Here is a 288,358-nt window from a genome sequence, read left to right on the forward strand (position 1 = left end):
AAAAGGTTGGAAGAGCTGCTTATCCACTTCCTCCTCCCACTATACCCCAGCTCACACCCTTCGTTCCTCTTAACTCCATCTCATTTCATTCTCATCTCTCTCCACAGACCTCGTGCTCAAGCTCTCGCTCCCCTTTCACCTCCAGCAGATCACTGATTGCCCCATCCTCATAGGCCTTCTAAAATCATACCTCCTTCAGGTGTCCTTCCCCAATTAATCTCCCCCGTTTAACGCTCTGATGCCCCCTAAAAACTCGGAAACTCAAACCACTTCCTCTCCAGATTTACGTTCATATCTTTTTATTCAACCACTCCCTCTTGCTGTAATTTCTGCTGTCAGGATCTCCCGCTAGACATTAGTAGTTACGCTATCTAGCAAGTGCTTACTCTGTGCAAAACACTCTACCAAGTGCCGGGAAAGAATACACAGGTGAGACTTAGATTGGGTCCCTGGCCTCTCGGCCACTTGTCAGCTGTGTGACGGTGGGCAAGTCACTTCACTTCTCTGGGCCTCAGTTCCCTCATCTGTAAAATGGGGATTAACTGCGAGCCTCACGTGGGACGACCCGACGACCCCGTATCTCCCCCAGCGCTTAGAACAGTGCTCGGCCCATAGTAAGCGCTTAACAAATACCACCATTATTATTCCAGGGGCTCATCCCTGCTCTGGGTTCTAATCCCTGCTCTGCCGCTTGCCTGTTGTGTGACCTTGGACAAGTTGCTTAACTCTTCTGTATCTCAGGTTCCTCATTTGTAAAATGGGGGAAAAATGCCCGTTCTCCCTCTTACCTAGACCGTGAGCCCCATGTGGGACAGGGACTCCTTCCAACCTGATTATCTTGTATCTACCCCGGTGATAGAGAGCACTTAAATACTAATATTACTATAAATGTTGTCAATTCCTTGACGGCGGGCATGTCGACTTACTCTGTCGTTTGCTCCCAAATGCTTGGTACAGTGCACTGCGGGGAGTAAACAAATGCTCAGCCATCGCTACTGATCTATGTCTACTTATCCCATCGTACTCTCCCCAGCTCTTAGTACAATGTTCTGCACACAGGAGACGATCGATAAATGCCACCGATTGAAGGATCCGTTCTTGCATCCAGGCTCCGTGCAGGGGAATGTGGGCACCTCCAGAATCAAAGGTTGTCTTATTTTGCAAGATCTTCGAGAGCAGCCTCCCCATCTTTCCTCGAAAGCCTACTTTCCTTTCAGTCACGGATGCAAGCGTTCACTATCGAAACACTAGGTTGCGAGGCAAAAATCAACATATGCTCATGGCTCCCGATCCCCCTGGGGGCTCTCAATCCCCCCAAGAATTAATAATAAAAATGATAATAATAATTATGGTATTCGTTAAGCGCTCACTATGTGCCCAGCACTGTTCTGAGCACCGGGGTAGATACAAGGTAATCAGGTTGTCCCACGGTCTTAAACCCCATTTTGCAGATGAGGTAATGAGGCACAGAGAAGTGAAGCGGCTTGCCCAAGGTCACACAGCAGACAAGTGGCGGAGCTGGGATTAGAACCCGCGTCCTCTGACTTCCAAGCCCGTGCCCTTTCCACAAAGCCAATCAACAGGGATGGGGTGAGGCAATAGGGACCCACGGAAAAATGGAAACCGCGAAATAACGTAGAACAACGACAGCAATGAGGATAAGGTAGCCGTTTCCAGGTTTCCTCATCACCGAGGCAAGCCAGCCCGGAGTCCGACGGGCACGATCTTAACAGTGCTCCCGATATCTCACAAGGGACGGCAGCCTCACCCTGTTCCCGAGGAGGCGGGCCAGGCCCGCTGCCGGCACAAACCTGGGCAAGCGGATGGACGGACGGGGGAGGGCGGGGAGGGATGTTGGCCGGGCGACCAAACAGAAATGGACAACAAGCATGTGCGCAGAATGTTTGCGAAATTAGATCTGTTGCCCTCGAACGTCTGGATTAATGATTTTATTAATTATTACTGTCTCATCAGCCATCGACACTCTTGCCAGTGAGCGAGGGCGGGTGGGGGGAGAATCGCACAAGGCGGGAGGGAGATGAAAGCTGCGTTAGCAGGGTCGGGGGAAAGCCTCTTAATTACACCGTGGACTTTAGATGTCTTTAATTCTCCTTCCAGCCCATCTTTAAGTTGGCATGTGGGACGTACTCTAGATGGATGGCGATGTTCATCAGGAGAAGCACACACATATATCTTGTGGGTTGATTTTTTTATTTGCCAGCTCAAGAAGAGCCGGGAGATTTATTTGGAGGGATGGTAATGTCGGTGGAGATGAAATAGTTAGATTCAGTTGCAGCGCCTAGCATGATAAGCTCATGCCCTTTCTCCTTTCGGATGTTGTTCCTGTGGCTTGGCGTGCTGCGTGTGGCATCTGGACCGACGAACGGGGGACGGCCTCCCGGCTTCCCGAACCGATCCATCGACAGTATTTGCTGAGCGCTTCTGTGTGCGCTGCCCTTGATGAATGTTTCGGAAGGTAAAATAGCTAGACCTTCCCCGACTCCCCCTCTCTTCTACTTCCCCTACGCACTTGGATTTCTACCCTTCGGGCTCTTGGGATTCACCCTGCCATCAGCCCCACAGCACTGAGGTAAATATCTGTAATTCATTTACATTTATATCTGTATCCCCCTCTAGACTGTAAGCTCACGAGGACAGGGAACACATTCGTTCATTCAATCGTATTTATTAAGCGCTTACCCGGCGCAGAGCACTGTGCTAAGCGCTCGGGAAAGTACAATACAACAACCAACGGTGACATTCCCTGGCCACAACGAGCTCACAGTCTAGAGCGGGGGAGACAGGCATCAATACAAATAAATAAAATCAAAGATATATAGTCTTCCAACTCTGTTGTCTTGTACTCTCCCAAGCTCTTAGGACAGCGCTCTGCACATAGTCAATACTCAATAAATATCACTGATTGACAGTAGACACGATATCTGGCCTCAAGGACCTTGCAGATCAACAAGTTCTCAGTTCCCTGATTCTGCCACCGAAGCCTGCCTTAATGGCAACATTCCCAGGCCCGGGCCGAAGCCCTTCTGAAAGGTCACCTCCCCCAACCTGCCTTCCCTGATTTAATTCCCGGCATCCTAAATCATATAAACCCATCAGTCACCTCTAGCACTTATTAGCAAATTCAATTATTTGTTTCCATCGCCCTGTTGATAAATGCTTTTATGTCTGTCTCACCCATTAGAATGTAAGCGCCTTCTGGCCACGGAACACGTCACTTCAAACAGAAATCAGTGAGAATCCTTTAAAGAAAGGCTGAGTCTTATCACAGTGCGGGGAGAGGTTTCTGTCCGGGTTTTGGTTTATCCGGAGGTCTTGCTCCACTTCCTTTTCCATCCTGCTGTCCGTTTTGGAATCTCACTGCTTTTTAGCATCTCCAGCGGAAGATAGGAAAGGTAGCTTTGTGAAGTCGCGAAGCAGGTACCATTACCAGCATTTTAAACGTTTGAAGGTGAGGGGAAACAAACCAATACAAATCAATTTTGCACTATTTGTGGAGCCACTTGGTTATTCTTGAGAATGAGCTGTAGATTGAATATGAGATCTGCTCCAGTGTTTAGAACAGTGCTTGCCACATACTGCTTAACGAACACTGTAATTACTATTCCATAATAATAATTATTATGAAAGATCCAATGACACTTTGATTTTTAGTCAGTCGTATTTATTAAGCACTTACTGCGTGCAAAACACCGTACCGAGTGCTTGGGAGAGTACACATAACAGACACATTCCCTGCCCACAATGAGCTTACTGTCTAGAGGGGGAGGCGGTCATTAATATGAATAAATAAATTACAGGTATGTACATAAGTGCTGGGGGACTGAAGGAAGGGGCGATGAATAAAGGGAGAAAATCGGGGCGATGTAGAAGGGAGTTGAAGCAAAGAAAAAGAGGGTTTTAGGATTATTATTCTCTCGAGAAAGGAAACTAACGGTGACCTGGATGCCGGCTGCCACTAAAATGAAGTCAGAAGGCAGAGCGTCCTAGTGGAGTGAGTCCAGGAGTCAAGAGATCCAGATTCTAGCTCCAACTCTTTTACTAGCCTGTGGGGCAACCTCAAGCCATCACTTAACTGTTCTCTACTTCATCTTCCTCATTTATTCTGTTCTCTGGCCTTGGAGCAACTGTGCGTCAGTCACCCCGATTAAAAAGATCACACCACCTCCCTTTCTCCTGCACGTACTTCTGGAACATGAACAGTACTGGCCCAGTGCTCCGATTATAACTACTGTCCAAGCCTATCTCAATTATATTAATGAAGTCACAAAAGTGGTCATGAACTAAACCCTTAAATTCTGTTTCTTGTACTCGCCCCGGCACTTACTACGGCTCTTTCCACAGCAGACACCGAATAAATACTACTGTTTGGTTGATTTCTGCCTATTTCTCCTAATTCTGGCATGTGCATGGAACCGTTTTCACCCAAGGAGGGGTATGGAAACTAATTCCTGGACTAAAACGCAGATGATCTCAAAATACATTAAACAACATGGACTGTGTAAATTGGGAACTAGGTTAAGTGGAGCAAATCCAAGCTGAGCCAAAAGAAGTCTTACTAGATTTCATACTAGGGGGTTGGGCTACACGTGCAGATTTTATTAGAACCCCCATAAAGCAGCAAATAATTTGACGTTAAATACTTATCATAAGATTCCCTCCCTTGCGTGCACATTCCCCCCGATATATATATGTATATCTATATACACACATATATCTCCTTCTCGCCCATCCCTGATTTACTTCAACAGGTTTCTGCAGTTTACTGATTTCTTAATCTAAAGATTCTTTAATGCGTAGTCTCAAGACGTCACATTCTAGCAGGGATTGCTTAATGCAGCAGTGTGCTAATGAACTGCTCCACTGCATCCTATGATCATGAATATGAATTTGAGTACTATAAACTGAACTCAATGTACTGATAAGTGACTGTATCTGATTGTACCAGGAACGGGATGATTTTCTCATTAATGAGCTGAACTGTTAAGAGCTGGACGAACACTATCACTAACCGATTCTGCACTGTCTGAGCCTGTTTGCTGGCACTGTGTCTGGAAAGATGTAAACAGAATACAAGTAAAGGAATGGAAGCATGATATCAGAAAATGAAGTTTTATTATTTGGAAAGTGACATTTAAACAGACAAGACTCAGCAGACCTGCATACATATAGTGTTTGGCTATTGCTTCTGAGCCTTTTCAGAGTACCTAGTCCTGCTGTCAACCAATGGAAAAAAAAAAATCTTATACTTACGGCAACCCAGTTTTGTTGAGTGGGGCAAAGTGAGGACAGAGAAGAGCACTCCGGGAGTTGTGTGGAGAATTGAAATGGTGCATCTTAAACGAATCTAGTTTCCATTATGATTCCCTCATTTCACTAGTTCATAAAAATGTCTTCAAAAGTCTCTTTTTCTCATCTGAACCTTTTTCCATGCTGGCTTGACACCAAACATGATTTATTGGAGAGGGAGAGAAAGAGAGAGAGAGAATGTACCATTTCCCAAGCGTTTAGTACAGTGTTTTGCACACCATGAGCACTCAGGAAATGACACTGATCGATTGATGCCAGGTTAGAAAGAGTTGCAGTTTAACCCATTAACCTGTATGAAGAGGAAAACCAATGCATTTGTTCTCATTTTCCATAAGAATGCTAGCGTAAGGATAGCCTAAGTACAGCTGACCTTTACTAAATTCGCATTACAATTAGGAACATTGGAAATTTTATTATAATCTTCTTGAGAGAACCAAGGATTCTGAACTCTGCCTGAAAGTATACAGGAAGGCAGGGCGCTATGTGATGGAGAGGATGTTCTAATCCAGGAGTGTTTTAACCCTTTTTTTTTTTTTTAAAAAAAAAAAGGTATTTGTTAAGCACTTACTTTGTGCCAGACACTGCGTTAAGTGCTGGGGTGGATGCAAGTTAATCATGTACACATGGGGCTCAAGTCTTAATCCTCCTTTTACAGATGAAGTCGTTGACACAAAGAGAAGTGAAGTGACTTGCCCAAGGTCACAGAGCAGACAAGTGGCAGAGTCAGGATTAGAACCCAGGTCCCTCTGACTTCCAGGCCCATGCTCTCTTCACTGGTCCATCCCGCTTCTCTAACGTCTTGCCCCCAACACTTTATTTCTCATTGACACGGCGTGATTTTTGGATTCCGTGGGGTTTTGCCGGACTGCAACAACCTTTTTCGAAAGGGTAAGGACGTAAGAACTTGAAATTACGTTTATTTCCAGAATTCACTTTATTCACACCTTAGCCCCACAGCACTTAGGTGCATATCTGTAATTTTTTTATATTAAATCTGTCTCCCTCTAGACGGTAAGCTCGTTGTGGGCAGAGGATGTGTCCGCTTACTGTCGTATTTTACTCTCCCAAGTACTTAGTACGGTGTTTTGCACCCTGTCAGCGCTCAAGAAATATGATCGCATGAATGAATGAAAGCTGAACCCTCTTGAATCTTGTTTTCTGACTCCGAGGTCTGTCCAATTCCTCGAGTAAAAGTCTTCTCTCCTTTAAAAAAAAATGGGCTACGTGGATAATTAAGGCAGTGTGATCGTGTGAATTTGAATACCCACAAACATTTTTTGCAGCGCAGAAGAGCTTGCAAAGGAATTGCCATTTATCAGAGGAAATTAAAGAGACAAAATGGGAGTGGACTGATTTGCATCAAAAAGTAAGAGTAAATTAAAAATACTCTTTTAATTTTAATCCTTGCCGAGTAGAGTCAGCAGCAGAAAAATCCTCATTTTTCACTGATAGCTAGTGTGTATATATCTCTTTATATATAGGTTTTGTTGATCCTGGACTGGGAGTTATTAAGGGAAAGAAAAAGATTAATCTGATAAAGGCATTGCTTTTTCTAATCGGACTGATGGGAAAACGCAGTACAGAGTAAGAGGGAACACAGAGTGAATTATAGTAGGGTGATGAACTACCTTGAAATTGGAGCAATCAAATAGATAGCTCTGAAAATTACCACAGCATCTTTATTCAACAGTTTGGGGCGAGTGTCTTCTTCTCAGCCTCCTCTGCAACAAACAAAAGCACTCTGGCTAGCTGGCAAAATTAAATTCTCCAAGGAGGGCCTTGTCCAAGCCTGTTGCTCACCACTTACTAAAATTAAAGTAGCTGATACTCATTTCCTCTGGCGAAGTTTGGCCGAGTTCTCATTTCACAAGACACCGAAACGTACCGTTGCAGACGTTACGTGACGCTACCAAGTTCTGATAACTATATATTATGTGCATCTGGGGGAAAGTAGATGAAAGGGGCTTTTCGGTATTATCTTTTGGGTTCTTTAACCTAATCCTATCATTTTTTTTCTTTCCGACGGAGCTCCCGCTGGCATCGCCAGGAATTATGCTTTCCTGGGGGAAGACCATAACTCCCCTCTAAATGACAGAAACGGAATAGTATAAAGTCGAGCTGTCCTTCCCGATGAAGGATGAAGTTCTGGAATTTGTTTTTCAGATCTGTAATGAAGAGGAATGGCTTTTCACTCAGTCAAGGCTTTGAACCCTGAAACTGTTGACTTTATATGCCAATAAATTAGGGTGATTAGATGCCAGACTGCCAAACCTCCAAGTGAAAAAGGACGCAAATATCTGCGGCTGCCCTAGATCGCCCTGGTCGAAATACACTAAATAAACATTAACCATTATCATTGAGGAAACTACTCTAATTGTAACCGCAGGTCATCGAATACGCTCACGTGACGCGGAAACCCGAATCAAGTCTCCGCATAACCAGAAAGGTTCATTCATCCAGGCACCGAGCAGGGTTATTTGGCGTTCAGGGCTTAGCGCGATCTACCCTTGCGGTGACCGTCTGCCTCTGCGGCTTAGTGGATAGAGCACGGGCCTGGGAGTCTAAAGGACCTGAGTTCTAATTCAGGCCCTGCCACGTCTGCTGTGTGACCTTGGGCAAGTCACTTCACTTCTCTGTGCCTCAGTCACCTCATCTGTGAAAAGGGGATTAAGACTGCGAGCCCCACGTGGGGCAGGGACCGCGTCCGACTTGATAACTCTGTATCCGCCCCGGTGCTGAGAATGGTGCTCGGCACACAGTGTGCACTTAACAAATACCGCCGTTGTCATTATCATCATCATCTTGTTTTAGGGAAGTAAAATACGATTGCTGTGAAGTGTCTTAAAAATGAAAATGTTCACAAAGCAGTTGGAAGCCAATTGGCAGATGATAATTTTAACGGCCCAGACTAGCATCTAATGTGGAATCTTTGATTCCATCTCTGCTTTTCTCCGTTTCCAGGTTCACGGCGTTTGGGTTAAAAGTCGGAGCTGAAAGACTGAGGAATTCAGACAGCCTAAACACGCTTGCAGAACTCCCGAGGACTGCCCAGGGTGACTGTTTTGAAACTCCCTCGGTTTGAATCCGTACTCTGTCGTGCTGGGTTCACACGAGCGGGGATTGCCCTTCGAAGATCAGGCCGACGTTTCTGGAGCCGGGCACGGGGGGCACTTGAGAAGCCCGCCCCGGGGAGCCAGGGGTCAGCGTGTAGGCCCGAGAGACAGCACTGCAGATTTCCCGAGCAACCAGCCCCACCCGTCCGTCCCGCTGCCACTCCGCAGGCCGGTTGCAAGAGTCCGGGCAGACTGGCGCGGAGGTCCCAATCCCCGGCCCCCCGGGGAGCAGCTGTTAGCTCGATCACCAAGCCAAGTAGGAGCCCAGCCGGAGAACGTAATCTTATTGGAAAAAATTCTGGCTTCAAAATCTCACCTGGCTGCTTTTCAGTCCCTCAGGTGCCGAACTGCAACAGACAAGAGTACGGTTATGACCTCGGGCCCCCACTCTTCTCTGACTTGCAGGTCGGATTTTGTTAGACCCGTTAAGGCAAAAATAGGCACTATTTTTTCGGTTCGAACAGATGTCAGGTTCACCGTACGCGCAAACGTCTACTTCGCTTCTGTAAGACCGCGGTAGTGATTTTTAGTCGATCGGAGGGAGTGGAAATGCTAAGTACTATTTCCATTTTGTACTGGGCCCTTTTCCCATACATTTTGGGTTTTGGTAAGCAAAATTATGTGCCAAGCACTCTAATGCTCGTGATAATAACGACGGCATTTGATGGACTTTGTTTAGCGCTTACTCTGTGTTAAGAGCCGGGGTAGGTACAAGATATTCAGGTTGGACGCAATCTCCGTCCTACGTGGGGCTCAGAGTCTAAGCAGAGGGAGTAGGATTTAATCCCCATTTTATAAGAAACCGAGGCCCAGAGAAGTTATGGACGTGCCCAAGGTCACATAGCACGCAAGTAGCAGAGCTGGGAAGATACTGAATTTTCAATACTTAAAAACATCTCCCGTGACAGGGATGGAGAGGGAGAGATATCTTAAAGTAGCACATTATGAAAGTATTCCAGTCACTTGGGGAGGGTATTCATTGCATTTTGAACCGTTCCATGTTTCTTAAAAGGCTGAAAATCTCCGGGTGATCTTAAATTCTATCAAGTGTCCGTAGGTTAACCAAAAAGGTATAGCTTTTAAATGTTTAGCATCTTAATATGATCTGGAGTTTGTTGAAAACTGTTTATTTAGAAAAAAAGTCTCCATGATATTGAACCACAAACCTTCACACTATTTGCCCAGCTTTTGAATATTCTTTTCCAAATCTGTCGAAGAGGTGAAGTGAAGGGAACACGGTTTTGAAACCCTGGGGAGAGGGGAAAAGGAAGGAAAAGATGTAAAACTGAGAACTTGAATTTCACAACGTATTCATCACTGTGTTTCCTAGAATTGAAACCGTCCTCGCTTTCGCTCCGTAAAAATGGTTAGAGAAGCATTTCGGGGAGGGAACCATGCTCATTCTGGTTCCCTCCACATTCTGAGATTTACAAGAGTTGTTCCAAAATACTGAAGACTTTAACCTAACACTTTACCCTCCATATACCCTCTCCCCAGACTGGATTTTTTATAAAGGAGGTGAAAGTATACAAGCCAGGGATGGTGCCTTTATGTTCCAATCTTAAACAGAACCATGTCAGCCTAATTCGAATTCATAATACGAGGGCAATCTGGGTTGCAATGGAAGAGACTCATAAATTCCATTTCAGATTTCCCACCGACAGTACTGAGAGGAAGAGAATCTTTTGGAGAGTCTGCTGGGTAAAATGGTCTGTACTAGGCGCTTGGGCATCGCAAAATGAATTAACACGTTCCCTAACCCCGAAGGAGTTTACACCCCAGTGAGCAAGGCGAAGTTGAAAGTATTTACAACTAGAGTGGACAAAATGAATGCATTCATTCATTCAATCGTATTTATTGAGCACTTACTGTGTGCAAAGCACTGTACTGAGCGCTTGAGAGAGTGCAATGTAACAGCAGACACGTTCCCTGCCCGCAGTGAGCTCGTAGTCTAGACGTACATAAATAAATTACAGATAGATCCAGACATATACATATGTGTCGTGGGGATGGGAGGGAGGATGAATGAAGGGAGCGAGTCAGGGCGACGCCCAAGGGAGTGGGAGAAGAGGAGAGGAGGGCTTCGGGAAGGTTTCTTGGAGGAGACGTGCCTTCAATACGGCTTTGAAGTGGGGGGGAGCAATTATCTGTCCGCTACGAGAAAGGAGGGCATTCCGGGCCATCGGTAGGACGCGGGCGAGAGGTCAGCGGCGAGACAGACGAGATCGAGGTAAAGCGAGAAGGGTAGCGTCAGAGGCGCGAAGTGTGCGGGCCGGGTTGTAGTAGGAGAGAATAATTGAATAAATGTATATTCATGAGGACTGAGGCTAGAAACAAGTTCCTAAGTGCACTCGATAGAACCAAATGAATATTTCAGCAGCCTCGGACCACAGGATGACGTTAAAATCAGCCCCGGCCATCCCCGGCCAACAGGCTGTCATAAAGTCACAGTGGGATTCCTCGGGTTCCGCTATTACTCTTGGCAGCGTCTCCCCTGCCTCGAACAAGCCCCTCCCGCTGTTCTGCCGCCTCGCGTATCTTAAAATAGACGCCGACACGAGTGGGTCACGTCAGGGAGGCCTATCTCTCGGGTGGCCCGGTCAGTCCCGTAACAACTGCAGCGGTGCAGAACTACATCTTGCTGGCAGACCCTGACCCTGCGTGACTCCACTGCAAGTGACGGGTCCCTGTGATAGGCCTAGGTGCGGGGCTGAAAATTGGGGGGATTCCTTCTGGATCGTAGGATAGAGGGCAAGGATCGACTAAGCCCTCCTCTCCTCCTCTCCCACTCCCCTCTGCGTCACCCTGACTTGCTCCTTTAATTCATCCCCCCTCCCAGTCCCAAAGCACCCACGTCTGTCATCTATTCACATCAATGCCTGTCTCCCCCTCTAGGCCGTCAGCTCGTCTGGGCAGGGAATGTGTTTCAGGTTGTCCTGTACTCTCCCAAGGGCGGTGCTCTTCACTCAGTAAGCGTTCAGTAAGTACGACCGACTTACTGGCTCAACGTCTACCGTCGTTCTCGTAGCAGGCGCTTAGCCGAAGGACAGTCTCCTTGCTTCGGAACTTGCCCACTTGGAACAACGGACAGGTTAGAGTGTTAACTTCTCTAGAGAACGTATCATTTATCTTCACCTCCTCTTCCAAGTGTCCAGTACAGTGTTCCGTACACAGTAGGCAATCGATCGATTTTTGCGGAGTACTGTACTAAAGCACCTGGGAGAGCACGACGCAACGGAGTCGGGGTACACGTTCCCCGCCCACAACACCCTTACGGCCTAGAGCTTACGATGAACTGTACTGAATGAACGAGCCCACGGCGGCTGTGGTTTAGATGCCTAAGGCGAGGGGGAGGGTACTTATTTCCGTGCCTGAATTATACATCGACATCCCTTGTGCTGTTCGGCGTGGCTCGGGGGAAAGGGCCTGGGCTTCGGAGCCATAGGTCATGGGTTCGACTCCCGGCTCTGCCGCTTGTCAGCTGTGTGACTGTGGGCGAGTCACTCCACTTCTCTGTGCCTCAGTTCCCTCACCTGGAAAATGGGGATTAACTGTGAGCCCCACGTGGGACAACCCGATTACCCTGTATCTACCCCAGCGCTTAGAACGGCGCTCGGCACGTAGTAAGCGCTTAACAAATACCAACATCATTATTATTATTGTTATCTAGTGAGTTGGACTCTTTCGTATTCCTTTTTACGACACTTATTCCACTGGCATTCCTCTCTGCCCAACAGGGAACGATCCCGTGATTCAGTCACAGCACTCTGTCCCGGTGGATCTACCCAATGATAGCCCCTGGGGCGAGGCGAGCTGCCAACGCCGTCACTCTGGTTTTCGGAGAGCCGATTCTGACCTCCCTCCACCTCTCATTTGTCGACGATCTGATTTTGCAAGGGGCCATCCGCTTCGCTCGACTCGACGACATATTCGCCAGTGAACGCAAGACGGCGACCTGAGACGTCCTTGCGGTGCGTTTTCCCATTGAAAATAGATTTTCATTTCTGTAAAAGAAGACCGATCTTCTGAAAACTGACCAAACCGGGCGATGGCCATTTTAAATCCTGCCAAACTCCTCATCCGCCAGAGCGGACGGCTTTTGCTATTACGACGCCTGGCCGAACGCAAGCGATCCACTGCCAAAATGAGCTCCTTGGGGCAATTTAGGAGGCTTTTCGAGTGAACCGCTTTTTGAGCTGGAATGAAGCCCAGGTCCATTTACAAACCCGAGTCAAAATGACAAAGAGCAAATTTCCTGTGCCACACTCACCCCTCAGTGTAAGATTACTTTGGGTTGGCAGCTGCACTGTTTATCTAGTTATTTAAAGCCATTTCGCCAGTTAGCCACAACTGTGTATTTAAACAACTGGCTCCGATGACGATGGCAAGAGCGGTTCCGTTCGACCACGTCTCCGCAGAGCCTCCCGGACCAATGGGGTAGATAAGTACCCTGCGGTCGGCTGAGCACGCGCTATCCGTTTTAAGGTTAAAATATAAGATTCTCATCCCGTGATTGAAAACGATACACGGTACTATTCATTCTCAGATTTTTTTCCTTACTCTAAATCTCTACTCAATGAGATTTAAACATTCTACTCGGCAATTTTAAATTCTATTTCAATATCATTTGGCGTACTCATTCAGATTTAAGAAAAAAACTTTATTCAGCTTGTCTGATTTTCAACACCAAAGGTACCTAGTTGCTCTCCCCTCTCTCGCGTGATCCACCTGAGGCCTGTTCACCTCCTCGCACTTGACAGAATGAGAAAAACTCCTATTTCCAGAAAGGACGATGGTTTCCCGACCACGGGTTGGAGAAAGCGAATGGCCCACCTTGTCTACGGGAAGCAGCATAGACCTGGGAGTCAGAGGACTTGGTTGCAATCCTGCCTCTGGCCTGCTGTGAAACAGACCCTGGGCAAATCACTGAACTTCTTCGTGCCTCAGTTTCCCTATTTGCAAAGTATTCATTCAATAGCATTTACGGAGCGCTTACTATGTGCAGAGCACTGTACTAAGCGCTTGGAATGAACAAGTCGGCAACAGAGACGGTCCCTGCCGTTTGACGGGCTTACCTCCCCTTAAAACCGTGAGGCCCATCTGGGACAGGGACTGTGTCGGGACTGATGATCTTGTACCTGTCCCAGCAGTTCAGTACAGTGCTCGGCACAGGGTAAGCCCTGAACAAATACCGTGATCATCATCATTATTATTTCAATCATTCCACCTATTTATTAATCAATATTGAATGCTTACTCTGCGCAGAGCACTTTACTGAGTTCCTGGGAGAGTATAATCGAGTTAGTAGACATAATCCCTGCCCTCAAGGAACTTACTCTTGCAGGGAAGGCAGACACTAAAATAAACTGCAAGTTGGGGGAAGCAAAAGAATTTAAAGATACACGGTATGTGCTAGGGAGAGGGAGCATGAGTCCCTGAGCGCTTCGGTGACGTGGAACTGCTGAAGCGGCGACAGGGATACAACATGGGCCTTGGAGTCAGAAGGACCTGGGTTCTAATTCTGGCTCCCCCACCTATCTGCTGCGTGACCCTGGGCGAGTCACTCACTTCTCTGTGCCTCGGTTACCTCATCTGTAAAATGGGTATTAACGCCGTAAGCCCCACGTGGGACATGGACTGTGTCCAACCTGCCGCTTAGTAAAGTGCCTGGAACAGAGTAAGCACTTTACATATACCATAAAACAAGGGGGGGAAATAGGATGGGGGCAATGAGAGTAATAATAATAATGGTGGTATTTGTTAAGCGCTTACTATGTGCAAAGCACTGTACTAAGCGCTGGGGGGGATACGAGGTGATCAGGTTGTTCCACCTGGGGCTCGCAGTCTTAATCCCCATTTTACAGACGAGGTGACCGAGGCACAGAGAAGTTAAGCGACGTCCAAAGTCACAGAGCTGGCAAGCGGCGGGGCCGGGATTCGAACCCATGCAGTTGTTGAAAAAAAAAAAGGTTGGCCTTCCCCACCACAGTAGTTGCAGGTAGCGTGCTCCACAGCACCTTGTTAAAGCCTTCTGGCATTAGGGCCCTGACACTGGCAGTCGAAGGCCAGTTTGTAGCTGAAAAGCCCACGAGCCACACATGATAGAATATACCGAGGCTTCTCCCCACTCAAATGATAAAACCTGCCAGAGCGAATACAGTACTAACCGTTAGCCATGCGATAATTCCAGATATTTTGACGTTTCTCTGTGGTTTTACCCACCTCGATTTTCCATGCTTCCTTTTCACCCCTCTCCTAATCTTTGAAATCTTTTATCTTCCTCATTCTCCAACCTTTTTCCAACTCACTCCACCCTTCCTATTTCTCACCTCATTTTATTTCCTGTGATCTCCTCCCTCCCACTGTCCTTTTTCACCTCTGATGATCCATTTTCTCTTCTGATTTTCTCCTAGTCTGAAAAACAACCTTCTCCCTCTTTCTCTATCACTGCTCTTTTTTCTCTCCCCCTCCTTGTGTCCTTCTCTCCGCCTTCTCCTCTTACTGGACCTCTTCCTTTTTTCCCACCTCTAATCGTTGTCCTTCTCTCTCTTGAGCCAAGACACCCTACCCACCGGTTTCTGAGCAATTTAATTTTCCATTCTTCGGATCCCTTTTTATCCATTATCGCGTATGAATTTCACTGGTCAAGAGTTCACGTGTTTAAGTTACAAGTAAAACTTGCTATAAAAGCAGTTTTATCGAAAAGGAAGCCTCGCTGTCCTTTAACTCAAGCAGAAAACAGACGAGAAGTCCAAAACCGTTAATCCAGTCCAATCGACTAATCGTATTTAATGAGCGCTTACTGACAGAACAATACAGCGGACACATTCCCTGCCCGCCGTAAGCCGACGCTCTAGCTGGGGAGACAGACAATATAAATAAATCACAGATAGGTACATAAGTGCTGTGGGGTTGAGGCGGGGTGAATATAGGGAGAAAATCAGGGCAACACAGAAGGGAGTGGGAGAAAAGGAAATCAGGGCTCAGTCAGGTTGCTCTGTAACTTGGCAAGGTTCGGTCAAGACCATTTCCAGTGAGAACAAGGGCTTCTGACATGCCCCCGAAGACTCCAACGAGCCACTCTGTCGGCACGACACAGATGTCATTTCAAGTGCTCAGAACCCACTAAGCTCCCCTAAAAAAGATTGATTTCTCTGCTCCAGTGTTTCTTTGGGGCAAACTTTTCTAACAACTGAAACCAATTAGTGGGGCTGACACTGGTAGGGCAGAATGTAGGTCAGCATCAAGTAATAAAAAAGTATTGACTTTTCTCTGTGTGTAAGCGGCACGCGATGGGGGGCCAGGGCCTTGTTGTATATGGAAAGGGCTCCATTAATTTCACTTATTTCAACAAGGGCTGTCAAATCCTAATGCTTCTATTGCCCTTTTCACACAGAGCGCATTGACACCGATCCCGGCCCCCGTGAGGCCGGTTTGCAGAATTCTAGTTAGTGAAAGGGGCTGAACCTGGCCCAGGAGGTTTGAGACCGTAAGCCCGTCAAAGGGCGGAGACCGTCTCTGTTACCCATCTGTACATCCCAAGCGCTAAGTACAGTGCTCTGCACATAGTAAGCGCTCAATGAATACTACTGAATGAATTCCGGCCAGTAAATTTCGGATCTTCGCAAGAGACTTTGGAGAAATGAGGAGGGTCATTAAAATGGCGGCTTATTTCTTCCATCCACCGGACGAATGACTTCTGATGTTAAAGATGAATTTGGTTAGGAAAGTCCATGAACGTTTTCCTTTACCTTCCTCCACAGCTAAAAAAAGTACCCCACGATAACCGAAGAAATCCCCCCTGGTGGCTAGGTTAGTAAGAGGTTATGCTCTTTTCCCCCTTCTTTTCTCCTCATCCTGCCTGTTCTGGTTCACTGGATTTGATGCTACTTCTTGCCCAGCTGGGTGTGTGTTTAATAATGTTTCTATTTGTTAACCGCTTACTATGTGCGGAGCCCTGTTCTAAGCGCTGGGGTAGATAGAGGGTAATCAGGTTGTCCCACGTGAGGCTCACAGTTAATCCCCATTTTAACAGATGAGGTAACTGAGGCCCAGAGAAGTTAAGTGACTTGCCCACGGTCACACAGCTGACAAGTGGCAGAGCTGGGATTCGAACCCATGACCTCTGACTCCCAAGCCCGGGCTCTTTCCACTGCTGTGCTGGGGGGAGGGGGGAAGGGGAGATGGGAGAGAATGGGACTTCATCCCCATTTCTCCTTCATTTCCTAATTACCTCCTGTAAATCCAAAGAAGACTGGCAACAATAAACTCTCTGATTTAAAAAGATGAGCTGACGAAAATGGTGGGCAATTTTCTACTTACTTTAATGAGTTTAAAAGTGCAAATTTTACCCTTTGAATCAACTTGTCATTAGATCTTAAAATAAAAAGTGATATTGCCGAGCCATCATAAAAGCCAGTTTATATCCTTCTGTATGATAGTTTCATCAAACAACTTTTTTCGACTTGTCGGTCTACTGTGGGAATGTGAACGATAATGTGCCGTATAAAAATCATGAAATTATTCTCACAGTGGGAAGTCTCCTAACAACACTATTTTAATCTTATCTTCCAAATAGAGGCGGAAAACATATTAATTGCAGTTTAATTTATGCAACAGATATTTCATTTTAATTATGCCTATTTTTTTTGTCAAGCCTGAAACTGCCAGTGGCTCAGGCACGTATCTTCTGTCTCGGTTTTAAATGAAAGAATCAAAATCAAGCAGCATTTCTGCAAGAAATTATGAAAGATTTCTAATTAAAGCTTATGGATTTGAAAAATTACTAAACTGGTAGTCACAAACAACATCTGGGAAAATGTGATCAATTAAGCCTCGTTCAATATTTTTAATTCTCTAATAATATGCCATCATTCATTACTGATAACTGGATTTTTTTCTAATTATACAGAATGTTAATTGCCATTAGATGTCATTATATGGTGCATTTTAAAAATTCTCTTGTTGAAATCCCTCGTAAAGCATACGAAGAATCAGCGGCAAATGGACCTGATTGTTAACGACAGCCTACACAGAAAGGTTGTTACTTTTCCGTGAAAAGTGGAGGGGAAAAAAAAAAAACGATCCGCGAAGGCTGAATGTGATCATTATCCATTTAAAATGGTCAATTAAAACAAATCAGGGGCAACAAAAAGGAGCACAATCATTTTTACCAAATCCTTCCCATTCGAGAGCTTTAAATCTGCAGGCTTTTACCACTTTGGGGTTTTAAAACTACAATCCTCTGTTCACTAACATGGATGCTTCTGTTTAATTTTTGTTCTTTCCTTGGCTATCATTCTTTGACTTGAGCCCTCTTGGAAAACAGTTCAGCTTCCTAGGTTTTATACGTCATTGGCAAGAAGTTTAAGTCCCGAGGGAAGTCACCATTTCAGCCAACAGTAGCGGAAGTGAGTTTAGGGCCGCACTGACACTGGCCTGTGGCAACCCCAACTCTCTGCCTGCTCAAGGCTGGCTGGATTCAGGGTGCGGAGTGGACCCTGGGGTCCAGACCGCAACGGTCTAGAGAGATAGGGTGAAGGTCTGGATTGTCCTTAATCCCCAAACAGTCTGGTCAATCTAGGCCCACCCTAAGAATTGGGTCCTTTCCGGAAAAGCTATCGACTGGATAAAACCGGGCGATAATAATTGTGGTTGTTTAGCCCCGCGCTGTAAGCTGGGGTAGATCCAATTAATCAGGCCAAACACAGATCCTGGGCTGAACAGGATGAATCGGGGTAAGACCTGTCCAGATCAACACTCTAAGGTCAGCCGGGAGCTGAATTCATCTCTGCGAGGTGGAGTGGGGCATCGTTCACTTAATACTCTTCATTTAGAGACCCCTAAATGATAAGGGGGTCACGTGCCGTCTCTGGGCCCGGGAGTCGATCTCATCTCTGCCACATTGGGCAAGTCACGTTAACTTCTCTGTGCCTCAGTTACCTCATCTGTAAAATGGGGATTAAGACTGTGAGCCCCAAGTGGCACGGGGACCGTGTCCACCCTATTTTTTTTTATCTACCCCAGTGTTTAGAACAGTGCTCGGCACATGGGAAGCGCTTAAGAAATACTATTAAAAAAAATAAGACTGGCACAGAATGCAGGAGCAGTTTCATCAGATTCATCTACAATTCATACAAGACTATAACCGGTCTACAAATTCTGGAAATGTTCTCCGGCTACAGCGGCTAACCAAGATTGCCCAGTACCTGAGTTGAGTAGGAAGAAAAGTATGGATCTCCATGGAAATGTTTATTGTCATACTGCACTCTCCCAAACGCTTAGTACAGTGCATTGCACACAGTAAGTGCTCAATAAATATTATTGAATGAATGAATATTAATGTCTATCTCCCCATCTGGACTTGTAAATTCATTATGGGCAGGGAACGTGTCTGCTAATTCTGTTGCATTGTACTCTCCCAAACGCTTAGTACAGTGCTCTGCACATAGTAAGTGCTCAATAAATAGGATTGATCCTGCCCATTATACAGAGCTGCCCATTTCATTTTTGCAACATATTGACTGGTTATATAAGAGGACTGAAAGAAACCTATTTGTAGTGCAGAGAAGATTATAGACTAAAGAAAAATTAGCTCATGAATTTACTCTTAATAATAATAACAATAATGGTATTTAAGGATTTTCTACGTGCCAAGCACTGTTCTAAGTACTAGGGTAGATGCTAGGTGAACACGTTGGCCCACGTGGGGCTCACAGTCTTAATCTCCATTTTACAGATGAGATAACCGAGGCACCGAGAAGCGAAGTGACTTGCCCAAAGTCACACAGCTGACAAGTGGCAGAGCCGAGATTAGAACCCACGACCTCTGACTCCCAAGCCCGGGATCCTTCCACTAAGGCATGCTGCTTGCCTGTGCTTAATGTCTCCATTCGCCCGCCTCCCCACAGAAAAGGTAACTCTGATCTATTTTTTGAACTCATGCTTTTTTTTCCCCCGCAACTAAATTAAATTAAGAAGCCAATGTGAATTTCCCCACAAGCTATTTCATACTTGGGTGCTCTTGAACTTTACCGAGCTTAAACTCAAAAACAAACGTGTAGATAAAATCATTCGACTTCAATTCAAAATCAAGGAGATTTAGAGGTAATTCTTAACGTATCTATCGCATTTTCGTGAGTGACGTTTGTCAAATATAGAAATACGCCAATAAATGGAAACTCTCATTGGTGAGATTTTTTTAAAAATCCCATAATGGGGAAACTATGCCAACCATTTCAAAATGGAAAATAAGATAGGATACAAACATAGTTTATACCCTTCAATGAAATTCTGGGCCCACATTACCAATGATGAGTAAAGAGGGCTTCGTTATGCTAGGATTTATAGGATTTCAGCTCTCTGCGCTTTTGGCAGAACCCTAGACTCTGGAGCCCGGAACTTATAATAATAATGATAATGTTGGTATTGGTTAAGCGCTTACTATGTGCCGAGCACTGTTCTAAGCGCTGGGGTAGATACAGGGTAATCAGGTTGTCCCACGTGAGGCTCACAGTTAATCCCCATTTTACAGATGAGGCCCAGAGCAGTGAAGTGACTTGCCCACAGTGACACGGCTGACAAGTGGCAGAGCGGGCATTCGAACCCATGACCTCTGACTCCCAAGCCCGGCCTCTATGAGGCCTGGTAACTTTCAGTCCCAGATGGGATGCTGACTGCCTCTGCAGAGTCAAGAGTCTCAATCAGTGAGAAGCCACAGGAGCTCATTAGGTTGTAAACTCCTTGAGGGCAGAGATTATGCCTAGCAACCCTGTTAGACGCTACTCTTTTAAGCGCTTACTACAATGTCCTGCACACAGTGAGTGCTCAATATACGCCACTGATTGTCTGAGTCCCTGAACCGTGTGTGCGGGAGCGGGGGAAGTATCAGGAGTTCCGTTTCTCTAATCCTCTTGTCGTCCCCTTCCAACTCTCATATTTCTTGGGGATGGTTGATCCATCATTAGGGGAAAGGGTGGTTGGCCAGTTTTTAGCACTTGTAGTTTCAGTTAGGCGTCGCGAGAAAGGAATTCTTCTGGGAAATGTTCTATCCAGGACTTAATTTATATCACTCATGTTTTGCCCTCTCAGAATTAAGCAGGCAATGGACTGGGAGCTCGTTGTGGACAGGGATTCTCTCTATTGCCATATTGTACTTCCCCACACGCTCAGTAAAGTGCCCTGCACACAGTAAGCGCTCAATAAATTCGACTGAATGAATAATCAGGGCAGCTTTACGTTCCTCGTGGGCAGGGGACGTGTCTACCAACTCCGTTGTATTGTACTCTCCCAAGCTCTAAGTACAGTGCTCTACCGATGATAAGTGCTCAATAAATACCACCGGTTGATTCGTTGATTTGATGACATGCTTCAGAAAGAAAACACAATTTTAGTTTATTGCAGCCAATACCAGATAAGGAGGGCTGGCTTCACACGGTAAGGGGAGCCAAGGGGCTTAAGGTGATTAAGGGGAGGCTGGAGTTGAACATTTGAAAGCGGCCAATCTCCCTTCACCCAAGTCGGAAGTGAATCCCGAAGGGGAATGCAATACTGGTGGAATGAGGGAGAGATCGGAGCCCCCTCCCTCTGCCTGAAGAAACTCCCTAGGTCTGGGGTCCGGATGGATTTCTGAACGATGCTATTTCGCTAGACCGCACGTGCGGCCTCACATACACGGCCAGATGTAATGAGATATGGCACGGGAGTGACTTTCTCCTTTCTACCTCGGGATGACCAAATGTCTGAAGTCAGATCTGCAGATAACTTTTAATTAGATGGCAACCGTTTTGAAACATTCCTGAAGCTGACGAGATCAAAAATAACACCAACTGGTAAAACAGGGAAGAATATACTTCTAACATCACGGTTGGCTTTACTCCAGTGTAAAATTTTATACTGGGGCATGTGAATTGTGACTCATATCGCCCGACTGCTTGAAGGCTAAATTTAATTACTTCTGGTAGGACGAGGCACTGAATTTAATCCAGCAGGTTAAACATGGTTCTAACAAATCAAAGTTAGTTCTAGATAGTTCTTGGCTGGTTCGAGCAGATTAAAGGCAGCGTGATGGTGGCTTTATTTGATTTTATTGAGCATGATTTATAACTGATGGAGGATGCCTTTTTAATTTGGCTCACTTGAGCAACAGGATGAGCTGGAATGAATCAACAGAAAACACCGATCTCTCAAAGCACCTTAACGTTTCAAGTTTTCATTGGGAATTCGGTAATCGCAGTCAAGATTAAAACGAGGGCACATTCTGTGCGAGGGTGATTGCCCCCCTCCCTTTAAACTTAAACACTTTAGCCCACCCCCGCAGTTTTCGAGCAAGACAGTTGCCGTGGGATGGTCACTTTTCCCAGGGTTCTGTCCGGCCTTTGCAGAGCCTAAGCCCGAACAGGAGTAGCCTAGCGGATACGGCGCGGACCTGGGAGTCAGAAGGAGCTGGGTTCTAATCCTCGCCCTGCCACTTGTCCACTGTGTGACCGTGGGCAAGCCGCTTCGCCTCTCTATGCCTCGGTTACCTCATCTGTAAAAGGGGGATTAAGACTGTGAGTCCCATGTGGGACGGGGGACTGAGTCCAACCTGATTGGCTTGTATCTACCCCAGTCCTTAGAAGAGTCCCTGGCGCCTAGTAAATGCTTAACAATACCATAAAAAAAACCCTCTCAGCTGCAATGACAATCAAGAGGAGAGGGAAGAATCCTTCAGTGCTGAAATGAGGAGGAAGAATAGTCTTCTTTAGCAGTAATAATGGCAGCTCTCGCCATCACAAAGACAGGACGGAATTGTGTCTAGCCCCCCACTAGCCAGTATCATGATCTTCTTCCTTGTCCTTATGAAAGTTCATGCTGTGCTCTCTAACTGCAATTGCCAGGAGCTTTGGGTTAAAGAGATAATCCCTGCCCTCGGTGAGCTCACAGTCAGAACAGGGAAAGGCAAGCCACCATACACTGAAAAGAGTTAAAAGACGGCGAGTAGATATAAGGAATGAATCCAACGAAGTACCACGCTGACTTAGAAGTCATAGCACTACATTGCTAGTTCCCCACGTACTTATAATAATAACTGTGGTATTCGTTAAGCTCTTACTGTGTGCCAGACACCGTACTAAGCGCTGGGGTGGATACAAGGAAATTGGGTGGGACGCGATCCCCATCCCCCGTGGGGTTCGAAGTCTCAATCCCCATTTTACGATTGAGGTAACTGAGGGACGGAGAAGAGAAGCGACTTGCCCAAGGCCATGTAGCAGCCAAGTGGTGGAGCCTGAATTAGAACCCACGACCTTCTGACTCCCAGGCCTGTCTTCTATGCACTATGTCTTTTCCAACCCGTTGTCCATTGGTTTTTGGTTTTTAGTTCATAAGTGTTCCTTTTTACTGGATCTTACCTGTTTTGACAATATCGTTTACAGTTGGTCCAAGTTTCTTTTTATTGAATTTCTATCTTGGGCAGCACTGGCAACCCCTTCCAATTAGGTATCAACCCACTTAATTCGGTATCAACTAGGAGATAAGCGAAGGCCGGCATATTTGTTTCATTTGAGTACTTTTGTGGATTCGAAGTATTCAGCTCACAAACCATATCTCATGTTGCAATATACATGCAGTCTACCATAATAATGATTCATATATATATACATATATATGCAATACATATATATATATATATACATACACATACACGTAGATGTTTTATTGCTACCTTTAGCGGGATTAAAACTAATATATCACATTTTATTTTTGTGCTTCTTTTATTAGCTTTCTACCATTTGATAAGATGATAGAGGCAATAATGAAATGTTTTGTTATAAACTAGAGTTTGCAAGTCCTGTCCTCAGAATGTAATATTTCAAAAAACTGCCCAAGCTTTGGGGAAAAAACCAATTACAGAAACAGCATTAAAAATGCCAAGCACCGGGCAGAAGCAATTCTGGATCAGTTTAAAAAAGTGATTGATGAAACTCTAATCCGAGCTGAAGGAACAGTTTCACGACAAGCTGTGACCATTCCACACACTTCATTAGCTGCCATAATTAGCCTGGTGTTTCAATTTGTTAGAACTGGTGGGGACAATTTTCCTCAGAATGCAAACATCAAAAAACAGGGTCCCCTAGACTTCAGAAGGGGCTGATGAGAAGCTTTTCTAGTCTCTGTTAACTAAAAGATTAATTATAGCTGATGGGAGGCTGTGGTGTGATTGTCACTCTGTCTGTGTGCATTACTTTTAGCATTAGAAGAAAGATAGGGTTGACATTCCACTGCTCAACCGAGCAGCTTCACATTAGGGTATAAAGTCTGTTTTAATATGTTGAGGGGTTTTTTTTTTTTGTTGGGTTTTTTTTTGGTGGTCTGCTGTTTCTTTTCTTTATTTCTCAGGTCTGAGACCCTCATCACCTGTTTAGCTGAATCCGTGAAATGGCCTTCACAGACTGGGTGAAGGGAGGCGGACATTTGGGTCAAAGTCTTGTCTGTAACTAAAGACGGCATTCTAGGGACCCAAAGTCCTAAATCAGAAATCTTCATCACTGAGATCATTGCGCAGGGCGGTCTTGCAGACAGAGTTGACACTTTCACTAGCCTACACAATCTGCTGCAGTTCTAGCACATTTATAAACGTTACCCTTTCTCTCTATTTCTACCACTGCTAAGCAAAAATAAAACATTCCTGTAGGATTTCTCCATAAAGAGACATTGCAGAACGCTAGATGAGTAAATAGAGGAGGCAGCAAATTAATTATTTTTGAATCCACTGTTCTTCTTTAGGTCTGACAATCAATCTTGTGTGGTAAGCACCTACTGTGTGCTGAGCGTTGCATTAAGCGCTTGTGATGAAAAAGTTAGGTGAGGAGAGGATTTGGAGAGGAGAGGAGGAGTTCAGTTTTGGACATATTGATCTGGAGATGCTGGTGGGACATCCAGATAGATGTGTCCTGGAGGCTAAAGCAAATGTGAGATTTTAGAGAAGGGGAGAGATCAGGGCCTATTATTGCTACTCGAGACCTTCAAAAACTTTGTTATTGTCAGGTCACCCAGTTTTCAATTAAGCAGGGGCAAAAGTACTCCCCCATCCTGACTCCTCACACATGCATATTAGCCATTTCTTCAGACACTGTCCCACTGTAACCAAACATGCTAGTCTTGGACAAATCTCTAATTTTCCAACAGTGTTCTAACCAAAATGCATAGTGAAAATGCATGTTTTGGAAGACCTGAGCAGATTTAGGTTTTATGGATCAGAAGAATCGGCATTTGAAGGATTATAATAATGCTGGTATTTGTTCAGCGCTTACTATGTGCCGGGCACTGTTCTAAGCGTTGGGGGAGATACAGGGTGATCAGATTGTCCCATGTGAGGCTCACAGTTAATCCCCATTTTACAGATGAGGTAACTGAGGCACAGAGAAGTGAAGTGACTTGCCCACAGTCACACAGCTGACAAGTGGCAGAGCTGGGATTCGAACCCTTGACCTCTGACTCCGAAGCCCGGGCTCTTTCCACTGAGCCACGCTGGATTATATAAAGGAAACTCTATTTCTATAATAGGATTACTCTAACATACATATCATACCAATATTCTTAGTTGGGCGATATGATATCTACCGTTAAATGAGTCTTTTGCCTTCTCCCTGAATCACGGGTTACAGAAGACATGACCTTGTAAGATAAAGATTATTAAGAAGAGGTTTGTTGAAAAGTGTGTCTCAGGTACAATATTTCGCTTTTGGTATTGGAAGCATGAGAACTTCACATGGGATATTAGTCTCTGTCTCTGCTGGTCCATTGACTTCAATGTAACAGGTAATGTAATTCTATTTTCTAGCCTGTAACTCCGGCTTGGCAAATGTAGGGGCGATGGTACTCGGAGAGATAACCTAAGTCAAGTTCAGGACTTAACTGAATTTTCTGGGTTCTAGGTTTAAACTGAACTTAAAACCCAAAGAGTTCAAGTTCCATTTACCTCTGGAAAAATAAAACTTCTTATTTCAGGGAGAGGATTGTTTTAAAGGCCTATTAAATGGTCGGGAAGACTGGAAGCGCTTTTAACGAACACTACTTAGACAAGCAACATCAATGGCTTATCTTTTAAATATCAGGAGCGCCAGATGTTCCCGCAAGTACTAGTTAAAAATGAAAATACAATGAGGGCAAAATGCCTTCTCCCGACCAGACGCACCCAAAACAATCACCCCACAAATGAAAATAATGATTAAATTAAAATGGGAAGGACAGCAAGATCTGCTCCAGTTCCAGCCAAAGTGGAGAACAGCCAGTCGATGATTATGATGGTGGTGGTATCTGTTAAGCGCTTCCTATGTGTCGAGCACTGTTCTAAGTGCTGGGGTAGATAAAAGCTAATCAGGTTGGACACAGTCCCTGTTCCGCATGGGGCTCACAGTCTTAATCCCCGTTCTGCAGATGAGGTAACTGAGGCCACACAGCAGAAAAGCGGCGGAGCCGGGATTAAGCTACCTGCCTTGCCCAAAAAGCTCTGAAAGCAAAAACCACGGCTCATCCCCAACTCCACTGCCCTTATGTACAGATCCCCGCACCCAGTTGCTTACCTCGCCTCTAATTTATTTTAATGTCTGTCTCTCCTGCTAGACCGTATGCTCCGTGAGGGCAGGGATTTTTGTCTATTTTCTCTATTGTACGCTCTCAAACATTTAGTACAGTGCTTTTTAGAGAGTCGGTGGGGAGGAATAATTGTTCCATCTACTCTCCCTCCCTAAACTATTCCTAAAGCATTGTCATCTCCGAATGTCTTTGTAGAACGAGAAGTAGCGAAAAAAAAAAACGTGCCCGAAATAAGCAGGGAAAAATCAAATTCAATGGGTGTATTATCGAATGGGTATGCTAGGCAATAAACTAACTTCTCTCTCCAAACTCTCAATCAGTCAATCACATCTGAGTGCTTAGCGTGTGCAGAGCACCGCACCGAGCAACCGGGAGTGTACGATACGCGGAGTCGGGAGACATGTTCCCGGCCCACTATACTTTGCTTCTCCTCGTCTGATTAACTTGGCTTTTAGATGTGTATGCAAGCCTGGCCATTTGCTTCTTTTTATTAACCTTGAAATATTTCTTTCAATGTATTTACTTTCTTAACAAATAAGGTTTGAGCAGGAAGATTGGCAATTTGGTAAGTAAAATGACCAACAAAAATGATTGGAAAAGGTAAGTAAAGCTCTGGATTGATAAGAAGGAAAGGTATTCAAATCATTCTAGGAGAAACATCATTGTAGGAGGAACAATAGATAGAGGAGCAAGGGAAGACTTTCTCCCAGTGCCACTTATATGCAAGGTGCATGATGAAATAAAGAAGGTAGGAGAAGCGTGACATTTATCATGCCACAGACAAATGACAGTGGATTGCTAGTTAGGCAGTATAATAAGTACCATCTAATTTTCTCCTTAGAATCCATTTATTCTTCTAAGCCCTAGATCATCATCAAGGGAACATATTTTCCCACTGAGAAATTATAGAACACAAAATCAAATTTCATAAAATATTCAACTAGTTGCTGAAAAACCCCTTTGCAAATAACTACTAGACTGGATTTGATTAGGAAAGTGGTGATGGTATCTGTTTCAATGCAAATAACATTACTGAACAGCTTGACTCTTCCTCTCATCACTACTTTGTAGTATTTTTTTCCAAATGAGTATCCGCTTAAAGTAACCTTCACCACAAAGTTATCGTTGTCTTTCTTTTTAACTTTCTGTCTGATGAACCCTGACATTTCTTAAGCGTAGTGGGGGCCGTGGAAGTATTTTACCCTCCTGGGATTTTATCCCCGAAAAGGTTATCAAGCTGTTACTCCACAATGTCACGGCCCACCGTATCAGAATTGGAGTGGGCCCCGTCTGAGCAGAGGAAGCCGTCTGTTCGACTCTTCTTCATAGCCACGCTTAAAGAAACAACAGAGAGTCTGGAACCTGCTATCTAGATATGAGCCCAATCCTCTGGGAGACTATTCCGATGAAAACTGGCTGAGGGCATCCTTGGAAGCCGCTAATCACTCACCCAGGGGCTCTTATATGCTGATGACCGTGCTCTGGAAGCAATTAACCCGAGAAAACACATAGGTGACTACGAGCCGCTTCTCGGAAACAACAGAGCGCTTTGGACTGGCGACGATCGGTTCGAAGAACCCTGAGGAAATGTACAAGTCCGTAGCTGGCAAACACTGATACAAAGCCAAGGAGCTCCCCTGGGGAGAAAGAACTGTGGGCCGTTACTGAATTCTGCTACTCAGGCAACGTAATGTTCAGTGAAACCTGAATGAAACTTTAAACCCAAACGATTCGACCCACAATTGGGAGAACGGTTGTTTCATCCCCATTTTACAGATGAGGTAACTGAGGCACAGAGCAGTTAAGTGGCTTGCAAAAGGTCACACAGCAGACAAATGGCGGAGCTGGCATTAGAACCCACGTCCTCTGACTCCCAAGCCTGGATTGCTGCCTGGACTCCTAGGTCCACACTCTTTCCCCTAGGCCTCAGTGAATTAAAAAAACGGAAGTTCTTAGAGCAATTTGAAAGGGATGAAAAACTACGTTGACTCGAATCGGGTGTCTATTAACGGTCACGCTCCCCAAAAAGTTATTTTTCCTCAACTGCATTTCATTACGTGATTACTCTTAATTACTAATGAAATGAGAGCCCTCGAAACCGCCCCCCCCCCCACACCCCAATATGCTTTTTCAGCAAACTCATCGCGGTCAATTTGCAAGCGTAGAGGGCTTCCTAAAGTTGTTAGAAGCTGACTTGTTTAAAATGAAAGGCATATTTTATCCCAATCAATATGTAAAAGTAAAATTATCCATAACTAAGGCATGTTTCTCTGCTGTACGGTTTGGCTGTAATGATCCCCACACAGCGCACTTGCACATCAATTATGATAATCATAATCACGGTCGTTAAGCCGAATGTTCATTATTATCAGGATGCTGGTGACAGCAGATTCAATCATCGGGTGCAATGGGCAGGCAGTCACAGCCCCACCCAAGTTTCTGCAGACAGCGTTGTGCCACATTAAATCTATGATGTGTTCCACATCCCACTCCATTCCAAAAGCTGTAGACGGTAAAGGTCAACTTTATGTTCTGTGCAATATGCTTAGGTTCTCTAAATTAATTCTTTGGAGTACTGGATATTTTTATGCTTTGTAGATAATAAAATTCTGTGTCGGGCCAAAATGCACGTGAAAATAATGAAACAGTGCTGCGCGAGCGTTGTAATTCACCTATAATAAGGCACGTGAGGAAGGAATCTATCAAGAAGGACCATCTTAAAAATGTCACTTCCTGAATTTCGCCAAGAAGGAAAAACATGAAATGGTGTCATTAGAGTTGGTTGTCTAAAATGCACACGCAAATTCATTTCAGTTCCGAAGGAAGGTTGTTAGCTATCGTTTCCGCTTCGGCACCCAGAACGTACGTGTCTGACAACCAAAAGGTAGTAGCTGATATTTCGAACCCCCTGAATGTCCCACAACCTGGGACGTACGTAGCGTGTCACATTAAAATGGTGACCGCTGAATTTTCACTACTGAACTTCACAACCATTATAAGTAGTACGAACACCACAGCATGACTTTATTAAATGAGAAATCCTCTCTAAGCATTGACGGTTTGGCCTATAATCTTACTATATTTTACAAATGGACATTTTACAAATGAGGACGCTGAACCCAAAAATTGTTATAAAAATTAGTTTCCATTAGTTCCACACATCCAGCGAAAGTTTTAAGTAAAAGATAGTTTTTGTTTTCATTTTTTATTAAATATTTGTGGAATATCGTAGGTTTATGATCGATACTGAATTTTAAAAATAGAGGTATAACTTCATGTGGTTTAATAAGCATGCTGCTTAATACATCTGTTATCAACATGATTAATTTTAATATCTGACTCCCCCTCTAGACTGTAAGCTACTTGCGGGCGGGGAGTGCGTCTACCAACTCTATTGCACTGTACTTTCCCAGGCGCTTAGTACAGTGCTCTGCATAGAGTAAGCACCCATTAAAATACCACTGATGGGATGATTATTTCTAATGCCTGAAGAAATGGGGCTTATTATATATTGGAAGGTACACACGAGTAAAATTCACTGCTGTTAGTCTCAGACACAAAGAATACCTACGGTACATATAAATTATATATGTACACATAGAATTAGGAGACTGTTAGACTGTGCGCCCGTCAAAGGGCAGGGACTGTCTCTATCTGTTACCGATCTGTACATTCCAAGCGCTTAGTACAGTGCCCCGCACATAGTAAGCGCTCAATAAATACTATTGAACGAATGAACATTTGTGCCACGTTATCACTACAGTGCTCTGCACACGATAAATGCTCAGTAAGTACTACCGGTGGACTGACTGACATTAACTCCAAAAGAAACCGTACGATCTTACACTGGAAATTGTTCCAGAGCTTCTGGCTGGGCCACCTTTTACCTCGCTGATGAAACTGAAAAATGTCGCCGGCTCTTCTTCATCTCCTTAACCTTTAACTAGCGACAGTACAACCACAGGTCCCACCTTCTCCCTTTCTGGAAGTCCCTCTCTCGTCGGTTTCACCAAGCACAAGCTTGTTATTCTGTAGATACTTTATGCTTACAATTAAGCAGACTTTTTTTTTAAAAAAAGAAATGAACACCCTCAGCCCTCCTCTACATATCTGTAATTTATTTTAATGTCTGGCTTCCCCTTTAGACTGTAAGCTCAATGACTTAGTACGGTGCTCTGCACTGAGTAAATACTCAATAAATATGGTTAATAGATGACAGATAATTGTAACATGTGGGGGTTTTTCACATTCCTGCTGTCCCACTCTGTCCTCATTTGGCAATCCCAAATGCCAGGGAGGCTAGTTGAGGGGCAAAGGGGGACAAGGGGATATTGGGCCACCAAAACTCTGAGCAACAACTATCAACTGGAGAGAATCCTGGACCAACTAGGAGGTTCGCATAAGGACAGAGAATCCCGGAAACACGGCCAAGACCTCATCCTGACGGTTTTCTGCCCTAGTACGTGGAAGCAAAATCAAAATACCTAATACTTGCACTTGGGCGGGGGGACGGGATGTCAAACTTTCAGGGAAAAAAAAAGGAATCTCATTCACCTCTTGTAATTTAAGACCTGCGGTGGTTACATAAATTCAAAATCTCTCGCTGACAAGAATTTATGGAAACATTCAGGAAACAATTGTTTTCTTTCCATTTCAAGCTTTGTGACTAATGTTTTACAATTCTGAAGCTCTTAAACCTTTGACATATTATACTCCCTTGTATTGAATTCCTTCCATTAGAAATAAGCTGCTAAAAGTTTTGGGAAATGGCAGAGCGTAGAGTGCTGGTAAAATAAGCTATTTTTAGAAACTAGAGGTCTAAAAAAAAATAAAAAATCTTCAAGCAGAAGTCAGTTTTTCACAGACTTAATGGAAGCGTGTGTTTTCACTTCTTATTCATAATTGTCCTTGAGTTTGAAGGTGGCACTATGGTATCTTGTCAGGGCAAGTGTGGTTGGTAAGGCTAAAGACTGTGGGCAAGTCACTTAACTTCTCTGTGCCTCAGTTCCCTCATCTGTAAAATGGGGATTAAGACTGTGAACCTCACGTGGGACAACCTGATTACCCTGTATCTTCCCCAGCGCTTAGAACAGTGCTCTGCACACAGTAAGCGCTTAACAAATACCAACATTATTATTATTATTATTATTAAAGACCCACAGCATCTTCTGCATCGTATGCATGTAGCGATCCTCCCTTCCTGCATTGCTTCCTTTCTTTTTGCTACCTGCGGAGTCTGCTGCAGTTTTCTAGACCGTAAACTCATTACGGGCTGGGAAGCGTCTGCTAATTCTGTTGTATTGTACTCTCCCAAGCGCTCAGTACAATGCTCTGCACACGGTAAGTACTCAATAGATCCCACTGATTATCGATTCCTGTTTCTACCTCTTGGTGGTTTGATCATCTCAAAAGCTCTGTCTCCAAGACAGTTCCTTCATTTCTAATTGTCATGTGTCAGACTGTGCATCCATCTAATGGCTCCCAGCCATCTACAGCTATCTCACATACGTACTAGGATTTTTCTTGTTCCTTTACGATACTTTCTGTCGATTTCCCCACGAATCCATCATTCACCAAGCTTCCCCTGACTAATTTACCAACACCCCAAGTGGCATCGACCTACCAGCTGCCTTGAGCGTTTACGTAAAATCATCTCCACTCCGACTCAGTGCTCGCGTATAATGTATATGTGAATTGATTTATATTCCACTTCTTCTAAATATTTGTATGGGTGATGAATATATGCTAGCCATTTTTTTAAGGATGAAAATCCAGGACATTATCTCTTTTCCTTTTATTTGACTTACCTCGCTAGTTACCCATTTTTTACGCTCCTCTTCTCGGAAATTTTCAGTACCATACGGTCTGGGGCCATACTTGGTCGAAGTGTGAATTAATGGCTCGTACTTTTCATTTTTGTGATAAGATGAAAATGGCAAAAATCTGAAAGATAACACATTTAGATGTTATTTATTTGATTATTTTAGGCTTCTGATAAGGAATCATTGGGGATTAGACCTTCAAACTTTCGGCTACTCATATATTTGAATTCCTTTCACTGTGTCCAGTTAAATATTTGTAAAATTTTACTTTGTGGTGCTGGAGCAACATAAGATGTTTTTAGGAACTCGTAGTAAAAAACGTTTTCCAAAAAATGATTTCTACTATCTCCCCTGGATTTCAGAACTTTCCGATGCCAACACAAGTGAAGTAAAGGATCTGTAGATACACAGACAGTCTAAACAGTTAGGCCGTTCTCGGGGGAAATAAATGGTTCATACAACCCAGTATTCTCTTTCCAACAGGGGCACCAGAATCTTTATCGACATCTTCGAGTTCACCCTCACCTGCCCTCTGCTCTGCCCGACAAAATGATTTCTCCATCTTTATCGACACCCATGCTCATTGCCCTCGCCAGTTGTTCCAGACATCTGACTCCCTCCTCGAGCGTCCTGTCCCCCCGGCTCCCCGTCATCTCTTGTTCTAATGAGCTGGCCACTTACTCTATTGAGAATATTGAAACCGTCGGGCGTGACCTCCCTAAAATCTCCCGTGCCCCTCCTTCAACTCTCCCATCTTTCTCTCAAAATCCATCCCCTCCACCTGCACGACCGACCCCACGCCTTTGCACCTTATCAAAACACTTGCCCCCTCCCTAACTGCCATCTTCAACTGTTTGCTCTCCAATGGCTTCTTCCCCATTTCTTTTAAACATGGCCATGTCGTCCCTATCCTAAAAAAAGAACCCCTCCCTTAAACCCAAGGCTCCCTCTAGCTATCGCCCCATCTCCCTCCTACCGTTCCTCTCCAAACTACTTGAGGGAGTTGTCTACACCTGCTGTCTCAAGTTCCTCTTCTCCAACTCTCACAGGCCTCTGACCACCCGATTCAAGCTGCAGGCTATTTGGGTGTAAAGCACGGTAAAAAGCTCTTGGAGAATCTACAATAGGTGCATAGGGTGTGGCTGTGCAAATACTGACAATAACGATAATCGTGGTATTTATTAACAATTAACAATCTATTAACATTGTGCTAAGCCCCAGGGTAGATACATACAATAATCAGACTGGACACAGGTTCCCGTCTCACTTGGGGCTCACTCCTAAGTAAGAGGGACAACGGGTATCTTAATCCCCATTTTATAGGGGAGGAAACTGAGGCACCGAGAAGTTAAGTGACTTGCTCTAGGTTATATAGAAGACAAGTGGCAGAGCCAGGATTAGAACCCAGGTTTCCTGACTCCCCATCCCTTGCTCTAGTGCCTAGTGGAACCAGGCACCGTGGCCTCTCTGAACTAAGTAGCCAAGGCCCAAGCCCACTTGCCTCGAACAAGAATCATCTCCCGTCACCAGGCGATTGTTGACACGGAGGAAACGTCGTGCTGCCACTTTTTCTACCAAGGGAAGCTGGAGAATTTGGCTTTGAACTGTTGTTTTCGATCCAGAGGGAGAACGCCTAGTCGATCCTCCGGTTGGACCGAGGACAGGTCTGGGCAAGCTACGGGCCGCAGGCTGGCTCCGATCACCAAGCAATTCAACCCGTGGGCTGAATTCGGCCTGATTCTGAGCCAGCAGCTTCCGCTGGGGTCTCTTCCACCGGGCTCCGAGCCAGCGGGGACGCAGTTAAGCAATCCCCCAGCCCACCCCGGGCCCCGAGAACCGGAACACGGGGAGGATCCTGACCGGGTCCGTGCCCAGCTTGGGGCCAGGAAGGAGCCAGCCGTGGGCAGAAGTGGCTTCCCTTCCACCGTTCACCGGGCCGGCCCCTGCCCTTCTCCGCTGTCTGGCTGGCCTGCCGACAGTTACAACAGGCGGTCGGTGGCCCTCGGGCCAAAATAATAGCCCACCCTCGATGTAGGATGACATTAACAATTAGACAATCCTCCGTAACGACGTGAATACAATGAAAAAGCAAGGGGTGGGATGGAGATTTTTTTTTTTTTTTGGCATCACAGATTGGATTTCTCTTCCAACCGACTTGGCAGCCAGCTCCCCGGCCTGATCCAGACTAGCAGGCACCGGCACAAACGGCGGGGCCCGGCCTCACGGCAAATTAGCCCGACAGCGAAGGGAGACACCATCACGGGGGTCTGACTTCAGGATGGATGGAGAGGCGACGCTAAAGGAAATGGGCAAGGAGGACCGGCGGGGAGAGAGGAGAGACTGGCGAGTCCCTCTCAGCTCACGAGCCGTTGTTCTTCCACCCCTCGCCTCTTGACAGGCCCCGGGGGTTCCGTCAGAGAGGGGAGCAGGGTCTGGCTGAAAGAGGTGAGGAGGCTTCGGCCCGAGACTGGCCACTCCCCCGTCTCTCCACAATTCCCTATGCCAGAAACCATCAGTGACGGTCCAAGAAAGGCCAATTCAGCCATGGAAGCGGGGGGTTGGGGGAGAGCCTCTCCTTCACTCCTCCTCCCTGCTGCCATGCCACCGTTAGGTCCGCCGGAGTCCTCAGACATGGTCCCTTCCCGCCGGTGCCCTCTCTGCCACGATGCAGAACGACTTTTCGCGCCTGCCCGGTATTCAATCTCCACCTCTGAAAATGGCAAATGCATCTTGCTAGAGCCAGGGTTGGGGCTTGGATCTATACTGGATTTCCTACGGAAAACTCACAAGGGGGGTGTGAGAAGTGTACCGGGTAGTAACTGTCCAGGGGGGAAGGAAAGGATAGAACCGTAAGATATGGTTGAGGAAGACCCAGCAGGATATAAGAGACGGACTGAATGGGGGGGACGGCGAGACTGTGAGTTTTTGACTCGGCGATGACCGATGGTGATGGGAAAGTACAGAAGAGAGAAATCTTAGGAGGGACGATGAGGATACGTGTTTTCGACGCATTAAATTAGGGGTCTGGCAGGTCATCCGGGTTGAGTTTTCTGAAAGAAGACGGAAATATGAGATTGACGAGTTGAGAGGTGGTCCAGGCCAGAGATGAGCATTAGGAGCTGTGCTCAGAGAGGGGAAAGGTCACAAGCATCTGCACTTAAGAGCTCTCCTAGAGACTGAATATAATGGCAGAAGACCACGATGGAGTCTCCCTTCGAGAACGACAAACAAGCATCGGTCCCAAGACTTCTGGAATTGGCTGATTGGAATGAGGACCCGGACGAAGGAAATGATAGTAGCGACAGTGGCTTACGTGGTGCCATTTGCCCTACCGGGCTCCTGATAGGCCTGTTCTTGCCGGGGCGAGAAATGTAACGAGTGAGTCGGCAGGCAGGGAGGGGTGCGGCACTATGGGGAATTATACTTTTTTCATTCCGGACCCATTTATGGCTGAATAGAGGGTCAGGTACTGGACCTGGAGGCTTCCCTCCTAAGATCTCCCTCCCTTGTGGCCTCCTGCACCCTTAAAATCTTGCCCTGGGACTCTGGTCTCATCCTATGAGCCCCCTATAATAATAATAATGATGATGACTGTGGTATATGTTAAGCACTTATAATGCGCCAGACACTGGACTAAGTGCTGAGGGGGATACAAGCAGATCGGGTTGGACACAGTCCATGTCCCACATGGAGGGGGTTTACGGTCTTAATCCCCATTTTACAGATGAGGTAACCGAGGCCCAGAGAAGTGAGGTGACTCGTCCAAGGTCACACAGCAGGCAAGAGGTGGAGCCGGGATCAGAACCCAGATCCTCCGGTTCCCGGGCCTGTGCTCGTTCTACTAAACCTCGCTGCTTTCGTGTATCGGTATGGTCTTCTCTCCTGAGTCCCTCAGTGTCCTCCCCATGAATCTGCCCGCAACACTTCTGCGTCTCCCTCCAGTTCCATGAGCCGTCTCCATCTTCCCCCGTTTCTTCCTGTCTCTTTACCTTACTCACTCTTTCCTCTTTCTTTCACCCCCATGCCAAGCATGAACCCTTCCGCTACTGAAAAGATTTCTGAAGGAAGGATACTCTGCCAAGCAATACCCTCCAAGAAGTGCATTCTGGACTCTACGGAAACACTGCTCTGAGAAGATGTAAAATACACATTGGAGAGGAGGAAAACATAGACTCTTCAAAGAGAAGAATGAGAATCTAAAAAACATAAAGGATCCGGTGAAGCCTATCGATAACGATAAAGGAAATTTCAGGCGGGAAAAATCATGCGTTTTCAAAGAGAATTAATTCAGGAGAAATGGTTCCGGAAATGATAGCATTCCAGTTTTTTCTAGCCTCAGAAAATATTTTTTAAAATGAATTAATACTCCCACACCCCTACCTCTATTTTACTAAATATCCCCCCAAACACTACTTAAAATAAAAAACACACAGAAAGCAGAGCTTCAAATTATACAAAGCTATGGAAGCATGTACCACATATTCTCATGGGATGAGCGGCTCTCATACAAGACAGATTACGGTACTTGCGATGCTAATTTACACATGGGATGGACATCACACACAAAAAAATTAATGTGGCCCCAACGTCCCAGAGTATACAGAGAAGATGCTGTGAGCCGGCTGCTTCACTTACAGTTTTTATCACTTCTGAATTGCATTTTAATAGTACATTTTTCTTTTGTTCGGATGCGAAAGAAAATTTGCTTCCTCGGGGGATCCTACGTCTAAGAAGTCAAGCAGGCAGTTGGGGGATTTTCCCAGAGATGAATACAATTTACTTGGTTCGGCCATAACATCATTGACGCCTAGTTCTCCAACGCCCATTAATTCTCTTCGATATTTGCGGATCTTTTTATAGATAAACTTTAGAGGGATCGTTTCCTTGACCTACTCTATCCCTCCCAAATCAGAAGGGTTGACCTGGGGAGAACATGAAAATCTATTTAGGCCTTAAAATATCCGAACCTAAAAACACGGTAAGCTGGGGATCAGATGTCCCATTAACAGTCGCTCATATGGGCTGGAAGGCGCTGTTGGTCCACTCCGCACTCTACCCTCCCCAAAATCACATCTGCCTAGGGCTGAGTTGAGTGGGGTCCGCTGCCATTAGGGGACGCTGCCGGCCCCGACGGCGATGGACCCCGGCACCGCTCCATTCTGCATCTTCCGGCCTCTTCCTCTTCCCTATTTTTTACAACGGGGCACTTGGGAGAAGTGGCCCTCTCCGATGCCTCTGACCCACTAGGCTATCCTCTCAATCAATCAGTCGTATGTATTGAGTGCTTACTGGGTGCAGAGCGCTCCGCTAAGCGCTTGGGAGAGTGCAATAGCTCGGTGAAACAGAGACGCTCCCCGCCCACGACGGGGAAGCAGCGTGGCTCAGCGGAAAGAGCCCGGGCTTCGGAGTCAGAGGTCGTGAGTTCGACTCCCGGCTCTGCCACTTGTCCGCTGTGGGACTGTGGGCGAGTCACTTCACCTCTCTGTGCCTCAGTTACCTCATCTGGAAAACGGGGATTAACTGTGAGCCTCACGTGGGACGACCTGATGACCCTGCATCTCCCCCAGCGCTCAGAACAGTGCTCTGCACATAGTAAGCGCTTAACGAATACCAACATTATTATTATTTACGGTCTAGAGGAGGAGACAGCCGGTGCACGTGCACCTCGAGGCAACCGAATGAACCTCGCTACAGCACCCGTCAGAAACACACTTCCTTCATGGGACCTGAAGCAGCGGAGAAAGTGGAAACCTGCAGAAGGGAGGTTTCTAGACTCTTGACCGTTCCGTGGCTCAGTGGACGGAGCCCGGGCCTGGGAGTCGGAAGGACCTGGATTCTAATCCTGCCTTCGCCACACGTCTGCTCTGTGATCTTGGGCAAGTCACTTAACTCTCTGGGCCCCTGTTATCTCATCTGTAAAATGGAGATTAAGAGTGTGAGCCCCACGTGGGACGGGGGCCGCGTTCAACCTGATTAACTCGGATCTACCCCAGCGCTTACAACAGTGCTTGGGAACATAGTAAGAGCTCAGCAAGTATTATTATTATGATTATTATTAACGAGCTTGTTGTGAGCAGAGACCCTAACTGCCAACTCTGTTGTATCGTACTCTCTCAAGCGTGCACAGTGAGCGCTCAATAAATACGATTAACCGATCGGTGCTGAAGCAGCCACAGGGGTAGATGGAAAGGGGGGAATGAACGCAGTCCAGGAGGGAGCAGGGCAGAGCCAAAGAAGGAAACGTCAGGCCCGCCCAGGCAAAGATCAATAGCAAGGGTGCACATATTCATACCGCTAAAGTGGCTCAGTGGAAAGAGCACGGGCTTTGGAGTCAGAGGTCATGGGTTCAAATCCCGGCTCGGCCATTTGTCAGCTGTGTGACTTTGGGCAAGTCACTTAACTTCTCGGTGCCTCAGTTACCTCATCTGTAAAATGGGGATTAAGACTGTGAGCCCCACGTGGGACAACCTGATTCCCTTGTATCTACCCCAGCGCTTAGAACAGTGCTCGGCACATAGTAAGCGCTTAACAAATACCAACCTTTTTTTTTTTTTTTTTTAAAGGGTCCCGGCCTTAAGTGGGCCCTTCCCTTGTCCTTCTCCCAGCTAAGATGGCATCAAAGTCCCATTATCTTCTGTAGAACCTCCCGGGATAGGTGTGATGCCGAGGCCCCCCCTTTTGAAGGTATCTGTTGATCAATCGGTGTTACTTACTGAGCGCTCACCACGTGCAGAGTACTGTTCTAAGGACTTGGGAGAATATAACGGGTTAGCAGACACGTTCCCTGCCCACAACGAGCAGTTAAGTGCTGACCATGTCCCAGGAACTGTATTAAGCACTGGGGTAGATACAAGACGTTTAGGTTGGACACGGTCCCCGTCCCACATAGAGCTCACAGTCTTAACCCCCATTTTCCCGATGAGGTAACTGAGGTACAGAGAGGTGAAATGACTTGCCCACGGTCACGCAGCAGACAAGTGGCGGAGCTGGGATTAGAACCCATGTCTTCCAGGCCCATGATCTCTCCAGAAGGCCAGATGGTTTCAGAAGATGACCGTTGGGTGAAATACACAATATATGAGAAGGTAAAGAAACATACGGTGTGAATGGAAGGACAACCTGAATATAGAATTTCAAAGGTTTTGAAAAAGGCTCAGGAACTTTTAGCATCACAGACCGAGGGGGGAGAAATCAATGAAATTCAAGCTGTAGCCAGAGAAAAATTGATTTAACTTCATTGACAAATAATCGTTAAACTTCCAGATCTTTTTTTTTTTTATAAAACTACACCGTCAAAAGTGATTGTTGGTCTGCAGTACTCTGAATCATTCCTAAAATCTAATCATTATTTTAATGGTTTGGCTAATGAATTCTAACTAATGCAAGTCTACATCTGACAATCAAGATGACTCAGATTTCACATCAACCAATCACAGTACTCTTCAACCCAAGACCTTTTTATAGGGACACAACTGAAATTGTGTAATTTATGGATGTCGGGCTATTTTTGAAAAACTCTACATAATGCAAGGTTTTAAGACAATCTCTGATAGAGAGCAAGAATCTTGGTTCGGGTTTTTGTTAACGTTAATAATAAACTTCTTATGAGACCAGTTCTGATGGATCTTGAATCCTGAACAAATTAAAATTTTCAGGTTGCCCCATTGGATAGATACCATAATTATCAGTATCAATGTTTTTTTTGGGGGGGCATAACAGAATGAGGTAATAACAGCGATTCAGATTTCATAATAAACAAAAGGTCTACAAAGCCTCACAACGTGGCCAAAATCCACCCTTTCCTCTCCACCCAAACTGCTACCTGCCACTTAATCCAAGCATTTATCCTATCCCTCTTGATTATTTTAACAGCCTCCTTGCTGACCTCCCTGCCTCCTGTCTCTCCCCACTCCAGTCCGCACGGAGCTCTGCTGAGCGGATCATTTTTCTACAAAAATGAGTTTACGGGCTTGCTATGTGACGAGCACTGAACTACGCACTGGAGAAGATTCGATGCAATCAGATGAGGCCCAGTCCCTTTCCCACGAGGGGCTTACAGTCACAGTCTAACGGGGAGGGAGAACAGATATTTAAACCCCATTTAATTGATGAAGAAATTGAGGCCCAGAGAAGTTGAGTGATTTGGCCAAGGTCACACAGCAGGCAAGTGGCAGAGCCAGGATTAAAATTCAGGTCTCCTGCCTCCTATTCCCATTTTCTTTCCAATAGGCCGGGCTGCTTCTCTTCCTGTCTTCTACCCTCCTTTTCTCTTATTCAGTGCCCAAGGTCACGCAGATATTGGGCACTTAGCACCTTTCAATTCTTTTCACTAGACTATTCTAATGCTTTTTTTTTGAAGGCCGTGTAGGAAGTTAAAAGAGTATTTGCACTGTACAACCAAAACCTAAAAATTATTCCCACTCGTGGGATGCCTGTTTTGAGCCCAAACTATATCTTTTTTTACTGAGTGATTTTTAGAATCGGTCAATTATCATTAAACAGGCTGTGACTGAAATATCAAAGATACGCTAAGAGAGTGTGACATGAAGTTATCCTGATTTTATGAACCCAAAGTCCTTCGGTAGTCCGAAAATCCTGAGGGGTCACTTGCTGTTTTCCAATCAGGGTTTTCTGAAAAAAAAAAGTCGGTGGCAAAAAAACAAAAAAAGGCAAGCCTGATTTTTGCTGTAAAGTGAAAGTAATGATGGGTTCGTCTGCAGGCCTATTCGGGAACTTCTTAATTATACACAAGCTTATTATCTGCATCCCCAGTGTTATAAAGTACCAGAACTTCATGAGAAAAATTAAGCTGGAAAAATGAAGGCACCACTTTGTAAATTTCCACTGGAAATTAGCTGGGAGAGGCAGAAGAACACTGGATCAAAAGAGGGTAATCACGCTTAACTGTGCCCTGGAGCACCCGCTTGTATAATACGATTTGCACAGTAACTACCTCTCCTATTACCGCTTGTTTGGAGTATTCTGTGTTAATGGGGTTAGCTAATTTAGTATTTTAACTTAAAAAGGCTCTGCTGATTAATAAATGTTGCACACTGTGCTAGTAATTAAAATAGATGGAAGAGGTACAAATAGAAGTTGAATTGTTAAGAAAACATTATCTGAAAATGTGTGATAATCCCTGTTTATCATAATACAGGAACGGTCCCGGAATATATGCAGATTGGTAAAGTTGCAAAGCGTTTGAAAAACCGGGCACCTCGAAAACAAAAGTTTTGAGATGTGTGAGATTTATAAGAACACAGACAGGAAGCCGTTTGTCACATTATTTTCCAAAGTTCTTCAGGCCAGTGCAGGATAAACAGCCGACACTTCTAGACCCGCACAGGTGACCGGAAGGGTAGCTGTTCCCACTCTGAGGAGGCCTGTGCAGCTTTCCATCTCACCATCCTTCATTCTGTGCTTGAAGGAGACAGATTCTGGATTCCGCCATCGGGGCCTCAAGATACCCGGCCACGTCTCCTCCGGCCGGCGCGAGGCGTCGAAAGGTCACCTAACGCAACTCAGTCTCAGAATCCGGAACGTTTTTCCAAACGGGTCCTAGAAACCCACTCTGGGCCAAGTTTTTAAAGCTCCTCATTTTCTCTGCCAAGGTTCTCCCTCTTACCTTACCTTATCTTCCCATCCCTCTTATGGACACCGTCATCCCCTCTGTCTCTCAGACCCGCAAACCCGGCAGGAGCTTTGACTTTTCCTGTCTCTCATCCCCCATGTCAGCCTTGGCAACATATCCCGTCAGGTCTCCCTTTCCAACATTTCCAGAATCTGCCCATTTCTCTCCATCCAAACTGCCATCAGGCTGGTCCAAACACTTTTCACATCCCGGCTCGACTACCCCATCGGCCTCCTCGCGGACCTCTCGGACTCCAGGTTCTCCTCTCTTTGTGCCATACTTCACTCTGATGCCTAGATCGCTTTTCTGAAACAATGTTTCACACCCATCTTCCCCACTCTTCCGACACCTTCACGGTCGCCCATTCCTCTCTGCACAAAGCAGAAACTCTTGACAAGTAGTTTCAAGGGACGCACTACTCTCTATTACTTATCTTTCCTCTTCTCTGATGACATCCTAGGTCACGAGACAACCACTCACAGGGTCTCAAGCCTACCTTCTCCCAGTGCCTCACTGTCATCTCTTGCCACTGACCTCTGGCTTACGTCCTCCCTCCGGTCTGGAACTTCCTTCCCCTTCATCGCTTGTAAACTACTGCTCTCCCCATCTTCCAAGATCCTGCTAAAAACACATCTCCTCCATGACATCTTCCCCATTAATCCACTCTCCGCCCTGTTTTCCCTCCTCCCGGAACTTCCACTTGACCTGAGCACACAGATACCCCTCTTTTCTCCCCCCATGGCACTAATATATGAAGTGACGTGGCCTAGTAGAAAGAGGAGAGGCTTGGGAGTCAGAGGATATGGGTTCGAATCACACTACTTGCCTGTGTGTGACCTTGGGCAAATCACTTAACTTCTCTGTGCCTCTGTTTCCCCAACTGTAAAATGAGATTAAATACTCGTTTCCCCTCCCTCTTAGACTGTGAGCCCCATGATGGACAGGGACTGTGTCTGGCCCGATTATCCTGTATCTATCACTCAGCTTAGTACAATACTTGGGCTTAACAAATGTCACTGTCATCACCATCATCTTTATACTCTATTGTCCCCCACTACCAGTAAGTTATTTCAGCATCTGTCTCCCCCACTAGATTGTAAACTCCTTGAGAGGGCCAATTTCTACTATTTGCATTGTTCTTTTCCAAGTGCTTAGCACAACATTCTGTACAAAGTGTAAAAAACAAAACAGGGGAAAACCCATTACCCTGCTGTGTGACCCAGCTGTGTGACTTACCCAGAGTCACACAGCTGACAAGTGGCAGAGCCGGAACTCGAACCTATGACCCCGGACTCCCAAGCCCGGGCTCTTTCCACTGAGCCACGCTGCTTCTCTAGCCAAGACTTAGATGCCTGGTGCAGTTTTTGCAAGGTTTCCGATGAAAAGGAGCCTTCGCAAACAGAGATGGAGAGAACAAGGGACCTGCCTAATGGACTCCATTTGCAAGTTTCTTTGTCCGCATGTATTTCTATAGTCAGATATTTAGTTTAAACTCATTTAATGTACCCCCGGTTTGCAGCGTCTTTGAATCAAAAGACATTTATCCCTAATAGTTTGTATTTTTTTTTCCTTTTTCTCAAAATGCCTGTTGCTTGCTTTTTGTATATTCTTGAAATGTCATTTGCTACTTAAGTGTCTGTCATGCTTCTTGTACCTCGACTGCTATTCATCCTTTACATCTGCAAGCATTTGAGTGGATTCATTTTTTACTTTAATATATTTTAAATATTTTTTCCCCGGGACACTGGATCTATTTGGTTCCGTGCTTTATAAGAATGATTTTGGCAGTATAAAATGCTATTTTTTTATACCATTCAGAACTACTTCAGTGCAGTTTTTAGCTGTAGCCATGTGATCCAAACTATACCAAAACAGTTTTGAGGAGCCTTAAACAATATTGGGCTGCCCCATCACAGAATTTAAGCAAACTGTAAAATAAAAAGCTACACCAATACAGGTATATTGTTCTAGTGTACTCTCCCACGCATTTAGTACAGTGCTCTTGCACACAGTAAGCGCTCAAAAAAACAAACTGACTATAGTGAACGGAAGGTAAGCTGTTTAAATATATTAGTGTTCGAAACATACATGTTCAGCTACATGGAGATCCAAAGAATATATAGCAAAATGAGGGTATGCTTACAAAGGAGTAATTTTTCAGCAAAAACACAGAATAAAATGAAGTCCCAGTAGCATACTAAAGAATAGATGTCAGGAATTTTGATGGTACCGACGCCTGACTACTTGTTTCGTTTTGCTGTCTCCCCCTTTCAGACTGTGAGCCCGTTGTTGGGCAGGGATTGTCCCTATCTGTTGCCTTCAAGCGCTTGGTATAGTGCTCCGCACACGGTAAGCGCTCAATAACTACGATTGAATGAATGAAAGGAATAATACATTGCAAAATTCCAGAGCCAAAATGTTAAAGCCAGTACAACAGACGGAGAGGGCAAATACTCGAATAAGATCAAAATAAATCTATCGGTAGCACAAAGATGGATGAGGATTTGCCTCCGTGCACCCTGCCAGGGAAGTGAGTCTGGGAGGAGTCATCAGCTTTACCAGGTTCCCTACTGAGAGGAGCCTCTGTGGACAAATAACTCCGACTTCAGTTGGAGCAACTTCATCCGGCAACTTCGCGGGCTACAGGCCGCCTTGTGGTAACTGGGGAGTTTTGCAAGGTTAAACTTTGGCTACCGTGTGGCCTTCGTTGTGAGCCACGCAACTTTACACACGATTTCCCACTTAGAAACACCTTGGAACCCTACGCTTCAATCCCTCACTGTTCCAGGTCATTTAATCCGGTTTTTTTTCTTCCATTCTATTATTTATTCTCATCCCTAATTATGACATACGCATCCATTTATGGCTACTGTCTCCCCCGTGAGATCATCAGCCCAGGAATCTCATCGTTTGCATCTTCCAGTCTAGAGTTCTGAGCTCGGTGGGTATTCAACCGATACAACTGATCCAGATCCTGAGCACAATCCCATTTAGTAAGAACCGCGAGGGTACTTCAGGCCTGTGGGAGAATGCTTCGACAATAATAATCTTCAACAGCGCTCAACTCACTTCTCAAGATCTGTGCCTATCGGGGCGTTTAGAGAATTGAATAAATATTAAGACAACACAAACACAGGAATAACTTCAATATTTAAGGCTTTTAAAACATTATCTTTAGAGCGTAACCTTTCCGGGGAAAAGTTAATTAAGATACACCGTGCCCCGCTAATTAGCAAAGTGAGAGTCTGCCGGACCAAACCGGGCAGAAAAATCCATAGGTAAGGCTGATATGGAAAATTCCCCGCCTCGAGGTCCTTTTAGGTAAAATTTAGGAACCGTCAGTAAGAGTCTGGGTGGCCTCTCTATCCCCAACCTCGATCTCGTCTACTTCACCGCTGACCCTACATCCTACCTCTGGTCTGAAACTCCCACCCCTTTCATGTCCGCCACACCACCGCTCTCTCCACCTTCGAAGCCTTATTAAAATCGTATCTCCTTCAAGAGGTCTTCCCTGACTAATCATTCATTTTTAACGATAATAGTAATAATAAATATACTTATTAAGCGCTTACCACGTGCCAAGCGCTCTACTAAGTGCTAGGTTAGATACAAGCTAATGAGGTTGGATACGGTCCAAGTCCCACCCTGGGTTCACAGTCTGAATAGGATTTAATCCTCATTTAACAGATGGGGTAACTGAGGAACAGAGAAGTGAAGTGACTTGGCCAAGGTCACCCAGCAGACGTGTGGCAGAGGCAGGATTAGAACTCAGGTCTCTGACTCCCAGGCCCATGCTCTATCCACTAGGCCATGCTGTGCCTCTAGGTTGAAACTTCAAGAGGTCTTCAGGCATTGAATCTAGCGGATTACGGCTTGAATAATTTAAAAAGAATGGCATTCTTTGTTACTAAATGAAGTAAGTATACCCACTTCTGTAATGACTGGTTGCCTTCTGGCAAAATCCTGCATTAAGGAAAACTCATGATGAAGCCTTCACCGGGTTCCGACGTCACGAGCATGCAACAGGAACCGTTTCTTCTGACACTGCGGGCCCCACAGACCCAGGCTCGCATTGTCGGGGGGCATTCCTTAATTCCCTAACAACGTTTCAGCCGAAACATGGGGTGAAAACATGTGTTATGGCAGGACAGAGTGTACCAGAATAGTTTTAGAACGAACCATGGCTTCCAGACCTCATTTAGGGAAACTACCCTTGGTAGAAGCAGCTCAAGATCCAAAAGCCTCTTTGGAGTGCTTAATTCTTGATCCGTGAAGACAATTACAGGTATTTCATTGAAAAATCAGAGTATTCTGAGAGGGACAGTGATATCTGGCCATACTGGGCCGATCAAGAGCCCACTGTTGGGGAGGGATTGTCTCTATTTGTTCCCGAACTGTACTCTCCAAGTGCTTAGTACAGTGCTCTGCACACAGTAGGCGTTCGGTAAATACGATGGACTGAAAATGCTAAGAGGTGAAAGCAGCAGCGTGGTGTAGTGGACAGAGCACGGGCCCGGGAGTCAGGAAGTCATGGGTTCTAATGCCGGCTTCGCCACTTGTCCGCTGTGTGATCTTGGGCAAGTCACTTAACTTCTCAGGGCCTCAGTTAACTCATCTGTAAAACGGGGATTGAGACCGTGAGTCCCACGTGGGACAGGGACTGCGTCCAACACGATATGCTTGTACCTACCCCAGCGCTTAGTACAGTGCCTGACATAGAGTAAGTGCTTAACAAATACCACAATCATTATTATTATTATTATTATTATTAAACTGGGTGAAAAACATTTCTGTAGACATCAATTCAGTCTGAGAATACTTATTGATGGCCGCTTACATTTATTGAGTTTATTTTGCTATAGCCTTTTTAGTCATTTAAAAACTATGGAAATAAATAGCCTGTTCCTCAGAAATACATCAGTCAAATACATATTTATTTCGTTCCTACTGGAAGTCTGACTGGTGGTCTCTTTGGCCGATAACCGTTCCCTGCCCATATTGGCTAGCTAGATGTTTCCCTTATTTTCTTCTTCCTCCCACGTTGGGAGAACTCAACTGATTTTCAAAATCATCTTCTGAATACTCTTTGGCTAATTATTAAACTTCAAGTTTTTACAATGAAATGGAAAGCTTTTATCAAAAATTACTGGAGACAGTAGCTGATTGTATCTGCATTATGAGTTTTTATGACCTCTTATTTTTCAAGAGCCTCTTCAGAATATTTGACAAAATCTGCTTCTTCCGGATATCACTGACTGTACAGAATCGGTGACTCGTGAGTGATAAGAAGCTCTGAACTGTAATTGTTCACATCAGGGAAAAGTGTGGCAGATGTGGGGGGAGATTGGAGGGGGTTTTTATGTTACAGAACACAGTTTGCAATGCTTTGGAGATCCCAAATTAAATGCATGTCAGATTTTGTGAGGATCTATTTATAAACTGCCGCTGACTCTAAGAGGATAGTTACCTCATGTAGACCTTTAGAAAGGGAATCTTTGAGTACCAAGCCACTACGCTGAGACAGCTCTTAATGAAAAGAATTTAAACGTGCATATGTTACTTGGTCCTCATGTCTCAATTGAGAATGAACGAACCTCTGCTATTGACCCTACCATATAAAATCAAATCATCCAGATGACATCATGGGTAAAATGTTATTTCTGAGCGAAAAAAACCACCTTTGTTGTCTCCCCACATTTTTAGGATCATTTCACTGGTAAAATTGGAGTTTAGCTTCCTCTTTAGGAAACGGGTCCCATCTGTACCCTTCCCTCCTTTGAGCTGAGTATTCCCCATCTTGTATTCTTCTCTCACCACCGATCCCATCAATAATATTTGCACCCTGAAGGATGGTTGCTGCCAAACACATCTGATTTTGGCATTGCAATTTCTCACGGATAAAAGGTGCCCGGATGGATTCGAAAACTTAAAACCACAGCTTCTAATACAAAATATCGGGGGGGGGACCCCCAACGCCCCAGAAACTCACGCATTGTCATTTAGGTGGCTTCTCCATTCTTCTCTCTTGAGTTCATCTCCGGCCCGTTCTACTGCGCTGATGGATGTCGCCAACCGCAAGCTCGGCTCCAGAGGTTTGTAGCGCTGATGCAATACTTCAGCAATATCACGGAAGGGCCCCTGACAGGTACGGGATAAGGTAAGTGTTTTATTGTGGCAGTTTTTTGGACATATTATTGATGACTGAGGGAGAAGAGCATCTGGACAGTGCAGCACGTTTTTCTTCTCTAAATAATTAATAAAAGTAATTCCTTCTGATACGAGTTAGGGAGGAAATGAAGGCTGATAACATACTCTGATACGGGAATGAGGAATGGTCCCCTCTCTCTCTCTCTCAGGTTTCCTTTACTACAAGTGGCTACCTTTTAATAAAAATGACAGCGTTGAGAGACGAATGGGAATTCTGCTTTTTAAATCTAAAAAAGCAAAACACTTCCTGAATGTTGTAGCCATCCAACTTGCAGCTTGATATTTAATAAGCACCCAAATCTTTATTTTCTAATTTAAAGATAAATTCTTCCTTAAAGTTAGCAACCTACTTTCCACGTCCGGGGGTCGTAAAAGTATCAATAGAAAACTTCGAGTGGGGCGGTTAAAGAAAAAAAAGCCCCTAAAAATGGCAGCAGGGCAAACTGTGGTTTCTCCATTAGCTGAAGGCTTTTGGGGGAAAAGACAAATCTTACATTTAACTTGTGGCACCTAGAAATCTAGCAGGATCGTAATTTCTCAATGACTTGCTGTGTTCTCGATTGAAAATCTATACCTACTGTATACTGTTTAATAACTGAGATACCAATATCAACCATTTAATGCTACAGCTATATAACGCAGCCCTAGGCTGTACTTTAAAAACGACTCATACCATATCTTCCTTTTAAGGGGTAACACTGTGAACTCACTTGGAGCGTAATTAGTGCCATATTAAGCTTAGCATAAGTTACAGGCAGATCAGTCGGGCTGTATCATTAATTATATCTTGTTTTCTTTTTAACTATTGTTGTGCTAGCTGAGAAGTGGAGAAGCCTTCTGAAAATCTGAATGGACAAAGAATTCTAATCATCTTCCTTATTCTTAAAGATCACTTTAAATAGGTTATCACTAACAAGTCACAGCTGGAGTTACTGCAAGCACTGAGTGAAGACTGGGGCTAATAAAAAGAAATGATTCACGCCTCATTTATGTTCACTTATGTTTTACATTAATAGAAACCAATAATAGGAACCAGTTACCATAAAAGTCATGGACCGTAAATAACACAAATGGCAAATAAGTATCATCTAGTACTTTTCACAGCTGGACAGGAGGATTGCTATATTTGAAAGTAGTTAATGGATTTTTATTGGAACTTTACTTTTTAAAGACACAGTGACATGATTGCCCATCTTCTTTCAGAGGCGTTAAGGAAGCCATTCCCCACTTAGCTTTTTTAAGCTTTTCCTCTTTTGACTTCAGCCAATCCTAGAGGAAGAACACGTCTGTTTCGACAGTTCTCTGAAGATCATGTAAAAGTGAACGTGGAGGGAAAAATGACAATAACGGTACTCGTTAAGTACTTACTCTATGCCAAGCATTGGACGAAGAGCTAGCATAGATACAAATTAACCCATTCTACACAGTTCCTGTTCCACTGGGGGCTCACGGTCAAAGTAAGAGAGAGAACAGGTATTTAATCCCCATTTTACAGATGGGGAAACTGAGGCACAGGGAAGTTAACTGATTTGTCCAAGGTCACACAGCAGCCCGGTGGCACAGCCAGCTTTAGAATCCAGGTCCTGATTCCCAGGCCTGTGTTCTTTTCAATAGATCACACTGCTTCCAAGACCTCTTGGGAAGAAGGGGAAAAGGAATCTTGGCATATATTTGCTTGGAATATCAAGGTTATTAAACTAAATCAATCGTCAAAAAATGTGACCTAGTGATTAAATTTTTAATTTTCAATTCCGTTCGATTCAGGAGACAAGTATCGTATGGCGCTGGGAAAGAGAAGCGTGTATTCGGATAGGAAAGGTTCATGGATGTTCTACTTAGGAAAATCAAACTACATAATGTTAATCAAAACATTCTCCACCACATATGACTTTTAGATTCTTTTCAGGCCACTCCATAGTACCTACTAATATCTAGAAAGGTGTCTCTCTCAATGGTCTCTCCGTGGTGCTATAGTTTTGTTTTTTGGTGTTTTAATTTTCTATCTTTTGCTAAATCATTTGGCCAACATTGTACTGTACCTGTGGCATATAAGTGCGCCTTTACATCACAATAGCTGTACCCCAAACTAGCCAAAAATGGAATAAAAAGCAATGTGCTTGCTATTATTAATGCCCTTTAATGAACAGGTGACTAATTTCAATATTATCTATGCTTGCATTGAACTGTAATTCTAGTTAATTCAGTAATAAAAGTGATAGATCCCATGTAACAGATATATCAGGAGTACTAAAACTTTTTAAAATACCTCCTTACTTACATAGGTCTTACCTATAAAATGCTAAATACCAAATGCTCTACTAGAAAAACTGATGGATAGTTAAGTTTTCTACTTTTAAAGAGATATAAATTCCCTCCTCATTTAAGACTACCATGAGAGCTAAGCACTTTGGGGATGTTAAAAAGGGTGTTTTACCAATGTGACTGATTGTTATGGTTCCCGGATACGGCTAAGAGCCAGAATCTAGTAACCAGGTGTTAGAGGAGATGCCCGGTGGCTTAGGACAGTGCTTGCCACATAGTAAGCGCTTAACAAATACCATCATTATTATCAAAATATCAAGTTAGGAAATGTATTCCTCACTGTCAAACCCCAGGCAACTCTGCAGGCTGAGAATACTTTCGAATTTTTATGAATTGACGTTATTTAACTTTCAATCGTATTTATTGAACGCTTACCGTGTGCAGAGCACGGTACTAAGTGTTTGGGAGAGAACAGTAAAATAATAAAGAGACATATTCCCTGGTCACAACGAGTCTAGGGTGACCAGTTTTCTGGTGAAAACAGAACAGTTTGTCTCTCCCCACCCCTCCTCCATCTAGCATTTTTATTTTAAGAGACCAATCTTTCTCCTCTTCAATATCTGCTGAAGATTTCCACAGCTCGGGATGGAACCCATACCGTGGGCATCTCCTTCTCCAGTACCTATGAGGATCAGCGGTGATACCAAGCTTCAGTGTTTCGTTGAATATATTCCCCCAGATTTCCCAAATGGACCACGGAAATGTATTCAAGTCACTTTAGAAACCTTCGGCACATGATATGATGATGCCCCATCCCCTTGGGGCGTTTACTCACATGGAAAAGAAAATTTTACCAAAGAGAGATCAGAGCCATAACATGAATGCGCTTTTCTGTAACCACTGATTCTATCCCGGGAGAGTGGGAGAATTAGGCTTAAATTTGTTTTTTGAGATCTATAATGTTCTTCTGAATTTTCCACACGAAACTGTTTATTTGAAAATGAAGTGGGGGTTGGAGAGAGATGAAAAGCAAGAAGGGAGCAATCACTGGCATGAATGATCATGAAGAACACCTTCTAAGATAAACGCATCGTGTCAGAAGGTATTTACCAACTCTGTTGCATTATACTTTTCCAAGCTCTTGGTAAAGTGCTCTGCATACAGTGAGTGCTCAATAAATGCCACTGACTGAGAAGGTTTTGTTACTGTAAAAGTACCATACTAAGTCAATATTACTATATAAACAATTATTAACCTCAAATACATCCCTGACTGCAACTCACAGTTTTCCCATCCTATCTCTAAAGACTTAGCCTAGCATGCAGATCATGAAGTATTCATAAATACAAAGTTGGACTTGACTTGCTAGTGATCAGTTTGTATTCTTTCATTCTGGCAGCAGAAAAACACACCCAGTTGCGTAGATTCTGCAACGTGAACACCGCAAAGGTCTTTGATTTCCTTTCACATTAACTAACGGATTGGGCTACAACACGTTTCGTCTGATGAATATATTTTCAAGCAATAATTTCAGTTACAACAAATGTAATGTCAGGGCGACTATTTTATTCTTTCTAGTTTAATTAAAAATTAAGTGTGGTTTATACATTTTTTTTACCATTTCTAATTTGTCAAATTTCCACTTTATTTATTAACATCCTAAAATTACATTCAAAGTCGAGGTGCAGATAAAATAAGCTAAATTCAACTACAATCATCTAAATTATCATTTATTTTTCTTTCCCTTCGATCTTTATGGGTAACTGTTTTTCTGGGTTTTGATTTACCTGTACAATAATGTAACTAATAACGTGTGGAATTGGCCAAAACAGTATAAATAATGCGGTACCTGGATTTTCTTTCTGTCGATCGGTGGCAGAGCTTGTGATCGAGGAAAAGAATGGAGGCGAGTACAAGCCAACCAGTTAGAGAAATCCTCGGTAGCATCTTTCTTAACTGGAGGCTTTCGGTGAGGCAAAGGCTTCGCTTTCTGTAACCGATACTCCATTGGATCAGGGAATTTTCTGAATGGTGAATTATACACACCTGGAATCTAAGAGAAAGGAAATTTTGAATTGTATAAATACTGAAGAACCTTGAATTACAAAAAATTCGCCCTTGAAGTATTTACTCTTTGACTGATACAACAGAAATCTGCAAAACCATTTATTCTGACACCACATCACGTATCCAGGCAGATATGTGTTCTGGGAAGAACACAGCCTAGTTTTTCAATGCCATTCTCTCCAAAAACCGTAATGAATATAAGGAAAACAATGTCACAGCAGAACCGTCAGAAATTCTTTCTAATAATTATTTCTTTTGCTCATTTTGCATTTGAAGGAGAAAAAATGAATTGTCTATTGTGGATTTCATACCCATTGGACTTACCTAGTAAGATGTTCAAAACTCACATAATACTTCAGTTTCTCTATTTACATTTTAAATGATTTGCATCCAAATTCCAACGATCCTAATATGAGATACAGCATAAATGTACTGTGCACATAACACAAAAACATGCCGAATGAAGATTTTATTAATACTTGGCATTTACAATATTATTAAAATCAAGTAAGGACCGGGTCTTTATAAGTACTATGTCCAGTCAAGCATTCTAGATTTAGAAATATACAGTAAAAACTCTTGAATCCTGGGTCTAATAATCCGGGTTACTCAAATTTTCAGATTTCTCTGGGAGAGTTATGCTTGCCTAGGACATAAATTAAATTTTGTATGCAGGAAACTACTTATCAATTAATCAACGGTGCTTACTCTGTGCAGAGCATCATAGTAGACACTTGGGAGAGTAAACTCAAGGAGTTTACAGTCTAATGGGTGAGACAGACACAGAGATAGACTGTAGATGGGGAAAGCGATAGAAGTTTAAAGATATATACCTCAGGGCTATGGGGGAAGAACTCAAGAACTTAGAAGATATGGAAGCACTTAAGAGGCTGCAGGAGGGAAATAGGATGGGGAGATGAGAACTTATTCAGGGAAAAGCTCCTGGAGGAGATGTGATTTCAGAAGCCGGAGAGAGCAGTAGGAGGGAATTTCAGGCAGAAAGGGAGGCGTCAGCAAGAAGCTGGCACTGGAAGGGACAAGAATTTGACACAAGAATTTCGAGTTGGTTCGCCTGAAAGGAGTAAAATGGGTGATCTGGGTAAATAAGTAGCGGAGGAAGAGCTGACTGAGTTCCTTAAAGCCAGAGGAAAGGCATTTTGGCTGGCCCGGACTTGCTGGAAATTTATGTAAAAAGTGATGACCTCTAGAAATTGTAAATAGTAGATGACACTAAAAGGACAAAAGACTAAGTAACATTATGAAAACATATACCAGTACATTTCAGTGATAATATATAATTGATCCTTTAGAACACTGGTAGCATGTGGTAGATTTTAAAGTAAAGTCACTCATGCAGTAAGAACAGTATGTCACATCACATCAAATCCTATACGATTCGGAAGAACTTTCTCGGCTTCCCTGAATCACCTGTCAGTAGGGAAAGGCAAAAGGATACCAGCAGCTACAGTCATTATTAAAGATTTTACTCCCTATTCAGCTTCCCTGTTACCCTAAGCTACCCCTGCTCGAGAGCATCTCTGCAATAATCACAAGGCCGAAAGGCCCTAGGCTTTCCTCGAGATCCTCGGCCCACCTCTGCAATTTCTGGGAATGCACTCTCTTTTTAAGAAAATTTGAGTTGAATTTCTAAAACATGGCACTGAATACACGTGCGCATACACTTGGAGGTTCTGGACTACTTATGCTTTACTAAGATTTTGGGAGTAGGACGAATAAGGGGTCTTCAATTAGGGTTACATGAGTTCTCTTGATTTTATTAAAGGCCAGTAAGAACTCAACTGTCCAAGATGCATGGCAGCGGATCCATGCATTCTGGACAATTGCCTTTTTACTGTATCTACGTATCTGTGTCAGTGGGTGTGTAGGCATCTAGAGCTTAATGCATGTATAATGAGAACATAAGAAAATTTTAAACTGCATCATGGTTTGGTATTTATTCCCGGGATTGTTGTCAAAACCTAGTAAATGCACCTACCTGCTCTTTCAAATCTATAATACAGAATTTCTCTCATATGCCACCTTTTTGATCTTGGGTGAAAACTAAATGGCATTCTGACTAGTTAATGTCATACTAACCTTTTGGGATTTGGAGGAATAAGAGCTTTTCAATTAGGGTTAATGCATTTTTCATTAAAGCTGTCCTAGAAAATTTCAAATCTTGGACTCCAAAGTTCAATTTGGTTTTCAAGACACTTCCTCTTGATGGACAACTAGACCAAAAAAAAAAAAAAAAATCCAGAAGCTGCAGTTTGTTTAGAGGGGATCGATTTCATTCTCTATTAGGAAAGCCGGGTCCAATAGCTACTTAAATATCTTAACTAAATAGTTTGAGGTTCATTTCTAAAGCCTTATTGATTGCTCCCGAGTACTTCATAAATTAGATCTTTTTTACCTTTCTTATCACATAACTTTCGGTTTGCCTGTAAACATTTTGTGATCTGGGTTAGCTAGATCATTACAGGTCCAGTCAAATCATCTTCAGTTAGGGTCGGTTCTAATTTTACACATTTAAAATTTTATTTTTCAACTTCGCTTTCTCTTAGGTATTCTTTATTTTGATTTTCAGAAAGCTCTGTCTCCTTTCTAAATGATTAAAAACAGCTGCCTGGGTCCTTTTCGATCAGGTCCTACTATTTATATTTGCTCAATTGTATATATTTTCATTACCCTATTTATTTTGTTAATGAGATGTACATCACCTTGATTCTATTTATTGTTACTGTTTTAATGAGATGTTCATCTCCTTGATTCTATTTATTGCTACTGTTTTTGTCCGTCTGTCTCCCCCCATTAGACTGTCAGTGGGCAGGGACTGTCTCTATCTGTTGCCGATTGTACATTCCAAGCGCTTAGTACAGTGCTCTGCACATAGTAAGCGCTCAATAAATACTATTGAATGAATGAATTTACACATCTAAGTGCTTGGGAGATAAGCAAAATAAGTAAAAGATGCAGTCTCTATAGGAGTTTCCCATCTAAAGGATGCAGTTAACATTAATTTGTTACATATTATATTATCTCTAGCCTGTAGCTCTTTGTGGGCATGACCACACCTACCAACTGTGTTGAATAGTATTTTCCCAAGTGCTCAGTACAGGGCTCTGCACACATCAAGCACTCAATAAATACCCCTGATTAGATAAGGAATTGTAAACACCCTATTTACTTGCATAATTGACCCACTTTTAAAAAAAGGAACAAAGGAGGGGAGGAGGACAATTAAGATAAGAAGGCACTTGAGAGTATGTCTCCCACTTCCGTTGCACTCTCCAAAATAGACACTCAGTGAATTATGGTAACACCCCTCCAATACTTTGTCTTCTTCTTCCCCTGAGTGCAACTTTTTCAGAGAAAGAATTCTCCTTCTGCACCACAAACCTATATTTGTGGCATTTGCGTCTTCTGACCCTTCTCCTCTTCCTACCTTCCCTCTATCTCTGCTTCTGAAAATAATTTATTTCCTCTTTAAAATCCAGGAAGAGCAGAGGAAATTCTGTGGCGGAGGCAATTTTGTAAGTAAATATGGAAGGTCTGTTAATATAATGGTTTCCTGAAACTATTTTGAAATCTGCAGAGATCTTTCCTATGCTTCACAAGACTATTTTCTATTAAGTATTTTTACACTCTATACTAAAGATGCTGGAAAATATATTTTTCCTGGATCTGAATTTTAATAACTGAATGAAAAAGTTAATATGACTGTTGTTTACTGAAAAACAATTTAAATAAGAAAAATGCTTTAACCCTAATATTCAACTCCTCCGACATGCTAGATTCTCATTGTTTTATTTTTAAAAGATGAATGTGCTATTGACTTCCCTGTGAAGTCTGAGACCTAATATGACTTTTTTCCTAATTCATGGAGAACTGTAGAAAATGAATAAATTCTTGACCGGTTTAGTCTTAATCATCAGTTTTCATTGTGCACCACATCCTCTAAACAGGGGTTTGCTGTAGCCATTTTCTTAAGAAAATATTACCCTGGGTCACAAAAGGCACATTTAATCTTAAGGGACTATTACCTACTTTTCAGTTTTTACATTTTTCACAACTTAGAAGAGCCACTGCCACGCTGGCTTTGTGGGACTTCATTTCCAGCTATAATTTTCTAGAGTGACAAACACTATGGGGAAATCTGCGCTAACTGTAAAAAAAAAAAATCCTACAGCTCAGTTATATGCCGCACTGTCATGCTAACTTTCAACTCAATAAGACCAAAGGAATCTCAGGAGAGGACCCTGCTAATAGCTTCTCACTGACCTCCTTGCATCAGGCCTCACAGGTGACTGGTGGCCCAGCGGTGAATATGGCAAATGAGGTATGAAAGCACTGATTTTTTTCTTCTGGAAAACTATGATTCTAACTCTTCAGGATGATAGAAAAGAAGCCAAGTTATATTTTGTCTACCGCTTTTCCTAGATATAAAACTGCATGTATATATATATACGTGTGTACGTGTGAGTGTTTCATAAAACTATAAAGATATGTGTTTCTGTAGCATAGGTTCGTAGACATTCTCTCAAATCCTCCCCAGTAGCCTTTCCATCATGGATACTCACGCATGGCCTAGAATATTAATTATACAGGTTGTGCATCTTGCAAATGCGCCATTTATAACCCAATCATCCTTTGCATTACCTTAATATTTTGAACTATTCTCTGTATTTCTACTTATTACAAAGCATTTTATCTCATTTACTCATCCAATTAAATATAAGAAAGGATTAGAAAAGATATGATTCATTCAAAGACAAATGAATCAATATGGGGCTATTAAGAATTGATTTTTGTTATTTTATATTAATTCCCTATTCATCCATTGACCTTCAGTGTGCTTTATCTGTAGGGTGGTGATAACTCATTTTTTTCTCATCGTCAGGTTTAAAAAATTTACTTTAAAAAAAATGAGATACAGTCAGCTTTCCCATAATTCACGTTTTCCCTGTCCATTTTGCATCAAACACTCCGAAAGAATTAGGAAATGTCCCTCCAGCCAACCCACTTCTATCGACCTGGGTAGAGAGTAATGTGATGGCTGAAGAAACTACGTACCTGCGTGTGGCATTGGTCAGAGTGATAAAATGCAGGATTTGTCCAGAACTTTACCCAAATTATAGAACTGGCTCTATAGCATGAATGCTTTTGAAAACAAAAGTAGAGTTGCTGAAATTTCATAACTGAAGTATGCCATATAATCTCACTCCACCCGATTCCCTCCACCTTCACCAGAGAGGCCAAATATATGTTCCCGGGACTTTTCAGCCCAGTTCGCTTCTGTGACAAGGTAAGAAGACGAGCCATCGCCAAGGCTTGGGTACAGGACTGCCAAGCAGCGGCCCCAGATCCTGAGAAAACCCCCAGCGATAGCCCATTTTGGGGAGTTGGCTTGGTGTCCATCGGGGGTGGGGCCAGGAACATCAGTCAATCAATCCATCAACGGTACTTAGAGAGCGTTCGCTATGTGTAGAGCACAGTACTAAGCGCTTGGAAAAGTACAAAAAACAGAGTTGGTAGATGTGATCCTTGCCCACAGGGACCTTAGAGTCTACAGGGGGATGAAGGAAAATTCTTCTGAACATGCAGCAGTTAATAGTCATCAGTAGCATGGCTTAGTGGAAAGAGCCCGGGCTTGGGAGTCGCGGGACATGGGTTCTAATCCCGGCTCTTCCACTTGTCTGCTGAGTGACCTTGGGCAGGTCACTTAACTTCTCTATGCTTCAGTTACCTCATCTATCAAATGGGGATTAAAAGTGTGAGCCCCAGGTGGGACAATCCGATTCCCCTGTATCTACCCCAGCGCTTAGAACAGTGCTTGGCACCTAGTAAGCGCTTAAGAAATACCATAATTATTATTACTATATCCCGGACCCTGGGAAGTAATTCTTCCAGGAAATCAGCCCGTGGGGAAAATCCATTAGGGGGCATGAATAGAGTGATCTCTCTCCTGACTGCCGGAATGGTTCATTAATATTAACAGTAATAATAATAATAATGGTATTTGTTAAGTGCACACTATGCGCCAAGCACTGTTCTAAGCACTGGGGTAGATACAAGGAAATCAGGTTGTCCCACGTGGGGCTCACAGTCTTCACCCCCATTTTACAGAAGTTAAGTGGCTTGCCCAAGGTTGCACAGCAGACAGGTGGCGGAGGCAAGATTAGAACCCACAGCCTCTGACTCTCCAGCCCGTGCTCTTTCCACTAAGCCAGGCTGCATTACTTATACCTTTCTGAAAATGGCCAGGAAAATTTGGGTGAAGACACATTTTGGTTCTTGCACGCAAAACTCTTCGGGGAAGCAGCGTGGCTCAGTGGAAAGAGCCCGGGCTTCGGAGTCGGAGGTCAGGGGTTCGACTCCCAGCTCTGCCACCGGTCAGCTGTGTGACTGTGGGCAAGTCACTTCACTTCTCTGTGCCTCAGTTACCTCATCTGGAAAATGCGGATTAACTGTGAGCCTCCCGTGGGACGACCTGATGACCCTGCATCTCCCCCAGCGCTTAAAACGGTGCTCTGCACATAGTAAGCGCTTAACAAATACCAACGTTATTAAGAATATTAAGTGGGAGTTCCAAGTTTAGAAACAAGTTACAATGGCACCGGGTGTCTTACTGATGTCCAGAAAAGGATTTTAAATGGTATTTTACTCCTATCCAATTTCACCAGAAACCGCATCTTTCTCTCGTCGCCTAGATGCTCCGAAGAGCCGAAGATCCATACGGGATTCCCATTTCTAAACATTTCAGTGTCCAAGACGGAATAAGCTGAGAGTAGAAGTATGAGATCTTCAATAACTGGAAAAGTAAAAGCACGAAGGAGAGCTGCGAATGAAATATTTGTTAGAGAAGGGACTGCTGAATCAACACTGACCAGTGCACTTCATCATAATTATCAGGGCACACTAGTGCCGGGGGATTTATAAAAATCCCACTCAGCAAATAATTGCCCTGCTGTTAGGAGATAGTCGGAGTGTTAACACACTGTCACAGTCCGGCGTTTAGTAAGATATTCAACATTCAATTACTCTTGTTGAGGACTAAAAAGAAACACGATCATTTCTCAGCTGGCGCAGCTCTGCTTTCCCGTGAATTTCGGAGAATAGTCTTATTAATCCTCCAACGTGCTTTCTCCGGAAGGGAGAAGAGCGTCCCCGAAACGCTTTGGAAAATCTTCGGTAAGTGACTACTGTAACAAGAAAGGAAGGGGACCGAGAGGGCGAAGACTGCCTCCTCTCTTTGGCCAGGATCACATACGGGAATCTACAGTTTTTAAAAAACCTTCGGAGAAAGTGATTCCGCGCTATCCTGTAGTAATCCAAGCCTGTGCCTGTCACCTCTCTCTGTCAAGGTGCTCTTCCTTTCATATTACTGAAATAATAATAATGATGATAACGTTGGTACTTGTTAAGCGCTTACTATGTGCCAAGCACTGTTCTTAGCGCCGGGGTAGATACGAGCTAATCAGCTCGTCCCACGTAGGGTTCACAGTCTTCATCCCCATTTTACAGATGAGGTCACTGAGGCCCAGAGAAGTGAAGCGACTTGCCCAAGGTCACATAGCTGACAAGTGTCAGACTGTAGATTAGACTCAGACCGTAAACCCGTCCAAGGGCAGGGACCGTCTCCATCTGTTACCGATTTGTCCATTCCAAGCGCTTAGTACAGTGCTCGGCACATGGTAAGCCCTCAATAAATACTATTGAATGAATGAAGTGGCGGAGCCGGGATTAAAACCCAAGACTCTTTCCGCTAAGCCGCGTCTATCTTTCGACGATAAAAGGCCACTGTTTCTCGATCCATACAGGAGTTAATTAGTGCTGAGGTTTGCCTGGGAACTGACGGAAAACTTCTCCCTAACCCCAGCGCGACTGTAAGGACTGATACCAGGAGAAGGAGCTTCCCAGGTGCTTTCGGCTCTTCCCAGTCACCGGAAGCAGCACGGCGTAGTGGAAAGGGCACGGGCCTGGGAGTCAGAAGGTCACGGGTTCTAACGCCGGCTCGGCCATTCGTCTGCTGTGTGACCTCGGGCGAGTCACTTCGCCTCGCTGTGCCTCAGTTCCCTCACCTGTAAAATAGGGATTGAGACTGTGAGCCCCATGTGGGACAGGGACTGTGTCCAATCCGATACGCTTGGATCCACCCCAGCGCTTAGCGGAGTGCCTGGCCCAAAGTAAGCGCTTAAATACCGTGATTATTATTAATTATTCAACCCACCCCTCCTGTGCCTGACAGCAAAAGGAGAGTTGCCACAATGAGAACGCTGGCACCTCGCCTGAGCAAATGAAGGCAGGATTCTGACCTCAGTGGAAATTCACAACGGCTGGAACCCATCAATTTGGGATCTTTCATATTTTGGAATATCAACAAGCCATCGGCCCTCAGACCTCTTTTCGCCCAACCGATAGGAATCATACAACTATAATTCTAACCTTTTAATCTTAATTTTGGTTCTCTTTTGTGTATTCCTCAGCTCTCACATATTAATCAGACGCAGAGTTTGCCCGGAATTGAGTAGGGCTGCCTCAAAGGCCGGCATGCTTTGTTTCCATTTATGCCTTTCGATATTTCTCCTACTTTCTACCCTACCATGCTATATTACTGACACAGATAGGCAATAGCCAAAAAAAAAACCCAGAAACCACCCCCCCAAACTCCCCCCTGCCCCCTCCACCTTCTCCATCTGAGCTCCTGTTCCAGATCAGAATTTCTGTTTCATGTTGCGCCTTCTAACCACGTTCAAGTTGTGACCTAGAAGAAAGAGCACAGGCCGGGGAGACAGGAGACCTGGGTTCTAATGCCGACTTGGCCACTTGCCTGCTACGTGACTTTGGGTAAGTCACTTAACTTCTCTGTGCCTCAGTTTCCTCTTCTGCAAAATAGGGATTGATTATCTGTTGCTCTTCCCGCATAGCCCGGGAGCCCCATGTGGGCCAAGGACTGTATCCAACCGGATTGTCTGGTATCTACCCCAGTGCTTCGAACGATACTTGACACAGAGTAAGCGCTTAACAAAAATACCACTAGATTGAAAGCTCACTGAGAGCCGGGAACGTGCCTAGGAATTATTACAGTGCTATACTCTCTCAAAGCGCTTAGTACAATGCTCTGCACACTTAAGGGGTCAACAGATACAATCGACTGATCGACTGACCACTATAATCATTATATTCTTTCTTCAGTTTTTCGAGTGACAGATCTGAGGGAAATCGGGTGGCTCTCCTGTCTCGATTTGACCTTTCTCACTGGAAATTCTACACTAGAGTAGCAACCAAAACTATTTATCTTGCTGTCAAAAGACCTCATCGTAAACGTTTGTTTTCAACTGAGCCCTTAAGGCTTTTCGGCGCCCCCGTTGGCCAACTTGTATTTGCGCAAGGTGATCTTCCCCAACAGAAGTACCGTCCTGCCCTAGACGTCACTGAATGTCGTTCGGTTTTTTTCTGACGACTTCTACAGCTTACCAAAGACACTTGGAATTTTTACTCTATCTGCCGAGTGTTGGCGGCTCATAAGGACATAATTGCGAACAGTGAATCCAGGCCAGAAGCCTGACTCCAGGAGACCTATTCATTCATTCGTTTGTATTTATTGAGTGCTTACCGTGTGCAAAGCACTGTACTAAGCGCTTGGGAGAGTACAATACAACAACAAACGGACACCTTCCCTGCCCACATGGAGCTCGCCACGGTCTAGAGGGTCAAAGGATGTACGAAGGAAGAAATTCGGCCTGTCACTTTTAACAACTATTTCTTCTCCTTCTGAAAATTCGTTATCTATCTGTCGACTCTATTTGTTAAGCGCTTACTATGTGCAGAGCACTGTTCTAAGCGCTGGGGTAGATACAGGGTCATCAGGTTGTCCCACGTGAGGCTCACAGTTAATCCCCATTTTCCAGATGAGGTATCTGAGGCCCAGAGAAGTGAAGTGACTTGCCCACAGTCACACAGCTGGGCACACAGTGGCAGAGCTGGGATTCGAACCCATGACCTCTGACTCCCAAGCCCGGGCTCTTCCCACTGAGTCACGCTGCTTCTCGTGAGTTTTCTCAAGCTTTCTCCATTAAGTTTTCTCACCGATTAAGCCTCAAGAAGTTTTCTCGATACTTCTCAGGCCTATAACTATATTCTGCTTACACGACTTCCTGCGGTAATGGATTCCATACGCCTTCTAACACCTGAAAGGAAGTATCTCCGTTAGCTAGTCTTAAAGCTACCACCTTCAGGCTTAACTCCCACTCCCCCCGCCCCTGTGCTTAGATGTCAAACTGCAAACTTAATGAACATCCTCCATGCTCCATCATCCAGGTCATTAATCAAAATGCTAAACACTGGACTCGGGAACAACCTCTCGTGGAACACGACTTGTTAGGTCCCTCCAGACTGACACTGATTCATCCATAATTACTCTCTGGATATGATCCTTCATCGACAGAGTGCAGCCCCTGTTGTGCCTAAGAGTCTGGAAATCAGTGGACCCAAAGTTGGTCCAATTTCTAGCATCTTTATCCCCGGCTCCGCACACATCTCCTCTTTCCCGGGTCTTTCAGAGATAGGATTTAGAACGGTGCTTGGCACATAGTAAGCACTTAACAGATACCATCATTATTATTATAGAAAGAGAGAAAAGCTTATGATTCACAAGTAGGAACTTCTTTCCGTGGATTTTTTTGAGGCTCACAATTTCAACCCTTTGCCCCATCCTTTAACTAATATTTGCGAGATACAGACCACGTCGCATAAGCGCACGGTATTGGACAGACTCATAAGCCCGGACAAATTCAACCAATTACATTTACTGTTTCCCGCCAAATCACTAGAGTTTTCACTCTGTCAGAGATATAGATTTGATGGATTTGACATGTCTTGGTCATCATTAAACCAGGCTGGTCGTTGCCTAATCTCAACCAGGCATCTGCAAAACGATTCGGAGATTCATTTGTCTGGATGTTAAGCTTACGGGCTGAAATATCCAGTGTCATCATTTTCCCTCTTTAAAACATAGGAACAGCGGGTACAATCTACAGGCACCTCCCTGATTTTCCGTTTTCTCAAAGCAGTAGCTAATGGCCTTTTACTTCTGGCATCCATGAGTTTCAGATTACAACTCCTCATGGGTTGCAAACTTCTAGAGGTTAAGGGCTGTGATCCTTTAACTCGCTAATCTAGCTCATCGGTATAAGCAAAGAGGCACTTAATAAGTTCTTTTGACCATAATGATGACATCTTGGGCGCCCCCAGTATATGACAGAAGGAAAGTGTTATCTTCCTGTTCCCACACTGGGGTGTGGCTTTCCCAGGTCCTGGGGAAAAGGTAGGCTCATATTATCCAAAAGTGAAAAAAAAAAAGGATAATGCATTAATTCTGTTGCCGAACTGCACTTTCAAAGCATCTAATACAGTGCTTTGCATACAGTAAGCGCTCAGTAAATACGATTGAATGAATAAATAAGGCATATTCATTAAACTGTTCTCTGTTCACACAGTCAGAGCTGTCTATAAGCTTTATGATGGAAATAGTACCTAGTAAATGAAACAAAGTAGCCTAGTCAGAGAAAGAGTGAGGCATCAGAGACATTTAATCAAAGCCAACGGATGACTCTTGATCGTTAACGAAAATAATCTATAAAATGTTATTAATTTTCAAAATTATACTGAAAAGTAATATTTTTAAAAGATTACCTGGAAGGGATTTTTTTTTTTTAGATGGAGTTGTTTGTCTTTATCACCTCAGGACATTCTTCCTTCACCCCCACCCCACATGCTTGCATGTCAAGACTGTTAAATCCACACAGTGAAAGGAAAGTTCAGTGATGAGAACGATGGCAAATCGTACCTGCAGACTAAATAAAAGGTACATATGCACTGGAAGTATTAATGATGCCACATTTATTCAAAGGAATGAAGAAGTCACAAATGAACGATGAATAATGTATTTCCCCACAAGAGGGATTAATTACCTATTCCCCAGATAAAATACATTCTATTTGAACAGAAAAATAGAAATCTTAAATAGTAGTTATTTTGCCTATTTTGCAGATCTCTGGGTTTAGTTCCTTTTTTTTTATTTATAAGATGACTGGCTTCATATCAGTATGATAGGCTCCCAAACAAAAACAACCTTAGATTTAAGAGGACCCCTCAGGCCCCCGCAATCACCTTTTCTGGGTTCAGTACGATATTCACATCCAGCTCCAACACCCTCCCGAGCTTTTACTTTCAAGACGGGGGAATTTGGGCAAGGATATATGCTTTTGGGTGGGTACTCCCGGGAGGGAAAAAGTTTATTTTCTAATGTCAGGCTAAAACGTGTTAGCAGATCATTCAATTTGAATTAGGCTAAACCGTACTAAAAAGGAAATCCGAACAACATGATTTAAGCATTTTTTTCTTCCTTACGTGACCCATTTTAAAATATCCTTCTTGTTTTACACCTGAGCCCGAACTGAGCAGCTTTTGAATTATAGTTGTAAATCCCAAATATATATCTGAGGTTGAGTATTTCAGAGAAATGCTTTTTAAGAATGCAAGTTCTTTAACTATTTGGAATCAGGGCAAATCAGCCAAAGCTATGTAATAATGGTGGTATTTGTTAAGTGTTTTCTATGTGAAGTAGCTACTCATTCAATCAGTTAATCATTTAGTTAATCAGTTCGGACACAAGTGGGACGCACAATCTAAGGAAGGGGGAGATTGGGTATCGAGCCCCCATTTTTCAGTTGAAGAAACTGAGGCACAGAGATGTTAAGTGACTTGTCCAAGGTCACACAGCAGGCAAGTAGCGGAGTTAGAATCCAGGTCCTTCGACTCCCAAGCTCTTTCCATCAGGCCACGCTGCTTTCATCCTACATCTAGTTGCCACTTTGATAAACTAGGTGTTTCTCCCAGAGGCCCCCCGGGCCCCCGACTTGTTCCAGAGCTTTTGGATTCCCCACCCACATTAGGGTGAAATCCGGTGCAGTGCCTGAGTCCCAGGACTCAGCGGCAGAAGGCGTGGTGGAGGGAAGCGACTCACCGAAAGTGTTTAAGTAAACATAAAAGCATCTGGAAAAGCCAAGTGAAAGCTGGATTTTCTGGTATACAAAAATGACTACTGACCCCTGTAGATATTTCTATGTCAGAGGTTAGGATTTACAGCATCTCAAAATAAATGAGGAGGGCTGCAGGAAAAACTGATTAGGCTGATCATACTATTTTAGTTAGAAGGCACTAATATGCAACACCATGCCAAGATTGTGGCAACAGGGAGAGGGAGGTGGGTAAGAGCGAGGTAAATGTAGAATTACACCTTCCAGAATTCTGGGGCCATCATACTGCAAGTCCCAGAATGCTGAAGAGGGCAACCTTCACTGGTACAGATCTTACTTCAGCCCAGATATAGAAGTCCAAACATTTAAAGTGAACAAGAGCACCTGGGAGTTGTGGCACAGAAGTCTAAGAGACTTCATAAAGACAGTCTTAATTCCACGACGATTGTAAGGTTTTCTAAAGTTGCCCCAAGAAGCCTAAAAAAAAATCCGAGACCGACCCGATAACCAGGATGCGCTGCCAGCAGACTTGACTTCATGAATTTGGAGTCCAAAAACCACAGAAAAGCAAGTGTTCCAACACTCAGTAAAATGATATACAGAATAGGAACCGTACATTCTTTCTCAAGTCAACACAGCTTTCTTGTGCAGTCTTTTTTTAGTTAATTTCAATTTCGATTTTGTCGATAACGGCTTTGGAAACCAGTCTCAGCTGACCAGTGGTCCAAAGGCGGAAAGGGAAGAACGGAGAGTAATTTGGAACAAACCAAGATTCTTTTCTTACCACTTCGTACTGTCTCTTGGAAGCAGTCTGAATACTGATATTGAATAATAATTCTATCTCCTTCATGTATTAGACAGGATAATAAAAACTATAATGTTAAAGAGGGAGGAAATAAAATGTAAAAGGTAATAGCTAATTCATTCTCCATGCTAGTTCAGTCCTTGGCCTTTCCTGAACAGGAACTGCCAATAGTAACAAATTATGTGATGATTTCGTGATGTGAACTATTCCCTTGGGATTAAACCCAAACGATCTAGCGTTCGTGCCCCTTAAATTCTGGAGCTGCAAGTCAAAGGTCAGAGCTCTACCCACCCTTGGAGCAGTAATACTGTTCACTGTCCAGAGACAGAGTTAGTTTCCAAACAATTACATTTGAGAATTGGGAAGACTAGGACTTTGAGGGACAAATGACAAAAGAAGTACTGTTCTCTCCCAGGTGGAAGGAAACAACAAAATGAAGTAAAGGGGTGGAGATATGCCTAATCAACCATCTACAGTTTTACCCCACTTTTGTGGAGAGGAGGGAAACTATCCGAACACGATTAATCGGTGGCAGCTCTGTGCTGGAGCTCAACCAGAATTGGGGTGAGAACTTGGAAAAATGCTTGAGAAGCAGAGTTTCTGGTGAGGGTGGGTTTTAATAGTAGTAACGGGAGTAATGATATCTGTTAAGCGCTTACTACGTAAAGACAAAGAGAAAGAATATCTTGTCTTATGCCGTCGAGTCGTCTCCGACCCCCAGCGACGCCACGGACACACCTCTCCCACAACGCCCCATCTCCATCCGCAATCCTTCCGGTGGTGTATCCATAAAGTTTTCTTGGAAAAATACAGAAGTGGTTTACCACTGCCTCCTTCCATGCAGTAAACTTGAGTCTCCACACTCGATTCTCTCCGGTGCTGCTGCTGCTGCCCAGCGGAGGTGAGTTTCGACTTCTAGCAGATCGCCTTCCACTCGCTAGCCCCCGCCCAAGCCAGGAGTGGGAACGTCTCTGCGTGACTCTCCCTTCCGTAGTCGAGACCGGTAGAGAACTGGAAACTCTCCGGGGCCGACCCTGAGAGGGGTGGGAAAGGATATACGGGTGGAAAATAGACCCAGTCCGTGGCCCTCGGGGGGCTCGCAACCTAAGACTGTAAGTCAGGAGAGGGGACCGAAGACAGACACGTAAGGAGTGATCAAACGATAAAATATTCGCACAACATAAAGGACAAGGACAGGGAGAACAGGTACTGAATCCCCATTTTACAGCTCGGGAAAGTGAGGTACAGAGAAGTTAAGTGACTTGCCTAACGGCGCACAGTCGATAAGTGGCAGAACCGAGATTAGAACCCAGGTCCTCTGACTCCCAGGCCTCTGCTCCTCCCTCTAGGCCACGCTGTAGATCTTACAAAAGCATCTGATACCATCAACAGATCTGGACGCTCAATCTAAGAGGTAAGGAGTGAAGGTATCATAACTCCCTTTTACAGTTGAATAGACTGAGGTTCAGAGAAGTTAAGAGGCTTGCTCGAGGTAATAAGGCCAGCCAGTGGCAGAGCTGAAACCGGACTCCCTGTCCCACATCCTTTCCACTAGTCTGCCTAAAAAGAAGTTTTTACTGATCGACTCAGTCGTGAACAGTACCGGTCGCCGACTGAAGCGAACACAAACCAAAGGTGCTTTATGACGATTTAAATCGATAAAGCCTGACTATTTAAATCGATAAAGCCCTAAGAAGGCTATTAACTAACCCATTTCCGAATTGGCTATCTACGCCGTACGTTACTATTAGTTTTTACCAAGTGCTTAAAAATAAACGTCTTTAAAAGAATTCATTTGAAACGGTTAATCGTGTGAAATTTACCACCCGTTTCTCTTTTCAGGTCTCTGTTTCTGTTTTCAATCTTAAATTCCATCAAATGTCATTTTGATTTCCATTACGATGAGAAACAGAACACGCCCACACGCCCCGAAAGTACAGTACGGGTTTCTTTTTTAAGAAAACTGTGGTGAAAAAAGGAAAATCAAAGACGGAAAGGCCAGGTTCTCGTTGATAACGTGCCTCTTATCCTAAGGAATTCTGCACGGTTTTCCCCCCTTATAGTAATAATAATAATGTTGGTATTTGTTAAGCGCTTACTATGTGCAGAGCACTGTTCTAAGCGCTGGGGTAGACACAGGGTAATCAGGTCGTCCCTTATGAAAACCTTCCACAGAAAACTGGGCTTTGGAAGGTCAGAAGTAAAAGCCTTTGGACTCTTAATTTTCCTAAGGGAAAATTAAGGAAAATCTTAATTTTCCTAATGAAGCTGGGTTCCCTGACCACTTTGGCACTATTTTAGGGGTGGCATTTCTTTTTAACAAATCCCACAATGGGGTTCGTTTCACCAAGCTGCCAGTAGGGAGAGCAGACCACGTCATTTATTACCCGAGTACAAGGGCATGCGAATTAATATGTTTCATCAGAACAAGAGGAATGCTGCAAGAGAAATTTCCTTCAGACAAAGGATGTCCTGCGAACGGGAGGTCGAGCCCGATGAGTTATTCGAGCAACATCCATAACTTTATTAAAGGCTCGATTTCTGCAGAGTTACGTTATATGCATATATATATTTGGGGCTGTACCTAAATTTAATCACCTAAATAATCACTTTATTTTTTAATAAACTCTTCTATGGGGACAAAAAAACTCAATGCGCTCATTTAATGAAGGAATTAAAATCAGTCATGTTTTTACAGGTGATGGGCTGCATAACAAATAGTATTTTCTGGGAAATATAATTGACTAATCCTATTAAGTCTGTAGCAACAAATTAACCTTATTACTACTACTAAATGCTGATTGATTATTTATGCAAATATATTAACATGTTCAACTTTCTGTTGGAAATAAACATATACAAAAAGTGCTTTAATGTGACTTGAACTTTTTAATTAATGAAACCCTAAGGGGTCTATTAATTCACTCGCTTCAATATCGGTTATTTTGGTGAGTTTTAATATTAACATCTTTGCATGGGTGAAGGGTAGATAATTAATATGATTTACTAATAAATATGAGCTTTTGGAAACACTTTATGGTGAATAATGAATTAGTATTTGACAAAGGGTATGAGACTTTTAAAATGATGGTAGCACGCCAGTTTTTTGTGTCTTGGTTTTTTTTTAAAATAACTCTCCAAAGTTATCTTCGCCCCAACCTGTCAGATTTGGTTTTTCCCCCATTCGTCCCGGAATCTGCTGGGGCAACTGTAATAAAGCATGAAGGGGGACCATCCTTTACTTTATTTATCGCTAGTGGCATTTTTTAAGAGCTTACTAGGTGTCAAACATTGTTCTAAGCCCTGCGATAGACACAACTGATTTAGGTCAGACACAGTCCCCGTCCCTCCTGGAGCTCAAAGTCTAAGTAGGAGGGAAAACAGGTATTAAAAAATCCCCATTTTATAGTAGAGGAAACTGAGGCATAGATTAGTTAAGTGACTTGTCCAAGGTCACACAGCAAGCGATCGGCAGAGCCGGGATTAAAACCTAGGTTCTTGTGACTCCCAGGCCACGCCGCTTCTAAGAATGGAGGAGCACCTGAGGATGAACTTTGATATGCCTCGACCTTAGGCGCCAAAGAGAGGAAAAAGCCGCGAGGAAGGGAAGAACGAAGAGAGGCAACAGAGACGGGGAGGAAAAAGAGAAGACGGAACAGGAAAAGCGCCTTTTCCTCCATCCTCACATCTCCGGTTCTCAGCGGGCAATGGGATGGAGGGTGCGAGCAGCCTCCCTTCGTCTCCAGTCTCGGAGCCATCAGCTCGCTTCCTTCACCCCTGCTTGACCAGAGGGGGAAATGTGTTCCTTGGAAGCCACTTAATAATGTGGGTACTCTGTATAACTGCTAACAAACCATCAAGTTCAAGTGGCCAAATCGGCTAAAATAAAATCAATCCTTCTCTAAGTGACGGCCGTGTGAATGTCTGCTTTTGTGCTTATGCCCTGGGACTGGGCAGTGGGATTAGTGGGGAGGGCATTTGAGAGTGGCAGAGTCAGTCTGTGGAAGTGGATGAGAATACATAATCCCACTCCCACCCCCAATTCTGCCCCCTGAACCCCTCAAAAGTCCAGGCCACCCTTTGGGTTTCCCTTCTTCTCTTCCAAACACCTCCGGCTCCGAGCTCCAAACTGGCAGAGCTAGCTTTATGAACCGCAACAGGGAAGAGGGCGGGTTCTACTACTTTGGCCTGCCAGCACTTGAGGATTTGCTGTGCACGTAGGTAATTACTGAAAGCAGCTTCTGGTACGGTTAAAACGGCTTTTTCTGTTGTTGGATACGAGTTTGTTACACCCATCTTAAATGGTCATTTTATGTGGAAATTTGAGCCTACTTAAGAGACTGTTTTAAAATTCTACCCGTTAAGGAAATCAAAAGGGCAGTTCTTATCCTGAGCCATTTAGCATCCAAATTCACCTTATAATTTCGTCATTAATATATGTTTCTTTCCTACGCGGAGAGGTGACCCAGATTGACTCGTTAAACGAGGACCTAAGCAGCTAAAATTCTCATTCCCTAGACCTGGGTTGGCTTTCGAGTGTACATTTATCTTCTGTACGAATGTAGTTTTATCCCTAAACTTTTTATATTCCTTTTGAAATTCAGCCTCGTACCATATTTTAAAACGATCTCTTAACGCTAACCGGGGCTCAGGAATTGCCAGAGTGATGGGATATAAATAATAGTTAATTTGAACTTCCTGGCATCATTCTGTCCGTGCAACTAATTACCTGGCCTAAAGCAAAACGACTAAACTAGGATGAGTTCACCATTCCAGTTTATCCTTTCAAAAAAGATGATTTCCATGGGGGGAAAGATCGGCTACTACGGCTGCTTTTTTCTCTCTGCTTCCCTGTGTTCAAATATTCAGGTCTACGTGATGGAGTAGTCTAACCTGCTTGCTTCCCAGGAGAGGGCCCTGATATTTCTGCTACATCCCTCTCCAAGGGGAAGCAATTTTAGAACTTCATTTTCCCTGTTTGATCTGCAGGTTTGTGAGCTAGGAGAAGAGGACAAAAGAGAGATGGGAAGTTTGCTCCTTGGGGAATGATTAACGGGCAGACAGGCAGAGACGGAAGTCAGAACCGGAGCACCTCGGGCAAACAGCAGCAGCTATAAAAATGAAGGAACCATCTTTATTTTGGCTAAGGACATTTATACCAGCACACCTTTCAAGGTAACAAATTCCTCACGGTTATCGCCCCATTCGTTCAATCGTATTTATGGAGTGTTTTACTCTGTGCAGAGCGCTGTACTAAATGCTTGTATTTATCGCTAAATACAGCAATCAAGGGAGAAAATCCCTGCCCCTAACGGCCTTACAGTCTAGGGGGAATGTGAAGAAGTGTTTCTCTATTTTGTTTTGAATCAACGGTCCTCAAACTTCAATGGGTGTTATCAAATCTGGATACCGTGAGATTGGGGGAACCATCTGTGTTCTCTTTGGCCACAGTTTTCACGATTTTATAAACTCCCACCATGTCCCCGCACTGACTGTGTCTTTCCAGTCTATACGGAAGGTTCTCTGTTACCCCGAACGTCTTGCGTTCTGCATAAGACGGGACACCCAGAACTCACAGGTGTGGGCATACCATGATTTTATAGAGTGACAAAAACTAGACCTTTTATTTTGTTTTCTACCAGCATTTGATTGGCCTTTTTGGCTCCTGCTACGTATTGGATTGATGATTTAAAAGCACCATCGACACCGAATCCTAGGTCTCTTCTCCTCAGTTGTGACTACCAGCTCCAGGCCCATCAACTCACAGTTGCAATTTGGCTTGTTTTCCTTAAGTTCACTGCCGTTCCCAGGTAATTCACATGTGAATGCTCACTTACCATTTTTCAGGCCACCGGATTACCTTTATGATGTCATTCATTCATTCAATAGTATTTATTGAGCGCTTACTATGTGCAGAGCACTGTACTAAGCAGTACTTTCCGCAGGGTATCCTCAACTTCCCTTTGATAGAACCCTCTTTATACATAGGATTTACACTGACAATCCAGCACCGAGACTGTCTGTCATAGAAGGCGACAGACTCTCACCAGGCGTTCTGCAACTTTCCCTCCGTGGTCCGTTAAGAACTTTGGCCATCCGGTCCCAATAATCTAGTCCAAAACATTTTGTTCAGTCACAACAGTTTGAACCAGTTCCACTATTCCGCTTGCTACCAAACACACACACGTCTTCCACGTACTTACACAGAGGCCCCCACTGAATCACAGAGGTTACCAGACGCCGAAACACAAGAACGCAGACACAAAGGCACACATAAGCACGGAGCCAATGCATAGCCAGAGAGAGCAACAGTGGGAAATTAGTTCAAAGGAGCAAAGGCTTGGAGAAGAACAGAGAGCAAGAGAGAACAGATGAGGAAACAGAACGAGAAGCATGCATCTTTTTAACACAGGTGAAGCCCTGGCATCTCTATGAAGCAAGGACGAAGCAGATTTTGTCTTGCCGGCTATACGATTGTGCTTGTCTGCTCTACGATTCATCCATTCCAAAATTAGTGCTTTTCGATCAGTAAATGTCTAGGAATCAAAGAGGGCAATGCCACAGTAACAGGTCTCTCTCGTACACTTGTGCACTTCCACCGCCACAACACTTCTGCACGTATCTACTTACACACCCACCTATTTAAGCACCAGCCCACATACGTACCGTACCCATTTCTTCTCCTCCTCCTATCCGTAAATTATTCCAGTGTCCGACTCCTCTCTAGGTTTGCAAACTCTCTGAGGCAGGAATTGGGTCTGCGCTCTCTATTTCACTCTTCCAAGCACTCATTATACTGTTCTCCACACATAGGAACTCAAAAAACACAACTGATTAAACGGATCCCAGTATGATCTGGTTCTAACAATACCAGCTGTCTGTTTTTATCAAAATTCAGATTACTGATGACTCTAAAGAAAAATTATTTTGACAGGACATCCCGATTTCGATCGGACGACGGATAAAACTACGTTTACAACTTTGATTTTCCATCCTTAAATCACTTAACAGATATTATCATGTGGATCATCATGCCATTCTTTTAAAGTAGAGATGAAGATACGTAGTGGCTTCCAAGTCCGCTCTCTCAGAACAGGAACCCGAAGCCAGAAATGCCCAGCCAGAATTCATATCACTAACGCACCAGTCTTGAAAACTCATTAGCTTTTGCTAATTATTTTCCTCAAAAAGAGGGCTCTTACGAAGACCGTGTGAAAAAGCGCTTTTGCATTAACGCACTCCTTCTACCCCACCAAACTGAAAATTTGAGGCATTGAGATTTTACTACATCCAAAGAAGGCGATCTGCGAGTATTCAACACCAGAGAACCATAAGCCTGCGTGAAAATGAAAGGCAAATTATCCCGAGGCAGGCAAATTTAGGAAAGATTCTACCTGAAAAACCTCCATTTACTATCTCTTTGGAAGCACAAAGAGAACGGTATCAATCGGAGCATTAGCTCAATTAAAACCGAAAAAATGAAAGCCTTTTCGCCTTAATAACTTGTTAGTTCTTGACAAGTGCGACGACACAACAATGAGCCAGGCAAAATGGGTTTTTAAAGCGAGGTCGTGCCCTTCGCGCCGCCTTATCACAATGGCAGATCAAACTGCTGACTTGGACTCTTTCTGCCAGCAGTGCTGAATGCTGCCTCTATGAAGCTGCTGTCACAGAGTAGTCATGGTGCCTGCTCTCGCCTACAGAAAAACACGAAATTGAACTCGAAGTGGTGTCTCTGTGATATCTTTTCAACAAGTCATGTCCCATCCAGCCCGCTAGTTTATCTCTGTCGAGCTGGAGGCCCAAGTGACTTTCATGAGCTGTCAGGAACAGGTACACCAACCTGCTCTGTGCTGACGAGGTAATGCATCTTTCGGGCCTGGTAATCCTTTTTCTGTTCTTCCCTTTCGTGGTCTACCTTCCTCTTCTCTTCCTCCATCGACGCTGCCATTATCGCCATTCTTTCCCTGCGAGAGAACGGCTCTTTGAAATTTTCCAGCGTTAAGGCAAGAGGACGCCAACATTTCAACCCTTTCACTGCCGATGGAGTGAACTCTCTTGCCGTGCCGCCGATAACGCCTAACATTTTATAAAAATACAGAAACGCCGCACTGCACACGGTGCGACTCGGTACCCAAGAGCGCATTTAAATATGTCACAATTTAAGGGTTTCCAGTGGGGCTTACATGGCCCCTTGAGTTATTTATCTCCCAAAACATATAAAACAAGGAAAATAGGAGCTATAAATTTTGCCAGGAAGATCAGATCAAAAAGCATATACCTCGGTTTGTTTTACATCTATTTTGAAATCAATGCTGTTAGGGGGTAATTTTTAACTGCATTTTTGTACATTTAGAAATATTTTGAGATGTCAATTCATCTCATGTGCTAAACGATGCTATTCCAAACTTACAGGTCTATGCATTTTATATACCTATTTCATTCATTGTTATTTTGCTTTAATTAAGAGGTCAAAAATCGTGTCGAAAGCAGCCGTTGAAAATTAGTCTACACATCAAATACTAAAATACAAACTGGCCCTTTTTCAAAATATGTGAAATCGAGGCATTCATAAGGAAAATGATAAGGTTTGTAATGATCAGTTAATATGAATACCTCTATGAGTTTGAATGGGAAATCTGAAATCTAGAACAAACAGGATATGCATTTCGGAACCCCGCTGATAGCCTGCATAGCAGAGAAATGTTAAAAGAGAACAGACTCTGATTATAGGAAACTGGAGTATTTGAAATGAATTCCACAGCCCAACTTGTTTATTCTTGATAAAGAAAACATTACAATTTTTACGCTTCCTTTTTTCTCTTAAAAAATACACCTGATATGCTCCATTCAGATAAGGGCAAATTTCTGTATTTCTCAGAAAGTATCAGGGGAAACAAGAATGAGTGGAGAAACTTCAAAGAGATGGACTATCTATTTCAGTCTCTAGAAATATTTTTGTTACGGTTTACTGTCAAAGGCTTCTAATTCAATATTTTATACAAGGTTACTTATGAAACACAGTGATGTTTAAAAATCACCATGCTTCGCTTTTGCGGCAGTGTGATTTTTTTTCAACATAAGATTAAATTGCAAAATAAATGAATTACTTAGAGTGGCACGGCCCCCATTTTGCCACCCTTCTCTTGAAAATTGCTTATTAATATGAAAGAGAAGTTGGAAAATAGCGGCTTTGACTCTACGCTCGGCGTTTGCGGGGCCCGAGAGCCCGCCGAGCTGGACTGGCTGCACATTTTAAATTGTGTTGGCAAGCTGGTACGATGACCTTTCTGCCCTGCATCTCAAGGCTATTATTAATCGCTAAGTAACCCGGTAAAGCCAAACAAATTTGTTTCCATTGAAAGGATCTCTATCTGTGTCTGAGAATTTGTGCTGTACCAAACAAACCTCATTAACTGTGTCCATTTTTGACAAAGAACTAGGAGTCGGAGAGATCGGTGACCTCTCTTTGTCCTTAAGGTACAGATTTCGGCGCGGTAACGTGCGAGTAAGTAAGCATTCGTATGAGGAAAAATTACTGTCTTGAGCTCCATATAAATAATGAGGAATTACACGATCCATTTTAATCTTTAAAGTTCAAGTCTGTAAATGAATGTTTAATGCCTTTTCGGGACATCCTGTTAGCAGTCCTGAAATTACTAAAAATGACAAATTTAATATTATTATTAACGATAGTAACAGTGATAAGGATATCATTAAGGTGTTAACTGTGTGCCAAGCACTGAGCTAAGTGCTGGGGTAGATACGTTTCTACCAACTCGGTTGATTTGCAGGCATTTAGTTCAGTGCTGCGCACACAGTATGCACTCAATAAATACCACCGACTGGCTGATTGCAGCATACTGAACGGTGCGCTTTGGGGAGCACGGTACAATGATGTTGGTATTTGTTGAGCGCTTACTATGTGCAGAGCACTGTTCTAAGCGCCGGGGTAGATGCAGGGTCATCAAGTTGTCCCACGTGAGGCTCACAGTTAATCCCCCTTTTACAGAGGAGGTAACTGAGGCACAGAGAAGTGAAGTGACTTGCCCACAGTCACACAGCTGACAACCGGCAGAGCCGGGATTCGAACCCATGGACAAGACCCCTGCCGTCAAGAACCTTGCCGATTCCTTAATCTACGTCTACCCAACTGTGAGTAAACCGAAGACGATTCCGAAGACAGATTATGATATAAATCCCCTAAGAAACACCCCATAAGGAGCGGGGTGAGAATAGATGGCCTTAAACTTCGTCCGCCGCACCGAACACAAGCCTACCTCAGCAGATGGCTATCTTGCCGCTAGCTAAGCTCTTAACTAAATGAATGTTATCTTTGTCACAGAGGCCAGCGGTGTACACGCACGTACACTCACGCGCAGTTAGTCCATTCCACTTTCCCTCAAAGAGACTTAAGAACAAGAGGATAAATGTGCAGGTTGAAATACTCAATTTGAACCCAAAGTGTTTGTCGCAGAGAGACAGGAGTGGGCAAGGCAGCAGAGGAAGATGTTATTTGGAAGGAAGGTATAATGGGGCCATGGGGACACAGCTGTTACTTCTTTGGCTAATTCATACAAACCTCAGAAAGTCAGACTCCTCACTTCCCCTGCCGCTGGGGCTGTAAAATCCCTGGGCGGCAATTTGTTCCTGGATTCTTTCACATCGGATGGTACAACCGGCTCTATTTTCCCCTTCACCGAGGTTCCTCTCTTTGTGTAATATCAAGTACTGCCCTACACCGGTTAGCACTCCTAATCAGTCCCGAGAAAATCGAGTATTTAGTGGAAGAGCACCAGACGAGGTAGCGGTTCCCTCGGGAAATAATGTAGAGTGTATAAATGTGTTTTCAAGGTCCCTAATATTGAGAGAAAAATATATCCAAAACTGTGGCAGAGAGCACAATGACTATAGTTACGCGATCCAACAGCGATGTAAATGTCTGCTAATAATGAACCACTCGGATAGAAATGTAAGCGTTTAGCTACGAAAAAGAAGCACTTTATTGTCAAAAGTAGCATCTCTCACCTCCTATTCGGCAAAATGGCACAATGTGCTAGCATATTAGAAATACGTCATTATCGAATTCCAAAATCAAACGGGCCTTAATCCCACTATTCAAGTCGATCAAAATAATATTGCAAAGTTGAGGTGAGAATGGGAGGTGCTTAAACCACGGTGAACTGAGCAGGTTTACCTTGAAGTGAGAGAAAGGCTGTAAGAGAGAGCGGTGTTAAAATTCGATAGCACTTGATAATAATAATAATGTTGGTATTTGTTAAGCGCTTACTATGTGCAGAGCACTGTTCTAAGCGCTGGGGGAGATACAGGGTCATCAGGTTGTCCCACATGAGGCTCACAATCTTAACCCCCATTTTACAGATGAGGTAACCGAGGCACAGAGAAGTTAAGTGACTTGCCCGAGGTCACACAGCTGACAAGCGCTGGAGCCGGGATTCGAACCCATGAGCTACGACTCCCAAGCCCAGGCTCTTTCCACTGAGCCATGCTGCACTTGAGGGAGAGGGCTCGAAGAAATACCTTGTAACGGGGGACGGCTACTGAATTTCAGGCTATTTTGTGAAATGTCCGTTGTTAGCAAGGTCACGGGTCTGGCAAGGGGGACACCCCCATCCCCACCCCACCCACCCACCAGGTTGTTTCGATTATTCTAGGCAGGGCCTGGCTTCTTATCCAATAGGGAGGAAAGCTCCACCCACCTTACGGGTGACGGGGAGGGGGCTGAGCTGAACTTTCCCGAGAGCAAGAGAAGGTAAAGTGAGGGAAATGAAGCTGGATATGCTCTGGGTTGCCTAACCTCTCCCTGTGACCCAGTCCGAAGAAATCTTCACGTGGCCGTGTGTTTTCATCCAGGCCGGGCCTGAGGTAGGAAGGAAGCTAGAGCAGATTACTTTTGTTATTACCTTAATTTGGAGATTATTTTATACCAAATTCTATTTTCCCCAGGGAAGACTGCAGGCAGATCACGTGGCCTAACCTCAGGCCTCCGGCTAATCGGATCCTCGGTTTGGCCTTGACGGTCTGAAACTCCAGTAGCTCTAAATATCACCTAGCGAACCTCATATTTAGTATTCTCCGCTGTGCTCTTTCCTATTTTGTTGCTAATTAAATCCCAATTTTGATCTTTTTCTAAATTGGGAGTTTGGTTCAGTCGTGACCAGTGGAGCCTACACAGACTTCTCAATTAAATCCTGGGGGGAGCTCATAATTTCATATCTTCCTTCAGTAATACTAAATATAGGGTGGCTGATTTTGGCCCTTGTTTATGGTTATTCAGCAAAGCTGGCTCAATTTAGATCCAATAAAAAAAAAAACCTCAATGGAGTCTAAAACCTAGATAAAATCATTTTCTAAAAGTATCCAGCTTTTATAAGGGAAAAGTACCTAACCCATCAGAATTTTTGAGCATTCCCATTCTAATAGCCATAAATATTAATAACTTGGATTCACCATTCCCTTAATTCATCCAAAATCGGCTATCTCCACAGACAGGCATAAAATATTTTAGCTTTGGAACATAAACGCCTGAAATGTTCACCTTGATATCTTTTCTATTCACGGGCTAAAACTAGTGTCCTATTCAAAAACAAAAGATATAATTTCTAATTTTCCCTCCTTCGGAACAGAGAGCACGGGCCTGGGAGTCAGAAGGACCTGGGTTCTAATCACGGCTCTGCCACTCGTCTGCTATGCGACCTTGGACAGGTCACTTAACTTCTCTGTGTCTCAGTCACCCCATCTGTAAAATGGGGATTAGAATCGAGAGCCCCAGGTAGGACAGGGATTGTGTTCAACCTGATTACCTTGTGTCTACCTACACTAAGCGCTTAAACAGTGCCACGAAACATTGAAAAATAAATAAAATCTCAGACTTTGTAACCAGATGGAGTAGGCGGTTATTGGCCTCGTCTGTTCCCCATTTTCTGCTCTTGACCAACCACCTCTCGTCATTTATCGATTTTTACATCCTGTGATGTACAGAAAATGAAGGACTTCCATTTACAGTTGAAGGAGGGCATTTAGGATTAAGTGATTTGTCTGCGGGCAGGCGTTGAGACTGATAGTATTAGGACTTCAAATCAGGTGCTGTAGCTATTGCTGTTTACAACTCTCATGTGCACGGTGGATTCTATGCAACGCAGTCCACAAAAATACAAGCTATGTATGTGTCCACTGGCCTATGCACCTGCCAGAAGAACACCTTCATGTCTCTCTCCAGAAGTACACGGTTATGTCCTTCCGGAGAGGCACAGAAGGGTCAGCCTTGGCAGAACTGCCATATAGGCACAACTAACTCTCCTCCATTCTTCCCCTTCTCACCTTTGACCGACAACCCAGCCGAGAGTTGTATGAAATAAGTTCCTTCACACATTCTTCGATCCTTGTGCCCTCTCTCTCAAATCAGATTGCTGGATTATTGAGAGACTGAATTATGCCTAGATTTTAATACTTAGTGCGGCGATGCATATATCTCGAAATAATATATAGCTATATATGGATGGAGAGAGAGCGTTAGGATTTCGAAGAACTTCATGAATAAGCACAGTATTGGTCTCCATATTTTTAAGAACTTGCTAGAGCTGAAAATTAAACAGCAAGGGGTGCATTAAGAGGAGAAACTGGAGCTTCGGATTTATGATTGGGTGGTCTGGCCATCATATATGCTCCCTGCAACCTAGAACCTCACTTCTACCCCACGTTAAAAACAGTGTCACATCATCAGATGGTCACTAGATCAGCGTTCTACTCCCAGGAATGGCTGATTGCCATCGATGAGAATATTACTGAGAATATGTAATTATATGGTTCCCGGAGGGTACTTATAATTGAATTATAAGGTATCTTGTGAACGTTCCGGGCAGTGAGAGGACACTTCACAGATTTGTCACAGCCAAGAATGTGAACGAGACACCCTATAATTCATATGGAAGTACCCTTAAGAATCCATATGATTATATTATTACATACTTTTAGCAAAAGAAAAAGGTTTCCTATAAAGGAGATTTCGGGATTTTACACCTATAGCTGTGCCGTTACGACTTGAAACTTCACGGATGATAATAGAAGAATGTGTATATGGCCAAGTCTGTGTGGACCAAGTACATTTTTTAGGAGCCTTTTTTTTCCCCCCCCCCAGAACTATCAACTTTAGACTGGAAACAGCACGGGGCAAATTTAACAGAAGGCATCAACTGACACAGGAAACTTCTCAAGGAGATCGCCGTGCAGGTATCGGGGCTATTCGAGGAGCTTGTATCACCAGTCCATCCAGTGACCTCAACTCAGCGCAATCCCCGACAACATGTTTTAACTGACTGCAAGATACATCTTAGAATTTTCCAGGTTCTACCCCTTGTCCCCATCTCTTCCAGGAAGATGGATAGAGAAGTACTCTCCCTAGCTCTCAGGACAGTGTTCTGCACATAGTAAGCACTCAGTAAATACCATTGATTGACTGAAGGAAAGCAATCTACGGGGGATCAGAATTCCCATATAACAGCTCCCAATCAGGCAGATTTGGAGGACAATCACGAGGCGAGTATGAACATGGTCAGAGTTGTACTGTTAGCTGATCTATAACTCCTCAAGAGTGGGGATCTTGTCTCCTCTGATTATATCCCCCAGACGGAAGTGCAGTGCTCTTCCGAGGAGGAGGACGCCAGTGATGATTTGAGAATGCGACACGAACGTCTGTCTCCCCCTTAGACTGTAAGTTCCTTGAGGGCGGGGATTGTGCCTACCAACTTTATTGCATTGTACATTCCCAAGTGCACACAGTAAATACTACTGAATAAACACCACTGACTGACTGACTGGCTGAGGGCTAGTTCTGGGCAGAGAATGTGTCTTTCCCTGTACTCTCCCAAGCACTGAGTGCGGTATTCTGCTTACAATAAGTACTCAATAAATACGACCGACTGACTGATTGATCTCACTCGTCACCACGATGCCCTGGCCCCAGCCCTCCTGCTGCTGGGTCTGCGAGGGGTCCTTTCTTCCGGGAATTCCGGCTTTGGGCGGTAGCTAGCTCCCCAATGCCCCGCTAAGGAGATCCAGACAGCAGATGCTCCTCCCAGAGCTGCGGCAGTATTAGGGTTAAGAATGCTGGCTGGAGGAGCGGCAGCTGAGAACCGGTGGACTCGTTGCTTCACTTGGGGTGCGAGTATCTCTTGAATTCAAGACAAACTCTGGTTTGGAATGGGGTCTGCGTAAGATCTTCCGGTAGACAGCTCCTCAAGGGTAATCTCCTTCACTCCTAGCGTAGTGTTTTGCACTCAGAGGGTGCTCAATAAATAGTGATTAAGATAGTGATGTGTGTCTCTTCTCCCTGTTTGTGTCTGCCTCTACTTCTGTCCACTTGACTGCATTTCACTCTCTCTCTCTCTCTCCTTCCCATTATTTTTGTATGTCTGTCTCTCCCTTCTAACTCTCTCTCTCTCCCTTTATCTGCATCATTTTTGTCTTTCTACCTTTCCTGTCTTCTTCTTCCTCCTAATTTTGGACACTGAGCTCCTCCCCCACTCAAGCCCTAGCTTCAGAAGCCTCGCCTGCTCTCTCACTTTGCGCGTCAGAAAGTATGGTCTTCGTTCTTGAATCCCTAGATTTGAATCAGGCAGCCCCAATACATTCCCAAACTATCCGCAGACCAAAGCCCGTGCAGTAATTTTGCACTGATTTTTCCTGAGGCATTCTGCCTCATGGAATTTTATGAAGCCACCAGTTTGGGAAACTGACGATTAAACAACTGTTATTTACTCTATTACCCTCAAAAGCATCATTTGGTGGTACTTCTCACTGACTTGACCCACTCATGCCTTTTGTAGGCAGCTTAGCAGGCTATTAGATGGAGGATGTTGTATTGTTATTCCATAACATTGGTCCCGGGTCATATTTCTTGACTCTTTGCCACGAAACACAGTGGTCCGTGTTCTCTGGAATTGTACTCTACATCAAGGACCGCTCAAAGTACTTTCTGGGGCGTTACGTGATCTGAGAGCAATTTATCAGTATTCTCCTCAGTGACACAAGATTAGTATGAAAATGATTTAGTGATATATTCAAAACAATTTATTTTATGTTTATCATTTAAAATGTCATATTAGGATACTGTTTAAAATTTAATTCCTGTTATTTTATGAGAAATCTCCTTGTACTGATGTAGCGTGGCATCCTGAATTTCAATGCGGGTATTTGGATCGAGATACAGATTGACTGTTGAAGTTAAATGAAAACACATGCTTGGTAAAACTAAACTAAATACTGTAAATATAAGCATCAGAAATTACACTGTCATAAGCAATCTGAATTTGTCATCACGCGGAGCGAAGAATGATAAAACTAATGATGACACATTCTTTCTTCAATCTAGTACATCAGAGAAGCAAACAGTGCTCCGATGTGGCAATTAGTTTTATCGAACGACTAGAAGCGATATGCCATCTGCACCTGCAGGCTTCTACTAAATTTGGGGCTTGGGAAAGGCTTCGGTCATGACTGGGTTCTGGACAACGGCGAGCTCCCAGCGAGTTCCCTTTACCAACTGACCGACTGCACTCTAAGCCTTGTCTTTCATGATGCTTTTGGGTTTTTATTCTTTCAGCTCCCCTTAGGTCTTAGAGTGGGAGCCCTTTAAGGGCTCTGGGAAGTAGCTTAGTGGCCTAGTGGATAGAACACGGGCCTGGGAGTCAGAAGGATCTGGGTTCTGATCCCAGCTCTGCCACTGTCTGCTGCTTGGACAAGTCACTTAACTTCTCTGTGCCTCAGTCACCTCATCCGTTAAAGGGGGATTAAGACTGTGGGCCCCATCTGAGACACGGACTGCGTCCAAACTGACTGATTTGTATTTACTCCAGTGGTTAGAACGGTGCCTGGCACAGAGTAAGCGCTCAACACATACCATAAAAAAAACTGATTCTCACCTATGTATTTTCTTAGTAAGGCTTTGACGGTGGGGAGAGTAACTGTCCGTGGGATAGAAAAGGCAGGGCATTCCGGCCCAGTGGCAGGTTGTGGGTGAGAGGTCGGCGGCAGAAGAGACGAGATCGAGGTGCAGCGAGTAGGTTGGCATTAGAGGAGCAAAGTGCGCAGGCACCGACTTCCTACCTTTATTCACCACCCCCGTCCCCAGCCCCACAGCACTTAGGGACATATTCATAATTTATATATATTAATGCCCGTCTCCCTGTCTAGACTGTACACTCGTTGTGGGCAAGGAACGTATCTACCTACTCTATTATATCGTGATTTAGTGCCCTCCGATGCACTTAGGAGAGTGCGCAGAGCAAGGGTTCAATAAATACGACGGACTGGGTGACTGTCCAAACCCTTCTGCTCGGCAATCTAGCTCTCAAACTTATTTGGAGACGTACGCAACGGTCGCCACGAAATAACTTTGCTGGGGAGGATAACCAGAGAATAATACAAGACTTCATGATACCCAAACAGCTGTGGTTTTTTTTTGTGGTGACCTGATACGGGTCAACCATAAACAAGGGGGATAGCAGGAACTCTTGAAAGACCCTGTGAAGCAAATCTCAAGCAATATGATATAGAAGCGTACAGTTGGGAGACAAAAGAAGAAAGAACAGCTTGGCAGAAATAGGGTGACTATCTTGAAACCAAAACTTTGCGGAGAACAAGATACCACGAGGGAGAAAAGAAAAGTGTCAGGCACCATGTAATATTGCTGCAGGGATAACCTATACATGCACAGATTGTGAAAAGGGATTGTTATTCAGCATTTATTTTATCAGCCACGTGCACCGTGGCGACAAAAGTCTCACCAACAGTTCTGCATCCCCCAGCTTACGTTAATAAGATCTCACTGTCACTAGCGACATCTTTGAGAGACAGATCAAAATATGTAGACACCGTTTCCCATAATCACAACTGCAATATATTTAAATGTCATATTCCCCTATGTCATTCAGAATTTCAATGTAGTTATATATCTGAAAAGGATATCAAATAAATTCTAAATAGTGACTAAATGTCTATTTTTAAATACAGGATGCTTACAATACTTTTAAAATAAGTCATCTGAGCAGTTTGTAAAAAGCAACATAAATTCTGAAAACCTGACATCTAGAAATTATCACATCTGCATACGCTCAACGAGGCTTACGTCACGATGCTGTGAGGCGCCTTTAGGGTTTTTTACGACTTGACGACTAAAAATCCCATTTTCTTCCATAGCCTAGAATAACCCTTGGTAAGGGTGGCCTGTCAGCTACAACTGGATAAATACAAAATACTATAATTTACTGCGTTGCAATCAGAATATTACATTTTGAAAATTAAGTTTATTAATATCTAATCTTCAGGCGATCGTGTTTATTTTCTCAATTTACACAATATTTACGATGATGTACGTGTCCTTGAAACAGAGAGCGGGGACACTATACCGCGAAAAAGTAGCCTAGCTGCTGGAGTTCATAAATTTTGTTCTGCTTTGGATGAGTTCAAAGAATCGCCATGTAAGGAAAGCCTTACAGAGGGAATTTATCTGATTATGGCAGTAATAATTACCCAGCTGTTTATTGCAGATAGAGAAATAATTCATGTAGGCAATAGGCCGTGGTGGCAGTGACACTCCGCATTTAGTAAATATGCAAACTGTTCACTTCTAATTAACCAAGCTAGAGGATGCCCTTATTAAATGTATAAACTAAAAGTGCCTTCCTGACAAGTGATGAATTGTTACACTGCACAAACTCTCGCCACAGAATTATTGGAGTGAACTTGGGGCTTAACTTCATTAAGAGATCTTGTGGGATTGTTAAATGAGGATGGACAGCATAACAAGCCCCACCTGACAGCCAACGGTACGTTCGAGCTTAGCGAAACTGCCCTCTTTCTTACTTTCGGGTTAAGACGCGCCCTAGACAGAGCAGGTACGGATGACGTCTATCCTGTGACAACGTGTGCGGGAATATTAGAGTTATGAGCCCTTCCTCACCAATCCCCACGTCTGCATCTCCTCCTAGTCTGTTCACGCCGTTTCTGCCACGTAAACAGAGTTTCTCCTTCAGTTGCGTGATAATGCTGTGACCCCCCCAAATACATCTCCAAGTCATTTCCCCCGAATTCTGACGTTTCCCTAAACCCCACCCGACACGACTATCCCGGCGGTAACTGCCAGACACGAAGCGGTAGAATGAGAAAACCAGGTGGATTTTAAGCGTTGCAGGAGCCGGAATAGATGTGGTCTACTTGACCGACATAACGTGGCTCGTAAATGACTCGGTTACCACGCTAGGCTTATTATTCATTCAATAGTATTTCCTGAGCGCTTACTATGTGCAGAGCACTGTATTAAGCGCTTGGAATGAACAAGTCGGCAACAGATAGAGACGGTCCCTGCCGTCTCACGGGCTTACGGTCTAATCGAAGTATTATACTTCCGGTGCTACTCTCTGAGATACACTGCCCTGTTCAATATTTGTATATTCAGTGTGGTTTAAATATTCAAAGTAATTACTTTTTAAAACACCTCCACTAGAAAATTCACTACTTTCGGTTTGGCCATTACTGCTTTGAGCCCCATCCCATGTGGAACAGGGACTGTGTCTGACTTAATTTAATGTTTAATACAGTACTTGGCATGTATTAAGCACTTTAGAAAGGCCACTATTGGAATTATTATTTCTACTACTATAATGTGCTTTATATAGACCACATCAGCAGAATTACAGTTCTTCTGACAACACAAGCCAGTCTGGATACGGTGCAGCACAGTGGCAGAAGAAGCAGATGTGTAAATTGTCTGCCACGGTGCACATTATATTGTGCCTTGGTTGGGGGGCGGGGTGCATTAGCTCATTTAATCATTTTGGTGCTATTATTCAATAGCGTTTACTGAGCGCTTACTACGTGCAGAGCACTGTACTAAGTGCTTGGAATGGACAATTCGGCAACAGGGACAATCCCCGCCCAACTTCGCAGCACTGTTAGAGGCAACGTATAAAATCCATGAACAATAAAAGTGTGGATTTTTACCCTTTGAGAGAGCAAGCCTCTATCAGGAAGGAAAATTTCAAAGGGGCTCTCTAAGTTTGCTGGATTTTTTAAAAATTGACTACCTTAACGGGAGATAGGAAGATACAAGAACCGTTAACTCACTGTGGGCTGAGAACACGTCTGTCACTCTATTACATTGTTACACTGTACGCTCCCAAGCACTTAGCAGAGCGCTCTGCACATAGTAAGCGCTCAATAAATACCACCGATTCCCTAGTCAAGAGTGATAACCCTCCAAATGAAAATGAAATCACCGCATCTGAGATAACAGATACGTAGCAACTGTTGAAAGAGGGTGCCTGAGTAATGCCTGCTCTGAGGGCAGGAATAATAATAATAATAATAATGTTGGCATTGGTTAAGCGCTTACTACGTGCCGAGCACTGTTCTAAGCGCTGGGATAGATACAGGGTAATCAGGTCGTCCCACGTGAGGCTCACAGTTAATTCCCATTTTACAGATGAGGGAACTGAGGCACAGAGAAGTGAAGTGACTCGCCTACAGTCACACAGCTGACAAGTGGCAGAGCCGGGAGTCGAACCCATGACCTCTGACTCCGAAGCCCAGGCTCTTTCCACTAAGCCACGCTGAACATATAAGCACTCTGTCAACTGGAGCCTCAGTTTCCCAAACCAACATAGCAGGAACAGAGACGACTGCCACCCTTTCCTTTTCCTTCCGTTCCGACTGCTGAATTGCTTTGGGGGACTGGGTGGCCGAGGTGAGGCGGAGAGGGCAGGATTAAAAAAAGGAGAGGTGTTGCGGGGTTCGGGGCAGGAGCCTGCTGCTTTTGGGAGAGATAAAGAGCAGGAGTAAATAGTTCCCCGCAACTACGAGAATAAGGACCCACATTTAAAGGAGGGCAGGGCAAGCGGCAATGGAGTCTGGAGGATGAAAGTGTGAACTGTGGAAAAGGTTTTGAGAGATCTAAGTAGATCTGCTAGAAAAAATTCAAGGCACATTACTGAATTCAGGGACTGAACCGGTCTTCATTATTCTGACCTGAAAAGAGAGCTTTAAGAGTTGGGGTGAAGTTCGTATTCTTGACAGCGATGCTTGTGGCCATCAAGTAACCAAACATATGAACCCAATATCTATGATTTATATATTTTTTTTAATCTGCTTGGCTCTCCCATCCTAATTTCTTTATAGAGCTCCACAGAAGAAGTGGTTTATATGCCGCATTATGGAGATAACCTCAGTCAAAGAATCATAAGCTAACCATAGTTAGAAATTGACATTCTACGTAAATTCTAACGATGTAATGGCATCGGCATGCTAATTTATGAGAAGTAATGTCCATTTGCTTATCAAGGATTAGAAATTGCTTCACATGAAACGGAATGCTAATTCCGCTACATCATAGGGAATTATAACCTACGTTAATTGCTCTTGGCAAATCTCCCCATGTCACCATTTTGCCAATGCTTACAATGGTGGAATGTATTTCCTATATATAAAAATAATACACGCATTTATGACTTCACATGATTATTCAATTTAGGGGAATATGGATATTTTTAAGGTAGAAAGATATAATTGTACGAATCTTATCACCCAGAGGCCCCTAAAATAAACTTGTGCCCAACTAAGAATTTCTGCCATTTTCAGCTTGAGTTTAAAATAATTTAATTATGAGTTAGGTTGAGCCAGACTCTCCCAGTTTATAAATTGTGTTTCGGGAGTAAGATAGACATTTTGGAATGCTGCATTAACACTTTCAAGCCATAAATTATTGCTTCAGTATATTAAACTACATCTTAGTGGATTGAAAAAGATAATATAACTTTGAAAGTTATTCTAAGTTGCTTCCAGCCATAGTTTTAACTGAGCCAGAAAAATTGGAGATCTTTTTTTATTAATATTATTATTATTATGCATTACATATTAAGTGCTTACTAATTACTGGGGTAGATATACGATAATCAGATTGGACACAGTCCCTGTTCTATAAAGGGCTCACACTTGAGAAAGTGAGGGTAGGTAGCTTATAGCCATTTTACAGTTTAACTTGTCAGTGGCAGAGCTGGGATTAGAACCCCAGGCTCCTTCCTTCCAGGCCTAGCCTAGTTTCACAAGGTCATGCAGAATCAAATGTAATATGATTTTTACTAATAAGTGAAGCTTGCTTTTGTGACCATATTCTCCCTTAGAGAGAGTAACTGTGGGGGGAGGTGGGCTGGGGGAGGGATGTTGCAGAGGAGGAGGAAACAAAGGAAAAGTCTTAATGATTACTCTCTCTCTCCTATATGTAGTTCTGTTCCTGAATAAAGCACTCCTTTTAGCTTTCTCCTTTTGGTGGAGATTCCTTCTTTGCTTCTCTGGGGTCCCTAACTTTAAACATTCCATCACCATCATTTAGCGTCATCAAGGATCAGATGAATTACTTTCTGATGTTTTCCAAATTATACACATTAAGGACCGCCAAAGATGGTGAGAAACCTGGGGATAGGAAAACGCTTCCCTGAAGCACCATTATTGCCGTAATGGAAAAATGCAGATAAACCAAAACACGGCCAACAGGGCAAACAGAGTCCTCCCTTAGGTTCTGCAAGGTTTCAGGAAGTTAGCGGGCTGGCAGCAGGGAAGCAGGAGGTGAGAGAGGGAAACAGACCAGCCTGCCCCTCCCTTGCTTCTACTGGAAGTCTGGATCCCGACTGGAAGCGCTTCGGCCGCTGTCCTTATTCCAGAAGGCCGCTCTCTGGGATTTCCAGCAGTGTGACCCGGTGGAAAGAGCATGGCCCCGGGAGTCAGGGGATGTGGGTTCTAATCCCAGTTCTCTTACTGTTGCTGCGTGACCTGCCGCAAGTGACTTAACTTCTCGATACCTCAGTTTCCTCATCTGTAAAATAGGAATACCTCTTCTCCGTCTTATTTAGACTGTGAGCTTGGTTATTACTAAGTTAACACCTGAAGTTCTTCCTGTTATTTTGCAGGGCACCAGTGGATGCTCTGCTATTCATTCTACGTCACACTGACTTGCTTCTTTCGCTCTTCCCCCCACTCAGCCCCCCCGCACTTATGTACATATCTATAATTTTATTTATTTGTATCAGTCATCTCCTCTCCTCTAGACTGTAAGCTCATTGTGGGCAGGGAACGTCACCGCTTATTGTACTGTACTTTCCCAAGTGCTTTGTGCAGTGCTCTGCACACAGTAAAGCACTCAGTAAATATGATCCAATGAACGAATGAATTTCCATTCTCTTTTCAACAAAAAGATGCACTCCACTTAGCAGGGGGACCAGAGGATCACCTGGCCAAGTGTGAACATTTATACAGGTATGCTAACGAGCGAGTGTGCATCTGTCTCTTGCTCTGCCTCTTACTTTCTCTTCTTTACCTTTTTCTCCCCTATAATCTTGGAACACTCTCTCTGCACCATGGGTTCCCTCTAGTAATACTGTATCCACAAAATATAAAGATAGTACTATTCACCAGTTTCATTTCCTTTTGTTGTGGTTTTTTTTTTTATAAACGTGCTAGAATGCTATTATTTCGGACTTTTTTTAGTACCTTCAAGGGTTTTTTTTTTTTAGAGTCCCTCGGTATGACTGTATAGCCATCCTCGGGAATGGACATATCTGTTTTAGAAACTGCTGTAGTTTGACTCATGATTTATCACTTTATAATGCACATCTACTATTGGAATTCCCCTTCATAGAAAATTCATTGATGTTTTAATACAGGGTAACAGTTTTGATCAATTATTTTATTATATCCATTAAAAAACATATCTTCTAAAGTGCCTGAAAATCTTGTGTTGACCTCTAAATGTTGTCTAGCAAAACAAGTCACATCACAGAAGTCCTTCACAAAAACCAGAGCCTACATCGCTATTTTCACTCTTGAATGATTTATTTTTGACCACCAAAAGCTCTCAACCAGTGAGGAGGATTCGTCTAGGGAAACGAACAAACAAAAAATTCCACAAGAAATCCAAACCTCAATCCTCTGATTAAATATACCTATCATCACCATGACTCATCACCCCATTCAATATCATCGTCTTCGACTGTATTTCCTCAGTTCCTACTATGAGCACAGGACTTGTGGAACCCAGAGTTTGACATTTTGGATAACAGACACTCTCTTGGGTAGATCGCGGGCACTAAGCAAACCCTCCAAACAAGCCTCGGTGGAAGTGGGATAAGGGAATTGAATGGTGGCCATGGGTTCTAATTCCAGCTCCACCATTTGTCTGCTGTGGGGTCTTGGGCAAATCACTTCACTTCTCTGGGCCTCGGTTACCTCATCCGTAAAATGGGGATTGAGACCGTGAACCCCAAGTGGGGCAGGGACTGTGTCCAGCCCGATTTGCTTCTATCCATCCCACAGCCTGGTACAGTGCCTGGCACATAGTAAGTGCTTAACAAATACCACGATTATTATTACCAATTATTAATGGGGGGAAGGGGAGAAAAAAATTCAAGATCCATGAAGTAGGAGCCAAGATTTGCTTATATTTTCCAAAGGTCACTGGAGCAGAGGAGCAAACCTCGTCTCGAAAACCCCAATGACCTCTGGACAATGTGCACATCTGAAGCGCCAGCTCTACAAAAGCCCTCAACAGAATAATGGCCAAAGTCAAGATTTAATCAATATGACTAATTAGAAAGAATATAAAGTGAGAATTCAAAATTTGAGAATCGCAACCACAGGCCCGGGGATCGAAGAAATACAAGCATGTGCTTGGAAGCAGAATTTCAGAACTTACGGCTGGCCCGAATCTACGGCAATCCTGGGGAAAAGGGATGGAGAAAGTTGAAAGCTGAAATAACCCCACATTTGATCACTTTAACCTCCACTTCCCCAGTTGAAGATGGAGCCCAGAGAATACAACCTTACCACAGATAAACACCAACAGGAAAGAGAGCAGTAACATGCAGGAGTTTTCCTCTGCGACAAACCTTTAAGAAATCCGGGCACTGTCCCAGCTCTGCCTAGACACGTGCGTACCTTTCTAATCAATCAATGGCATTGATTGAACGCTTTCGTTGTTAAAAGCACTTTACTTAGCTCTTGGGAGAGTACGATAGAGAAGACATGATCTCTGCCTTTGAGAAGCTTACGGTCCATCAGGGGAGATAGATATTAAAATACATTACGGATAGGAGGAGAAGCGACTGAGTATAAAGATACGTACAGATGTGTTGAAGGAGATGGGTGAGCACTTAAGTGCTTAGGGAGTACCTAAGTGCAAAAAGTGCTCAATAAATACCACTGATTGATTGTATTGGTAGCAGGAGACTGAATAGGCAGAGAATAGTTAAATGATAAATGTTTTTAAAGAAATCAAAGTTTTACCACAGTGTACTTGCTGATCATCACCTTAAATTTTCATTGTTTCGGGAAATTCCTTCTAGGTATTTCTTCCTTGCATAATAATTATGTTTCTCTTTCCGGGTGTGATAGCCTCGCCATCGTTTCTGAATCTATCAAAGAAAATACTTTATTTTCTACGACAGTGCTGCGAAAAACAAGAGCATTTAAATTCTGTCTCTTTTCATTGAAATGATGAGGACTTGGGAACTGATATCAAACACTGAAATATTTTTTCAAGTTGCATGCTTTTTGTAGCATATGATACGATCGCACGTAAAGCAGCATGACCTAATGAAGAGGACACAAGACTGGGAGTTAGGCGGCCTGGGTTCTAATCCCGGCTCTGCTACTTCCCTGCTGTGGACCTTGAGCACGCCACTAGATTTCTCTGCCTCAGTTTGCTCAGCTATAAAATGGGGATTATACACCTTTTCTCTCTCCCTCTTACTGTGCGAGCCGCGTGTAAGACAGCGACTGTGTCTGATCTGATTATAATGTTGGTCTTTGTTAAGCGCTTACTCTGTGCAGAGCACTGTTCTAAGCGCTGGGGGAGATACAGGGTCATCAGGTTGTCCCACGTGAGGCTCACGGTCTTCATCCCCATTTAACAGATGAGGTCACTGAGGCCCAGAGAAGTTAAATGACTTGTCCACAGTCACCCAGCTGACAAGTGGCAGAGCCGGGATTCTAACCCATGATCTCTGACTCCCATGCCCGGGCTCTTTCCACCGAGCCACGCTCCTTCCCCTACAGATTATACTGTATCTATCCCAGCGCTTAACACAGTATTCAGCACACTTTTTAAAGCGTGAGTCCCACAAGGGACAGGGATTAAGTCCAATTCTCACCTACATATTCTTTTCCAGCAATTGGTACAGTGCTCAGCACACACACTTAATAAATGCTATTACTACAAAGAATGCATTTGATAGATACCACCATTATCACTGTGTAGTCCAATTACTTTTTTCCAACTTCTGAAATCACTAATAATGATCCCTGTGGCATTTGTTAATCACTTGTGCCACACACCGTACGAACCACTGGGGTAAATACAAAATAATCAGGTCCCACCTGGGGCTCAAAGTGTAAGTAGGTAAAAGAACAGGCACTGAATCTCCATTTTACAGATGATGGAACTGAGGCTCAGAGAAGTTATATGACTTGCCCAAGGTCACACAGCAGGTAAGTGCAGAACTGAGATTAGAACACAGGTCCTCTGACTCCAGGCCCTTGTTCTTTCCACCAGGCCAATGCTGAAATGCCACACGTAGACAAATCTCATCTGATGACTGCTGTAATCCCAACTCTACCAGTTGCCTCCTGCTGTGTGACTTTGGCCAAGTCGCTTAACTTCTCTGTGTCTCAGTTTCACCATCTGTAAAATGGGGATGAAATGCATTCCTCTCTTCTTTTACTGTCAGCCCCATACTGTCAGATCTGATTAACCTACATTTACTCCAGCACTCTGTACGGTGCTTGGCATAAAATATGATTTTATTATCATTATTAGTCATAGTATTAGTATGTTTAGACCCCCAGGGTGCTGATAAATGGCACTGCTTTTCCTCAAATGTCAACCACCAACTACCAATATCTTGGGCCACGGGCACGAACGGGATTCCTCAAAGCCCTACTGAAATCACACCACATCCAAGAGGCCTTTTCAAGTTGATTTTGGCCCATTTTATATCTCCAACTACCATTTCGGCCCTTGTCTGTGCCACTTCGATACTTTCAGCACCTAAACACTTCAAGTAATCATCATCCACCTTCCCATCCCCTACAGCGCTCTTCCCCCGCCACACACCCATACATACACCCGCCCCGTTTCTCCAGCTACAATGGAAGGTTCTTGAAGGCAGGGTTAAGCCTATTCATTCTACTGTACGTTCCCAAGCACTTAGTACAGCACTCTACAAGGAGGAGATGCTCAAAAAATACCACTGCTAACTGATTTTGAAGATTCTAGAGGCGGAAGACGAGGAATTTGATTTGTTTTACCAACCGCTCTGAGAGGTTAGGCTGAGCCAGCCGGATACTCTTTCCCAGTATTTGCTTTTCCCGTGCAAAATAACACTTAGCTGAAGAGTTGAAAACAAAATCTTTATCATAGCTGTTATAAAAAAGTGAGAAGACCAAACACGTGATCAGTGCAGGAGAGGAACTGGGAGTTAGCTGTGTATGGCTATTTCAGTTGCTCATGTAAGTTTCAGTCAGCAAATACGGTTGACATTTACTCAAGGTTGTAGATATTTATCTCTAGGGCTATGAATATGATTTCTATGAATGTGATTTTTAATATAGCATTTTTATTTCAAGTACACAACATCATGAATGTACACAAATGATAACGAACCCCACGTGGCACAGGGATTATGTCCAATCCAATTATCTTGTAACTACCCCCAGTGTTTAGCACAGTGCTCGGTACGTAGTAAGCACTTGAATACCATTACTGTAATTACTAATGATAATAATAATAATGATAAAAATTTTGTAAGCGTTTTGATAATTTTTTTGCTTTGACGTAGTTTTATGACAGTTGCTTTTAAATCCCAAGGTGAATGCTTTAACACTTGCCAAAAATGAACAGTGCACACGCCCTTCAAAGTAATTATCAACTTTCAAAAGTGATTGGTACAAAACAATTATTGTCATTGATCAGCCCCGAACAGATCATTTTAAACAAAGTCACCGTGTGCTCAGCAGATCACAGCTTGTTAACGGGCAAGTTCTAAATGACCCCTTAAGCTAGTCAAATCAATGATGCATATTCCTCATTAAGTAACTTCAAAATGGAAGTGATCTTCTAAGTGATATTTATTTTAAGCATTAAAACAAATGGCAAAATCTTGATACATCAAAAGCCATCTGCTCATAGAAAGGTTCCTCCCCTGCCACGGACATATTTTAGTTGCAAAAAAATTCATATTAACCTGAGTACTGCCAGACAACAAGACAATAGGATTTTCCACCCAATCCTTAAATAAAAATGGAATCATGGAAAGGAAACTCATTTAATAAAAATGTCATTAGTGTTATTAATCCTCCGAATCTATAAAGGTTTTTTTTTGTTAAGTAACATGTACTTTGCCAATATTAGTTCTACTAGTCATTCCACATGTCTTTAAAGTTCACAGAGAAGAGCGTCAAGCATTATTATTATTTTCCAGATAATAACGTCGGTATTTGTTAAGCGCTTACTATGTGCCGAGCACTGTTCTAAGCGCTGGGGGAGATACAGGGTCATCACGTTGTCCTCACGTGAGGCTCACAAACCTAATCCCTATTTTACAGATGAGGCAACTGAGGCATAGAGAAGTTAACTGACTTGCCCACAGTCACACAGCTGACAAGTGGCAGAGCTGGGATATGAAATGTAAGATTCAGACAGGTTTCATGACGAGGGCAGGGTGCAGCCAATAGCAGAATCAGGGCTAAAACCAGATCTTCTGACTTCAGACAATCAGCGGTATTTATTGAGAGCTCACTGTATGTGGATCACTGTATGAAGTGCTTGGGAGAATAAAATATCCTTGAGTTGGTAGATGGGATCTTTGTCCTCAAGAAGCTTAAAATCTAGTGACTGCCAATCGAATGTCACTTAAATATCTAGCCGGCTCATTTTTTCTGTTATGACTTTTATAATGATATAAATGAACCGGTTCTATGCTCTGGGAGGGAAACCGGCCTAAGAACCACGCTTTCCAAATGAGTTGCTGTAGGCCTACAAAATTCTATTTCTCTTCCCATTACAGTTTAGGCTCTTTCTGGTTTCTGAAAGTAAATTCTACTTTCCAAACCTGGCAGCATGATGATTTCATAAGGGTATAATAATAATAATAATTAATAATTATGGTATTTGTTAAACGCTTACTAAGCGCTAGGATGGATACTAGCAAATTGGGTTGGGCACGGTCCCTTGTCCCACGTGGGGCTCACAATCTCAATCCCCATTTTACAGACGAGGTCACTGAGGACCGGGGAAGCGAAGCGACTTACCCAAGGTCACAGAGCAGGCAAGTGTCAGAGCCGGGATTAGAAAACCCGGAACATCTGACTCTTTTACAGTAAAGTGATCTGTAAAGTTTTGAGCTTCATGTTGGGGAGGCTGAGAGGACTTGGATCTGATTTTACCTACCGACTCCTTATCTGACTCACTTTCCCTTTCTAACTAGTAGAATTTCAATAGGAACATGGGACACAGCCTATGATCTTCAAATCTCTAACCCCTGGACCACAGTGCCCCGTCAATAATGATACTGCCTTTTTAAAACCATTGAACTGCTTCTTCTTACGCACTATTTCTGTTTCTCCGGGTCGCATTTAAGCTCTCTCTCCAGTTGTGACTCGGAAATATTTAACTCAAACTCAAAAATGCATATACGATACAGGTTTTAAATTATCTTTTAATTTCTGAATGCCGCCCAGATTACTTGGCATAACCAAGTTTTTCACTAGCTACTATTCCATCAGCATATCAATCAAATTTATATTATTCTGGTTTGCTCATTTTATTAAAAGCAAATTCGGAGCACAATTGACTTTTCATTTGTTTAACAAGTGAAGAAATATTTACCCTGACAGCCATTTCATTGTAGAAATTCATCTTCATATTAAAATATTCTGTCTGTGAATCAAGAAAGAAAAAGACGGCATACATTTCAGTTACACAAAGACAGTACTCTTATTTTTACACATAAAAGATAAGAATCTTTATACATAATACATAATAAGAGTTCTAGACTTGGAGAGAATAAAATCAAACTTTGTATTGAAGGCATAGACCTCCTAATACATAATGCAGGCTTAACCGGGAAAATCTATGATAGTCAAACTAGGAGCTAATGGAGATATATGATCATAAAATGCTCTCCGCTGAGTTTGATAATCAATGGTGCTCTACTGAGAATAGAATAACAAAGGAGAAATATTCACAAGTGCTGGTGACACATAGTATTGTATGATTTATTCACTGGGGTTCCTTTAGCCAAAACTCACAGAAACATAAAAGGAATTCATATTTCAATACGTCTGGTTTAATGAAAAATTCAAAGAAATGCTGTCTTTAGTCGAAATCATTCAAGGATACGGATGCAGTGATGGAGCAAAATTGTGCCTTCAAACCATCTGTATAAAGTGTTATGTACTTAGCTGCCTCTTGAGTAATCCCGGGGAAATTTGTTTCATTTAATATTCATTTTAACATCGAGAAATCATAAATGTAACCACAGCATTTTAGCACAAATCATCTGATAGGCAAAACACTTCCTAAAATTCGATGGTTTTTCTTAATGAAGCCCCATTCCCCTCACAGTGACACATTCCTTTTATAGTGAACAATCCTTTGGCAGCGTAGGTTATTTTAATGGACATATCGCTTTAAACTAAGCTTCCACATCTGTTCCGCCCTCTAATTACAAATGCAAAATGAACATAATTCACCGCTGTATCATAAAAAAAAGTAAGATAAGTATGTTAAATGCTTGTGTAGGTCTCTTACTCAGTGCAACGCGCATTCCACATTTTAATGCTTCTGACCCAATTGGAAGAGAGAGAGCTATTCGCTGATGAAAAGGCCAGTTTCCCTATGGCAAACAGGAATTCACTATAAAAGGGTTTCACTGTAATTAGTGTTATTTGAATTGCCTGGTCTGATCCAAAGCAAATTGTCTGTGGAGAGCAGCAGGACTGGATTATTTATCAACAGTCTGGGCAATTAAGAAACAGTTGGCTGCAATATGTTATTTACAAATGAACACAACGATGCTACTTCATTTGAAATTCTTTCTTCGTCGCGTCGAGCAAGGCACGATTCTTTCAGTTTAATCAAGGTGCGTTATAAATATTTAAATATCGGACTCATTCAGACAACATTAATGAGGCAAACGGCACGAGGTCTTCAAGAGGAAGAAGAAAAATATCAGAAATCCAAGTCCCAATTTATGTAATTATGTCGCTACATTATGTATAGTTTGCTAATACATTATGATGTATTATAACAACAATATATTTACCATCAGTCACCTTGCCCACTCCTACCTCACCTCGCCGCTCTATTGCAACCCAACCCACACACCTGGCTCCTCTGGCGCCAACCCATCCTCTGTACCTCGGGCTCGTCTATCTCGCCAGCGACCTCTCGTTCACATCCTGCCTCTGGGCCTGGAACCCCCTTTCTCTTCACGTCCGACAGACGATGACTCTCCCCTCCTTCAGGGCCTTATTGAAGGCACATCTCCTCCAGAGGCCTTCCCTGACAAAGTCCTCATTTTCTCCTCTCCCCCTCCCTTCTGCGTCACCCTGACCTGCTCCCTTTACTCGCCCCGCCTCGAACCACCGCGCTTCTGAACGTATAATAATTTATACTAATTTAGGTATTTATATTAATGTCTACTTCCTCCTCTAGACTACATGCTCATTGTGGGCAGGGACCATGTCTACCAACTCTGTTTAATTGTACTCTCCCAAACACTTAATACAGTGCTCTGCACTCAGTAAGCGCTCAATAAGTGTGATTGATTACTGTAAAAATTTGGGAAAGGAACTATATTATTGCCCCGATTCGCATCTGTGACGTTAAAGTCGCCTGTCAGAGACGACCGATAAGCTTCCGCTTATCAGGGACTTTGAGACAGAGAACCTGGGCAAACGAATTGATTCAAAGTGCTAGGGGTTGATGCACCCCCATTCTCTTGTCCCTGCTTATCGCACAGGGCCACCACCGGGTAATAATAATAATAATAATGTTGGTATTTGTTAAGCGCTTACTATGTGCAGAGCACTGTTCTAAGCGCTGGGGTAAACACAGGGGAATCAGGTTGTCCCACGTGGGGCTCACAGTCTTAATCCCCATTTTACAGATGAGGGAACTGAGAGAAGTGAAGTGACTTGCCCACAGTGACACAGCTGACAAGTGGCAGAGCTGGGATTCGAACTCATGAGCCCTGATTCCCAAGCCCGTGCTCTTTCCACTGCGCCACGCTGCTTCTAGTAGATGAACGCGGTTGCAATACTGTGAAGTCCACACAAGGATTTAATGTGCACCCAAATGACTGCGGGACAGTGCCGCTGCTATGACATAAAATGACAGATCAGGAGGCGGTTTCGAAGTTGATGATTTGGTAGCTGCTGGGATTTCCCCTGCCCACATTAGCCAGCTATTTTCAGGATTCTCGCTTAGCTTGGCCACCGTACCAGTTGCCCTTCATCACCCACCCCCCTCCCCCAAGACCGTTCGGGTGGTTTCCCAATCAAGACCGATCTGTAAATAAAAGGCATCGCTTTACCTTTTTTTTTAAAAAAAAAATAACTTTCACAGTTCAAAGTTTATAGACCAGAGAAGACAGTTAAAGTCTAAGAAAAAGAACAAGTTTATCCGGGAAGATTCTTTTCTTAACTCGAATGAAATGCAAAAGCATCTGTGGCGAAAGAGCCAGATGTGTCAAAATCCAGATGATTAAAGGATCCTGGCTTGATAAATGACCTTGTGACTCCAGCAATTAAAAGCCCAAATCAAAATACCATTTGAGCACATCATTCTAACTAATGAAGAGAATAATCCCAATCAATTCCTCAGTCAGGTGGGTTTAGAGGAAAGCGCCTCGCCATAAAAAGTAACCCTCAAAATGACTTATTGGATCAGAAGTGAGACGATCAAAAAGAAGCAGAGAATGGGAAGCCTGGTCTTCGGACCCCCAAACCTGATTACGAAGAGAAGCTGTTGAAAAGTCTCTCTCTCCTGGACGGTTTATCGATGCCCCATTTATGTTTTAGGATCTGGCTCTGAAAAGAAAAGGGGAAAGCGAAGGCGACTACTACGTGGTCCGCTTCCACCTTCAAGGGTGTCCCAAGTCACAACTCCAATCTGTATCTATATCTAATCTATACCTGAAGCAGCATGGCCTAGTAGAGAGACCCCAGGCCTGAGAGTCAGAAGGCCATGGGTTCTAATTCTGAATCTGCCGCTCGTCTGCAGTGTGACCGCGGGCCAGTCACATCACTTCTCTGTGCCTCAATTAACTCATCTGCAAAATGGGGAGAGGGACCGTGTCCAATCCAATTTACTTGTTTATTTACCCCAGTGCTCAGAACTGTGCCTGGCACAAATACCATAATTTTGAGAAGTAGCGTGACTTAGTGGAAAGAGCACGGTTGGGGGAGTCAGAGGATGTGGGTTCTAATTCTGGCTCCGCCACCTGTCTGCTGTGTGACCTTGGGCAAGACACTTAACTTTTCTCTGCCTCAGTTACCTCATCTGGAAAATGGGGATGAAGACTGTGAGCCCCACGGGGGACAACCCGATTACCTTGTATCTACCTCAGCGATTAGAACAGTGCTTGGCACCTAGTAAGCACTTAACATATACTATTATTATTATTATCTCACACCAGCTGTTTTCAGATTCCTGCTGAGTCTGCCTACCGTACAGGAAGCCCCAGGAGGCTCCTTGGTCAGAAACCTTCACTTCTGACTGCATCACCCCAGCAGTCATTCCCCAGAGTCTCCCTTCTTCACCCCGCAGTGAGCGGGGGTTGGACATGGAAGGAGGAGAAACAAACCACATACATTCAGGTTTTAATGTTCATCAAGCTCTCCTCCAATGATCAAATCCTAGCTCACCTTAATGTGCCAGCCCTTGGTCCCTTCCTAGCTACTAAACTCCCTCTACCTTCACCTGTAATAAGGCGGAAAAATCAGACATTTAAATTTCTAGACGACTCAAGATCCAGAAAGAGAGCATCATCATAGAAGGCAAGAGGTGTCTTTTCCGGACAAAAGAACTGGATTTGCAGCATTTAATGTACAAATGAATTAGCAAGTGCCATTCCTGGTATGCGCCGAGGAATCTTTAAGGGGAACAGTTTAAGGAGGCTATAAAGTAACAGATTACCTTAAAGATTGCTTTAATGAAAAAACTTCTCTTGATTAAACTTTCACGTATCATGGGAGGAATGGAAAATCCTTTGAACATGAGTCTGTCAATTTAGGAGAAATGACTTCAACTTTAAAGTCATTCTAAACTCCCACCTAAATCACTCCATCAATCTATATGCATTGAGCACTTAATCTGTGCAGAGCACTGAACTAAGCACTTAGAAGAGTACGGTGTAATAGAGTTGCCGGACACAATCTCTGCCTACAGAGAACTTACCCTATAGACGGGAAGACAAACCTTAAACTACAGATAGGGGAAACGGTCGAATTTAAGGATATGTACATAAGTGCTATGGGGTTGGGAACGGGTGAGTATCCAAGTGCTTAAGGAGTACAGACCTAAGCGCACAGGAGACACAGAAGGTAGTTGCGAATAGGGTGGGGAAATGATGGGCTAATCATCTTGGAAGAGATACAATCTTTAAACTTCATCCAGGAAGCTTTCCCCCATTAATTCCCCACAACATAAGTCATTTCAAAGCAACAGCCATCCTTAGCAATTACTGTGGATCTAAATTTTCCCCTGGGATATTTCTCTGTATCTTTCAGTGGCTCTTCCAATCCCAGCCAAGGCCACACATGTGGCCTAGGACTGTGTCCCGAGCTGGAGCAGGTGTCCTCTTTGGTCCACCCTGGTCTCTCAGGGCAATGTCAAGTAGGGGAGCGGAACAAAGCAGAAGAGGTGACAACAAGGGCAGAATCACTCACGTGGTCATCCGTGATCCTAGCCGCGCACCTGCCCCCCACACACCCCAACAACTCTCACCCAGGCAGCATTACGCGAGCCGCGACACTCGTTCCGAACCCCTCCGCGAGCTTACGATCCCTATTCTGCAGAAAAAGATAGGGTTTACTTTTTCTAAAGAACTCCCATCGAAGTTACCAGTGGTATGTGGGATGGTTTTGTGTTGCATTGGAAAATAGAATCTGGCTTTTTTTTAAATGTGTGTAATAAAGGAAAGGTGACACTCCATGCAAATTGACATCCGTTAAAAAATGACAGATTTTTCAATCTAGCACTTTGGCCAGGCCGACTGGCTTGGCCACTTGGCTTCAAGTACTGGACTTGGACAGTAGGAAGGAAAGATTTCCACTAAAATGGAAACAACAGGACAACCAAGAGCAGTGCACATATGGAGAGCAGTTCTGCCGAGCCTGAGTCTTTGTTATTTTCCGCATCAGTGCTATCTTCATTTCACAATTTTGAATGTAATCATTAAAATGATTTATTATCAAGTAATCATGGGTATTTTGTGCATATGCTTTGCCTTGTTTGCTGGCAACTGAGATCCATCCAGTCATCAACAGCGGCCAATTTTTAAAGTGACCTAACAATTTAAGTATCAAAGAGTTAACGCCAAATGTATCTCTGTGTTAGTTTTTCCCGGAAACCATGAGGATGAGTGTTAAAAAAAAAAGCTGATCAAAGTATTTACGATTCTTTAAAGATAATTTAACTTTGTAACCTGAGAGGGAAAAATAAAAGTATACCTAGTTCTGCCAGAACACCTGTTGTCGCTACACCTTTTGGTTAGAAAGTTGTCAGGAAATTAAGGAACAATAATCAGACAACTCAAGATGGCAGACATCATGAGTGAGTCTGGCAGTGTTAGCCACCGTGAATCCTTCACTACAAGTTTTGCTTAACAGAGGGTTTGGTGAGAAAGCAACCCTCGTGGTTTACGACTTAACTGGCCGGAAAAAAAATAAGTATTTTCAGCCTGATACCAATTGGAAAGTTCTCGTATAACTCTTCTGATGATAACTGTGCATTTGTCAAGCGCTTACCTCGTGTCAACACTGTATTATCCTCTAAGGTGGTTACAATACAATCAGACATAGTGCCTTTCCCATATGGGGGTCACAGTCTAATGAGGAGGAAGAACAGGTATTTAATCCCCATTTTAAAGATGATGAAACTGAGGCAGGAGCCTCATGTGGGACAGGAACTGCGTCTAACCTGATTACCTTGTATCTACTCCAGTACTTAGAACAGTGCTTGGCACATAGTAAGTGCTTAAAAAATACCACAGTTATTATTATTATTAATAAATTTTTTCCAAGTTAATTCAGTCAGTAGCAGAATTAAAACTAAGGTTCGGTGCTCTTTCATCCAAGCGTAGCGGTCCTCTGTCTAATATGATTCCTTGGCAGGTGATAGAAAAGGCAAAAAATAAAATGTGAATAACTTACCTTTATTGTTAATAATGATACTTGATTTTTAGAATTTGAGCAAATCTACTTTTCTCTTATAATTACCTTTTATAAATTAATTTTTACTACCATAGGCTATTAGCACATAGTTTAATCTTAGCAACATTTCTGCATTAAATTAATTCATCTGGTAATGTGGCTGCTGTACATTATGCTATTAAAGGAATGAGCCAAATTTAGAAGTTCAGTGGCGAGATTTATGGAACAGTAATTCTGTTCATTTGAGTCATTAGGAATAATTTAAAAAAGCCCCCAGTTCTTCCACAATATGTGTTCTCCCTACACGTTTCGGGATAGAGGACATTGTTAGGGAAATAAGGAATGTGTTTTCAAAAGCTCCCATCTATCTTAGAGTATTACGGGCACCCTCTATCAGTCAATCAATCATATTTACTGAGCGCTCACTGTGTGCAGAGCACTGTATTAAGTGCTTGGGAGAGGACAACATAACGGAGTTGGTAGACACATTCCCTGCCCACAATGAGCTTACAGTCTACAGGAGGAGACAGACAGTAATGTAAATAAATAAATTAAAGATATATGTACCTAAGGGGTGTGGGGCTGAGGGAGGGGTGAATAAAGGGAGTAAATCAGGGTGATGCAGAAAGGAGCGGGAAAAGAGAAAATGAGGGCTTAGTCAGGATAGGCCTCTTGGTGGCAAAGTGCCTTTACTAAGGTTTTGAAGGTGGGGAGAGTCATTGCTTAAAAACCTAAGTGCTAAAATCTAGGCATTTTAGGACCTGCTCCAGGCCTTTTTTCTGCACAATGAAGAGGGGAATGGAGTGCCAAGAGATTGTGGAGGGACCCCTCACACAAAGACTGGGCCCCCTAAAATCCACTGGGTCCTAGCAGGTGGAGTTGGTTTGGCTTGGGGTGGCCAAGTGTGAGCATGTGCTTCTTACTATGCCCTATGGAACACTTTTATTAAAACATTCATTTAAAGCCTATGTACGCAGACATATTTCCTCATGCGAAAGTCTCGAGGGATCGTCCCAGACCGCCATCCTCAGTCCGGTTAGCACTTCGGTTTTAACAACTTCTCTAGAGTCTGGTAGACCGATAAAAGGGATTTAAAATTACAGTGTCGTCAGGAAACCTTTATCTCAGGTAGACACGCTAATCTCTCGAAACGGCACATATGAAGACCACGTGGTCCCTTTAAATAAAGATGGGCTAAAGAACGAAGCCACGTTTGGATTCGGGAACCAGCTATAGCCTAAAAGCTACCACTCGGTCACATTCTCCTGTGCTGTCATGTACGTTCTCCTGTCCTGGTTCATCCTGTTTGGACCCATTTCACTTTACTGTATAAGCGCAGTTCACAAAACTGAGGCAAGTTCACAACATTAACGGCATACGCATCTTTCGAACGTGTGATCCTAAGGGCTTACTCCTCTACAGGGCTATACTTTTGTATAACTCTTAGGATCTGTACTCAGTTCGTGTTCAAAAGACATTAGTGAAAATGTACTACTTTGATCGCCGATATATCATCCCCAATCACTTATTAGCTAATGACCTAACTTTTTTAGTGGGGAGCCAAATGAAAATTGAAGTCCTGAACATCACGATTCTTTCATTGTATAGTGAGGTTGGTATGAGCTCATTCAACCTGGCAAAAAATCTGCAAGTCTGTAGGTCTGACTTTTTCATGACTGAGTGATCTAAAGGCTATCGGGTACCGCTTATATTTTGAAAGGACTGCTCGTCTCCCTTTTCATCATTCTGGAAACAAATCACTTCCTCTGACAACGTCTGAGAAGGCTGTGCAGACATTGCAATGATAATTTACATAACACTCAAGCACTTCCTCTGTGCCAAGCACTGCTCTAAGTGCTGGGGTAGATTAAAAAGTCAATCAGGTTGGACACAGTCCCCGTCCCACATGGGACTCACAGTCTACGTAATTGCAGACTTGCTCTGTGACTTAGGGAAAGCCATTTCACCTCTCTGTGTCTCTGTGTCTTGTTTTCCCCATGCTCAAAATGGGAATCTCACTCTTGACTTCCCCTCCTTCACCAACCGTGAGCCCTGTGTGGAACAGACCCAGTTATATTGTATCTGCCCGTGTCCAGAACGGTGCTTTGCCCATAGGAGATGCTTAACAGATACCAAAATGGCCATCGGAGGGTTATTATTATTCCGTCTATTAACTGAGTGCCCAACATCATGATGTTCTAGGACTTCTTTACTCAGAGGACCTGTGAGTAATCCTGGATCCGCTATGACGAAGAATTTACGGCGTTACTCTCACAGGGCTAAATCCGCCCGTGGCATAGGCTCTCAGGCCTGGAGAGAGCTACAGTTGATATCCCCAAGAGCCGGATCTCATATCAATCAACCCTGCTATACTGTACTCTCCCAAGTGTTTAGTAAAGCGCTCTGCCCGCAGTAATTGTTCAATAAATACCTCTGATTGACTGATCTGCCTCCAGAGTCACAGGTTCCCTCCTCCTGCTCTAAGCCTTATATCAGAGGTTCCACGATGAGTAAAGGGCAATAATACTCATTCCAAAGTTGTTAGTTAGGAAAGGTTATTGGTGTTGAAAGCATGTGCTTCATTTAAAATGGAATTAAATCTGCAAAGATACTGATCAAAGAGTTTAATGTATATTGCGGCGATTCAGAACTACTTTAGAGTGACATAAGAGCTTGTTTGATCAACTTGAGGTGACACAACACCTATCCTTAAAGGAGTTGGTATTTTACAATGTTACTTTAATACATTACATTTTAGTCACAAAATGTACTTCCTGCCCACAGCACTTTTTGTAACTCATTAATATATTCCAAAATAGATGTACTGTCTTTCACCTCACATAATTTATGCTTCTACTTATTTTTCTTTTCCCCGTCTATGGATCTTTCTTTCTGTGGAAAGAAAACACATTGTCTTCGATGCAATTAATCAAGAATAAATGATGAACAAACTGAAAAACTATTGTAGTAAAAAAAATTAACAAATTCGTAAATGAGTGAAGCCAGCTAACGAGTCCCATTCATGTTAAGGGCAATTGATATTTTTCTTAATTTCTTAAACCTCTTAACTGAGGTTTAAACTACTGTGCTACCTTAGAGTTCTGTCATCTTGAAGCCCATCAGGGCAATTAGATTGGCAGCGATCTGCTGTGTGCCTCAAGGCAACCTCAAATATTTCAAGGTTCATTAGGTGAGAAATTTAAACCAGTTACAGAAAGCACAGCCGCGTGTAGAGACATTACCTTATTTTATTATCTTTTAGAATTAAATTTGGATTAGGCAAAATCAAACCAAATGATGGGTTCCAATTCTGCCCTGGGATATATGTACGTATCATATGCATATCTGGGCTCCAGGTTTTCCTCTGCTGAACTTTTATTAGATAAAACCAACGGGTGACCGCCTCTCGAACGCTCAAGTTAAAAATGACGCAGTAAGGCCTGGAGAGATAGCGTGTTACCTTAACCATCTGTCGGAAGTATTTTCTTCCCAAGTACCCTCTCCACCATTTCTGTACAACCGTCATCTTTTGATGTAAGTACCTGCAATAGATATACATCGCTTAGGTGTCGACTGAATTAAGACAACACTATGAAAATTCCCAAGTTCTCAAACAGAAATCCTAGACATAACATGGTGAGTTTTAAGGAAGGCAATGTTCTTTATTTCTGGGATGCTCTTGATTTGCACTTCCCAAAGGGAAAAGGATGAACTAGATGATTTAGGTTTCTTCCTGCCTCAGTATTCTAGAAATAGCCTTCGTGTTCAGGTATACATCTGATCCCGATTACTCTTTATAGAACAAAAGTCCTACCAGAAGTTAGGTTACATTAATTACCTTAGGTTGCATCAGTGAAGCAGCGTAGCCTACTGGAAATAGCACAGCCCTGGGAGACAGAGGGCCTGGCTTCTAATCCCGACTCTGCCATGGGTCTGCTGTGTGACCTTGGGCAAGTTACTTAAGTTCTCTGTGCCTCAGTTCCCTCATCTGTAAAATGGGGATTAAGAGGGCGAGCCCCACGCGGGGCAGGGACTGTGTCCGACCTGATGAACTTATTTCTATCCCAGTGCTTAAGACAGTGCTTGACACAGAGTAAGCACTTAAGTACTACAATCAGTAATAATATGACTGTGAGTAAAACAGCTCAGCTCTGCAGGTCCAATGCTCGGACGTCCTTGGTTCACGTGGCCAGCCAGAGGGCGTGAAGGTGCCGGGACTAGATGTGCTTAGTACAGTGTATTGCACCAAGTGGGCCCTCCAAAAATACCATTCCTCTCCGCTTAGGGGACTGAGGCACCCCCGACGCTCAGAGACTGGGTCCCACTGTTATCCAGAGGGAAGGTGAAAATCCAGGCTTGCCTCGGGCCTTCGGGAGCCGAGACCCAGGGAGGTCTGCAGCTAATACGGACGGGAGAAGCCGGGGATGCGGTGACTCCGGCACGAGGCTGAGGCAGAGCAAAGGAACAGCCCGAGCTCCAGCGGCCCACCATGTCCCACGCGTCTACGTAGGGCAGCAAGGATTGGGACTGCCCAGTGGTATTTATTGAGCGCTTCTATGGGCAAAGCACCCTACTAAGCTCTTGGAAGGGTACATACAGTAAGCGCTTAATAAATACGACTGAATGAATGAATGCGAGACAAAAGAATTAACAGCCACGTTTCCTGCCCACAACAAGTTTACCGGGCCACGTAAATTAGCCACAGCAGCCTGCACAACAACAACAACAACAAGAAAAACAAGTTTGGGGGGATAATGGCTCTTCTGAAGTTGGGCACTCCTGGTGGGGAGGAGATCCTTTTCCCCAGAATATACACCCAGTGGTCATTAGGCTAATTTTATGTAGGCTAATTTCTCGGTGGGGAACGGGGTGGGAATTGACTAGCTATAGTGGCAACATGCTGGCTCAGGGAAAAGGGTCATTTTTTCCAAATAGCAGAATCTAATCTTGGCCCATTCTAATCCCGAGTCTGCCGCTTGTTGGAAGAGTGACCTCGGTCAAGTCATTTGACTTCTCTACGCCTCAGTCTCCTCATCTGTAAAATGGAGATTAAAGACCCGTTATCCCTCACAGTGTGAGCCCCTTGTGGGGACAGGGACTGTGTTGGATCTTCTATTTTCCCTAGGGCTTACTGCAGTCTTTAGCACAGAGTAAGCACTTAAATACTACAATTATTATGATTTCGTTCTTACAGCAAAAAAACCTCATTCAGAAGGGGGCTTTTTTTGTTAAGGGCTTACTACACGCCAGGCCCTGTTCTAAACTTTGAGGTAGAAATGAGATAATCAGGTTGGACACAGTCCCTGTCCCACATGGGGCTCACAATCCTAATACCCATTTACAGATGAGAAAACCGAGGCAAAGAGAAGTTAAGTGACTTTCCCAAGGTCACACAGCAGACAAGTGGCAGAGCCCAAATTAGAATCCAGGACCTCTGACTTCCATATCCTAGAGTGCTCTTTCCAGCAAGCCACACTGCTTCCCATCAAAGTAATCTTTAAATGACAATATACGTGATTGCTAATGAAACCAATATCAGAACTGTTGAAAATTCTGAAGAAACGTACTTTTTGTCAAATATTGCGATTTCAGAGACAAAAATAAGAGAGTACCTGATATATGCCCTCACTCGACATCCTCGAAACCAACTCTGGATCAAAACCGCAGCTTTATGATCTCCTTTCCTATATTCATCTGCGGTCCTAAAATTTAAAAAAGCTGTTAAATGTCAGCCTTAATTTCAGTTTTATAAAAAGAGGTAAGTCCATCCTTCTTCTATGAACAGAATTCCAATTCAAATGTAATTTTAAATAAAATTAAAATACTGCAAGTAAAATCTGATTTTTAAAAGTAAAACTTTCTCTAAAAGATCATTTAGTAACAACAGCTTTACATTTGCATGTTTAAAATTACTTATTTTGCAACTGAATAATTTCAAGTACAGTTATATTTATTATGGAATTAAAGAAAACGTCTTACTTTGTCATTATTTGGGGATGATATATATGTATTTATATTTATAGATATTATATATACATATATATCTATATTATATATATCTATATTATATATGTACATATATATATGCCATTAGGGAAAGGGGTTCTTTTTTAAAAAAAATCATAACATACAACAAACTTTACAGGAATTTTGACATATTTCACTCTACTCATCAGCTATTTTTCTTAAATAAGTTTCTGCTTTATATTTTCCCTAGCATAACGGTAAGATAGTAGCATGGTTGCATTAGCCAAAAGTCAAAATGATTTCATTTTTACTATGACAAAATGTAAAGTATCCATAAGAGAAAATAACTAAAGAAGAGGGAGAGGGATGGACTGAGAAATTAATCTAATTAAGCCGATATGAATGGCTACTGGAAATCACTGAATTATTGCAAAAAAGCTGAATGCTACTACCTTCCATGACTCTTGTATGTTCTTCAGCTCCACTCATCAACATGGCAGCCTTTTAAAAAAAATTTTTCTAATGGTATTTGTTAAGCACTTGCTATGTGTCAACCACTGCGCTAAGCACTGGAGTAAGTACAAGCTAATTAGGTCAAACATACTCCCTGCTCCACATGAGCCTCACAGTCTAAATAGGAGGGAGAACAGGTATTTAATCCCCATTTTAAAGTTGAGGAAATTGAGGCATAGAGAAGTTAAGTGACTTGCCCAAGGTCACACAGCAAGCAATTGGCAAAGCCAAGATTAGAACTCAGGTCCTCTGACTCCAGATCCATGCTCTTTCCACTAGGGCAGGGATTGTCTCTCTTTATTGCTGAATTGTACTTTCCCAGCGCTCCGCACGCAGTAAGTACTCAATAAATAGGGTTGAATGAATGAATGAATAAAATCATTCACAAATAGGGTGAGCAAGAGAAAGAACAAGGATAACAGATAATGTCTATCTGTAAACATGCACCACTCTTTTGGGTATATTTGGCAATGTAAGCTCTAGCGGGCAAGAATGTGTCTCGTGCCTTTTTCAGTGCTCTAAATGCCACTGAAGAAAATGGTGGGGATGATGATAGAGGGCTCTAAACATCCTAATTTAAAAGGAAACACAAAAAACAAATTAGTAGGGAAATTTCCACTCTGTACAATGGTTGTTATTTCTGCGCTGACATTAAATTTTACGCATATTTTATCATTTTTCTATTGCTGGAAAAGGGACATTCTTGGGCTACCACGAGGATATAGAACATCTGCGCTAATGTCGTGGACTTCCAGCCACTTTACGCTTTAAGTGAAAAATGTGGGGAACGCTTTATTTTAGTAGTATATTAATTAGTGCTGAGTTACAGTGGAAATCCTGTAGCGGGGCATTAAATATGACGTCTACATGAATGCCAAATAAATTCATTATGATCAGTATTATCACAATGAATACTTAATGAATTAAAAATGATGGAAGACCGAAAGCACTACTAGTTTGTTATAAAATATAAAAACAGCTCTGGGAGATCCCACCAACTCAATGGCAATTATGCACACATAAACACATACCACATGAGAAGCAGCGTGGCTCAGTGGAGAGAGCCCGGGCTTGGGAGTCAGAGATCATGGGTTCGAATCCCGGCTCCGCCACTTGTCAGCTGGGTGACTGTGGGCAAGTCACTTTAGTTCTCTGGGCCTCAGTTACCTCATCTGTAAAATGGGGATTAAGACCGTGATCCCCACGTGGGACAACCTGATTCCCCTGTGTCTACCCCAGCGCTTCGAACAGTGCACATAGTAAGCGCTTAACAAATACCAACATTATTAACTCTCAGATCATTTGAAAACTAAATTGTAAGAAACAGCACCTCACTTTATCTTCGCTAAAACTAGGAAGCTGAAGAGTTATTTTTTTCGATTACCCCTCTCAATCCTTTAATGCCTATGAAATCCTCCACTTTTGAACCTTAATAAATTGTTCTAGATTCTGCTGGTCATTTAATTTTGGAATGGGGAATTTTTAGGATGAAATGATTCAGTACTTTAAATCCAGGAACAAAATAACTGAAATTTGTCATTTGGAAGCCAGCCCAGTGATTAGACTGTACCGTAAAGAAGCAAGATTTTAAGGTTCTAAATCAAACCCCCAGCTTCGAGGCCTTGTCTTCGATTTACTATCTGGTGTCTGGCCAAGGTTAAATTGAACTGCTATTTGAAGATTACAGACAGTGATAAGGAAAGAACCAAACCAAATATAACTTCAGTATCAAAACTTGAGTCACGTAAGAGTTTCGATATACCGTAATTTCTGCTGTACTACATTTTCATTATCGGATGGAGGACTCTAGCCACAGTCACATTACGGGGGCGGGGAATTGGTGCTGACAACCCTATTGTCGGTCCTTCCTTAGCGGGGCGGAGAGAATCGGTGGCATTATTTAAAATTCATTGTTTCTTAAAACTGGTTTTAAGCAGTGCCAATCGGATCTCATGAGTTATCAAGGGTGACTGGACAGTATCAGAGAAGCGTGAAAGAAACGGCTGAAAGATAAACAGAAATGTCGGAGTTTACCTCAGTTTTCCCGTAATGTATGTAATGTAAAGAAGCTTGATCTACTTCCTCAAACTTGAATTTTCCCAGTTCCAAAAAAGCCATGTACTATTTCAATGGCTTTTGAGCCATGTTTCCCCTACTTCTTATTTGCTGTTGTAACAATTGTAGACATTACACCCTTTAGGGATAACATGGGGGTTTGCATCAATAATAATAATAATCATGAGGGCATCTGTTAAGCGCTTACTATGCGCGAAGCACTGTTTTAAGCGCTGGATGCCTCTACCGAGTGCTAAGGGAAATGCCTGTATTCAAGAGAAGCATCGTGGCTCAGTGAAAAGAGCCCGGGCTTGGGAGTCAGAGGTCATGGGTTCGAATCCCGCCTCTGCCACTTGTCAGCCGTGTGACTGCGGGCAAGTCACTTTGCTTCTCTGGGCCTCATTTACCTCATGTGTAAAATGGGGATTAACTGTGAGCCTCACGTGGGACAACCTGATTACCCTGTATCTACCCCAGTGCTTAGAACAGTGCTCTGCATATAGTAAGCGCTTAATAAATACCAACATTATTATTATTAAAAGTAACCCATACTGCAGATCAGAATTACTCTCTTAGACAAAATGGCAGCAGGCTGAAGTGATCACCTCCCCTAAATTGAGGTGTGGGGGCAAAACCATTTTCTCCCCCCCCCAATCCCCTGATTTGGGGTGGGAGGGGAGGAGAAGAGGGAATGACAGGGAAGAGAGCTGACCTCAGGGACGCAGGACAGTGCTGCTGTCCATTCCGCTGGCAAAGTTCGGAGAAGTCATGAATTCGAGAGCTTCGAAGAGTGACCTTTTGTCCAGTTGTTGTGGAATTTGGGGAAACCCAATTCCCCGTTCCCCCTGACCTCACCAGTTCTTTCCTCAGTGGTTGTAGGAATCGAAGCAGTGTGGCTTAGTGGAAGGAGCACGGACCCGGGAGTCAGAGGATGTGGATTCTAATCCCGGCTCCGCCACTTGTCTCCTGAGTGACCGGGGGCAAGTCACTTCACTTCTCTGTGCCTCAGTTACCTCATCTGTAAAATGGGGATTAAAACCGTTTGTCCCATAGGCGACAACCTGCTTGCCTTGTATCTACCCCAGTGCTTAGAACAGCCCTTGGCACAGCGTAAGCGCTTAACGCATATCATAGTTATTATTCTTATTAGGAATCTCTCTGAATTTTTAAAGTCTCTGCACCTGGGTGGGTCCAGCTTGGGACTCGGAGGCCGCCTGCCCACATCTCTCTTATTTTTCCTCCCCTACCGCCCGGAAGATCGGCCCCAAGGACTCCCCATCAAGTTGTCCCCTTGCTCGGAATGAAAGGTCGGCTCCTCTGCTCCTAACCAGACGAAGCTAAAACACAGCCCCGAACCCAAGGGGTGCTCAGTTATTGCGAATTGTTGAAGATCCTCTCTAGGTGCCTTCTTCCCTCCCCCATGACATTTCTTTACATTTTCTATGTTCTTAGAGTTTTATTGAAGAAAACCTATAATATCAGGAAATTAATTTGTGCATTGTTTTAACCGAAAGCAGATTCTCCTTTGACTCTACTTTTGAACCCATTTCATTTGCATCACTCTTTTGCATCTACGGACTCTGTTATATTGCACTCTCCCAAGCGCTTAGTACGGTGCTCAGCACACAGTAAGTGCTCAATAAATACAAGTGATTGGTTCCTCAAGGTACAAAAACATGGGGTCTGGAGACATGAGGGATATTGGGCCTCCTTCCTCCCAAATCTGTTTTGCAACTTAGCTTTCCATGGATAACTGGAATTATTGGCTTTGGAATTTCAAACTGTTTTGTACTTCGCTGCTCTCGTTCCATCTAGACTGTGAGCCCATTGTGGGCAGGGACTGTCCCTATTTGTTGCTGAATTGTACTTTCCAAACGCTTAGTATAGTGCTCTGCACACAGTAAGCACTCAATAAATACGACCGAGTGAATGAATATGTCTTATTTGGTTGGTGCAGGACAATCTATAATTACCTAGTACTCAGCACCGTGCAATGTACAGAGATGAAAAAGACCTCAGCAGATTATCTGTCTTGCCACCAAACGGTTGAATGACCACCGTCCAACACATCCCTAAAAGTCCATTTTTTGTAAGGACTTTTCGGGATGGAAATTCCACAGCCTCGTTTGTATCCTGTTCCAGTTTTTAATCATCTTTACAGTCAATACATCTTCCTTATTATTTTATTAAATTTCCTCCTAATTAATTTTAAGACTTTACTTTTATCATAAAAATTCTTAGATAATTGGGGGCCACTATCAAGCCATCTCTACTCTTTTCTACGCTAAATAACCTCAATTCTTTTAACCTGTCTACAAAGGGACTATTTTCCATTCCTTTAATGATTTATCTTGCGCGCTTCTGGATTCTCTCCAGCTTCTCTCTATCTGTGAAACGACCCAAACTGGACAAAACACTGAAATACATTTCTGACAAATGGAGAAGGCCATTTCCCAGATTTCACATATCGTGCATAATTAATCTACTTCCATGTTGAGCTTTTAAATTGCAGCACTACATTACTGACTCGTCTTCAGGTTGTGCGCCCCACCTTCGAAGCATTATTAGGGTCACATCTGCTCCAAGAGGCCTTCCCCGGTTAAGCCCTCTTATCCTCGGCTCCCGCTCCCTCTACCTTCTGGATAATCTTTGCTCTTGGATCTGTGACCTCCGAGTATTTTTTATTTGCCCCACCCTCAACCTTACAACACTTGTGTACATATCTTTAATTTACAAATTATAGTTTATATTAATTTCTGTCTCCCCCTCTAGACTGTAAGCTCGCTGTGGGCAGAAATTGTATCTACTAACTCCACTGTGTTCTCTCAAGTGCTCAGTACAGTGCTCTGCACATAGTAAGCACTCAATAAATACCACTGATGATGACGATGATCCGATCTTCACACGTTTTCCTGCAGCTAGCTCGCATTTCCCCATCCTGAATTTACGATGGTGCTTCCTTTGGCCCTGTGGACAATTTCATCGTCTTTCGTTGAACCGTTTCCTAATTTATCGAGCTCGCTTTGACTTCTAGTCCTTCAGTTAGAAGGTTTAGCAAGTCAACCGGCAGACTTTCACAACTAAAAGTCATTCTATGGAACTTCCTCTTTTTCTCCAGAACAGTAGATAAAATAAGGTCCTTAGAGGCAAGAACTAGATCTTGTTCCTACTCGACAGCACTCCACAACAGTTTATACTGGCTGTCCCACTAAAAGAGAGCTTATTTCAACTCCCATCTGCCTAGTAGATTCCAGCTATTCAATCGTATTTATTGAGTGCTTATGATCCGCAGAACATTGTAGTAAGCACTTGGGAGATTACACCATAACAGAGGTGGTAGACGTGCTCCCTGCCTATAAGGAGCTGACACAATTCTTCATTGCAAAACTTTAATAGAGGAACAAAGCCAACAGGTCTCCTTGGAACTGACCAAAAGGCTTGACTGAAATTAATTCATTCATTCAATAGTATTTATTGAGCACTTACTATGTGCAGAGCACGGTAATAAGCGCTTGGAATGTACAAATCGGGAACTGATAGAGACAGTCCCTGCCCTTTGAGGGGCTCAGAGGGCAAGACTGACTTCATTTTTAAAGAGAGGACATCACACAGACAATGTGCCGGTGGTGGGACAGGTTGGTTGCCTATTTCCGATATTAATTTTTCTCCCATTTTTCTGTTCCAACAGACCTCCTGATCACTTCCGAAGTCTAACTTTCAAGAGTCATAAGCCACCCTCGCCTCTTTCCCCTCTACTTTTACCCCTAGGCCATTTGGCTTATTAAAATGGAGTTTGAACTTATCGAACTCTGCGGGGACAGAAATGATTTTTCTGGGGTGAATTTCGGTTGGATACGAAGCATTTATACCCCTTTACCTCTACGCTTTATACCCTTTACCTCTAGAAAACTTTACCCTGGTGCAAGTGGGAGGGAAAAAAAAAAACAGTGGGAGGATTTTCTGGGACGTCTGGTTTTCGGACGCGCTTGTGAAAGAATTGGGGCCGCCGGCCGGTGGTGGCTATGAGCAAACGATATTATTTATTGTCTCTTACTGAGCGCTGAGCACAGTGGTAAGCACTTGGTAATCATTACAGTAGAATAAGTAGACCAGTTCCCTGCCCTCAAGGAGCCTGGAATCTAGCGGGGGAAGAAGACGCTAAAACAAATGCAAAGAAAAAGAAGAGTTTAAAAGAGTTGTCCTTCAGTGCTGGGAATACCTAAGTGCTCTGAAGTGGTTCGAATCCCGGCTCTGCCACTCGTCATCTGTGTGACCGTGGGCAAGTCACTTAACTTCTCTGGGCCTCAGTGACCTCATCTGTAAAATGGGGATTAACTGTGAGCCTCACGTGGGACAACCTGATGACCCTGTATCTCCCCAGCGCTTAGAACAGTGCTCTGCACGTAGTAAGCGCTTAACAAATACCAACATTATTATTATTACTCTTTGAGGGGGGAAGAACTTCAGCAAGAGGGAAGTAGATAGGGCTGGGAATCGGAAGGACCTGGGTTCTAATTCCGGCTCCACTGCTTGTCTGCTGTGTGGCTTTGGTCACGTCACTTAACCTTCTCTGTGCCTCAGTTACTGTGACCTTGGGCAAGACACTTAACTCTCTGTGCCTCAGTTATCTCTTCTGTCAAATGGGGATGAAGGCTGTGAGCCCCACGTGGGACAACATGATTACCTTGAATTCACTCATTCAACGGTATTCACTGAGCGCTTACTACGTGCAGAGCACTGTACTACGCGCTTGGAATGTACAATTCGGCAACAGAGACCATCCCTGCCCAGTGACGGGCTCTCGGTCTAAACGGGAGAGACAGCCGGCAAAGCAAAACAGTGCAAAACAAGACAATATCATCAAGATAAGTAGAATCATGGAGATATACACCTCATTAACAAAATAAATCGGGTAATGAATAATATACACAATTATATCTACCCCAGCGCTTACAACAGTGCTCGGCACATAGTAAGCACTTAACAAATACCATCATCATTATTATTATTAAAATGGGGATGAAGACTGGGAGCCCCAGGTGGGACAACCTGATCACCTCGTATCCTCTCCAGCGCTTTGCACACAGTAGGCGCTTAACAAGTGTTATTATTATTAATAAAATGGGGATGAAGACTGGGAGCCCAGGTGGGACAACCTGATCACCTCGTATTCTCTCCAGCGCTTTGCACATAGTAGGCGCTTAACAAGTGCTATTATTAATAAAATGGGGATGATGACTGGGAACCCCATGTGGGACAACCTGATCACCTCGTATCCTCTCCAGCGCTTTGCACATAGTAGGTGCTTAACAAGTGCTATTATTATTAAAATGGGGATGAAGATTGGGAGCCCCAGGTGGGACAACCTGATCACCTCGTATTCTCTCCAGCGCTTTGCACATAGTAGGCGCTTAACAAGTGCTATTATTAATAAAATGGGGATGATGACTGGGAGCCCCAGGTGGGACAACCTGATCACCTCGTATCCTCTCCAGCGCTTTGCACATAGTAGGTGCTTAACAAGTGCTATTATTATTAAAATGGGGATGAAGATTGGGAGCCCCAGGTGGGACAACCTGATCACCTCGTATCCTCTCCAGCGCTTTGCACACAGTAGGTGCTTAACAAGTGTAATTATTATTATTATTATTTAAATGGGGATGAAGACTGGGAGCCCCAGGTGGGACAACCTGATCACCTCAGTAGGCGCTTAACAAGTGTTATTATTATTATTTAAATGGGGATGAAGACTGGGAGCCCCAGGTGGGACAACCTGATCACCTCGTATCCTCTCCAGCGCTTTGCACATAGTAAGGGCTTAACAAGTATTATTATTATTATTGAAATGGGGATGAAGATTGGGAGCCCCAGGGGGGACAAGCCGATGGCCTCGTCCCTGCCCCAGGGCTCAGTGCTGGGCAGAGAGGACTGGCTTAGCACAAACCCTCCTTATCGTTATCACAACAGACATGGGAAGAGCCGGACAAATGCCACGAAAAGAAAAGAGAAAGAAAAAAGAAAAGCAAAGAAGAAGGTTGGGCGGGCGGAAGGTTACCTGTTGATGAGATAATACTGCGGGGCCAGAGAGGGGAGGCGAGCGCGCAGGCGGAGGAGGGCGGCCATGGCTCCGGAGGCCCCGCCCCCCGCCGCTGTTAGCCGCGGTCCCCATGGCGACCGGACCGTACCACCGGCCGGCCCCGACGGGGGGAGCCTCCGGGCCCTCCGCTTCCCCCCAGCGGGCCTCCCTCCCCTCCCCGACGGCGGCGACGCCGACGGGCTTTTTGTCCGCAGTCCGTCGAAGCGGCCTCCCGGGGCGAGGGCCCCGGGCGAGGCGGCGGAGGCGGGCTGGCGGCCCCTCCTCCGGCCGCGTTGGTCGCGTCCCACTTCCGGTGCGCCTCCCTTCGGGCCGGCGGGCCGTTGGCGGGGCCCCGCCGCCCTCGCCGCGGAGCCGAGCCGAGCCGGGGCCGGGCCGGAGCCTCGGGCCCGGGGCCCCGGGTGGCGTTAATGTTCGGGGCCGCCGGGCGCCAGACGATCGGAGCTCGGGCCGCGGGGAACAGCTGGTGGGTCCGCGGGGCCGGGGCGGGGGGCGGGGGGCGGGGAGGGGGGAGGGGGGCGGGGGGAGGGGCAGACCCGGCCGAGCCGCCCGGAGGATGCCGGGAAGCCGGGCCTGCCTTGACCAAAGTCATTCATTCAGTCGTCGGCACCTCATTCATTCATTCATTCATTCATTCATTCATTCGCGTTTATCGAGCGCCCGCCACTACCAAGGCTGGGGTTTGTTAAGCGCTTACTACGTGCACAGCACCGTTCTAAGCGCTCGGCCCCTTGTCAGCCCTGTGACTGTGGGCAAGTCACTTCTCTGGGCCTCCGTGACCTCATCTGTCAAATGGGGATGAAGACTGGGAGCCCCACGTGGGACAACCTGATGACCCTGAGTCTCCCCCAGCGCTTAGAACAGCGCTCTGCACATAGTAAGCGCTTAACAGATACCAACATTATTATTATTATCTGTAAAATGGGGATGAAGACTGTAAGCCCCACGTGGGACAACCTGATGACCCTGTGTCTGCCCCAGCGCTTAGAACAGTGCTCTGCACATAGTAAGCGCTTAACAAATAACATTATCATTATTATTATCTGTCAAATGGAGATGAAGACTGGGAGCCCCACGTGGGGCAACCTGATTCCCCTGGATCTCCCCCAGCGCTTAGAACAGCGCTCTGCACATAGTAAGCGCTTAACAGATACCAACATTATTATTATTATTATCTGTCAAATGGGGATGAAGGCTGTGAGCCCCACGTGGGGCAACCTGATTCCTCTGTATCTCCCCCAGCGCTTAGAACAGTGCTCTGCACATAGTAAGCGCTTAACAGATTCCAACATTATTATTATTATTACAGGTGGTCCCACGTGAGGCTCCCGGTCTTCATCCCCATTTGACAGATGAGGGCACTGAGGCCCAGAGAAGGGAAGGGACTTGGCCAGAGTCGTCCAGATGACAAGGGGCAGAGTCGGGATATTCATTCAATAGTATTTATTGAGCGCTTACTATGGGCAGAGCACTGGACTAAGCGCTTGGAACGGACAGATCCGCAACAGGTAGAGACAGCCCTTGCCCGTTGACGAGCTGACGGTCTTATCGGGGGAGACGGACGGACAAAAACAATAGCAATAAATAGAATCGAGGGGATGGACAGCTCATTAAAACAATAGCAAGCAATAGAATCGAGGGGATGGACAGCTCATAAAAACAATAGCAATCAGTAGAATCGAGGGGATGGACAGCTCATGAAAACAGTAGCAATAAATAGAATCGAGGGGATGGACAGCTCCCATAGCATAGCAATAAACAATAATAATGTTGGTATTTGTTAAGCGCTTACTTTGTGCGGAGCACTGTTCTACGCGCTGGGGGAGATACAAGGGAATCAGGTTGTCCCACATGAGGCTCACAGTCTTCATCCCCATTTTTCAGATGAGGTAACTGAGGCCCAGAGACGTTAAGTGACCTGCCCGCAGTCACACAGAGCCGGGATTCGAACCCATGACCTCTGACTCCCAAGCCCGGGCTCTTTCCCCCGAACCACGCTGCTTCCCTATATAGAATCAAGGTGAGGGACATCTCGTTAGCAGAATAAATAGGGTAATAAAAAATATATACAACTGAGTGGACGAGCGTATGTGCGGAGCGCTGTACTAAGCGCTCGGAATATACAGTTCGGCAACAGAGACCATCCCCGCCCCGTGACGGGCTGCCAGTCTAATCGGGGGAGAGAGATGGACAAGAACGAGGCGACGTCGTCACGATAAATAGAATCGAGAGGATGGACACCTCATTAACAAAATAAATAGGGTAATAAAAGTATAGACAAATGAGCACAGTGCTGAGGGGAAGGGAGGGGAGCAGAGGGAAAGGGCCTCTCACCTCCTCCAAGAGGCCTTCCCAGACTGAGCTCCCCTTTTCCCTCTGCTCCCTCAACCCCCCCCCCCTTCACCTCTCCGCGGCTAAACCCTCTTCTCTCCCCTTTCCCTCCGCTCCTCCCCCTCTCCCGTCCCCTCCCCTCAGCACCGTACTCGTCCGCTCGACTGTCTGTACCTTCATCGCCCTATTCATTTTGTCAGTGAGATGTACGTCACCCCGATTCTATTTATCTGCTATTGTTTTAATGAGACGTTCTTCCCCTCGACTCTATTTACTGCCATCGTTCTCGTCCGTCCGTCTCCCCCGACTAGACCGTAAGCCCGTCAGAGGGCAGGGACCGTCTCTATCTGTTACCGATCTGTCCGTTCCAAGCGCTTAGTACGGTGCTGTGCACCTAGTAAGCGCTCAGTAAATACTATTGAGTGAGTGAATCCCCTCAGCACTGTGCTCGTCCGCTCAAAACTGTCTATATCTTCATCACCCTATTTATTTTGTTAATGAGATGTACATCACCTTGATTCTATTTATCTGCTATTGTTTTAATGAGACGTTCTTCCCCTCGATTGTATTTATTGCCATCGTTCTCGTCCGTCCGTCTCCCCCGACTAGACCGTAAGCCCGTCAGAGGGCGGGGACTGTCTCTATCTGTTACCGATCTGTCCGTTCCAAGCGCTTAGTGCGGTGCTCTGCACATAGTAAGCGCTCAATAAATACTATTGAATGAATGAATGAATGAAAGGGAGCTAAGCTGAGGGGTGGGGAAGGGAGCAGAGAGGGAGCAGGGGCAGCTCAGTCTGAGAAGGCCTCTTGGACCCTGCCCTTTCCTTTCCTCTCCTCCCGCCCCCTTCGGCCTCGCCCGGCCCGGATTCAGTCGCCTCTGGCCGGCGCAGACCCTGTGCCCGACCCTCTGCTAAGCGCTCGATCCCTGTAGTCATTCCCAGCCCTGAGGTCCGAACCTGACGTTGCCTCGTTTCTGTTGATGACTCTCTCCCCCACTAGACTGGAAGCTCGTCGTGGGCAGGGAGTCTGTTCATTCTTATACTGTCATAGTGATAATAATTATGGTATCTGTTGAGCGCTTACTATGGGCAGGCGCTGTACTAAGCGCTTGATCCCTTTATACATCCCCAGCACTGAGGTCCGTACCCGGCATTGCTTAATTTCTCTTAATCTCGCTCTCCCCTTCTAGACTGGAAGCTCGTCGTGAGCAGGGAGTCTGTTCATTGTTGTATTGTCATAGTGATAATAATCCTGGTAACTGTTGAGCGCTTATTATGTGCCAGGCGCTGTACTAAGCGCTCGATCCCATTATTCACCCCCAGCCTCTCGGCCCTGAGGTCCGTATCCGTCATTGCTTTATTTCTGCTGATGACTCTCTCCCCCTCTAGACTGGAAGCTCGTCGTGGGCAGGGAGTATGTTCATTCCGGTAGTGTCGTAGTGATAATAATTATGGCATCTGTTAAGCGTTTACTATGTGCCGGGCGCTGTACTAAGCGCCCGATCCCTTTATTCATCCCCAGCACTGGGGTCCGTCCCTGGCATTGCTTTATTTCTGTTGATGTCTCTCTCCCCCTCTAGACTGGAAGCTCGTCGTGGGCAGGGAGTCTGTTTATTGTTATATTGTAATAGTAATAATAATTATGGTATCTGTTGAGCGCTTACTCTGTGCCAGACTCTGTACTAAGTGCTTGATCCCTTTATTCACCCCCAGGTCCATATCTGTCATTTCTTTATTTCTGTTAATGTGTCTCCCCCCTCTAGACCGGAAGCTCGTCGTGGGCAGGGAGCGTGTTCATTCTTATACTGTCATAGGGATAATAATTATGGTAACTGTGGAGCGCTCACTATGTGCCAGTCGCTGTACCAAGCGCTCGATCCCTTTATTCATCCCCAGCCCTGAGGTCCTCATCTGCCATTGCTTTATTTCCGTTGATGTCTCTCTCCCCCTCTAGACTTACAGCGTGCCAGGCACTGTACTAAGCTGTGGGGCCGACGCAAACCGGTCGCGTAGGACACGGTCGCTGTCCCGCGTGAGGCTCCGAATCGTCATCCCCATTTTACGGATGAGGAAACTGAGGCCCAGAGAAGCGAAGTGACTTGCCCAAGGTCACACAGCAGACGAGTAGCAGAGCCAGGACTAGAACCCGTGACCTTCTGACCCCCAGGCCCGAGCTCTATCCACCCTCCCACGCTGCTTCTCATTTAGTGGTCAGATACCACCGATGCACTTCGGCTTTCACATCCAGCGGTTACACTTCTGTACGTTTAGTCTCGCGTGCTCAACTGGTGGACCCCAGGCACATCCATGTAGCCACCTTTCTATTTTCCTCTTCCTCTCCTTTGTAATTTATTTGTGGGTCTCTCTCCCTCCACAAGATTGTAAGATCCTCAAGTTCTGTAGCGGTGTAGCTTCGCAGAAAGTGCACAGGACTGAGAAACTGAAGATTGGGCAAGTCACGTAACTTTACTGTGCCTCAGTATCCTCAAATGGGAATTAAATATCTGCTCTCCCACCCTCTTAGACCGCGAGCTCAAGGGACTAGATCTCTCTGATCATCTTGCATCTATCCTAGCCCTATGCCCGGTGCGAGGCACCTAAAAAGTGCTTAACAAACTCCACAATTATTTTTATTACTGATCCTTATGGTAATTTTCTCAAGTTTTTAGTATAGTGTTCTGCCCACGGTAGACCCCTAATAAATGCTGTTGTTTAACATAAGTGCCAGTGGCCGACTAGACCGTAAGCCCGTCACTGGGCAGGGACGGTCTCTATCTGTTGCCGAATTGTCCATTCCAAGCGCTCAGTCCAGTGCTCTGCACATAGTAAGCGCTCCATTCATTCATTCATTCAATAGTATTTATTGAGCGCTTACTATGTGCAGAGCACTGGACTGAGCGCTTGGAATGGACAGATCGGTAACAGATAGAGACAGGCCCTGCCCTTTGACGGGCTCACGGTCTAATCGGGGGAGATGGACAGTCAAGAACAATGGCAATAAATAGAATCAAGGGGATGAACAATAAATACTATTGAATGAATATCTCAATTTTAAGGCGCTCTGCGCAGGAATCAGGTCTGGTCTTTTTAATCACGATTTTGACATTGCCACATCTTTCGTTTTGTTGGGTAACCTGGGTGATTTTTCTTCTGGGCACTTAGTTAACGAAATGAACCTCTCCGAAGAGCTCAGGAACATCAGCTCGTTGCGGGCGGGGCACGTGTCTGTCTATCGTTACACTGCACTCTTTCAAGCGCTTAGGACAGGGCTCTGAAAATACGATTGAATGAATCGGCGGGCATCAGTAATATGCATGCAGGAGTTCCTGGATTTTGTCATAAATAACTTCAAATCTTCTGTGTGTTTGAAGTTGGGACTCATTAACTTGGTGTATGCTGCCTTCCTGCCCTAAATGACGTAGTCTGACCGTGACTTTCTTTTTCCTTTGTCTATCAAGTGTCAGTGGCCATCCACTTTAAAGTGTTTGACGGCAACCTCATTTGGCCTTCAAGGAATAGGTTCCCAGTGGGGCTTTCGCCGAATCGCCAAACTGAGAAGAAAAGTTCTCCTTTGTTACATGCTTGGTGCGAGAATAGAAGCGGTTTGTAGAAGCAGCAGCGTGGCTTAGTGGAAAGAACACGGGCTTGGGAGTCAGAGATCCCGGCTCTACTGTGTGTCTGCTCCGTGACCTTGGGCAAGTCATTTCACTTCTCTGTGCCTCAGTTACCTCATATGTAAAGTGGGGATGAAGCCACGGGGGAGAACCTGATTACCTCGTTATCTACCCCATCGTTTAGAACAGCGCCTGGCACATAGTAAGCACTTAACAAATAGCGACATTATTATTATTATTGTTAACTCTGGGTTGGATGCAATTAGTAGAGTTTTTGGTCCTGAAAAGCCAATGGATATTTATTCATTCATTCGATAGTATTTATTGAGCGCTTACTATGTGCAGAGCACTGTCCTGAGCGCTTGGAATGGACAGATCGGTAACTTGGAGATCTTCCAGTGAAAAGAAACCGGATGGTGGGCCAGAGAAACCGTGTCGTCTAGTGGAAAGAACAGGGGCCTGGAAGTCAGCAGACCTGGGTTCTTATCCCGGCTCCACCACTTTCCTGCTGGGTGGCCTTGGGCAAGTCACTTAACTTCTCTGTGCCTCAGTTCCCTAATCTGTAAAATGGGGTTTAAGACCGTGAGCCCCCTGTGGGACGGGGACTATCTCCGACCCGATTATCTACTGTCTATCCCGGAGCTCAGCCAAGTCCTTGACACAAAGTAAGCGCGTAACGTATATTATTAAAAAAAGGAATCTTCTTCCATTTGTCCCATACCTCTGGAATTAGTACTAATAGTAATGAATGCTATTTCAACTACCGCTTTCTTCTTCACCCGTGCAACTCTGCATCAGGAACAGACCGTAGAGTTTGCCACTGACCGTGATCATGATTCACATCCAGGGACAGTGCTTTTATGGGAGAAAGAATTAAACTCTAACACTTGGTAGAAAATCCTACCTAGCTCTTGCAGATTACATACCTGGTAAGAAATACAGCAGACCCACTGGGCTACGTGTCCGTTAGCCTTAAATCACTTGCTATTCACTGCATTTACCGAGCCCCCGTCGGTTGAATTTTTTGAGCGTTTACCGTGTGTAGAGCACTGCTAAGCGCCGGGGACAGTACGTTTGATAGACAGGTTCTCCGCCCTCAACGAGTTTACGGTCTAGAGGACCGTAGGCAAAGTCCTGTGATGATAATAGTGTCGGTATTTGTTAAGCGCTCACTATGTGCGGAGCACTGTTCTAAGCCCTGGGGTAGACACGGGGTAATCAGGTCGTCCCACGTGAGGCTCACGGTTAATCCCCATTTTACAGATGAGGTCACCGAGGCACAGAGAAGCGAAGTGACTCGCCCACGGTCACACGGCGGTCAAGTGGCAGAGCCGGGAGTCGAACCCGTGACCGATGACTCCGAAGCCCAGGCTCTTTCCACTGAGCCTGCACGTAGTAAGCGCCGTATAAATACTACTGAATAAAATGCAGGGGAAAGGTACCGGGAGGAAAGTTAAGACGTTGTCCCTAAAAGGCCCGGGAGGAGACACGGGAGTAACAAAAAACAAAACTACTAAATGAACAAAATAAAGTCAAAAAAATGAAGTGAGTGATTGAAAAAATTAGAACCGTGGTGCATTCCTGCCAAAGAAAGAATTTTCAGGTTCCTGAAGACCCTGGCAGGGCCAGCCCAGATCCAGCAATCACAACCTCACCTCACACTTGAGAAGCAGACAATTTCGTGGTGGGGGTGGAGAATGACAGATAGGCCCTATACCCTTGTGGGTGATCTCAATCATAGTTGCCGATTTCACTTCTGTCCAGAAAGGCCTGCTGCTCAGTGGCAAGAGCCCGGCCTTGGGAGGCAGAGGTCATGGGTCCTCACTCTAGGCTTCAAGGCCCTCCATCACCTTGCCCCTTCCTCCCTCTCCTCCCTTCTCTCTTTCCACCGCCCACCCCGCACGCTCCGCTCCTCCGCCGCCCACCTCCTCGCCGTCCCTCGGTCTCGCCCGTCCCGCCGTCGACCCCCGGGCCGCGTCCTCCCGCGGTCCCGGAACGCCCTCCCTCCTCGCCTCCGCCAAACTGATTCTCTTCCCCTCGTCGAAACCCTACTTAAAACTCACCTCCTCCGAGAGGCCTTCCCAGACTGAGCTCCTCTTCTCCCTCTACTCCCTCGACCACCCCCCCTCACCTCTCCGCAGCTTAATAACCCTCTTTTCCCCCCATTTCCCTCTGCTCCTCCCCCTCTCCCTTCCCATCCCCTCAGCACTGTATTCGTCTGGTCAACTGTATATATTTTCATTACCCTATTTATTTTGTTAATAATAATAATAATAATGTTGGTATTTGTTAAGCGCTTACTATGTGCCGAGCACTGTTCTGAGCGCTGGGGTAGACACAGGGGAATCTGGTTGTCCCACGTGGGGCTCACAGTCTTAATCCCCATTTTACAGATGAGGGAACTGAGGCACCGGGAAGCGAAGTGACTCGCCCAAAGTCACACAGCTGACAAGTGGCCGAGCTGGGATTTGAACCCGTGACCTCTGACTCCAAAGCCCGTGCTCTTTCCACTGAGCCACGCTGTTAATGACATGTACATCGCCTCGATTCTATTTAGTTGCCATTGTTTTCACGAGATGTTCTTCCCCTCGACTCTATCGCCATTGTTCTCGTCTGTCCGTCTCCCCCGATTAGACCGTGAGCCCGTCAAACGGCAGGGACCGTCTCTATCTGTTGCCGACTTGTTCATTCCAAGCGCTTAGTACAGTGCTCTGCACATAGTAAGCGCTCAATAAATACTATTGAATGAATGAATAAATGGGTTCGAATACCGACTCTGCCACTTGTCAGCTGTGTGACTGTGGGCGAGTCACTTCGCTTCTCTGGGCCTCAGTTCCCTCATCCGTAAAATGGGGATGAAGACCGTGAGCCTCACGTGGGGCGATCTGATGACCCCGTATCCCGCCCCAGCGCTTAGAACAGTGCTGTGCACATAGTAAGCGCTTAACAAATACCAACATCATTATTATGTATTCCTGAAAGAAATATAAGCAGTTCTACTTGAGTCTCTTTGGAAAACGTTCATTTCTTGCAGGTGGGCACATGATTCATAGGAGCAGTGGAAATTAAGGTCTCTTCAAAGCCTCCCCAGACTGCTTTGGCTTTCAGCCAGTACTTCATTCTATACTCAAATAATCTGATTGCAAGCTCTCGTCTAACATTTCGCCTCTACATTTGTACCGTTAAACAAAGACCCAACATAATTATCTCTCTAACTTGTCACATTCAGTGTTTGTAACTCTCAAGAGTTTCATGCCTTTGAGTAGTACCTCTGAAATTAAAATAGCATAACAACAGGTTGAAAACTGGGGTGAGTTAAGACATTTCCCTCTGCATTTAAGGAGTTCAGAAGCAATCTTGCTACAGATTTAGGAGTCGCAGCTTTGTTAATCCTCCGTGTAGAGTGTTTTTTTATTTCAAGTGTACAAAATAAGTGCCCTACTGACAAACCATAGTTCTGTCAGTGTAGTTATCACAATATTTATGTTTCTTTAGCAGTGAAGTAGCAGTTTTATTGTTAGCGAGAGGGAGCTTGTCATAATGTGTCCTATATTAACTTTACAGAAGACTTGTAAAATATGTATTTTGGGAATGTGAAAGGAAACACATCTACATGTCTTTTAGTGTAGTTACCAGTGGATTTTTTTTGAGACAGAAATTTGAGATGTAACTCCTATTACAGTTTGCATTTAGCTGCGTGTGTCTGTTTATGTCTACTCGCCATTGTCAACCTTTGAGTGACTGCCTTAGACAGAACTATTCTGGGTGGCTCAGGAACATTTGAGAGAAGTAAAAAAACAAAAACCTAGTCTCTGACTTCAAAAGTTTAAATCTTAAAATCCATGAAGATGAGTAGTCCAAAATCACCGAATGGACAATGTCAGTCAGAGCAGACAAACACACTGATTTGCAGGGTTAGTTTTTGGCCCTGCATTGAAGGAATTCCAAAGCAATCACTGGAAAAGTTCAGATACAGTGAACCATGTCAAAGCAGTTAAGTACGTTACGAATCAAGAGGTGTACGGGACCCTCCTCATCTTCAAAGCCGTTCTAAAAAGACACCTCCTTCAGGAAACATTCTGTGGCTAATCTACTGTCTGTCATGCCATCCTAACAATGAATTCTAAGGTGGCTATATTTAATTGTGGTATTAAGCCGAAATGCTGGGATCTGTATAAGATAGTCTGGTTAGGGACAGGCCCTGTACCACATGGGTTCATAGACTCAACGAGAAGGAGAACAACTGAATCCCCATTTTCAGTAAGGAAACTGACGCACAGAGACGTTGAATAACTTCCCTAAAGTCACACTGCAGATCGATGATGGAACCAGGATTAGAAAACCAGATCTTCTGACTCCCAGGTCTGCTCTTTCCACTGGACCCTGGTGCATTTCTAGCCTCGATGTTTCTTTTTTTATTTTTTTGCTTTAACTTTGAGTTTAAGGTGTATGTCGGGAGAGGTGGTGATATCTTCGAGGGCCGGAAGAGAGATGACAAAGCAGAGAAGAGGGTGGGGCTGGGGATAAAGATTTGGGAGTCGTCTGCCTAGAGGTGGTAGCTGAAACCATGAGAGAACGTGCCTCTCTGCAGAGTGAGTGGGAAGGAGGAAGAGATTAGAGGACCCAGAACTGAGCCTTGAGGACATTCCCCGTCAAAGGTGTAGGAGATGACGAAGCGCCAGCAAAACAGCGGTCCAAGAGGTAGGGAGAGAACCAGGAGAGAACCACGTTATAGCGGAGGAAAGGCCGAAAGGAGCGGTCAGCAGCGTCAAGGGCAGGTTGAGGCAGATCGGGACGGAGATGGGCCCCTAGATAGCGCCAGAGGATCCCCGGGAACGTTTCATAAGCGGTGCATCCTCGGTACTCTTCAGGCTAAAATGTTGTTTCAGGGTAAAATGCCGCCCTCTCATTCTTCCACATAAGTGCCAAGGCAAATGGAATAAATGAGATATTGATCCCGTGACGTTCACCTCTAACGACTTTATTTCAAGCAGGCCGATTGATGCAGATGTGACCTGAGAGACGCTGGTTAGGCAGGATGGCATTTACTGACTGTACTGTCGCCGGCCTGGCAATGGCGCCTGGGTAGGCCCAAACCTTTGGAGTTGCCCAAGCCATCTGGGAAACCACACTAATTTGGAGAGTGAACTCTTCTCTAGATGACTGCATATTTGACTCAGCTTTGGGCGTTCATTTTGAAAGCGACAGATGCTGATGTGTAGTTGCCCCGATAATCCCGTGAACACTTTGCTGTTTAGAATCTCGACTGAAAACCTGTGGGTTATTGGTCGATCAGCTTATTTCATTCGGGCCTATTCAGTAGGATCCAGATTACCCTGTATCTACCCCGGCGCTTCGAACAGTGCCCTGCACATAGTAAGCGCTTAACAAATACATTATTATATTTTTTGGCAAGTGTAAGATCCGCGGGGGGGGGGGGGTAGAAATGAAGTTACTGTAATTTTTTAATGATGTCTGGGAAGGATTTAAAAATTTAATTCAAAGTGGAGTTTCCCAAAATAAACACAGCTATTCGTCCGTAGTTACCTTAAAACGTTGAGCGAATCTTTCCAGATTTGAAGCTGAATATATGATCTTACTTTATGATCCCAAGGGCTTATTACAGGACTTTGCACACCGTGAGTGATCAGCAGATACCATCGATTTATCTAATGAAGGGAGAAAAAAGAAGGTGTGGAGGAAAAAGTAATTTCAAGCCCAACGGATAAAACATTCTCTTGTCTGTGCTTCAGGCAAGGATACAGTCCCAGATGATTAGATGTTACCAGCCTCGGAGGTATAGGAGGGTTAGAAATCGGAATAGTATCGTTCTGGTATACTTCCAAGCACCGGCGCTCAATAAACGCTCCAGTAAGGTCATTATGGGCAGGAATCGTGTCTGCTAATTCCATTGTACTCTACCTCTCCCAAGCCCTCAGAAGAGTGCTCTGCACATAGTAAGTGCTCAGTAAATACCATTGATTGATGATGCCGATGAGCTGGGTGAAGAGGAAAGTGTAGATGAGACTGGACTGCTTTACGCAGGAGGCGAGAAAGCAAGGGGCAGGAAGAGAGCCTTAGAGCGAACGAGAATTCTGAGCAGGTCTCTTTCATGTTATAACCTGAGTTGATTTGGTTTTGTGTAAGGAGGCGGGAGAGAAAACAGGGCATAATAGGGGTGAAATTCCCAAAATCGACGCCCTAATTATTCAGTAATCAGTAGCTCATTGGTAGAATCTGTTGGGTTGTATGTTTTATTGTGCAGTGCCCATATTGCTTTTGAAAAGTCTCATTTGTTGGTTTGTGATTTATCATCAGTCCAGTTTTGAATACAAGGGTGGGGTAGAGAAGCAGTGTTGCCTAGTGGAAAGAGCATGGATCTGGTTCTAATCCCGGCTCGGCCAATTGCTTGCTGGGTGACCTTGGGCAAGTCACTTAGCGCTCTGCTTACAGGCAAATCGTGGTATGTGTTAAGCGCTTACTGTGTGCCGGGCACCGTACTCAGCGCTGACGTGGATACTGGCAAATCAGGTTGGTCTCGGTCCCTGTCCCACATGGGCCTCGATCCCCGTCTTACAGATGAGGGAACTGTGGCACAGAGAAGTGAAGTGACTTGCCCAAGATCGCACAGCAGACGCGTGGCAGAGTCTGGATTAGAACGCATGACCTTCCGACTCCCAGGCTCGTGCTCTATCAACCACGCCACGCTGCTGCTTTAATTAAATCCTACTCCCTCCTTCTTAGACTGTGAGCCCCAGGTGGGACGGAGACTCTGTCCAACCTAATAAACCTCAATCTACCCCAGCACTTAGAACAGTGCTTGACGCGTAGTAAGTGCTTAACACGCGCCATTGAAAGAAAATGGGAAAAGCGGCCGGGGAGATAAAAAAAATAATTAACGTCGATTCGCTTCACTTCGAATCCTCTTTCTCCTCTTCTGACAAATACAGGCATTTCAGTCGAACAATGGAGGAACTGGTTCATGATCTCGTCTCAGCACTGGAGGAAAGTTCAGAACAAGCCAGAGGGGGATTTGCAGACACCGGAGACCATTCTCGCAGTGTTTCCTGTCTTTTGAAACGCCAGGCGAGGAAACGGAGAGGGAGAAAGAGACGATCTTATAACACCCATCACCCCTGGGAGACAGGCCACTGTTTAAGCGACGGTTCCGATTCCAGCTTGGAAGAACCGAGCAAGGATTATCGAGAGAGCCACGGTAATAATAAAAAAGACCACAGTGACTCAGATGACCAGATGTTAGTGGCAAAGCGCAGGCCTTCGTCAAACCTGAATAACGCTCGAGGCAAGAGACCCTTGTGGCACGAGTCCGAGCTCGCTGTGGACAACTTAGGGAACAGAACTCTACGAAGGAGGAGAAAAGTAAAACGCATGGCGATAGATCTGCCGTCGGAGGCCTCTAACACGCTGACGCTGAGTCAGCAACATGACAACGGCAGAGATCAGGAAATGGACAATGACAGTAAATCGTACCAACATCAAGAGTTTATCAAGAGCAAAGTGAAGAAAAGGAAACTGGCCCCGGCGAAACCAGGAGTGGAGATCCTGGATGAGGGAGTCGTCATAGAAAATGAAGAAGTGACCCAGACCAGTAAGGACAAAATGGAATATGAAGAGCAGAAAGGCTCAGATGAGAACATGAGCGAAAGGTGGTTCGTTTTTTTCCTTTCTTAAGATAGAAGGGTTAGCATTATTTAACTGCAATGTCTAGGACTGTGTTTTATATTTCATAGCATCTTGTCGTCGTTTTTTTTTAAATTCCCTCTAGTCATCTTGCAGTGACATATGCTGTTCGTTTGACCTAACCGGTTATCCCATCTCACCGATCGTACAGAATCGTTCGTGTGCTGGGTGTTCATATGTGCAATGATCAAAAAGTGATTGTACGTAGAAAAGATAAGTTGTACAGTTTGCATTTCTAGCATATTGGGGAAATTTGGGAATTTCTGAAAAGGTTCAGAGTGCAGAGTTTGAATAAAAACCGGCAGCGTTAACTAAGTTAGGTGTAGACCTAGGTTGGTGTGGGCGGATCACTTTATTCGCCTACCCGGGTAACCTCTAGGCTTCAGTGCTTCGATTGTACTTGTTCATCAGAAGGTTCCCATCGGTTCGAATCACCCGGTGGTTAGACAGCCTTCATTCGCCTGGGATAGATGCATAAAACCCTGTGGGTTGCAAGGAACACCGATCATTTGTGAAATGCAAAAACCGATTTGCGGTATGGGAACACCTGAGCTGGCCGTTAGAAAAATGGGGGAACGGTGACCCTTTGGCAGTTAGTTTCGTCTCTCCATTCCAGGCAGCCGGTCTACCACAATGGTAATGTTGTTTCCAAAGTACTCTTTCGCCAATATAGAAAAGTAAGTCATCGTTTTCCCATCACGTAGAAGTGATCTGACCCGCAAGACTCAGAGCGCTTGTTCATATTCGTCTTGCCCAGTGTATGTCTCAGAGCTGAATGTGGAACTTACTAGCTGGCGCGAAGCTTTGGAATTTACTTACCGCTTTGGAGAGCAAAGGATGTTTCAACTGGTAGGAGTTAAACCGAAGCTCCCTACACAGATGTAATCGGTTCTCTACCATCTCTGGTTCGCTACATTTAAAAACAATAATAACGATGATGTCAAGCGCCTACTGTGTGCCGAGCACTGTTCCAAGCGCTGGGGTAGATACGGGGTGATCGGGTTATCCCACGTGAGACTCACAGTCTTCATCCCCATTTTACAGATGAGGGAACTGAGGCACCGAGAAGTCAAGTGACTTGCCCGAAGTCACTCAGCTGACAGGTGGCGGAGCCGGGATTAGAACCCATGACCTCTGACTCCTAAGCCCGGGCTCTTTCCACCGACCCGCGCTGCTTCAGGAAAAGAATGGAAAGTTATTTTGTTACCGCAGGGTGTATTTTACGCTTTCCGGTTCATCTCTTTGGGAAGGGAATCCCCCGCATTAATCAGGAATATAACTTTAATGCTTGAAATGCCCCTCCTCTCCCTGGACAAGGCTAATGTAGCAGGAAAAAAAAATCCTGTGGGTTATCCATCGTATTGCCCTTTCGTTATTTCTAGGAGAGGAAAAGCAGAGGTGATGTATACAGACAGTTATTCAGGGGCTTCTCTGTTTTGTTGAACGAATCTGCTCCATATTTTAATGGTATTTGTTAAGCGCTTACTGTGTATCAAATACAGTTCTAATTGTTGGGGTAGGGACAAATTAATTGCGGCAGACACAGTCCCTGTCCCACACGGGGCTCACAGTCCAAGTAGGAGGGCGAAGAGGTATCCCCTCTGTCCAGTTGAGGAAACCGAGGCAAAGAGAAGTTAAGCGAATTGGCGAGTCTGAGAGTCAGAGAACCTGGGTTCTGATCCTGACTCTGCCAGTTTCTTGCTGTGTGTCCTTGGACGGGTCACTTAACCTCTGTGTCTCAGTTCTCTTCCCCCTCCTATTTAGATTGTGAGCCCCATGTGGGACAGGGACTGCATCCAACCTAATTAACTTGGATCTACCCGAGCGCTTAGAGCGGTGTTTGATACGTAGTGAGTGCGTAACAAATACCACTCCCCCCCCCCCGCCCCCCCAGAAAACTAAGGAACAAATAGGAAGGGGTATCATCTCAGAAGGAACAAAACTCCGGCAAGAACAAGAAGAAAGATGGAAGGAGCACTGTCATTTCAATATTTTAAATATTGGCAAAATATCTGCTAAAATGAGCCAATTAACAAAAGCGCTGGGTTTAATATAAACTGAGCCACACATTTCTCAGTGAATCTGACTGTGTAGCCAGTAGTCATTCATCCCACATCAGCATTAAATAATAGTTTAGTGTCTGTCTCCCTTTCTAGACGGACACCTCCTTGAGGGCAGGTGACCGTGCCAGCTGTTATATGCGGTCACCTCCTGGGGAGCAGGTCAACTATTATATTCTTCCAAGTGCAGAAGCTCCCAACAGGCCCTACTGATTAAGCTTGCTTACGACTACGGGAATTAATTAGACGCAGCGCAAAGCGAGTTAAAGACCCTGCAGAGAAGACTGTATCGATGCCCAAATTTTTATAGGGGCTAGGGCTAGAGCAAGGTGTTTAAACCGCAGCCCGTGGATTTAGTTGGGACTCGAACGTCGTCGATGGAGTAGAGGGTGGGTGGGGGGGGGGGGATTAGAGCCCGAGCCCCCTGCCCCAGGAACCGGGGTGCGTGGCAGCCGTGAGACCTTTAGCCGAGGTGCTCAGCCATCTCTTACCGAGACCCGCTAACATTTGCTTTTCGTCCTCAAAGCCCCCCCGCTTTGTGGTGGGCCTGGGGAGGGGGACGCCCACAGAAGGCAGCAGCCCAGCACCGGGAGCATTGTGGAGCACAGCAGGAAGGAGAAGCAGCAGCGGTACCAGTGGGAGAAACCGAGGCTCAAAAGACACAGCCTCCCCGGCCCCCCCACCCCTTTTGCCGTCAGGCACGCTGGAGAAGCTCAAACGTCGTCGGCAGGCGGTGGAAGCAACGTGACCTAGTGAGTGGAAAGAGCCCAGGCCTGGAAGTCAGAGGACCCGAGTTCTAATCCCGGCTCTGCCACTGGCCCGCTGGGTGACCTTGGACAAGTCACTTCACTTCCTCTGTGCCGCAGTTAGCCCTTCTGTAAAATGGGGATTGAACCCTGCTCCCTCCTACTTAGCCCGTGAGCCCCAGGTGGGGCGGGGACCGGGTCCAACCTGATTAACTTGAATCTACCCCTGTGCTAAGAATAGTTCTTGGCACGTAGTGAGCACTTATTGTTATATTATGATTGTGGTGCTCATATTATTATTATGAGTACTATCGGACGCCGCCTCGACCACGGCCTCCCTCACCTGCTGCTGCCCCTCACGGTTATGCTGCCGTTCCATCCCGCTGTGGTGAGCTGCTGCTCTTCGCCGATGTGTTTCCAGCCCCAGCTTCCCTCCACGCCCTTCAGAACAGTAGCTCAGGGAAGACTCACGGCAGGGAGCCGTACGATATCCCCAGTACCGAAGCCACGGCACCAGTCTAGCCCAGATGAGGCAAATGGCAGCAAAACACAGGAGTGGCCGGGCGCGGAGTTGGGTGTGGTGAGTAGCCGAGGTGGGAATGTGAGCTCCTCAAGTGATATTGAGTCTCTGCTATGTGCTAAGTCTGAGAGCCCTTTGTGGGCAGGGAGCGACTCTCTATTGCTGCATTGTACTTTCCAAGTGCTTAGTGCAGTGCTCTGCACCCAGGAAGCGCTCAATAAATACGAATGAATGAATGAAAGTAGAAGAGAGGATCAGATGAGGCTCTGTGTGTGTTTCTGTGTGTCTCTATCAACTGCCAAATAGTATTTGAATGCCTTCTGTGTGCAGAGTGCTCTACAGACCCTTTGGCAACACGGGTCTCTTTGTCTCTCCCCTCCTGCCTGTTTTGTCTCTGCACCTTAGCGGCTCCTCTCGATATCCCACTTTGCTCTTGAAAATGGGATGACTTTACTCGGTGTGCTTAGGTGAGTTTCTCCCACTCTCCCTCTGCCTCGCTCTCCCCCACTTCAATACCAATCAACCCGAACCACTTATTGAGCACTTACTCTGTGCAGAGCACCGTACGAAGCGCTTGGAAGAGTACAGTATGACGGAGTCGGTAGACACGTTCCCTCCTGGCGGTCTAGAGAGGGAGGCAAACTTTAAAATAAATTACGGACCCGTACGTGAGTGCTGGGGGGTGAATAAGAGTACAGATCTAAGAATAAGGGCCACACGTCCAATCCCTGCCCCCTCTACAGCTAGGGGAGGTAGGTGTCTGTTTACTGTTATATTGTACTCTCCCAAACACGCAGTACAGTGTCTTGCACACGGTAAAGCACTCAATAAAGAGGATTGAACGACCCAGGGGCCACGAAGCAGGGCTCAGATGAGATCCTTGTGCTAAAGCGTTTGACTGAATCTGTGTTATCCCGCGATCGTACCGTAAAAATACTCCCGGTAATACGTAGGCTTTACGGATGCATTTTTAGTTGGCTGTAGCAAATGTTGAATAAATCTGGAAAGCTAAGCAGAGATATCTAGAAGTTGGTCTTTAGACTTAGGCGATACTGGATTGGCTATCAGGTGAAGAATTTTAATTTCACATCTATGGTTCTGGTAATTTATCAGCCGCCAAGGTATGAAGCAACTGCACTGAATAAATGTAGCCTTCCTTGAAGCTTTTTTTTTTGGGCGGAGTCATTTTAAGTTTCGTGACTGATCAATGTAAAAAAAAAAAAAAGAGTATAGTAATTCTATATTTTAATGCCAGAGAACATTTTTCAGCTTGAAAGCAGCTTTCCCAAAGAAAACCTTTTGTCGTATAACCTTATCTTGTGATATTTTTAACCTCATAGATATCTGTGTTCTCCAAAGGAACATAACTTCCATTAGCACCAATGGAAATGACTTGTGAACATCAAGGAAACAGCACGTATTGCTGTAATTTATATGTTAAATTTTCCTCCGTATAGTATCTGCGTAGTTTGTGTTTTAAGGTACCTCTAGAACTCGCATGAGAGTAATGGGAACCTTTGTTCTTTTTTTTATTTCTGTCATCTTATTCGTCATATTCATTTTTCTCAGGGTGACCTTAACTTTGATTTAATGGATTGTCATTGTTGTAAACTTTTTTCTTCCTTGCCAGGCAATAGAGTTGTAGTGAATTCTTAAGCGCTATATTTTCCAGAATATTTGCAAATGTTGTTATGAAAAGTAATTCCATCTCCAGGCCTTTTGTATTTCATGTGCCGAAGAAAGGCTTAGACTGCTTTTGATTGAGATTTTTCCCATTTTACTGAGCAGTGGTGTTCCGGGATCAAGCTGAATTGCACAGCATAAGAAAGGAGCAGTGAGCATTTGATGGCAGCAGATAATAAAATGCATCAATTGTGTCAGCACCTCGATGCAGTCACATCTGGCTTACTGTCAGGGTCCCATTAGATTCCTGTGGTTTTATGTGCCAAAAATAATACGCTCTGTAGTTAATGGAACCAGGATATTTGCAGTTTGATTAAAAAAAAATCATCTTATTTTCTTTCAGATCTTTGTCAGGCTCAAGTTCCATCTGAGCCCAGCCTTGTCTCTTTAAAATTTTACGACTGAGAGATCAATTGTTCTTTTGATCTGTTTCTCTTTTTTTTTTTTTTTTTTGTCCTTATTACAGCGAATCCAGCAGCCTCAGCAGTACTGATGCTGGTTTGTTTACCAATGATGAAGGAAGACAAGGTACTGAAATGCCTTTCTCTCCCCCTCCCTCCCACCCCCTTCCTTTTTTTGGACAAACTTCTTCATTGTAAGTTCTGTTCAGTACAAGTTATTTGGTAGATTGGTGACCGTAATCCATTTACTTTTAAACATGTGTCTTTATGGGCTGGGGTTTGGCTTTGCTGCCAGTCTTTTACATGCTAACGAAGGTGTCCTGTCTTCATGACCTGAAGTAATTAAATCCCCTGATTATCTCCAAAAGCTAGTATGTGAAGCTTATAATATTAGGAAGGATTATCTTTCTGGAGACGAGCGTTCAAAAAGCTTTCGTACCTCAGCCTTTTCAATTCTGTGCCTCTTTTGACAAGTTCACAAGAGACTGGTTCTCGTTCTCTGATTACGAATGTCTTTAAAATGTTAAGCAATAATAAGATTGGATTTGCAAGTAATTTGTCATTTTTATTCAGCTGTGACATTTATTCCTCCTATCCATTTTAGGGGTAATTAAATTATTTGCACGAATCCCAAATTGTAAACTGTGAAACGGAGATAAGGTGTCAGGTAGTTACTGTTTGCACTTCTCCTCTATTTTTGATTTTCTTACACCTTACCTCCTTAAGACTTTTCCACAAGTCCACTTTTTTTTTTTTTTTTTTAACAGAGTTGGAATTACGCCCTTCTCTTCAATGCATTAGGGTTTATAGGCTTTTCTCCTTTATATTCCTATATTTTGGTCACTTTTTTTTGCTTTTGCAAACCCATGAACGGTAAGGATTTCATCACCACCATTAAAAGAGGGTTAGACTCTTACCTTCTCAACTGGGAGCTCGTTATGGGCAGGGAACATGTCTACCAACTCTCTTGTATTCTACTCTTCCAAGTTTCTTAGTACATTTCTCTGCCCACAGTAAGCGCTCAATAAATACCATCGATCGACTGATTGCCACGCCCAGGCTCCGTGTTTTATTCTTTCCACCAGAGTCGAGGTCCCTTCAGGAGTAACATGGGGAACAACCCGGAACAAGTCCTTTTTTTAACATTAGGTTGAGTTCTTTGCTTCTTGCCAAAAGACCTTTCATAACAATTCCCCAGAAAGCTCCTTTGAATGGACAAGTACTAGAGAAGAACATAAATAATGACATTAATGGTCCAACCAGCCAGGAATGTGTCTCTTTTGGGGTTTTAAGATGCTTGGATTACTTGTGATTACAGATAGGATATATCATCTACCATCTTTGACTTTCCTTCCACTAACTCACTGTGAATATTTCCTATCAATCAATCCATCGTGTTTTTTGAGCACTCACTACGGGCAACGCACTGTACTAAGCGCTTGGGAGAGTACAGTACAACAGAATTAGCAGACACGTTCTCCTGCCCGTAGCGAGCTTACAGGCTATAGGGAGAGACAGACATTAACCCAAGCTGCTTTAGAACCTGCCGGTATTTTCGGCCTGTACAATTTATCCACGTGGCTACTAGTTCCTACTGAAGAAATACTCACCTTCAAGCTTCAGTGGGTGCTACCTCATTCCGTACATAGGATTTGGTGAACAACTGTTCTCCGTCACGCCCGTTATGATTTTATGGACTTCAATCGTGTCTCTTCTCAACCTGCTTCTTTCCAGACAGGAGTCCTAATCTTTTGCCATGAATCGACATTCAGAAACCTCTCCATTCCTCCAGTTATCTTGCTTGCTCTTCACCGTACTTCCTCCAGTGCAGCTATTTCCTTCGTCATCCCGTCCTTTCCTTCCAACTGTATTGGTGACCTGCATGTGTTCCTACAGGGGCGAGTTTTCCGTAGTATATGAAGTGAAAGACAGTGCCTCTTGTAGTGAAAGAATATCCTCTTTCTGAGAATACCCAGCACTGGTTTGACTCTTGGTTGGGTCAGCACCTTGAATTCGTGAGTTGAAGGACAACATCCCTTCAATTCCTATAATCCTATAATTCCAACACCCTGGAATTATACTTGTAAGGCGGATCATGTTTTACTACTTGAGTTACCTTGCACTTGTTGTCAGTGAAGCTCATCTTTTACTTTCCAACCCTGTCACTCATCTTTATGAGGTTTCTTGCAGTTTGTCCCCACCTGCAGAAGTAATTGTTGCCATCAACAACATGGATCTATCCCTGGCACTCCTTCATCCGGCTCCATTAGGAAGATAGTAAACAGAATGGAACCTAGCACCACAATTCCTGGTGTCCACCACTGTTTACACTTCTCCAACCCAAGGATTTGCTATCGAATGTAGTCCTCTAATAACACGGGAGACGTGTTCTTGCAAAATAGCGTCTTACAGAAAACCCATGCTGTAGCACTCTCCCACGATCCAATATAACGCCTGTCGGCCCTTTCTTCTAACACCATGGTGCGCTGTATTCAAACTGACTTTGGTTGTCGGATGAACATTCCCTCGTTCTATAGTATTCTAACCAAAACTCATGGTGACATACATATTTAGGCAAAGCTGAATGTAACCTTATCCTTTGGTTTCTAACCATGACAGAAAACTCCGTCCCCCAACCCCCCAATTTTGTGATTACTTTATTCTTTTGAGGTGTTAGATAAGAGGTAGAACCTTATTTTATGATTTGTTTTGTAAATTGAAACATAGTTCATGATAACTGATAAATAGTAAAAATGCACCAGATCATTACAAAGATCAAGCCCATATAATGTCACTGAAATACTATTTTTTCATATAGTGGATTGAGGAGAATTGCCTAGTGAAGTTTTCGAATGTATTAATCGGTTGCTTTCATTGAAATATACAGCTAAAATTTGCATCACTTTCTTAGGACTAAAGTAAGATAGGGTTTGGTATACTTTGTACTGTTTGTATTTGAAGAAACAGAATTTCTAATCATTATCTACATTTTAAACCTTTTTAAGCTTTTTGTCATTGCCTTTCATTTTCTGTTATTTTCACCTCTTTTCAAATTACTCTTGTAAAAACTGCCCCTTTGTTACCTAAATCTGGAATCTTAAGCAATATATATTTAAAGAAATTTTCCATAAGTAATTTTAAAGCGAAATTTAAGGTGAAATTGTTTTATACATGAAAAAGATTTGGAGTGAATGTAAAAATGTATGTTATTTGGATTACAGTTCAGAAGAACCAGGAATCCAATGGCAAAAAGTTTGAGGCTTCTGTCTATCTGAGGCTGACTTTAATTTCATTTTAACAATATAGTCAGGACGATAATTATAGCAACCATGTTCTCTTCACCCCCTCGCCCCATTTCAGAATTCATACCTTTTGAAACAACTCCACTGAACTGAAAACTATAAAAAGTTGTCGCTAAAAAAAATCAACCTTGATTTTAAATCATCAGAGCATTATCCTCAAGTGAAATTTAGTCTTTACTTGCATATTTCCCATTCTTCTTTGAAATGCATTTTCCTGGCAGCTTGTGTTTAAAATTGCGTAGTTTACGAGAGAACAGGCTAATGCCTCACATTTTGCCCACGGTACTGTCACTTTTCATTTGAAATCAACTTTTTCAAAACTATTTTTAATGAACTTAATCAGATTAATTTCATTGAGTCACATCTGCTCCTGATTGTTTTCCCCTTTTTACGTTCCATACAAATCATGAAATTAAACTAATTATATACCATTATTAGCTGCAAAGAGCAGGTTTCACAGTTTTATACCTTTCACTTCCCTTCCCAAGGATAGGAAACCTTGTTTTTTGTTAATGTGGAAAATGTAGCAACTTAAATGGACTTCCCTAGAGTTATCGTCAAAGATTACCAGTTTATTATTGTTGTTTGTGTCGCTAAATTGGTTCTAAAACATTACGTTTTATGTGCTCTTATTGATGGCATGCTTGTCAGACTATTAGAGACCATTGTTAGGGTGTGGAGGAAGAGCAGTTCGTGCTATAAGGATAATGGCAATCACTTTCTCCGTGTGCCTTCTGAGGATGATAAACTTCCAATCTTTTGGGGGGATTATTGTATTTTCACAGGTGATGATGAGCAGAGCGACTGGTTCTACGAAAAAGAATCTGGCGGGGCCTGTGGCATCACTGGAGTGGTCCCCTGGTGGGAGCAGGAAGATCCCTCAGAACTGGATAAAGAACTGCCAGATCCGGTCTTTGAGAGTATCTTAAGTGGCTCTTTTCCGCTAATGACACACTCTGGCAGAAGAGGTCAGTAGCTCTCAAGGTGCAGGAGGTAGGGAGGGTGAATGAATAAATGACTCGACAGGCAATGTGTGCTCATGAGAAGTAGGCATCAAGGAAATCCACTGCTAATTTCCAAACCTCGTTTTAGCCAAATCTCTCTCTTCTGTTTTTTAATAATAAATAGCAGCGTGATTTGCTTTTGCTGAACTGGGATTTCATATGCTAACAGCTGTGAAATGGTAAGTCAGGGGCAATAGGAAGCCAATCTCAGGCTCGTGGCTGTTATAGGTATATTATCATTTGATATTTCATTGTATACTGAAATACTTAATCTGCTGTTGAATCCTAATACTTCCCGTTATAGCCTTGTTCTGTCCTTTGCTCCTGCTACTTGAAAATTCGTGTTGACCTGTTTTCCCACATCAGATCGTGAGCTGCTTGAGGGCAGAGGACTACTTCTTGCTTCTGTCGCATTCTCCCCAGTCTTTGGTATTGTTACGTTATTGAGCACTTATCCCCACTCTGAAGTCCAAGGTAAATGTACAGAAGACAGATATATGGAAAGTAGAAATAAGTAATGGAGAAGGGGAGCGTTGAAAAATTCAGCAACCAAACAAAAGAATATTAAATAAGTCCTGGGAAGGGTCGGTCTTCAGACTCATGCGTGCAGCGGGCCACAATCCTTGATTACCCGAGTGACCAGTTAGCCAACCAGTAGTGAATAATGAAATATCAAAAAGCTCAGATAACGTAACAGAATTGGGCAAGAATGTGGGATAGCCAAACTAATCGCCGTCGTTTTTCTGTGCCGTTTTCAGTCCAGCAACAGGAAAACAAGGACCTGGATGATTCATCGAAGGTTAAAGGTCAAAATATAAAAAGGGAATATGGAAAGCAAAGAATATTTTAAAAAATACTTCAAGCACTCTGTGGTGTCTCGTTCAGTCCTTCCTCCTCTGTGCTTGCTCAGTAAATGTCGATGACGTTAATCGTAGATTGAATTGAATTGTCTTTTGGCCTCGGATTCGGTCGTACTTCCTTACTGAGCTCTCTTGGTTTCTAGGTTTCCAAGCTAGACTCAGTCACCTTCAAGGAATGCCTTCAAAGGCCGGCAAAAAAGCTCCAGGAAACCCTTCTGCAAAGGTAGGCATGACTTTCTTTTATAAGTGTCTGAGTTTGGAAGTGATCTTCCATTTCTGTGGACTAAAAGCCACATCCTCATCTTTTATTTCTATCCTAATGTTATAGCTAAAAATAATCCATTTTCTTGTAGGCTGCAAACTGGACCAGTGAGATTCCCCTATAAACCAAATCTTCTATTGCTATTATATTAGTTACCGTTTTGAACATCTGGGGAATGGCATTCGAGGGAACCTGGTTCCTGTCCTCTTACCTGGAGGAATATCCCTGGAGTGAGAACCTGTCTGTTGGAAAGATGGGGATGTTTTTTGCTGGAGGACTGCTATGCTTCCCTTTTAGTCAGAAATTATCCTGATCGGGAAGGGAGTTTTGGAAGCCAATGTAAATCACTATACATACACACTCTCTCTCTCTCTGTCTCTCACGTTCACTCACACACACACGTACATATTTCCCACTTTACTTTGAAAATAAAAGCGTTCCTGTCCTTTTAATGGCCAAGCCCCCTCCAAGACCCGGGATACTAAGAACACTCAGGCCAGACCCAGATATTTCCTAATATTTGTTACGAATGGTTAGAACAAATTGACAGTTTTAAGGGTATAGAGAAAATGTGAAGGCAGAGTATAAAAATGGGTATGTTAAAAAAGCACCCCTGGAAGTTCCCTTGACATTTATGTTTCATTGCTAGAACCAAAGTCAAAGTACATAGCAGTGTATTTTACATGAGCTACGAAATGCATCAGCCCAGAAGACCAAGGTTCATATGTTACAGCCTAAGGGGATGGATGATATATCTTTAGCTCAGACTTCACTAAGAGCCACTACGCCTTTTTGAATAATTTTAATTACACTTTCAAGAAAGTTGAAGTTCTAGACTGATGGGACGGTAAAACCACACTGGCCGATCCATGAAACGTAACTTAGGCAGCACCTGCTTGAGCTGTACTCAGCAAGCCAAAGCCAGCCCTTTCCGTCAGAGCTGAATCAACTCCTTTTGAAGTGGGACGTGAGGAAGCGTTCGAAACGAACAAAATGGATGAACCCAACTACAGGCTATTAGAATCTAACTGAAAACTTTCTGTACGATAGAGCCATGTGGAATTCTGTGCCTGAGAGCAGCTGCGTCTACTCTATGTTATTTCCTCTTCCGAAATGCCAGGAATAAGTCGAATCTAAAAAGTTGGGTGCACTTACAGGATTTGGGGGGCAGAATAAAACTCTGCCTTCAGAATTGTAATAGGGATGGGAAGGAAACTAGATAGAGAAATATTCCAGTGTTCGATTGTCTCAGCTGAGCTGCGAATGACTCTCCCCTGGGAACGGCGTTGTCAGTCAGGGTTTTATGTAGGGTGATCCTTTCTAGCAAGTTTTCCCTCAGGGGTTACCTACAAAAAACCGTACAATTTTTTTCTGACAGGAAAGTTCGATTCTTGGCCGTACAGTCAGAGAGCTCCCACTGTACACAGGGCACTTTATCGGTAGAGTCTTTGTAATTTAATGAAAGAATAATCCTTTCTACATTGTGTGTGTATGTGTGTATATATAAGAGTCATGTACATTAGAAAAACTGTGTCTTGAAGCTTTCTTGGGCCCTGTTGATTTGGTCTTTGACATGTTTTTGAACTGTTGCCTAAAATATGGCTTGACTGAGAACCTGTGAAAAGTTACTGATACCTTATAACATTTTGCATTTCTAACTGTAATGCTTTGAGTGTTGTTTTGTGTAAGAAATCGACAAAAAGAAGAGATTCTTTTTTAAAGTGCCATTTCAGCGAGGGAATGAAACGGATTCTTGTAGCCTCCCTTATAGAGGATAAGACCTATGGTAGCCCCCAAATCCTCTGTTCCATAAATGGTACTGTGGTTAAAATCGTATTTAAAGCGGCTCATTTGAGTATTCCTGTTAGCGTGTCACTGGAAATGTCTAATGTGGAAAGTCACTCAGTAAGTGAAAAATTGTATTAATTAGTTTGATAGTGTATATTTGATATTGTATATTTTTTGCCATTGTTTATACCGGTGTGTCAAATGAACCATAGTACTGTAAAGCTGAACTTATTTAACATTCTTAAGTGCCAATAGTCAATGCGATCTCATTTTTATATGTATATTTTTATATCATTGTATAGAAACATTGTTAACATTCATCACTTAAAGGGCCAACTTCAGTTAAAAATGGAAAAGAAATTCAAGGTTGAAACTGCATTTTAATTTCAAGCTGAAAACGTTCCGTAAATACAGCGTTCAAAAATATGTAATTATTTTCTCTTCTCAAGAGTTTGTAGAAGCAGTGTAAATCAGTAACTAAAACGTAAAGTCGCCCCATACGGCCTTGAATTTCTTTGTATTTACTCAAGTTGGACTTTTCATGAGAAATTTTAGTGTTTTTGATATTTCTAGATACAGTAATGTATTGTTTGGAAACTGCACGCTGATTTGTATAGTATTCTATGTGCTGTAGCCTGGAAATTCAGATGATTTCTCTTGAATTATATAGAAAAAAAAACTTGTGTAATTTTTTTTCAGAACTTTTAATGAGACACCGTAGACCTTGGCCCATGAACTTTACTTTAGCAATTATGAATCTGATGAATGCTATCTAGTTCTTCGTTTCAGTTCCACCTATTTTTATTTTTGGTTCACTGCTTGCTTGAGCATAGCTGGGATTTGTAGCCCATTTTCTAGGCTTATTTCAATCTCACTCTGGTATTTTATAGGAGCTATTAACAACTGATAGGTTAGCTTCATGGCATTGATGATACATGGCTTAACCAGACTAAAAGCTGCCTTTCCCCTCTAAATTGTAAAAAGGTGATTAATTCTGACCTGATGGAGATAAACTGCGTAAGTGCGTATACAGTGAGACTCGTGTTTTAGGATACAATTGTTTCTTTCTCCGGGTTTTGATTTAAAATTTTACTTAAGATGAGGCCTCCTTCGCTTCTCTCTTTGTACCCTCTCCTGCTCAGTCTGAAAATGTCCCTTTCTAGTTGTTAATTTCTCTAATGGTCTTTTGTAGTAAAGTGGCTAGCCTGTGCAAGGAAGGCAATCATTCAGATTTTTATAATATTAATTTCTCCATACGGTCCCTTGAATTATCTTCTGCTCAGATTTTGGGTATGTGTATCAATAACTAATTAAAGAGAACATGTTTTAAAGCAAATGTACATAATGATGTTTTGTAAACGGAACTTCTGACATCTTAAAATAAGGATCAGAGAGAAGTTAGAATGTTTTTAGAAATGAAAATGAATGTGCTCCGCTCAGTTCATTGAACTGAGTATACTGGTGACATAGTTACATCCATTTTATTGTACCAAGTTTGATGGTTAAACTAGAAAAATGATCCAGGTTCTGTAAAAAAAGGGAGCAGGGAAGTCAAATCTGCACTTGGATGTTGACGTAAAATAAAAATACAGCATTTAAAAACTGTTTTAGTCGGGGAGAAGAAATTGTAACGGTGGGCGTGTTAAACAACCTTTGAACTGGAGTAGAGGTTGGTTGTGTCAGGGTCCGAAGTATTTGACTTATTTTGACTTATAAATCAGTCTGCCTAAGGTTTCAGTGTATTGGCTGTTTGTTTTCAATTGTGCTGGGCTTACCCGTATTTTAACTCTCAGTGACTGATTCAGAGAACACGGCAAATTAACTCTTGACCGTCGTTTTAAGGCCTCTAATCAACTCTCTCCGCCTTATTATCGTTGCTGCTCTCCCACTACATCCCAGCTCTCACGGTTTATTCATCTGCCTACCTACTCACTGGGCCTTGCTCTTATTTCTCTCACCTTTAAACCCTTGCTCTCACTCTCACCCCTCAGCGCTGAAGTATTACCCTACTCCTTTTCCCCCAAAAGTGCTTATGTGCATTTCTTTACTTATGTGCACGTCTTTAAAATCTGTTACCACCCTCATTCTGTTTTATTCTGTAAATTATTTTAGAGTCTGTCTTCCCCTCTATTGCTTGTTTGGTGTAGGGGGGCGGGGGGGGCGACTTCACGGTGGGCTTAAAGTGTATTAAATGTTACTCTTAAAAGTTTTTTTTCTCCCTGCAATGTGAACAGATCTGAAAGAAATGTCCTTAAATGCCAGCAGGATGTATTGTTATTATTACTGTGGTATTTAAGCGCTCACTGTGTGCCGAGCACGGTTCCAAGCGCTGATATAAGTTAGAAGGTGCTACAGCCAGTAAGGCTGCTATACTGGAATAGAATAATGAGGAAGATTGTGGCATCGCCTTTCCCCAAATTCCTTAAATGTAAGCTAGGATGATGAAGAACTTGTCGGAGCGTGATGGCAGCAGAGTGGAGCACTCTTGTGGCTCCAAAGGTTTAAATGGCCTCATCAGTTCATCCCTATTAATATCCCTCTGTGGACCTTCGGAAGACTGGCGGTACCAAAGCTTCAAAAGGTATTTCCTAGAAAGACCCATGGATTATCCTGTAGTGTCCCTAGGCTTCTCCCCTGGGCTGGGACATGGCTTTCTTCTCTCCAGTTTCCTCTCTCTCTCTGGAGGAAACACTGAAGCTGGAAAGGTTTCTTCTGATCTACAGGGAAAGCTTCAGTTCGACACTTTTTATACCCCGGAAGGAGGAGAATTATTTTTCTTCCCACCTTGACAGATGAGGCTTATGTACCCTGTCTGGTACATCGTCTTTTTAAGATATCAGGCAACCCTTGGAAACCATGGAGGATAGTCTGAGGGGGGAGATGTCTTTCTGGTACAGCTTTGGAAGCTTTATAGCTATCTCCCCCCCTCCGATTTCTACAGTGGTGTATCTCTAGTGATGAGTTGATGAGGCCTCACGCCTTTTAGAGAACAAAGGTTTCAGGTGAGTAGCCCTTCTCCCCTGTTTTCTTTGGAAAGTATTGTGTCTCTCATTTATCGGTAAACAATTTTAATTAGGCAAACTTAAGCTGCTTTAAGAGAGAAATGGGTCTTCAGGTTTTCTGAAGCAGTGTAAGTGGAAAAGAGGTCTCGGGCCTATGGGATATCTCCTTCTGTTACCGTTACACTGTAAATCCTTTGTGGGAGAAGCACTATTTCTTATTCGTGATCGTGTGTCTACCCCATGCTTACTACAGTAATCAGCACAGAGTAAGTGCTTAATCAATGCCTTAATAATTGTACCTAACATTTGATTTATCATCTTTCACCTTGTAACTACATCGATAACTTAGGTTTCGTCGACTTCAACGGTTTAGGAAGAAATCGTCAAAAGGTGGAGTTTAGATATGGGCATCTATTAGAATTTGGATTCTGAAATTTTATTGACTGCCCGGTCAACTACCTATCATATGTATCATGTGTTTAAAGTATTCTCCTGCCCTCCCTCTTTATAGTTTCTCCAGTTTGTTCCACTGTACGGTGACTATTTGGGTATCTTCCTGTTGCCCATTCTCCTGTGGCCTCATCTTTTATAATCTTGTCTGGATGCTTCTAGAACTTTTCCTCCAGTACCATCAGATTGCGTACAGCATCTCACTGTGCAGTTTGCTCTGTGAACTTGCATTTGTCGAGAAGCTTGATGTCCTGAGCAGCACACTCTACTGACATACCAAAACTGACATATTACTCTACTGCTTTGCTTTTCAACATATATTTCTTTGTAGCTTGGTATTGCTCATGGGCGATCCTTGCCTGATGCAAGCGTATAAAGCAGTAGTCAAGCTGGTGCTCGCAAGCCTCCCGGGGCTCTAATTCATTCACGGGGCCGCTCACGGTCTGGTTTCATTTTCACTACCACCGGGGCGACAGAGTGTGGCGCGTCACTTGCTACAGCCCTGAGTGCCTGGTTCCCTACCTGTCTCGCTCACTGCCGTCATCTCTGACCCCTCCACCAGAATGCCTGCTCACCGTTTTGATCTGTCACTCCTGGCCACTTGTTGTTTTTGATTTCTGGCTCTTCAGTTCTTGGCTACCCATAGTTAATGAGTGCTTACTGTGTGCAGAGCCCTGTACTAAACATGGGAGAGTACAATACAAAAACCGACACATTCCCTGCCCACAGTCAGCTGTTTGTGGGCAGGCATACCGTGTACTGAATCTGGTGTATTGCGCTCAGCCGAGCTCTTAGTACAGTGTTCTGCACACAGTAAGCGCTCGATAAATACCACCGATTGATAAACTAACTTATTTTCAAAATCATACTCTGATAAATTATCTCTAAAACCAGTTTATGGAGCTGTCGCTCTCATATGATAAGCAGAACTCTTAGATTGCCTCTTTTCAACCAGTCAGTGGTATTTGATTGAGTTCACTGGAATAAAGAAAAAAATAAACAAAATAAAAGTTGGTGTTTCTTGAGGGTGAAAACCCGACAGAATAATGCATCTAGCTAAAAAATACCCTAAAACCCACTTCTTTGATTCAGTTGAACTGAGCTGAAAGATGGCAGTATTCAAAACTATTTCCATTTCCTACCAGTGAATGTGTGATCATTCCCAACACATCCTGATGAAATCTGCTTTATTTTTATTGAACGTAACAGCATAAGAAATGCCATGCTGGTCTGGACCAATGCCATCAGATCCCATTTTGTGTCAAAAACAGTGGTTCGAAAGGAGACTTAGGTTGTAACAGTGTGAACGATGCCTATTTTGATAGCATCTATCCTAGGGAAACGCCTGTGAGCACCCATAATTTTTCACTCTGATATTGCATTACACATCCATTAGCATGAATTCATTTTAACACCCCTTGAAATAATTGATATTGTCTCTCCTTACAATTTCCTGTTGTAACTTATTTTTTATGCTTCCTGCCGTGACAGAAATTATGCCTCGTTGTTAACCTTGAACTTATATGTTTCAGTGATGCCCACTACTTCTGACACTGTGGGGCTTGGTGAAAAACAGTTCTGTGTACGCCCTGCCTAAAGATCGCTTGGTCCGGTCTCACACCATCGTCAATAACAATATCATCATTTGCTGGCCACCTACTGAGTGTAGAGTACTGCAGTAGATGCTCAGAGAATATATAGAAGTAGTAAAGTGATAAGGCCCTGCCCTTAAAGGATTTGCAGTCTATTAGGGAAGACGAGAACATGTAAGACAACAAACATAAAAACTGTGGTATTGGTTAAGCATCTGCTATGCCCTGTACTGAGCAGAGGAGTGAATACAAGATAAGCAGTCCCCTAGAGGGCTCACAGTATTAGTAGGAGGGAGAACGGTACTGAATCCCCACTTTGCAGATGGGAACTGAGGCACAGAGAAGTTTAGTGACTTGCCCAAGGTCACACAGCAGGTAAGTGGAGGAGCTGGGATCATCCAAGTCCTCTGTCTCCCTGGCATGTGCTGTTTCCACTAGGCCACACTGCATGAATTATTATTATTATTATGAAGTTAGAAGTAAAGAGCCCAACAGAATGCATCAGGAAAGAAATACGTGATCATTTCATTCAGACGGCGTGTAAGTTCTGAGGTGGCTGAGTTGATTACATGACCAACACGCTAGAGGGCTTAGACAGGGTACAGATCTCGGAAGAAGTACATATTTAGAAGGCAGGGTCCCTCTCTGCTCTTGTTTTTCTCCCGAGTCAAAAATCCTAATCATTTCAGGTTATTCTTAAATGGAAGCTATCCCATCGACTAAGCATTTTACTTACTGAAGTCTGAACCTTTTCTGTCAGGTTATTCCTAAATTGTGGTGTCCAGAATTGTATCCGGAATTTAAATTATGGACTATAGTGGTAGAATTATGCCATTTGTTCTTACTGTGATCTGTATTAAGCGCTTACATCATCCCAGAGACTGTAGTCCGCACCGGGGTACATACACGGTATACAGTTCACACAGATTGCAGCTCCATCAGACTCTCACAGTCTAAATCGCCGGGGGGGGGACATTTGGGTAAATAGGAATGAGTCGAATTAAAAATAGTAAGAGTAAATTTGAAAGTTCCACCATCCAAAATTCAGAATATTGGAAACAATACATGAGTACTTTGGAGAGAGCGGTCTTCGACCTCTCCATCACTCCAAGCAAATACAGTCCGTAATAACGAAAACGTCCTAAGCGTTAGCAGGTTTTGGGAGATTGGGGAAGCTGACTTCACTCCCATGGTGTCAGACAGGAGCCTACCCCAACCTTTGAAGGTCATTCCTGTGTTTCCCTCCTTCCTCCTTCCCCCTCCCCCTCCCACCTGCAAACCCTGGACCTCTTGGAGACCCCTGCCATGGTGGTATCATCTCCCTCTCATCCTCTCTTCCTGATGGAGAGTGGGACGTATCCCAAGATCCCTTGCCCGAGTTGAGAGCTCAAACTTTACCATCCTTTAAATATTGTTTGGATTCCTCCCCTCACTTCCCAGATGCGTCACTCTACAGAGAGGCCCATCTGCCACATTTCTGTCCACCTTCAGCTCTGTGAGAGAGTCTCGCAATTCCGACCATCGGCACCCCTTACCTAAGTGTTACATTCTGTGAGGAAGATGGGCAATTCCTAGTGTGTGGGGTTCACAGAACGAGAGCAACGGCATGATTAAAATGGTTCGGAGGTTGGTTCAATGCATTCAGAAAGTTAAACGTTAAAGAGATGATCCAAAGTTATGCAATTCACATTGATGAATGCCTCAGAAATATGAAAATGAGAGCCACGACATAATCAGTTGCACCACCTTGTTTTAAATTTTAATGATTCTGTTTCTTCATCTGATAAGCGATAGGATTCTTTATTTCTAAGTAAACTTCCTACTGGTTATTTTAGGGTGGTGCGATCCTTTAGAAAGCCAAATATATTATCTGGGAGTGATGCTTTTTATTTAATTTTATAGTTTTTATTATATCATATATTAAAGATTGCCAAAAATAGAGAAAAATTTAGAAAGCATTTTTGGGTTTGATGGATCACCCCTCTTGAAAGGGAAACAAAACACTAAATATTTCTAATCTCGCATTATTTACCGCATGGGTGGTTAAATGCTACTTTAAGCCTCATAAAATTAAAAGGGAGAAATCTGCCAACTGTAGCAGGAATTGGATTTAGGAAGAGTGGTACAGAGCCAAAATATTGCTACAGAATTAAATGTCAAAAATCTTCTTTAATAGTAGATATATGGTTCACAGTGCCTGGTTATGATTAATACATTTAATCTAAATCACTGAAAGTTGCTCTCTCCTTTTCCATAAAATACAATAGGACACAAATCAGTTTTACTGTAGGTGGATAACAATTGGAAAATAATGCATCTTCCCGCCCAATAAATTGTCAGTTATACCTTTTAACTAAAATCAATTCATCTTTTCAAAATTTATTGCAATTTCTAATAGTAAATCTTCTCAAATGTTTATTCATTTGCTTTTTGATACATTTGTGCCACTTTTGCTATGGTCTGATGTTTTCTCTTTTGATTCATTGTAAATTAGAAAATCTATTTTGAGTCAATTTTCTAGTTAGGAAGTTAAAATCTATAACCCAGGCACTTTTTCAGGCTCCTTTATACATTTTAATACCCTTGAACTTGAACTTAAATGCAATCCAGTAAATTCCTATCAGAAGGCGATTAGGAGACTTTTCACTCTAACTTCTTGACTGAGGGCCAGATTCATAAAATAAGCATTTATGAGGTTGTTAGGGGATTTTTGCCACAGAGCTGTTGCTGCTTCAAAAAGTAAAAAGAGAGTTATTGCAGTGTGCCAATACATATCATTGAGGCACAACCCCATTCAGATATTTAATGGAAATGCCCATTCGAATTAGGAGCCAATCGTGGCCATTCTCATAGTGAGATTATTGGAGTCCCTGTTACTGTTCTTTCTCAGCAGTGTATACCAGTAGAAGTAAGGAAAATATGAAATGACTTAAGCATTGTATCTGCACCTTTAATATTGTTTTCCATTCTTACAGTCCCCCAATCTATTCTTTCAAGGGTTTTTTTTTTTTTTTTAAGGGTTTCAGGTGAGGAAGCGGGGGGTTTCAAAGGAAACACCGTGAAAATAATTAAAAATATCTGGAGTTGCATTGACTTAAGTGCCTACTTTCTTTTGAGACATCGGCATTGGGCGGACTGGGCACTTTCTTCACACTCCTAATGGATCTAGGGTAATGTTTGAATATGAAAATTCAGCAAACATTCAATAATCCATTGTTGCTAATAAGTTTTTGTCATTTACAATCAGGCCGGATGTTCCGCGCTGGCCAAGACAAGTTGTCCAGGCTCTTTCCCTTATCTCCTCTGTCAGTTGTTCTAATGAATGAATACAAATAGTAATCTGTCAGTTTTCTCTAATGGCTTCTGGAACCAACATCTGCTATATGTAGGTCTCATTTTTCCAAGACAAGTGTGGAACTTGATTATAATCATACTTTTCAGAATCAGGATGGTCCATCTTCCTGCGCAGAGAGTTGAATGGGTTGACCTCCATATGAAGGGAACTGCAAGCACCCCTATCTTCTCCAGTGTCTCAATCCCCTCTAGACTGTAAGCTCATTGTGGGCAGGGAAAGTGTCTATCAACTCTGTTATACTGTTCTAGTTTACTCTCCCAAGTCCTTAGTACGGTGCTCGGCACACTAAGCGCCCGATAAACACGATTAATTGATTGAAACAAAGGCATTAACCAGTCAGTTAACCCTATCCCATCCCAGAACCAAACACTGAGCAATATCCAGTCAGAACTCAGGCCTCACTTAGCACTTCTCTCACCACAGCTGCTATAGCCGCAAAGAGAACTTGACCTTATCCTGTGTCGCCCTCATCACTCCCACCCCCCTTTTTTCACTCAGCCTCTTGCTGTCTCTGATTCCCCATACCTTCATTCATTTTCCTAGCCCAAAGCCAGTCTTAATGTGCAGCTTTTAAGGGTGAAGCTGAGTCTCCTGAGGCAGAGTTCAGGAAGGACCCGTGACAATTTGGGGGAGGAGAGCAGTGACCTCAGCAGAAGGTGCCGAGAGATTTGAAGAAAGGCCAAAAGAATGCATTTTTTTCCCCAAAGCCTTTGAATTGACTATTGAATTTTCTACAACAAGAAGGACCTTATCTATTGGTAAATTTTCTTAGTTGATAGCACCTGTGGTGCTATCATGATTGATTTAAGGGGTTAAAATAAAATTTTGGTCGATGGATTAGAATTCATTAATTTTGCTAATTACACAGTGAGAAAAACAGATGTTTTCTTAGGCAAAGATGAGACATTAATTACAGGTCCTAAGCTGTTCATCTAAAAATAGTGTCGGTATGTTTGGTTGACTCTTACCAATCTTACCAATCTTTTCTTTAAAACATATTACTATTTTGGAAATACTAAATTTCCACTCTGAGTTGCAGTAAAGTTGACAATAACTATTGCAACAAGTGAAGTTTAAAGAACAGATGCTTCCTCTCTGCAGTAAAACTGCCTGTTTTTGTTAATTTAGTTAGCCTTGTCTCTCAGAAAAGAAAATGAAAAAGATAAAGCTAGTCACTTAAATGAAATAGAAGTGCCATATCTCCCTTTAAGTGTATGCGAAAATTTGGTAAAATTATTGTTTTAGTGAAAAATTAGTCCATAACTTAAGATGAATTAATAATATATAAATCTGTTTTCTGTTTCTGTGATGCTTCTGAGCTGAGGAAATTCTTAAGTGTTACTCTTTGGGGTGAATTCATTTTAGGAGGAAAATATACATTTGCCTTATTGACGACAACCATCCAAAATTTAAGAATGATTAAATGAAGTATTTGTATTCCTAAGGAATGAAATTAGAATAATATATATTTCTGTGGCATTTGAATTTGAGAGTTTTGATTAGGTATGGCAACTATGATTATAAAAAGTGAAACGAGTACCAGAGTGTTAACCCATATTATGAATACCTGTTCTTCTCCTACTTAGACTGTGATCCCCAAGTGGGACCCGGGCTCTATCCAGCCTAATCTACCCCAGTGCTTAGAAGAGTGCTTGACTCATAATAAATGCCTAACAAATACAATAATGATGACGATGATTGTTATAATTAAGAATGATTCCGTTTCATAATTAAGGGCAGGGAAGAGACTCGCAGACGCTAAAAAATTAAATATTTTGAAACCTTTTTGGTCAAGGATTTCTTTTGCTCAGTAGGTTCCCTCGGACTTTCTTTTAAGTAGAAATTAGCAGGCAATCAGTGCTTCATTTCTACCTGGGAGATGCCAAGTTGCTGGATGCCTGCACTTCTCCCAATCTCTGCCCATATCCTGACTGCAATCCTTAATGAGTCAGAGAGACAAGAGACCCTGGTCCTAATCATTACTCTGCCATTTGCCTGCTGGGTCGCTTCTCCATCCATCGGTTCCACAAGTGTAAAATGGGGATGAAAACTCTTGTTTTCTCTCTCCCTTAGACTCCAAGCCTCATGTGAGACAGGGATAGTTTGTTCTGATTATGGTGCAATCTTGGCACCTAAATACCACAATTATTTTTTTATTATTATTAGAGTTCCTGTCCTAAAAAGGGTAGCCAATATTGGGTTGCTTTGGTTCCTTTTTGTGTTCATTTGAATCTCAGAGGTTTCTACCCAGGGGAGTTGATCATCACTGTTAGCAGATTGGGGCAATATGTCTCAAACTTTTTTTTCTCTTCCCATCGATTTTTCCCAAAGAATTATTTGCACGGGGAGTAGATGTGGGAAAGGAGGCTACTCAGATCTTCACTCATCATTTCCCTTCTGATCCCTGAAGAGTAATTGAAGAAAAACCTAATGTTAGAGATTTAATTATTCATTTTTCCTAGGTCAGAAAAGTAACTAGATCCTCAGCTTCTCCTCTTTATGAGATGAACTCAGTCCTAGAGGTGTGTGTTAGAGGCCACTTTCAAAGCCCAATAGAAGGGCACGATTCTCAATGCTTCCGAAAAGAGGTTTAACCTTGGGGGATGAAAGTCAAGATCCCGAAGGCTTGGATACATGTGGTGTCCCTATTGGCCACTGTTTCTTTTTGGAGGATCTTGAAGAGGCCATTCCTTGTCATTTTATACATAGTCCAAAGGTCCCAAATGGCCTTGACAAAACGGACATTATTCCAGCAGGTGACAAAACTGATGGGTTGCTTTCAGATCTAATAAGGCTGGGCGCAGAACCGGCTATTAGAGGCTCTTCCGGCTGAAGATTAATTGAATACAAATAAAGGAATGCTTTAGGAGTTAAATTGAAAAAAAAAAAAGATTGTAAACTTTATACAGTGCCCATAGCTGGAGAAAGTTAGAACCTTTGACCTCATTTAACCTCCCTAGGATATCTAAAATGGAAAGGATGGATTTGGCGGCGTCTCTGTGAGGAAGAAATCAGTGAAGCCCTTGAAGTTTCTACTGTCCTTTGGCAAGTTGCCTGGCACAGATTCATTCAGAGCAAATTTCATCTAAAGCTTTCTCACCCTCCTTTGTGTCTCCCTTAAATGTGTTTATTCATTGTAGCCTACTTTGTCAGAGGTTGTAATCACTAAGGACTCCAGCCTGATTCATAGTACATGGTTGATTAAAAACTAGCACCCAGCTTGGATGTTTTCAGTCTTTTCAGGGATGAGGGTTCCAGGGTTCAGTCTTCATGCACAAAGAAATTTCTAAAGTCTTTGAACAGTTTTTGACACATAGTAGGCACTTAACAAGTACCATAAAACAAACATTTGATTAGGGAGGCCTACCTTCATTATTTTTTAAAGGCTTATTGCCTCAGTGGTAACTTACAATAAGGTTTAATTTCCAGGGGTAGGAGTTCTTGACATTTTTCATTACTGTTTATTTTTAACCAAATTCATAGCCCTCACGTTTGAAAGAGGACACTATTGACTGATTGTTTTCTCCGTAGAGATGACTGAAAACACTGAAATTGTCCAACAGCCCCTTTCAAACAGCAGCCACCTACTGACTTTCGATTTGCCAGTATGGTAGGTACTGTGTGATTGTTTTGTACAAATTCTGGAGAGCCGTTTAGAGCTGTAGATGGGAAATAGCGGGGTTCACATTTTTCAGTGCCCGGGAAGATGGTGACAAAAATATGAGAGCTGCCCGCACCTGAATTTACAACACTTATTAACAAATTGATAAACTGCACTGCACTTCAAAACCTGGTAGGATAAATCAGATTTTAAACATTTTCATAACGCATATGAAAATCTCTGCTCTTGATGCTTACTCTTCACTTTTTGATTTTATGGTATGTGTTAAGCACTTACTATGGGCAAGACACTACACTGACCACTGGGGTAGATGCAAGCTAATCAGCTTGGATCCAGTCCCTCGTAGAGCTCACAGTCTTAATCCCCATTTTACAAATGAGGTACCTAAGGCCCAGAGAAGTGAAGACACTTATCCAAGGTCACAGAGCAAAATGGTGGAGCCGGGATCATAACCCAGGTCCTTCTGACTTCCGGGCCGGTGGAAGTCAATTTTATATCAAAAATATTTGAGGTCAAAAGTAGGTCAGTAGCAAGTAGTTCTCAACTAACACAAGTTAATGATTTAAACTGTGGTCCCAGATGGGTCATAATTGGAAATGACCTCCATCTAAATTGTGTAAAAATGATTTTTATGATTAAGAAGGGTGGATGAATGCACAACAAGTTCTCTGTTCTGGAAATTGGCTCTAAAACACCTCTGATTTCAAAGTTTGGACTATGCAGAATCAGTCTGTTTTTATTTAAAAAAAGAGTAGCGATAACCTAGAGTCCTGTATAGACCAGATTTTCAGAATCCAAACTGATTAGGCCTGACCTGGGAGAGGAGGGCCCAGTTCGTAATAATAGTGGTATTGGTTAAGCACTTACTCTGTGCTGAATACTTTAGTAAGGGCTGGAGGAGATTCAAGATGATCGAGTTGGACACAGTTCTTGTCCTGCATGGGGCTCACAGTCTGAGTGGGAAGGAAAAGAGGTATTGAATCCCCATTTTACAAAGAGGAAAATGAGCCATAGAGAAATTGCAGGCAAGTGGTGGAGCCAAACGGGAACCCAGGTCTTCTGTCTCACCACTTGTCATAACAGTAATAGTAAGAATTGAGGTATTTGTTAAGCATATGCCATTTTTATGGCACTGTACCTGTGCCAATCATTTCGCCGAGCATTGGGGTAGACACAGTCAGTCAAATTACACACAGTCCTTACTTCTCGTACGGCACATAGTCTAAGAGGGAGAAAGGAGCAGGTATTCAGTCCCCATTTTCCCGCTGAGGATTAGACCCAGATTCTAAGCCTGTCTCCACCACTGTCCTACTAGGTGACTTTGGACAAATCACTCGACCTATCTGCACCTCGGTTTCCTCATCCGAAAAGAGGAAATAAATACGTGTTCTCCTTCCCCCTTGGACTGTGAATTCTATTTTGGAAAGGGACAGTGTTAGATCTGATTATCTTGTATCTACCGAAGCACTTAATTCGTATCACAATTTTTATTATCATGTATGAGTCATGCCAATGAGATACTCTTGACCGTAATTCTTGTTGTAATGCTAAAAGTGTTTAAACATATCTGCCTAGCAAAAGAGTTAAAAAGGCAAGCAGGGGATTTTAGATTTCTGAAGAGATGGTTAGACATTATTAAACGGGCCTTAGACCCTAGAAAAATCATTTTTAGTTAGCAGTATCTTCTCTGCATCTGCCCTCCTGATCCCCAAAATGAGCATCCTCACTGATCCGTTAGGAATGCTGTGATTATTGGGGATTTTTTTAAAAAAATAAATAAAGGGGGGTCAGAACTTTATCTTACCAGCAGATAGGTGGTGCACTGGGAGCAGACTTGCAAGGATTCTGTACTGAAAATTCAACCCATCTGATAGCCACACATTCTTTTCGGTTAACTGTGACTATTGAAGCCAAGTAAAGAAGCCGCAATTCTCTTTAAAAAAGCAAAAGCCCAAATTTGCAAAACATTGTATTAAATATGTACTTTTAGTTTGGCAGCCACTGTCTTAGTCTTGAACACTCCAACTCACCATGCAAACTCTCGATGATTTGTATGTGCTAAGTGCATAGATTTACTGCTGCAGTTTGAACATTTTTAAATTAAAATATATCGCTCATTCTGACTGTATTGATTTACACGTCGCTCCGTCAATATTAAGTCAACTGAATTTTCCAATAAGTTAAAAAGATATGGCAGGGCAGGTTAAATTTACTGAATTTATTTGTTTCTTTTTGTATTTTAGTCTCCGATATGGCATTTAATGATTTAAAATAATATATTTTTCAAATTCTCAGGAAAGACAGAATCTTAATTCACCACAGGTTCTTCATTCTCTCATTATTCATTTGCATTTTGAATTATTTTTTATTCCTATTTGTGACATTTGTGGTCCCTCTTAAATCAGGCTTTTGTAAATTAGCATAAAAGCATATCCCTTTGAACTGATGAAAAGAAATATTTTTCCACTGCCTGAGAATTAAGGTGTACGATAAACTCAGATGTCCAGAGTCATAGGTAACCTACATTCTTCCAGGTAATCCAGAGAGATTGGCATTTACTCGATTCTGGGCACTCCGGAGTGATCGCCACTTTCATTGTTCGGGATAATCCAGAATATCTGACACCAACTTTGTTCCAGGGAATCCGGAAGGATTGGTATCTTCCCTATTTCAGAACATAGATTGTTTTTCCACATATCTGAAGGTCAGGGATATTTGGGTGGCATTACCAGTACATAGGTGAAATGCAAAGGAGGACTTGGGTCAGAAACCAAATACAGGCTACTATCTCAAATCCTGTAGCCCCAGCGCTGCTGGAGGAAACATTTTTATCCCATCTCCACTGAATCCTACCAGCGGCCACTAATTTTTTTCGTACACTGGCATAGGTTAAAAAAGTGTAGATGTCTAAAAAATCTGATGTCTGCTTTTAGGATGTCAGAGACATTGTTGAAATGCCTGAAAACATACAGTAAAATTAATCATTTTAAGACTCTGATTTTGCAGAACGTAACCTGATGCATATTGGCATCTCTTGGCCAGCCAAGAGTAGCTGTTCTTGTCCTTAGGTTGAAAGAAGCACTTGGTCTCGCTGCTTGCTTACCCAAAGAAGGCAGAAGGTGATGTGCGTGAATAGCCAAGTGATGCTACTTTATGTCCTTTGATATACTGAGTAAATGATAATTTTGCATAGGTTTTCAAGTGGACAGAAATCAATCTTTGTCTATTATGTGACATATTAATCTGTGGTGGGGCAGAGAAAGAATCATTTTCCCAGGTGGTTATAAAATTAAAATCTGATTTTGGTCATTCCATTTGTACTTTCTGTAACTCATTATATTAAAAAAGGTTTGGAGTAATTTTGCATATAATATTGTATTTGTTTGGGGGTACATAAGATATTAATGAGCAACTGAAGTTTCATATTGCCAGGCTGAGAAGTTGCTAAAAATGTTTTATTGAACTCTTTACCATTAGCAGAATTCTTCTCCTTATGCTCAGTTCATATTTGAGGATGGCAAATATTCTTAGGAATTTGAATGAGGAATTCAGCTTTGTCCTATTGAAATTGTCTTGGTGGGAGTGTGCTTTTAAAATATTGTCTCATCACTATTTTTAAAAAATCTGTCTCAGGTACTTTTTAGGAGGCTGTGGCAGGTTGCTATTTTGATGTCATTAACCTATCAATTCCATCTTATTGTTCGGCACTTCGCTCTCTATTGTCTTTTGTGAGAATGTAGGAGGGGATCGTTCCACCAGTCAAATTGAATATGTGTTTCTTTGTAGATTGAAATTCAGAAAATATATCCCATTTAGTGTATTTTCCTTTTGTGGAATTCCTTCCCTCCTCTCTTCCTCCCCCCCCCCCCCTTCATTTTGTGAAGCAGAAAACAGAAAGACAGTGCTGTTGCTGGCTGAATACTCAGTCATCTGCTTAATCCTTATCCCTCCGCATTGTCAATACCCATCTAATTCCACTTTAACAACAGTAATTGGCTGATGGAGTAGAAGATATAGATTTGTTTTCCTGATGACTGCTTGACTTTTTTCCTCTGGTAATACTAATAGAATTCCAAATCCTTACTGGTGTGATCATGTCATGAGTAGGTCAACAGTCATGTCAAGGTCCTATTGGAAACCTCATAGCCAACATCTTAATTTAGACTTAGCTATCTTTTTCTCTTGTATGTGCAATTGTAAGCAATTCTTTCATGGCTCCCTCTCATTCCATTATAACAGAATTCATTTAATTCAAAGGATGGTAGTTCTGAATGTGAATTATGTGGCTTACTACTATTCAATAAATACAAAATGAAGAAAGAGATTTCTGGATATGATTAGGAAAAAAAAAATCACTCTATCCATCCCTTAAAAAAAAGGAAAAAGCCAACCTTTTTTTGCCTTTGGTTTTAGCTACATTTAGGTAATTCGTTAACAGGAAATCTGAAAGGTTTAGGGACTTTAAAACCCAGAGGACATGGTGCCGGTTCCTGGCACTATATATCTGACCACCCACATTGGAGGAAAGGAAGAAAATTCCTGGTCTGAGTTCTCCCACTTGCTTTTTATTGTAAATACTTGAAATGATTCCTCCCCTGCCCCAAAATGCATTTTTAGAAGCATTAGTAGCCTAGTGGAAAAAGCCTGGGCCTGGGAATCAGACGACCTGGGTTCTAATCCCAGCTCCACCACTTGACTGCTGTATGACCTTCGGCAAGTAACTTCACTTCTCTGTGCCTCAGTTACCTCATCTGTAAAATAGGGATTAAGACCATGAGCCCTGTGTGGGACAAAGACTGTGTTCAACCCAAATTATCTTGTATCTGCCCCAGTGGTTAGTACACTGCCTGGCACATAGTAAAAACATAACAAATACCATTATTATTATCATTATTATTAATATTATTATTAGCATCATCATCAGTGGTGTTCACTGAGTCGAGTACAATACAACAGAGTCGGTAGACAAATTCCGTTCACACAAATTTTTGATTTTGAAGAGTATTAAAACTTCATCGTAATTTAATTCCCTTCTTTTACCTTCAACAGTCCTCCCCTTTACCTTTCAAGTTTTCTAGTTTCTGACTTTTTAAACATGTCAGTTAGAGTTGAGAGTTGCATAAAAACCTCAATATTGGACATTTTCATTAGCAGACCTGAGCTATGTGCATCAGCTTAAACTATGAAAAGTTAGAAACAATATTAAATGATCTTTGAAAGAGAATTTATATTTAAAGAGTCTGAAACCGATGCTAGAGGACTCAAATGCAGCAGGGATTCTCTCTAAACACTGTAAAATCTGTGCGCTTACACATTTGCATTTTGTTATTGTTATTGCTGAAACTCTTCTTTTCATACTAAATTACCTGAGACACCATTTGTTTTCCTATGTCTAGAAGATACCCATTTGCAGAACAAGGTGTGTATTATCATACTAATAAGATTTTCCAGTCCTGACATTTATTCGTTTGAGAGGTGAAGCTGTTCAAATTGGAGAACACATAAAAATTGGCAATAGTTCTTATCGAGGTACAATTGCTATTAACATTAGTTTGGTATTAAATCTGAACCATACAAAACTTTGATCTGTGAATTTAAAAAATGAAAATATCTTGCTGGTATCTAAGGTTACTTCACTATTTTTGTCTGGGATGGTGCTGTCCAGCAACGGGTGAAACCTTGATGCCTCAAGGTTGCCTGTAGCTAGCAAATGATTTGTGATTTTTTCAAACTTCTACAAGATTTTACCTTTATCATCCAAAACAAAATTTCTGAACATAACCTAGCTAGAGAAAGTCTATTTTCAAGTTTGATCATTATGTTCTTGGATGAATTGGGGGATACTTCCAGTCAAATGCAAAAACTATTAAATAACTTTTTCATAAAATTAAGAGGCTCTACAGTAAAAATAAATGTTGCTACATTACTTTCTTATCAAGCCTAAGGGCCCCCATTTGTGGAGGCAAATCTATTTCAGAGGAAGAACTGGCAGTATTTAGCGGCCAACAATATGGGAGGTAAGTGATCGGGAGGAGTCAGATCACAATTGCAAGTTTCAGAGACGTGGAAAGGTTGCAGTTGGGCTAGAGAGGCTCCTTTCTTCTTTTTGGAGAATGTCGACGCACTTTCCACACTCTTCTCCCCTATTTAAAGATCCTCGTACAAGCAATTCATATAAAATGTTGTATCCTTCCAAAATTAGGCAGAATTTGGCTAATTGCAGTATTTTAATTTTTAAGAATAATCAGAATGTAAGCTTAAGTGGTTTCTTAGTTTCATTATCAGGAGCTGATAATCTAGGTAACGATAGGTAGCAGCCAGTATTGCTGGTTCCAAAGCAGGACAGCTACACATTTTGACACAAAATGAATTACGAAAGAAGACCGATCTGCAATTCAGCTCAACCAGCTAACAGTTGAAACCAGAAGCAATCACCTTGGAATCCTGTAACAAAAAGTGATCCCCTTTTTCTTCCTATGGGCTACATGCAGAGTTAGACAAATCATCTGCTTGTCAGCTCTATCGGTTATCCTACGTAATGAGATGTGGAAAACAGTTCTTGCTTTTCTTTTATCATCACAAAGTTCATCTTTGTTGAAAAAGGCAAAAAAAAAAAAGCCAAAACAAAGTGCTGTTTTGTGGGTATGTGTGCTTGTTTCTAAGTGGGCCAGATGGCTATCGGAGGACATTCATTCTAGGTGGGAAAAGGTGACTTTGAACTTACCATTTCTGCTCAGTTTTAAATGCAGTGAATTTCAAAAGGAATGTCTCTAATTAAAGAGCAGAAAACTCCACTTGTCTTTGCGTGGAATACCTTACACAAAACGCTGGCACTGTGTTTTGCAGGCACTTCCAGGTGACCACAATTATTTTAATGCTTTTAATGCAACTTTCCTCATTTTCGAGCAACAAAGACCTCTCCCAGTATTGCACAGTGGTTAATTCAGAGAAACACAGTGATAGAGGGTTAATTTTGAGTGCACAAAGAGCTATTAGAGGGTAAGGAGAGGACATCTTTTGGATAAGCTTTCAATATGATGAGAACGATAACAGATCTGCCACTAGTGCAAAAAACAACTAATCTCTGAAAGGATTTGACTTTTTAAAAAGTCTCATTTTATTTGTTTATTTAAAAGAGCATGCTTTAGGCATTCGGGTCTTATTTTTTCCAGTGTAGAACACTGTTTCCGTTTGGGGTATCACAATATCAAAAACAATCTCTGTGATATCTCTGGGTAGCTGAGTGGTGAGGTGTTAGGGATTGGCTGTACGCATGAGATTTTTGAAAGTATTTTTTAAACAGATACTAAAATGGACTTTAAAAATACCTGTGTCATGGAACGCTAGGCATCTGGGACATTAGTGGGATGTTCTTCCCCTTTGAGTAGTTTTCATTTATTTAAAAAAAAGGGCCTAAAATGGCACCATCCTTATGGAAAGTGTGTAGCTTTGGTGAGTTACCCCAAAAGACAGTCTCTATGGATAGTTGCTTGCCCCAAATTTCCCAAAGCAAGTGGTGACTGGAAGGTCTCAAACAGTGTTTTTGGATCGGCAAGCTTCTCAACTTGACAAGAATCTACCTTAGCAGTTCCCGTCTCCCTCACGTATCCTAAAGGAACGTTAAACCCCAGGAGGCACAGGTAACTTTAATAAACAGGAGCTATTCAAGAGAAGTCCATATCTGCAAAAAAAAAAAGCTGCGTCTCACTCAGAGGACATTTGATTTCTTGCCCTTGAGGTCTGTTGCCAAGGCCCCAGTTACTTGAGTTCCTCACCATTTGAGCCTCTAGGATGCAGTTTTATGAAGGCATTTGGACTTGACAAGTATTGGGAGGATATACTTTTCTCCGGAGGGAGCTTCCTCAGTGTAAGCATTATATTCTTAGTGTAGAATGATTACAGAACCTTCATGTCCCAAAACGGACATGGGTTTCATTATTAGCATACGCCATGATTTTTCTATAATATTTCAAACTTGGGGAAATGATTTAAAACCAAGCATTCATACAACTGGAATTATGGAGAAGACTAAGGGCTCTTAGTGAGATTAAGGCATCCCCGTTCCAGACCTTCATTACCTCTTGAAGTCATTCAGAGGACTGAAGAATGGTCAGCCCAACCCAGCACACACCCTGAAGGAGGCTACAGTGGGATCTAAGTGTAGTATTTAAATTCTTTTTAAAACATCTCCTGCCTAGCCCTGTATTTATCCCTTAAACAATAGGATGACACAACAGTATCCTTTTGATAACCCGCAGACTGTGGAAGGAACACATCCTGGGAAGCAGCATGGCCTGGTAGAAAAAGCATGGGCTTTGGAGTCAGAGGACCTGGGTTTTAATGCCGCTGTGCCCCTTGTTCGCTGTGTGAACTTGGGCAAGTCACTTAACTTCGCGGTGCCTCAGTTCTTCATCTGTAAAAATAAGGGTTAAGACTCTTAGCCCCGTGTGGATCTGGACTGTGCCTAACCGGGTTATCCTGTATCTAACCCAGCGCTTAATACAGTGCCTGCCACATAGTAGGCACAGCTAATATTTTAAAAATCTAAATAAACACACCTTGTTGTAGGAGGACCACCTATAGTTGACTAGTTACTCAGGTCAGGTCCAAGCCCCAAGGTCAGGATTTGGTGGTCAGGTGCCTGCCTGGTCTTTTTTGAGGAATTTAGTAATCACCCTTTCCGGCCCTCCTGATTAGGTTGCAAAATGTATTTTCTATATTGTTAAAAAGCCTCATCAATATGGTACTATAGAGTATGAGAAAGCAGCCTGGCTTAATGGGAAGAGCACGGACTTGGGAGTCAGAGGTCGGGGGTTCTAATCCCCGCTCCGCCACTTCGGGCAAGTCACTCGCCACTTAACTTCTCTGTGCCTCAGTTACCTCATCTGTAAAATGGAGATTAAGACTGTGAGCCGCACGTGGGACAACATGCTCACCCTGTGTCTACCCCGGTGCTTAGAACAGTCCTTGGCACGTCGTAAGCGCTTAACAAATATCATCATTATTATCATTATTATTATTATTATTACTTGACATCTTATTCTGTTCAGCAAAAGAACTGTTGTTCCCCTGTTTTCTTGAGTGTTCCTGGTCAAAGGTTCCAGTGTTGAAATAATCTCCTTTTTTACAAGACTTTTGCATTCACATCCTTGTTTTCCCAATCTTTTTATCCTCTACAATACTGTTTAACCCCCTGAAAGACATTTAAGACATTTAAAAGTATCTATCCACCTCCACTAAGAACTTACTCATTTCTTAATGGTGGAGTCAAATCCAGGTAGCAGGGCAGGCTGAGAGTTCCTTCTTAATCATTCAGAGGTATTTAACTTCTGACATACATTGGACAACTTAGTGTGTAGTTCATGTATTTGATCATTAAGGCCAGAAGCATGTTCTTTATTATTGGCCAACAAAAGCCAAAAAGGTCCTTTAAAAGCTAAGTGATTCTTTTAGGGTCAAATGAAAATAAGACTTTCACCCAGTTGCTCAAAATACTGAGTTGGTGATGTAAGATGTGTAGTGCAACTGAGTATTTGCAGTACTGGAAGAACAAATGGAAACATTCACTTGGGGTAAGACAAATGGTATTAAATGAGAAAACACACCATGAATTGCAAATGGAGCTGAGTTAATTTGTTGCTACAGTAGTGTTGCCCTACTGTTAAATGAAGGCTGTGTAATTATCTTGCTGGCAGAGATAATGTCAAAACCTCATTTCTCCTTACATGCCTCGTTTTTACATGAGGGCTAATTGAGCTGCAAGGTGACAACTGATTATATATGGCTATCATCAGGTCTTCTTGCTCAATTGGCAAATAATGTTATCTTTTTTAAGTGATGATTTTTATCACCTCAAATTTAGTCTTAAAAAAACTTTCTGAGCTGGTTTGTAACATTTTTATTCCCGAAGACACATAAGAAAGCGATCGGTTCTACAAGTGTTTTAAGATCTTTGTTATTCATTTTCTTCACGTGCCCTTTTTTCCTAGAAACAAATTTTGCTCTATAGGCATCAAAGCTCAAGGCATTGACAAAATAATCGTAATAAAACTGAATGTGACCCATCTTTATTGCTTAAGTATGCAAGGACATACTTTTCCTTCTTCGGGCATTAAACAGTTGGAAGAAAATCCAGAACTTAAAATTCTATAAAGGTTTGCTTCTTAGTAAACCTTAGGGTAAGCACAATGGGTTAAATTTTGCCCTGAAAGATGACTGACTGACGGCTGCAGTCATCAGGGAATCCATTGTGCTTTTCCTGATGGGGACACTGTCATTACTGCCAATAACGAGGGCCTTCTTTTTAGGGGAGACAGCATTAAACAGCATCCTATCAGATTTTGGCATCCTCTGCACCCAGTATGTCATAAACCTTTAGTGATCATTTCTCTAAAGATGATTAATACAGCAAAAGAATTAATGCAGTAACATAATTCTAAACCCTTCTTCTTGACCAAGAGGTAAAGATTATTTTCTTTTTGGAGGGTGCTTTTGTGACCAAGGTGGCAATCTATCCAGGTGAGGGGCCCTGGCTCCCTAGCTGACCTATATGATGATCCCAGTCTGGGATGCCTGAAAAGTGAGGTTTGGAGGCCTGGACGCTAGGGAAAGACTGACCTGTTCCCTTCTCTGACCCTGAACCCCAATCCTCCTCATTCTCTCTCAGCGCCCCAACTCCCTCAAGAGTAGATCTGGGGAAGAGAATAGGGTTCAGGATAGTGTGAGTTACTGGGGACTAAAAAACCTCATTTCTCCTTACATGCCTCATTTTTTACTTGAGGACTAATTGAGCTGCAAGGTGACAACTGATTATATATGGCTATCATGAGGTGGTCTTGCTCAATTTGCAAATAAGTGATGATTTAAGTGATGATTTGTATCACCTCAAATTTAGTCTTTAAAAAAGGGACTAGGGAGGAGGGTAATCTTTGCAATCCTTGATGTCTACTAAACGTTTAGTTCAGTGCTCTGCCTACACTCAAATTCACCATCGTGTTCAAATTGAAAATTTGGTATCTAGGGTCCTACCGTAGCAAGAACTGACCACAGTGAATTCCTGACATGCTACTCGTGCGCAGTCTAATTTTAGAGCACGGCTATACTGTTACTATAACATGTCGATACCATTTAGGCTAATCTGTACCCACTTCTAATCACAATGACGTCGATACGTGCTATTTCCGGTGTGGACCTGGGACTGATTACCAGCGATAGGTTCACCATTTGACTATATTTAACACACCCTGAATGCAGAATCTTCAAGATCAAAACAGTTTTAACACTAATTAAAATTTAAAAACATTAGTCATGATATACAAAAATTGATATCCTCCTCTAGCCAATTACTATGGGCTTGCCTGAAATACCTTTCAAAACAGAATCAGAAACATCATCATAAATCTTCCAACTCCTTGAGGTGTCACATATTCTCCTGGTTTTATTGCCCAAATTTAATTTTATCTCGGTAACTACTGTGCATACACTTTTAGATAAACCTGTCTACAGTTCTAATGACATCCCAACACCTCCTGTCAGCAAAGTAGATTTATTATGTTCATTAAATTTTGATGCAGATGCAAAATCATTTTTCTCATTGCCTTTGTTGTAGCTAGAAACCAAGTGTCCTAGAAAGTTTGGTTTTTCTTATTAAAAATGTCTGAAAAAGATAGAGTTTAAATGATTCATTGTATCTAATGTAAATGTTGCCTTTTTTTTTCCTCTTTTTCATCACCATCTATGTAGAACTAGGGATTATAGAGTACTTCTTTGTCATTACAAATGATGGCATCATCCTGTATTTTGGGGCTTTTTCCCCCATGGTCTGTGATTCTAATTTATAATTCCTTTTTTAAAAATTGGATCATTACTTGGAAATAGGACTTAGAGCTGACTGATGTGATCACCCCCAGCCCGAAACCGATCCCCCCGAAAAGTGGAAGTCACATCTCTTCCAAGAGGGCTTCCCTGACTAAGCCCTCCTTTCCTCTTCTCCCACTCCCTTAACTTGCTGCCTTTAGTCATCCTCCCTCCCAACCCCGTAGCACTTATGTACACATCTGTAATTTTATTTATTTACATTAATGTCTGACTCCTCTAGGCTCTAAGCTCGTCGTGGCAGAGACTGCGTCTGTTATCTTGTTATATTACACTCTCTGCAGCACTTAGTACAGCACTGTGCACACAGTAACCGCTCAATTAATGTGACTGACTGACTGAAAAATGGAAAGCACTGTCTTGGCTATGGCAAATCATCTTTTCATCGTCTCAGATTTTAAATGTCAATTGTGGTAAGCATATGAACAAAGCATATGGATGAGGTTTTTTCCTTCACTAAAATAATCTGAAAAGGGAATGTATATTTTGATTAGTAGCAACACCACCATGCAACACTTCCTTCTGTTGTTGTGTGACACTTTGGTAAATAATGCTGTTGGCCAAAGATGCATTAAATCCCAACACATCTAATGGCAAAAAACATATGCATGATGAATTTTATTATGTAAATGTTCAGAATATATGTAAATTCAACAGTCTCAGCAAATGTTGGTCACACGTCGGTCTTTGCCGCCAGATTTGCACGCATGGATGAGATTTTACCAACGGTAGCATCAACTCAAGAAAGGATAGCTAGAGATGCATGGTTTAGTTCACCAAATTAAATTGTCATTTGTCAAGTGGTTTCTCCTTTTACTCATCTGTTTGTTTGTTGTTTGCTTGATGTCTTTTCTCAGTACGTCTTTGCTCCTGTTGTGTTTGCTAATCATGCAGGGTATCGATGAAGGAGTTAGCTTGCCACACTTGATTTTTCACTTTTCATTGACAAGTAGATAGCCACATTAATTCAGGTATGCATGTTCCAGATCCTCACCAGCAACCCTCAATCAGTCAATAATATTTGAATATAGTGAGTATTTAAATGCTTGTTCTGTGCCAAGCACTGTACTAAGCACTTGGCAGAGTAGAATAAAGTAGACATGCTCCTGGCTCTTAAGGAGTTTACAGTGTATCAGGGAAATCAGACATTAAAAGAAATTACAGGTAATAAATGTACATAAAAGCTGTGGAGAAGGGCAGTCGGGGCAAAATGAATACCTGATTGCTGAGGGGCTGAGGACTCACGTGCATAAATAATGCAGTATGGACGGAAATGGGGTGGGGGGTTGAGAGATTAGTCAGGGAAGGCTTCGTGGGGAAACTTGATTTTACAGGGCTTTCAAGGTGGTTAAAGTAGCAGCCTGGATGATATGAAGAGGGAGGGCATTCTGGGCAAGAGGAAGAACATGAACTAAAGTTTGGTGAGATAATAATAATAATAAAGGTAGTTGTTAAGCGCTTACTACATGCCAAGCACTTTTCTAAGCGCTGGGGTAGATACAAGGTGATCAGATTGTCCTACGTGGGACTCCCAGTCTTAATCCCCGTTTTACAGATGAGTTGACTGAGGCACAGAGAAGTTAAATGACTTGCCCAGAGTCTCACCGCCTAAGTGGCAAAGTGACAAGTGGTGATGAGAGTGAGGCACAGAGTGTCATAGAAGAGCAAAGCGTGTGGGCTGGGTTCAAGTGGGAGCGGAAAGAGCAACCTTCCACAATTGCTCTCCCTGAAGTTATCATTACCGGTTACGTGCCTCTCATAGACTGTGAGCCCCTGATGGGACAGGTATAGTGTCTGATGTGATTATCTTGAATCTATCCATGTGCTTAGCACAGTGCTTGGCACTTAATAAATGCCATCGTCATTAAGGCGACAGTAGTAAGCAAGAATGGATAAAAGCTGGAAGGATACTGCAGAGGCAGAGTTGTACCACACAGGCCATTTCAACATCTCAGTCGTTAGACTTTTTAAAATGACCCGAACACTGAGTGCTAACTTGTCTGTTTTTAGAAGATACCTTTAACTGATGACTGTTTTCATCAGTTAATGGTAAAAGACAGATAAAATGCCTGTTTCCCAACAGTGATGGTGTGAAGCTATGAACGTGGATATTTCATTGTTTTCAAACTCCTTTTACGCTGATTGATAAGCATGGAAATTATATAAACTCTCCACTTCCCCCCCCCCCCCTTCGCTATAAAACACGGAATGCTTAGTAATGCAAGCTAAACTTGTATTTGCTAACTTTGGAAGGAAAAAATATTTCAGGGGTATTTTAAAAATCAGGATGTGTATGAAGAAGGTACTAGGTGATTAGGTTTTAATTTTCAGCAAATCTCTAGGGTCTCCTGCCTCTTTAAAACCCCATTTCCTTAGCAGAATTTAAACCATTGGATTCCTTGGGTTTTAGCTCTATCACTGGTTCAAAAACAGTACTGGTTTGATTTGCTCGAATTAATGGAGCTCACACGATTAGAATAGATTAGATAAAGAGGCATATGCTTTCTAAATAACCGTGTGTATTGCCGAACTAAATCAACACCCAGGAACTGAAGTACTTGAAATAACAACATTGCCTTTCAAATAACGGCAGTTCTAACAGTTTTCGTCGTTTCTTTCCAAGAGCAGTAACTTCAACAATAGCCGTCGTGAGCATTGTAGTAAATCAGCCATTTAGCCGGTTGTACAAAAACAGGGCATTATAGGATTTCTCAAACGATGATACGAAGTGTGGGAAGACGCGGGCACGCCGCGTTGGTGACTGTGGTGACTTGTGGCACTCAGTGAACACTGGGCCGCCCTAGCTCGTGACCTCATAATTTCCAGAAGCAGGTGGAGGTGGCAATTATAGCTGTGGTCACTATCTTGAACCTTCTGTAGTAAGTGATGAATTGCAAATGGCTAGACCCAGTGCACAACAATAAACTGAAATAAATCTTCGAGATGTAATAATGACAAGACCGAAAGAGTGGCAGCTATAACAAGGCTGCAGTTGTCACCCAGTGTACTGTAGCCTTGATATCCATCATTATCAGCTGGAGCTAGCTCAAGAGCTGGACAAGAAGGTCCGAAGAAGGATGAGTTGTTTGCGCTGAAGCGTCCAGTTGGTCCCATCTGGCAGAGAGTAAATGGGATTTTTTTCGCCTCTTCACTTGGCCAGAGCTGTCCATCATTTTAGGCAGATATCTGATCACTTCATGCTGTGGGACAATATGGCTTTAGCCTGTTCGGTGCGCCATTGGTAGATCAAGATGACATTTTTAACTCATTTGAAAGCTTTCGGTTGCTTAGTGATTATAGGAAGAATATGCCAAGTTTTGTCACTGTAACTGATATTTAGGCTAATAGCCTTAGTGCCAGACAACACTCCCCCAAATAGATAAAGTAATCACAAAGCAACATTAGTAAATCTGTATTTTGAATCATCTAGGAGGATTTCCTTTTATCGCTTGTAGCATATATTTTCAGCCAAAACACACTCCTAACCACTTCATTTTCAGTCCCCACAACTATACAGATAAAGATGCTTTGAATTGCACCCTGATATATCCTGGAATTAGTGAAATATTCCCTTGATTTGGGAATATTACTAGTAATGATTATTGTGATATTTTAAATATTAAACTACTGAGTGCTTTTAAGAATAACACATCCCTGGTGAAAGCTCATCACATGTCTGCCTTTGAAGCTAATTTATTAGGCAATCTTTTCATAATTCAAGTTGTGGTTAGTACTACATATACCAAAAATTGAACACTGGATACTATTCGACTCAACACAGCAGCTTATCTTCATTTGGACTGTAGACATTACAGTGAAGTGATGGGATTAATCAGCCTAACATGATAGGAAGCAAATCCTTGATTCATCTTCCTCCTTAGAGGTCCGGGAGTTCTTGATCCCAGAATATTAATTTGGGAGTCTGTATAATTAGATGTTGTAGATTTGAGTGTTTTCTTATCTTTTTAATTTTTTTAAATCCTATAAGACCCCTTAATTATTTAAAAATATCTGGATATTTTCATTGTTGTGTGATTTAACTTAATTTCTGATGAAGTCCACTTTCTTAAGGCAAAGCACCCACCCTACTGAATGCCTTTTGCTCATTTTGGCACTCTAAGTATTCGGCCCTTTAGGAAATGGGCAACTTTTCATTATTTTAAAAGAATCTTCCAGAATTGTTATGCATAAATCCATTTTCAACCAGATGGGCCTTTTCGGTCTTTATTGTGCATCTATTGTGTTCGCTTAAAATGCATATTTTGATATAAACCAATAATTATATTATTCAAGGTGAGTATAATTCCTATAATGATTAAAAGGTAAGTCTCGAGGGTTCCGTTCCTTTAAAACACAAGTTTATAGCGAGGGCCCAGTCCACCTGACATGCCATCATTCATTTTGTCTTTATTTCATAATAAATCTTTAAGCCTAGAGGCACTGGGCTCATGCAGATTTCTTTGCATTTTAGTGTCTTGATGGAATAACAACTTCCAAATTTAAAGCCACAGCATATTGTATTTCATCTCTGTAGACCTAGCTTCAAACAGCAGTGGCCACTTGAAAATATATGTCAAGAGCACTGTTTTCTCATATTGGAATTTAGGCAATTTGTTTTCAGACAGTGAGCTGTTTCCAACCTATTTTTGGAGCCCCTCTGTGGCCTGACCATTCATTCCAACATAATTTATGGTGGCACTGTAACATATGGACTTTTCATCATTGTCCAGCCGAAACTCTCTGTTGGACATGGACCCACCTTCCTTCTCCCTCCTGCTGCCCGCTTCCACTGTCCTTTCCTTCTCCGCCCCAAGATACCAAGCTAAAATGGCTTAAATTTGAAACGAGCAGTGTATTAATGCGATTAAGAGTACGCCCGAGTAGTTAAAATGGGTGTTCTACTGTTGTCTTTTTTATCCCAAGCTGAATGCTGTGAACGTTGTGATTCTCTGTGAGGACGACTGTGACTGTGAAAAGACCCTGCCGCAGCCCTTTCTCTAGTGCAGACATTTATAGCCTCCCCTGGTACCTCTGGAAGCAGAGTGGCCTAGTGGAAAGAGCACAGGCCCGGGAGTCAGAGGACCCGAGTTCTAATTCCGCTCTGCCACTTGTCTGCAATGTGATCTTGGGCAAGTTATGTAACTTCTCTGGGCCTCAGTTTCCTCATCTGCCAAATGGGGATTTAATGTCCCTTCTCCCTCCTACTTGGACCTTAGGAGCTGAGGATTTTGTGTCTACCTCAGCCCTCAGTAGAGGGCTTGGCACACTGTAAGCGCTTAACGGATACCACCATTTAACTATTTATTTTTCCATGTTCTAACTGCTGCTTAGAGTCTGGAATGCAGCTCTGTGTCTTTTGCTTCAAGAGCTGCCTGGTCCCTTCTCCCGAAAAAGAGACACCCTATCTCTGATTGCCGCATGCTAAATTGGGCAGTTTATGGTTATTATTTCAAGCCTCAACTCTGTCTTGAAATCACATTAAGGTGAGGGAATGCCAGCCCGACAAACTGATACTCATTCTGAGGGAAAAAGATAGCGATAGAGGGCTAAGAAGTATTCGGCACAGCAACTAATCTGTGACGCCAATGAATTCAATATAATAAAGTGAAATGCTTGCTATTAAATGGTAGCATTTGGGATTTTCGGGGAGTGAGAAGTTTCTAATCTCCAAAGAAAGAGAATGATTGCTTTTATATCTGTGTAGTAAGCTATTCATGCTGCTTTCCACAGTTGAAATGTGGCAAGAAATTTGATGATTATTTGTATCTATGTATCTTTGCAAACATATCCACCCGTGCGGTTTGTATTATCGTCTGTGTTCGGAGAACAGAGCGGTGTGCGGGAGTAAGACCTAAAATAGGTGGGATCAGAGGAGGAAGACAGTGAAGAGAGATATTCATTCAATAGTATTTATTGAGCGCTTACTATGTGCAGAGCACTGTACTAAGCGCTTGGAAGGTACAAATCGGTAACAGATAGAGACAGTCCCTGCCCTTTGACGGGCTTACAGTCTAATCGGGGGGAGACGGACAGACGAGAACAATGGCAATAAATAGAATGAAGGGGAAGAACATCTCATTAAAACAATAGCAAATAAATAGAATCAGGGTGAGGAAAGAAGGAGGAAAAGAGGGAGAGGGAAGAGGAAGATAAATTAGGAGGGTGAGGGGCTGTATCTCTTCTTCCTTCTCAACCTCAGTTCTGCCACCTTCTAACTCCACCTGACACTAACAGGTGAACTGAAAGGGGCTGCGAGCAAGCCAGCAAGGAAGAAGAAACTTTATAAAGGCAAAGCGAAGCACAGTCACAAACAATACCAGGTAGCAGTGGGAGCGACTGCGGTGAACGGAACAGTTCATCAACTAAAAGAGGACATCCTCTGGCTGAGAAAAGGTTTTGCGGTGATGTGGATTGAAATCAGAGACAAACCCTTCAGAGGATAAGCCACCTAGCACAAAGCTCTATCCTTAAGTGCAAACAACTGCAGCTGGCCACAAAATTAGTCTCTTAAGCCACACTTTATACTTAGAACTCCCTCTAGACTGTAAGCTCTTTGCGGGCAGGGAATATATTTACCAGCAGCGTGGCTCAGTGGAAAGAGCACGGGCTCTGGGTCGGGGTCCTGAGTTCGAATCCCAGCTCTGCCACCTGTCAGCTGTGTGACTGTGGGCAAGTCACTTAACTCCTCTGTGCCTCAGTTACCTCATCTGTAGAATGGGGATTAAGACTGTGAGCCCCACGTGGGACAACCTGATTCCCCTGTGTCTACCCCAGCGCTTAGAACAGTGCGCTGCACATAGTAAGCGCTTAACAAATACCAACATTATTATTATGTCAAAGTCTCCTAATCACGTAGGTACAGCGTTCTGCACGTAGTAAGCGTTCAGTAAACACGATCGAGTGATTGGTTAGACCCGACGGCCAGTAGCATCGGCTTCAAAGGTGAAGGAAAGTGATATGGGTGGTTCGTTGTGAGTTCACCAGGGCTTAGGTGGGGCAGAAGGGCTGAAATGGTAGTTGTGGAGTAGAGCCAGGGGCAGTCGGTGGTTAATCGGGAAGAGTTTCTTGGAGACGATATCAAGCGCTTAGTACAGTGCTCTGCACACAGTAAGCGCTCAATAAATACGATTGAATGAATGAATATGATTTCAGAAGGGCCTTGAAGATGGGGAGGTAACGAATCAGTTGATGAATATTGTTATGTTGAGAACCTACTGGGTGCTGAGCCTTTTGATAAGCATTTGGGCAAGTACAATAGAGGTAGAAGACACTGCCTCTGCCCTTGATGAGCTTTGCGGTTCCACGACTGTATAAAATATTCTCCGAAGTAACAGTCTGTATCGTCTTCAGTGGTATCGACCTTCTCGTAAAGGGTTGACCTCCTTCTGAAACTCTTCTTAACCAACGATCGCATGTATACACCCGCTGCCAGGGAGATGGGTGCCTAACTGCATTTTGTAGACCGACCCTTTACATAACCTAACTTTTCACCTCTCTTTGATGTAGGAGCTAGAAGGTCCCGTTGTTTTATTCATGCTCTCACCACCTCCTTTGTGAGTAGCACCCCAATCCGGTGCATTTATGTTAAAAGCAAAGGTTGATGAACTGTTGTTCCAAATTCCAAATGAATCTCATGGAAGTGGTAAAAATATATTGAAAGGAGATGTATGTGTGCGCACGCACAGTGTGACTTAAAAATTATTGTGTCCCTATCAACAGATGTTTTCCAGAAAGTTTAAGACTGTTTATATAATTATACACACTAATCATGTAATTATATATCTTAATTCTTGCATGTCCTTCTTGTTTTAGTTACATTTCCAATCACTCAATTACTAGATTAATCACAAAATTACAATTACATATTAGTCTGTGTACTACAGATAAACTCAGTACAATTCCAACTACATAAAGCAGGCAGTAACTTTTGGACAGGTCAGTGTGAATGAAAATGGCTTCAGCATTAGGCAAAAAATATGACTCTCCAAGCACTAAGGGAGTCACTTCAACCTTTGAAAATCTTCTTTTAGTGGGTTCAGTAATCGTTGCAAATTAATCTCTAGGGCTCAATTATTTTCTGATTAATTTGAAGAAGAATAAGCAGAAATCTTAGAAATTTAATCAGCTCTTTACCAATACGTAACACATAAATTTGACTTTTAGCGTTTTTCCTTTACAAAGTGAACTCGTGCCCTCCTCCTCAAGAAAATCCACATCTTGAGGGGCAGTAGGTCACAGGAGGTTAATGTTCAGAAAGAATGGGCAAAGGACAATAACAGAAGCATATACAGGACAGAAGGAACTAGGTCCTAGTTGAAGAAAACAGGAAGTCCAAAAAAGGGGTGATTAGGAAGACCAAAAAAAATTCTCGATTTTCAAAGACCATCGTAAGGTGAGAGGATTGAGAAAACATACTTTATTTCTGCACGAGCTTATTTTTTTTGTAAGTATGTTTTGAGAGATTTATACCCTGGGATAATCCAGTAATTAGAGATCAAGGTAATTTCCAATTCTCTATGCAATAAATCTATTTCCCATTCATAGTAGGAACTATTTCATCTTCTAACTGCAGAGAGAAAGTAAAAGTCCCCAATTACGGGGCATTTATTGATCTGTCTGTAGTTTTCTTTTGTCCTTGCACCTTTTGGTCCTATATAGATTGAGTCCCGGCCCCTTCGTACCCATTCACGCCCTGTATCTCAGGAAGCGGACTCATGCAGCTCACACAAGAACCGGGAAAAGACAGACCATCCATTAGTACTGTAAGGACAAAGATGGAGGAGAAAGAATTTGTCTAATAAATTGGTCCAGCATTCCCAGTTTTTCTTTGACAGGTTTCTATGCAAAACTGTTCTCCAGGCATTGAAAACCTTGTTGAGAGCAATCTTAGTGGAATTATAAAGGTGAATTCCAGGTTGTAGAAAGTGGGTTTTAGCCCTTCTGCGGCTAAAGGAAAAGGAAAGCTGAAGGGGAAGGAAGTTGAGGTGTGGGCCTGGGTTTGAAGTTTGGAGGGAAAGACCCAGAGGGGAGGGAGAGGTTGGAGAAAGTTGTGATGGGTGGGAACAAGTCTCTGAAAGAGGTGAGAGAAGCCCAGGGCATAGGGCAAAAATCTGTGTTTCCAAAGGTGAAGGGTTTCCATTCGTTTGTTTTGCCGAATAACAGTTCTGTGTCACCTGCATCCTTTTGGGAGTTTATTCACTTCAATCATATCCCCTCTGACCCCTTTCAGTCTGTCTTTATGAGGAAGCTTAGTTGTTTATCTCTGTACCTCCACTAGCTCTCTTAAGTCTTTCCAAAGATTCTGCAGCCAGAACTGCACAGAGTATTTCAGGGGCAGTGAACCCCGGTTTTATAGAGTGGAAAAACAGTGCTTGGTATTTTAGTAGTGGTGCTGTTTTTTAAGTGTTTACTATGTGCTAAGAACTGTGCTAAACTCTGGGGTGGATGCCAAGAAATCAGAAGGGACACCTGGGGCTCACGTCTAAGAGAGAGGGAGAACGGGTATTTTATCCCCATTTTACGGATGAGAAAACTGAGGCGTGGAGCAGTCAAGTGACTTGCCCAAGGTCACACAACAGGAAAGCAGACTAGAAACAACCAGGTTTTGTTTCTCATCCCGTTCCTGATGGCACCCAGCAATTCATCGGTCTTTTCGCTTGACCGAGCACCCTGGACCAATGATTTAAAAAACAGTTACAGATTCTAAATATCTCTTCTTACTGGTAACAACTGTCTCCAAACCTAATATCATGTATAATGTGGCTGTAATTAGAATGATTTTTCCATAGCTGGATTGGCTTGCATTTATTCACATTGAAACTTACCTGATGCTTTCCCACCCGCTCACTCAGCATTTGCAGATCACCCCCATGCAGTGTATCCTCAAGTGTGGCATTTCACCCCCAAAATAAGTGTTCGCTATGCTTTTTGGATTTCAACTCACATTCATTCTTGCAGGTTATTTACGAAGATGTTAACAAAACCCCTCTTAACGCTGATCTCTGGGGAAGTCACTAATTATATTTCTCCATTCTGAAAAGTGATCTTTCATCATTCCTCTTTGTTTTAGCCAGTTTATAATCCATGACAAAACATTTCCTCTAATCTCACAGTTTCATCTTGCATCCCCTTTCTATTTTGTTCCTAGCTGAATTCCCTTGCGCTTGCTGAAACTTCGTCTGCCATTTTTCATCCCGCTCTTTTGGCTCTATGAAGCTTCCTGCAGTTTATCCCTCCCCACGTGGCACCTCAGGATCCAGAAGTCTTTAGTGTCATCTGTAGACCAGGCTCTACTCTGGGCACTCCCTCCTTTGGCTCACCTAGGAAGATGTTAAACAAAAGGGGCCCTGGCACCACTCTACTATTCAATTCACACATCTCCATCCCAAAGTTGCTGTTTCTTCCTGTCCTTTGTACCACACCCAAGTGGCTTTCCAGTCAGTCCAACCAAAACAGGGATTTCTTCCCACCATTTTGGGGTGACATAACAGCGAGCCATAAAGTTGGGCATGCCCCTTTAAATGCAGAACTTCCGGATTCCTTGCACCAAGCTGGTTGTCATAGACAGTATCTCGTTTTCATTGATAATCACACTTTCACAAGCAGTTATCCTGTGGGAAAGTTCATATTTTCACACTTTTTGCATTTTCCGTAGTGTTTCTAGTGTCAGCCTTTTATTTATGAGGTAGAGATTATTTTCTCAGTGACGGGGATAGTGAAAGGAGAATGTGACTGAATATTGCCCTCAAGGAATAAAAAAAAATTATCATTTGATGTATTGAGGGAGACGAGTAAGGTGATATATGATTTTAGGTCTTATTGAAGACGTTCTTGAGACCACAGAGGGAAAAGTGGGGATTCTGCATGGATGCTCTTGAGAAATTTAGGAAAATGCAACATATATATCTAACACGAATCTTTTGTAGTACACGAAGGGCTCAATAAATGACCCCCCTACTAGCCTGGGACCCCATCGTCGGGTAGGGATCGTCTCTATTTGTTGCCGAATTGTACTTTCCAAGCGTTTACTACAGTGCTCTGCACACAGTAAGTGCTCGATAAATACGACTGAATGAATGAATGTTGGCTCAGGTCAAAAATCAAAGCCACTAGTTGGAATGAGTTGTTCTCTGCCTGAAATTGGTGTATGTCTTTTTGTTTTGGTTTGATCTCTTCCCTCAGTGCTTCTGTGGCTCCTCCTGTTAGGTTTTCTATTTACTTATAGGATTAAGAGTACAGCCCTTTGGTCAGTCTCAATTTCACCCTCTCACTGAGAAGTAGATGAGTGTATTTGTTAAGTCCCGATTATTGGATGTCTCAACTCTTGCCCAGTGAAATTTGGAATTTAGAAAGCTCTCTATCTGCTGCTAGCTTTGAACCTCCAGAAGAATCTAGGAAGCCTCTAAAGGCTCAGTAAATGAGATGCATTTCTTTAATTCCTTTTTGAAAAAAAAGGGATGATTCATAGAACTGTATGGAAGAATGGCACAGTTCTTGATCCAGAAATGACGTAATATGAGGCATCCATCATGAGGTGGGTTGGCCTACTTCAAGCAAGGACACCCTGGTGCAATTTATGAATAGGACTACCCTATAGAAAACTGGTTTATCTAATTAAATATATTTCCAGGCTGATTTATTCGTGTGTATGTGTGTGTTTAGGACTGTAATAGAGAAGCAGCATGGCCTAGTGGATAGAGCACAGGCTTGGGAGGCAGAAGATGGTGGGTTCTAATCCCAGCTCTGCAACTAATCAGCTGTGTGACTTCGGGCAAGTCACCTACTTCCCTGTGCCTCAGTTCCCTCATCCGTAAAATGGGGGTTTAGACTGTGAGTCCCACGTGGGACAACCTGATTACCTTGTATCTCCCCCAGTGCTTAGAACAGTGCTTGGCACATAGTAAGCATTTAAGAAATACCATCATTATTATAATCACACTTTTATTTCTTATCAAGGGAATGTAGTTTTCATGTAAACCCTCAGGATCATTGTAGTATGTCTCACTGTTAACAGGATTTTTTTTTCTTTCGGTTTGCTTTTGAGTCTCTTTAAAAAGTGCAAGTACACGTATTTTAAATATCAATTCTTTTCTGGAGATTTTTATCAGGCTATTTCTGTGATATAAATAGGCATGCGTACCTGGCTATTTAAAGATTTATACGTGCGTATGTATAGCTCTTGTGATTTGGCAAGAGAAAGAAATGCAGGTACCATATTTTAACTCCCTCTTTACTCACTGCCATGGCCCCAAGCCTTTTAACTTCAAAAAAAAATCCTAAACAATTTAATTCCATTTTAGAGAAATTGAAAAATTCTCTAGGTGAGACCTTTAATGTCAAGTTTCAGCCTAGAGCAGATTTTTATGACCTGAGTTATTAACTCAAAAACTGGTGATTGTAACAAAAAAGGACTGATTCTATTAGCAGAATTACATGTGCATGTAAATATGAATGTGAATATATAAACACACATGGCATGAACGAATAAACTGTATAAACAATCAAGAAATCCTGTATTTCAGTCTTCTGCACTACCACCATTCCCCATGCATTGAGGCTCTCACTATAGCTATTACTATAAAACGTTCCCTAAGTACATAAAGGCTCTGATCGTTAAGATTTTTATTACCAGCCACACATACAGAGCTGCAAATTGCCTTGTTTCAGATTTATTATGTATTACTCCAGAAATTCTATAAAGATCAAAAGAACTGATTACAATGTTGACCTTTGCATTAACTCATCTGAATTTAAATTCAAGTGTTTGATTTGGGAAAATAAGTCCATTTATCATAGGTCTGCTACTGAGGGGATTGTGCAGCCCTGATTGGGAGTGCTGAGACCAAATTTATTTATTGAGCGTGGGCTTGAAAATTGTTTGTAGGACAAGAGGAACAAAAGTTTGACCTGCCATTGTAGAGTACCAGGGGAACAATGCAGCTCTTGGCCCTTTGTAGATTTCAGGTAGTCAATCTGTTTCAATGTCATCGATTCATTCGGTCATATTTATTGAGCGCTTACTGTGTGCGGAGCCCTGTACTAAGCGCTTGAAGATATGAATAGTTGAAAATAGTTGAAAAAACTAAGTTATATATGTTTGTATTTGTGTGTGTTTGTATAGTGTTACAACTGTGAACCATTCTTAGTTTTTTTCAATCAGTAGTCTACTTTCACTGAGGAGATAACCCACTCTTCAACATGAAGGTTACAGTTAGCCCAAATTGTCTAATTGAGAGTTGGTATTCTCTCATGCTCTGAGGCAGACGGGTTGTTCTGGTAAAATGATACTTAATGATCTTATGTTATAGACGAGGGTATTAACTCTACCTTCCTTCCTGGCCTTAGAGGAGAAGCAAATTAAATTAAGGATTTTCACCTGTAGGAAATCAGAAAGCCAATTGGCAATTCAAAAGTCAAAAAAACCCAAAACTGGACTAGAATAATGAACAACTAAAGTATTTTTTAAAGCACCCTATGCCAAGCATTGTACTAAGCACTGAGGTATATACAAGACAGTCGGGTCATACACAATTCCTGTCCCTCATAGGACTCACAGTGTACAGGGAGAGATACCCAGGAATTGAATCCCCATTTTGCAGATTAAAAACTGAGGCACCAAGCAGTAAAGTGTTTTTACCGAGATCACACATCCGGTAAGTAACAGAGCCCAGACTAAAACTCGGGTCTTCTGATTCCCGGGCCCGTGCTCTTCTCACTAGGCCACACGTCTTTAGGAAACCAGCTGGCACGTGGAGGGACGGGAAGAGCCAAGTCGTGAAACGCCTTATGGGCTGAGCTCAGCTCATGAGTCCAGCATCCCTGATCTTCAGAACAGCTCAGTCCGGATTCAGAACCTCTGCCAACAGCCCCCTCACCTCACTGACTCAGTTGCGCTATTGATCCAGAGCTTAATTTTAATTAATTCCCAAAAAAAACTCTGAAAAGGGGCAGTTGCCTCAAGAGCTGCTGAAGTCATTGAACAGCAGGGTGGCTGCTCAGTGTTCATGCTCAGTCTTGGAAGTGAACATGTCCATTTTGCAGTTCAGTTCCTATTCAGTCGTTTCCCTGATTGGGTCAAGGCCTTGCCAGGCCCACAAAGGCCAAGGTCGGTGCTGCAGTGGACAGAGACAGGAAATGAGATTGGCTAGTTTGGGCCCATACAGATTATGGATTTCTAGTTTATACATTCCTCTTCCAGGGAGAAAGAATAAAAGGCACAAGGCAGAACCAATGCAGAAGTCATCTCATCTCAGAAATCGTGTGTGGTGATGATGCCTCTCTAGTATTGCAAAACTTCCTTAGTAGGGCCAAAAGGAAATGTAGTCCTTAGTCCAGGTCCGTACCAACAAATTATCCAGATAAGTCAAGGCCCCAAAATATACTTTGCCCTCAATTATCCAGATTTTGAGAAATTGTTTTTTAGTTTGAACTATCCAGGGCCAAGACTCCATAATATTGGTTGATGGTAATTCTGCTAGCTGCAGGGAAAACGAAGAAGGGGTTTGAAAGCTAAAGTTTCAAATCTTTAACAGGAAAAAATTACAAAAGCTATTCCTCAGTTTTGGGTAGCTATAATGCTTAGACATTCTGATATGATGATTAACCACAGAGCACAAAATCACTCAGCATAATATGTAGATTACAAAATACATGCCTTGAGATTCAACTTAGAATTTTAGTATTTGGGGATGTTTTTTTCAAAGGGAAAGAACAGCTAAGGTAAGTTTTCCCCACTGGACTGTTATTCACTATTTAAAATAAAGGTGGTTCAGAACACTAAAAGCCATGAAAAACATGTACCGAATTTACCTATATAACTGTGTCCACCCCCTAATTTCCCCACCTTGATATTCAAGGAGAAAATCAAAGATTATTTTTGTAAGCAGTAACAGTGGTGACCATCGTGAAAGGAAGGGTCCCAAAGTGATAATACATAGACTGTCTCGTGGCCAGGAGAGGAAATTTTTCCTCAGGAATGGGTAAACTGTGGGGGGAAGAAGAGGAGAAGGGAGGGTGGCTAATTTATTGACTGCCCAGTGTATGCAACTTTTGGAGAATACAGCAGAAGTAAGGGAAGAGAGTGTCCCAAGTGCCCTCTCATCTTTTTCTCCTTTTTTCTTCCTGCAAGCCAAAAGAGCAGAAGCAACAGGCCTCAAGGGACCGTCCTCATTCTTCACCCCAGAGTGGCCTTTGTGCCCCGTCCTGAGCCATGCCAGCTCATTGGAGTAGAAAGCAGGAAATGGGTCTCGCAGAGCCTTTTCTGGATTCCAGATCACAATGATGCCTGACTGTGTATTCCAGTGCTCCTGATCCCACCGTCCTTAAACACAGTGTCTAGCGACATTATTGTTCAGGGAGATGATGTGAGGTCTTGAGAATGCCAGAGAATAACAAACAGCATGGCCTAATGACAAGTGCACAGACCGGGAATGAGGGAACCTGGGTTCTAATCTCACCTCTGTACCTGCCTGCTGTCTGGCCTTGGGTGAGTCGGTTAACTTCACTGTGCCATAGTTTTCTCAACTATAAAATGGGGATGAGCTATTTCTTCGCCCTCCCTCTTAGAACGTGAGCCCGATGTAGGACCAGGACTGTAACCATTCTTTGTACTGTGGTATCCATCCCAGTACAGTGTTTGACCCATAGTAAGAGCTTAACATATACAATGCATGGCCTAGTGGATAGAGCACGGGCCTAGGAGTCAGAAGGACCGGGATTCTAATCCCAGCTCCTCAACTTGTCTGCCGGGTGACCTTGGCCTAGTCACTTAACTTCTCCGGGCCTCAGTTGCCTCATCTGTAAAATGGAGGTTAAGACTGTGAGCCCCATGTTTGATGTGGACTGTGTCCCAGCAGATTAACTTGTATCTACCCCAGCGCTAGGTACGCCGCCTATCACACAGTATGCATTTAACAAATACCATAAAAAATTAGTTTCGTTATTATTAGAGAATGGGGGACTGGTAGAATTATGGTACCTAAGTGCTTACTATGTGTTTTACTGCTGGGGTAGGTACAAGTTAATCAGGTCAGACAATTCCTGGCTCACTTGGGGTTCACAGTCTAAATATCCACCCCACATTCCTTTCCTCAACCCTTAGTCTGACCATACCTCATCTGCTTTTTATCCCATGGTCTGTTGTTCCCATGTGGAAAGAGCGCAGGGGTGGAAGTCAATGACTTGGGTTCCAATCCCAGATCTGCCACTTGCCTGCTATGTGACCTTGGGCAAGTCTAAGTCCCCCATGCCTCAGTTTTTCCTCACCTGAAAAATAGAGGTTAAATGCCTCTTCTCCCTCCCACTTTGACTGTGGGTCCAGGCCTCGTGTTCATCCTCTTGATTTTTGTATCTGCCCTAATTCTTGGTACGGTGCTTGACACCTAGTAAGCACTTAACAAATCACACAGTGATGATGATAGCCAGTACCTTAACCACCTCGGACCACGTACTGTTGGACCTTCTCCCTTCCACCTAGCAGATGGTGTGTGTCAGTGCCAGGAGTGATAGAGGGAATAGGATTTAGGGGTGCTGGGATGTAGCATGTAGATTCTCTCTTGATCACCAGCACTGTCAGACTCCCCTTAGTCACCCCCAACAGTGTATTCAACTCTTCTTGAACCTGCTCTTATTTTTAGTGCTTATATTTTCTGCATAACGAACTACAAGCCGTAAGCAAAATTTATCGCACGTTAGGTATATGGAGATCTGTTCAGAGACTTGCCTTACCCATAGAATGCCTCCAACTGGCACCAAATGTTTTCTTGGTGTGTATCATGCAGCTCTTGCCTTAAACATTTTAACAGAAAAGAGAGGTAAGTGGAATTGGAATTTGATTTGGGGTGTGAAATAAGCTTCCTGTCGTTGCGTGGGTTACAGTGATTTGGAACTGTCGATTCTCTCTTGACATAGGGCAAGATGGACAGGTTTTCCGTAGCCCAGCTAATACTTCACCCGAAGGACCCACATAAGGACTGCCGACTGAAACTAAGGTTACCCGATTAGGGAACTGAATAATGTCCAACAAAGTTTTTATGTTCTTCTTTACTGCTTCTGAACCAGGATGGAGAGAGGAGAGAGAGTTTTTTTGAATCTGCCTTTTTATAGGTCCAACTCTGTGTGGTTTAAAGTAGGCTTCTTTGGGAAAAGTAAAAAAAAAATGATATTCATCCTTTTCACAGATACTGTTTTTCAATTTCTGAAGGAATGAATGATAAAAAGGGCATTATAGGTGGTCTTCTTTATTTTGAGCTGTGAACCCTGAAAGTGACCTGAAAGGCCTAATGTATCTCCTGAAAGTAATTTCCTTATTCCCATAGCTCTGCCATGGGAAACTCACAGCCTGTGACCAGTGCTTCTTCCTAACCACCCAAAAAAGAAAAAACAGTTCCCAGAACAGTCAACTTCTGGGTTTAAGCCTACCTGAGACACTACTCAGAGAAGCAGCGTGGCTCAGTGGAAAGAGTATGGGCTTTGGAGTCAGGGCTCATGAGTTCGAATCCCAGCTCTGCCACTTGTCAGCTGTGTGACTGTGGGCGAGTCACTTAACTTCTCTGTGCCTCAGTTCCCTCATCTGTAAAATGGGGATTAAGACTGTGAGCCCCACGTGGGACAAGCTGATTCCCCTCTGTCTATCCCAGCGCTTAGAACAGTGCTCGGCACATAGTAAGCGCTTAACAAATACCAACATTATTATTACTCGATAGCAGATAATATCCCAAAATAATGTCTGTTCAGAGACCATCAATGAGGAGCCGTTTGATAGCGGCTCGGTATACGCCTGGCCTTTGGAAAAGCCTCTTCTCTCCACTTTATTTTTCCCTGCGGATATTGTGCATTTTTCATTTGCTCTGGAACAGAACAAATTTCCATTCCTATCCTGTGCATACCAACAGGAAAAATGAGCCCTATATATAAGGATTTTTAATCTCTGCAAAGGGCCACGTAGGAATCCTTGAGGTTACGATTCAGCCAATGGCCGTTTTTTTTTTACTCTTCAGTATAATACTTTAGACAAGCTTTGCAAATAGCCCTTTAGCTGTTCATCCAGGATAAATTAAATGATTTGGGTTAAGCAAGTAGTTAAGCAAACTGATTTCGTTCATTTAACTACGTGATGTCTGTTCTGGAAAGAGGGTGCCCAAGAGACCGGATGGAGAGGACTGAGAAAACCATGGGTGGGGAGAAAAGAGGAGCTGTCAGAGAAGAAACACAGAGAAGCAATGTGCCCTAGTGGTTAGAGCACGGGCCTGGGAGTCGGAAGGACCCGGCTTCTAATCCCCATTCTGACATTTGTCTGCTGTGTGAAAGCTGTGGTCAAGTCACTTAACTTTTCTGCGCCTCAGTTCCTTCATCTGTAAAATGGGGATTAATAATGTGAGCCCTAGGTGGGAAAGGGACTGTGTCCTACTTGATAATCTTGTATGTATCCCAGCGCTTAGTACTGTGCTTTGCACATAGATAACAGGTGGAAACTCTAGACATAAAAACAGAAATCGAAGGAGAGGAAAAGGCAGAATAAATAGAGGGTCAGGAAGAGAAGAGAAGTAGTAATGGAGAAGTAAGACAGCCTAGAAGAACAGAGGGGAAAATCAAGTCAAAGGTGGAAGATAATAATATTTGAGCTCCTACTACATGCAGAACACTGTACTAACACTTGGGAGCAAACTATGGAATTAGTAAACATGATCCCTTCCCCCAAATCACATACAGTCTGGAGAAAGGGACAGTAAAAAGGGGTGATAAGAAGAAGAGAGGCAGGGAGAAACAGAGAAGATATTTTTGTGCCATTGGATTTTAAGATAGAGTGTTAAGAGATCAAGAAAAAGAGTTCTAGAGGACGTGAAGCCATGAAGCGGGGAACTTTTGAGGTCCAGGCCATCGATCGGGGCAAGAGTTTTCTTTTGATTTGAATAATAATAATTGTGGTATTTGTTGAGCATTTACTTTGTGACAGGCACCGTACTAAGCGCTGGGATGGATAAAAGCAAATTGGGTTGGACACTGTTCCTGCCCCACTTTGGCCTCACAATCTGTCCCCATTTTACAGATGAGGTGACTGAGGCTCAGAGAAGTGAAGTGACTTGCCCAAGGTCACACAGCAGGCAAGTGGCAGAGTCTGGATTAGAACCCGTGACCTTCTGGCTACCCGGCCCCTGCTCTGTACACTGTCTCGTTTCTCTCGTTATTGTTAGTATAAGCATCCCTGCTAAACCGAAGGGCATTCAAGGGAGTAGAGGAGTTAGGGAATTCTCCTGAGGTCTTAAAAAAAGAAGAGCGTCGATTAAACATGTTTGCCAACAAATAATATATTAAAAACACAATTGGAAAGAAGGTAAATCTATACGTTCAAAGACCAGTAAAGAGATGAAGAGGGTTCCTTGGCGAAATACTTTGGGGCCAAACTCTTGAAGCGCACGGCCACTCTCCCTCTGTGGCTTTTTGCTGGGGGAAGGGAGTGGAAAAGGTGAAAATTTGAAGTAACCTCAAATTAGATCAGCCTAACCTCTTTCACCACAAGTATTGGCAAAGAAAGCAAGGAGGCTGGCATAACTAGTCTCTTTCCAATTCCCTCAATCCAAATTTTGACAGTTAGCATCACATTCTCTGGTTGATCTGTGCAAAAGAACGTAATACAAAGTGTTTGCATGTATCATGCATTCAGAAAGTCCCTGTTTTTGTCAGAAATCTTGAGTGTTACACGATTTTCTTTGTATATGTCCTTCAAAACATAGCAAAGAGGACACAAAAGAGAACTATTTTTTGAAATCCTTTTTCTGGCATATACATTTGTTCCCAAAACATTGGTGACCAACCTAAATGAAAACACAACCAGGAATTTTCATGTATTATCTGCTCTTCACAAAATTGAACTTCTCTTCTTTTAATGATTTTGTATTTGAATTTCCAGTGTGAGAAAACTAGATTTTTAAACAAATTCACTGGGAGAGGTTCCATTTGTGCTCTATATTTCAGGCTAATAATCAGGGTTTACTGTTGGGTCAGTGTGTCATATCCCAGTGGTGTCTAGTGAGATGGAGGGTTATCTCATATGTCAGCTAGATAACCCTGTGAACAGTTTTGAGCAGGCAAGATAATGGGACTGAATTCTGAAATGAGGGAAGAAATATCCTGGAATATTGTAACATGTGAGAACAATAACACTGTTTTATAAATACAGTCACCTTTTGACATCATTAGGCATTTATGTTTAATGATAATCCTTTTTAATAGGGTGCATTTTAAATGGACAGGAGGTGGGAGGGTGGAAAAAGCTGAATCAAATCTATAATCTTACATTTTAAAGAGGCTAAATAGAAAATCACTAGTTTCTTAATATGGTGAGGTTTTCTACGTATTAAGCCAGACAGTGAAATGCTACAAAATCATTCTCTCCCCACTTTTTAACCATTTTTGAAACTCTTCACTAGGTGATTTTATTTCAAGGTGATATCTTGTATCCCGCTAAATGAAATTAGAAATCTAAATTGTAAAATAATGTGAAAATGACATACTCTATTTCACAGTGTAATAGAGCAGACACTTTTAAAGAAGTTAAAGATCCCATGATTTTCACCCAGGCCCTTGAATGCAACTCTGTGTTTTCTGTCCACAGTTCCTTGAATCCTCTGTAACTAAATAGTTGCAGCCCAAGGCATATTAACTCAATCTGGGGGATGTAAATGACTAAGGAAATTTAGAGGTTTTCTAAATTGTTAATTTTTTTTTAAATGCTACTTTTTAACGCTCATGATGATACTCTGGTATGGGTTACGCCTCCCTCCATAATTTATACATTGCTAACGTACTGATTGAGAGTTTGAACAGCTGAATAGATAGATCTTTATAATGGAAACCTCTTATAATCATACATTACACATATATATGCTTTTTAAAGGACAGATGTTTTGGTGTCATCTTAATTTAGGATAAGCTTGAAGTTTAAAAACAGACTTCTCAATGGATTTCACATTAAAATGCAGGTAGCATGGTTTTCTTTTCCTTCGGTCCTCAGCGATATTTCCAGGCATCACATTTGATGAGAGCCCTGTGACTTCTGAAACTTTAGGTCAGCCAGTAGAGGCCACTCACAGCTTGCTTCTAAAGTGGACACTGAAGTTAATGTCATTTTCTTCTAACTATGTCTTAGTCTCCATTTCTTTTTGGGCTTAAACTTCTTGCTGAAATAGTCACTAGGTAAAAAAAGTTGCCTTAGCACTACTTCTTAGTAATAAATGGATTCATCTTTTGAATGGGAACATTGAAATCCTTTTACTAGGAATATATATGGAAAATTTAGAATTTATGCACCTATTCTTATTTTAATAAATCAGCTCTTATTGGCTCTAAATTATTCAAGAAAATAACTTTTTTTTTTAGAATCACAGAATATGCATCTCAGTAGTTTGTCTACCTTGGGACTTGGTAATTTACTAATGAACTCTTCCTTAATTTCCTTTTGGTGGGAAAAATCCTTTTCTGATAGGGAATTTAATCTCACTTTTAGGCTGATGTAGATTTAAATAATTTTTGTGTTTCCCTACTTTTTCAATTTTTTTCCCAATTACATGGGAAATGGTTTCTTGATTTCGTTTTGGCATACACATCTTTTGGTGGTGTCAACATAACAAAACCTTCTTGTCGGGGGGAACTTAAGTTTCTCAAAAGATTGTATTATAGGTTTTGCTGAGATTCATTTTAGTGGGGGAGTTTATACAGCCTGCCACTCCATTTCTCCGTCAAACTGCAGTAATAGTAGACTCCTTTCCACTCCCTATCCACAGATTCCAGAGTCATCCTCTAAGCAGAGAAGCACTGTGGATGTAGTATGGGCCTGGGAGTCAGAATGACCTGGGTTCTGTCAATCAATCAGTCACTCGTCTGCTCTGTGACTTTAAGTACGTCACTTCACTTCTCTGTGCCTCACTTACCGCATCTGTAAAATGGGAATGAAGATTGTGAACCCCACGTGGGACGTGAACTGTGTCCAACCCGATGACCTTGTATCTACCGCAGTCGTTAGAACAGTGCCTGGCACTTAGAAAGCACTTAGCAAATACTAGTAAAAAAAAAAAAAAAATCCTCCTTGGAGTAGAGACTTCTGATCCAAGTGGAGTTTAGCTAGGAGGCCCAATCCAAACCCAGAAGAACAGGGAGTTATCTTCATTTTCTTGAGCCATTTGGGTTTCCTTAACGTATTGGTGCCCTAGGGAAGGTTTGTCAGCCAAGTTCTTATCAGTAATCTCATGGGTCAGGAGTCAGTCACACTGTGGCAATATTGTACTTTCCAAGCGCTCAGTACAGTGCACTGCACAAAGTAAGTGCTCAGTAAATACGATTGAATTGAATTGTCGCCCTTCCAATCCCTTCTCCCTCCCCTCTACTCTCCCCCATGTATACCCTCAGCATTGGGGTGATGCTTGATCCACAAGAGGACACAGGAATATTATAGGCCTGTCCATCTCAACCCAGTGTGATACAATCTAAAATCTTCATCTGACCTGATAGCGAATGAAGCATTCAGCATACCGAAAAGGCATCAAACATTTTCTGGGAGGTGTTTTGTACGGATCAAGTGTCTAAAGTGAGGGGAGAAACTACACACATTTTGAATCCAGTTAGAATTTGACTTTGGTAAATGAATCTTTTTTGTTTGTTTTTGATTTCATTTTTTTGTTTGTTTTGAATCAGTTGCTTGTGGTGACTGGAAATAGATCATAAGTCAGGAATTTCATGTGAAATACCCCAGATTTTTGACATTATGATGACTAGTTTCGGGTGAAGCTTGATTTGAATTATTGTTCCACTGAAGAATTTTAGTAGCTGTTAGTGAACCTTTCCTAGCCTTTTCAGAATCCCTTCTGAGCCTCTCTTCCTCCCCCCAGTACTTCTGGGCCTCGCAACTGCATGAAACCATCACACTGCCTCATATCGGTCTTCCCAACCCCTTTTTACATACATTAATTTCTCTTCTCCCATCGTATTTCCCCCAGATACCACTTGAGAACTATGCCAACTATGCACTTTTGAAATCACAACCATCTGTATTGCCCACAGACATTACAATCATAAATGGTATTTATTGAGAATTTACAGTGTGCAGAGCACTGTACTAAGTCTGTGGGAGAGTAGAGTACAACAGATCCGACTCACCCTTTAGCAGCATGGCGTAGCGGGTAGAGCACAGGCCCGGTTGTCAGAAGGTCATGAGTTCTAATTCCTCTCCGCCACTAATCTGCTGTGTGATCTTGGACCACTTCACTTCTCTGGGCTGCAGTTACCTCCTCTGTAAAATGGGGATTAAGACTGTGAGCCTCACATGGGACAGGGACTGCTTCCAACCCAATTTGCTTATATCCTCCCCAGCACTTAGTACCGTGCGTCGCACCTAGTGAACGTTTAACAAATACCGTAATTCTTTTTTTTAGCACCAACTCAAATATCCACATTTCCTTATTGCCCTCCCCGTAAATTACTTTAATGTCTGCCTCTTCCACTGGACTGTAAGCAACTTGAGGGCCAGAATCATGTCTAATGATCAAACAGTAGTATCCGTTGAGCACTCCCTCTGTGCACAGTATCATGAAGTACTTGGGAGAGTATAATAGAGTTATTATTAGTTAAATATCTGTACATAAATGAAATGGGAGGGTGAGGGGGTGAGTACTAGAGGGCTCACTTAGGCGTCATGGAAGTGTTAAAATGGCAATAGTTGAGGAGTAACGGAACGACATAGGGTGGGGAAGTGATAGATTATCATGGAAGGCCTGAATAATAAAAATAAGGAAAAAAGTAACCATTTATCAAATGTATCCTTTTTTTTTTAGCAAATTAGGTAAAATAACGTTTATTTTTCAAATGGGTGTATTTTTTTAAAAAAGGACAGTCAACACTATAGCGGACCAAAATTTTTCTCCATAGAAGTTTAAACTTTAACATGTTCTTGTTGTTGTTTTCGTTCATGCCTGCCCTTCTACACTAATCGGTGGCTGACACGTTAGTCGAACACACTAGGGGGCTCTCATGTAGAGCCTGCTGAATTCTGAAGCTGTGGTTCATTTCCAAATCTTGCAGCTGGAATCAGAACAAGAGTAGGAGCAAAATCTGAGGGCTTGACAAAATGGCAAGGGATGTAAAATGAAATTCTGTTTTCAATCGTTCCTCAAACGCTCAAAATTAGAGACAGCATGAAAGCTCCTTTTGGGCAGGGAACGTATCTGCCGATTCTGTTGTATTTTCCCCAGTGTTTAGTACGGTGCTCTGCACATAGCAAGTGCTCAATGAGTACCATCGATTGATTGGGTAATGTCACGGAAGAAATCAAGGCAGGAAGGAGGGAATTTGCTTGAGCCCCACAGAGCTAGAAGGATGGCCAATATCAAAAAGTCCAGCAGGATGTAGGCCACTGTCATCCCTATTACCTTCAATAATTGGGTTATATAAAAGCAGAATCAGGTGGAGAGGCCACTGCTCTACTTTGCTTGTGTGGGAGATCATAAATCCACCAGGTAGTAGATGAAAAAAATCACCAAAGAAATCTACTTTCATAAGGCTAAACAGCTTTAGAGAATAGCTGTCCCATTTCTTAATGTGTTTTGCTCAAATTTCTATATGTTGACAATTATAGACTTTCAGTACTTAAAACAGTCCTTGACACATAGTAGCCAGTACCATTAAAAAAATGTCAATTCATTCAATCATATTTATTGAGTGCTTACTGTGTGCAGAGCACTGTACTAAGCCCTTAATGTGATGAGAACCTCTTAAATATACCAAATCCAACTTTTACTTAATGATAATCACTTTACACCATTAGTATTTAATTGTATATCTAGTTTAAAATGGAATCTATTTTGAATCTTTCCTCAAATATTCAAAATTATAGCTAGAACTCTTTTTGCAAAAAGACCCAGACCACATTTTGAAGTGATTTTTATGCATAATCTGAAATCAAAAGCAGTTTCTTTCCAACTAATGCTATGATTTATTACATGAGAGAGTAAAAGTCAGAAGAAAATAGATACTACTGCCAGCCTATTTCGTAGGAAGATATTACTGAAATAAAATATACAGTGAGAATACATTAGATTTGGGGTAAAGAAATGTAAAAAAAATTTGCATTTAATTTTACAAATCTCGGTGGATGATTTCCATAAATTGAAGTGGGCTTAGAACTTTGTATGAGCCTTCTGAAAAATACACTGTCTGATTGTTCGTGACTGGATTGAAAGCTTACATTTATATTACAGGATAAATTAGTTACAAATCCTGTTTTATTATGTGTAGATATATTGTTTATACCTGGCAATTTATCACATGGGTTGTTGTGAGATTTCTTTATTTATTAAATTTTGGATTATGTATTTTGAACCAGCTTGAGCCTTAAACATTTTTCTGTAAGTATGGCTGCGGGTAAACAACCAATTTTAGTCCAGAAAATAGCTTCTGCTTCTGTCAACACGTTGTTTATTTTCTCCCCGAGATAAAAAGTTCAGTTTTCTGATATTTGTACCAAGATAAAGTCAGTAAACAAGATTAATATAGTGTGGAAAAGGTTGTCAGCAGGCCTGGCAAAGGAAATAAGTTGCCTGTACACAGAACATACTGTAAACTGAATAAAAGTGTCAAGTCCACCATGAGATAATGTGATCATGAACCTCTAACAAAGCATGACATAGGCACAGTCGGCTTTTCTTATAGCCACAGTGGAGAAAATGGATTACTGTATTCCTGGGATACCCACTGGAATAGCATGAAAACCTCATTTTGAGATTAATGCAGGATGTAGCTCTGGAGTTGAAGCACGTGTTTACCTAGAGTGCCCGAGTTACTATTTGGTTATTAATGTCGTCATCTGCGTACGTTTAAAATCTTTTCATTAACTGAGATAAGCATTTTCACACCAATATGCGACCACAGAGCAGAAGGGGAACTATAATTTGAGAGATCCTCTAAATGTCTTCAGTTGCATCACCATTACTATTTAAATACTGGCAACCTCATTTCTCTAACTGCAGAATGATCGGCCATCCCAACCTAGGAATCGTTTCAGAAATTCGTTAACAGCTTGGACAGTGTCCGTACACGTTGAGTGAGGGTGTCAGAATGTCTTTACTCCTTGCATCGTGTTTTGGGTGCTTGCTGTGCCTTCTGGTTTCGGGACTTGTTTCGGTAACTGATGCTTGGTGAAAATTTCCAGAGTTTCACATCTTATTTTAAGCAAGAAAAAAAAAATTGGTTCAGGTGAAGAAGCAAGGAATGATCAGTTTGAAGATTTCGACAGTGTTCCAGTGGAACACTTTCCAAATGGTAGTCTGTTTATATGGAGCTTGCTTCGATTCCAAGTATAAAAGGGAAGTAGCAGCGTGGCTCAGTGGAAAGAGCACGGGCTCTGGAGTCAGAGGTCATGAGTTCGAAGCCCGGCTCTGCCACTTGTCAGCTGGGTGACTGTGGGCAAGTCACTTAACTTCTCTGTGCCTCAGTTACCTCATCTGTAAAATGAGGATTAAGACTGTGAGCCCCACGTGGGACAACCTGATTCCCTGTGTCTACCCCAGCACTTAGAACAGTGCTCTGCACATAGTAAGCGCTTAACAAATACAAACATCATCATCATCATCAAGTAGCATGGCCTAGTGGAAAGAGCTCAAGCCTGGAAATCAGAGGATCCTGGGGTCTAATCCCAGTTTTGCCGCTTACCTGCTGTGTGACCTCGGGCAAGTCACTTGACTTCTCTACGCCTCAGTTCCCTCATCTGCTAAATGGGGGTTCAGTACCTTTGGTCCCTCCTACTGAGGGAGCACTAAGCACTTGGGAGAGGACAGTAGAGGTAGTTGACATGATCCCGAGCTCACAATATGGCACAGGGAGGCAGATTATCTTGTATCTGCCCCAGCTCTTAGTGCCTGTCACATAGTAAGCACTTAATAAATACCTCAATTATTGTAACAATTATTAAAACAACATAAATTGCAGGAAGAGGAGGGAGGTAAAGAGGACAAGTACATGAGTTAGTGCTTTAAGTAATCAGGTATGTAAATATGTATATAAGTGCTACAGGGCTGAGTACTTAAGTACTTTAGTGGTCTGGAAGTGCTGAAGAGTCAGTTGGGGAGATGTACACTGGAGAGATTAAAATTTAATCAGAGAAGGCCTCCTGAAGGAGCTGCGTTTTCAGAAGGGCTTTGAAAATGTGGGGAGCAGTGGTGTGAGATATGAAAAGAGAGCGAATTGCAGGCAAGAGGTGGGATTGGGAGAGAGACAAGATTGAGGCATATGAAGTAGTTTGGTTTAGAGGAACAAACATTGTGACCCTCCAATCTGTAAAATCCTTGTGGACAGTGATCTTGTCTGCCTTTTCTATTGTACGGTTCTCTGCGCACTGTAAATGCTTAATAAATATCATTGCTTGGCCTGGAGAACAGTGGGAGAGCAGAATGGATAAGTAGGAGAGAGAGGGAGCCAATTGAGGCCTTAACACCAATTACCAGCAGTTTCTACTTGAGGTGGAAAGAAATTGTCAACCATTTGAGATTTTTGAGTAGTGGGGAGATGAATGTAGAGTGGCATTTTAGAAAAAATGATTCGGGCAGCGGAGTGAAGTATGGACTCCATAGGGGAGGTATTGGAGGCATGGAGATCAGTGAGGAGGCTGAGTCAGTAATGAGGCCATAGCACGGCAAATGCCTGGACCCAATATGGTGGCCTCTTGGATGGAGAGGAAGGGGTGGATCCAGGATCTCTCAATCCTATTTTGAATCTTACTGGAATTTTCAGCTGACAGTTTCTTGTGGTTTGAATTCAGACGGTTTGCATCCAATGAAGTGTTTTCTTTTCTCTGTTTAGAATGCAGTTTCTCCCTGCAAGGCTCAGTGAGTCCACTTCCCCCGAGGGGTTGTGGAACTTGGTGAACAATTCCGGGTTCACCTTGTCCACGCAGTTAAGATGTACCAACAGTTTTAATGGACCTACACACAGACTTAACGCACAGTTGACTTACCCATTGCTCATAGTGCCCAAAGCAAACCTGATGCCAGGTTAAAAAAAAAAAAAAAGTGGTAAAATCCCCTTGCTTCTTGATTGGGACAACATATCCTAATTCTTAAGCACTTGCTACTCACCCCACCCTCAGCCCTACAGCAGTTATGTACATATCCATAATTTACTGTCTGTTTTCCCCTCTAGACTGTAAACTCCTTTAGGCAGGGAACACGTCTACTAACTCTATTGCATCGTATCTTCCCAAGCGCTTAGTACAGTGCTCTGCACACAGTAAGTGCTCAATAAATACAGTTGATTAATAACAAAAGAGAAATAGGAAATTAACACTTTTTTGGTCATGATTCTACTATTTTCTCCTTTTTAGATGGGCAAGAGCCTCCACTGGAAAAGACCTTTTTTTTTCAGTCTTAGAAAAGCGTATTTAACTAACTCACCATTTTGTGCTCATTTTCTCTTTTCAGATTACCTCACCTGGTCCAGTCAGTAACAAGAGAATGGTTCGCTTTTCCCCAGATTGTCACCACCATGAGTTAGTATCCTCTGTACTTACACTTTGGCCATGTTTATAGAATATTTTCAGTGCCACTTGTCTTGCTTTCTTTCTCAAAGTTGGAAACCGTGACTTTTGTGAATGTACTGTAGGATAGTTGCGTGAGACATTGGTATGTATACAGAAAGGGTAAACATCAATAGCAGGGAAAACATAGAAGCAATTTCCTGCACTAGAAGTAGTGCAAGAAAAGCTGAAAATATGCAAAATGTTTTAAAATTATTGCCAAGAAATGTTTCGGAAACAGCCATTTCCTACAAATATCTGGCAATGGGGGAAAGGAAAGCTATATGTAATTGAAAATCCCAGATAATCCAAAAACTTCATTTTAGCCATTCGTTAAAGCCGTTATTTAGTCCTAAAGTAAGAAAAACCATTTCAATTTCACTTCCCCCTTCTGCACTTGGCTTTTCTTCGGGCAAAGTGAAATGGCCAAAAATGAAGCCATACAAGGGAGGAGGAAGAGCAAAAGGCCTAGAGAGTCCACGAAAGGGGTGGTTAACTTCTCAAAAGTCAAAATGTAGCTGAAGATATTACCAGTTGCTAGTAATGTTCCGGTGTTCGGGGATGAATGAAAAAAATTAACTTAGTTTCAATTTGTGCGTTAAAGCCAAGGACAGAAATATTGACAGACATACTGATAAGCGCTATTTTCAATGTCAGTGGTATTGATTGAGCACTTTCTATGTGCAGAGCACTGTACTAAGTGTTTGGGAGAGTACAATACAACAGAATTAGCAGGCACATTTCCCGCCCATTATAGTTCCATTAATCTTTCCTCAATATAATATATTAAGCAGTAATTCTTGTGCTAGTCATTGTGTATTGGCTTCATATACATTTTTCCCCTTTGTTAAAAATTGAAAATGAAAGAGTAGAAGTAATAGAATTTGAGAGCATCAACTGCGACATGGACAGATTTTATGAATAAAAACAAAATGTGTCCATAAATCACAGACCCTACGTGGCCTTCCCTCTCTTTATGCCCTTCCCTAATTTTTGGAGTAACAAAGTGCAAGTATTTCAGGCACTTGTCAGTACTTGTTGGAACAGGTACTGTGTGTGGTGTGATTATCTTGTATCCACCCCAGCATTTAGCACAGTGTTTGACCCACGATAAGCCCTTACTAATTATCATTATCAGTATAGTTGGAGCCCTCTAATAAGAATAATAATAGTGATATTTGTAGGTGCCAAGCACACTATAGGCAAATCAGACACCGTCCCTGTTCCCCATAGGGCTCGCAGTCTAAAGGGTGAGGGATAGCAGATATCTACTCCCACTTTACAAATGCAACTGAGACACAGAGAAGATAAGGTAGCTTCTTCAAGGTCACACAAAAAGTGACAGAGTCAGGATTAGAACCCCATTTCCTGACTCCCGGGTCTGTGCTCTTTCCACTAGGCCATGCTGCTTCCCAGTCTGATTCTGCTGGTCACCCCATGAAATATCACTAGATTGACTTGCTTCCCCTATATTTAAAAAACACCATGTAGCAAACTTTTGTTAAAACATTATTCCTTAGGCGTGTTAAAGTGAAGTTTCTCTGTTACTTCATGGACTTGTTAGCTGTTCGTGGCACCTCAACCCTCTCAGAGCAGCAGCAGAGCACTGCCATTTGAGAAAGTTGGCATCCCCCTCCTCCATTTCAGCAGGGGATTCCGAGCAGAGGGTGCCTAGTAATAATAATAATTATGGTACTTGTTAAGGGCTTACTACATGCCCAGCACTGTTCTAAAAGCTGACAAGTTAATCCGGTTGGACACAGTCCCTGTCCCACCTGGGGCTAACACTCTTAATCCCCATTTTACAGATAAGGTAACTGAGGTCCAGAGAAGTGACTTGCCCAAGGTCACACAGGAGACATATGGCAGAGCCAGGATTAGAACCCAGGTCCTTCTGACTCCCAGGCCCGTGCTCTGTCCACTAAGCCATGCTGCTTCTCTAGCCTAGCCAGAATCCAGGCCTATAGGGAAAGAAGAAAAGCCCACATCCTATGTGTAGCCTAGGATCAGGAGGGAACCAACAGAATCCATTCCTCTGTGAAGTCCTGTTAACTGAGCCAGATCAGCTTTGCGATTAGGTCACCCAGAGACTGGGGTTATCACAAAGTCGGTGGAACTTGTGGAGGGGGGATAACTGGGTATTGTTTTCTTATTCCGGAAGTGGCCCCAGCGGCTTCCCTACACCAGTGATAGAAAAACAGATCGTAGATATCATTTTCTTGACAAAGGTTGGGGTCTGTTGCAGAATCAGTCAGTGGAATCTGTTGAGCACTCACTGTGTGCCGAGCATTGTATTAGCTGCTAGAGAGAGCAGAAGCAGAAAGGGCAAATAATTCAAAGCAAAAATACTTCGTTCTCCAAAAGTGGATCGGAATCCAGGCGTACAATTATGAAATTATAATGTGGGCTTTGATCTTGGTATATGACCTGCACTATTCTAGCATTAGATAGTTTAAGTAGTAATCAAAAGATCATAATTTATAATAATAGAGTATAATTATGATATCACAATATACTATTATAGCATCATTTGTGTGTTTCATATGGATTCATAAAATGTTGGCATGTATACAGTCCCCCGTGGTTTCCGTTACTGAAATTCAATGAAAAACTAATCCCTCCTCGGTTTCCTGAGCAAGTTGACAAACGCAGTTACATTTTTAAATTTCTGTCAAAACTGTTGCCGACTTTCAGTGTTACATAAAATATCCATTAAAACAAAGTGTAGCTGAGGGCTACGTATTGCTGTTTGACAGTAAGTACCCAAAAGCACGCACAGGCTGATCATAAGATAGCACGTGCTGTACTTTGGCACACTGCTAAACCTTTCTTTTCTCTTTCTCCACAGCCACTGGTTTAACCCCGGGGCTAGGCCGGAGCACAGCCAGGTAAGAACCACTCCGATCAAGAAAAGCTTACTTTAACTACCTCCAGACCAGTGTACTGGATGAACAGATGGGAAAAGGCTTCGCTCTCATTTGCTCTTAAAAAAGAGGTTATTGTGAAATCAAAAACACCACAGCATTAGAGAATTCCCTCTTGATGATTAAGCTGACCGATACCTGATAAGCATCAGAGTTCAATTGCACTGTGGGCTGCCGCTGTAAATAATTTGACCTCTCTTAAAATAAGCTCACTTTTAATAGGGCTGAGGTTCAAAATGAATGAGTTGAGGCTTTTCAAAAATTAAAAATAGGTTTAGGCCTTTAAGATCAAGAAAGAATATGTGGTAACTCGTTTAAGAGAGTGTTTAATATATCTGTAGATGGTTTACTTTGTTCAAATTGCTCATTTGTATGCATGGCAGAACAAGAACTAGTTGGCATTATAAGAACTTGTTATCCAGATCAATTAACTTTATTTATAAAACTCAGTAGCCTACTTTCTCTGTCCTCTGAATGTGCTAGCTCTCTCAATAGCACGCTTCAGTAATTTAGAGCCTGGGAGAAACAAGTTCTAAGGCACATCCATTTTAGAGTTCTTTATGTTCCCTAGGAATTCTAAACATTTCTTTGCAGGCTTCGTAAAAGTTAAACAACAATACAACAACAATAGTGTTGGATTCAAGATGTAAATCTGCATGAATCACCTTCTCGCCTCTATTGACCTTATAATCCATCATTTTACTCTTTCCTTTGCAAAGGGAAACTTTCTTAAAAAGCATTTATCTTACCGATAGATCATTTGTTCAAGTTCGAAAAACACAGTTCTCTGTTGAATTTTTTAAAATTTTCCTTTACTTGTTGACTGTGGAGTCCTTCGGAAAGGATCGTAGAACGCAAGTCATAAACTGCATTTTGTGTACGTGAAGGGTGGGCACAGGAACTTTTTCCAGTCAGGAAAAAAAAGAAAGGCCAAGTCTGGGTTTTTGAATCAGCGAAGTCCAACCTCAGGATCCTCGTGGGGCACTTGTCGATCCTGCAATAGCAGCAGCGACAAAGCTGATTCTCCTCAGTTCCATTTCGGGGATTTGAGGGAGTAGTGACCACCCACTAGCTCCAAAATCTTAGCACTCTCCCCCTACCCAGCCATTGGGCCACACTGATGGAAGTTATCTTTGCCTAGAAGCCAGGACTTTTCAGTGCTTGCTGTTTTCCTTACTGTGAAGCTTTTACCTGACAAATAAAGGTGGTCTCCAAGTAGAAAAATGGAAAGTGAGTTTTGGGGGCCAAGCTAAGGATAATAGCTGTAAATTTAATGATTATTTCTTTCCCCCCCCTTATTCAAGTCCCAAAGTTCAGATCTGCCTCTCATCAGGTCTGGTGGTGATGCCTCTCTAAGTGGAATGTTGTCTTGTGATCATCACCGGACTCTTCTACCGGAAGATCAGGTCAGTTTGTATTTTCTCCCAAACTGCATGGTTCTTTAAGTGTGATATCTTATGCCATGTTCAAATTTCTTTCACAAATAATGAAAGCTATTATAAATCCATGTATTTTGGGACAAAATATATCCAGGTGCCTTTAAGTAAACATTCTCATGTTAGTGCAGTTTATTGCTATCATCTGCCTCTCTAACTGGCCACAGCTTGCTTTCTTCTACCTCCTTTGCTTTTGTAACCACTTGCCCACTTGTCTTTTAGTGGTAGCTCCATTTCAGACCATGAATATGACTGATCACCATTTTTCCCTTCTGTAGTACCTTCCAACATCATCCCTTTACTGATTTAATGCTCATGAAACCAGACAGGGAAATGCGGGCCCCAGATGACTCCTATAAAAATCTTATATGAAACCATCAAAAGCAAACTTCTCATGCATCAGTGTTACTTAACTTTTTTTAGAAAAGATCCCATCTATGAGGTGAGAACTGAGGAGTCTTTTTAATAGTCTGTGTTGGTCACCAAAATGGAGCTTCAATAAATTCTCCAGTCGGTAATTTGTGGTTTATATTCATAGGTCACGTTTAAGGAAAATCAGGAACCCATTGGCCTAGGCCAGCCATCTGAAAGTTAAGGTAAGAAGCACTTCGCATGAACTTGGGAAATAAAATTTTTAATTACAGTTGATTCTACTAAGTTACCTCACATATGAACTTGTGACAAAGGCAGTATGGGGGTCCAATGGAAAAGAGAAAGTCAGAGTGCTCCAAGCGATGTTTTAGAAAGATAATCCTGGCAGTATGTGTAGTATAGAATTCAGGTGGGGCAGAGTGTGGAGACTGGGAGATTAGTGAGGCAGTTAGAATATTCTAATCATATATGACCAGAGTTTGAACCACAGTACTAGGAGTTTGGCTGGAGAGGAAAGGGGAATCCAGTAAATGCCATGGAGAAAGAACGAGCAGGCTTTAGCAATTGACTGAACGTGAACACCGAAGACTGGGAAGAATTGAGGATAACATCAGGGTTGGGCCTTCTTGGATAGAAAGTATGGTAGTCGGTAATACCACTGATTGATGGATTGTCTTGGGAAAGTTGAGAGAAGGAAGGCATTCAGAAGGGGAGATTGAGAGTTCAGTTTAGACATTCGAATTTGAGACGAAGGTGGAGTGGAGATGTCCTGAAAGCAATAAGAAATGTGAGATTGTATAGCTGGAGAGAGGTTGGGGCGAGAGGTGTAGAACTGTGTGTCATCTTCATAGAGGTGGTAGCTGACAGCTTTGTGAATTAGCCAGTCCAAGACTCCTAAGCAGTCAAGCCACTAAATTGATGGCATCATAGATAAATTCCCTACATCACTCTGTGGTCATCCTTTCAGGATAACTCTAGGCAGCCAAAGTATCAGTTTAGGGTTTTGATCATTCATTTGGTCATCTTTTGTTACGTGATAGGTCCCAATATACATATAGAAGCGCAGATTAACTGACTGCCTCAGAATAACTCCACCTTTTCGTGAGTATTCTGGAAACTACTTTTCTAGATATTCGGAGTTGAGAGACAAGTTAACCGCACTCAGGTTCTCTCCATTATTAATCATTTTCCAGTCTCTGGACCCAAAGAATTAAAGCCTCCAAGAGGGTGAGTCCAAGTTTCAAGGCCCTCACTCCAGAACAGCCTACTGGACCCTCCAAAAATCTTACTTCGAGCAAGGGTTGGGGAGCGGCCATGGCAGCAGCTGGACCTAGCACAGGCCAGCCTACTGGCCGCAGCAACTAAACAGGAAAAAGCAACCTGAAGGCCACCCCTTCCCCAGCGCTGCCCCTCTTCAGGTCCAGGCCAGACCTGATGCTACTGTCATTACCTCTTCAGCTGGCGGTGCCAGCCCTCCAACAGTTTCCAAATTGGGCATCTAGCACTTAGTTCCCCACCCTGAAAGTCTCAAAGGAGCAGACTCTGCTAGCCACAATGGTGGCAAGAGTCTGGGCAAGGCAGCTGATAGAGGAGAAGGGAGATAACCTCTTCGATTTCTCTCTCTCGTTGCTACTAGGCCATTAGAAGCAGTGGTCTGGGTAATTGTGGCGGTGGAAAGGGAGAACTCTCTCGTCCTGCTAGAATGCATCTCTCTCTCTGTCTCATTTTCCTCTTTCCCTGGCTTTTCTTCCGGCCTTTTCTTCCCCTCTAATTCTGGCTCCTACCCATTCACACAGACACCGACCACTGACCCACATTGAGCTTCAGTACCTCTGTTGTTATCTGACGCTAAACAACCTTTGACGGTTATTCAGTCATTGAATTTACAGTTAATTTTCTAACTGCTATTGAAGAAAGAGGAAGAGGGTTCATTGGGGCACCAGTAACTGCCCATGTCACAAGTATTGTTTTTTGGCAAATACCGATGGAATTAAAAATTTTATTTTCAGAAATGATTCAAAGTTCATGTTAGAAGTGCTGAGTCGAAACCACTTTCAGATTAATGGACTGAGCCAAATGGACAGAATTTTCTCCTAAGAGAGGTGGAAGACGTCAGCCACCTAGTTCATCTGACTGCCTTGCCTCAGTTCATTGTTAAATTCCACTCAGTTTATTGCCCGTCAGCATGACGTCGAAAAGAAGGGTCTTCAAAAGCAGTATCCTTGCTGATTTGAACATGATCTCTGAGGGTGATTCCTCTAGGGGTTGTGTCTACCAACTCATAGTGCTTGACTGATTGATTGTACTTTGCCATGCACTTAGTACAGAGCTCTGCACAGAGTAAGTGCTCAATAAATACAACTGATTAATTGATTGAGTGAACGCTCAACCGGTAACCACTTTCAGGTATGAGAATAGAAAGTCTTCCCCAGAGTGTACTGACAGCTTGGTCTGTGCTGCTCAAAACTGTATTCAGACTCGTTATCTTGTGCAGTATTGATAATTCTGGGAGAATTGTTTTTCTTTGCAAAATTAATTTAGGGGGATTGCTGTGGTTAAATTTACAATGGCATTTCATTTTAGTAATCTAGAGGATGATCTTGTGGTTCTGGTTTTTCATTTCATCGCCAATGGCCTCTTTGGGATTCTTTCAAGTTACTTGCAATCATTAAAAATTCACTATTTTTTTTTCCACCATTGTCCCTTCTGCAAAATAAATTCATGAACCAAAAGTAATTCAGTCTAATCGGCAAAAAAAAAAAGGAAGGGATGATTTACCTGTACATTTAGTAAATTAAGATTTGCTTACATTTATCCATCTTGTCTCTAATTGTTGACCTTTGGATTAATTTCCTAGGAACTGCACTGCTTGAATTTAACATGAACTTGCTAATACTTGTGCTGCTAAAAGAAAGGGCTAGGAGCAGTTGAAAGGAGGCTAACCCATAGTTAATAAATGGAAAATGTATATGTTTTTATCTCTGGATAATAAAGATTATGTAGCAGAGAGGTGAAAAATTGAGAGAATCATACCATCAGGATTGATTTATTTTTCCTAATTTTCCTAATGCTGTGTGGATAAAGAGTGACGTAGTAACATCACTTGAAGTTAGTCACTAAAAGGAGTTGGTAACAAGGCCTCCAAAAACCCAAAACTGAACCCAGAGTTAGAGAGTGTTGACAAGAGAGGTTAAGTTACTTTCCCAAGGCTAGGCATTCACATCAAGATTAGAACTAAGTTCAAGACCTCCAGTCTTAGCTATCTATTAGAAGACTGGCAGTCAACCAGTTTTACAACAGTTTTGCAAAGTTGGCAGTGACATCTCAAACCAAGAGAGCCTGTCCCATCTAAGGAAGAATGAAATGAGTTAAATGACTTCTGCCCATTAGGATGAGAGTAGCATTCTGTGCTGGCAAAATAATTCAGTGTAATGAAAATACCCTTGTTTCTATTACTGTGTCGTAATGCTTTGTGAAGCTTCAGCTCCTGAGAGATAACCGGTCAGAAAGAGGACACAAGAAAAACTGTTCAGTGAAGACAGCTAGCAGGTGAGTTAAGAAGTTTTTTTTTCTTTTTAATGTTCCTCCATATTCTGGTAAATTAGTATTCCTAGTAGTGATTTGCATATTTTTTCAGCTGCGGAAGGGTGGAGGTGGGGGGTGGCCACTGGGGGAGGCCAATCAATCACCCAAAGCCCTGCAGTTCAGGGTCAATCAGTCTTGATCAAAAAAACCCTTACACCATCCTATTAAAAAGGTTTTCCTTAAATTTCTGACTAGGGCAAAAGGAAGCAGAAATACAAAAGATTCTACTTGCCTATATGTGAGCCGAATTGTGTCTACAATGGGTGATTCTTTTGCTCAGCGTCGGCAAAACCCAGCAGTCACCACAATCAAGACCGTTGCCCCATACAGCCCTATAGAGCTGTACCTAGATACCGTCGCCATATGAGTGAAATGAAGGCATTGCACTGAGAAATGCCATCACTGTTGTAAAACAAAACAAAATGCCCTAGGAAATCAGAAATCTAAAATTATTGAGGCCAAGCATTCTGTGGATTTGGGGTGTTGGAGAGTGTCTTTGCATAGTCAATGAGTTGTAATACAAACACTCTGTAATCTTTATGATGGCTTGATCAAAATGTCATTCATTTGCAATATACGTAAGCGTAGTATGTTCTCGAGGACATGGACACTGGTTATCCGGTCTGTGGACTGCCCTTCCCATTCTACGTGGTGAAGAATCTGAAGGTTGTGACATACCCAATCCTTGAAGTCTGTGGCCTTTTCAGCTAGAGTCATGGTGCTGACTTTTGGTAGGAAAGCTGAAAGATTTTCATATAAGAAACATCTTCCAATCTGGTGTTTGGGTGGTGTTCCCGGCCCACGAATTGTGGCTTTTGTGGCTATAACTGCTTGGTAGTAGTTAATCTCCCAGCTCAGGAACACTCAGTTCAGCTCAGAAGAGTAATGACTGCACTTGCCCCTGTACTCAAATAGGTAATTACTGCTGTGAGCTGAACTGACTGATTTGGGGTACTTATATACTTTAGAATTACAACTGTAATCTTGTTCAAGTAAAAGCCAGTTTACCAAAAAATGTGAAAAAATGATATATCCTCTTGGGTGAGAAAGTGACCGTGTCTTGTCATCGTTCAATTAGCTCAAGATCAGAATTCAGACTTACTTCGGTGTCATTTTTAAATGAAGCTAAGGTTACACATACTCCAAAACATATTCAGTGCATTTTCTAGACGACAACTGATAACCGTTCCTATTTTTGAATACATTTAATACCATAGGAAAAAAATCTACCCATTTCCAAAAGCAACAGTTGCTAGTCATAGAGAAAGTTAACAATAGATTAGGAATTAATTCTACAAACTATCTGTAGGATTCAGATATATCTCTCAAGTAATTCTTGTCATCTTTTGTGCCACCAGCCAGGACTTAGAAGGAGACAGAAGGAAAGAATGTTATCTGAACATGGCAAGTTGAAGTCAGAGCTAAAGAGCAAAATGAGCACAACCAATAGAGGAAGCTACAAGATTTCTCTCTGGAAGATTATCGGGGCCACCTCTGAAGGGTGGGAGATTGTCAGTAAAGCCAAGAAGAGGGGCTCTGAGGAGCTGGGATGTTGAAATTTGGTGCTTGAACTCCAGAAATCCTCAGAAGAAAGAAGGAATGGACTCAAAAAGCACGGGAAAATGAAATAGCCAGAGACAGAAGCAGGGGATACAGATATTCTGGGGGAGGGGAACTAAGAAATCCAGAGTCTCAGATTCCCTGCAAATTCTTTGTCAGCAACTACACTTCATCACTGCCCAGTAGGCTCATAATTCTCGAGGGCCTGCTGTATCAAATTAAAACTACACTGAACAAAAGACTTTTAATCATATTCATTTGTTTCTTTCTTGAAAGATGTTTCGTTTCAGTACTTTCAGCATCTGCCTTGACTTTTCATATCAATCACTTCTATTTACTGAGTGCTTTCGGTGTGCAGAGCACTGTATTAAGTACTCTGGGAGAGTACAGTACAGCAGAGATGGTTGACACATTTCCTGCCCTAAAAGAGCTTTACAGTCTAGAAGTGTATCTTTCTGCATGAGTGTGAGCCCCACGTAGGACCTGTTACTGTGTTCAACCTGATTTGCTTGTATTTACCATAGGGCGGCGTACAGTGCCTGGCAGAGGAAGCGCTTAACAAATACCATTTTTTAAAAGTTATGAAAAAAAGGCATGCACAAGGTATATTTCATCCCTTGAAATAAGTGTTTCTGGCTTCGAAATCTGGGGAATATTTTAAGGTTCTCCGAAAGTATGTTCTTTTTGACCTATTTACAAATACAATGAGTTGTACAAATACAAAGGAACCATACCATCTTCTTCCTTTGCAGTCAGTTGTTTTTGAGCACTTAGTCTGTGCAGAGCACCGTACTAAGCTTTGAGCCCCCTCCTGTTAAGTCGTCCGAGGTGGAGGCCTTCATTTGCCTGACTAGGTCCCCCAGTCCCGGCACAGTAGATGCAGGAATCCCAAACTGAAAGCGGAGCTTCTGGAGGGAATTTCCTCTAGCTGGTAAGCTCCATGTGGGCAGGGAACATATTTACCAACTCTGGTATACTGTACTCTCCCAAGCGCTTAATACAGTGCCCTGCACACAATAAGCATTCAAATACAGTTGACTGATTGCTCATCCTGTGACAGGAGACTCATTGATTAACCTGCTGTAATGGGTCGCAAGAAACAAATTTCCAGTCGCTTTTGGCCTACTCAGTTACCTTATGTCTTGGGTGGGGAGGAAAACCCAAACCCCAGACACGGCTCAGCTTGTTTCCAGCTCAACTTGGCATGGAGATTTGTGTTCCTCCAGGTTCATGGGGAAGCAGTGTGGCCTCCCGGAAAAAGCCTGGGCCTGGGAGTTAGAGGACACGGCTTCTAAATCCCAGGTTTAGAGGACACGGCTTCTAAATCCCAGGTCCATCACTGGCCTGCTGTGTGACCTTGGGAAAGTCACTTAACTTTTCTATGCCTCAGTTCCCTCCTTTGCAAAATGGAGCTTAAATACCTGTTCACCCTCCTACTTGGAATGTGAGCCCCATGTGGGTGGGACCTGATGATCTACCACGCCAGCACTTAGTATAGTGTTTGGTCCATAGTAAGAACTTAACAAATGTCACAAGTATTAATTAGGCTTACTAATAAGTTACTTATTAGGCTTACTCTTAAGACTTACTATTACCATTAAGTTAGGCTTGCATTAATCCGTCCCGATGTCATCTTTAGTCAGCCTGGACTGTAAGCCCGTCAAAGGGCAGGGACTGTCTCTGCCTATTTGTACATTCCAAGCGCTTAGTACAGTGCTCTGCACATAGTAAGCGCTCAATAAATACTATTGAATGAAAATGGGGAAAATGATGTTTCGAACCCCTTTTCTAATCTCTTCTCCTCAGAAGGATAGCCGCTGAGTGTTCCTAAACAAGACTGCCCAGGCTCTCATATCCCTGACCATGACCTTACCTAGCACCGTTAAAGTAGCCAATCATCATTAAGATTCGCTTTTCCAAATAGCATCCTTCAAATTAAAGCTTACGATCATATCCTCATATTTGATCCACAGTGGAGGTGATGTCCAGCTAGTCACCAACCTCTGTGTGAGAACTTTTCATTCCTAAAACTGGGGTGAATTACTAAATAACTTCCAAAGGGCTTTTATCAGCCAGTTAAATTTGTTCTTTTCTCAAATGAACCTCAATCCCATCCTTCCTTTTTTGCCCCAGCTGACCCACGAAGGAGGCACATTTTAAACTAAACAGTTGGATTGTTCATGTTCTAAAGCAAGCACTCCTTGAGGTTTAATCCTTCCGAAAGTTCCAATCCAGTTGTCAGTCAGCCACCAGTATTAGTTAAATGCTCACTATGGACCGAGCTCTTTACTGATCACTGTGGGAGCAATCCCAAAGTGGTTTTCTTTTGATATTTTGATGCATTACCTAATTAGTGTTCTATATTTCCCTGGTATACTAAGAGCCCAAAGTATAAGTACAGAAGTGTCTTTCTAGATTTGAATTATTTTTAGAATAAAATGCAAGTTATTGATTCCCTAAGTATCCTCTGACAACTTTTATTGCCTTCAAACCCCTCAGATGTTCACGTCATTCTCAGGTCATACTATTATGATATACAGAGTAGCCTCTTTAGATATCTGACAACTCATTTGTCAACCCGTAGGGCATACATTCCTACTTCGCCTGAATACAGTAACATTTGGTAACTTTTTAAATTCAAACGTGCAGATATTCAATAGCAAAGGGACTCTGACATTGTTCTTCAAAAATATCTAGTGCTCTGATAACCACAGCTGATATTCTCATTCTTGTTTTAATCTATTAATGGGTTGTTTGTTGGAAATGAAAAGTGTTCATTATTTCAGGAATTATTTTTTATCATTACCATGGTTTAAGGCAATAATTGATAAGATGCCAGACGATTTGATAAGAGATGCAAAACAAACTCCATTATTGCCTCAGATAAAAATATTCAGGGCAGCCTTCTTCCATCAGACTAGAAAGAAAATTCCTATTTACATTTGAACAGAGCTCATTCGTTTTCATCTGACGATACAGATCACTGTATTTTGTTACACAGATGTGACAAATAGAATTACAGCTGGTCTTTATTTGATCTTCTAAAGAGACAAAGATGTGCAAGGATTCTGTCTGCTCCTTTTTTTCCACCGTGTCATCTGTTGTTTGGAAAAGAGACCTAATTTGCAGCAGATAGAAAACTATTTGTTGTTTTGCAGGTTTGCCAAAAATAAATGAAATCATTAATTACTACATTTGAGCAGCTGTTAATACATTGGTGGAAGGAGACTTTATATTAGACTACTGGTTAATTACCCAGGCTATATTTAACACTTTTCACCAAAATATACATGACCTAAAATAATATCTTGTCACTTGAATTCATTCAGTCGCATTTATTGAGCGCTTACTGTGTGCAGAGCACTGTACAACTAAGGCAAGAGATAACACTCATTTTAAGTAGTCACAGTCTAATAGTCTGTTTCAACAGTCATCCTTATCCTTTATATGAGTATTTGACCCCCACGCTCAAACCCATTTTTTTATCTGGTTGGTTTTAGGATTATAGTTTACCAATGTTTCAGCTCATAGCCTTTCCAAACTCGAGCCCCCTCAGCATCCCAGTCATGAAATGGTTTACTTTGCCCTCAAGTCAGAATAGTAGTTTTTCAGATACAACCAGACTCGCTATGTCAAACTAAATAGAGTGCACCTTGAACACGCCCAAGCATCCTTCGAGCCATTTAGGAAAGCCTGTGTGAGTTGACGGGTCTATTCAGTGCTACCTAGAGAAGCATCGTGGCTAAGCGGAAAGAGCACGGATTTGGGAGTCAGAAGACGTGGGTTCTAATTCCAGCTCTGCCACTTTTCTGCTGTGAGACCTTGGGCAAGTCACTTCACTTCTCTGTGCCTGAGTTACCTCATCATGGTATAAAATGGGGATTAAGATTGTGAGCCCCCCACGAGACAACCTGATTACCTTGTATCTACCCCAGCACTTAGAACAGTGCTTGGCACATAGTAAGCGCTTATAACAAATAATGTGATTATTATTACCAAACATTTCAAAAACTGCAATTCCGACCCTGCCGATTTTCACTTTTCCTGTCCTTTTCACACCAAAATCATAATCTCCACGACCAAGCTTTTTGAAAGTGATTACTCAGAGTAACCTTAATTTGTCTTAGTACTGAACAAAATTAGTATTAACCCGTAAGATTTTTGAAAGGTTGCTGTATAGCTGCTGATAAATATAGCTCATAAAATTAACTACCAGAATCCAGTGTACTACCTAAAGAAGCGTGGGAGGAGGCTTAGGATATTTGGAGGCACTCATTTTGCCTCCCGAAAAAAAGAGGAGGCCAACAATAGAAACTTAATTCAGAGTCTGTGGCATACACTAAGAAAATTAGTGCACTGAAATCAGCTGTCATTCTATAAAGTTGTGCATCGCTCGTGCCAAAAGGTGCCATGTAATTTGCATATTGCATTAAAAGTAGTTTTGGTAGCCTAAGAATGTCATCTCAGGATAATTTTCTCCTCTGCTGAATAAGTATCCATTCTCTCTGTTCAGTTCTTCAAGAGCAAGAGCCCATTACCCTATGACATTTTATGCTATTAGCATATTCATTTCCATATTTTTAGATGTATTCAACTCATGAACAAATACTTACAGATTATAGATGCAAAACACATCGGCACATACATTTTATGTCCTATGTTTCACATATATTCATAAGTATACATTTTAAAATCCCCTAACATAGATTTAAGATCTTGACAATTATATACTTGAACCCACTTCATCCTCTAAGTGGGATTTATAGTTAAGTTTCAGATTATCTCTTTTTCAGAAGTCATTTAAAATGCAGGTTCAGAATGACATCATAATGGGACCACCTAAATTTCCCCTGTGTTTTAAAAAACAGTGACTAGTATTTCTCCATAGTCAAGGTTGTACTTTTTAGATATTCCTTTTAGTTTTCTTTTGAAAACCAAAATGTTTTCTCCATCATTCCTTGGTGACTTGTTTTTGCACTAAGATATTGGTGTGAATTTGCCTTTGTTTAATTCATATACTTTTGATCAATTCCAACTCATGCCCAATTATATTACACTAAATTAACATAATTCAACAGATGTTGATATTTAAATGTTTTCTGGCATTCGAATCTTGGACAGCTGTCTTAGAGCTTGGGGAAAAGGCAAACATTTAGAGTTAAATGCTGAACATATGCTTAAATTACTAATTAGAAACAAGAAAAAAATGCATTATCCTTTCTGAGGACAATAAACCTCAGATACAGTTTTTTCAGAGGCTCTTAGTTTTCACCAGTCCAGTAGTGTCGGGAGATTGGGTGATATAATATTCATTCTAAATCGAGGACTAAATTTAATTTCTAATTGGGTTACTTAAAAATGGTTCCTCTTGGAGTTTCTGTCATTTCAGGTGAACCTAGGACAAGCGCTAATAAATTTTACTGAAGTTTAAAAGTGCTGCGAAGTGGCTGGTTTCGTTAGAAATATTGGAATGGAAGGTGATGCTATCACCCTCATTCAAAAAGAAACGTCATAAAGTTTCATTTCCCTTAGAAATACGAGTGAAAAATAGATTTTCAAGGAACACTCAGCCTTGTTCGGTTGGATAGAAAATGTTTCATTACTACATTAAAATGCTTTGATCTTCAGTATTCTAATATATTGCTGGTAAAATCTGATCCTATACTTTGCCTGTTAGAAATCCATAAAACTCGTTCAGGAAATAATGATAAGCCAATATGCTTTTCCAGCTAGAGAAGAACACTAGGAACCAAACCCAGGTAGTAACGCCTGAGGGCTTGCTTACCCTAGTCATGAAATGGATTCCTCCCTCCTGGATTGTTAGCCCTGGGTGGGACTGGGACTGGGTCAGATCCCAGTGCTTAGCACCTAATAAACATTTCATAAATACCAGAAAGGGAATAAGGATCTCGGATAACGTGTCCAAGAGGTGAGAGAAGATGGGGTTAACAGTAATAATTGTAGTATTTGTTAAGCGCTTACTGTGTGCCAAGCAATGTCCTAAGTGCTGGGGTAGATACAAGGTAATCAGATTGTCCCGTGTGGGGCTCGCAGTCTTAATCCCCATTTTACAGATGAGGTAACTGAGGCACAGAGAAGTCATGCGACTTGCCCAAGGTCACACAGCAGACAAGTGGTGGAGCCGGGATTAGTGGGTAGGTTTAGAGAGCTGGTTGGAGGATTTCTCTTAAACAGCTGGGAAGAATGGAGAAGAGGAGGGAGTTGTAGAGGTATGAGAAGAAAATGGGAGTTGGTGGAATTTCACAGCTTGTGGTTTCTATTTTACCTTAGTAGGGTTGATGAGGCCACTGGGGATTAGGGAAGAAAGGTAGGGTGGGGGTTTGCGTGCTGGGAGCTGCAGGCGAGAATGAAAGATTTGGAATAAATGGGAGACAGTTCGGGAGGAATAAAAGCGATGTGAGCAGAAGAGAGGCGTTGATTATAGTAGGGCAGAAGTGGCTTGATTATGAGATTGAGGAGGAAGTTGACTGTGGGCATGACCCAAGGCTATTTGCTCCCACACCGTTTTTGCTGTTTTTTTCTCTTTACCTCTGTCCCTTCCATCTGTCTTTCCTTACCCTGGCTTTTTTTTTCTGGCTTTTTTTTTCTTTTCTGTCTCTGTTCTGTTTATCTGTTTCCTAACTTCGCAGCCCTGTACTTGGAAGTTCTTGTCCCCTAGCTCACTCTAGGCTCGCAAAATGTTTGTTGACATATTCTTTTTCCCTTTGCAGTGTTTCGGTGTTTCTGAGCTGGGGGAAGAATGAAAGCATAAGATCTTTTACCCTGAATTCGTCTCTTGGAAGCTAAACTTTTTCTCCCTGAAAATCTTCTTCATTTTAGCTCGCAGTAGCTTTTTATAAAGAAACTAGTGTGAAATTTTGTGCAGATCGATATCTAGGTATATTTAATGATTTATGAGAGTGCATGAAATTCCCTTTATAGAATCGTACCAAATCTGAAATTCTACTAATAATTTCCAAACATTGCCTCAAATAGAACAGATCTCTAGGGAATTAACAACTGTAAAGCTTTTCCAGTATCAACAGACTAGTTCCATTTCCTTTTTACCTTATATGCATACATTCAGACCTCCTTTGGGATGATGGGGGGGTGGAAATCAAAGAAGGAGTGGCCCTCATTTTTAATGATAATTTTTGGTTCCTTCTAAGAAGCAATCTTCTCAGCCCCAACCTTATTTCTTTCTGCCTCAAGGGAAGTGCAGTAAATCTGCCTGTTTCTTAAGTATGTATACCAAAGATGGCACCCAGGGCCGATAAAGTGGCAGAGTTTTAAAGTCATTTTCAGGAATTCACAGATACGACGTGGGAATACACTGTAGACTTGAGTACAGACGATTTCAGAGCTCAGATATGGGGGGGAAAGCAGAATGCAGTGGGTAAGCCTGGAAAAGGTGACACCATAGTGGATAAAGCACGGGCCTGGGAGTCAGAAGATCATGACGTCTAATCCCGGCTCCGCCACTTGTCTGCTGTGTGACCTTGGGCAAATCACTTCACTTCTCTGGGTCTCAGTTCCCTCATCTGTAAAATTAGGATTGAGCCCTACGTGGGATAGGGGCTATGTCCAACCCAATTTGCTTGTATCCACCCCAGTACTTAAGAACAGTGCCTGGCACATAGTAAGCGCTGAAATATCATAATTATTATTACCCCCAAATTGTGGCGGCCCACTTTTTCCATTTTAAAACATTGCATCAGCACCTGACTTGCCCAAAATCACACAGCTGACAAGTGGCAGAACCGGAATTAGAACCCGTGACCTCTGACTCCCAAGCCCGGGCTCTTGCCACTGAGCCACACTGCTCCTCACGCTGTTACTTTCCTGTGCCCCAACTTTGCCGCTGCAGTGACACTAGCAAGGCTGTTGTACTGGGGTGCAGCTGATGCCCTGTCCAGACTTATCTTTTTCTTATTGACAGTGAGTGTTCTTGCCAAACGCCAGGGACCATAGTCACATCTGTTTGTCTCTTGAGCTTGTCCGAGGCTGTTCGGGTACACGTTTTATCCAGAGGGCAGTTCTAACTAGGCCTAATAATCTGAAAAGCCTCTATTTGTAAATGCATACAATGGGGCGACAAATTCCCGTCCTCTTTCTTTAAAAATTATTCCATTTGACACTCTTGCTCCAGTCCCTGTCAACCACACGTCAAAAGCCAGGTTTTCAGGCAAGGTAGTCTTAACAAGTTCTATTTTCCACTGATAAAATGCCCACCAGAGTCCTATTTATAAAGATAGCTCGCAGCAAGCTGTGGGTAAGCCAAGAGGAAGCTATGAAAGAGGGTTTTTTTTTCATATTTTAGTCCTTCTGTGATTTTAATTTTATAAAGAAAAATGTTAAACCTTCTTAAAAGGCTCGAGTAACAGCCATGCCAGATTCTACTATTTCATTTCTGAAAACTACAAATTCAGTAAATATGGAAGTGCTTTTGCATTTGCAGATGTGACAAGGTATTACCATCTGACAGGTACAAAAATCATTTATTTGCCTATTTGTCTCTTAACTCTGTATCTGTTGTAAAAAGACTGGTATGTATTTTTCAACCTTTATTCCCTCCTTCTTGCCTTCTATACTTGAGCAGTTATCATAGTTAGAGCTTGATCCATTAGTAGTGAAAAAAATCATTACAGAGATTCCTAGGAAAGATTAGTAAATTTAGGGGTGCTCATTTTTACAACCGAGACGGTACAGTTTTCCTTCTCAACATCACAGAGGGAAAAAATACAAACCCTCACCTTGACTCGTGACTCAAGTGTTGTGCTCTGCAAAGATAAATGATTCATTTATGCCGAAGGAACAGGGCTGCCTTTCAGACACTCATTGATTTTAAATTAAAAAGTAACTGCTATGGTCTACATGAAGGGTGACAACAATAACAAAGTAGTCCTTACTTAGTGTTATTTGTTGCAACTCCATTGCATCTGCCTGAAAGAAGAGGGGAGCCCGAGTACCGTAATCTTACTGATCAATAATCTAGATATCTCAATACAGTGTAACAGATAATCAATTCTCTGTAGAATTACTCAAGCACAGCTAGCTGTTACTCCTGTGGCTCCGGGCTTCAGGATCAATCGACTGACTTGATTCATTTTTATCTTTCATCCTAGTCGCATTTTAGATGTTTGTTTTATATATATATATATATATATATGTATAAACTTTTCACATAGCAATATTTCAGGGAAAAAGAAATCCAAGTATTTCATCTGTTTGCCCCGCAATTTCATCCCAAGGGTTATTTTCATGTAAGTCATTTGATGGAAGCAAGGCGGTGGGGCTGCGATTCAGAGTTTCCTGTTAGTGTGAAAAGTACTCCGCTGAGTTATGAAAAGCCATAATATACTTTATCTTGTACTACTTAACTATCTACTACCATTTGAAAGAACAAGTATTTCTGGTTTATTAATGTATCCACGTGAAGCAAAAGTAGTTTTTACTGTGGAAATTGAAATAAGTCCACGAGTATTTGTGGTGATTCTTTTTCAAAAATACAAGCACTTATGGATAATATGAAAGTCAGGTTATGTCTAAATTCAGTAAAGTATGAACAAAAGAAAGTTGTTCAGTTCTGTGATTATATTAAAAATTGTTCAATCAAATATTTTTATCAAATGAGATGAAAGACTGATGACACCTTTCAAAAATAAGATAAGCTGATGAGTTGCTCCAGTGTAGCAGAATAACCCGAGGTCTGTTTAGCTCAGTGAAGGAATTCTTCAATAATAATAATCGTTATGGTATTTGTTAAGCACTTCTGTGCAAAGCACTGTTCTGAGCGCTGGGATAGATACAAGATAGTTTGGACTCAGTCCCTGTCCCATGTGGGGCTCACAGTCTCAATCCCCATTTTACAGATGAGGTAACTGAGGCACAGAGAAATAAAGTGACTCGCCCAAGGTCACACAGCAGACAAGTGGCAGATCCGGGATTAGAACCCGTGACCTTCTGACTCCCAGGCCCGTGCTCTATCCACTGTGCCTCCTTTCCTCCTTGAATAATCCACCGTCCTATTTTAGTATTCAGCTGTATTGTAGTTTATCCTTCCCATCTCCCCATAGCTATCCCTCTTGCCACAATCCACCGCCACCATCAGAGGTTTCAGGACAGTCTTCGAAGTCCCAGTGGTGAGGTCAGGAGAAAGAATACAGCAGCTGCAGTCGAGTGACCTCAGGAGCCTATATGCAGGCACCTGTAGGATGAAATCTCATCCAAAAAAGAAAATACTTTGCCACCAGGAATAGGGCCTATAACTGTTTCCTCTATACCCAATTGTGACAAAGGGTACTTACTAATAGCAAATCCTCCTATTTTTCACTCACAACCAGGTTGCGGGCCATTCATACTCAGAATTCTTGGATTTTTTTCCCCCCAGATAGTACACACTTCCCTTCCCAGAAACTGAATTGTTCAGTGTCTGTATCTTGGGCTGTAGAGAACCATGATTAAAAGAAAAAATCTAGCATTTGTTAGAAGTAGAGAATCTTGAAATCGATTTCGGTACTATCAAGTGTACCTCGGGAAAGGTTGCTAGGAAACACTGTTGTGCCATTTTGTATACCACAGGGTCATTATTAAAATACAGAAGTCTTGGAAACCTGTGCCCAGCATCACCTGATCAAGAAGCGTGAACATTCTGCTTGAGCTCATCCAATGTGTATTTAATCCTGTCAGTGAGAACCCTAACATCCAAAGTCATTTAGTTAATCCCACATCCTTTATGGTTGAATTCCGGTTAAACTCCCCTTTTCTTCAAAAATCTCCAGGAAATGTGATTCCCAGTCACTTTCCACAATCAGTTGCATATTTGATAACCTTAACTTTCTGGAAGTTCTTCCTTCCAAAGGGAGTAATTCTTTCTGTTGCTAAACTTGTTCTTCTTATGAAAAGTAAATTGTACCTTTGGTAGAAATGCCCTGGCTCGATTGGCTGCAGCCCCAACTTCTGGACACCCCAATCCTGTGGGATGAGTGCCCGGTTGAGAGTAGGTGGGGAAAGAGTCGCTGCTCGTTATGGGTGCGGAATGTGTCTGTCAGAGTGTTGTACTCCCCCAAACGCTTAGTACCGTGCTCTGCTCACAGTAAGCGTTCAGTAAATATAATTGATCGATTGTTCCACTGACCCCGCTACCTACTAATTTATTTATATATGCTATTGTCTGCCTCCCTTCCTAACCTGTGAGCTCCTTGTGAGCAGGGAATGTGTCTACCAATCCTGGTATATTATACTCTCCCGAGTGCTTAGTACATTGCTCCACATACAGTAAACACAATTTACTGATTGATGAACCTAGGAAGTAAATAATCCCAGTTCATTTGCTCATACATCGCCTCTTCCAACTCTTTATTTGTGTTGGCCTTCACAAGGTCCCCTCTAGTTTCTCCACATCCTTCTCAAAATGTGGTGAACAAACTGAACTGCTCCAGTAAGACCTAGCCCAAAGCCAGGGAAAACAGGAGGATTTCTATCCAGTTCTTAAATGCCCTGTTTGTTCCCCCCCGCACCAAAAAAAAAAAAAAGACTTGTACCCTTTCATCTCTCTTTAAAATTGTATGTTTGTCATTTGTATTTCATCACTCAGTAATTCTACAAATAGGCCTCCTTATTTGAGTTTTATTGTATTGTATTTTATAAACACTGGAATGTGTTTATTGTTATACTGTACTCTCCAAAGCGCTTAGTATGGTGCTTTGCACACAGTAAGCACTCAATAAATACAACTGAATAAATGAATGGATCTCATCTACCAACTTGGTTGAATTGTACTTTCCCCAGCACTTAGTACAGTGCCGGGTACTCACTAAGCACCCACTAAATATCATTGATTGATATATGTAGTCTATATATAGTGTATATCGTGACCTCTTTGGATAATTAATTTTAGTTATTTTCCTGTCAGAGGCAACAGAGTTTGTTTTTATATTGAGCAAGAAAGATTGCCAGTTTTGATCATTTAAAAACATCCTTTCATCTTATTCATTCCAGTAGCAATTTATAAATTTACATATAGTAATATGTAATTATACTTTTTATATATATACACACCCCCACACGCAAACTATAAAAGTAGTTTTTTTAAAACACACATCTGTTTTCACCTGGATCTTTATTTATTCTGAGAATATATTTCTAAACGTCGCATGAGCTCATCTCAAGGATGGTCAGCTGGTGGCAAATCCACAGCTCTCGTTCAATAACCCAACACTAAAAATCACGAAAATATCCAAGTGCCTTTTTCCTGTTCCTCAGGGCTTCCTTTGCCATAGAAACTACTCCAAGTTATATTGACCTGGAAATTTACCACTTTCTCAAGTTGTATTTTTAATTCTCCTCTAACTGAGGTAAGGCCCAATAAAATACGCGATGGATTAAGATACTTCTTCACCTGGCTTCTGAACAATTAATACATCCCACTGAGATGTGGACACTAGGAGAGAGTATCACTGCATGCCTCATTTTGATTTCATATGTTTCCCTAAAATTTCTGCTGCACAATAACGTAAAATAAATTGATCATGCTTTTCCTGTAATAAATGTTGTTCTGACAGGAGGGCATTAGTAGCCAATTGATAACCTAGCAACAATATTGTGATCTCTTTGGATAATTAATCTTAGCTATTTTCCTGTCAGAAGCAACAGAGTTTGATTTTATGCTGAGCTAGAAAGATTGCCAGTTTTGAAAATTAAAAAGCATTCCTTTTATATTATTCATTCCAGCAGCAATTTATGATGGCGTGTTTAGCTGCTGAACGCTTGTCAACAAACATAATTATGTTTCGATATAAACAAGATTGGTGGCTTTACTATGCAGTTCCATCGTTGTTGGGAATGTTTTGATTTAGGTAGAGATTATCCAAGCTGGGTATTTATGTACCTTTTTTTTCTTCTTTTGTTAATAGTTTTCTCTGATAATTACTTGCAGACAGACGAGTGTGCATTTAGGATCCTTGTGCATGGGAGATATCAAAAGGAGGAGGAAAGCTGCACCTTTGCCAAGTTCAACAACTACAGGTAAAAAGACCCTGTAACCAGCCCACAGATATTAAAGTTTTAAGGAGCAAAATACAGACAAATGATTTGCAATGGCAGCAAATTAAGATTTGGGGTAAATATTCCAAAAGCAGACAGTTCACTAATTCCTTTAGAAAGAAAAAAAAAATGTTTGTCAATTGGCATCCCTAGTTTCCTCATCAGTAAAATAGGAATTATTTTCTATTTTCCCACCTACTAGACTGTGAGCCCTGCGTGGGACAGGGACCATGTACAGCCTGATTATCTTTTATCTATCCCAGGGGCTTTAAAGTGCTTCGCTTATAGTAAGCGCTTAAATTCCATTTAGAAAAACAATCTTTTCTCACTCCCCATTAAATTGTTAGGTTTGAGCACAGTGCTTGACACAGAGTAAGTATAACAGATATCAGAGTTATCATCCCTGAAGGTTTCCTATTTTAAACTATTCCTCAATTCATTATTTTGAAAGAGAATCATTTTTTCCACTTGGATAACCATGAATATGATTTTTGCCTAACAAGGAGACAAAGCTAAAAGAATAAGAGTCTTTTTACATGAGGGCTGTACAAAGAAGTAAAATGTGTGAAATAAATGGATCTACGAAGAGTCACATATTTAGACTCAGAAACCTAAAGGGTGACTCTAAAATGAGTGATGGGCATTATATAGTTAAAACACTAGGAGCACATTCTAAAATGTGCTTTTCCCAGGGATAGTTCCAACCATAACATATACTCATTGTACAGTCTTATGCTTGTGAAATAACTTTATCAAGATCTGGCAGTAAAATACATCCATGTTTACGTGTTCCGTTTTACTGAACCTAGCTAGAATTTTATGATTACCTGCCCATTACTGTCTCAATTCTAAATCACCCCTTATATTATGATAAAATAATTTAATCCAGTTTAGACTTTAGGGACAGGCAATTGTTCTGTTGGTGTACTCTAAGCAAATATGGTATTCTTCAACTCATTTTAAGGTAACTACTAAAACTTACTTCAGTTGTCTTGCCTTCTGAGTTTTTTTTACCTTTTGATTTTTCAAATACTAGTGACCAAAGCGGACTTAGTACAATCTCTTGTTCGCCTTTAAAGCACCTTAATGGCAGCAGTAGTTTTTTTTAAAGAAGGATTCCTGGGTCTAGTCCTCAATCACTAAGCCAGGAAGTAGTTTCCAGTAGAAAGAAGTTTGGGAAAAGGGCTCAAAGCTCCCGTTGCAGATGATTGCAAGAATGCAAGCATGGACTGTGATGTAGCAGGAAAAGAGAGCCAGTCATCATGGTCTAAAGATTTGAGAGACAGGGAGAGATCTCAGAATCTTATTTGGTCCAGCCCCTTCCTCCGATTGTGCAAGTGCATCTAAGGTGGATAGTTGTCCTTACTTTAATAAAGATTTCCATATACTGCAATTCCCAGTTCCAGTATACAGTCGCCCATATTCTCTTATAATGCTAGAGATCACAAGCTCCTCCAGTGCAGGATCGCATCTGCCACCTCCACTGTATTCTCCAAAGTGCCTAGTACTTTGTGCACAATAAATGCTCAAAAAATAGTATCAGTTGATTGAAATCTGTGATAAAGATTACACCTGAAGACAGATGAGAAGTGTTCATTCATACATTTTGATTTTGTATGTTGATTGTGATGGTAAGATCTTGGTTCTTTATCCCCATTCCCTCTAATTTTAGTTTTACAATCACAACATTATCTAATGTGTATACCATTTGATGCTTTCAGATAAAGAAATAAAAAGATTTGGTTAATAAATGTATATTCTGGGAAGAACAATGTTTTTAGTATGCTGCCTGATTTGAACAAAGCTACAGGTCCTAAATCAAGCACCACTGCTCAGAATTTCAAATTCAGTATTCTTTTTTTTTTTGGTGTCTCAAGGAAATGGGTTTGGAAACTGTGTCTTCAGCTAGCATGGGAGCATTGTAGTAATACTTTTATGCTCCCTGCAGATATCCAGTCATGAAATCTTCAAAAGACTATGTCTCATACCTATCTCAGTTTGGACTTTTTTGTGTTGGGTTTTTTTCTGTGTATTTTTTTGAGGGGGGTGGGACGAGTTTGGTGAATAAGGCAGAAAAGTTAAGAATTTGGTAGACTGAATGGCTAATCTGCTCAGTTCGAATTTACAATTTTACCTCGAAGGAATAAAGCATACACCATCAGAAAAGTGATTTAGTTTCATAATCCAATACTGCATGTGCATGGGTGTCCAGGTAGGCAGTTCCTCAAAAGCACATGTTGTAATATTTAACAATGAAAATATCATTTTTAATAGTTGATATGACAACTAAAAATATGCTCATATCAATTTACTCCTATGATATCTTTTACATTTCATTTTTCAAATAACTGCTTTTGCATTTGCTTCTGAACATATCTTCAGGTCATATTTATAAGACTATAGACTAGCTAGCAGTATTATTGGTTATACATTTATTAATTGTGACAAGAACACCAAATTTATTTCAGTACCCTAGCTTATTTACTGCTCTTTCACCTTTATATTTTGTATTGACAAAATAAAATGAATATTGATAGAGTTAAGTATTGATTTCTAAATTTATAGCTTGTTCTCCGTCTGAGTCAAAGTCACATACCCAAAGATTGTGGGTATATTAAAAGAATGTAGATTTATAAAATGGAGAATTATTCAGGCAAGAAAGTTTGCCAGCACAATGCACTTTATAGTTTGAAAAAAGTCATTTGTAAAGGTGAAAAACAGTGAACAAAATTAAAGGAGTGCCATAATTTTCCTTTATTAAAAAAAGTCAGATGAGAGCCACAGCAGTAGTTTTGGTTCTATTCTGCATCAGCTGAAATTATCATCTCTTTGGGCTTGGTTTTAACAGTGAGCAGTTTCATTATAGCACTTGGGATCATTTATTTTTACTAACTATAAAATTATTACATTGAATAGTATGAGAGACAAATTACCCATATTGACAAATATCACTTGTATCATTTCAATTTGATTTCCGTTATGGCGGAACTGTAATTACAGTGAGACTGTCAACAATCGAGCCTTTTTCTGTATATTTATGTGTATGTGTGTCTTCAGTTAAGAAATTGGACTGTCACAGAATTCTTTTCAGTGCAGATACTTATATAGGCCCTATTCTTAAAGATCTTCAGTGAAAGTAACTCCCCATCTTCTCTGAGTTCTGCTGCAGTATTTTCATATTTTTATCCTATCTCCTTTGCTTTCATACAGTACCCGAAACGATGCCTCAAATACTAACGCTCCTTTTATTATATTTACTGAACACATGCTCTGTGCCAGCCGCCTTGGTAGATACAGGTAATCGGATCGACCACAGTTGTAGGGAAAGCCGGTATCATCCCCATTTTACAGATAAAGGAAGCCGAGGCAGAGATGTGACAGCATTGCTCCAGCGTTTAGAGCAGCGCTCGGCACATAGTAAGCGCTTAACAAATACCGTCGTTGTTATTATTGTAATGACACACACTGATTGACACACATCCCAGCGGAACGTTGGGTTGAACCGAATTCTGTCACGTAGCTCAAAATTGCTAAAATTGCCAGTGTCCAGACATGTCCTAATTTCTTGCCTTAATCACTTTTCCGGCCGCCTCGAACCTTTTCGGCGAAGCCAACCTCTTCCCTCTTGACTGGTTAGTACGGCGGCATAGGATGAACGGAAATAGGGAGCCCACGATGCTGCTTCTAAAATGGGAGGACAGGAGGGAGAGATGGGGGAGGTAGACGGGAGGGGAGGGCAGTAGCTGTTAACAGTGAAGCTAAGCTATCACCTCCTCTTCCACTGGCTGTTTATCCAGCATCAATACAGCCCTTTAGGAGCCAAATTACTAAACAAGCTGCCAATTAGGCTTGCAGTTAGCCGGATAGATTAGTGGCTAGGAGAGACCAATAGGAGATTTTCATCTCTTGAGCCAATTACGCAAGTGAATTACCATCCACAGTACCCTGGAAGATTTGAGGGGAGGAAAAGAGAGAGCGTGAGAAGGGAAAAGGAGAGAGAGAAAGAGAGAGACACACTCTGCTATAATAGACATAAAGCGAGATCCAGTGTAGCGGGGGGAGGGTTAGCAGGCCAAGGAGTGCAAAATTGCCCTCACGAAAGGAGAACCTTCTAGGAAGGGATTTAAAGGATTTAACGCTGCAAGGAGTGATAGAAAGGGAAATAATAGTCATAGAATACTGTGCTGAAGCAGACTTGCTCAGCTCACAAGTCTTAATCTTATAAAAGAAGGATGAGAAGCCAAAAGTAGATTTCTATAGTACATCTTCCCTTATGAATTGTGAAGTAACTGGGTTTTTACACTAACTGATGTTTAAAATTTTAAATATATTAAGAGCTTGAAGAGAAAATTAACCCCCAAGTGCCATTTTTCCCTCCAGCTTTTCATTAAAAAAACACACACAAAATAAAAAAAACACCCCGAAACAAAACAGGAGAAAGCAGTTTTGAAAATATGATGGAGTTTGGACGCTGCAAAAATGCAAGCAAGATAATGGGCCAAATTTAATACTCCTGGGCTTCCAAGTTAATCCTGTGCTCTGAAAGCCAGGGTTTGGCAATTAAGATATGGAATTAGGTCTCTACTTGCTAGTCTATTCAAGACCAAGCACTGCCATGATTTATCAGTTCTTGATGAAGTTTTTGAACCAGTCTCATGCTATTTCTTAAGTATTATACAAATTGTAAACCGGAACTTTTGCAAGCTCTCGTATCCAAAAACAATTAAACAGATGTGTAGCCTGCAGCAGCATTAGACCTCTGATCTGATTTTAGCTTACAGATGGAATTAAATTAATTCATAGCAATCACTGTAAAATCAGGGATACGCTCCAGAATGCGAGTGCACTGTTCAACCGGGGCATGTCATGTCCCACAGCTGCTTAAGAAGATTCTAAATTTTTCATGGAAATCTGCCTCCAATACACAAAAATATCATTTCAAAATAAAACTGTAATTGCCAGGTTTATTACTCTATTAAAATAATTTTGAAAAAGAATCCCTTGCCATAACGTTCATAGCATGTGGTTCATCTTAGGTCTTAAAAATGATAGTTCTGCCAGTTCGAGTCTCTAACTTGAGAATCCTGCAGGATCAAGTTTGAGGCACTCCAAGTTTTGTCCCACCCCTTGTGTCGAATCAAGGCTCCAGAGAATCACCCTCTTATCTAACAGATTTTTAAAAATTACCAGTGATTGATTGATTGATGGCATTTTTTTGAGCACTTACTGTGCAAAGCACCTTATGAAGTGCTTGGGGAAGTTGATGGACATGATCAATCAGTGGTATTTATTGAGCACTTACTATGTGCTTGGGCGAGTAATAATGTTGGTATTTGTTAGGCGCTTACTATGTGCAGAGCACTGTTCTAAGCGCTGGGGCAGATAAAGGGTAATCGGGTTGTCTTACGTGAGAGTACCACAGAGTTAGTGGATACATCCCCTGACTTCAAGAAGCTTACAATCTAAAGACAGAAATTAAAATATATTAAGGATAAGGAAAACAGTAGAGTTAAAGGATATATACGTAAATGTGCGGGGGCTGGATCTGGAATGGGTATCAACATGCTTAAGGAGTAGAGGAGTAAGGAGTAATTTGTTTGCAGTGTAGACACAGATTCTGGAAAGGTTCTTCAAGGAACCCAAGGTAAAAATCAAAAGCTTAATTCAAAGCTCTGCACTCAATGCATATCTTTGAGTACTCAGTGTAATGCATGGCACATAGTAAGTACTTAAATATCATTTTAAAAAAAAGACCCAAGCAGCTGCTTCATAAAACAATTAATGCTATTTGAGTGCTTACAATGTGCTAAATCCTTGGGGGAAGAGTATGATACACCAAAATTAGCAGATTTCTTCCCTGCCCATAATAAACTCATAGTCTAGAGGAGGAGACAGCCATTAATATGAATAGTTTATAGTATATATTTTAAAGATATGTATGTCAGTGCAGTTGAGGGTTGAGGGTGGGGTGAACAGCAAATATCCAAAGGTCAGGGAGCCAAATGAGCTAAACTGGGATGAAAGCAGGTTAGGGAGAAGGCAGGCCAGAAGCACAACTGTGCTATAGCTGGGGACTGTGGTGAATATATTAACAGGCATTCAAGTCCTGAGCGGAGGCATTTGGAATTCGATAACATGGTTCCTTGATTGATTTATCAGATTAAGGCAAAGAACCCCCGCCCCTAACTGCTGCCCCTCTCTCATCTGCTTCCTCCCATCTTCTCACTTCTTCCCCCTGCCCTCCCATCCTTTCCTACGAATCGAACTACCTCCCGCTCCTTTCTCTTCCTCTTTCTGTGCTTCTCCCCTCCCCACGTCTTACTTGTTATCACTGACATTAGTATGTCGATCAGAGTGTGCTGGGTGCCTGGCTTCATCTGCCTGGGAGAGGGTGAGCGAATGTGACAGTCCGGGTATCCGCCGAGTTGCCCCTACCCATGTCTCCCCAATCCCAGATGCGACCAGGCAGTTCTCTTGTTCCATGTAAAAACTTTTCATTTAGAATTAAATCAATCTGGGTTAAATGTATCACATCATCATGGCAGGTCCAATTGGCCGGGAGGCCTAATCAGAATCCCCCAAAAGGCAAGTGGACCCAGCCCAGCCAGTTGTCCAAGGGGGAAAAGGGCAGATTAACATTTTCATATTTTCAGGATGCAACTCGTCAGTCAAACATTTCTTTTAGTTGCCTCTTGCCCGGGACATGCTTTTTCCTACCTTGCAGACCCAATAGTGGTCGGAAACACATCTAAACATCATGGCTCAGTGGAAAGAGCCCGGGCTTAGGAGTCAGAGGTCGTGGGTTCGAATCCCACCTCGGCCACTGTCGGCTGTGTGACCGTGGGCAAGTCACTTCACTTCTCGGTGCCTCAGTGACCTCAACTGTAAAATGGGGATTAACTGTGAGCCTCACGTGGGACAACCTGATTACCCTGTATCTACCCCAGAGCAGTGCTCTGCACATAGTAAGCGCTTAACAAATACCAACATTATTAAGCATCAGTGTCTTGTGAAGTGGAAAATCCTCACTCTGCTAAGGTTTCTGGGTGTCCCTGGATTGGCCTAGCGCATCTTTACTCACTCAGATGGTTCTGGGTCCTCCCTAACAAGGGGGAAAAGCCTGACACTCAAGGAATTCCCTTTCAAATCCACCATTACTACTCTGGGCAGAACATTATTGAGTTAGATCACAATTATTATTAAGACACCATCTCTACCCCTCAAGGAGTTTGCAATCTTATTGCTTAATTTAACTGCTACCGATCTCCACTCATGGCTACATTGGAGGGTTCAAGTAGTGCAAAACATTTCAAGGATTGGCCTCCGTAGGAGAAAAGTGGGGATTCATTCTTTATCAGAACGGAGAGCTGCTCCTTTTTAGGGCAAAAAACAGGGCTGGTTACAATTTTACTTTTCTTTGTGGACATATCTCCTTGGTATTACCAATTAATTAGCAACAATAATTCAAGGACTCTGCACGGTATTGCAAACTTAACACTAAATCATAAAAGTCTTTCATATGATCTCCCATGTGTAGATCCCAAGGGAGCGGACCCGAAAATATACCATATCCTTCCCTGGAAAACTTTACATCTTAATTCCATACAAAATTCAGCAAGTGCTAAAATCTGTTGCTGACAGCCTCTGTGTGGGTATGCTGCTCCTGGTTTGTGCAGTGTTTTCTCAAAACGCACTATTTTGTCAAAAGCATTTTTTTGATATGAAGATCTTCCCCCCACTAAGTTCAACAACAAGGAGTGGTCTGCTAAAAAAAAAACAAAAAACCCTATGTATTCTTTGAGAGAAATTTTTGGATAGGCCTTTTTGCACTTGGAATTTCACCCTTTATTCAACCCACCCTCAGCCGCACCGCAGTTATATACATATCCGTAATTTATTTTAATGTTTATCACCCCTCTAGACTATATGTTTCATGTGGGCAGGGAACACATTTACCAATTTTGTTGTATTCTCCAAGTGCTAAATACAGTGCTCTGCACACAGTAAGCACTCAATAAGTACCACTGATGGAAGATTGGACCAGAGTCTGCCAGTGCTCCATATACAGTCTGATATATAACTTGAGAATGTCACAGCATTGCTATTTTGCTCTATTTTAAATTTATATAGCACTTAGACTGGGAGCTCATTGTGTAAAATTTCAGACTGAAAAGAAAGAAATGCAGCAAGGATTTGGAGGAGGTCTTGGTTTGCATTCTGCTCACATTCGATTGTTGTTCTCAGATCATTTTTCATTTCAAATCCATTATTGAATAATCAAAAACTTTTGCATTAAGAATCTTATCATCATCATCTAAAGCAGCAAGCATCTGCCGAGCCCTCCCTGGGTGTATAACATTAAAACAAGCCCTAGAAATTCACGGTAATGTATAGTCCCAGTCTCTGCCTTCAAGGAACTTACAATCCAATAGGGAAAACTAAATCAGCAAATATCAAAATCGTGAATATATTAAATGAATTGAATTGAAGGGAGGAGTAGGATCGAAATTATCCTGGGGATAGGAGAATGGATAAGGTTAATTCTTCCTGAAGGAGGTGGTGCTTAGGCTGTGGTTAAAGGAAGTAGAGAGTGAGTCTGGCGCTCAGGAGAAGGAAGACTATTCAATATCAGCGTGGGAGAAGGAAGGCTGGGATGAGAAGAGGCGGAAGCTCAGTTGGAACGGAGAGTGGAGGCTGGGATATTTAAGGAAAGGAGAGAAGACAGTAACTATAATAGCTATAATAGTAGTATCTGGTAGGGACCGTATAAAGTGCTGGTCTTTAGACACAATAAATCAAGTCAGGTGCGGGTCCTGTCCCACCTGGTTCTCAGACCAAGTCATAGGTTTTTAATCCCCATTTTACAGATGAGGAAGCTGAGACACAGAGAAGTGACTTGCCCAAAGCCACACAGCGGGCAAGTGACAGAGCTGGGATCACGACCCAGGTCCTCTGACTCCCAGTCCAGTGTTCCTCCCACTAGGCTACACTACTTCCTTAGGTGAGGAGGGACCAGCCTGTGGAGAACTTGAAAAGCCATAATTGGGAACCTGCATATGACCCACGGAGTGATTATCAGCCCCTTGAAGGCCTGTAAGGAAGGAGCTACAAGAAAGAGTTCCTCAGTATTTCTTTAAAATTAGTCTTGCTTTATTAAGTAAAAACAAAACGAACTGTAGAGTAGCTAGCTTTCAATCACCCTGGATACTGAATAAATGAAATCTACAGTAATCGAAACAACTCCCTTCAGCCCCCATTCTCTATCTCCCCCTCACCAGATTGTTTACAAGAGCTGTTAAACGGTTAGGAAAACTGATTTGCATTTCACCTCTCTCCTTTCCACACCAAATGAAGTGGCCGAAAGGCTAGGGGCAGGTAAAAGGGAGCGAGGCTGGAAAATTTACAGTCTGGATATTAAATCCCGGGCTAATCAAGAGACAACCACATTTTCTCATATAGGCAATACTTCTAGCACCCCGAGCTGCAGCACCCAACTGACTTTTGTTAATATTTTGTGGATTGTGTATTTGTCCTTGTTTTTTATGCTGTTTTAATGTTTTGTTTCATTTGCTCCCAATGTGCCTGTCTCCAGTCCTCTCCCCCACTTACATTCATAGATCGTGAACCCCTCGAAGGACAGGATCCATATCTGATTTCCACCTGTATACTCTTTCCCAACACATATTATTATTATTATCGTACTTGTTAAGTACCTACTATGTGCCAAGTACTGTTCTAAGCGCTGAGGTAGATATAAGTCATTCAGCTTGGATACAGTGCCACGAGAGGCTCACAATAAGAGGGAGTAGGATTCGATCCCCATTTTACAGGTGAGGTAACTGAGGCACAGAGAAGTTAAATGATTTCCCGAAGGTCACACAGCAGACACATGGCAGAGCTGGGATTAGAAACCACGTCCTCTGACTCCCAACCAGGCCCGTGCTCTTCTCACTAGGCCACACTGCTTCAGTTAGAATCACCATGTGGAGTTCAGTGCTCTACATATAATAGGCACTTAATAAATACTATTACTACTGATACCTAGAGGCCAAAACTATCTCTTCTCAACTCACTTTATGACCCTCTCGCAGTCCCAGACTGTATGCCAATAAGTTGAAATTGCTTTTGAAAATGATATGATGATTTTCAGAATAACTGCGGGGAGCGAATGAGTTGGTTATTAGCGAAGGTTGGAGACTAAAATGGTTTTTGCTTAATGGTCGAGAAGTAGCTTGGCCCAGTAGAAAGAGAACGGGCCCGGGAATCAGGAAACCTGAGTTCTAACTCCCAGCCGTGCCACTTGCCGGCCGTGTAACCGTGAGCAAGTGGCCTAACTTGTCTGAACCTCCGTTTCCTCATTTGTAATAATGAGCCTGTGATAACTGTTCTCACCCCCCTTTTGATTGTGAGCCTTATGTGGACAGGCACCGTCAGACCATAATGCCTTGGGCCTGTCCCAGTGTAAAATACTGTGCTTGACCCATAGTAAGTGCTTAAATATCACAGTTACTATTACTGTTGGGCTTTAATCGAAAAATTGCAGTTCTGACAATAATAATTACACCTTGTTATATCTGCTTACCATGTGCCAAGCACTGGTTTAGATACAAGTTAATCAGGTCAGACACAGTCCCTGTCCCACACGGGGCTCACACTCTTATCCCCGTTTAACGGATGAGGTTAACTGAGGCACAGAGAAGTTAAGTTACTTGCCCAAGGTCACCCAGCAGACGTGTGGCGGAACTGGAATTAGAACCCAGATCCTACCGACTCCCAGGCCCGTGCTGTATCCACCGAGCCCCGCTGCTCATCCATCCAGAGCATGAATGATTAATATTATATGTCTCTGTCGTTCCAGGGTTTGTGGGTGAAAATGCCCAGCCCATCCCAGAGAACAATATTGGAAACAGAATGCTTCAGAGTATGGGCTGGACCCCTGGCACAGGACTTGGACGGGATGGCAAGGGGATGTCTGAACCCATACAGGCAATTCAGAGGCCAAAAGGATTAGGACTTGGCTTTAGCCGACAGAAAAGCACGCCGACGAATAGTGCTCCCAAATCAGGAAAACCCACCTAAGAAAACAGAAGAAAGCCTGTGTTGTGCTTTAGGGTGATTTCAGCAGATCGGCTCTCTTCCTCTGCAGCACAATCTCAATGTGTGAAGCAGAAACCTAAATGCTTCACAATTACCCTCCCGAAGATTTCCAGCTGTGTACAATCCTGCTCCGGTAGCAGAGCAGGGAAATTCTCATGGTGCTAAAGTGGAAACGGAGTTGTAGTTTTAAGTCTCCGTCATTTTCAAATGAATTCTACATACAAAATCCAGTTCTTTTTTTTTTTTAATGTGAAAGATTTCCAGGCACTACAGCCCATTAGGGGTGAGAGAGAGAGAGAGAATAGGAATGTGTGAGTTTATTTTTGACACCAAGTAATTTAATCCAAATGAAGTTCCCCAAAACCCCTATCAGCTTACTAGATAACTAGACACATTCTCCATTTGGCAGACTTGTCAACCTCTTCTCACTAAAACTTTCCCCTTCTGTGAGAATTCTAAGAGTGGTACATATTAATAACCCACAACCAAGATTTCCCTAAGAAACTGACAAAAAGACATCTTAATGGTAATAATAATAATGACATTAAGCACTTACTACGTGCCGAGCACGGTTTTAAGCGCTGGAGTAGATATAATCAAGTTGGACATGGTTCCTGTCCCACAGGGTGCGCAAAGTCTCAATCCCCTTTTTATAGTTGAGGGAACTGAGGCACAGAGAAGATAAAAACTTGCCCAAGGTCACTCAGCAGACACGTGGCAGAGACAGGATTAGAAACCAGGTCCTCTGACTCCCGGGCCCTTGCTTTTTCCACTAGGCCACGCTGCTTCCCATCTGTTCCCGCTGCATCTTGTTTGAGAAAAGAGCCCATTACCCTCCGATACGTTGTGATCACCACTGAGTGCCCTAAATTAAAGACTTTTTATATTTATACATCTTTGCTTCATATAGGAGGAACAAATTTTGTTCATTTCAACCTCCACCTCTGTCCCCTAAAAGCTTGTTTTGAAGTCCAAAGTAATGGCAAACAGTTTAAAATGGGATCACAGCATTTGGATCTCAGCACGCAGATTTCGTTCGTTTCGAGCCCCGATTAGCCAAACCAAGCATTTAGAGACGTGACAGTGGAATTGTGGGCCTACTTCATGCTACGGGAATTCTCGCCCATTAGCAGGGCACAGAGGGAACAGGAGGGAATTTGTTGGCCTCTCATAGATCTAAACTGGCACTTGAGCACAAGTGGATCAAGCATTTAATCCCGGGCCTAATGTAGTCTCCAAGTGTTAACTGATGATGTGCTGTGTTAGGTAAGGGGCAGAGCTAGAACACTGCAAATATTAAAACAGATTTGATTGGTGGTGTCATTTTAAATATTAATGCTACTAAAATTCACAACGGGTTATTGTTTGGCTGACAAGAGTAAATAGCCAGGGGGGAGTCTTGGTTTTTTGAGTTTATTGGTCACTAAAGAGTTGAACACAGTCGCTCTCCATCTGCTTTTCCTCGATAGCTGTCTAACCCAAAGAATGTTGACTATTGGGAAGAGATTGGAACCACTGTTCAAATGCCTCAAGGATAGCACTGCCAAATATATATAACACACACACACATATATGTATATTTATGTGTATATATATATATATATGTATTTTTTTTCCTGCCTCTAAGAACTCTCTCCTTAAAGGAAGGAGTCTGGGGAAATCTTTGTACTGCCAACAAATACTACAGTTTGGATAGGATTAAAGAGCTCTCCTGTATGAAAAGGTGAGACTGTTACCAGACTTCTATATTTATTTTATTTATTTAGAAAATGAAGCTCCAGTAACTCGTGGTGCGTAAGCTTCTACGCTTCCCCTTGCTATAGAGATATCCATTTCCTCACATTCGCTTCTCCTGAATGTGTCAGAATGTTTCCTTTCACTGCCATGGCCTTAGATAATTCTACAGAAATGGGGCTGTGAAAAGCCAAATTCTGCAGCTCTCCAGGGATTCCTGAGTTGTGAAAATACTTTTTGGAGTTTGTTTCCCTAAACGATGAAGAGTTTGCCATCACTGCTCTTACTCCACCATCCTCTGATGGGCAGCAGAATGCGCTGGAGTATTGGATGCGAATAAAGGAGCGATTAATTACTCCATTTCGTTCTGAACAACTGTTGCGGATTACTTAGATAATTAAGCATGGCGACATTAAGTCAGAGCTGTGGTGCTTGTTTTCGTTGCTGCATTTGTGAAAGTGTACAGCTTCCTCTCCCGTGAAATACCGCTCAAAGACATTAGCACGGAGGCTTCCTTAGCCTCTGTGGAACTTTAAATGATGTAGCACAAGCAAAGCGTTGCTCATTTTTATCAAGTCTGAAACTCCAAACCTAAAAGCCACTAGGTGGCCCACAGAGGATTTAAAATATTAACCAAAGATTAGAGTGTAGTAATGGTGATATCTAAGCTACCTCCCTCAGTGTATACTCACAGACACACACAAGCCAATGCACATTTTAACATGGTGGTCCTCACAGAGAACCGCTTGGCTTAATCGGAGATGTAAGAATTCAGAACTGCATTATCGAAGACCCCTACCATGTTTCATCGATTATTTTTTGTCTAGCCATGAAGCGTATTTCTCCGAATGATGTTTACTGACAACTGTGGCTAATCATCCCCCCGGTTATTAGACCTGTGGATGCTAAAGCAGTCGGTGGACTGTCGGATTTTGAAAGGAGCAGCTGTATTGTTACAAAAGGGTAGCAAGGTGATGTCATTCTAACGATAGGCAGTTAGCTAGCCTTCCTTTCCTCTATTTAGGAGTCTTATAGTTCTAATAGGTTGAGCTAAGAATAGTCATACTGATGCGAATTTTAGAAGTGCAAGGGAACACATTTCTTGGTATTCCTACACCCTGTCGATTGTAATGATAATTTAGAGCAAGCCACGAAAAACTGCTTTGAAATTGCCTCTCTACCATTTCTCATCACTTAGTATTGTCAAATGTTCCTCTGTTGTTCTCCTGTCCATTTCATTTTTCTAGGCTAAGCATTTTGTTTTAATTTGGAAGACATTCTTAAACTGAGAGCAGTCACTGCTATCTAAGGCCCTCCGATTTGACTACGCTTTTCTAAGAATTAGCCTCCCATTCATACCGTGATATTCAACCAAAACGTAGAAAACACAGTCAACCAACAGACCTGTGAATTGACATGTATACATGTGTGAATACATATGCGTGTATACAGATACATGCATCGAGGCACATGTATGTTGGATGTAAACGAGCAGTGCTTTTGTCGGTAGGCTTAACAAACCATAACGTTATGAATTTGTTAATCTCTTATTGACATTTTCATTTTGAATGTATATTTCTGCAATGGAATTATCACTGTTGAATTGCTTGTTTTAACCATTTTCCCCTGAGTTTAACCTTTATGTAGAGTGAAACTAAAATTTGAAAGCTTTTAAAATTAAAATGAATTGGAATCAAAAAGTTTTAAGATCTTGTACAAAGCTATGTGCCAGTGAAACTATGAATGAAATTGAATAAAGCTTAATTGATAAATACAGTCACTTTCTTGTTGGTTATTCCTTTTAGATTTAGCTCATGTTATCTCATTTTCACGAGACAATCCATGTGAAATGCAAGTTGCCCAGTTTTCAACCCTATGTGCTGCCCTTCAGAGAACAATGAAGGACACAGTAGGAGCAGTTACCAGCTGAAGAGGAATACGAAGTACCGACGGCTATAGTTTGCGACCGGAGTTTATAGCAGTGTTTACAGCGTGTGAGGCTGGCATGTTAGTAAAACTACACGTGTACCTAAAACCGAAACCAGAAATCCATAATGAACTCTTTAACCGGGCAAAACGTCCATGAATACATTACCACTGTTTGATGTAAGAGATCATCCTCTTTAAAATGAGTTCTGCTCTCCCCTTCATCTTGGGAGAGGGCAACTTCACGTGATCTGGAGTCATGAGGGGAGATGAGCCTCAACCACCAGCATCCTCTTGGATTCTCCATGGCAGCCATATAGTTGGAGAGGCAACTGCCAAGGAGGAATCGCTAAACCATTGCTGCCCACCCCAGCTGTGAAGGTGAGAGATTGCAGAAACGGAGTTTGCAGCTGGAAACGGAACTCGGAAATCCCGGCATCCAGAGTTCTGTGATGACGATGGTATTTGTTAAGCGCTTACTATGTGCCAAGCACTGTTTTAAGCGCTGGAGGAGATACAAGGCAATCAGGTCGTCCCACGTGGGGCTCACAGTCTTAATCCCCATTTTACAGATGAGGTAACTGAGGCCCAGAGAAGTTAAGTGACTTACCCAAAGTCACACAGCTGACAAGTGATGGAGCCGGGATTAGAACCCATGACCTCTGACTCCCAAGTCCGTACTCTTTCCACCGAGCCACACCGCTTCTCTACATTTCTGTTCGTTCAATGGTATTTATTGAGTGCTGTGTGCAAAGCACTATACTAAGCACTAGGGTGAGTACCAATGACAATAGAGATACCTTCCCTGCCCACAACAAGCCCACAGTCTTGAAGTTTGCGTCAGTTCAAAAAATGTTATTCTATAACTTGGGCAGTTTTTATATTAGGCATTTATTTATAAACCAGGAATCTTGTTTAATTATTATCCAGGCAGACACAATAATAGTCATTTTAATACATATCCACAGACTGATCTGTAAACTCCTTGAGGACAGGGATTATGTCTAACTGCACAGAATAAGCAGCCATTAAATGCTAAAGGTAGATCGGAATAAATGAGCTAGTTGAGATATCTTCATTTGTCAATGACTTTTGATAATTCCAATTATCATCAAGTGAATTTAGGCAATTCATTTGGATGACAGTTTCCCGGAGGGACCATCTAACACTAAAAAATAACTACTCCGGCGAACTAGTTTTCTGGGAGTTCGGATTGTAGCCAATCAGCCACTGAAACAGATGCCACAGCCCAAGGTCTAGACTGTAATCTCATCGTGGCCAGAGAACACGTCTACCAAATCTGTTGTACTGCACTCGCCCAAGCGCTTAGTACAGTGCTCTGCACACATTGAGCACCACTGATCGACAGAGTCAAATGGGCGAGGTAGAGCGGCTACCACTGCTTGTGATCAAAGATACAGTAGGCACAAGGGGCTTGGGGCAGATTTCCCCCGTCCAGGCCCATTGTTTGCGGGGCCCGTCTTATCACCGTCACCCCATCACACCCATTCGGGGACTTTTCCTATCGGGTGGACTGAATTCCACCAAGTATCGTTTAGTTCCAGCACCAGAAATGGTGGATGAACTTCAGTCCTGAGACTTCCAGACCAAGAATCTGCACAGAGGAATGGATTATGGTGCTGGTGTCTTGTGCAATGGCACTCACTCATCCCAGCCATCTATTTCATACACTTCAACATTGCTGATGTCAGCAAGCAAGCTGGCAGAGAGATATATTCAAACCTAAAACTGAAAAAATTTGTTGATCATTTTTAGGTAGAGAGAAAATTAGTGCATTCAACTACACGGTTAAGGATGCCTGAGGCACTGTTCTTTTCTCATCATTTTTTTTCTTTGGGGGCATAAAAATCTTGATAGCCTGTTACTTAATGAGACAATGAAGACTGTTCAAGATTCACCATGAAAAATTCTGACAGAGGAGCTCCAATTGTGTCCTTTGAAGTTTTGCCTGGAGACTGACTCTTGGTCATCTTATCAATGCTGTTTTAGTGCTTACTGTGTGCAAGGCACTGTGCTAAGCGCTTGTAAGAACACAACACAATAGAGTCAGTAATCACGTTCGCTGCTCGCAAGCTCATATGTGAAAATGCGTGATCCCTATAAACCGTATTATTTATATTAAAAAGAGGGAGTTGAGTTACTAATAGGCAAGTCAATAAATCTATGTGATATCATATTCTACCTTTATGTAAACCTGGCAATTCTTTTTAGTTGTCTTCATTTTAATGAGTGGTAAGTTACAGTTAATAGCTCACTTAAGGTGCCATCCATTAGTCTGAGTTACTGTTAGAACAAATTAATTAAGCTGAAATTATTTTGTAATGAGAAATTGAAGTATTGCAATGTTTTAAAAAAATTATTCCCAGCCAATTAAAATTTAACAATGCAAATAAATTGATCCTTTTTCAGGTCATAGAAAAATTCTGTGACAGTGTATACATTACTCGCCTAGTTGTCCTAATTACTTCAGAAAAAGAGAGGAAAAAAAGTAACCTTATTCATCAGTTGAACTATTGTAATGTTCACAGATCATGAACTTTTACATTCCTAGAAAGAAGTAGACTGCCGTTGTTATTTGGTTTGGATAGCCACTGTTCCCAGAAAAAAAAACAACCACTACATTTCATTGTGTCAATATGTCTAACTGCCCATCCCACTTCTGGAAATGATGTTTGGAATGATGGAAAGATACAAGGAAGAGATTGCCACAAGTAACTGGAGGTGAACCTCAGGCCCCACCAATCACAAGTCCAGTCCATCTTCCTGCCTCAGTTTACTCACACTCTTCCTATCTCATACCCCATCTCCCACCTCTGGCCTAAAGACCTAAAAGCTTCCCTGCTCGCCACAAGGTGTTACTGAAAACCTTTATATGGGCCACTGTCAAAATAAGGGGATTAAAAGATAATCGTTTCTCAAGGACACTTTCAGCTCCACATTGTTTTTTTTAAAAGGTTATTTGATGTTTGAAATGATTCATTGTTTATAAAAAAAGTTTTCCCCCCCAAAAATGAGTAGGGTGTTTGGGTGAGTGGTCTTTTCTTTCTCCTCACTAGATATTAAATGCTCATTTATTTAGCAGGTTGGCTGTAACATATACTCGACTGACAAGTGGACCATGAAGGCTCCTTCTGCCGGCCTCCTACTAAGCACAGACTCATTATTCTACACACCTGACATTTTAAGTAGATCCAGATTTCTCTCCAGCGAGTCGGTGCCATTAACTGCCAGTAGTATGATCTACTATTGCCACTTTTGGTTTTATCTATACATTAGAGATGTCTTCTGTCTTTGAATTGTCGGACAGCATAAATCAATCCCTGATTCTCAGGCCTCTCACCAGGCACTGCGAGGATGTGCTGGGATCACTTTTTCATTTTAAGTCTTGGATATGACTTTGGTAGTCTCATCTTGGCATGTTTTTAAGGGATTGGGGGGAGGGGGGTATAAATTATAGAACTCTGGCTTTCCATTGGAACGTCCATGCAATAGTTAATATAATTTTTAACTTTAAAGAGGTTGGAATGGAGCATTTCTACAGGTAGGTCTTTAATTGAGCAATTTTAGAGTAATATATGGCGAGGAAAGGGAGGACAAACCCAAATCCATTTTCTCAGTTTGTGATTTCAGTTCTCCCATTCCATTTCTGAGCATTTAGAGATTCCTCTTGCTGAAGCACATGCTTGGCTAATTGATCTAGCTAATAACAGAATAGCAAGACGACTAAGAAATAGTGTTCCCGACTGCCAAGGGAAGGCCTAAATTCTGAGAGGGATATTAGTCAGTGTTATATATTGAGGGCTAAGTGTGTGTAGATCACTATAGTAAGCACTTGGGACAGTACAGGTAGAGAAGATCCCTCCCCTCAAGGAATTTACAATTCAGTGGATTCCAACAGAAAATTGCAGGATTGTACCTGAATCTGCTTGAAAGAATGTTGCAGGACATAATATTTGTTGAGTCATGTATACCTGTATTAATATTGTCCGTCTCCCCTCTGCTAGACTTTAAGCTCATTGTTGGCAAGGAATGTACCGTTTAGTGTTGTGCTCTCCCAAACTCTTAGTACAGTGCTCTGCACACAGTAAGCACTCAATAATTACAATTAAATGAATGAATCTCACTGGTATTACCTGGGCATTTATCCTAAGGGCTCAAATGACAATTTGCCCACCATACCAGAAAGTTGCACTTGTGTTTCTCCAACTGGTAGTTGGATTAATGTGGTAGCAATTTGGATGGAGAGGAACGGGCAGATTTTAGCAGTACTGTGAAGGTTAAACTGACGGGATTTAGTGATAAATTGAATGTGTGGAAAGAATGAGAGCGAGAGAGAGAGAGAGAGTGTCAAGGATAATGCCAAGGTTATAGGCTCGTGAAACAGGAAAGATGGTGGTGCTGTCTACAGCGATGGAAAAGTCAGGGGGAAGGACAGGGTTTGGGTGGAAAGATAAGTAGTGCTGGGTAAACTGGGAACAGGGGACACAGAGGCTCACCTGCAACAACATACGCAACCGCCTTTAAAGAAACTGAAGTTAGTTCCCAGTGAAAACTTAGAAGTGAAAAAATTGGTTTCAAGTAGTTAAAGCCTAGGCTTTTTTTTTTTTTTTTTTGCTTTGCTTTTGGCTTTCACTCTCTCACTTTGGGTGAAAGAGTGGCACAGATCGGGCAACTGGCCCAGGAGATAAGAATGCATAGCTACATTATACCGAGTTACTGGTTTAATCAGCACGTATGTATAAAGTATGCTGATAGCATCTTGTCTTACGCTGTCATCTCTCCCGTAATGCCCCGCTGTCCCTCTGCAATCGTTCTGGTAGTGTATCCATAGAGTTTTCTTGGTAAAAATCCGGAAGCGAGTTTACCATTAACTCCTTCCTCGCGGTAAACTTGAGTCTCCGCCCTCGACTCTCTCTCGTGCCGCTGTTGCCCAGCACGGGTGAGTTTTGACTTGTAGCAGATTGCCTTCCACTCACTAGCCACTGCCCAAGCTAGGATTGGAATAGGTAGACCTCTGCTCGATTCTCCCTCCCGTAGTCGAGACTGGTGGAGTACTGGAAACTCTCCAGGTGCGACCCTGAGAGGGCTCAGATAGCATCACCTAAGCCTAATATTTGAATCCTATGGTGTTGAATTACTATAAAAGTACTACTTTCAAATCTTCCTAATACAAATGTAATTACAAATAGAGAAGCAGCGTAGCTCAGTGGAAAGAGCCTGGGCTTGGTAGTCAGAGTTCACGGGTTCGAAACCCAGCTCTGCCACTTGTCAGCTGTGTGACTGTGGGCAAGTCACTTCACTTCTCTGTGCCTCAGTGACCTCATCTGTAAATTGGGGATTAACTGTGAGCCTCACGTGGGACAACCTGATTACCCTGTATCTCCCCCAGCGCTTAGAACAGTGCTCTGCACATAGTAAGCGCTTAACAAATACCAACATCATTATTATTATTATTAATGTCTAAAGTATGCACTATTACTGTGGAGTTGGGATACAGGTAGATTACACTAAGATTCTGCAACAATTTTATTATGGACCTATGTATACTTAAATCTAGTACTTCCATTTATTTTGTCATTTTCACAATTGAATTAATAAGCCAACAGTTCTGCCTAGAATGTGATTGAGGTATTGGGGAACCTTCTTCCAACAACTAGAGTCTGCTTGAATTCAGAACATCTTGTTGTAAAAGAAACTGTATCAAGTTGCCTGTGGTGCCGAAACGGATGACTGTGTAGCATAACTTCTCCTCAAGGCGGAGTTTCGCAAGAACGCAAAAACCGGGGTGTGTTTGGTTAATAAAATTTCTCCAAGTACTTCATAAGGTAATTCCACACAGAGAGAATATTCCATTAGAAAAACATGTAAAAGCTGAACATTACACACTTATGTGGGTGATGGTACAATGGCAAATTTCTTCTGCCTGAGGATTTTTCATTTTAAAAAAATCAGTAGCATTTATTGAGCACTTCTGCTGGGCAAGCCACTGTATTAAGCACCTGGAAGGGTACAACAGAGTTAGGGGGCTCAGTATCTACACTCGGGGATATTGCAATATAATAGAGGGGGAACTGGCACTGAGATAAGTTATAGGAAGTTGGGGGGGGGGGGGGGGGAGGGGAAGAAACTCACCCTTTCCTCTCCAAACTGCCAGTCCACTTTACCAATCACTCGTCATAGCCAGTCTCAACTATGCACTAGCCACCTCCCTAGCCTCTCCATCTCCAGCTTCTCCCCTCTCCCATCCATTCTTCATTCTTTTGCTTGGATCATTTTTCTGTCATTCAGTCAACAGTTTATCAAGCATCCTATCCTAACAATCACAACCGTGGCATCTGTGACGCACTGTGCTAAATGCTGGGGTAGATGTAAGATAATCAGATCGGACACAGGTCCTGGCCCACGTGGGACTGACAGAGAGACAGAGAGAACAGGTAGTTAGTCCCCATTTTACAGATGAGGAAACACACACAGCATATATAAGTGAGTTGATCAAGGTCACACAGCAGGCAAGTGACAGAGCTGGCATTAGAACTGAACTCCTTTGCCTCCCGGGGCCATGCTCTTTCCAGGAGGGCAGGATATTTCTCTGCTGGATACAGGGCATTGCACTGGGCCATGGGGAGAATTTGAGGGTGAAAACAATCATAATAATAATAATAATAATGATAATTGTGGTATTTAAGCGCTTACTCTATGCCAAGCACTTTATGAAGCTCTGGGGTAGATACATGCAAATGGGGTTGGACACAGTCCCTGTCCCACGTGGGGCTCACAGTCTCAATCCCCATTTTACAGATGAGGTTACACAGAGAAGTGAAGTGACTTGCCCAAGGTCACACAGCCAACAAGCAGTGGAACGGGGATTAGAATCCATGACCTTCCGACCCCCAGGCCCATGGTCAAACCCCTACATCATGTTGCTGCTTCTATGCCAGGCTGCCGCCATGGCACAGAACCTTCTCCCCGTCTAGACCGTAAGCTCTTGTGGGCAGGGAATGTGTCTGTAATATTATTATACTTTGCCCTCCCAAGCACTTAATACAGTTCTCTGCGCGTGGTAAGCACTCAAATACGACTAACAAAAGAAATAGTATACAACAGTCAAGCAGGTCAAGAAGGGCCAACTTATTCACAAAAGATACGTACAGCTATGAAGTTCATGTGTGTTTTTGTTGGGGTACCAGATCAATGGGTCAAATAATGTTACATTTAATTTCTCACGTTTATGATTTAATATTTTAGGTATTTTTAAGCCACATATTGAAATGTGCTTAGAAGTATCATTTAGTACCGTGCCCCAGTGCTTAAGACAGGGCTTGGCACATAGCGCTTAACAAATACCATTGTTCTTATTATTACAGATTACTAGGCACAAGGGCTCATATTAATGAAGCCTGATAGCATGGAGAGTTGCAACTCAGATATATCGGATGTCGGTTCTTTCTACTAAAATCAATCTTTTTCAGTTTTATAAATCAGTTTACTTTCTCCCTTGTAGAATCTCTCAGAGTATTTTAAAGTTATCTCGAAACTTAACCAAACAGGCAAGGAATTGGCACGAACACCTAAGCGCCGTCTTGTTTGGACTCAAACCCTATTGTATTTCTCCATTAGGTCTGTTAACAACTACACTAGAAACAAGCGGCAGATTTTTTTTCCACCCTGTGAATAATTGTCTGCACAGCAGTGACAGATGTGCAATATTGCGGCTTCTTCAAGAAAAAATTAACAGTTTGTCCAGCGTGTCAGCTCTCTCTTTTTAGTGCTTCGGAGGTCTTGGCCCCATTATGGATGATTTAGAAATTGAGGCAAGCTAAGACCAGCTGCCTGAGTTGAAAGCCTTAGTTAGTAGGCCTCATCTGCATTCCAGTATTCACTTACATCTAGAAATTGGTAGGGCCCTCTAGCCACAAGATGAGTATAGGCTGACAAGGCCTTGATTTGTTGAGAGAGAGAATAAATGGGTTTTTCAGAAGATGAGGAAATATCACCATTACTGGCCAATTTACAGCATTTTATCTGTTCTTCAAACATGTCACTTTTGTTATTGTTGCATGGTAATTACATAGTGAAACGGAAAGAAAACAAATTCTGGTTACATATTCAGATGGATTGCAAAATCATATAATCCTGATAAATGCCCATTTATGATACACACGGATGAAAGGTTCATTTTAATTTTGAATGGCTAGCACAGCCATAAATAGGATGTGGGATTAAATCCCACAGAATCCGATTACCTAAAAGCAAATAGTATTTTTCTTCCCTGGCAAAGTCAGGTGTGTTCATAAACAGGATTTTCCTAAAACAATATAACAGATAAATCTGGAGCTGCATTTTCAAAGAGTGCCTTGTGCGAGTCCTAGTAGGCTCTTTGCCACCTACAGATGAAAAAAGAGCTTCTGTCCACAAATCAAAAACTCAGGTTCCTCACACTTCCCTATTTTCAGGATGAAGGATTAGTACGGAGGTTTGATCATGAGAAGTCCAATTTGGTGTTTAAGCTAGTCAATTGCTTCTGATCCATTGTTAGGGAGAATCTCACCGTTTTCTTCTAGCCAGTACATTAACATTTCTATCATCCTGTCCCCCTTCCCCCAAAATACTATGGGTGTGTCCCGTGATGACAAAGGGTAAATTTCCAACAAAATCTGGGGGGATTCACACTCTCCCTCTCTTTCTTGGCTGTCTTCCTCTGTTCAATTTTTCTCCTACTGTGGACCTAAGGGAAACCTATATATCCTTTCAGCAGACATGGTAAAAATGAAAAAAAATTCTAGTTCCAATAAATGTGAACTCTTTTTGAAATTTTGGTTCAAAGGTAACATTCTTCAAAGGTTGTAAACAGTAATGGTAACTCTACCTGTCAAACATTTAAAAAAAAAATCAATCTGACTTCTCTGGAATAATAAAAAAGACTCCAGAAGTTCCAGGCCAAGAGGAAACCTAGAGGGTGCTCTGAGACCAAAGTTCATCGTTTCCCATAACTCCTACCCACATGCTCTACCCACCCAGCCTCTGTTCTTATGCCTTTTTTTGGCCCTTTAGTGTCTGTGGCAGAGGTAAAAGTAGAAAAAGGAGTCCTATGGAGATGGCTTTGGTCTCATGACTAGAGCAGCCTTGCTTTCAGAAGCCTGGATTCTGAAATTGAGTTTTAATCAGAGTTTATTCTAGTCACTCCCATCCCTCCCCTACACTCCAAGACAAAATATTAGATTTTCAAAAAGCCAAGGGAAAGAGAGAAATATGCAATGACTGTGTGACATGAAATAATGTAATTCTAAGCCATAGAAACTTTCCCCAAGACTGTTTCGAACCTTTCCCTTGCCTCTTACCTGTGCTCTGGCAACAAGAGAATTGGCTGATGGAAAAAAGTCAAAGGGAGTCTCCTGCATGCTAATCAATCATGGTTTTTATTAAGCACTTACTATAAATTAATCACTAAGGGAGAGTCAAGGTTATCAGATTGGATATACAGGCCCTGTTCCAGATGAGGCTCACAATCCGTCTTACTCCCATTTTTCGGATGAAGAAACTGAGGCCCAGAGAGGCCAGGAGACTTAGTGAATGCAGCTTATACATTTGAGAAATAGTCGCTCTGGGGTACACTATAATGTAAACACCATTCCATACTAGAAACTGCTCATTGTATTTGACGACTGTTCTGTATTTTGGAATTACTAGCATAGACACGCCCTCAAGATCCCTCTTGACTGTAAACTCCCTTTGTGCAGGGATCATGTTTACCAACTTAATTGAATTGTACTCTCCCCAGCACTCTGCACACAGTAAGCACTCAATATCACTGACTGACAAGTTCACTAGAGGCTTTTACAGTCAGAGGAACATGCTTAGTAAGATATTTAGACATTGTTTTTACTAACATTTAAATTTATAGTAAAAGGAAGACATCAAGGTACTGAACAACAAGGTCTCAACTCTGTCTTATCTGGGCTGATTAAATTACCTTTTCCTAACTTGATAGTTTGTTAGAATATTTCAAATGACTCAGTAACATCTTCTCAAGAATCCAAGTAGCCCCAACCTTCCCATCTCAACTATTTCTTTCTTAATCTGGCTTTCAAGGGAGACTCTCTGGAGGTGGAAAGAAGGTAGTTACTGTTAGAGCAACTAGTGGTGATCTTCTTGTCAATAGAGACCAAACTCAAATATTCCCTTAGCTCATTCAGTCCCTCCGCATCTCACCACTTCCCTCAACTCACTTTCCATGGAACCTCCACATACAGGGAGCTGGGGAGGAGACCGTTGTGAGAGGGGACTTGGGAGCAGTAGCTGCCAAGAAAACCCCAGCTAATAGAAACAGACTCCAGAGGGGCCAGAGACAAACAGTTCCTTCCTTCTGAAATATAAGACAGAGTGGAAATCTATTGGCAGAGGACAAAAGTGTCCATTCACAGGATACATTTTCTCCACCCTGTGGGCCTATCTTTATCAATTCTCTTACAACCGAGAATGAATTGGTTTTTGGTGTGAGTCAAAGCATCATTTCCCAGAACAGGAAAGTGATCTTCTTTCTCTTTCGAGGGCTCAGATCCGAGGACCTCAATTTCTCAAAGATTTTGAAGAATTGAAGCAAGTTCTGAGAAAAGCAAGACAAATGATTAAGAGGCCAGAGAGATTGACTTCAAGAAAAACAAATGAGATGAATAATGCATCGTTTGCTAAATAATATGCGTGTGTGTGTGTGTGTGTGTGTGTGTGTGTGTGAAAGAGAGAGAGAGAAGAATAACCCCCTAAGAATTTGAAAGGCATAAATATCCAGGATGAGGGAGAATTATAAAATAAAAACTAGCAGGCATAAAAGGTGCCTGGGGCCACATCAATACCAATCAATGCTATGCTATTTTTTGAGCACTTACTGTGTGCAGAGCACTGTATTAAATGCTTGGGAAAGTACAATATAATAGATAATGGGTACTGGGCAGGAGGCAAAAAAGGGGATATTAATCCAGGATGCCTGAGATACTGGTAGCTTTGGGGAGGACTGGCAAATATTTATAGGACAAACGTTTTCTTAAAATGCAAACATTACACCATGAGTTACAGAAACACATAAGCAACATTACAGAGGGAATCCGGCAGAAGACGTCACTTTGGGCTGTCTTAAAGTCTTTTAAATCCCATTTTAAAATGTAATCAAAATTAAGCAAGTCTGGTGTGATAATGTGTGACATATCTGTGCTACAATCAAACTTAAAGAAAGATGCTAAAGCTAGCCAGTGAGATTTCCTTCCTTAGCAGGTAAAATCTGAATGTGTGTCAAAAGTGTAACTACCTTTAATATATTTTCACAATTTGGAAGACAGTTCACAAACTTTAGTAAACAAAAATATTGGGACGTGAGCAATTTCATCCCCAGGAAAAGTATACAACCAGATAAATCCAGCTTTTCTTTTTTTTTTTTTTACAGCCATTACCCTGATTTGGAAATTAAAGAGTTTCTAAAAAGTATTCAGTAGATCATTCTACAGAAATGGAAAGGATGAATCACTGACTCAAACACTAAAATAAAAGGTAAACTGAGCTACTGCTGCATTGGATCTGATATGCTTCCCTCAGCCTTTCATAGAATAGTCGTATTATAACAGAGCAGAAGTCTGTTTGCTGACATTTCTGCCTCTACCAAAGCCTTACCTGGTTTTTCCGTCTGCTTGAAGCTACCCTGCTGCCTCCATAGACATCTAAGCATCTTGGGCCCTGTGTGAACCCAGCTGCTTTGCTTTTAACAAGCACACAGTGTGGTTTTGAAATCTAAATAGTACTTGGCCATCATCTCCAAATTGTGGTCCGACACGATAAAATTATTTAGAGACCACTCTCTTATGGGCAAGTATTTTTTAGCGGTCCGTCACCTTTCCATAATAAACTGTCATCTGATGCAATTGTTTCAGAATACGGCCTTGTATTTGATTGCAGGGTCTGGAACGTAAGACAGTAGGAATGCGATGCTTAAGCTTCTTCACTTATTGCCTGCTGATGTGCGAATATAGGATTTTGCAATTTACCTTAAAGCCTATCCTATCCTATCTCCCTCCACCCTAGGTGGTACTGTGAATGCAGAGTTACAGGGGCAGCGGCACAGAAGATTCTGAAGAAGCTGAAATCATAGCAAAGGCGTGTGTGGCTGACTCATACATAATTAGGATAGAATGTTGTTTTATGGTCCCCTTACCACAGTTGAACTTTGAACTCCTTAACACAGGATGGGGGGGGGCGGTAATCAACCAAATCCTCACAAATGCTGGGGGAAAAAAGCAGCTGGTAGCCCAAAAGACACTGTAATAACTGAATGAAAATAAGACCGTGGCTGAAAATAAAAATAGGGGAGAAAATTAACTTACTTCCTGTCACTCTTCTGATACCTTTAAAAAACAAAATTGACATCACACCTGCCTCTACCTTTATAAAGTACACATGGTCCCTACCCTCAAGGAACTTTCAATTTAATGGGGATTTTTAAAAAAATCAGATAAAAATTCATTTTTTCTGAAAATATCATTTGGAGGTGGGGCAGGAATAAGATCATTTTACCTCACTGATCTACTATAATCTAGCCTGCATATTTTGCTTCTCAAAAGCCAACCTACTCTCTGAACCTCTATCTCTCAAGCCACTGACCCGGGCCCTTGTCCTCCAGCCTAGAACTCCCTCCCCATCATAGCAGACAGACCACCACACTCCCCACCTTCAAAGCCCACGTAAAATCATATTTTCTCTAAGAGGCCTTCCCAGACTAAGCTGTCACTTCACCTATCGGCCCTCCCCTCTGCACTCAGATCTGAATCTCTTCAGCCCCAGCACTTAGGTTCACATCCTTACACTTAGCCATTTCCTCTATCTGTAATTTATTTTGATATCTGCCTCCCTCTCTAGACTCTAAGTTCCCTGTGTCCAAGATGGTGTCTGCCAACTCTATTGTACTGTACTTTCCCAAAGGGCTTAGCAAACAGGAAGCGCCACTGTTTGATTAGGTAGTGGAACTCTTGGGCTCTATTCCTTCAGTTCATAGAAGAGAATTGTACCACCCTAGTATCTAAGAGAAAGATGATACTAAATTGACCCAGGCATAAAAGCCGGGAATGTGTGTTAGGAAGAAAAATTTTAATAAAGCACCACTTTGATGATTCTGGGATAGCCATGGCCGGCAGGCAGTCCAACCTGGCTTGCAGCAGATCGGGAAATGTGTGACTGTTTAGTTGAGTGGCTTCGAGAGATTCTCAATCTCTAGATATGGTATTGAAAACAGTGCCAGGCCACGGAAACAACAAATACAACGGCATAGCACCTGGGTAGAAGGGACCGTCAGTCAAGCAATGATCTTTTCAGCCACACACAGGTAAAACTCACTGGCAGTGATTTCCTCTTAAAACCACGGAATATTAGAGCTATTTACACACCAGGAACGTCAGTCTGCTTCATTTCAGAAGTCTCCTGTATAAGTAGGGTTGAGGAGAGGAAAACTGATCCCTTGAAACAATTCACTTTTATCATGTAAAGCCTCAAGAAAATGTTCATCTTTAATTATTTTCCCTTTGGAATTTCTTCCCCCTACTCCTAAAGACAATCTAAATCCCCTTTTTTGGGGATGGGGGCGGTGATAAATGGTTGTTACCAATTATTACAAAGCTTAATGGGCCTTTTTTTGGTACATGTAAAAGCGATTCTTCATGTTCATCACATGTGACATAGGATAACTATTGTGCCTGACTTGATTTCTCTATGCGTGCAAAGAAGAGAGAGCAGACAAATAGGGTCATCCTGTTGAATGCAATGTATAAATTTATCTTATAAAATGATTAACTATACATCACAGTATAATTTAGAGTGCACTTCATGTATCAGGTTATGGAGATCATCTTTATTCTTTCAATATTGAGAGTTTTTGAACTAAATTTACTTCCTGTTGCCTTAATTTACAGTGGTAAAATGAAAATTTCTTTCATTTATTTTTCTGCCTGTTTTCAATATAGTGCTATGTCCTCCAAGGAAGTTATTTCTGGTATTTATAGTCTATACCTAAATCACGAGTCCTTTAATTCATGGAGTTAGTTATATTACTACAAACTCATTCACCACTCTCAAACACACAGTTAAATGTTTACTGCTTAATCCCTATTTTAGCTTTTTACATAAGAATCACCAGCTCTAGGCAGTGTTGAAAACACCCATAAAGAATTCAAAATAGTTTTCCCAATTTCCAGTTTTATTTCTTCCTGTAATAGCTGATCTTTTTATGTTAATGTTTCTATTGTTTTCATATTCTTGCTTTCCTCATTCATATTCTAAGAGATTATTGTTAGTGCCAACTCGTTTGATTTATCATTTAGAGAAAGCACTTGTTCAAAAAGTCAGTACTGGATATTAAATGATGATTGCCTGCAATGAGTTTCTTCTCAACATCTGCAGAGACAATTTTGCCTTTTCTTCTTCCACTTAACTCCAAATGAGAGATCTTAAGCATACTTAAATGGGATTCATAATATTTGCTGGCAGAAGATCTTCTTGAAAGCCAGGATGTTAAAAATAATAATGTTCCCAGTCTCATCTTTTCAATTTAAGAGGAAAAAATGTAGCATCTATGGTGGTCGCTGACAGTACTCAAGCATACTGGATACTGAGACACAGGGTGTCAAGTGTATGCCGAAAATGCAGCACTATGATGTCACCATACATGACGTTTGGCAGCAGGGCTTTAACTGAGAATTTCCCATTTCTTTGGGAAACTTCCAGTTCTACAGGCTAAGAGGATTTTCAGAAGTCTTTGAGGCAGTGGTCTAGGGATTGCTTTGTGAAGACAACTGTGACTGGAGGTACTTACACACTAGAGGATGTGCATTTAGTTATGATTCGCTCTGCAGATGCTGCACAAAACTATGGACTAAAAATAAGTCTGAAGAAAACTCGTGATGTATCAATCCACATCGAGGACAACCTTTACACAATGATTTTCAATCTTCAACACCACCACAGAACTTAAGGGGACCACCAATTTCTGCCGCTCGGTCAGTAGGTCTGTGAACAAAATCCTCCCTTGCACTTAGATTTGTACCCCTTACTCACCCTACCCTCATCCCCATGGCACTTATGAACATAACCATAATTAATTTTAATGTCTGCCTGCTTAGACTTGTAATCTCCTTGAGGCCAGGGAAACTGTCTTCCAGCTCTGTTCTTTTGTACTCTCCAAAGCACTTAGTACAGTGCTCTGCACACAGTGAGTGCTCAATAAATACGATTGAGGCCACCAAAAGGTAGGACACGACCGTCAACAGTGAGGTACTGTCATACAGTCTAGGGAACGCGTCTGCTAACTCTATTGCATTGCACTCTTCCAAGCGCTTAGTACAGTGCTCTGCACAAAGTAAGCACTCAAAAAATACCATTGATGGGTACAGTCAGCTCGCCAGCATTGAAGCAATGCTCACAATAACACAGCTCTGCTGGGGTAGAACATGCGTGAAGAATGGATGACAGCAAGATATATAAGTAGCTACTGGATGGTGAACTGACGGTGAGCTGTATAAATGACAAAGACATAGTGAAGCATAGGTTCAAACAGTGTGATCGAGCAGTGAACTGTTGAAGCACCGAATGGCGTACAACAATCGTTAGAAAGTTTGCTCTCCTTGAGCAGAATTTTTGTAAAGCTCGGCTACCAAGAGCAGGCTCAAAAACAAACTGACCTGCATAGGTTTTTTCATTTACACTCACACATAAGATTTAATTAGCATCATCTTTGAAAGCAAACAGAGACTGTAGCCCCTTATGGGGAAGGAATGTGTCTCCCAAGCCTTTAGAACAGTGCTCTGCACACAGTAAGCACTCAAATACCGATGATGGATCTATACATGCTATCTACTTTACTCTAGGTCTTGTGTAATATTTAAGGTTATGTAATGCATTATATATGCAATGAATTCCAAATCACCGTTAAGGTGAGTCAAGATTTGACTTTTTCCAGTTTTACTCCACCTATTATATGCAGCGATGGCTGAAGACAGAAAGGAATGTTAGTTTCACAGAGAACTCTTCTCTTTCAGAAAAACAGGTCTCCAGAAACAGAGATCCTCAATTCACAACCTGCCATGTGCCAAAGATTCATCTTTGGACATGCACAGATAGGTCAACGTGAATTCATACGGCAAGGCGACATTTTGTAACGTACCCGTAGTTGATACGTTATGCATTTATAAATCTAATGCCATCTTTCATCCTGTACAGATAATAATGGTATTTGTTAAGTGCTTACTATGTGCCAAGCACCGCTCTAAACATTTGGGCATTTTCAAAGATGGCATTAAAGTCTACCCATACATGGGGCTACAACGGAAAAGGCTGATGTGCTATTCATCACCCATTCTGCACGTATTAAGATCGTTCCTAACCACCTGCAGCTCCTCGAAGTTGCTTTCAAATCTGGCTTTCGGTCACCCATTCTACCTGAACCCTCCGTTTGAGAGAAGAACCGATGGCTGATTGTCAGGCTGCTCTGCTTGCTGCCGAGTCTCCCAGCGGCCCACTAATCTATTACATCGTGAAGCCAGTCTCACCGCCTTTAGCTCTGCCCTCCCCGTTGGTTAGTGCACCAGCACACATATGCAGAGGTTTGCACTCAGCACTACAATGTGTAGGAATGGAAGCGCTGGAAGAAGAACCCTACACATATGCAAGGATTTTCGCTCCTAGCAAAAATGGCCACAAATCTTGTCAGTGGGCAGGGAGAATTTGGAAAGCACAAAATCAGCTACAGTTCCGGATGAAATTCACCCAAGAATGCTAAAAATTACTATTGTTGTACATTGGGTCAATGAGTTTTTAAACCTAGAAATATCAACTATTTTTAAGAGGTTTTCAGGTTTAACTGATGTTTCTGAAGGGGTCTAAACTCACACAGAGGGTGGTGAGATACCGGAAACTGAACAAGTTGAAGTGGGAGTGGACTAAGTTTTAAGTTGCTTGAGGGTAGGGATTGTGTCGAACAATTATTTTGTGCTCTCCCACGGGCATAGTTCAATGCTCTGCATAAAAAAAAGTGCTCAACAAATTTCACTGATTCTAACTCTAGACGAAGTCCTTGTAAACAGGGAATGTACCTACCAACTCTGTTACAGTGTATTCTCCCAAGCACTTAGTACGGCGCTCTGTATACGGTAAGCACTCGAATACAACTGATTGATGCTACCAGAGTGTGTTGGCTTTGGGGTTGAATGGGACATATTGAGAGAACAGGCATGTTGGAGAGATGGACTCCAGAATGGGAACCACTAAAGCTCGTTTTGGGCAGGGAATATGTCTGTTTATTGTTATACTGTACTCTTCCAAGCGGTTAGTACAGTGTTCTGCACACAGTGAACGCTCCAAAAAAAAACTATTGAATGAGTGAACCACTAATCACGGGATTGTTTTTCAGGGAAGCCCATCTTTCTGACAATCTTCAGTCAGCCACCAGAAGGGGGTGTAAGTGGGATTCTGGCAATGTGCCTGGAACATGGACCTCAAAAGGTTGTGCGAGGAAGGTTGGAAGGGAAAGCAGTGAGAGGGAGTAGGGAGGGGAGATGAGATGGCTGGGGGTCTCAAGGGCTGGGAATTAGTCTATCCTAAATCCTGTCCAGCTGTCAGGAGGGGACGCCTAGGGGTGAGTCAGCTAGCTGTATTACATTTTCGAGACCTCTGGGCACCTCTTGACCTAGGACAAGGGTGCTTGCTCCACGATGCTACGTTAGGCCTTTATTCTTCAGTAGGCCTGAATGAAGCTATGATTATTATTGATCCAATAGACTGTAATGGTGCTTCGCGAGCCCTTAGGGTCTATTGTGTAAATGTGTACTTAGGGACTCTTAAATATAGCTTATTAATGGCTCTACCGACCATAACTGCTCCGAAAGAGCCATTACAGTCTGTGGTGTAAATCCTTCTTGGTTGTCACGTAATTGCTATCACAGCCAAGGCTGCCCCATACATACGCACCAGAACTGTGAACTTAGATTTTTAAAAAAGGGAAATTTCAACTACTACATAAAAGTGCAAACATTAACTGAGGGCAAACAACCAATTGCATCTGTTAGAGTATTTTCCTTTTCTTTACTTCATATTGATAACATTACTAGAGTAAAACATGTTGCAATATTCTGGATGATCCAAAATTCCTAATTCAATCATCATTTTCCAGTGCGATCTACTTCTGTGGGTTAGTATTGGGCCATGGATCTCCTGGATGCTCAGTAAATATGAATTAATGATGATAATGTAGCATGAAATAGTTTTACAGGTAATTTTCCATGACTCTAGTATGTAATGATTGTTATTTAATATAGAGGGTCAATGATAGAAGAAAAAAAAAAAACCTTAGCGGTGTCCAATACAATCACTAGTCTGCTGGGATCTGACATAAAATTCACCTGGGGACAATTTTTAAAAATGTGAATTCTAAACCCCTGAATGCAGCACCTCAACAGTAGAAATGCTGCAGAACTTAGAGAGCAGCAGCACCTGGGTGCTGGCATAATGATGAAACAAAATGCATCTCTCTCTAGTGGATTTCATTAAGCGGTCTCCTGAATTGTGGGGCTCGTCTTTCATTATCTTTGTTGTTTTAAAAACCTAGTCTAGAAAATGAACTTCCAAGTCATGCTATGTGTTGCCCAAGGAACCCACTAAGGTTTGGATCGCATATTTTTCCAACGCATTATGGCAGAGCCCCCCCAAAGCCAATACCAGTTGTTGTTTTTTTTTTTAAACTGGCAACCTGCCTCTACGAATGGAAGAAGCAGATTGCCTCTTTGCTGAATACTTAGACAAGGTACTGATTTAACAACAGTGGACAAGCAGCTGGGAGCTGGGCTGTCAGCCTGTCACACACTGACAAATCTGTTGTTCATATTCAGGCAGGATGTTCCAGTTAGATTGCTATCAGGAACATTCATCTAGCACAGGCATGCAAGAAGTACCCATGTCTATGGCATGCTCTTAGACAAAGTGCTGTCATTACATCTTTCCGAAGGATCTCAACAAAGGAACTAATTTGCTATAGATATATAGATAGAAAGAGAGATATATCGATAGAAAGAGAGATATATCGATAGAAAGAGAGATATATCGATAGAAAGATATAGATAGATAGATAGAGGTGTTCTGCAATAAAACAAGTGAGATAGCTGGCTCATTTTTGCTTTTCTTTTCGTCATTTAGTATGCGAGAGCAATGCACGCATATTGGAAGAGACTCCAATTTCAGATCACATATGTGAAATCCTCACTCTGCCTGGAACCCACCTTTATTTCCAAAAATCATAATACTGATGGTAGGGCAAGTGTTATCGGTTAAAAAATTAAAATTCTGTCGCTTGGAACAAGTCTTTGCAAGCACTTTCCCCGCACCAGCACTACCATTCAACAAGACCTATAACAGTCTCCTTAAAGTCATCTGTGATGAACCCAAAGTCTTTAGTGAGACTAATTCTGATCCTGAGCACCTATCTGAGAGTAAATAGGCAATGCCTCATAAAAAGATAGGTATATTTAATTCAGACTCTGAAAAAAAAATCAGTAAGTATATTTTAAAATATGCATTGGGGTGATTTAGAACATATTTAATGATTTAAACAAGATGCTTATCACTGCCTTTCCAAATAATTGTGTGTTTTTTTTCTTTTAACTCCTCTGATAAATGGCAAATTATTTTAAAATTACCTGTTCTACTCTGGATTTCATCTGGATTTCTTTTTCTCTTTCTAACATACTATCTTGGGGCTGTCAAAGAGACTCCTGAAATAAGCAGAATGTGGGGCTTTAAATAGTATTACACGGGACTATAATAGCATCGGATGAGTTGCTATCCCTTGCTGTAGGTAGTCTGAAGGTTTTTCATCTTTAGGATGTGAGCAGGAAGATACACTAAACAGCGTCATTACCATCACCAACACCACTATTACTGCTTAATTCTCGTTAAAGTCCCACCACTTTCAAATAGGAGATAGCAGGTTTGTAAAAAGCATCATAATCCTTCCAAGTCTTCAGGTACTATTAGCAACCCATCTATATTCTTTTCACATTTACTTTTTGATGTCAAAGCAAAAGCACACGATAATGATCTGTGAGCAGATCAGCAGAACTCTCATCAGGACATATAAAATACCTTTTGCTGCGTTTCAGCACGTTACCAAAATGCTTCTGGGTCTTAAGAAAAGCAGTAGGAGACCCCGAAAGATCATATGTTTAAAAGAGGGCATGCTGATGTTAATATGAAGGATTAATTCCTACTTAAATGAATCTTATCAAAATAGAAAATAAACCATAAATATTCAAAGAGACTAAATCATTCTTTTCAGCTTTAATAAAATCCACTTTTGCTCCTCTTCATACTCTCAAATTTTAAGGCTATTTTGAACACAATAATGACATTAATTCTCCATTTTCATAAAATTGCTGGGTGTTCTTATTCTGCCCTGAAACCTCAGTGATTTTTGATTGACAGAAAGATTACCTAATAAACCTTCACCACAAACCAATTAATCACTTCAAATACAACACTAAATTGGCAAGCATAAAAAAAGAAAATGAGATGGGTGTTAAAGACCATGTTAAAATGACCTTAGTTAAAAGCCAAGTGCAGAGTATTGGAAGCATCAATAATATTGTAGAGTTAGTAAACTCACTTTCTCTGCGCTTTCCTCATCCTAATAGAAAATTGGTTGCTGTAAGGGCTTGTAGCCTTATATCTAACATGTAGAAAAAAATCACTTTGCTTCAATTGTCTTGTATCAACTCCAGTGTTTAGTATACCACTTGGCACATAATAAGCAGTTAGAACCACAATTATTATTTCAAGGAATATGATTGCATCAATATCTGCAGTAGGATAGGATGTAATGAATCCCTCATCATCCTGTTTGGTCTGAGAAGCAGAAAACTGAGTTTAACTTGTTTTTCTCCTTTATTTTCTAAGATCACTTCTTCCATTTTTAATTTCCTAAAGTACATGTAATTTGCATTCACAATGAACGTATGAGCTGTGAAAAACATGTTTCCAATAGTATCACTGTCCTTTGTACCCTGGTAAAAATACAATTTCTATTCCCCTTAAAGTTTTAACTCTGAGGCTACACTTCTATATTATTTATCCTATCCGATTAGTTGTACATAGATTAAATCACCTAAATGATATTTCCTGGCTAGTTTAAGCCAAAACATCCAGATCGACAGAAGGGTGCTCTAATTTATTATTATTTTTTTTTTTAGGGTCTAGGGTTGGGGTGGGAGCTGGGTATTTCAGAGACAAAAAATACTCTGACTTCTTTTACCTCCATATTTCAAGTCTAAAAGGAAAAAAAAGACACTTTTCCCAGAATATCTAGCATCAAGGATGGAATTTTTAAAGAATGTTCCTTTGTACACAACCAGCCACACAGTCTTCCTGTTCATCAAATCCAGCTTTGGAGAAGCACAGTGGGCTTGTGAAAGAGCCTGGGCCTGAGAGTCAGAGGACCTGGGTTCTAATCCCGGCTCTGTCATTTGTCGGCTGTGTGAACTTGGGCAAGTCATTTAGCTTCCCTGTGCCTTGTCTGTAAAAGTGGGGATTCAATCCCTGTTCTATCTTACTTAGGTCCTGAGGCCCCCTGTGAAGCCTGATTATCTTGCATCTAACCCAGTACTTGGTAAAGTACTTGAACATAATAAGGGCTTAAATACCATAATTATTATTCACTAGACTGAAAGCTCCTGTGGACAGGGAACATATCTACAAACTCTGTTATACTCTGCCCGGTACATACGCCATAAGCACTCAGTAAATGTGATTGATCTTCTGGCACTAGTCAGTGAACTTGCTAAGACATTTGTTTGTAGGAACAGAATCAAATTTACTAAGTGTTGTGCTCACACCATGTTCTATCTTCCTTGCTTGCTTTTAACCTTGGGTCGAATGGGGAAGGTTGTACAGTGTTAAGAATACACAAGTAATGTCCTTCCTCTGTCCAGAAGTAGATGGGCAGTATTAGATCAGGCAAACTAAACAAAAGGCACTCAACTTTACACCCGCTTCTCTTTCTATTGCCTCCTCCCCAAATAACTTCTCCCTCCTCACTTGCTGGATTCCCTCCAGTATGCCATTGGCGACTTTAGCTGACATTTCCTTAATAAAAGAAAGCAAAACAGGGCAGATTCTAAAAAGCAGGATTGACAATTAGGAAGAACTCATGGGGTATTTTCCTTTACCTTTTTAAAATTCAGGCCATTACATTTGTATGCATGCTTCTGCCTCTTTAGAGTTGTTTTTGCTGCTAGTTGGGGTAGATTTTCCTGTGTTTCACGCTGGAACTATCTTGATTTTCATACAATCATATTTGTGCCCTTAAGAGTGCAGAACACCAAACTAAGCGCTTGGAAGAGTTCAATAGAGAAGATAGAGGGAGGCAAGCAAAATAAAATTACAGATAGGGAAAAAAATGGAGTATGGAGTATGGACAAGTGCTTAGTGGGTACGGACTTAAGTGCTTAGTACAGTGACCTGCACACAGTAAGCACTCAATAAATACCATGGATTAAGTGCAGAAGCAACAGAATGGAGGGAAATGTCAGTCAGGGAAGAATTCAGGTCTAGGGACTTGTTTGTTGAATTCTAGTTCTAGACAAGCCATGACTTTCTGGAAAGTTAAAAGAATGAACTGCTCTTTTCGTCGTCACTATTTAGTTCCCCTCCCCCCAACCCTGTGCCCCACTAATGTCCCCATTTTTTCAAGTTGCCCACAGAAAGAGAATTATTTATTATGTGCCTGTTCAAAATGAAAGGCTTTTACATTTTAATGAGCACTAAATAGGCACGAGGAAATATTGTTCATTAGCTGTAATCTGTGGAATTGCTTGAGTGATCTTCCTTTGGAGGCTGCTTTAAACGGTTCACTCAAGTAAAGCAGTTTGTATGGTAATTAAGGGAGCATTTCTCTGTCAACATCTGTGCTGCTATTTATAACACTAAAGGTATCTTATGGCTTTACCAGAAGAACATTACAGGGATAGGTAAGTGCAGGGTGAGGAAGAGAGGGGTTTGGATTTTGGAAATACGATTTTTTCCCCCCTGCACCTTACCTCAACACATTCTTTTGCTTTATTCGTCCATGTTCTAACTCCCCATAAAAAAAGAATCCCTGTCCACTATTTCCTGATAGGAAGAATTATTGTTCTGACATCACTTCATTAATCATCCCCTTCGCTCAGCAGCCAGGCAGTAAGACTCAGCTGTTCAGAAGAAAGTGGTCTATGCTTCTGCCATTTTGTCTATTCCTCACTATCTCTTTTCAGCTAAAGCCCTACCATCGTCTCCATCCCAACTCCAGAATCCTACCATTAGAACAACGAGCCTCACGTCACAGGTTCCCCAAGGTGAAAATAACTGCAAATCTTAAAGTTTGAAGAGGAGCGCTAACCTGCTTCAAGTTTACCCAGTGAACCGTTTTCCCTTTCACTTCCAGTTACTGCAGTATGTCCTGAAAATGAATGATGCTGTTCCACCTGCGACAGTTCTCAGAGAGTTCATACCTACAGGTTTGGGAGAACCAAAACTGATTAGCAGATAACTGTGAATAAACAATAACAGAAGTGGTAGAGAAGCAATTGCCAGAGGCTAATGGAACAATATCGTGCACTGTTTAGGAAACATATAAATCAACCACCTCAGACATCAGTTTCCCCAAAAGAACTCAAACATTTTATATTAATCATTCAAGATCATGATGGCCTACACCAAGTTCACATACATGTCTTATCTCGTTCACCTCCATTGGATTCCTTTCTCTTCTTTGCTCTTGCCGCTGCTCTCTTTTTTCCATACCCCATTTCCCTTCTTTTAGTTTCCTCAAGCAGCCTCAGGAAAAGTGAGGCAAAACAGGTACATAATCCCTAGCCAATTACTGGATTTGGAAGGCAATTGGCTGTTGGAGGTAGGATGGGAAAGAAAATCCGCCCATAATCCCACCTGGTCACTCTCTCAGGTGGTTAACTCATCAGGCAAAATAGCTGAAGAACTTCAGGTCTGTGATCTTGAGTCCTAGTTTGATCTCCAGACCTGTCCGTTTCTCTTTGCTTTATGCAAATACGTGGCCCTTGAGGAAAGCCACAAGTCTCTGTTACATTTTTCTTATCCTTGATGCAATGATTTCTAACTTCAAAGTAGGTTGCCAATATCTACACAGGTTACTGGACCTGTGTTCAGGTAATTATGGAATGATTCACTTCTCTTCCAGGATCTAAAACCCCTTAACCCAGCAAGGTTAATGGTGGATGATCAAATACTCCTATTCATGCAGAGGTGTTTTAACTAATCCACACCCCAATTCTGCAAAGGGAAAGGCAGCAGGCCCTATCATCCTCCCAATCCCTTCATCAGTTGCCCCTCCCATCCACCTCATCTGCAGCTCCCATTACCACACATCTCCAGCCCCTTTACATCCTGCCTTCATCTTTCACTTACCACTTGAAGGAGGCCTTGTGAGGTTCTTTTTAAAATGGTAGTTGTTAAGCACTTACTCTGCATCAAGCACTGCTCTCAGCACTGGAACAGAGAGAAGTTAATCAGGTTGGACACAGTCCCTGTCTCACAGTCTAAGTGGGCAGGGGAACAGGCACTGAATTGCCATTTTACAGTTGAGGAAACTGTAAAGTGAAGCGACTTGCCTCAGATCACCCAGAAGGCAAGTAGCAGACCGGCAGTTAGATCCTAGCTTCTCTGACTCCCAGGCCCATCCTCTTTCCTCTAGACCACACTGCTTCCCTATTTTACACAAATAGAGATTTGTATTATTTAACATAAAAGTCCTCCAACCTTAGATCCTGAGGGCAGGCATCACATCCACGGGGAGAACAAGCTACCTCTTCATCCTAGCCCTCATTCTCCATTTAAAGCAAGGAAGTGTCTGCATTAAGAAGAGGATCACTGCCCTCTGTTGTTTCCCAGAACAATTCTGGGCACTCTTTTAGTAGGATAAAATACTACAATACTTTGTATGCAGACTCTGTAAGTGTCTGACCACAGAGGCTTTGTTTCAGGGGCCTCATCATTTAATAGGGAGATCCATTAGCACACCCCTACAGAAGAGGGCTTGCTTTAGTCCTGTAATAACAGTAAGCCACAAGACTATGTGATAACAATGAGAAAATACTCAAAGGAATAGAAGGAACAGATAAAATAGGAGCAGTGAGGGTGATTAGCTAACACAGCTACTGAGGCAGGGCAAGAGAGCTTGTAGAAGCTTGTAGCTTTTATTGATGTGCTCATTAGTGGGACAGACAGATCCCACATTGCTTCATTGGCCTCACCAGATTGAGTAGCAGGCCTAAGGCTGATGCTTCTCAGCTGGGAATGACAGTGGGCCAGGCCACCTTTCTTAAAGTAATACTTCCTAGGATGTGGATTATTCTTTACACTCACAAATTCTGTGCGAGGGACCACCTTGCTGAAATCCCTAGAAAGGTAAGCAAGAAGAGCCCTCATCTAAACAAGAATGAAAAAGGAATAAAGGAATGAAATTTGACAAGGACTCAGAAAGGAACTCTATCCCAGTCCTTTGAAGAGTTGTAAAATTCTGATTAAACATGTCTGCTAATAAACCATATTTTAATCAGAGATACTACTGAAAATCTCCCCCTCCCTCCGGCGTCATCCTGACTTACTCCTTTTTGCTCTTTCCCCCTCCCAGCCCCACAGCATTTATATATATATATCTGTAATTTCATTTATTTGTATTAATAGCTATCTCCCCAACACTAGATGGTAAGCCCATTGTGGGCAGGGAAAGTGACTGTTTGCAGTATTGTAGTCTTCCAAGTGCTTAGTAGAGTGCTCTGCACACAGTAAACACTGACTAAATATGATCGAATGAATTAAATGGAGATTGAAAACAACTGAGGCTTAGATGAGAAACCTCCCAGATAGATTACCGGAGCTCCATTTCTCAATTATTTAGCCTAGTAGAAATAATAACAATACTTTTTAAGCACTTACTATGGACCAGGCACTGAACTAAGTCCTCGGGTAGACACGAGATAAATGAAGTTGGCCACAGTCCCTGTTCCACATAAGGCTCGCCGTCTTAATCCTCATTTTACAGATGAGGCAATGGAGGCACAGAGAAGTTAAGTGATTTGCTCAAGATCGCACAGCAAACATAAGTGTCAGAGTTAGGATCAGAACCCAGCATCTCTGACTCTCAAACCTGTTCTCTTTCCACTAGGTCATGCTGCTTCAAATTAAAATCAAAGTTAAAAACAAAAATCAATCCTCTCCCGGAAAATCCCCATTATTTTCAAGATCTGTTTTTGAATAAATGGTACTATGGCAATGAAGGACTAAAAATAATAATCGCATTTGTTAAGTGCTTACTATGTGTCAAGCACTGGGGTAGATACAGGATTATCAAGATGGACTCAGTCGCTGCCTCACATGGGGATCTTTCCGTTAGGCCACGATGCTTACTGACAAATTCTCACGCTCATAGCATTAAACAACCAATCAGCAAACTCTCTAAAATTCTTTCTGTGATTCTGATTTAGCTACCTCAATCTGTGTCACTACAGATACTGTTGGTTTTCCAGCAAAGAAGAGACAGGGAAAGATGTGAAAGAAGGAAAAAAAAACCCCAGCATAGACATATAAGCACTTAGTACAGTGCTAAGTGTTCGTGTTTAGTAAAGTTCTCTGCACACAATAAGCATTCAGTAAATACCACCAATTGATTGATCAACACTGAGCACCACCTAGGCCAGCTGTTATTATTGCTGTTTATGAAATAGGCAGCTCTTAGGTACAAAATTGAGTTTCCTTAACTACATTCTTGAATGGAGTACAGGAGGCTGATAGAATAAAACTTTTCCTAACAATCATATTTATTGTGCATTTACTGTGTGCAGAGCACTGTATTAAGCACTTGGGAGATTACAATATAAAAGAATTGGTATCCACGGTCCCTGTCACGATGAATTTACAGTCTATAGGGGGAGAAAGATATTAAAGTAGATTATAGATACATAAGTGCCGAGGCTGAGGGAGGGATGAATGAAGGGAACAAATCCAAGTAGTAAATCAATTCAAAAATTTAAAAAAAAGTACAAATGACTTTAATTTGTATTAGCCTAGATTTTTTGTGTGCATCTCCTTACCGGCATGGTGGGCAAAATGTAAATTATGGGAAGCTTGATTAATTACAATTAAGGGTCACGAAGTCATTCCATTTATCTTACATTTCCAAATTTTAATATTACATTAGGCCATTTAAGTAAAAGCTTTCCGTAATCAAAGTTGGGAAACTTTCTGACTGCCTAGCCATCTGAATATCTGAGGCGTGATCTAAAAGTAGTACCTCATTTCATTTCTCACCAAAAATAACTCCACTCTAAGAGTTATTTACTGAGTGCATCCTGTGTACAGAACACTTTAAGTGCTTGGGAGAGTACAATTCAACAGAGTTTTTAGACACATGCTGATATCCACTTAAGATTTCCTTTCAGTTTGGGATGACCGTGAAACCTCTTTATAGTTCCCCGGTGCTCTGAAGTGTTTGGGAGGCCTAAAAGGAGGGTTCAGTGATGTGTGTAAACGCTGCTAGGTTTTGTTGATACACCGCTTGTTTCTTTGCAAATAACTCTTCGACCACTTCGTTGCTTTTTTTTAATGGTATTTGTTAAGAGCTTACTATTTGGCAGGTGCTGTACTAAGCGCTAGGGTAGGTACAAATTAATCGATTTGACACAGTCCTTGTCCCACATGGGGCACCATGTTCTACAGATGAGGAAACTGAGGAACAAAGAAGTTAAGTGACTAGCGGAAGGTCACGCAGCAGGGGAGTCCTGTCTTCCAATCCCATGCTCTATCCCTTAGGCCAAGCTGCTTCTCTCTTCTATAAAGGCTATAGGCAACCTGTTCATTTTATTTATGTGTAAGGCCCTCTGAATTTAAATATTCCAAGTATCCTAATTGGGCGATAAAATAACTTCATTTGACTGAAACCTGCGTAAATTTATTACATCAAACCTCTAAACACTTATAATCACACCATGCCACAGAATCCTTTCATAACATTAAAAAAAACCTTCATGGAAGTGATTTGGGAAAACCTGAGGCCAAAAAAACCAAACACAAAAACCAACCAGAATACAATATGTGACTCGATGATCACGTAGTCAGGCGTACTTTTTAAAATGGCAGAATGGGTAAAAACATGATAATGATCCAAAACAGAGACAGGGAAGGGAAATAAAAATTGAAGAAAGCACAATGACTGTGCCGGTTATCATGCCTTTTTCAAACACGGTTGCGCCTAGGATTATAGTGCTAGCATTAACTACTTTGCTAAATGTAATTTCAGAGCAGCTTGGCTATGCTGGGACTAATAATGTTTCAGCAGATGTTAACAGTGAGGGAATTTAAAGATTACAGAGTTTCATGGCTGCAGTAAAGCTGCAGTGGGAACAGAAATATTACCGGAGCTGTTATGTTCTGAGTGCCCCACATTTACTGACAAGTAATACATGAGTGATAGTGAGGACCAAGGGAATGGAACTTTATACTTACTGGTCAGTAGCATATAAATTCCATAAATTAAACAAAGTTTTATGTATCCTTCATTTCTTTTCACACTGATCCTCGCTAAGGGCATTTGTTTCACATTCATTCTGTCATCAAAGCTTTGCTCTACCATATTGTATTTCATAAGAAAGGCATTTTCTTATTTGTAGTTTATAATTTCTGTCTTCCTTTTATTTTTTACTCTGGTTCCTAAAGAGAATTTCTCCTATAGGATTATTCTGACCAGAATTTCAACACGCTACATCAGCATGCTAGTTACTTAACTGCAGCCTGTCAATATTTTCTTTTCCTTCCAAATAGGTCAGCCATTTTGGAAAAAGTACTCCTTAAATTCCTTGACTTTTGGAGCAAATCTGAGAAAAATGGAAGAACCTATTAAGGTCACCTTCACCCAGAATTACACCTACTCCATTCCAGGGATAAGAGAATGGCTACTGCCAGTTTTAAAAGGCCTATTTTCTTGGTATGTTATTCCAACATTTAATTTCACTGTTACTATATTACATTAGTTATAACCAAAGCAAAATCACTTTTGATCATTATAGTTGTGTTTCTTTGGAGACGCAGCATGGCCTAACAAAGAGTGCATATAAAATCAGGAAACCTGGGTTCTTATCAGAGGTTCAGTGCTTGCCTGCTGTGTGACTTTGGGCAAGTCACTTTACTTCTTTGTGCTCTAGTTTCTTCAGCTGTAAAATGGGAATTAAAAATACTTGTTCTCCCTGCCACTTAGACTGTGACCCACACTGGGACAGAGCTTGTGTCCGATCCTATCATCTTATCACAAACTTCAGTGCTTTTCACATAGTACTTAAAGACTACAATTAATAGTATCCTCATTTTCAAGATCCATAGCTTTTCATCAAGAACAAAGAATCTGCTTTAAACCAATGCACCATAATCAAGTTGCTATTGCAAGGGTTAATTATAAGCCTTTCTGCCTGTGAATCTAACTTCCAAGTACTATCAACAGCAAAAAGAACTTCATACAACTTAGTATCTCACTCAGATAAAATGATGAAAAAATCTAAATAATGTGATCAGTCTATTATCTTTCAAATCCTTCTAAATTATGTAAACAATGTGCTGAATATACAAACTGTCCAAGCTCAATGATCAAATCAGTGAAACATTTCCTCCAGCTTAAGAGAAGCAGCGTGGCTCAGTGGAAAGAGCACGGGCTTTGGAGTCAGAGATCATGGGTTCGAATCCCAGCTCTGCCACTTGTCATCTGTGTGACTTTGGGCCAGTCACTTCACTTCTCTGTGCCTCAGTCCCTCATCTGTAAAATGGGGATTAAGACTGTGAGCCCCACGTGGGACAACCTGATTCCCTTGTGTCTACCCCGGGGCTTAGAACAGTGCTCTGCACATAGTAAGTGCTTAACAGATACCAACATTATTACTTGAAAAGCAGCGTGGCTCAGTGGAAAGAGCATGAGCTTGGGAGTCAGAGGTCATGAGTTCGAATCCCAGCTCTGTCACTTGTCAGCTGTGTGACTGTGGGCAAGTCACTTCACTTCTCTGTGCCTCAGTTACCTCATCTGTCAAATGGGGATTAACTGTAAGCCTCATGTGGGACAACCTGATTACCCTGTATCTACCCCAGCGCTCAGAACAGTGCTCTGCACATAGTAAGCACTTAACAAATACCAACATTATTAAATGTGTTGCTGGAAAAAGAAAAAAACAATGCAATTCAAACCTGATGCCTTTTGAGACCAGAGACACCCACATAGCAGAATACATACTGAAATCTTTTTTTATTTTGATAGCACTATTTCACTGTCTATCATAAACTTAGCGAAGCAGGCTTTCTCTACCCTGCTCTCCTTTTATTGGGTATAAATCACGAGTGACAGGAAGTTTTATGCCTAAATTCACTTACTGTCTTTGTTGGTAGTCTTTAAATTAATATTTATAAGCTGAGAGAGGTCTAAAAAGATGCAGCAGTAAAATACCTAAATACTTCAGTGTGTCTTGAACTGATTTTCCTCTTCTTGATCATTGCATTTTTCAATAACTGAAGCATCTGTCGTTCACATGGTGTTGCAGTGAGACAAAGTGTTCAAAAGAGCTCAGGAGAGAAGCAGTGTTGCCTAATGGAAAGAGCGCAGAACTCAGGGTCAGAGGACCTGGCTTGGAATCCTGGCTCTGTCACTTGCCTGTTGTGTGTCCTTGAGCAAGTCACTTAACTTCTCTGTGCCTTAGTTTCCTCATTTGTAAAACAAACATAAAAATGTCTGCTCTCCCCATACCCTTAGACCATGAACTCTCTGTGGGACGGAGATGGTCCGATCTGAATTCCTTCTACATACCTCAGGATTTAGCCCTGTTAGTAGCACAAAGTGTGTAACAAATGCCACAATTATCATGATTTCTCGGCTATAGCTATACCGGGTAAATGGACTATGTGGGCAAGGGAAAGGAAAATACAATGAACTAGCATGCCTTGAGGAAGGTAGGAGAAATCACAGAAATTTAAAATGAATGAAAAACAAACCCTATAGATCCTCAGGAACTGCTCAAAAATGAATGTTACACTTAAGGGATTTTATGCATGCTGTTACCAAAGTAGGTAGCAAAACTGTGATCGAAAGCAAACCTCATATCAAATTAATAATTGACATTTAATGCATGAAAGGATTATCATACAAGTATTCCTCATTAAATCAAAGATGCAAAATATTGCCTTTACATCAATGAGTTGACAGGATATTCTCGCTTTAAATAGTTTGCACTGAAGCAAAACATATTGAAGCAAAAGAAGTGTGCCAATTTTGTTCTTTTTACTGTTGGTGCCTAAGCTCTCACAGGCAGGCACTAAAGGAGAGAAGTCTAAAGGCAGGGAGGTCCTGAAAGGTCCATTAGCCCTGAATAGGGCAGATATCACTCACTGCTTCTGCACTGGACTAAGTACTTGGGTAGATACAAGATGATCAGATTAGACACAGTCCTTGTCCCACATGGGGCTCACAGTCTAAGTGGGAGGGAGAAGAGATATTAAATCCCCATTTTACAGATGAGGAAACTGAGTCACATAAAAAAAACCGCCTTGTTCAAGGTCACACACCAGGCAGGTGGCAGACTCAGGATTAAAATTAGGACCTCTGAATCCCAAGCCTGTGCTCTCGCCATTCTCCCAAAGGAGACTTCAAATAAGTGTCAATTTAACTTTCAGCATGAAGAAATTTTCAGTATCACAGAGGATGTGGACAGGGTAATTATATAATTGATGTTCAGCACATTGCATAGTATCTAGATTAGAAGCTCCCATTAAAACTTGAAGGTAGTAGGGTCTAGACAGACAAAAGAGAGAGATATTTGGCCAGCAGGGGTAAGCATTTGGAATTCATTGCCTAGGAAAGTTAGGGAGGTAAAATAAATTAGCAGGTAAAACACTTGCATGCATTTATGGATGATGAATAGATTATGAATGATTAGGGCAAAAGTTCAGTAGCATTGCCTAGTGGAGAAAAGCACAGGCCTGGAGGTTCTAGACCTGGGTTCCAATTTTGGCTCCCCCATTTGCCTGCTGGGTGATCTTGGGCAAGTCACTCAGCTTCTCTGTGCCCTCATCTCTTCCTCTAGATTGGGGAACACCAGTTCTCTTTCCCCTTTAGATGTGACTCCCCCATGTGGGCAGGGACTGTTTCCCATCTGATTATCGTATATCTACCCCAGCACATAGTACAATGCTTGCCACCTAGTAAATGCGCCAGAAAAACAATAATTATTTGTATTATTTTAACATCAAAAGTCACGCGGGAAGGATGGAGACCAAGGAGAGAACCAACCATCTCACTGATCCCCCAAATTCATTCACTCAGTTGTATTTATTGAGCACTTACTGTGTACAGATCACTGTATTAAGTGTTTGGGAGAGTATAAAACAGTAAACTCCATCCATTTCCACTGCTGCAAGCTGACTGATGATCTAACAAAGTAATGACATTTCTTATATCCTTTATCTTCCAAAGTTATCCATGCCAACTGGAGGGGATTTTGACTCATGTTCAGAAGCCGAGAGGGTTTATGCTGAACGATGGCTTTTAAAAATTGACTCCCTCATCAAGAATTAAGGACAACTATGATGGCATTTTCTATGGGCATGTTACATGTCACAACACTGTTCTGAATGCTAGGGGAGATGTAAAATGATCAGAATGGAAACAGTCCCTGTCTCGCATAAGGCCCACAGTCTCAAGACTTGACCTGTTCCTGCTCATCTAAGAGTAGACCGGATCACAGTTCTTAGGTAGGAGAGCTGTCCTGTAACTGCCCTAGTACTTAGTTCAGAGCCTGGCACATAGTGAACACTTAAATACCATCATTATGATTATCCTAATCAATCTGCTGGCTAATCTCGGCTCTGAACAGCCAAATGGGACAAAGAAACCCACTCTCTCAGAAAGGTTCTGAACACCCAGCTTGGATGTCAGATTAATGACTGATTCTGCTTCCTTATTCATTCATTAGCAAGGGACACCTGCGCCAATAATCTCTTAGGGGTCTGAAGCTTGTCCCTAGAATGAAAGGCATGACTCCCCTCTTACTGAATCCACTTTCCCATAATGCTTAATTACTTTCTATTGCCTGGTGGGGAAAGGCATGACATGGAAAATTTTAAAGTGTCTAATCATTAACAGGCACCGCTCTTGGGTATAGCTGAACATTCATAGGCATGGGGATCCGAGGTTCAAACTCCCCGACTACATTCCTGAGCTAACACCCCAAAGATTTATTTTTCTGTAGTGGGATGCCTGCTATTTAGTTATTCCCTTTTATTTACTCCTTTTCTAACTTCTTTTCCACATTTCCCAAGATAGGATTTACCTCTTTTACATTCATTCATTTTTATAAAGTCATTAAGTAAAGCCATCCACACAAATCCCTGAGACACAAACATTTTCTCTCTCAAGAATGGAACTTTCCAGTGTCACATTCATGTGAATTTCTTCTTTAGATCACCATTCTTACAAAAGATCAGAGTAACTGTTGACCGTTCTTTGCACTTGCTGATTAAATTCATTCATTCATTCATTCAATAGTATTTATTGAGCGCTTACTATGTGCAGAGCACTGTACTAAGCGCTTGGGATGAACAAGTCGGCAACAGATAGAGACAGTCCCTGCCGTTTGACGGGCTTACAGTCTAATCGGGGGAGACGGACAGACAAGAACAATGGCACTAAACAGCGTCAAGGGGAAGAACATCTCGTAAAAACAATGGCAACTAAATAGAGTCAAGGCGATGTACAATTCATTAACAAAATAAATAGGGTAACGAAAATATATACAGTTGAGCGGACGGGTACAGTGCTGTGGGGATGGGAAGGGAGAGGTGGAGGAGCAGAGGGAAAAGGGGAAAATGAGGCTTTAGCTGCGGAGAGGTAAAGGGGGGATGGCAGAGGGAGTAGAGGGGGAAGAGGAGCTCAGTCTGGGAACGCCTCTTGGAGGAGGTGATTTTTAAGTAAGGTTTTGAAGAGGGAAAGAGAATCAGTTTGGCGGAGGTGAGGAGGGAGGGCGTTCCAGGACCGCGGGAGGACGTGACCCACGGGTCGACGGCGGGATAGGCGAGACCGAGGGACGGCGAGGAGGTGGGCGGCAGAGGAGCGGAGCGTGCGGGGTGGGCGGTAGAAAGAGAGAAGGGAGGAGAGGTAGGAAGGGGCAAGGTGATGGAGAGCCTTGAAGCCTAGAGTGAGGAGTTTTTGTTTGGAGCGGAGGTCGATAGGCAACCACTGGAGTTGTTTAAGAAGGGGAGTGACATGCCCAGATCGTTTCTGCAGGAAGATGAGCCGGGCAGCGGAGTGAAGAATAGACCGGAGCGGGGCGAGAGAGGAGGAAGGGAGGTCAGAGAGAAGGCTGACACAGTAGTCTAGCCGGGATATAACGAGAGCCCGTAATAGTAAGGTAGCCGTTTGGGTGGAGAGGAAAGGGCGGATCTTGGCGATATTGTAGAGGTGAAACCGGCAGGTCTTGGTAACGGATAGGATGTGTGGGGTGAACGAGAGGGACGAGTCAAGGATGACACCGAGATTGCGGGCCTGCGGGACGGGAAGGATGGTCGTGCCATCCACGGTGATGGAGAAGTCTGGGAGCGGACCGGGCTTGGGAGGGAAGATGAGGAGCTCAGTCTTGCTCATGTTGAGTTTTAGGTGGCGGGCCGACATCCAGGTGGAGACGTCCCGGAGGCAGGCAGGAGGAGATGCGAGCCTGAAGGGAGGGGGAGAGGACAGGGGCGGAGATGTAGATCTGCGTGTCATGAGCCCCATGTGGAAGAGGGACTCTATCTGACCTGATTAAATGCTCAGCAACAACCAGAAAAGCAGCAAGGCCTGGAATCTAATCCTGACTCTATCACTTGTCTGCTATGTGGCCTTGGGCAAATCAGTTCACCTCACTGGGCCTCTGTTTCCTTATGTGTACAATGGGAATTCAATTCCTGTTCTCTCTCCTACTTAGACTATGAGCCCCATGTGGAAGAGGGACTCTATCTGACCTGATTAATTTAAATCAAATATCATTATTATTAGAATACTAAGCAACATCCAGAAGGAACTAGACAATAAAAGCTATAATTGCACCATCACCCAAAACCATAGTATACTTGCACATAGAATAATGTTTGCAGTTTGGGTCTCCACATTTTAGGAAAGACAATAGCTGGAGAAGTTATAGAGAATGGAAATCAGTGGCATTTAATAATCACTCATTGTGTGCAGAGCACTGTACTAAGTGCTTAGGAGAGTGCAGCAGAGTAAAGTAGACACAATCCCTGCCTTCAAGGAATATACAGTCTGCCTGGAATCAAGATGATCATTAGAATAGGGAAGCTTCCTCATGAGAAGAGGTACGATTCATAGGTCTAGAAAGGCAGAAATGAAGAGGGAACGTGATTGAAGACTATAAAATCAACGTGTGAACAAGGTGAACTTGTAATTTCTTCCCAAAATTCCACAGTATCAGGAAGAAGGAATACCCACTGAATCTTGCTGGAGGTAGGTTCAAAACAAATAAAAGGAATACACTTTTTTTTATATATCAAGTAGTAAGCATATCACCAGCAATACATATTGAGCAGCTACTGTATGCAGAATACTGTACTAAGTGTTTGGGAACATAAAATGGAAATCAGGTACAATTCCTGCCCTTGAGGAATTTTGTGATTAAAACGGAGGAGCAAGCAGGCACAAACTGCCAGCGGTACAAAAGGTAAATGAGAAAGAGCATTAGTGGCCAGAAAATTTCATTAGTTCTAGAGGAAATGCTATTAAGCTCAGGTGTGAATGTTCCATAATGGGATGTTAGAGATAGAGGTAGTCATATTAGGGTTGTTAGATGACATATCCTAGACCTCAGAAGAATTATCCAGAAAAGCAATCACCACATGTTTTTGTTCCCCCCACCCCTCCACCCCGACCATCCTACTGCCACTGGAGGAGACAGAATAATGAACTGAACTGACCACTGGTCTGACCCCGTAATGGCACTGTATTTTACTATCACAGACGAGACCTTGCAAAAAGCAGTGAGCCATCCAACGTTCTGCACACAGTAAACACTCCATAAATACAACTGAATGAATGAACCCAGTGAATGAAGACCTGGCTCTCATTCCAACTACTGAGACACCCATGAAAGTGCTACTGAAGATGAAACTTTCCAAGTTAAGAAAATCCTTCATTCATTCAATCGTATTTATTTATCGAGCACTTACTGTGTGCAGAGCACAGTGATAAGAGCTTGCAAAGTTGGGTTGTCTGTTAAGGGTGATAGATTCCCTTCATAACAGTAGCACCCTTTTCAAAGACACTGCATTTCAGCTCTACTAATTTATTTTTTAGGTGCCCAGAGCAGCTTTCCTTTGAAAAGTTCAATACTCTCTTACCTCACCGTCCTTTCGTGTTTGTCCAAGAGACTGGACTTTGACTCCCCTAAATAGTTTTCTGTGTGAAGAAACAAATTGAAATAAAAATGGTGGACATGACGACCTGATAGACTCACAAGATGATTAAGACAAATGACGTAAAAATAGGGTAGATGTCACCATATCAATTTATCAGTCCAAGAACTAGTGCAGTCTTTGACTAATGGAGCTCTAAATACTGCCGGTTATCACTGACATTATCAAATAGGTGACCGAAAAAGAGGCTAAAACTTGCTTCTAGAAAGCAGATTTACACTTTGCCCTCCCCATGCAGGACATCTAAGCTTAATGAACAAAGTGTTCATTTTTAAGTGTCATATGTGCTTTGATTACTGACAAACAGAGATGTTGATGGAAAAAGTCCCAACCGGAGGCTTAGAAGTTCTCTGTGCTCTCACCCAGGTCCGACTTTCACTTGAGGCCGGAGAGAATGAGAGGGCCCAGCTTGTCAGGACTTGTTACTTACTCACCAAAACATCACACCTTTGACACATCTGTCAGTTTTTATCCCCAAAACAGAATGAGCAGAGAGGCCCAAGCTTCCTTTGCTAGTCTGGAGGGCAGTCCTTTTCCCCACACCCTTTGGGCAGACACATCAGGACTTAGCTACAGTGACAGAAGAGAGGGAAGGGTTTTGTCAGTTCCCCGATCTTCTTTCCCTTAGATCATTTAGCTCCTGGACAGATTAATCTTTCATCTATTTAATTAGAGGCTGGGGGAACAGGATTTCATGGGAAAATGTATGTTTATAGAGCACGCAAGGGCAGTCCTTCAGGTTCAGAGTTGATTTTAATGACGGCAAATATGGCCAATACTACCAACGGGTGACTGGCGAAGCCTTATGTACATGAAAGAACTTCCCCTTGCCGCACTGGTGCCAGCACTAAAATGTCCCTATTGTTTCATTTCTCCCTCTAATAACCTTCAGTTTAGCCTGATCTTGGCACCATATTGGTTCCACACTATCTGGTTCCCAAAGGGCAGAGTAGACTTCACCGAGAAGCAGTTTGGCCTACTGCGTAGAACACGGGCCTAGGAGGCGGAGGACCTAAGTTCTAAACCTGACTCCACCACTTGTTTTCTGGGTGACCTTGGACAAGTTACTTCACTTCTCTGGGCCTCAGTTTCCTCAACTGTAAAATGGGGACACCTGTTCTCCCTCCAACTTAAACGGTGAATCCCATGCAGGAGAGGAACTGTGTCTGACCTAATTAACTTCTACCTACCCCAGTGCTTAGAACAGTGTCTGACACATCGTAGTGCTTAAAAATCTTCCAAAAAAAATCTTCCAAAACAGTATCTTAGTATTTTCTCAGTTCCTAGAAAACTTCAAACCAGCTTTATAATCAGATCCCACATGGGACTTACAATCTAAATAGGAGGGAGGTATTTAACTCACATTCTGTAGATGAGGGATGTCTATTAAATTCCCCTCTCCTAACAAACACAAATGTATTTTCACCAATAACAGTAAAATTAAAAACTCCATATAGCTAGAAAAGAGTGGAATTTATTAATTACTCAGTGATCGCAATTCACTGTACTCAGCACGTTACTTTCTAAAAAGATAGAAAATCAAAATAAATGAAAGTAGATTCACAATGATAGAGAAAAATGTGTATTCCAATGAGACCAGGTTTAAGTAATATACCTTTAATTTGGACAATGCTAGGCCAAAATGACTAGATTAATGAAAAGTCACTAGAAACTTTGGAAAATATTAAGTTCTATGGTTCATATGACTAATGGCTATAGAATAAAAGATAGCTAGATAAACACATTTGATTTATGGAAAGACGAAGATAATGACATTTACTTGTACAACGATTGGTCTTTGGTTCTGTTTAAAGATTAATAAAATCTTGGCAACTCATTTTGTGTCAGATCTCTTATCAACTGCTGCCAGTCCCCAAACATGTATGATCTAATTTTCAGTAGTATTATCTTTTTTCTAAATAGAACAAAAAGGTATATATTACTTATTTCAACTTGCTTCTAAAAACTCCCTTAAGAAAGTACAATCTGGGATTACCCATTCTTCCTACTTCTATGATCTCTTTTGATTCTCAACAGCCATGGTAAGGATGAATGCTGTTCCACATATTCTTAAAACGATCAACTGAACAGTGGTTAATTATTGAGCACTTACTTTGTGCAAAGCATTGTATTAAGAATTTTGGGGAGTTCGATACAGTTGGCAGACACTACCTTTTGATTGTATGCAGAGCTTCGCCAAACAAAATTTTTCTTCAGCATGAATGTGGGTGCTCACTGAATACAGTATGCCTCTCCTGTTGGCTGTCGGAGTCCGAAACTTACAAAGCTTGCACTCGTTCAATTAGGTTGGTTCCCTTCTCTTATGGCATTCGTTTAGGATTTATCGGGCACCCACCTAAGTGTTGGGATAGACTCAAGCTAATCAGGTTGGACAGAGTCCCTGACTCACTTGGGGCTCACTGTCTTAATCCCCATTTTACAGATGAGGTAACTGAGGCAGAGAGAAGTGAAGTGACTTGCCCAAGTTCACACAGCACACAAGTGGCAAAGTCAGGATTAGAACCCAGGCCCATGCTCTGTCCACTAGGCCCTTGGAAGCTAGAGCTTCTGAATTAAGCCTGATTTCCTTCCTCTTAAACAAGGTTTTTGAGGATCTTTTCTTTATCTCAAACCTGACTTAGCAGTCAATGGTATTTATTGAGCACTTACTGAATACAGAGCACGATCCTAAACGTTTGGGAGAGTACAGTGCAGCAGAGTGGGTAGAAGATTCCCTGACCACACAAGATTAGTCAAAAGGATAAGGAAATGAATAGGAATTCAATTTCCTTCATTATTATTATATTTGGGAAGGACTTGCTAGGAGTCAAGCGCTGTTCTAAGTGCTGGGATAGATACAAGTTAACCAGGTTGGAACAGTCCCTGACCCACATGGGGCTCACACTTTAAGTAAGAGAGAGAACGGGCATCCACTTTACAAAGAGGAATTTCTAGAGTTAATGTTTAACTCATTCACTTCTTTCAGATGTAAATTGGATGACTCTCTCTCTCTTTTTAGGGCTGTGAAGTGGAAAGAAGATAACAGCTCCCCTACCTCTCAGACTGTGATGTCTGTGGGAAAAGGGCAGTGTCCAGTGTGATTATTTTGTCTTTAATCCTGTGCTTAGGCACAGTGCTTGGCCCCCGATAAGAACTCAGTAAACAACATAAAAAAAAATCTTAAACGGTCCCGAAAATCTAGATTGCTATTACATAATACTAAAACCAACTAAAGCACTATTTCATGCTCGGTTTGTGGCTGTCCCACGTGAACTGAATGAAATGATGTAAAAGCTTCAGTTCCCACAAAATTATAATGCCCACTGCTATTCAATTGTATTTCAAATTGTTCTGTGGAGCCTCAAGAATGTGTTCAAACATATAATTCAATAAAGAGGAGGCTCGATGCTTGCCAGTTAGAATACTTCAGGTCACAGATGCAGCACAAATGTGCAGGTTGTGATTTGGGGAGCGGGGGGGAAAGAACATAGTAGGAAAAGGAAGCCAGTGATTTTAAAGCTGGCCTCTCGAGTGTCTGTTTCTGGTGCTCTCGGTCTCTGTGGGCTAGGTTATCTGTTACGAGTTGCTTTGTTTCTGACAAGGCTTCTTTTCTTTCCTAACACTGTCAAAGAAGCGGTGTTCATCACCTGGAGTGAAGAGCGACAGGGATGCAGAGAGGCAGGGAACAACGTGACACACACGCTTTGCCATGCATGACTGGGCAGTAGCCATCAACAGCAATTAAACAGCGAGGACTCGGGATCTTTTTGGACAGGTTCAAGTTTCCTGGCACTGCTGTGATTAGATGTTTTGCACGATTTCCCTGTAGTCAGGATATGACACACTGCCTTTTTGCTGGATCTTTTCTGCTTTCTTTTTTGTGCTGTTCCTGGACTGTCTCTTTGCCCCAAATTTACATACGGATAGCTCAATTTCTGACTCAGGTTGAGGCAGATTTAAGGGGATCCAAAACAGACAGCGTCATTTAAAAGAAAAGTTTTGAGCATTAAAATAAACTTGTCCATTAAAGTAAATGATGTCACAAAGATGCCCAACTATTTTAGGTGTACATTCGACTTGAAGGAAAACTTGATCACCACTATCACCAGCGGATGATCACTGAGAAGAAAAATGGAAGCAGGAGTATCATTCTTACAACCAGAGAAGCAGCGTGGCGTAGTGGAAAGAGCAGGGGCTTTAAAGTCAGAGCACCTGGGCCTTATTCTCGACTCTGCCACTTGTCCGCTCTGTGGCCTTGAGCAAGTCACTTCATTTCTTCATACCTCATTGACTTCATCTAAACGGTGAGGATTAAGACTGCGAGCACCATGTGGGAAAAAGCCAGTGTCCTATTTACCTTTTTTTAAAAAAAACACAACAAAATGGTATTTCCTAAGTGCATACTATGTGCCAGGCACTGTACTAAGTGTCGAGGTAGATACAAGCTAATCAGATTGGACACAGTCCAACCTAGGTACGGTGTACTGGCTTCTATCTACCCTGGAGCTTACTTAGTACGATGCCTACCACAGAGCAAGTATTTAACAAACACCAAAAATTCATATAAATATATATATAAACTCTGGAAAACCCCAGAAGGCTTATCTTGAAATGTTTGATTAAACAGAAGAAGCCTAAATTGGGTATTTTGGGACCTTTCCTTGCCTACTTGGATTTCTTATGAAGGTAGCAGCATTTGTGAACTGTATCCTAATATTCCCCTCATTCATTCAATCATATATATTGAGCACATACTGTGTGCAGAACACTGTCCTAAGCACTTGGAATGTAGTAAGAGCCTTGAAGGCAGGGATTATTAAATCATCCTTTCAAATATCTAATGAATTAGCCTCTTCTGTGGGCTTATTACATTGCTTTGCACACAGTAAGCACTCCATAAATACCACCGAATGACTAATTGATAAATTAAGGGAAATCATTGGCCAGGAATTTGTCAGCATTGTGAGAGTTTGGGAACAAAGAATGTGACACAATTGAGGCTGAAAGGGAATGAATGCCTGCTGCTGTCAGCGTTGATGGCTTCTGATTGAAGAACCACCAGGGGAATATATGTGGTGGGCAAGCACAGCAAGAATCCTGAAAATAGTTGGCTAATGAGGACGGTGCAAACCAAACCGTGGCAACTGCCAAGGGGACTCTCCTGGCAACCTGGCCTAGTGGAGAGAACACAGGCCTGGGAGTCAGAAGGATCGTGGCTTATTGGATAAAGCCCAGGCCTGGGAGTCAAAAGGACCTGGATTCTAATCCCAGCTCTGCCACAAGTCTGCTGTGAAACCTTGATCGAGTCACTTAAATTCTCTGGGCCTCAGTTACCTCATCTGTAAAATGGGGATTAAGAGTGTGAGCCCCACGTGGGACAGGGACTGTGTCCAACTTTATTAACTTGCAGCTACTCCAGTGCTTAGTATGGTGCCTGGCACATAGAAAGCACTTAATACCACAGTTATTATTACTGTGGGTGAACTTCACCATCTGGGGTGTCTTCTAATAAAAAGGAGACATATTCATATGCCACCTGATTGACATGAGGACCCGGCTGACTGGGGAAGCAGTGTGGCCTAGAGAAAAGAGCCTCACCCCCACAGCACTGGGCTAAATTTTCTTATAGTGGGTTGTGTTCTTTACCTGTAATTTTATTTTAATGTGGCTCCCCCATTAGATTGAAGCTCCTGGATGGCAGGGATGGTGTCTACATCCCTCTAAGACTTTAAGTTCTTTGTGGGCAGAGATTGTGTCTTTGTTATAAAGTACTCTCCCAAGCACTTAGTACGGTGCTCTGCACACAGTAAGCACTCAAAAATGATTGACTGACTGCCTACAAAGTATACTAAATATTTAGTACTGCGTTCTGCATAAAGAAAGCACTCAATAGAAGCCCTAGTCCTTCCACTGATCTGCTGTGTGACTTGGGTAAGTTAGCTAACCTCTCTGGGCTTCAGTTAGATTGTAAACTCCTAGAGGGTAAGGGAGGTATCTTTTACTTTTATTGCATGTTCTCAAGTGTCTAGTTCACTGATAAACACACAGGAACAGCTCAATAAATGCAGTAGATGTGAATGATAAAAAGGTTTTGTAACTCAGTACCAATCACAGGCATTTGGAAGACTGTTTTGCCTGGTGGAATGCCTAATCTATCCAATAAGAAAGTTGGTGCTATAATACACTTCCCAAGATAAATATCTTAATAGGATAGGAATGTAAGATCATCTTGATCATCCCTCTTCTATGAGCCAATCCTTAGTTAATCCCCACTGTTAAGCCGATCTTACCAAATCCCTCTCTCACTATCTTCCTCGGGTAAGGTCAGATAACGTTGAAAGATTTTTATATATTTTAGGACAGAGCAGCTAAAGAAAGAGAGGAGTCAGATTCAGCTATTTCTTTTTCATTTGACAGTTTCTCTCAACTGGCCCCTCAAGGCATCTCAAAACAGACATAAGTGATCAATTCTCATTTGCAACAGAAGTTGATTTCTTTTTCAGTCTTGATTTGCATATTATTTTGCAGCCCTTAGTGGAAAAAAAGAAATAGATGAGCCAGGTTGAAATATGTGAGTCTTATTATTTAATCCTTTCTGATTTGGAATTACCCCCCCCCCCTTTTTTTTTTTTTTTTTTTTAAAGAGGATCCGTCATTGACTACCTACCCTCCACCCAAATTGTCATTGGTCAGTCCAAAAAGGTTCTGTTTTAGTTGTGATGGCCACAGAGCCCTGGTGCTGCTCTAGGCAGTTGGGGTTGGGGTGTAGCCTTCCCTCCGATTAGCTCACTGCTACCAGACGCCTTGCTTCATTCCTCGACTCCTGCCGTAACATCCTTTGAAACCTACAGGGAACAGCTCCAGGTGAAGGCTGACTTGGCATCAGCAGGTTAGTTTGCATCCCAGACCAGAACTTTATTAAAACGTATCTGTAATTTATTTATATTAATCGTCTGTCTCCTCCTCTAGACTGTAAGCACCTTGTGGGCAGGAAGTGTTTTAATTTATTGTTATATTGCACTCTCCCAAGCTCTTAGTACAGTGCTAGGCACACAGTAAGTGCTCAGATACAGTTGAAAGTACTTCCTCTACTGCTATCACTGCAATGACCTCGGCAATAGTACTGATAATTATGGTACTTGTGCTTACTATGTGCCAAGAACTGTACTAAATGCTGGGCTAGATACAAGATAACCAGGTTAGACGTAGTCTCTGTCCCATATGGAGCTCACATTTTAAAGTAGAAGGGAGTAGAATTTCATCCCCGTTTTACAATTGAGGAAACAGGCACAGAGAAGTTAAATGACTTACCCAAGGTCAAACAGCAGACAAGTGGCAGAGCTAAAATTAGAATCCAGGCTCTCTGACTCCCAGTCCTGTGCTCTTCCCTCAAGGCTTTACTTGACCCTTCAATTTGAAACAGCACATGAAGGTGCACTGGTGTTTCAAAAACAATTTTCCACTCGGTGCAAGAAAGATGCACAGTTTTTTAAGTTAACACAGTTTAATTCACTACTGTATCCACTTGATGTCACTATCACTGCCCAGCAGAAGGTATGTCAAAGGGCTTTGGTCACAAAACTCTCACAGCAATACGTTTATGAGCTGTACAGCTCACTCAGATGTAAGATTTATTGGGAGATTTCCTCAGTTACAGCCAACAAGTGTCAATTAACTCAGAACTTTACCCTGCCTTTTGGACTCCCCAGTCATTTTTTTTCCCATTCCTTTGAAAACCAGCAGGAGAATCTCTGGCCTGCCTGCATGTAGGGTAAACAATAGACAAGTTCTAGCTGTACCTCACTTCCAACTTGCCTGCCTCTGACTCCCAGCTTGAAATTCCCTCCCTCCCCGCAGAACACAGTTCACCCCACATTCATAGCCCTCTGAATATCCTTAATACCCTGAAGCAGTGGTGCACAGTGGAAAGAGCGTCGGACTGGGAGTCGGAGGACTTGGGTTCTAATTCAGACTCCGCTACTTGCCTGCCGTCTGACCTTGGGCAAGTCACTTAAGTTCTCTCTGCCTCAGTTTCTCTAACTTTAAAGTGGAGATTCAATTCTTTGGTCCCGATTCTGCCACTGTCTTGCTGTGTGACCTTGGGGAAGTCACTTAACTTCACTGGGCCACAGTTTCCTCCTCAGTAAGATGAGGACAAAACGCCTGTTCTCCCACCCCCTTAAAATGTGAGCCCCTCCCCCCACTATGGAAGAGGGTTCTGCTTAGGACAATGCTCTAACCATAGTGAGTGCTTAATGAATGATATCATTATTAAAAGAAATGACCCGTACTTGAGGACGGAATATCATTAATAGCCTCTTCTGTGAAGAACAACTCTTAACAAATTCACCCTTAAGAGGGTACAGTGTTGGAATTTCTTCAGGAGATGCAACTTGACTTTTTTAATCCAACATATAATTTCACAAGAACAATTTTCTCATCCCCCAAAGGATAACTATTTTTATCCAAAACAACAATTCAGTTGGGCCGAGATGGACTCTGAATGGAATGGAAGGCCTCGTACTGACATCTCAAACCTGTCCCTCTTCCTATCTCCCAGCTTTAGCACGTACCTCTCAGAGCAGGAGGGGTTTGTCCTTAATAACCCTAGCTCGTTCACCAAAAGTGAGTTCTAATATTCTTGGAGATCTTAAAGTGGCAGAAACTTGTTAGAATGATAAATTAAGGCAGGTGGAACTCCAGAAGCCTCAGTAACGCATCCTTTTGACTGAAATGAAAAAGGGGGAGATTGGATTTGGGGCTAAATTTTAGCTTGAATATAGTCTCTCATCACTCATTAAGTGCCCTACTCGCCTGATTCACTATCCCAGACTCCTTGCTACAACCTCTATTTTAAAGATTCTAGTAGGTAACCTTGTGACGGGGGACCGCCACTGTAAATTATTCAATTTGAAAGTTAGATAAGTCATCCTTTGCACCCAACACTGAAAACAAACAACAACAACATTTTGATAGTAGGTGCACTGTGCCAGAAAATAGCCTCATTTATCTTAATTTGCCTGCTACTTATATGCACAGATACATATTCTGAGAGGCACTTCCAGAATGGGGAAAACGCGGTCACGTATGTTACTGGGGTATACATGAAGTCAGTTCATTTGCAAGTACAGTCATTATGTTGAATTTCTCATATGTTTTCTCTCATATCTGGCCATAGATGCCTGGGAGAAAATGTTCATTATGTACACGTGTATTATCTATCATATCGACTGAGCACTTAGAGTCCAGAACATTGTACTGGGTGCTTGGAAAAGTTCAATATAAATAGATTTAGTAGACTTGTTTCCTGTCTACAAGGAGCATACATCTAGAAGGGGAGAAAGACATTAAAATTAACTATGGATTTTCACCTGTTATAAGGCTGATGGTGAGGTGAATAAAGTTTGCAAATCCAATTGTAACACAGAAGGGAGAGGGAGTAAGGGAAATGAGGGCTTAGTTGTGGAAGGCCTCTGGGAGGAGATTTGAAAGGTCAGCCATCAGTTGCCACTGGGATATAGGGCTCTGTAAATAAAGAGACAAAGAGGAAGTCATAGGAGACCACCCTTTCATACTGACAGACACTAGCACACCTTCAGTTATGGCTGGTCCTCTCTATTTACCTCCATCTTTCCTCTCATAATAATTGCATCTTAAGCACTGATTAAGTGCCAAGCACTGGGCTAACATCTCAGGTAGAATCTAGATAATCAGGTCAAATGCAGACACATCAGGCTCACTGTGTAAGCGGGAGAGAGAACAGGTATCGAGTCCCCATTTCACAGATGGAAAAAACCGAGGCACTGAGAAGTGAAGTGACTTGCCTAAGGTTACCCAACAGGCGAGTGACAGAGCTGGAATTAGAAGCAAGATTCCCTAATTCCCAGGTCAGAGATCTTTCCACTAGGCTATGCTGCTTCTGCTGTGACCCCCCGCTGAGGGTCAAGGATCACAAGCTAAATCCCACCTGCAAAGTTTGGGATTTCTTTTGCCTGAAGCAAAAGCCCCAGGCTAGTTCAAAAGCTAAAACTGCTTCACTGAGTTTGAAGAAAGCTCTTTATGCATTTGTTTTCCCCTGAGAAAGTTGGAGGCTCCTAAAACCGACTGCAGCAGTTCCTCTTTACCGTTCTATCAGACAGTCACTCCTTCAAACTACTGTCAGCTAAGCTTGGGACATCTCTGACAAAAATTAAGCCAAATGTGCCGGTAGCAGAGTTTCCTGCCAGTGTGTTTTCCCAACTCCGCCAATGGGAGATGCAGATCATTGCCAGAGGTTATCAGATACTCAGATTTGCTCAGGGGCTGCCTGGTCAAATGAAGCCCGATCCTTTGATGTCACCCTTCTCTCTCTACGCCCCCCCAACGTGTGCCATCTATACTCTGACTCCCCCAGGTCCCAGAGGAAAGTCTGGGTCAAAGAAATCACATGCTTTTAGCAAAAACTATTCATCATGAAGCAAGAGAAAGGAGAAGATAAGTGGCTTGAAAGGAGCCTTAGTCCTTAGGCTGGCTCCAGGTTGGAGAATGGGCAAATCACTTAACCTCTCTGCTCCAATTTCTTCACTCTAAAATATAAGTATGGTCTACACCATTATCATGTTTTCCTTCCACATCATCACTGAATTCATTTTAGTCAAACTAAAGACCATTTTCTGAGTATTAGAACAGAAGAATCTCTGAATCCTCGCCCAAAGTTATTTGATCATTCTGTTATAATATCTTGACACTGTGCAGTAATTTTATTTTTCTAGACTGATTTCAAATCACATCATTTGGTCCACACAACAAAAATTTGTGAGGAAGAGAGGAGCACATGTTATCCCAATTCTACAGGTGAGTAAACTGAGGCAGAGAGAGGTTGGGAATTGCCTGGGGTGCTACAAGTAAATGAGTGAATGGCAGAGTTGGGAAGAAGAACTCAGGTCCTATGACTCCCAGAGGCTCATTCTCTCAATCCCACCCGTGATTTGGGGATATGTTCAAGAAGAGGAAAACCACTGGGTATATGTTGGTGAACATTTTCACCACCATTTTAAATGGCTTATTCAATTTTCAATTAATGAAAGGAAGCTCAATTTCCCACTTTCATGGTTTCTACCTTCTCAGGGGGAAAAAAAAAAAAGATACTTCATGGTATGTCCATTTTCCCTCTACTTCAAATCGTAGAGCTGGGAAAACCTCCAGACATCGTCTAAATCCAAAAACCTGCCGCCAAGCAGATGAATCCTAAATCATCCAAAACATGCTCGTCTCTTTCTAAATACCCTGAAAATTCCCTAATGTCCCTTGGGAGCCTCTTCCAATATTGGATGAGCCCTTGTCATCCCATTTTTCCTTAAGTCTATCCACATGGTCCCTGTTGCTATAATTTATATTATCTATAACATCTCTTCACTGGTGTTCTAGGGAGTCACCCTTAGTTTCTTTGAGTAAACACCTAATCCCATTAATCTTCCCTCAAAAGTGCTGTTTTTGCATCATTTTCACAATTTTGCAGTTGCTCATTTCTGGATGATAATTGTATTTGTAAAGTGCTTACTATATGCCAAGCACTGTGCCAGGTGCTGGGGTATAATGCACTGAGATCAGAGTTTTTGCCACACCCAGGGTTCACAGTTCGAACGAGAGGGAGAATGAATATTTAACTTTCCATTTTCCCCAGATTTCTACTGAGACCAAAATATGACCCAAGGGCATGATCAAGGAGAAAAAGTATTTCTCATTTTGCATTGTTTTTATTACAGAAATTGCATGCATCTAGATTTCTATTTCCCTGCTATGGGAAAATACTTTTTATCTTCACACTGAGACCACGGCCCGGAGAACCGCATCCATCAGGCTAACTGCTGCTAAAGTAGATGAGAAGGGAACTAAAAGCAGGGTCCATTTCAGTGTTAAGTGCAGGTTGAGCCTCTATTATTGACAGTCTCTCTCTCCCTCATAATTGTTCTCCAAGCATACTTAGAGACTTGGAAGCCCTTAGATTTTGAAAGTGAGCCAAAGAGAAAGGCTCTGTCCTATGCCTTGTGAGTCTGTCACTTCATGAACAATGTGTGATTGCATTTCTCCCTAGGGAGAAGAATAAACTGCAATAGCTGAGACAGCCACAGGTTTGGAGGCCAATGGAGAAATTCTCAGGACTACACTGGGGAATTCTCTTTCAAAGAACACACTAACCCTCCTCAAGCTTCACAACATGGCACTCTCCCGTATCTCTTTTATGCCTCAGAAGAAAGCATTCCCTCTCTCCCGTAAGTTTACCCAAAATTTTCAATTTTTGGTGAATGCAATAAACAGCTTCCTTATTTTTTCCTCTACTATATAAAATTGATGTTTCAACACTTTTAAAAATTCACCTATTCTTTTGATCATGTCTCCAATTCTGAAGCTTCTCAAGAATCCTAAATGCAATTTTCTGGCCGGGCAGTAGCATCTTTTTGAGATTTTCAACAATTGTATTAATATTTAGCATTTACTATCATCCTCTCAGGGATATATACACCTGCTTTTTTTCCACCCAGAAAATGAATGCTGCCCTTAGTGATTCTTCATCTCAAATAGCATCTTTGCCCTCAGAAACCTCCTCTTCCCCCAAATGCAAGAATACAGAACTCTAGTGACAACAAAATCCCCAAGGAAGACAGAGGGCAGCAATGAATGAATCTCTCAAAAACACATGGGGATCCACTAGTAATAGCCTTTCTCTGAGTATCAGGAGACCTGGGTTTGATTTCTGCTGCTTCTTTCTGGGACTGTGCCACCCTTGGTGAATATTTCTGACTGAAGAACCAGACTGATTCCATTGGATCTACTCCAGCACTTAGCACAGGGTTTGACACATAGTAAGCACTTAAATACCATTTAGAATTCATTATTACTCCCCAGGGTATTCCATCACACACACACACACACACACACAGAGGACCAGTTTTCATTCTGGAATAACTGGGCAAGGTGTACAGGGAAGGCCACAGCAGATACCAAAGCAACCTCTTGCTGGATTGTGGCATTATGGCCCAGCATCAATATTATGCTACCGTCATTTTTGTCATAAATAATGATAATTAATAATAACCGTGATACTTAAGGGCTTACTCTTTGTCAAGCATTGGACCAAGTGATGGGATAGAAGCAAGATAATCAGGCTGGACACAGTCCCTGTCCCATTTTGGGCCCACAGCCCAAGTGGGAGGGAGAAAAGATATTTTATCTCCATTTTACCAATGAGGTAACTAAGGCATCGAAAAGCTACAGAGACTTGGCTGAGATCACACAGCAGACAAGTGGCAGAGTTGTGACGAGAACCCAGGTGACTTCCCAGCCCTTGCTCTTTCAACTAGGGTACTTCACAGTGTACTACACCCACCCCAGCCACTTCCAGTCCTGTACTCTTTCCTCTCTGCCACACAGTTTTTCACCTAGGCAAGTTCCTACAATGTTCCAAGCATTGTGCTAAGGACTAGGGTAGGTACAATAAAGTCAAATACGGTCCCTGCCCATCTCTGACTCACATGTGAGAGATAGGGAGGGCACTTTCCCCAACACCTCTGCCAGACATCACACTTTATCACCTCAAATCACTTGTGGGAGTGGGGGACTTAGACAGTGAGCCCCTGTGGGGCAGGGACTGAGTCCAGCCTGATTGTTTTGTATCTACCCCAGCACTTAGAACAGTCCTAGACACATAGTAAAGACTTAATATAAAAATAAAACTTCATTGGAACCTCTGCTCCTGAGAGGCCAAATGGCTGTTCGATGCATTTCTGAGAAATGTCTAGCAATCAGTAGGAACAAGTATTTGGGGGACTCCAGGTCAACTTTTGTTCCCCAGCTTTCCAGAGGAATGGAGACTTTGTTGAGGAGTAACTCCACAAGCTAGAAATCCCCTTTCACCCATATCCTGATAGACAGCTCAATCCTGGGTGTGACAAATGGCAAATGACATCCAGGAAAGACCGTCTCCGGAAGAATAATCCATATCGCTCGTCCATCTCTAATTTCATAGGGCAGTTTTTCCTATCTGCGGCTGCACTCCCACAAAGACTAGATTGTAATTCACAGTTTCCGTAATCCCACCTATTTCTATTCAACTCTGTCACTTCAAACAGGAGCCTGGCATTCTCCTCCTTTGTACTTGATTTCCCCGGCCATCACCCCGACTCAAGCGGTCGGGAACCGCACGGCGGAAGGCCGGCCCAAGAGGAAGGGGCGATGACCGATTCGGTTCCAGCAGCGGGGGGAGGAGAAGGAGTCAACGGTGTGAGCCACAAAGAGGTGAACCCCAACGCTGCCACAAGCTAATTTGCACGCAGTCTCAAAAGGTTAACAATAACTGTGATATCTGGTAAGCACTTACGTGCCCGACGCTGAACTAAGCACTGGGGTGGATACAAGCCAATAGAGTTGGAAAGTTCCTGTCCCACGTGGAGCTCACAGTCTCAATCCCCATTTTACAGATGAGGTAACTGAGGCTCAGAGGAGTCACTTGCCCAAGCAGATAATTGGGGGAGCTGGGATTAGAACCCGCCACCTTCTGACTCCCAGGCGTGTGCTCTATCCACTGAGTCATGCTGCAGCTCCATTCTGGATGGACTCCCACTGGTCAGAGAGCCCAGAAGGGAAGGGAGTGACGGAGACCCTGACCTACCACTAACATGCTGCGGCCTAGACTGGGACACCGACAGATAGCACCTCACGGCCTCAACGCTACAGCAGTCTGAGCAGTGGTGGCACGACTGGCTGCTGGGGATGGGACTGCAACTGCAGCTCCCCGTTGTATTCCTTGCAAGTTTCTGCTGTGGATAGTAACATCAAACCAATCAACTCATCAGTTAGGCCCAGAAAGAGTCAGTCCAGACTTGGAGGCAGCAAGGGTAGCTGGCTGCTTCTGATGAGGCAGGAGGAAGGGGGGAAAGCTAGGTAGATTTGTTTCCTCTGCCAACTCTGCTCTATTGTACTCTCCCAAGCACTTAGTAGTGCTCTGCATATAGTAAGTGCTCAATAAGTATACTCGACCTAGGCCCCGTCCTCCTCCTGTGCCACTTAGTAGTAGTTCCTTGGTTTGGAGAGATTGCCAATAGTGAGATCCCATCTGGAGCACGATTGTCTTTGAGAGAAAGTATTTTACCAACTCTGTCCATACCAATGTTTGGACACCTTTTCTGGCCCTTTGCCTTTCATGTGAGCACTATTCAGATACCAGTGGCTAAAGGGAAAGATATATCCTTTCACATGCAAGAAGTGAGCTTGTTTTTAGCATTAGTGGGGTTGGATTGCACTGAGCCATCCACACTCCCTTGTTTTTCCACCTCTTCTTCAAAAGCTAAATTTCAGTGATGGAACCTTCCATCCTGGGTTCCAAAAATCTCAAGGCTCCATCTACTTAAATATTCTAGGTATTTATTAGTGCGACAGCTCAAAGACATTCACCTTGAAACACATAGAGCTTGATAGAAATTCAGAGAGAGAGAGAGAGAACGGGAGAAGATTTTTGGATGAGTGGAATTAAACAGGAGGCTGTTTGGTCCTTCATTTAATTTCTTTGAGAGGAGACTTGTCATTTTTAAAATATAGATTTTCTAGTCAATAAAATGTGAAGAAAATAAAGCATTAGTAGGATTGCAAGTAGCAGTCAGAGCCATTACCCCTTCCTTCTTGGCAAAGCTGTCAGGGGTTTGCAAACATGAAGAGAACAGAATGGCTGCCTGAGAGGTGGGTCAGAAGTTAACAGGATTTTGCCCTACTATGGAAACTTAAGCTGCAGATCGGAAAGTGTTTATACGATATCACCATTTGAGTGACAACTGTCAATAGGGGTTGGATGGAGGTGAGGTCAGTATGGATTTTTTTTCCCCATCCTCCCCACTGCCATTGCCTGTCATAAGATAGTTGTCATCTTCAAATCACTCCATACATTCAGCAAATTTACCGCACCAATGTGTAGCAGAAACACTGAGGCAGCAATCGTTACGGGTTTTTAAATATTCATTCCTTCTTTTTTCCTGAAGAGTATGTTGGAAAACAATGAAAAACTCTCCTTAAGGTGAGTTGAGAGACCTCTATGCTGTTATAAATTAATTATCTGTGAACTGTTTTTCCTGGTGGGGTTAATTTAGTCTTAACACATTTTTTATGTTTCTTTTAATGAAGAGAAAATGACTTGTTTAAAGGGACTTTATCATACAATATTGCAGTTTTTCATTTGGTGTTAAAAATCAATTATTTAAGGGTTTGGTTCTTTATGGAAGTTCATTTAAGTGAATCTTACTGTGTTAAAAAAAAAATCTTTTTTAAAGAAATATCAATTCCAGGGAAAGCATTATAGGGAAACAAAGTGATATATAATTTGCAGTCATGGAAATGGCATTGATTTTACTACCTTTGTAATGAGAATCAGGCGAAACATAAGCATAATACTTAAATTTCTATTTAAATTAAATTTAAATGGGAGTCTAAAAATTACTAATATGGCCTAGCTTGTATTTATGCAGTTTAGGTAACTAAGTAATTCTTTTAGTCAACTTATCTTCATTCCTTCACAGCTGCAACACACCACTCTATTTTCTCTTGAGCACTCTGCATCCTTCTCTGACCAAGACAGTAAACACTCAAATACCACTGACGAAGAAAATATTGTCACAATGTGCTCAATGTGTTTTTGTCTTGAGGACTTGCTTCTGCTTCTTAGAAACCAAAATGGTAGAAGGCATTTCTGGCTGCCCTCCTGCGTGCCATTTCTGGTGATGGAGCCATCTTCATTTTCTTTAGAAAATCTTGTACCACATCCGTAACATTTGTTCACTTCCAGTTTCTTTCATTTGACGAGTGTTCTCAAAGTGAAGCTTTTCACTTGTGCAGCTCCAGCATAATTATCATCTTTTCCTCAGTTCATGGTGTCAATATAACTGATGGAAAAGCAGTGGAGTCTTTCTTCTAGGGCAACTCAGAGGCCAACACTGGACTTCTGATTTCCCTGAATTTATCCATAATGTCTTCCACCTGTTCTCCCCCCTACTCAAAACTATGAGCCCCATGTGGGACAGGGACTGAGTCCAATCTGATTATCTCAAATCTACCCCAGTGCTTGGCACACAGTAAACACTTAACACATGCCACAGTTATTACTCCACCTCCTGTTGCTCTCTGTTGACTGTGTTAGCCGGGTCATTTTCTAGCTGAGATTAGAAAGAGCTTTTTACTTCCTAAATGTCTTCCTTATTTACTCGAAGGGATCCCTGTTGCCAACACTTGTGGCACATCCATTTAGCCTTTGAGGGAATAATTTTTAACCAAATAAAGTGTCATCACATTTCTTAAATTTTTCTATCTTTCTTTCCAATTATGCTGCATCATTTGCAAAGGATAATCGGTTATCAAAGAAGAGATGAGTCAAGTCTTCACCATCTCCCTAAATGACTAGTTTCAACAAAAATACAGCAGGGGCAAAAGGCTCCTATCAACTGCTGTTGGAAAGAAAAGGTTTTTTGCTATAGTAATTTTTTCTTGCTATTATGCCTAGTAGTCTCATTTTTACCCTAAGGTAACAAATGATGGGGACACAATAAATAAATATCTTGCATAGTATATCTACCTACTTGATTAAGAAATTGTGAACTATACCAAATAGATATATTCACCAAATTTAAAAAAGAGAATTAGTAGAGCACATAAAGAAAAACATAATATGTGAAAATACTTAAGATTCCCTAGTTCTAGGTTTCAAATCTAAAGATAGAAACTTGTGGTTGTTCCCAAATGTGACGAAGTTTTTCTCTTTGGGTAAACTTCAAAGGGTTTATATCACCAATAATAATGACATTTTAAAAACAGTATATATTAAGCACTTACTATGTGCCAGGCACTGTTTTAAACACTGGAATAGAAACAAGGTAATCAGGTTAGAGACAGCTCCTGTCCTACCTGGGGTCTTACAGTCTTAATCCCCATTTTACAGATGAGATAAAAAAAGTTGAGAGACCTGCCAAAGCTAACACAACAGACAAGTGGCAAAGACAGGATTAAAACCCCGGGCCTCTGACTCCCAAATTCATGTTATTTCTGTTTCTTCGTGAACCTCTGTAAGGTCAGCTCCAGTAGCTGAGATTACCCCCCCCCCCCCCCCCATTCCATGGTTTATTTCAAAGAACAATTCAGCTACTTCCTCCCAGATTTTACATTATTTGCTATCCTGTATATAAACACACCTCTACAACTCATACCTACACACACTTATATTGAGTTTCTATGCATACCTGTACTCCTGTAACACACTTCAGTTTTCCTCTGGGTAGATAACAGAGTGTTCTCATGACACAGCCCATTTCCTCTTCTTCTCCCCTCTTTAGCCTTCTCTCTTTCTCAGCTCAAATTTTTGAAGTGAGCCTGAGCGATCATCAACATGA

General features: G+C 42.4%; 2 protein-coding genes, 1 long non-coding RNA gene and 1 other non-coding gene across 13 annotated transcripts; 1 reads left to right on the plus strand and 3 right to left on the minus strand.

The window, feature by feature from the left end:
- Positions 1 to 8,196: 8,196 nt before the first annotated feature.
- Positions 8,197 to 117,047, minus strand: SPATA17 (spermatogenesis associated 17). Of its 3 annotated transcripts, none has more exons than XM_029047406.2 (11): positions 116,941 to 117,047; positions 107,963 to 108,052; positions 105,811 to 105,892; positions 95,800 to 95,850; positions 91,224 to 91,327; positions 73,696 to 73,819; positions 51,790 to 51,993; positions 47,461 to 47,609; positions 31,826 to 31,961; positions 9,608 to 9,690; positions 8,197 to 8,788 (listed from the first exon to the last, which is right to left on the minus strand). In XM_029047406.2, exons 1-10 carry the CDS (start codon positions 117,006 to 117,008, stop codon positions 9,610 to 9,612), a joined length of 1,089 nt encoding a protein of 362 aa, XP_028903239.1. In that variant the 5' UTR covers positions 117,009 to 117,047; the 3' UTR covers positions 8,197 to 8,788; positions 9,608 to 9,609. The 3 variants fall into 3 exon arrangements, with proteins under 3 accessions (XP_028903239.1, XP_028903241.1, XP_028903238.1); XM_029047408.2 differs by lacking the exon at positions 8,197 to 8,788 and adding an exon at positions 108,770 to 108,818 and having other exon boundaries at positions 9,548 to 9,690; positions 116,941 to 116,980; XM_029047405.2 differs by lacking the exon at positions 8,197 to 8,788 and having other exon boundaries at positions 9,548 to 9,690.
- Positions 117,048 to 117,339: 292 nt separating this feature from the next.
- GPATCH2 (G-patch domain containing 2) lies at positions 117,340 to 229,941 on the plus strand. 8 transcript variants are annotated; one of them, XR_003753658.2, is made up of 11 exons: positions 117,340 to 117,445; positions 129,874 to 130,590; positions 136,100 to 136,161; positions 140,122 to 140,304; positions 141,344 to 141,423; positions 195,603 to 195,670; positions 198,546 to 198,585; positions 199,926 to 200,027; positions 200,596 to 200,653; positions 203,908 to 203,978; positions 205,373 to 205,822. XR_003753658.2 is itself a non-coding variant. In XM_029047061.2 (11 exons), the coding sequence occupies exons 1-11, from the start codon at positions 117,390 to 117,392 to the stop codon at positions 229,695 to 229,697; spliced, it is 1,689 nt and encodes a 562-aa protein (XP_028902894.1). In that variant the 5' UTR covers positions 117,340 to 117,389; the 3' UTR covers positions 229,698 to 229,941. The 8 variants fall into 8 exon arrangements, 7 of the variants coding, with proteins under 7 accessions (XP_028902894.1, XP_028902895.1, XP_028902896.1 ...); XM_029047061.2 differs by lacking the exons at positions 200,596 to 200,653; positions 205,373 to 205,822 and adding exons at positions 218,512 to 218,600; positions 229,477 to 229,941; XM_029047062.2 differs by lacking the exons at positions 199,926 to 200,027; positions 200,596 to 200,653; positions 205,373 to 205,822 and adding exons at positions 218,512 to 218,600; positions 229,477 to 229,941.
- An 8,404-nt stretch (positions 229,942 to 238,345) lies between these two features.
- Positions 238,346 to 238,483, minus strand: LOC114805762. Its single transcript, XR_003753786.1, has one exon. It is a non-coding gene; the product is annotated as a small nucleolar RNA SNORA7 (small nucleolar RNA).
- Positions 238,484 to 276,357: 37,874 nt separating this feature from the next.
- LOC114805638 lies at positions 276,358 to 278,677 on the minus strand. The gene is made up of 3 exons (XR_003753626.2): positions 278,531 to 278,677; positions 276,625 to 276,802; positions 276,358 to 276,487 (listed from the first exon to the last, which is right to left on the minus strand). It is a non-coding gene; the product is annotated as an uncharacterized LOC114805638 (long non-coding RNA).
- Positions 278,678 to 288,358: the final 9,681 nt, after the last annotated feature.

This window comes from Ornithorhynchus anatinus, chromosome 19, assembly GCF_004115215.2.
Source record: "Ornithorhynchus anatinus isolate Pmale09 chromosome 19, mOrnAna1.pri.v4, whole genome shotgun sequence".
Taxonomy (NCBI): Eukaryota; Metazoa; Chordata; class Mammalia; order Monotremata; family Ornithorhynchidae; genus Ornithorhynchus; species Ornithorhynchus anatinus.

Coding starts and splice junctions, on each gene's coding strand:
- GPATCH2 (XM_029047061.2), top strand. CDS start 117,390: ATGTTCGGGGCCGCCGGGCGCCAGACGATCGGAGCTCGGGCCGCGGGG. Junction 136,162..140,121: donor CAATGATGAAGGAAGACAAG/GTACTGAAATGC, acceptor GTATTTTCACAG/GTGATGATGAGCAGAGCGAC. Junction 218,601..229,476: donor GCCAAGTTCAACAACTACAG/GTAAAAAGACCC, acceptor CTGTCGTTCCAG/GGTTTGTGGGTGAAAATGCC.
- SPATA17 (XM_029047406.2), bottom strand. CDS start 117,008: ATGGCCGCCCTCCTCCGCCTGCGCGCTCGCCTCCCCTCTCTGGCCCCG. Junction 105,893..107,962: donor CGAGTGAGGGCATATATCAG/GTACTCTCTTAT, acceptor TATCTATTGCAG/GTACTTACATCAAAAGATGA. Junction 51,994..73,695: donor ACCTCGTCAGCACAGAGCAG/GTTGGTGTACCT, acceptor CCTTTCTCTTAG/ATTCCAGGTGTGTATAATTC.